General features: G+C 39.1%; 4 protein-coding genes and 1 long non-coding RNA gene across 15 annotated transcripts; 3 read left to right on the forward strand and 2 right to left on the reverse strand.

The window, feature by feature from the left end:
- The first annotated feature begins 265 nt into the window (after positions 1-265).
- On the forward strand, positions 266-67,745 carry MAP1B (microtubule associated protein 1B). Its single transcript, XM_059873928.1, has 7 exons — positions 266-503; positions 5,137-5,238; positions 45,249-45,331; positions 48,928-49,068; positions 56,595-63,141; positions 65,233-65,471; positions 67,255-67,745. Exons 1-7 carry the CDS (start codon positions 326-328, stop codon positions 67,408-67,410), a joined length of 7,446 nt encoding a protein of 2,481 aa, XP_059729911.1. The 5' UTR covers positions 266-325; the 3' UTR covers positions 67,411-67,745.
- A 13,308-nt stretch (positions 67,746-81,053) lies between these two features.
- On the reverse strand, positions 81,054-126,213 carry MRPS27 (mitochondrial ribosomal protein S27). 2 transcript variants are annotated; one of them, XM_059874095.1, is made up of 11 exons: positions 126,065-126,213; positions 124,113-124,190; positions 118,489-118,559; positions 114,165-114,223; positions 93,067-93,181; positions 92,526-92,604; positions 91,158-91,273; positions 89,573-89,675; positions 87,283-87,425; positions 85,601-85,756; positions 81,054-81,465 (listed from the first exon to the last, which is right to left on the reverse strand). In XM_059874095.1, the coding sequence occupies exons 1-11, from the start codon at positions 126,126-126,128 to the stop codon at positions 81,226-81,228; spliced, it is 1,224 nt and encodes a 407-aa protein (XP_059730078.1). In that variant the 5' UTR covers positions 126,129-126,213; the 3' UTR covers positions 81,054-81,225. The 2 variants fall into 2 exon arrangements, with proteins under 2 accessions (XP_059730078.1, XP_059730079.1); XM_059874096.1 differs by lacking the exons at positions 124,113-124,190; positions 126,065-126,213 and adding an exon at positions 122,213-122,299.
- PTCD2 (pentatricopeptide repeat domain 2) lies at positions 126,186-182,257 on the forward strand. 6 transcript variants are annotated; one of them, XM_059874099.1, is made up of 11 exons: positions 126,186-126,317; positions 128,737-128,829; positions 131,097-131,226; positions 131,994-132,111; positions 132,773-132,851; positions 134,183-134,274; positions 137,091-137,204; positions 138,657-138,731; positions 139,469-139,582; positions 151,823-152,018; positions 152,524-155,672. In XM_059874099.1, exons 1-11 carry the CDS (start codon positions 126,212-126,214, stop codon positions 152,544-152,546), a joined length of 1,140 nt encoding a protein of 379 aa, XP_059730082.1. In that variant the 5' UTR covers positions 126,186-126,211; the 3' UTR covers positions 152,547-155,672. The 6 variants fall into 6 exon arrangements, with proteins under 6 accessions (XP_059730082.1, XP_059730083.1, XP_059730085.1 ...); XM_059874100.1 differs by having other exon boundaries at positions 151,852-152,018; XM_059874102.1 differs by lacking the exons at positions 151,823-152,018; positions 152,524-155,672 and adding an exon at positions 182,019-182,257.
- On the reverse strand, positions 171,738-207,550 carry ZNF366 (zinc finger protein 366). 5 transcript variants are annotated; one of them, XM_059874089.1, is made up of 9 exons: positions 207,400-207,550; positions 206,143-206,192; positions 192,398-192,467; positions 191,594-191,667; positions 188,955-189,080; positions 186,494-187,819; positions 184,442-184,633; positions 178,561-178,735; positions 171,738-177,664 (listed from the first exon to the last, which is right to left on the reverse strand). In XM_059874089.1, the coding sequence occupies exons 5-9, from the start codon at positions 188,973-188,975 to the stop codon at positions 177,129-177,131; spliced, it is 2,250 nt and encodes a 749-aa protein (XP_059730072.1). In that variant the 5' UTR covers positions 188,976-189,080; positions 191,594-191,667; positions 192,398-192,467; positions 206,143-206,192; positions 207,400-207,550; the 3' UTR covers positions 171,738-177,128. The 5 variants fall into 5 exon arrangements, with proteins under 5 accessions (XP_059730072.1, XP_059730074.1, XP_059730073.1 ...); XM_059874091.1 differs by lacking the exon at positions 191,594-191,667; XM_059874090.1 differs by lacking the exon at positions 206,143-206,192 and having other exon boundaries at positions 207,400-207,517.
- On the forward strand, positions 197,465-204,006 carry LOC132341941 (uncharacterized). The gene is made up of 3 exons (XR_009490355.1): positions 197,465-197,554; positions 201,475-201,592; positions 203,835-204,006. It is a non-coding gene; the product is annotated as an uncharacterized LOC132341941 (long non-coding RNA).
- Positions 207,551-288,358: the final 80,808 nt, after the last annotated feature.

Genomic DNA, 288,358 nt, shown 5'->3' on the forward strand with positions numbered 1-288,358 from the left:
GGGAGCCAGGCGCGGGGCGCACCCCTTGGCGTCCCCTCGGGGCGTTGTTCGCCCCCAGCGTCCTTCCTGCTTCCGGGGGCCGCCGCGGGGAGGATTTGCCGCAGATGACATCAGCTGTGGATGCTGGAAAGGCGGCGGCGGCGCGGAGGATGCGCCGGCTCCCCCCCTTCCTCCTCCTCCTCCTCACCAGGTCCCTGCCCTGCACCGTCTCCGTATAAAAGCGCCGCCGCCTCCCCACCCGCCCTCACTCCCTCCTTGCCGCCTGCGGAGCTGCCGCCGAGCGGCCCCTCTGCGCTCAGCGCCCCGGAGCCGCGGGGCGGAGGCGATGGCCACCGTAGTGGTGGAAGTGGACTCGGAGCCCTCCTGCAGCATCCCCAACCCGACCTCCACCTCGCCCAGTCTCTCCCACCGCTTCCTAGACAGCAAGTTTTACCTGCTGGTGGTCATCGGCGAGCTGGTGACCGAGGAGCACCTGCGACGGGCCATCACCAATATCGAGCGAGGTGAGGCGGCGGGAGCCGGGGCGCGGCGAGCAGAGCCGCGACACCCCCCGCCGGCCCCTGCCCCTCCCTGGGCGCGGCCGGGAGCCGGGATAACCCCCGACACGCATCCCGCCGAGCAGCGGGCTCCGGCTCTTTATTCCCCGGGGGGTCGCGCCGCAATCGCCCACCCACCCACCTTCCCCCGCGGGGTGCGGACGCTGCGGAGCGGGGCTGCGGAAAGCCGCAGCGAGCCCCCTCCCCGCCATCGCGGGGCGGAGGGGCCGGGTCGGGAGCGCAGCGCCCGCCGCCGAGCCCGTCTGCCCGGAGACACCGGCGGGTGGGCGTGGCACGGACCGCACTGCGGTCCCGGTGGCTGCTCGGGGCGGACAAAGGGCGGCTGGGGATGGGGTGGATGGGCTGGGCTGGAGCTGCGGGGCGGCTGCCGCCCGCAGTCCCCCGTCCCCCACCGCCACGCTAAGCTGGCGGGATTCGGGGCGTTTTCCCTCTTGGCGGCAGAGGCTGCGCGGGCGGGAGCGCAGCCGCGCCTTTGTGTCTAACTTTGGGCGCTGGGACTTTTCTGTCTCCTGCACAATTTTTCAGGACCCAAGTTCTATATACGCGTATATATTCCAATAAAGAAAACCCATATGAGTAACAAGGCTGTTACCCGAGGGCTCAGCCTCGTTATTGTCCGACTGCGGGTTCCTCTGACTCGGCGTTTATTTGTCCTTTTCTTAAGACGGCGATGCAGGGTGGTATTGCAAGCTAAACGACGGTTTTATAAGTTTTCGTTGGGGTTTCTGATATAATAGATTGCAGTGTATATGCGGAGAGGAGAAGGAAAAAAAAAAAGCAAACAAAAAAACAACAAGCTGTTGCGGTATTAGTGGAATAAAGCACGAAGAAAATTATTGCCGGACCCTACAGCTACTTTAACTCAGTTGATAGCTGATTTTATAATTTGTATTTTTTGTTCTGGGCTAGTGAAAACAAAGATTTCAGAAACTGCCATTGTTTAGAGTGGAGAAGAGATCCCGGAACGGGGAATTGGTAGCAGCCTTGTCATGTAGGTGTGGTTCAGCAGTCCAGCTAGGACTTCATCTGTGTCTCTATTGTTGCTTTCTCAACCATTGTTGCTTTAGTTGGTTATTTCTCTGAATTCTTTTTCATTACTGTTCGAGGTAAAAGGCATCCTCATCTCAGCTAACCAGTTTCATCATAACCTGTTCATCTTTATTGCTACCATTGTCTCTTGGGGAGAGCTACTGAGGCAGGTGCTTTGTCATTCAGAGCTTCTTCAGCATTGCTCTTCCTTAACTCTATCTAATTTTCAGTTGTGTTAGAAGAGAACTGGCTGCATTTTAATTAAATTGTCAAAGATTATAAATCATATTGGTAAAATTTCTTCCTTAAGACAGCTAATTCCCTTCCTCTGAGGAAATGCTCTCCAGTCTCTTCTTGAATCTCCTATTGTACAGTTGCTGCTGCATAGCTCAGTTGCTGCTGTCTCCTGCCACTAAGCATAATACCCACTTACAGGTTTAGGTGTTTAGAGGGAATGTTTGGCCTTTTAATTCATCATTTTGGATTAGAAGTTACCTTGCTGCTTGTAGTATCTGATCATCTGATTGAGATTTTTGCCTGCTAAGAAAACTGCTTGGTGAAATTTTGAGGTACATTTTTCTGGATGAATACAGTGGGAGTCTGACACTTTGTCTATGTGAGGCAATTGCAGGCTCAGCTAATATTTTCCTGTTTGGAAAGTCTGCTGTAGGCTGGAAAAAACCCATGTCTTGCTGACTTTATTCTCAATAGAGATTTAATTGCATTTTGGTTCTTGATAACTCTGCCTTACTGTCTTCTCTGGTACATCTCCTGAGTACCATCACTGAAAACTGTGGATTCATGCGCCAAACTGCAGAGCAACGTGTCAAAGAAAACATCTGCTGATAACACATCAGTGGCGTGATGCTACGCAACCTGGTGGAATGCAGAGTCATTTCTTAATATATCGTGGGGAGGGAATGGTCTGCCAAGACGCATTTTCATTAATTACATTTTGGACGTGACTTTGCTAAAGGGGCAATTCTCCAACCCACCATCCACCAAAAGAGAAGAGGGGAGTGAAGAGAAAGCTTCAAGATTTTTCCACTGATTTAGCAGATGCTACTGGGTGTGCCCTCCCTGCTGTCTGATTATTCCTGTGTCTAGTGGCATTGCACTCTTAAGACTGCATAAAGAAAGAAATAGCTCCAGTTCCGCCATATTTACAGCAGTTGTGTCCACACTGCTAAGCCATCATTGGATTGACCTTGGATTTTTTATCCACATTTACCTTTGTTCTGTCCAAAACCTGATATAGTGATATTATTCATTTAATACATTTTGCTCTGCTATAATACACACGCATAATTTTTGCATCCAGATTGCTGAATCATGCAGTTGCATGTTTTGGATAGTCTACCCAAATTCCAGCTTCAGCTTGCATGGAAAGGGCATAAAGGCTTTTATGCCCTTGGCTTTTTTTTTTCCTATGAATTTTGTGTTGAGTCCTGTATTTTGGACATTGCCTGGCTCAATCAGGCAATGATTGAGCAATCTTGACTACATCTAACCAGAATCTTATCCCTACAGCAAATTAGGATCACATCTAAAGGAGCTGGAGGTGGTGGACCAGTCCTTTCATTAGCATGAATCATAGTCCATGTTGTTTAACGGACCTCCAGAAAGCATGGTAGTTTCTGTGCTCAAGCTTGGTGTCATAGGCCAGGGAGCTATTTCTCTTCAAGTTTCAAGCTTCTTGAAGATCAGCACTCATTCATTCAGTGTACTTCAGCTTTGTGACCAATGTCAGTTTAATAGTTATTGTTTTCATATGTGCTCTCTTTGTATGGTATTATATCATCTTGGTGTTCTTGCTCTCAGATATTCCAACACCTGGAAGATATTAAAGCCTGTTTAGATATATTTGCCTGCCAAAACTTGTCCCAAAAATGTCCCATATGGCCAAGTGCTTTCTGAGAAAACAAAGTAAGGAGACTTGCAGAAGAGTCTTGCTGCTTATGCCTCTGAACAATGATGCATCAGTCAGGAAGTGGAGGTGGCTGGTTATAGCTCAGTTATTTTTCTCAAGTGGTTATGGAACACACAGGCAATACTGTGTGTATTTCAAATTTTTCCTGAGATTCAATGGACAGCTACTTAATTGGTAGCATTTTGCAGTAAGCTTGCTACTACCTTTACTTGGATGCTGACAAAGAAGAGCCCTGGATGCATTCTTCTTGCAGAGGCTTCAGGCTCTTGAAATGCAGATGTTCATATTTGCATGGAGAACCTACTCAGAGTTGCAATGGGAGACTAGCACTGCAGATCTGATTTCTCTGCTTTTCCCCCTTTTCTCCTTATGCTTCATCCCTGCAACATGGCTTCTGCCTAAGTTCTGACATTTCTGCTGCCTTGAAACAGAAGATACTGTCAATGCCACTTCCCATGCTATGTGTAACATCCATAGCCTGAAACACTGAGAAAAGTGTTAATTCTAGACTCATTAGACTCTGAGGGGCTGGACACACCTCTTCAGACATCTTGTTGTCAAACCCCAAAGTGGTCAAATCCAATAATTCCATGAAAAAGCATGGTCATGTGGGGAGGGGCCACCAGACACTTCCTCACCAGCAATCCATTTTCTGTTTGCAGGTTCCTTTCAGTAGATGTAATAATGGTTTTTTAGAACAAAAAAATGAGTGCAATTTTGGTTTTCAAAATTGTAGCAGTGCCTGGACTCACTAGTATTGTTACTGCCTGCTCATTATTTCAAAAGTAGAAGATTTTCAGAACAATCTCAAAACAAAATTATATAAAAATCTGAAGTGTATTCTATTTTTTTTTTTTCACAAATTAATTGAAATCTTATGGAAGAAAACTAGAAACCTGTCTTTTGGCTGCAATGACTTTTTTCCCTGGTCGAATTTCAGTCTTTAAAATCTACTTTGGAATAATATTTTCTTTTTGGTCATATAAGTGTCATTTGTCTTACTTTTTAAGTAGCTGGGGAAGAACAGTAGGGAACAGAGATGTGCAATTTGGTTTTTAAAGAAAAAAAGATCAAGCACAGCATTTTCAAATTTCAAAACTGGAGTTCTGACACTTCATAAATAAAAGATCACTTGAATTTTAATTTAAAATATGGTATGCTTCAAAGATACTGAATGAAGAAGTCAGCAATTTAATACTTTGTGTTTAAATATTAATTAGCAACATGCTAGGTAATGCTGCCTTTTTCTTCTCAAAAGGGCAACATGAGTGAAGTGTCCTCTGGGTGATTCACTCTTCTGTTTTTGTAAATCTGTATGTTAGGATTTTAAAGTCATGTCAGGGACATTGGTAACTTACTGTGAAGTGGCTACTACTGCAGTTCTAAAGGTGGGGCCTTAAAGATTTGTCATCCTTTGGAAAGGCAGATGGTCTTTTTCAGATTCCTGTCAGAATCCTTCCGAATGCATTTTAAAAAATAGCTTTGTGCCTTGGAAGAAAGTGAGGCTGGGCTTGGAATTTAGAAATATGCAAATAGTTTGAATGCAAAGAGAAAAGTACTCAGTTAAAACTTCCAGTGCTCATGTGTCAAGCTACATGTGTTTTGCATTTTGAATTTTAGGAATCCGATCATGGGACACAAACCTGGTCGAATGCAACTTGGATCAAGAACTGAAACTTTTTGTGTCTCGCCATTCAGCTCGATTCTCTCCTGAAGTTCGAGGTGAGTTTAAGAACAGAACTGCTTAATTACACTCTGAAATTGCCTGGCCCATTAGTTTTAAGGCCTTTTTAAAGTTAAGAAAACTCACCTTTTGATTGAACAGTTTCTTCATGTGATGCCAATCTAGTAGCCCAGTGACGGAAGCTTGTTGTGGTAGGTTGTGTGCATACAAAACAATAACTGGGAAGGTTAGCACTGTACTTGGACAGAGCCAGAACCAATGTCACAGCTGTTGCACTACTGCAGCTCAAGCCCTGTGTTTCTTCCCAAAGGACTTGAACTTAGCTATCTTTCTTGGTATCAGAAGCTGTGTTATGGTGAGTCTGCCTTCACTCCCAGGAACTTTCTTTGACTTGTATGAGGAAATCAGGAATGCATAGGGCTAGTAAGACTAAATCTCTTTTGCTGCCTTTTTTCCAAGCTCGTTCTTCCTTAAGAGGATTCATTCAATAAATTGAAACTTGTTTGCCGGTTTTGTGGAGTGTAATGTTTGGGTTTGCTCTGATTTCGTGAGAATCAAGTGTTCGGTAAGTTTTCTAAGATCACATTACTCTTAATACCATTGCTGAATGAGTATGGATGAATTTAATCAGGTTTCTCATGTGAACATATATGACCTTTTCAAAGTAGTAGAGGTTTTTGTCATTGGTGAAATCATCATGGCTATATGCAGTTGAGTGCTGTCATACAGTACAACCTACCCTTGACAAATGTTAAAAATTCCAGCTTCTGGAACATCTCTCATGTGTGGTGAAAAAAGGCTATGAAATTTTGTATCATACTACTAAATCACCTTCCCAAGGTCAGTTGCTATACATTTTTTACAAAGAGACTGTGATGCCTTGCTATCATGACGGCATTGATCTGATGGTTTTAAATAAAGTACAAAAATGTCTTGTGAAACTAATTTTTTCTTCTTGCAGTATATGTTAAAGCAGTTTTTGCTGTATCTCCCCATATCTAGAGAGAGTGAAGCACTGCCAGGGTTAAGAAAAAATATATATTTCTATGATTCGTCCTCTGGTTTGAAAACCAGCATAACTAATAAAACAATACACAGCATGAAGATTTTTGAGTAAAGACATGTAGCCCCTTATTTATGTGGATGTAAACTGGGGCCAACAATACTTATCTTTCATTTCATTTTAAATGTCATGAAGCCAGTTCAACTTCTCTGTGACATTTGTTGCTTTGCTTTACAGAGAGGGAATTTAAGAAATGCAAAATGCAGTGTATCCCATTTTTGCCATATCTGTGTTTTACTTTAAAAACTTAAAGATCCTATGTTGCTCCTGTAGCAAAAATACTACAGCATGACTAGTATTTTTACTGCCTCTTTTAGATGATACATTCTAATACCATTGTGTGAATTAGAATAAAATAAATACTCTACTTTCATATAACAAATAAGATAAGATTGTGCACCTGTTTTTCAGCAGAAAGAAGATAGAATTGTTTAGGAGTTTTTCTCTGGGAATTGTATTTTTGATTGATTTTTTTTCCCCCTTGTTTGTCTAGACTTCGCTTTTTAATCTGTCATTGTGTTGAATTCTATCTTAATTGCATGTGACTGGAATTCATCAACATCTCTGACAAGCAGAAATGAATGTGTTTTTCACTACTGCTCAATCTTTAAACAATAAACTGCCAGAATCTGTGTTTTCAAAGCATCAAGGGAGCCTGAAACTTGAATAAAGGCAATATCAAGGGATAAAACTATCTGTTTTGACCAACTTCTCATCTAAAATTTTGTGGACAAGCACATTTGTACCTCCGGAATCCCACTGTACAGATCAGAGAGTTATTTTAGTTTCTGCAGTTCTCTGACGTTGAATTCTGTATGAGGCTCCTTTGTATCCTCTCTGCTGTCTGGCAGAGAGAAGGCTTTTTTGTTGCCACATTCTAATAAGATGTCAGAATGTTTACTTTGTTACAGCACCCAAATATTACACTTTGGGTGTTCAACCATTGAGACGTGGACTTTCAAAGAGATGATTGTAAGTATGTATTCCTTTATGGTCCCAAACTCAGAAATGGAATTTAGGTAACTAGGTGACCTTTTGTCCCAGAGAAGTATTCATCCAAGGTGATGGGATTGCCTGTGGAATGTAATTAAACAACCTTTTTTTTCCCAGCCCTTTGAGTCTGAAGTCTCTGTGCAGCTCACTTATAGGGAGAGTTTACTCTTGAGGAAGGCTCCTGGTTTTCTCAGGTCCGACTTTTGTGTGTTTTCACTTAAAGAATGTAAGGTCTGATGCTCCTCCCTGTGCAGTGAATAGCAATGTAGATACTGGTACTGCAGGGAGCATGATTAGATCCCAAGACTATTTTTGTGTTCTTTTCAAGGGCATGGGTTGTCACGGTAATATTTGTGCACATTGTATTCAGCTGTTGGGCAATTTATGAGTGATTTGTGATTCCTTAAGAGTAAGATTCAGAATGGAAATTCCTGCAGATCTTTTCTGCAGCCTTTTAAAGCAGCTGAGTTAGCAGACTCCTTAATAACAACAGATCTTGGGGAGGTGATGTTGCCAGGTGCTGGTGAAAAGTGAGTAACACAACTAATTAAAAGGTTGCCATGACAACAGGCAACATGACTTTAAAGGGGTATTCCAGTAGTGCCTCTGTTTTCTTTGTCATGTACTGATGACTTCCATCTCATGGTAATATGAAAAGGACAAAAAAAAATGCAAACAATGTACAAGCTGGAAAAGGAAATGTGCATCTGGTAGTGAGGCAGAACAAGTGGAGAGTCTTAGAAAGAGCTCATTTGAAATTGCAGCTGTACCTACCAATCTTTGCTTAATTAACAAGAAAGTTTCAGCTGCATAAAGCAGCTTCACAAAAGACCATGTTTTTGGGTGGGGTAGGTTGAAGCTGTTGAGGGCCCTTCTGTAAGACTTGTACATTCATATTTTATCTGTCAGTTTCCATCTGGAGACACTTAACTGTTGCATTGGTGCATATTCAAGCCTTTGTCTAGATAAAATCCATTTTATTTAAATAGCTGTTCACTCCCAACCTTCTAATAAATACTGCTCAAGCTATGTACTGTGGCTACTTTGTTCTTTGCCGTGTGGATATCAGGAATGTCTATGCATTTCCTATCTGAATAGTACCAGGAAGCCTCCTGTTGCCCATTAGCCAGTGCAGAGGCCAACTGCTGACTCAAGTGAGTCTTTCCTTTACCTGTGCCTAGGACTATTTTATTGCCAGCCTGCCTGCAGCCAAAGGGGATCTTGGCAAAGTGCAAGACATGTTTTATTTCCTCTTGGCAGCTATCTGCATCAGCAGCAGCAGTGGGCTTGCCTCCTTCAGGCTTCCTAGGAAGTCTTTGCTTCACGATACTGTCATTGTTCCATAAAGCCTTAACAACTTCCCTTCTGACAGTTACCACTTCAAAAGTTACTGTTTCGGGCTGCTCATAACCTGTGGAGAATTTTTGGATCTGGGAATTTCGGTCAGCAATGTTCACAGGTCTGTACTTTGACAAAGTGGTGTCTAGTCCCATTTCATTTGTCAAAGCAGATCTAAAACCAGTAAACAGAACACCTAGTAACTTGCCATGTGAGCTTGTGGATCACTAATAAAATCCTGAACAGCATGGGCTTTGTGCTGATTTACTTGAAAACTCTAGTTCATCAAAATTCAAGTCGGGACATAGGTTCTTGAGCTAAACCTATTATTTGAAATGAAAGAAAGGGAAAAGAGACAGGAAGTCAAGACCACATTTTTCAGGTGCTGTCAGAATGCCTTAACTGCCTAGGAATGAATTTTGCTTAAGATCTCAGGTGGCCTGGTATGCACATTTAGGGACATGATACAAATATGATTCTTCAGGTATTTAGAGGCAGTGATCATAGCTGGAGTAGCTATTGAGTGGGATCATTTTAGCTCAGTATACATTTGGGGAAGTTAATTTTAGTTGGCTGCTAGACTTGCTTTTTGTCTCAAAGTATTTGCGCATTGAAAGAAAGAAAATGGAGGCAGACTCGAAAAGGTAATTGAGCTGACTCATGCTGCAGTGGCTGCAAATGGTGTCCCTGCAGGGTGACCTGCAGCTGCCAGTGGTCCAGGGCTGAAGCAGCACAAAGCCAGCAGCCCCTGGTTCCTGTTGGAGAATGTTGATGGGAGCATATGCCCTGGACTGCTCCTGAGCTTTTTGTGGGGATTTTGGTGTTTCAGGAGAGGATTACAGTGTGATAGCCTGCGTGTTTGGATACAAGAATTGTCAAAGCCTTCTTTTTTCAGTACTATTTAAAATTCTAAAGATGGTCTAATAAGTTTCTTTATCATCTTTTTTACAGTGAGTAAGGTGTTGCACTTATGTGACAATCATTCTGGCATTGACTTCCATTTCTGCTTTTTTTAGGAAAGATCTCAAAGAAAATTAGCATGCATTTGCATTGCTGCCAAAACACTGGTACCTGCTGATGCTAAGCTGTTAGTGTGAATCAGCAAAATTAGTGAGAGGTTATTTTTAAATGCCTTGTATCAAAATTAAATACAGTAAGTTCAATTGTCATAGAACAGCCCCTGTTTTATGGGAACAGGTTTTGGCCTGTGTGAGGCAACTACCAAAGGCATGGGATTAAGTTAGTTTTGAATAATGATTTTAACCGCATTATGAAATTTGAATCCCCATTCCTCTTTATTAGAATGAAAATTATGCATACCTAATATGCTTATATATTCACAGGTATATTCACAAAGGTTACTTTGTTAAGGATTTTCTGATAGAATTATAATTCTTAATATGTTGCTTATGAGAGTCCTCAATCTTTTTCTTAACATTTTGTCTGTGTGGGATTTATGAAACTGAAAATTTCAACAGTATTTTATTTCTGACCTCTGCCCAGTATCATTTACAGATGACCTACCTCTCATCTCTTCCATCATGGATTTATGATAAATATGTAACCAGAGTATCATTGCCACTTTAAAAATCTAATTTCTTTTTGTCATGTGCAACATTTTTGTCAGTTGTCTGTGTTTCTTAATTTTGTTAAGACTTACGTGCTTTACTTTAGTGGAATTTGTTACTTTCTTATTTAATTTGTCGGTTACTTGAGAGAAATATTAAAGGTTTTAATTGGACTTTATAGTAAGAAGAGACTTGATCCAAAGGCATCTGAAATAATTGGATTGGATTTTGGATTAGAGAAATTACTATCTAGTATTTTGAAGTTAGAACAAAGACAAAAATACCCCATAATTACAAAAAAAGTGAACATTTTGTCTTCTTTCTTGGAAGATAAAAATATTACTTCATTTGAAGTGGATAGCCTACCACTGTATTCAGAAGTAGAACCCAAGTAAGAAGAGTTGAGACGCTCCCTTTCTCCAGACTGGGTGGAATGGGGAGCTCATGTTTATTCCCACTGCCATCTGTAGAATGAGAGTTGACACTGTGGCTACTGTTAGCAACCTTACTAGTGCTCCAGCCGTCATCTGCCTTCTAGAGACAGGTACAAGAGGTACCACTGGCTGCCAATCCATGTGATTCTGATGGCCGGGAGTATTCCACAGTACCTCACAGCCCCTATGAGTAGATGAGTTAAGCACTGCAGTCAGTCCCAAATAGAAAGCTGGATAGTTCTGAAGAAGGTGCATGTTTTTGCATCAATCCCCCAGATGGTCCCACCAAAAATACAAGATGGTTAGTTTGGGGTTGTAGTTGCTGGTGGTAATCTGTTCCTAGAGCTGAGAAGAAAAGCAGTGACTCTCGTGACCTGGATTTGCAGATTTTAATCTGTTTGTGATTCAAAACCAGTTGCTGATAAAAGATTGCATGTAAAAAATCGTGTTAAACTAATAACCAATTCATAAACAAACTCGTGTGAATTTCAGTATTGTTTTGGTGTTGCAATTTTAAGTATTTTAGTACTTCAACACTTGTCTGTAATGGTGAGATAAGTCACTGTCCTGTGTTCCTCTGCCCCTGTCTCATGCATTGCTATGTGTGGGACATTATGACTGTCTGCTACTCTGGAAAGCTTGGGGTGTTATTTAAAACAAGAAATCAACCTCACAAAAGAACCCTCCGAAGAAAAACAAAAAAAGAAACCTCTTGCAAAGCCATATGCTTAGACTGTATAATCTCTGAGTGATTCTAAGGAACTACACAGACTTTCACCTGGAAATCAACTCCCCACTATCAAAGGCTGCATTTGGAAGCTGATCCAGTGTTATGGCAGTTCTTTTCTTCAGTCTCTTCTGAAGACTGATCTGAGCTTTGGCTCCCATGTCCTCAGTAATGAAATAAGCTTTCCTAGGTCTTCTAAGCTCTTTATGGTGGATTGAGTATCTCCCCCACACCTGAGAGACTGGAAAGAGCAAAAGTAAAAAAACTCATTGGTCCAGATAAAGGCGAGTCAATAGGTGAAAACAAAACCAAACAACCAAAACCAAACCAATTAGGACAATGAAGAAAATTGCTCAGCACCTCATACAGGCAAAATAGTGCCCAGCCAGTCTCTAAACAGCCCCCATCTTAGTAACTAAAAACTCCACCTTCCTCTTCTACTCTAGCTTTTATTGCTGAGCATGACATTGTGTGCAGGTATTAGTGTCCCGTCAGGTTTGGTTTTTTTTTTTTTGCTGACACCATTGTCAACTTTTTGAAATAAAGGGGATGAAATTTGACAGAGTCCTAAGAGGCCAACTACAGGAGTCTTGCTTCTGATCTTAAGGCTTGGAAGTAGAACGCATCCTGTCATGGGTATTATGGCCTTCCAGCATGCTTACTTAACCTCAGACTGTGTCCTGTACTTTTCCTGGTCTTCTAGAACTTGCACAGCACTTGGAAAAACTTTTAAAAAATGATTTATTTTGTATGTGGCCAGTACTTTAAACAAATATAGAAAGTAAGCCTTCAAGAGTATCTTGGGATAGGATTTAATGCTTGTCTCAAAGTAATAATTTAATGGCATTGCTCATAATAATTTATATAGTGCTATTGATTTTTTCAAACCTAGCATTACTAGCAGCAAAGCTCAAATTCTAAAAGTTCATTAGACATGGAAGATTTAAATATTTTTCAATACTAACTAGGCTTTTGTACATTTACCATTTCCCAGCAACTTTACATATTTTAATCTTCCTGTCCACTGTTTCAGTAATTCCTTTCCTTTCATGTTTCAATCTGCTATCTTATCTATCTCTGTAAAACCTACTATGTAAAAGGTAGAGATGGATGTCTTTGATCGTAGGACCATCTCAATGGCCTAAATAGTTTGGGTGCACCAATTGTATTCTTGAAGACTCCCTAGTGAGAGTACTTGCTCGGCACCTAACAACCCTCTGTACCTATTAAAGCCTGTAATTATAACAGGAATCACATTTTGTCTCCAGCTTTGGTGGGATAGTGTCATTGTATGTCAAGCAGTGGATTATCATGTGAAAGGAGACTTTGCCAACATACTCATTTTGTGATGAATTGAAGGATCTTAAAGTATTAATCTGTTAGGAGCTGTTGAGTGGGGGAAGCTCATTTACTGGGTTGTGCTAATTGGTGTGGGTTGTGGGTTCTCCACAGCCATTTTAGACAGAAATCAGAGGAAGGAGAGCAAGAATGCAAGCCAGCAGATTTCCTTAAGCATTATAAACTTACTGTTCAGTCTCTTGAACAGTATAATGCAACCATTCATTAGACCCCTACATACCTAAAAGGTATTGTTTTAATTTCTGGACCTTTTCATGCGCCGTGTGCTCCCTTTGTAATTAAATTGCTTTAAATTGAAAGTATATTCTGGGCCAAGGAATCAGCTTCTTGCAAAGAACTGGAAAACACTTAGAGATTCACTTTATTTTGTGTATCTCTACTTTTTTGAGTTTCACACAGCATGTTACATACATGCTGAGGAGTTGATGCTCCTCTGACTTTCATTCCTAATTGGAGTATGTTTTCATGCAGTGTCAGGAGACAGCTGGTAATCTATGGAATTACATGAGTCCTCATGCATTCCTAGAGTGCTCTGAGAATCAAGTGAGTTTTTAACACAGTGCCTGCTGCTCTCCAGGGTAGCAGTTGTGTGCTGTATTCAGCGTGTTATATTCAGGGCAATATTCCAATCCTGGCAGATTTAACACTTTTTGCCTTTGTGTCTAGACTTTTAGTCAGGGGCGATGTTAAAAGAAGGGAGCACCCTAAGATCTTTCTTTCACAATTGGAAGTGAAAGAGTGGTATGCAGGGCAGTCCTGTGTAGAGCTAGCCTGACAGCCACAGATGAGCTGGTACCTCCACTCAGGAGAGTGCAGCCCCAGACTTCAGTCCCTTGAAGAAGAATGATCTCATTAGTGATGGGCCTCTCAGAAGATTCATCAGGAAAGTCTCACCACATCAGCATTTACCTTCACCACAGCTCTGAGATAACAGGGCTCTACTGCCTTGTTTCAGGGAGAGCTTTAGTATCCCTGCAAGGGCAGTTTTTGCATGGACAGAGCAGAGATCAAAGGCTTTATTCTGTGACACTAACATTTAAAAATGTTATTTTCCATAGTTTTTTTTATTTTCTTAAGCTTATTTTAAACCTTGTATCCTGTTCCTTTCTTTCCTGAAATGGGTGAAATGCTGTTTTCAAATTAGCAGAAGTTTTCAGGACTTGAGAGAAGCTTGTGTTCATCCAAGATGACACTTACCTTCTTTTATCCATGCTCTTCTTATTGGAACCTTCCTATATGTCAGAGTAAGTAACGGTAACTTAGTAGTAAAATGTGAATGGCATCTTGTCAGTTTTGGATCTTCCAGGTGCACTGCCTTTCTTGGAGCCGCACCACAGCTGACAGTAAATAAATGTGTACTTTCTAAGAGATGAGTTTAGGAAAAGCTGTGGCCAGGGATGACTGCTCACAAATTATGTTTTGTAGTTTTTTCTTTTGTTTCTGGCTTCCCTTGGCTATTAAATATGTTGGAGTTGACCTCTGTCCCTTCCAACTTTTTTGTTGGTCTTACTTTTGAGCAGATGGACATCTCTTTGTCAGTGATTGTTAACTTAGTCTAAGCAATAATCAAATCAAATTTAGACCAAAGTCTTTGCTGAACCCCACCAAATCTTCCTCCTATGTACTGTCCCGTGTCTCTGACTGGCTTGCAAAGATGGGACACTCTCAGAAAACACTAGGCAAATATTAGACCAGTTGGTTTTTATTAGATAATTTAGGTAACTTGGTTGATTGTTGGCTGTGGAACTGGACGCCATAAAACACTTCATCAGTTATCATTGAGGGGGAAAAAAAGAGAAAGAAAAGATGTTTTCAACTCAGCAGAGACCAGCAGAGGTATGGCTTCTGTGGATCTGTCTTACTGTAGTCCTATGACAACAATCATTGGATTGTAAGTTACCAGACAGGTATTGTCCACTGATCAAATCACAAAGTGGTCACAGAAAGCTTGGAATCGTTTGCTCTAGGTGATGGCACATTAACAAATAGATTCACTGCTGAGTTTGATTTTTTTTTTTTTCTCAATTTTTACTGTAGAGATTTAGACTTTCCATGTTCTCACCAAATAGTTCATAAATTCTTGAGAATTACTTTTGAGATCCTGTGAAATAGGAGAATCACAGAATCATAGAACTTGTTAAGTTGGAAGAGAGCTACAAGGATCACCAAGTCCAACTCCTGGCCCTCACAGGACACCCAAGGAACCACATACACCCTGTGCCCAAGAGCATTGTCCAAACACTTTTTGAACTTTATGAGGCTGATGCTGTGACCACTTCCCTGGGGAGCCTGTTCCAGTGCCCAGCCACCCTCTGTGTGAAAAACATTTTCCTCATATCCAACCTAAACCTCCCCGACTCAGCTTCATGCCACTTCCTTGAGTCCTGTCGCTGGTCATGAGAGTGAAAAGATCAGTGCCCATCCCTCTGCTTCCCTATCACAAGGATGTTGAAGACCACAGTGAGGTCTCCCCTCAGCCTTGCCTTCTCCAGGCTGAACAGCCAAGTGTCCTCAGCTGCTCCTCATATGACTTCCCCTCCAGAAGAACAAGAAAGTACAAGCAATCTCAGTCTTTCATCTCTATTCATATTTCCTTGTTATGTACGATGTCTTTTAAATTGTTACAATTTTCAGTCTTTTTGACTGCAAAATAAAGGTGTAGTACTCTTTTGGCTCAAAATTCATTCCCACCTAAGTTTCTATGTAATATTCATTATATCATGCAGGTAAAGCTAGTTTATTGAAAAGAAAAAAAAAAAAAACCAAAAAATCTTCCAATTAGCAGTTAAAAAAAAAAAAAAAAGAAAAAACAACCACACAAACCCAAACCAAACAACTGACCATCCACATCATGTTTCTTAACCTTTCCCATTTTTGGAAGTTGCCTTACAAGGAACTGTACTCCCTCATGCTGCTTTTACCAGCAGATGGCATTCTCAATGCCCATGCCCACTGCTGTGCAGAAAATGATCACATTCTAAAGTCAGTATGAATACTTCTGTAATGTTTTTATGTCTTTGCTCTTAATGTGAGACATATGTTTACATTTTTCTCTGAGATCTTGCTGGGAGTTTAAATTTCAGAGACTTCAGCTCTGTTGACTGTGAAAGACGAATCCCTCTATGTGAAATGAACTCAGCAAACTTCAGATCTCTTAGTGTCAATGAAGAAAAAGCTCATTCAGGTCAAGAACTTTCTCAGGTTGAAGACCACAGATAGTCATCATTTTATGAAAAGCCTTAATATTAACTCTGCAGAGCTAGTAGGGAAAAAAGCAAGATCATTACATACAGCTAGATTTGTGCACAAATTAACATGTCTCTAGATGAAAATCAGCCTGACAGATCATGTACTCTCTGCATTTTCTGGGTATCTCCAGGAGGCCTGAGTGTCTCCTGTTTGGAAGCTGCAGTATAAACCACTGTAAGACCTGGAATAGTGCCTTTCTCTCTCAGAGCGCAGCGTGGAATAAAAGACCTGAGACCTAAGCAAGTAGAGCCTGACTCACTTGTCAAGTTTAGTATATCTCAGGTTTTTTTCCCTGTCTCAGTCTGTACTATGACTTTCTGTTAGGAGTATAGGAGTACAGTAGCAAGTAGTTTGACAAAGCAAATCAGTATTGTCCATCTAAAAATACTTGTAATTGTTCATACAAGTTAAGTCCCAGTGTGGCATTTTTCCTTTCTCAGAGATGGAAAGAAAATCACAGCTTTCTAAGTGACTGTAGAGCGCATATATCTCAAATCATAAATCATAAATAGAGCTGCATCATAAGTCAAGAGACCTGAAGTTTTCTTCTTAATTTTGCCCCTGAACTATGTAAAGACTGACTGTGGCAGTCATACTCAGGTGCTGTGGATGTCCCATGGTTTGGATGATTCAATTGCAGTAATGTAATGGCTTTTAATTCTTTCCCATCAAGGCCAAGTGTACCAGTAGGGAATCTAATGTCAGTGATTTATGCAGTGTGGTCTTCATTAAAATTCAAAATGAGGACACCAACTCTCTTCAAGAAAGCTAGTAAGATACTATCCAGATGTTAAATGTAAACACTAAAGGGATGACTCAAATTGATTTGAAAATAACAGTAATAGAGATGGAAAGCTGAGATTAGCCATTTGTGAAATTGTGTAACTCTTTCAGATTTCTGAGTTGTATTAAAAAAAGAGTTAATGAGAACCTTTTTATTAAACAACACCTGGATACATTTGCATGGGCAAAATCTTTTCATATATGCAAATACTGGTGAATGGACAATCAAATACTTTTAATCTCATTAAATTGCGGTGGAGTAGCAGGGGTCTCAATGCTTACTGAAAGCAGCTCTTTGTTACCACTCATTTAAAAAAAAAAAACAAAACCACAACCCAACCAACCAAACAAACAAAGCCAACTTTAAAAAAAAAAAAACCAAAAAAAAACCCAAAAAACCCCAGAAAATGCCCAAAACCAAATATGGCAGTTTGTCTTATTGTGTTTACTAAAAAACACTTTGACAAATTCTGCTTTTGAATGAGTGTAAATTATGAGGAATTTTATTGAAAACAGACAGGTCTCTCTGGATCTACCCTGTTAGATGTTAAGGCAGTATTGGACTGCTGTTGAAGAATTGCAGTCTGTAGATCCTAGGAATGCTTGTGAAGAACTGCAGTTTGTAGATCTCATCTATAGAGAGTTTGGGGGAAATGGCTGTGGGAACTTTGTTTTGTATTAGGTTTCTACATGTAGTAACAACGCAACACTGCTGGGTTGCTGTGACACCACCCAAAATAAAGTATAGCACTTCTCTTCTATGGTATCCTTGCCAGTCTGCATGGTGCTGGAGCTGGAAATAAATTGACTTCTATTAGACTTAAACCTCTGTAGGAAGCTGAGTGTCTCTACAAAAACTGTAAGCCAAGCTGGTGAAATACTGCTTGCCATCTTTAACAAAGCTTCTTGTCAAATGGGAGTGAAATGCTTTTAAGTGCTGCCACGTGGTTGTGGAGGTGTGTGTTTTGTGATTGCTTAAACATTTTTGCCAGGTCTAAATCCAGGAATGCTTATAAAGGTAAAAGTTAAAATGTCATGGGGAAATTAAGTGAATGACATTTTGATTAACCCTCTGAGTTTGGCTTAATGATTGACACAACCTTCAAATCCCGAGGAAGGAGAAGTGGCAAGGAGTAGCCTTTTGCCTTTTGTCACCTCTGTTGAGCCAGCCCCCCCACTCTGCATGGCTGCTTATCTCATGGCTGCGGGTTAATTAGGAGAATTTAAGGCTGAGGATGTGGAATGGAATTTAAATTGCTTCTGTATGGATTATGATCTGGTGGAGTTCATTAGCATGCAGGCACAGTTCCTGTGCCTTTCTGCCTCTCTGCCCAGAGCTTGCAACTTCCAGGCATTTCCACACTCCCTCAGATCTGTTGTACCTTATGGGCCTGGCCCGCATTTTCATATTAGCACAGTTTAATTAGGCAAGAAGAGATTGCCGTGACTCCAGAATTATCTATGGTTGTGATAGATCAATATTTATTACAGAGAATTTTTTTCAAAGAAATGTCTGCTCTGTTGGACAGGTTTGCTCATTCAGAGGCCCTAGAGCCATTTAAGAAACAATTAAAGGCTCTCTGGTGGGAAGTAGAATATTAAAAAGGATTAACACTGACTGACCATGTATTCTCTCTAGTTTCATCTGCATTTCTCTGCTTTGCTATTCTTCTCTGATACATAGGTTTGATAGAGGGAGTTGGGTTTGGGGACTGCTGCCCTTTCCTTGCAGCACTGCAGAGCATAGTGAGAGGTTGTCAAATGGATCAAGGCATTGGCTAAAAATTATCAAGCCCAAATGTAAATATATGTAGCTGTAGAGTAATTTGCAAGCACTGTGGTGGGAAGAAGTTTCTACATAATTCCATTAAATAAATTCTGATTATCCAAATTTCATGTGAAAGGTGAGTGTGGCATAGTCTAGTGTTCTAAACACTTATGTGAGTGGCTGGGTTTACAGAGGCCATACAATAAACGCCAAATGAGGAGAGCTTGCATGACCAGGTAATTGTTCATTCTCTTTTCATGATTTTTCTTCTCAAATTAATTTTAGTGTTTTCTGCAAGGAAAGCAATTTCCCCTCTTGGGAACATGTTAGAACAATATGCATATTCTGCTCATTTATGAACATTCACAAAGGTCTTGAAACAGAAGCTATAAATCAGAACTTTTTAGCAGAAAATGTCAAAGTGAAAGACTTAAACTTTTGTGCATTTTCCTTATGTATGGCTTTATTAAATGTATGTTTGTAATACTGTATAGTAGAAATGTTTCTGGTTTTAAATTTGCATTTCTCTATTTAATGAGTTATGAACTACACAGTAATGTAACTTTGTGTAAGTGTAGCCACTCCGAAAAATACAGTAAAGATCATAATCAGAACGTTAAAAAGTATGCTCAAACTGGCAGATACATCAGATATGACTAGTACAGCATTGATGAATATCTCTTTTCTTTGCTGGAGCCTTCAAATATAAACTGAATTTTTAACAAGTCTCATGTGTGAAATTTTTCCTTTTGGAAATCAGTCAGAAATTTGCACTTGATCCCAATGAAGGCAGTGTCAACCCTTCCATTGTTTATTTCTCTTCTGCATAGGTAAGTGCTTTTGTCTTAAGCTAAGAAAGAATACTTATGCATCACTACAACTTAGAACTATCATCAGTCATAGGTCCATTCATTGACATCTAGTAATAGTTCTCCTTTTAGTGTAATTCCCTTTGAAATTAAAGTGTGCCAAACTTAAGATGTATCGTGGTTCATATGGAAAAGATGAAAATATTGCACCTCTGCCAATAATACACAAGAACAGAAGCTTCCAGTGGAAATCTGATGGCAACATTTACATTTCTTTAGTCAAGAGAAAAAATTAAAAATCGTGAGATTTCTATTGCCCAAGAAGGAGGAAAAAATACTGCCTGTTTTAATCTTTGGGGGGAAAAGTGCAACTAAGATGTTACCATGTTTCTTAAGCATGGGCCTGTGTTGGTTTTTTTCGAATTATTATGGTGATTCTAAAAGAGTACTTGAATTGTGTTCATTTAATACTGGGAGGGTTACATGTCTCACCAGTGCCAACACTTTGTCATTGTAATGAAGTACAGTTCACAAGTGCCCATAATTACACAGCCTGTGTGCAATCAGCAAGATTTCTAAAGAGTGTCTATCACATCTAAAAGAACACTTTCTTCATTGCACAGTCTTAATTTCACCTGACATTTTGCCAGCCAGGGCACAAACTTTCTGCAGAAAGCAGGGCAGTATCCTTGGTCTCCTGTAGACTAAAGAAGATGGAAAATTAAGTTATTATAAATCTGCTTCTAATTACGTTAACAAATTATTACATCATGTAGATGAACCTGCTGTAGATCATAGATATTTCTTTTATTGTTTTAGCAATTTGCTCTATTTGTTATGCATGAAAAATGTTTTTGATAACCCATGTTGATCATACTTGCTAATGAACCAATACCTAAAATTACTGCACTTAAGCATATATCTTCAGAACATACAATGTTAGAGGGTTGCTAATGAGCTCGACAGTAGTTAAAGACACTAAATTAATTTAATCAGGGTTATTTTGCCTGCCAAAGTATAGGAGGATGGATGCTGCCACTGGAAGATGCTGGAACATGTAACCCGTGGCTGTGTATTTAAGGAAAAAATTGGTTGTCAGTTTGCTCCAGAAACTGGTGATGCAAAATGTTTTTTCAGTTATAAAGGCAGTAGATATTTTGTACCTTACTCAGATTAATTTATTATGAAGGAGCATGACACTTATGCTGTGAATCTTTGTAATGCCCAGAGGCCTTCACATGAAAATTGTTCATTTAATTTTCACTGGATTACTTTTTTCATTTAAACAAGAATAATAATGTGAAGTTAAGTGCAGAGTTCAAATAACATACAAGGGTCCTTTCCCAATATTCTTAACCTAATTTTGAAATATTAATGTTTTTGAAATGCAGCTTCACATTTCAAAGATAATTTTATTTTTTGTGGGCCTTATGTGGAAAGCTCATTGTTATTAGTTCTCTTAGTCCAGCCAGAGCAGTGTCCTTACCACCAAAGCATATGGAACATTTTTTAAAGGAAAACTTCTGTCAATGAGAAGCTTGAAAGAAAGAGGGCAATAAACACAACTTGCACTATGTCAGTGATTTCCAATGTCAAAAAAAGGGACCCAGAATAACACTTAGATATATGTGGTTGGAAACCAGACACATAAAAGATGTACTTTGTCATTGAGATGGATATTGCTAATGGAATTGCCTGTGAGAGTGTTGTCTGCCAGACAATGAATAGGTCAGCTCTAGCACAGCCTCTCAGGCTGCAGACACCATCCTCTCAGGCAGCGAGGGAGTGATGTGACAGCAGTTCTCAGGGGAGGAGCAGGGACAGGAATATATCAAGGGGGAGATCAGTGGTAAACAGACAGACTAGATGGCTTTTACTCACCTTCTGTGCTATCTCTGGATGTTCCCCCCTGGCTAAAAAAGAATGAAATGGCTGAAATTTACTGTCATGTCATTCACTTCTGCATGGGCTGAAAGAATGTCCTTCACTTCCTTAAGGTTTAATTATGTCCAGTTTTTGTGGCTGCTGCTGGAAGAAGCCTTGAAGAGGGAGGGAGGCATTTATTCTCATTTTTTCCTTAATTTTCTGCCCGTTAGTGTGCTCTTTCCATCAAAATGCACTCAGGCACTAATCCATGGGGCTGGAGCTGTGGTCTGCTCAGACCTCTTGTGGTACTTGCTCATACCTTCTGGCAGGCTCAAGTGTTGAATGAGAACGGCCAACCCCCTAAGATGGGGATGGCCAGAGACCCTCTTGGTTTTCACAGCTACCAGCTGCTTTCTTGCTCTCTCAGTTGTAAGTACAGAGCACAGAAGCCAAAGTAGACACAGGTATTAAATTGAGAGCCAAGTTTGCTGTCTACTTTTCTGCATTTTCTGATTGAAAATCATCAAGGTAAGGCTGCAAGAAAAGAGCTCCAGAATCATCCTGGATGTTGCAAAAAAGGGTTGGATTTGTTTCTCGTACAACTTTGTTTTGTGATGGCTTTGGAAACAAGACCATCCCAAAGTGCTGGATTTGGTACATCCATCCACCCTGCAGCCAGCCCTAGAAGAGAATGGCTGTATTGCTGGCTGAAAGAAGGAGAAGCAGGTGATTTGGGTGACTAGAGGAAATATTCTTTTCCTTGGTTTTACTCAAAGGCTTGCTGAATGGGGTTTATTTATTACTAGCAAAAATGTTTTACTGATTATATCAAAGTGCAGTGTAACTAGTATTGCCTTAATTTTACTTCTTTTTTTCCTTTTTTAAATCCAGTTAAAAAATTTCATCTAGACTTTTAAAAAGGCCTTTATTTTCTTATATCAGCCCAAAGGAAATCTTGCTATCTCCAAAGTAATATATTTTTCCCCTGGAGACAATTCTTATTAATAGTCTATGCTGAAATTCAGACTTGGAAACAAATTTTGTGTTCCCAAAAACAAAACAAAAAAGTGCATTATATACTTCATGTTACATGTCATCTTCAAACATTAATTTGAGGTTAACCAGTACTGAAGGAAAATTCTTGCAAAGCTTAAACCTTTGATTTTACCAGGTGAGTGGCATTTTACTACTCAGACAACCTGTTCAGATCAGTCATCAGAAAAAAATAAATATATGAGGATAAAGAGAGATTCATCATTATTGTGTTTCTTTATAGTTGGATTTGGGTTTTTTTTGTTATCTCATTCCTTTGTTAACAGCTCCCTTCTACAGTAGGTACCTGATGAGTGGAAATAAATTGCAGCTAATCTTGACATGGTCGCATACTTCAGAACATTAAATAGTCCGTTTAATTACAAAGATATCTGCATTTGTTAACAAAGTAATAAAATGCACAAATATGGAATCAGTCCCCAAGTGGGAGACCATATGTACACAGGAATGCTTAGTCTGCATGAACAGTTAGCAGGTTATTTGTGTATGTATAATCTGCATAAATGATAGAGGGGCCAAAGTTGACACAAGACCCATGTGAAAAATTATTTTAGTATTAAATTTTCTTCCTCTTTAATGAAACATAGGAGATGGGAAGCCATGCCTTTGTGCCTTTTATTAACAGATTTCCATTCTGAGTTTCTGTAGAAAGAAAGCTGAGAAAATTCTCATTAATATCAGAGGAACTGGTATAGTCAGATTGTATGTAGATTGTATTATCAAATATGACTAGCCAGGGCTGCTGCAAGCCATTCTATCTAAACGTAATTCTGCTGCTGCCACACTGCCACGTTATGTGGCCCCTGTGGTTGTAGGGAGCACAGTGTAGTGCACACTAACAGAGATGAAGGCATAGACAAGAGCTTCTCCCACGGAGCATCCAGGTGTGCCCTTGTTCTGGAGCGTGGGTCAGGGAGTCAAAGAGCCCCTGGTTTGACCTGTTGGAAGCCCTTGTTCCCTTTGTCACACTTGCTTGGGCTTGCTCATATGTGTTTTATGTTACTCCACATCTTTTGTGGGTTTCCCATCTAGTTAGACTCCAAGCCCATCAGCACAAGAAATACATAATTGTCATGAAGACCACTGGGTTATGGTGAAGGCCAGAACTAGATGATTCACAGGAAAATTTTAAACTGAGAGAGACTTCATTTTAAATGAGACTTCATTTTTTATTGCATTTATAGAAGAAACAAAAACAATTTGAACATTAGAAGTATAGCTGAAAACCAGTGTTTTTGTGAACTTTTAATTTTGCATTTCAAAATTAGACTTTTAACCTCCCATATTGTTTTCTTAAGGGAAGCAAATTACGGTAGTCAAATGGTAAAACACTCAGAACAAGCTTACAAATAAAAACCCTGAAAATGACTTGTGTCTGAACTCTTGGGCCATTCCCATGATATGGTTATGATCTAGCTTTGACAGGTACACTACAAATGATCTTAGAATGTCTGATGGATGCTGATTAGAAATATAGCCAGATCCCAGGAGGAAATAAAAGAAAACAAATTTTTTTGTTAGGAAATTATATTAAGTTTATATCCATTCTGTTTATTTCCTTTGCTAGACCACTTCACGTGTGTTGCCATGAATCCAGGTGTTGTCTTATACTTGTTCCTGCCCCACACAGAAAGCAGAGATGGGTTGCCAGGATTTTTTTAGGGGAATCATGCAGAAATATGATACTGAGTGAACATGATATAACAATGTAAGAAACTCAGCTACTTCTCATCAGACTTGAGCTACAAACCCTTTGCCAGCTCTGTCGCCCTTCTCTGGAGCTGCTCCAGGGACTCAGTATCTTTCTTACCATGAAGGGGCCAGATATGAACATAGGATTTGAGGTGTGGCCCCACCTGTGCTCAGTACAGGGCGACAATCCCTGCCCTGCTCCTGCTGGTACAGGCCAGGATGCCATTGGCCTTCTTGGCCACCTGGGCACACCCTGGCTCATGTTCAGCTGCTGTCACCAGCACCCCCAGGTCCTTTTCCTGTCATTCTGCCCCACCCTGTAGTGCTTCCTGGAGTTGTTGTGACTGAAAGGGATTACCTGGAAATTTGTCCTGTTGAACTTCACACTGCTGGCCTCAGCACATCAATCCAGACTGTCCAAATGTCTTTGTAGAGCTTTCAGAGCCTCCAGTGGAGCAAAACTCCTATCCAACCTGGTAACATCCACCAACTGGCTGTGGGCATACTCAATTCCCTCATCCAGATCAGTTATAAAGATGCTAAACAGGACTGGTCCCAGTACTGAGCCCTGGGTACAGCCCTGGTGACCAGCCACCAGCTGGAGGTAACTCCATGCACCACCGCTCTTCGGGCCTGGCCATGCAATTGGTTCTTTACCCAGCAACCCATCCAAGCCACAAGCAGACAGTTTCTCCTGAAGAAATCTGTTGGAAATGGTGTCAGAAGATTTGCTGAAGTCCAGGTAGACAGCATCCATGGCCTTTCCCCCATCCACTAGGTGGGACGCTTTGTCACAGGGGATCGAGTTAGACAAGCACCTTTCCTTGGGGCACATTCCCTGGTTGGCTCCCTCACAATGTTCCAGGACATTATCTTCCACACCCTCCAGGAACCTCCTAGGCTGTTTCGTCTCTGTTGTGTTGCATTTCCAGTAGAAATCCATTAATTTGATGTTCCCCACAAGAACAATGCTCAGTGGTTGTCCCAGCTGCTTTTTAATCCTGGCTGGGGGTCTATAACAGACTTGCACCAGGATATCTGCTGTGTTGGCTTTCCCCCTGATTCTTACCCATAGACACTATGGAACCCTATTGTGACCATCATTAAGCTCAAGATAATCAAAACACTTCCTAACTTGCAGGGCTACCCAAAAGCCTTTCCTTCCTTGCCTATCCCTCCTGAAGTGTTTATAGCCATCCATTACAGCATTCCAGTTTCACAAGCTGATTTTAGGGTAATCTGTAGGACCTGTTGCCTTTTTTTCTCTATTGACCCTCAAGGTGTCTGAGAACTAGACTAATCACTGGTTGCCAGCAGCCTTTGAGATGGTATTGCAAAAACTTGAGAGATGTAAGAAGCAACAGTATTTACCCTTAGGGATAAGAGTAGAAGTCTGACCAGGCAGCTTCTTTATATTTAGCAAATCCCTTTGTCTGGTCTTGTAAAATATTTGTTACGCATTTATTTTTGTGTCAGTTGATAAGCTCTGTGTGGTACAAAAGGAGATCACAAAAGACAGGCATGAATAAAATCAGACATGCTAGGAGGTAAGAGAGGGAAGCCAAATAACTTTCCTTTTCATCTTTCATTTATCCTTAAGTTGTCACTGGATAAGTATCTGATATGATTGGATTTGTCTTCAACAGCAGAAGGGAGTACAAACTAAAGGTAGCATTTGTGGAAGGGTGCAAATCTGGGTTCTGTTTTGCACAAACACTTGGAGAAATAATCTATAAGAGTTTATTTAACATTATCTTAAGACACAATAAAAAGCTAGTACATGGGATGAATAGGTATGAAATCAAGAGATTTTCTTCTGAAATTTTTATAATTACTTCATTACCCAAATTGTACCTATCACTTTAGTAAAGTTCTGCTACTACATGGTTGTAGCAGAATATTTTATTTATTAATATTTATTATTATTTTATTTATTATTTTTATTATAAAAATTGTACCTATCCCTTTAGTAAAGCTCTGCTACTATATGGTTGTAGCAGAATATTTTATTTATTAGTATTTATTATTTTTATTATAAAAATTGTACCTATCACTTTAGTAAAGCTCTGCTACTACGTGTTTGGGTCTACTTCTAAACTTCTTACTCAGGTGACTCATTTCATGATCATAGAAATTTGGCTTGATCCCATCCTTCAAAGATGTAAACGTTTGCTTGTGTTTTCATGTTTGGGTCTTTTTACAGAGATGTAAAAAATAGTACTTTTAAGAGTGCTGTTTTTTAAACTTTCCCTCTGTCTTCCAGTCTGTCTTCTTAATCTGATTTTGTTGAGAAGAGTTTAAATGAGATGGTTAAAAAGGACATACACATTTACAGGTGCCTGGACCTAAATTAGTAGAATTAGACCTAGGCCTTTAATTTAACTTGGCTTTAAGCATTCTACTGAAATACTGTTTCTTCTTTCAACTGTTCCAAACAGCTCTTAATCCATCTGATAATAAAACCAGAGAGTCTATGCTGGGATCACCACTGTACGCATAGGTTGTAGAACTCAGTTCATCGGGGCTGTTTAGTTGATAAGGGTGCTCTCAAGCAGAATTTTTTTGGGCCTCTTGCTAAGTGCAGGCTAAACATAAGATGTGAACCTACTGTTGCTGTGCCAATTTGCATGAGATGGAATCTGTGCCATTGCATGGGGGCAATTTCTATGTAACTTGCAATGGGATATAGGAGTACATAAGAGAGGATAAATAATTTATATCTGAATTCACAATATTAGACCAAGAACCAAGTCAGAATTAACTTGGTTAACCAACCCAAACCATTCTATGATTCTATAATCTTATCTTCTGTAGTACTTCTGTTATTTTTTATTGCAAATCATGTACAACAGCTACAACTGGAACAAAGATCCAGTCGCATAGGAAGTTATAAAATGTAAAGATTACCTAAACACTCATTAAACGACATGGATAGGAATTAATTTGTGGCACACAAACTTTCTGCAAGATATCAAGAGACGCTCTGTAGACAGAACCTTGATTTTGTGTCTTACTGAGTCAACACACTTCCATGTGCATCTAGACATCTTTGTAAGACATCTTTGAAGAGATGAGTCCCTGCAGGATCTAGCAATCCTTTGAACTTTCACTATCAAGGACTGGAAGATAAAATAGTAACCTTGGTACTGCCACTTTCTGCAAAGATTATTTATCTAGCACTATGTCAGCTCTGAAGAGGGGGGAAAAAAGGGGAAGGAGTCAAGGGAAGGACTAATGCTGAACTATTTGTACTAAGGGAGGCCTGAAGAACCCAGAGGTCCATTAAGAAACAGAGTACTCTTGCTATTAGTGTCCCAGCCATCACCTTTAGAAGTCTGATGTCATACCCACAGGATCACTGTGGCCAATCCAAATCCCAGGGCTCCCTCACTGCCCTGCTCACCAGGGAATAGTTGTAGGTTTCCAGATTTTTGTCAGAAATGTTATTTAGTATTTGGACATGATATATATCATTTGGAGGTACAGCAGGGCATGTATAACAGTGCTGCTTGGAAGTAGGGGAGAATGAACAAGATTAATGTTAGAGACTTGAGACTGTTATGGGGTATTGTCTCTGACTTTCCTGCCTTTTCCACTTCCCTGCAGAACCTGGATTTATATCTGCCTGCAGTTTCTCCATTATATCTGACACTAGACTCCTAAGCAAGTTTTCAGATTGTGGATCGATGCAAGTGAGAAATGACTAAAGGATATGGCAGTAGGGCTGAGCTAGATATTAGTCTGGGAACGGCAAATCGAACTTCCAGGCAGGAAATGCAGACTTTTATAGCATGTGAAACATAGAGCAGTATAAGGTATTGGGGGAAGAAAATGGAAAGTGTTAGTTAGCCTCAATTTCTCTTCTATTATACTATTTTTGGAATCATAAAGTATTTAAGATAGGCTTTAATCACATAGGTGATTACCTGTTAAAAACTAGGTTACCACCAGCTGTAGGAGTTTTTAAATTACAGTTTTTGACAGATAAGTACTGTTGGTCTCACCTGATGTGGTACTCAGTATTAGGGACTGTGCAGTCTTACCAAGTTTTCAGTCTTTTAGTATTCCAGAAGCTGATTCAGAATAAAAAAGGCATTAGTTTTATCTCTAGACCTTCAGGTTGTTTTGGAGTTCATTGCTTCCATTGATTTTGTTTGAAATGCAAATAATGACAGAAACGATAGGCCAGCAGCTGCAGCTGTGAGACTCACTCCAAATGTAAATGTGGCACACACTGGGATTAGCCCCCTGTCCTTGTGGTCTGGAGGGGTTTTGTCAGGAATAAAGCAAGCAAGTGCTCCCAGGAGCTCGGAGAGTGAGCTGGAAGACACACTTGAAGGAAACCAAAAGTGTAATTTTGACCTTTGCTACTGAATATGAAGATTGCAAAGCTGCTCAAAGGTTTTAGCTAAACTAATTTTATTTGAAAATGCCCTTTCAATAGAATTCACATTTTGATAAAATGTGCAGGATTTTTCAGATACAAGCAAACATGTAAAATCTTACCTCCTTTTTGTTGCCCCCACAATTTCTAAATTGAAATGGTATAAAAAATTAATTCCATTTAAAAGCTTTTACCTAATGCATGCTGGGCTCCTGGGCAGCTCATGCTGCTTTTGTGTTACTTGTTTATATTGCATGCTTGTGTCAGTTCACTTACCTCTCGTGTGAGTTCTTGTCCATGAAAATTATGATTTGGACAGAAAGAAGGCAAGGATCAAGAAGTGAAATGAATAAGTGAAAAAATTAGGGCAGTTTTGTTATTAATCAGCACAAACATATTCAACATTTTGTGATGCTGGTGGTGCAAAGGAGATAAAATGCCATGGTGTGAAGTGGGATAGGATACCTCATCCTCATCAAAAGGTCAGAGAGCCAAACCTGCCCAGGAGATCTGGTTTCTTGCTGCTTTCCTGTTTCCTTCCAAGCCACCAGGAGCTGCATGTTTCCAGTAGTGGATTTGGCCAGATCAAGACAGATCCTTGCAAGCCATCAGACTGCACTTCAGTAGTACAATTTGTGTGACCGGTGTTCACATCTTGGGTTTATGAACGGGAAAGATTCAAACACTGGAATTAAGTTACTCAGAGCTAGAATTAAGATCTTTTGTGTTTTAGGAGGTTTTAGAATTTACTGCCACACAAACTGTGGAGATGTATGGCAATCTGTAATTTAAATTTAAATGAGCCTATTGTTTAGTATATTATCTGGTGGTGAGATAAGAAATAAATGTTTTTCTTGGAGATGAAAATAACAGAAAGAAGGGCACTTTAGAAACTGTAAGTATGCATATGGATGGAGAATGTCATATACAATAAATCTGATAATAGTGCAGTAGATAGTACCCAGATACTTGAAATGGGTAGGAAAAATGTGAGCATAATAATGTTGGTATGGATCAACATTCAGAGAAAATGAGAGTGAAGCACCATCTAATAGATATGTTAATACACAGGAATGTTAAAACACAGAAGTCAAATGAGGGAAAAGAGAACTGTATCAGTGTAATCAGAATGTAAGGTCAGACCTACTAACTGATTTTTTGCTCATGAATATATCCTTTCCATGCACTTGGTGTGCACATACAATTCATGTGACTTGAAAACTGACATAGGCTCTGAAGATATAAATGAACTCTTAATGTTTTAAGAACTCTCCTCTGACTCAGTTGAATATTACAAGATATTTGTGAGAGTTTATTGCATTAAATGAAATATGGCAATGCCAGTTGAATTCTCAGTATCCCTGAGTAAATTAAAGCAAGTAATGGAATTCAAAGGAAAGTTGCATGGGATGTTTTATAAATATTTTGAAATAAGAGCAAACATGCTGAGTCTTGATGATATAAAGTATAAGTCCCCAAGTTTCACCTCAGTGAACAACAGGGATTTGTTTGAAGTTGCAGATCAAGATCTAATACTCATAAACAGCAAGTAGATTAAATCTATAAAAAATGAGAGCTATGCCAAAGAACATGTGGTTTTGTTTCATAACAACCAGTCCAAGGACAGTCTGCAAATAAGTGTGCCAGTTTTCTGGAGATTCTTTCATACTTTTTTTTATTCTTTGGCATATAAAAGAAGAACCTTTCCCTCTGCTGTAAATATCAATACGAGGGTTTTATTGATGAACAAATCAAATATTGGTGTCATACCAGACAATATTTTTTGCTCAGAATTTGATTGGACTATATTCCATGCTTCATTGTCACTTAAATTAAAAACAACAGCACAGGCGGTCTCTCACATTATTTGGAGAAAAGAGGCCAAAGAAGATGTGTTGGAAATCCAGCAATCTTGCTGAGACCATCAAAGTGTGAATTAAGGGATGCTAGGGAAGGAATCAGAGACACTGTTTTGAAATCTAAATCTGATATATTCATACCCTGTTAGCAATTTCCTAAAGCACTGGAAAGCATGGGTCTGGCCCAGCAGGGGAAGTAAATTCACCTCAGTGAATCTGCTGATCGTCACGGAGGATGGGTCCCAAAACGGGGGTGCAACCTCCCTGTGAATTCCTGATGTAAACTATCCTGACAGTACCAAAGACCTCTCTTGTCTGGGTGGTACCTGCTGTCATCAAGGGTGATCTTACTGTGTTTCTAAAATCCCCATGACATGCAGATGCGTAAATGGGTCTTCTTCTGGTTCTGTCCTCTTAACTGGCTCTATACAAGCAGCTTTAGGATAAGCACTGAATGTTTCCAGCACTGCAGTCCTAGTGAAAGGATAAATACATATAGTTTTTCATTTTATCTTTTTTTAGCTATGTGGAAAAACTTTATAAACCTCTTTATGGACATATACCATCTCCTACTCCATGCCTACCAGCAGTCATATTCACTTTTAACTTTAGCATTTATAAAAAATGAATTAAATTTTTCCCAGTGACCTGTTAAAAACTGAGTAGCAGCATATGGGATTTAGCCACCTGGCTAGGCTTATGTGGGGAGCCACTGTAACCAATGGCTCTTTTTATAATCACTGGAGATTTACATTTTGTGGGTGTTTAAAAATCAGCTGTTTCAGTGCCAGTTCTTTTGCAAATGATGAAGGTACAGGTTATCTGGGTTGGGTGATGTTTTCATCAGCCTAGATAGGACTGCATAGAAGTGAGGGGAGTGGGATATGGAGCCTGGGAGTGGGATATCCTGTGGTAGAGTGTGAGCTAGAAACTCAGAATGGCAATAATTTTATGTATCAGCTGGGGATAAAACAAAACCTGAATAAAAGCCTGTGCAGTGACTGTACTTTGAAGAAGAGCTCTCCAGAAATGGTCATTAGGTTAAGAAAGGCAGGCAATATGGAATACTCAGATAACACAGTGCAATCTCACCCTTTGGGCAAGATGATTTTTCCTTGTGCCCTGCCACCTGTGCAGACCTAGTGCATACTCTCCACTGTAAGACAGAGCTTGAGGCACATGCATTCTGAATTTGTACGGTGCTTGACTTCCCTAATGCTACTTTTATACATGACTTCCTTTATTTATCATGTATTCATCTGTTCTTGGAAAATGCCCAATGGTATACCGTCATATCGGAGTCAGGAAGAAGTTTTTCCATTGCTTTTTCTAGAGGTCTCCTTCAAAGTATGTTGAAATGGACCTGCTTTTGTGCATGTCTATCCAAGGCCACACTGTTAAATCTTCTCAATATCCTCATAAAGTCTTGCCAAAGATGCTACAAAATTCTCACTTTTGACACTTTAGGTTCTGCAGAATTTTTGAGGTGAAAGCCTGCAGGAATTTTTGAGACTTTGATAAATCCTAATGTAGTTATTCATTATTGATAGATAATTTATACTTTAAAGTTTTCCACAAAACTGTCATTTATCTAGTGAACTTACCACTTTGTCTCATTCTCAACTATGTGAGAGTTGAGCAATTTTTCAACATTATCTGGATTTTGTCCTTTAAGAAACTCCCAAGACCTGTTCTTTTTTCTGGCTCTTGTGTTCCAAAATTTTTAAATTTTTTTTTTAATCAGGACAGATACTTCATTAGGATAATTTCAACAGGATGACTCTTGGGGCTACAGGCTTCAGGCTTCAGAACTCCAGAAGCACATTTTCAGGTGCAGTCTGTGCACAGAGGCAAAGGCAAAGCCTGAAGCTTGCTGGGGAGAGGGCCCAAAAACTGTTCTAATTCCTCTGATTTAAACAGAACCTTTGTATCTCCAGTATCCACTCTGTATTGCTCAAGCGATACCACTTAAATTCAGTGTCCTTATGAAATCCTCAGGTGGAATATGGATACAAGACATCTTTTAAAACACATGAAATGAAAGAACTGTATTTTAATTGCTGTATGCCTGTAAGATGACATCAGCTCTATTAAAAATACTCTTCAAATACATTTATAGATTTCAATTTTGACACTTAGAAATGTGTCATCTTGGCAGTCCTTTGCTGGAGGCTACTTGGTATCAATTGTCAGATGTGATTAGAGATCTGAAATTTGTTTAAAAGGTTGGTGATCACCATTCTTTGTGCTTCAACCCTAAGTTTGCTAGGTTTCAGATACAGAAACAGGAGCTGCCAGAGGTAATTTTTTTTCACAGCATGATGTGTCATCTGTATGATGGAACCAGCTTTAATTATTCAGTTGGTGCTTGCAAACAGTTGCTTAGTGACTGTGTCCTTTCTGTTCAAATCTGCAGTAAAACTCATTTGTGTGCTAGGTCACTGGCTGTTTTAAGTCAGAACGACCCTGCTGATTTAATTAGTATCCGCTAAGAAAACCTAGTTAAAAATACCTTGGTAAATTTAATACTTATCTTCTATAATACTTACAGACAAGACAATGCTGAAATAAATGTGTCATCTCGTGTGCTTTTCAGTATCCTATTTTCTCTTTTACAGATATCTTTATTTTCACTGATAGTTCTGAGAGTACTTAAAATCAGCCCTGCAGTAATTTTACTTTTGGAAAGGACTAGGTGAAGCTGATAATGCAATCATTTGGTAACTCAAGAAGACAAGCCTACATGAAGTTTGCCCTGGAAAGCATCACAATATATTAATTCATAACTAAAAATCTTTGCATTCTTTAAAAAACCCCACTTTTTTCCACAAAGCTCTGTCCTTCACTTAAAAATATTCAAACTGAAAATGAAAACACATGTTCTTCTCAGTGAGAGAGAAAGTGTAAGGAGACTAGAGCCATAGCAGCTTACAGATTAATCTCCCAAGAAGAGCCTGGTCTGTGCATGTGTTGTGGAAGCAGCTTTCTAGCTACCAGGCACCAGGTGGTCACCTATGGTTGATCTAAGAACCAAACACTGCCACAAATGCTATTAGTAGTGTGTAATGAGATTAATTCCCCATAGTATTTGCAATATCCTTGAGGGGTTTTTTTTTTCACTGAAGCAGCACAGGGCTGATAGCACCTTTTAGACAATTAAAGAGTTTAATCTTTCATTGTTGTATGCACATAGTTCTCATTGGCATTAACAGGAGTTAAGCACGCACAAAAATGGAAGAATAAAGCTTGAAAGTTTAAGCAATCATAATATGCTAGAGGTTTCCAAGAATTTCACAAAGGACCAGGCCAAAATTGTATGACTATTCCTACTGGGTGATGTTAATTATTTTCAGATATTTGTGGTTTTGAGGCATAAAAGGTGATTAGGGGTTCCAAAATAACAATGAAGATTTAGTAAAAGGTGAGAAGACTTAGCTGCAAGAGACAGAACCTAAGGCAGAGCTCATATTTAATTAAATGTTTTGCTTTCTGTGACAGAGTGAGAGTTTGCTTTTTTTCATTTCATTTTCTACTAGTTTTGATATGTGCTGAGCATTGTCATGGTCTCTCTGGAAGTTTGGTGGACCTGCATGAGGTTAGAGAGGACAAAGTTCTCCACAGTAGTTCTTGCCTATGCAGGTGTAAACAGTTTCACCAGGTGTGAGTTCTGTTTCCTCCTGTAGATGCTGTGGCTGCTTAAACAAAAAGGATCCTGCCATTAAGGTCTGCAACAGTAGTCATCTCCTCCTCAGCTCAGAGGCTGCCTGAGCTATTTCTGGGACCATCTACTTCTTCCCAAGAAAAAGATTTAACAAGTTAAACATTTGAAGATTAAAATAGGTGTATTCAGAGCTGGGTCTGTTCCTCATTCACACTTCCATAGAGAATTTGGTTTAGGGAGAGGATACAGGGCCAGTCAAGCAATAAAAACATCCAAGCTGATGCTTGACTGGCCTCTGGAGTCACTCCACTATGTTATTTACAGGGCCAGTTTTTGCTGTTACACTTGCTGGTTCATTGATTTCTGGTTTCCAAGTCCTCTGACCTCTGTTGGTGGCTATTTTTTTCTTGTATCAGTGGAAAGGGCTATCACTATTTCTTGTTTATGCACTGCTTTTTGTTGTTACAGTTTCAACCACTGGCAAGGGTAATTGGTTGGTGAAATTTTTAGAGGTTAGGTATGAAAAGACATTGCCCATTCAATGCAATGTTTGAATATGGGTTTGTATTTCCTGAAGATACATGCTGGCTTTTTGTTTTTGATAAACAAAAAGCCTCTCCCTGTTTTTTGGTAATCTAATTAGAGAATATTATTGTCTTTTTCTGCTTTGTAATGTAGTTCAATTAGTTGTACTTAAACACATCATTCAAAAAATTAAAGGCCGAAGACTGGAGGGACTACTTTATGGCTTGTTTTAATTCCAGAAATGAAACCCAGAAGAATGTTCCCTTTGTGCTGAAACAGGTGTGCCTTCTCATTTTCTTCTCTGTAAAATGTAGCAATAATTAATAGTATTTTTTGGTATTGCACACAGAGGCAATTGATTTCATGTTACATTTGCAGTTTGTATAAAACCATCACAGTGAAGAATTGCACACATCCAGTAAAGAATCAGTGGAGGAAGGGGTTTGGAGGTTTTTAAGAGGCTCTCTCTCGTCTCTGCCTTGGGGTGGAACAGTTGCTCTGTTCTTTCAGACCAGGAAAGCACATTTGCTGCTAGAAAGGGACAGTGAATTTAATCCAGAAATTGATTAGCAACACTGTTTATATGCAAAGCAGAATAAAAGCTTTAGGCAAGTTTTGCTATGAAGCTGGGAAGCCAGGTGGTTGCCAGGGGAAAAGCTTATACCTGGTTCTCATTAAAGGCTTACAAACAGAGCATCTTGTTATGTTTTATAGTGGTTGCAGAGACTCAGGAATATCCACAGCTGGTGAATTAGCTGAGAGTAATGCTACATTCAATAGAATGCCAGTTTCCTAAAATGCACAAAAATAAACCCCAGTATAAAAAAATACAATTTTCCCACTGTAATACAGCTGCGATGATGCTATGATTTGTTCATGAAATAGCAATAAAGCTGTGATGTTACTTGAGGAAGAAGAAATTAATGGCTCTTCAAAGAGCTCCACTAGGTAAATTATGTTTAAGGAGATATTTTGACAAAAAATGTAGAGGTTTTTTGGAACATAATAAACAATACAGTATAGGGATCAAGGGTGGGTTATTAACTGTGGAGCTTCTTCCCAAGAAAATATACTGATTCCCAGACCATAGGAAAATTCAAACATAAGTAATCTTAAAATTCTGCAAAGTAAAGTGCCTAATCTGCAGTGCAAGGCTCCTGGAACAGCTGCAGTGCTTGCAAACAGACTCTGTCATTCATTATTCATGGGCTGTCAAGGTGAGGAAATCCTCTCTGATTTGAACTAGGAGGAAGAATAAAAATTGTATCTAAACTGAGAAATTTTAATAAATACATGGCAAAGAAAATGTGCTCTAGGGAAGGAATGGATTCCCTATGTGTGAAGCCCTTATGGGTTGTATTGACTTGTCAGATTTTCAACAGGAATGGCAGATGAACTTAAAACTTAATTGCATGTAAGGTAATGATACCAAGACCCAGAAATATTCTCCAGAGGATTCTAATTGGGGCTCTGGGTTTGGCTTCAGCTGCTATAGTGATGAAAACCCATTAGTAAGAAGGCTGCAGCAATTTAGGAGCATTAACAGAAACCTTCTGAAGTGATCAAAATTCAGATACTTCTCCCTAAGGAGATGCAAAAGACTAAAAATGTACTCAGATAGAGATGTCTGGGAAGAGGAAAGGCAAACTTCTGAAATAATTTTTTTCTGAAATTCTTATTTCAGTATTTATCCCTTTGCAACACATTTGAAATTTACGTCATAGCTTCCCTGATGCTGCTGTGCTCCGTTTTCCTTCTGAAAGTGGGAGTTGCAGTGAAGTGCAAGGAAGCATCTGCAGAGTGCTGCAGAGGAAAGGAAAAAGCTTCCCTCCCCTGGCAGTCAGGATGTTGTGGGCAGAACAGTACAGCCAGGCACTGCAGCACAGGGAAGTAAAATGGAAGGATGTAAAAAGAGAAGGTTTTAGTAATGGCAACATTTGAAAGGAAATAAAATAAATTTAACTGAGGTTGAGTATTCTTTTGAAATATAGGAAGGGTCTTGGCTACTTGGTTAAATACCATTAAGGAGAATCATAATTGTTGGTTTCCTATCTTGATTTCAAAAGCAGATCTTTATAATCAAAGAACCTTTTCCATTCCTCAGTGGAAATATTCCTATGGAGTATACTTGGATTTGAGGTAATTGCTAAGCTAGTTAATGGAGATTGGCATAATCACATTTTGGTTAAAGAAGTAATTAAAATTAGTCCACTAGTTTTGTTGGTTTGGTTTGTTTTTTCCTGTAAAAAGCAGCCCTTGGAAAAAGTGCCAAGCATGTTTGGTGCAAAAAGCCTGCATAGCACCTTTAACAGCCCAGTAAACAGTTTTGTCTGTTATGTGAATATACCAGTCACTTGGTATAACAAAAGAACACTTAAGCTTCTAACCAGTCCTAGAATTATGAAATATTATGTGTTCAATAAACCATGAAGTATGAGATAGGGGTATTGAGAAAGAAGTAGCATTTTTCCTAAATGAGATTTTATTTGGCTATTTGACAATCGAGATGTGAAAGATACCTTTTCTGAACAGCTGACCAAAGTTAAATATCACATTGCAGTAACTATTTTAAATAAATTATACTAGGAAGTGGTTTGCTCTGCTCAGGATTATTTTAATTCCTATGTCCAAGATGTTTTCCAGAGGTTAAAGAAGAAATTTTCCTTTTTTTTAGACAGAGAGGGTTGTGGAAGAGGTCTGATGTTGCGCACCTCTCTTTCTCTCCCTGCTTAGTAACTCTCCCAAATGCAGTTTCAGTTGAGGACTTTTACTGACCTTCAGGACTCATGAGTCAGCTCTGCATTACTGCAGTCTCCCATCACGGTGTGTGTTGGCTGCCAGTTTCTATGCAGTACCAGGGCACTGTGCTGTGCTGCTGAAAAATACATCTGACCAGTTCTGCAGTGCATCCTAGAGCAATGATATTTTCTATGTAATTTAGATTTAAGGATAGGAGAGAGATTAATGAGAGACAAGGAAAAAGTCTAAAAATATACAGCTGACCATGGTATATATGCCAGTAAATTACCATCTTGCTCTTAAGAGCTTCTTAAGATTATTACTTCTGTAATCTAGAGATATGTAACTCAAGAAAAATGCTTAGAGAGAATCTCACATTTACCTACCTGCCTGCCTCAATTTTGTGACATGCAGAATCTGCAAGAGGAAAAGATGAAATTGCTTTGCTTTTGTCTAGATAGTCCCAGACAAATTTATTGCAAAGTTTCACTGGATGTTGTTTTCTGATGCAGTTTGAAGTTACGGTTTTAAGGTCTGCAGTGATAACATTGTAAGTGTTAAATAATATCAATATCTTAACTGTCAGGGAAGTAGTTTATGGAAGAATTTCAGCTCTGGGAAGTATCTAACAGGGTCCATTAAATAAAAAATCCATTATGCGTATCTTAGCTTTTTAAATATTCAGTATTCTCAAAACCACGAAATTTTGATGTAGTTGTGGAGCCAAAAGGATTATCTGGTTACAACACAATAGGTGGCTTCTAAAGCTTCATGTTTCTGCTTCCATGTGACCTTGGAAATTGTTTCCCTATATGTTTTTTATGGGATTAAAATTCTGTCACACTTATCAGATCTGTTCTAAAGATAAAATAAATTGTAGTTGTTTAGAGATCACAGTGTCTATAGAGTTATATTTACAAAACCAGGATGTGGAAATATTCTACAACACAATTAATTTCAGGAAGGCACTCTGAAACTGTGAATATTTTGGAGGAGGAGCTTGAATCTTAATTATCTGGAGCATTAATAAGTGCTGTATGTTGCCTTGAAAATAATGGAAAATGCTATATAATTCTACAGAAAGGATCAAATGGCAAACCAATTTGGCAAATTATGAATTGATCAGTCCTCTAGCATCTCTGAAACTGCGTCTTTCAAGGCTGGAGAAGTGATTCATGAGGGAGATAGTGGCTTCAGTTAAATGAATTCATGATGAAAGCCCATGTCAGACACTTGTTGGAAAGAGGTGTTGTCTGCTGAAAGCTATGCTGACTACAGCCATGATGTTGGTTAAGGCAGTTCTTGACTAGGAACATTGCACAGCCCTCTAATAAACACTATATTCCCTTTCTGCCCTGATGTTAAACTTCTCTGTTCTCTGAACACTCCTTTTTTTCCTCTTTCTGTAATCACAGAAGATAATTTCTTGGAGTAGGATCAAAAAGCTGCACGTTCCTTTTGAAAAGCATAATTCCAGGTGTTCCAGCTCATATTTATATCCTATGCTTGCTATCCTCTTGCTGAAATCACAGTGCTGCTAAATACTTGTGTACAAGGCTACTGGGATTTAAGCTTTACTTGTCATGTGAATTGTTCATTATACAGGTCAATGGAAGAAGAGGAATTACAGAGTTCAGAGACAGCAGTGCAGGGCTGTGGCATCATAGGAAAAAGCAAAGACTGTTGCCAGGGTTCTGTTGTCTCTACAACTGGTTAGGATATTGCATGGTTTCCTCAAAAAGATGAAATCTTATGTATTAGGAATAATTGGTTGTCACAGGATAGATCAGGAATGTTTGATTTCCTAATCCAAGAAGTACTCCAACAATCAAAGATGGCCACTCATTTCACTAAGAGGCTGGTCTTTTTTCCCATTGGTAGTGAATTTCAGTGCTCCACAGCAATAACGTGTCACTCAGCTAATTGAACAATTTGATACTGTTGACTGACTATTTGCTATATTTTTTTCTTAAGCAAAGTCAAGGGTGAACCCATTTATTGGGCATCGGATTCCACTACTGTTGCAAATTCAGCATATAAATAGCAAGTGAGGGTTTTTTGACTCTGATTTTATTGAGGTCTTCAGAAGAATTGGTTTTAAATTTTGCTTCTGTCCAGAGACTCAGTGAAGTCAATAATGAAATCCCTAAGCTACTTGGTTCAGTTTTCCCTCTTTTGGGAGATAAATCCGTTTTAGTAGACATTAAAATTTATAACATGTAAACTTTTCTTGTTATTTCACTCAGACTTATTTGCTTCAACTTTTCAGGGTAGTCTTTGATTTTTAATGCTTTAGAACTCCTTCATAGTGTCCTGATGTTGTCAAATACAAGAATTATGTGAGAAATACCATTTTCTAAAGGTGAGAAATGAGAGTTCAGAGTATTAATTTGCCCAACACTAACAGGTGGGAGTGAAAGGGCAGTTTGCTTCTACTTGATAAATTTTGACAGAAGATTAGGTGTCACACAAAGCTGGCAGACATGGAAGAAATCAATATTTAAATAGTGTGAAAAGATGATGCAATTAGTCTGTTGATCAACAGGGTGTGAAAAAGGTGATGTAATGCCTTGGATTAATTTCAGAATGTTTCAGGGTGAATGGTCACAGAGCAGTGAGGTCCCTGTAATCACTTGTAGTTCTTGCAACAGCTCCTAGCACAGCTCAGTTCATAAGTCTGCAAGTATTAGAGATTAAAGTTTGAGGCAGAAAATATTAATCCAGCTATGAAAATTAGTGCCAACAGGTCGACTTGCATTCTCTCACTGCTGTCTAAGAGTCCTGAGCAAGGATTGGTTAATTGGGTTTGAGTAGAGTAACTGGAGGCTGAATCTTGCAGTCACTGTTCAGACTGCATAATCATCTTCTGTCTAGCCTCCCTCTTGCAGGACTCTATTATTATCTAGAGGTCCAAGCTCAAATGAGATCTGACAGATAAGGACTTACCCAAAACCAAAAATGAAATTGTATGCAACAGGCTTTATTTCATTAAATAAATATGAGTTAAAAAATGAAAAAAATACAATACAGGAGGGTGCAGGACATTGCTTCTCCGGACTTGGAGTTAATAAATTGTTCCAAGTCAGATGTGGGTAGGAAGAATGATTAACTATCATCACCAGGCTGCAGCTGAACCAAATGAAATTCAAACATCAATTCCTTTTATGTGGGGAGAGGGAGAAAATAAACTAGAGATTTATGCTTTCTGAATAGTCACAACACAGTTCAGTATTCCAGCTGATCAGATGCAAGAACGATTAACCTAACTTTGCAGAGACAGCACATAATTCCCTATAAAAAGCATGTAACATTAGCTATGAATCTGAACCTACCATCATGTCCAGAGCAAGCAGGCTTAAATGATGGCAAGGAAAACAGTCACATATTGCAGTTAGTGTCATTCTTCCAAATCTTTGTCTCCATTAGAGGGCTCAGCAATTTTAACTCTTTAGATTTGTTCACAGCTGTCACATCAGCACGGCATCCTAGTGGGATTTTATTTTCACCTAGAAATGTGTAAAATATTCTGATATTCATACATATATAGGAGTTATAGCTGGAAAAAAAATTATTATACCTTCCTTGATGACAGCCTAAATTTAAGAAGCCATTGGGTTGAATTGAGCCCTGGAGGCAGTGAATCCATCTTCTCTGGCATAAATGAAGTTATGCCTGTGTTATGCATGCCCCATTGTGTCAGCTAGTTACAAGACTGAATGATTGCTCTTCACAGTCCCTGGCATCACCTGCAGGGCTTTCAGACCTTTCTGTAAGCAGCTTTCTGAAGTCCTGTTCATGTAGTCTAGTGCCTGGGTATTAGACAGCTATTTCTTCATCAGGTCTGCAAATCATTTTCTTCTTACTTGCAGATACAGAACTCTAGAGTTTTATAGCATCAGAATTTGCTTTGGTGACTCTGTAAAATCACTACCTTGCTCAGTGCTGGAAACTTACCTATTTCTCCAGCTTGCAGTTTAGTTCAGCAGGAAGCTCAGCATGCCTTGTATGTTTTTCTCAACAAAGAAGGTGAAGAGGATGGAGTGCTCCATATAATTTATGCAAGATTCCTTTAGATAATTGATAGTCTGCTGTAAAAGGTTATCTTCTTTCTTTCTCTGTGGTCTGTAATTATTGTTGCAAGGTAGTGCCTCTAGGCAGGCAGGATATTTGAGGCTGGTCACAATTAAAGTATTATTTGACAATTTATACCCCTTGAGCTTTGAAAACAAGGAAAAATAGATTTGTTCAGTTAGTACAAGACATAGCAACCACCAGATGTTCAGTTGTCCAGACTCTGAGTGTACTGCTGATAGTATAGAACAATCAGAAAGAGCCCAAAGCTCATATGTCTGGTTTTGGAGGACAAATTTGAAGTCCAGACCAAAAATAGTAGTTGAAATAGTGAGCACTTTGAAGTTACTTGAAATGTATTACTGCTAGGGATATGATAACCTTCCAATAACCTTCATCAGACATGGTAAATCTGAAACAGATTGCAGTTGAGATGATTCTTGAACATCAGTTATTGCTTCCCAGCACAGTGGCTGACAAGCTCCAATACTGTCTTTCAAGAGGCTAAGCTTCCCTTAGAATTTTAGGGATTGATGTTCTATGTTTCATTTTGGAGAATTTCTCCCCTCAATGTCTGGGAATTCCTCCACAAGACCAGGGGCAGCTGTGGGGGGGACCTGGGCATTGAAGCTCCTTACAAGTGCAGAGCACTGCTGGTTTCTAGCTGCAGAGAGGTCACTGCACATCCATGGTGTGTGGGAAGTTCCCCATGCCAGCCTTGCAGGCTGTGCCATCTGTTAATGCCACCCAGCACGGTGGCTGACGTAACACAGCCACAGTCATGTCTTCTGGCAGTTCTTTACAATGAAAAATGAGAGGTGTTCAAAGTTGCCAAAGAAATGTGTTTGAGTGCCAGATCGGGTTGCCATTTTCAGGAAGAAGGCATACTTCCAGGGAGAATAGTCCTTTCACCCTTTCTGCCAAGAATGACCACAGGAAGGATTTGCCTGCTTCCTCTGTGTTTACTTTGTGCAGGAATTGTATTGACAGGGAGTAAGTGAATGTTGATTTCTACCTGGAGTGACAGGAGAAGCTGGTGGAAACTCCTCTATTGAGTAGCCTGTTATAGCAGGCACATCCATGGGCTGGGTTGCCCAGGCATGCCCAGGAAAAAGTGTGTCAGTGTGATGCTTGGTTAAACAAAAGTTTAATGAGGACTTGTTTTTTTCATTTGCACTTTGTGTTTGCACAAATTTATATAGTTGCTGTTAAAAGTGTCCTTCATGTTCATGCTGCTTGATTGGCCTGAAAAAATTGACTGTGTAAATTAAGAAAACTGTTCTGTATGTGACTAACACCATCCCCATCTCAATAATCACACAATTGATATTTGGATGAGTAGAGGGGCATAAGGATCCTATGGCCATAGAAACTGGGTTGATGAGTGCAATTTTAAGCAAATTTCACATGCTGTTTACTTCTTTCTGTTCTTGTTCTGAATCAAACAGCTGCCAGACTCTTTGCTCATATCAGTTTTTAATTTGAAGCTCTAATTAATAAAGTCAAAAGATAGACAGACACTTGGATTTCTTCCAAACACAAATAATATTTATATATTAAATATTTAGAAGGGGCTTTGACTTGCTTCCTAGAAACTATAAGCAGGTAAAATCCATCTACTCAACAACTTCCATGCAATGTGGAAATTTCTTCCTTTCTTCCTCTGTCAAATCACAGAAATGATCTGTCTTGTGTAGAGAGAGGCTGCAAAAATCCAGTGAAGCAACTCCAGATGTACACAAGTCTCAGGTTCTCCCACTCCTGTCTGTAATTTAGTAAGTCACAGTCTCTTGCCAGTTTATGATGTGCTGTTGTTGCTTTCTGCTCCCACACTGTAATAGTTAATTTCTGTCTGATAAAACCATTCCCAAGGGAGACTTTCCTTCACTCCAGCTGAGCATCTCAGGATATCAATCTGGGCAGCAAGCCTGCATTACTCTTACAAAATTGCAAATAGTTTTTCAAAGTCTTTCCCATTTGTCAAGTGACATGGGACCATGTTACTGACATCAGCAAATAGCTGCAAACTTCCCAGATGTTCCTGGGATGGGAGCCCTCATAGTGGCTCACACCCTGTCAGGGCCGGGTCCCCACCCTGTGTGGTAGTCAGTAACATGTTTATCCCAAGGAGCTGAAGAGGGAGACAGTCACTCATGCATGTCTGAGCGGGCACCATGCACACAGTGCAGACAACTTGTCTGCCCCTGGAGATCAGTCTCAGGGCCCATGAACCCACACAAGCACTAGAGCAGGGTGTCAGGTGGGATGTAAGTAACCACCACTGGTGTTGGTCAGCAGGAGTTGTGACTCCTCAGGTAAAATCCTTCCTAGATACACAGACACAAGATTTGGAGCAGCTTCAGTTAAGTCCAAAGTGTGTGCTTTGAGCTGGATGAAAGCTATGCATTTTTGTCTAACTTTGCACGTGGCTAATTGCATTTCTTTTCTACCAGTGTTTTATGTGTTCATGTCTAATGATATATGAGGCTTAGTCTAGCCTAAAGCAAAGTTTGTGCTCAGTGTCACCAACTACTAAGCAAGAAACTTCAGTGTCTGCTAAAGGGTTCCTTTAATTTTCTTAACGATAAGATTCAGTAAACCGCCTAATCTCTTAATTTAAGGGAAATCTGACAAATAACTAAAATATCAGAGCACAGAGCATCTTCTGAAGGAGTCTGTGGTGACAGAACCATCTGGATGTTTCATTGACTGTAGCTTTATATGCGCATTTCCGAAGGCAAGGAAGCAAAACTTTAAAAATAAGTTGAATTGTAAAGGGTAATATCAGAACTGAGTGTTGCAGAGGGAGTGAGACCTGCCATCTACCCCTTTTGTAATATATAATTTGTATCCTTTCAAGGAAGCATAGCAGAAAGAATATATGTTAAGAAAACCAGGTTTCTTCAAACTAAGTAGATACTTATCCCTAAGTTTCTAGGCACTGTCACGCACAAGAGAATAAATTACAACCCTATCTCACATTTTACTTGAGGACACTATTTTCCTTCTCCATCACTTTATCATTTGGTTGTATGCTTGCACGCTTATAAATGTAGAGATTCCCCAGAGCAACAGTGACAGACACAGCACAGTGGGAGCTCAGGGGGCAAGGAGAGGAGGAAGGCAGGAAGGCAGGTCAGTGAGGAAGGAGGAGGGCATTGCTGGGGCAGGTAGGGCAGCACCAAGCCTGCCCCAGCCAGGGACGCTGTGGGAATGGCTGGCTGCCCTTTCTCTCACACCATGCTCTCAGGCATGTGGACCTCCTCTCAGCCTGACTGTCCTCAGACTTGTTAATTTACGTCTCTTTACAGGGGAGGTTTTCTAAGTTGGCAAATAGGTCTGTGTCCTGTACTCCCTTTTTAGCCTAATTAATTATTTTAATTGATTAGTACTGCGCCAAGCAGTTTGCTCAGAAGGGATGGCTCTTCTGGTTTTTTGGACTAATTACCAGTCTGGATTTCTGAATGATAATCCAGTGCTAATTAGTCTCACTGCAATTCTCACAGAAAGAGACCCTGATAAGGACTTGCCAATTAACATGGGGGGTTGGGGAAATTCAACAGTCCTATTTTGTTTTTCTGGCATTCACACCCAGTCAGATGAATATCACTATTAAATACAGAGACAGAGTAAGTATGAAAGCCAGTAGGCTGTGAGGCTGCTCCAAACTTGCCCAGACTTCACTAATTCAGGATCTAGATGTTATTTATATGCCCTGTCACTCTTGTTGCATGACATTGCTTGCTAGAGCTTTTGTAAGCAGGAGTGAGATAAAGTAGGGCAGCATGGCAAATGTCTAACCATCCCCATAGGGAACTTTTTGCAGTGTCCCAGTGTTAATCAATACCAGCGGAAGGCTGAAGGGAGCATTTTGGCAGCATGGGTTCTAGTTTTCACTTGATTTGTCAGGGCCAGATGCTCAGCTGGCGATGGTTACTCCCTTACCTGCACCAGCTCGGTGAGAACAAGGTGAGTTATGGGTAGTCCTTCAGACAGGTCAGCCAGAGGGCTGTCACACAATGAGATACACAGCAAACTCTTGGAAAATCCTGGTCTATACCGCAACAGTTGAATTTAATTTTTCTTTTTTCCTCTCTGCACCTGTAGGTCAGAAGATTCTTCACCACAGAAGTGATGTCTTAGAAACTGTAGTCCTCATCAATCCCTCAGATGAAGCAGTTAGCACTGAGGTAAGTAAGAAATACTTTGTTGAACATGTCATGAAAGTTCTACTAAGTGGACATGATGAGGGCACTGAGGCAGATGTAGCTGAGGTGATTATGGAGCATTGTCACTGCCTGCCAGCTTAGAGGCTGACAAACTGAAATACCATTTTTCAAAGTCTTAGCAGATGATTAGAGCAGGTCCCGACTGCGAATTAAAGGGTACATTTGGAATAAATATAATGAAAAATGTCACCCATCCTTTGATATTTTCCCTGGTTTCCCAGACTCCTAAAAATTTGTCAGAAGCATGGGACAGAAACATGCCTCTGATCCCAGTGTTCCTTTTCTCATGATGCATCAAATTCTCTTCTTGATGGAGTGGAGGCAGTGGTTAAGCTTTTCTTTTGCTTTGCCATTGTTTGGTAGCTCTAGGTGCCTATTTTACATATGAAGAAAGTGTCTAAACATGCCCACTGACAAATTTGGGTCTGAGAGAATTACCAGCTATATGGTGGTGACTCTAGGTTGATCTCTCTGTTTTCAAAAAGCATGTGACATGATTAGTGAACCCTGGAGAGCACCCATAAGAGGACTGCCAATTCCTTATGAACTCAGCAGAGTCAAAGAACTGATTGTGTAGCTCAAAGAAAAAAATTATTTATTTAGCTAGTGAGAAGGTTGAAATAATGGGGATAATTGCATTTCTGGTCTGTGCTGGGAAGCACTGCCACAGTCTAATTTCTTTCGGGAGATAAAGCAGTTCTGCTGGTGGTCACTGGTGAAAAAACTATTCTGCTGTCAATTGTTAAATGATGTTGAACGCAAACAGAAGAAAGGACACCAAAGCAAACGAAGTTTCTGAACCTGCAGAAGTTTAAAAGCCACCTTAGTCAATGGGAACTTACTAAAATACAATGCGTGAAAATCTCTTACAAACCATTAGAGGTGCTTGGTAAGGACAAAGGGGTCACCAGGATAGCAACTCTATGCATTCATTCTGAGTAAAAAGCCATCAATGTGTGGAGGGGTGTGCATGTGTGGAGGGGTGGAAGAGACGAAAAACTGCCAAAAGCTGGGAAATGCTATTTCTGTTACTGTTGCTTGTCATTCCTTTGATGGATGACTACATAGAAGAACATGATCTGACACCCATTAATGATTTCTGAACCCTGGGCTTACTCCATTGGCTCTGGAAGATGTTTGGCTATGTTACTGTAAATTTCATCTCACAAAACTGTGGGAGGTGATCTTTGCTTTCATCCTGCCAAACTGGTCCCAGTCAGGCAGATGAGATTTAACTTGGCTGGCTAAGCAAGGCTCTGAATAGACACAATTCAGAAAGACACCATCAAAAAGAGGTGGCCAAATTAAATCAGAGGTTGGAGCAGACATTCTCTGTTCACTATGGCAAACAGATCTTGATTTCATATATCAGAGATGTCCAGGGTGAGTCTTGGGGAGACAGAGATATACCATGAAGCTCTGACTTCACCAGAAGAGGAACTGGAATCTATTCACTCAGGAAAAAAACAAAACACACAAAGAAACAAAAAACAAACCAAAGTAAAACAACAACACAAGAAAGAAAACCAAGCCAAACAAGCAAACAAACAATAAAAATTAGAAAGAAATACAATATACCTGGCTGTTAATAGCCTTACCTGGTGGTAGTTCACACATGATGATGCCCAAAGCTCCTGTCATGTCCTGTCAAATGCCAAACACCTCCCATAAGAAAGAGCCCCAAAAGGAGAGAGATTCCTGAAGAAAACCTCAATGAAAACCCTGATGAAAACCCTGATTTACTTCCTTTTTAGGAAGTACTCAATTGCTTTAATGTTCCTGTGACTCTACCATATCATATGTACCATATCATGGGAAACCACTGATCTGCTGATGTGCTGGTCTCTGTTCTCACTCCATCTTAATCTCTGTTTTGACTGAGCCTGCATCTTGCTGTGCACTTCCTTCAACAAGTTTTGAACTTTAACAAGCGGTTAAACTGAATCATCACCTTGCAGTATTTCTTCTAAAATTAGGTGGTCTTGAAATCAGGAGACAAATTTCTGGTCATCCTTCAAAAAACCTTATTTGTACCCAGACACAGAATTTATGTGTCTCTTAAGGTCTTCTATGTGTACACATTATGATCTGTAATCTGCAAATATTTCTTTACTTACTTTCCTGGCATAGTTTGCTAACTCTGTAGAATGTGTTTTATTGTCAATTAATAAAATTGAAGGGGAGTTATATGGCAGTCAAATATAAGTGATTGACAAGTCAGGAAGTAGTTTTACTGTTGGAAAACCTGATGAGTTTACACAAAAGTTGTCAGACTGATAAGCGCTGCTGGCAGCAACAAAAGAAAACTAAGCCAGTTCTGATACAATTTTAATAGAGTGAAAACAGCAAAGGTTTGAGTAATGTACATCAGACAAATGTTTGCACTTATCTATATTTTTGTCTGAAATAGAAATAGATACGTTAAATCCATCCATGATATTTCTGAATATGTAATTATTTAGTGCAATTAATGTCAGGCCAGCACTAGTCCTACGTTTAATTAAAGGAACTTTCTGCTGCTCAGTACCAGGGTCATTTCTTTAATAAAATAACAGTGAAGACATGGTAGAGTTGGGATCTTCTTTGAGACACATACTCTCCACACAAATACTGTGTTTTCTTCTTGTACTGGAAACGTGAGTTGTTCAGCAGAGATTCAAGATAAGCCTCCCTGGCTCAGCCTCCCGGCATTCACAAGAGTTATTTAGAAAAATTGATTGCTTAACAATCAATATAAACCTTGGAAAGAATATCTTAGTAGGAGAGCTGAGTTGATTGTGTCATCTCCATGGAGATGGAACTTGGGTGCATTATCATGTGGAGCTGTCCCAGATGGACTCTGCTCATTTGCTCAATTAGTTTAATATGTGGATAGCCTTGTTCTGAAATCACTGTTCTGGTTTGATTTAATCCTTCCTTAATAGAGAAATTAGTGCACTTGAAATTCATAGCTTACCATAAACTGAATTGGTATTTCAGTGTTCGGTAAGACTTTTGAAGTATTGGCAAAGCATTTACTCAACAATATAGAATCTTACACAGGTTTTGTTTAGTTTTATTCCTAAATTTAGAATATATGGCTTTCTCTTAGCATGCACATAAATCTCCCCCTTGGGAGTGGTAAGCAAGAACAAATAGTAGCTGTAGTGAGGGCCAAGTAAAGGAACAAGCACGTGCTCTTAAATAGTTTACCAAGGCTGTCCTGATATAATTCCATAAATTCAAATCCGTACAATTCAAATTTATACTATGAATAAGTTTGTTGCTAAAATGATTATTTCTTCATTCAAGTTGTATCCTGTTCTTCTCCTTGCTGGCTTTTTCCTGTCATTAATTTGGTTTATTCTTCAGACCTTCTTTCTAACTGCATCTTGCCCCTCCTTTTTTTCAAGTTTTCCCCTTTGTCTTTTGTCAACAGCTGTATAACTCCATAATGTTTTGAGAGTCCTGTTCCAGAGACTGGTTGTCAATTAAGAGACATAAAGTGTGTGTTCTCAGTGGACTGTTGAAACACATGGTCACTCCCATTATTGATGTATTTCTTTTCTTCATTCTAGGTGCGCTTAATGATCACAGATGCTGCAAGGCACAAGCTCCTTGTTCTAACTGGCCAGTGCTTTGAAAACACAGGAGAGCTCATTCTTCAGTCAGGGTCCTTCTCCTTCCAGAACTTCATTGAGATCTTCACAGATCAAGAGGTATGTTTAGAAAAGTGTCTTCCATGCATTGTTACATGCTGGCAGAGATTCCTAGAAAACTAAAAGTGTCTGTCTTGTTAGAGTTACCATGGGCAGCCTGGTGCTGCTGCTCTTTACTCTTTATTATAGGCTTTCTTGCAAAGCATTTATTTAATTTACTTTAGATTTATGTAAATTGCCTAACAAAATAATTAAATATTATTTTGGGAAATTAAATTGCAACTTTCAGAAAGAAAAGCTCAAGGAACCTTTAACAATGGAAGGAGATAGTGCAGTGTTTAAAATACACAGGTTGTTAATCTAAGGTGCACATACAAAGTAGTAGAATTGAACTTGACACCAGGTTCTTGTCTGTGGCTAATTGGCAAGTGGCATTAATAAGACAGAGGGTGGTTGTTAGAATAACTGTATTTTTTGGCACCATCTACCTGCTTAACTTTTTTATAGTAGTGTCTAAAATATGGCCAGTGAATCTGTAAAACTTGTGAGTTTTACATACCAGAATGATAAGCATTAAATATACCAGTATTTACCATTTGTTTCATGACTTGTTACTTTGCTCTCTTCCTTAAAGTACTGTGTCTGAAAGCTCCCATAGGGCAGGAATCCATAGTAAACAAGCTGTCATACTTAATTTGGCTGCCATGTGAAGTATATATTTAAATAAGCTGTATGGCTGCATCCATACAAACTTAGTTTCCACTATTAATTAGAAGCATGTCAGTAGGCTGAGGTTTGAAAGTTCAGCACTGAAATAGCATAGTTTGCGTGAGCTCTCGTTTGACCTTACTGTGTCCATTTGATCTATTCTCAAAGCCTCTTTGTTCAGCAAATGGTTGAGGAAAGAGCTGGATTCCTGCTCCCTGAGACAGTCCTGGCACCTAAAATTCCCTGGCACTTCTCAGAGTTACTTTTCTATGAAATTACAAACTCAAGTTCCTTTTGTCTGCCTAATTAGTGACACATAATTACTTTATGACTACATGCAAAACTAGGGGCAAATGCTACCATTACCATTAGGAAACAAAATTATTACTTGGAAAGTGGGAGGATGGGGGTTGGTGATGGGTTGCAGATGCTGTGGGATTGCTGCAGTAGTGGGTGTTCAGGACACACTCCCATGGGCTATGAGTAAGGCTCATTTGGCTCATCTCTGTGGCTGGCAATGTGCTCTCCAGCCAGCTGGCGTGGCTCTCAGCAATTGTTGGCTTCCAGCCTATTGTTTCTGAAGCCTCGGGGTCTCAGTGTGTCTGCAAGCTTTCACAAAACCAAAGAAAGATCATGTTTGTCATACTGCAGTTCATGTGTGCAACTTTTTTTTTAAAATTGAAAAGAATAGTTAGGAAAAAAAGGTCTAGAAAAAGTGGCTACTGGTTTTCTATGTGGTGATGAGATGAAAGAATTGCTGTGCTCTTCTGATCCTTGAGGACTTGGCAGTGACAGATTTACAGGTGGACTTAATGACCTTAAGGGTCTTTGGCAACCTAAACAATTATATGATTCTATGACCATGTAAGGTGGGAGTAAGTGTTTCTGGTCTCTACCCATTTTTACTTCACTGGGCCAAACCTGAACTAAGGTCAAGGAATGTGCTTGCAAATAAGTAAATACACTTTGGGAGATACTTGTATAAAGTCTAATTCAGAAATGTCTCTAGCAGGAAGAACTCTCTAGGAAAAGCCTGAAAGCAGGATTTTCAATTTATCCTATGTGGGAAGGTGTGAAATGTCCCATTCCCTTGCTTCTGCAACAACAGCTAAAACATGAAAGTCTTTCTTTGTATCTTTGTGATTCAGGGTGGGAAGTAATAACTGTGTTTTCTTTGAGCAGCCAACTTACTGTTTGTCTTCACTGGCTATGACACCTTTAAAACTCAAGCATTCCTCAACAGATATCTCTCAATGTTTAAAGAAGGTTTATTCAGGTTTAGTGATATATTTCTATTTTTCTTTGCTCACACAGTGGTTTTGAATTTGGAGGAGGAATGGCTGCATCTTTGTGTTACTGTCTATCCCTAGTGTCACCATTTGAAATTCAAATCCATTGAATACTTTTTTCTGAGGCATGACTAAATTTGCTATTCCTAACACATACAATCTGTGCCTGGAATAAACTTCCTTTAATTTTTCGTTAGCCTGGGCTTCCAGTAGTTTAACACTGTCTGCATTATGCATGCCAACTTTAAGGACCAAAAAAGTCAGAATTTAGAATTATGAAGGAGAAATCCAAATATGGTGTAATATAAACTGGGGAGGACTCACCCCAAACCTTGACACAGTATATTCATTAGCCCAGTATGTTACCATACAATTTTTTTTTTTTATCTAGACAGAAAATCAGCCCTTTATGAGGAACAGTCTGTACTCCAGTTTTATTTCCTTATGCATGCAACAGACTTGGATTTTGTCCTGGTTTAGGGCAAATTTGAGAGAGAATCCCCAAAAAGGGCTTCTCCAGAAAACAAACCCACACGGCCCCTCCCCCAACCGGTTCGGGAAGAATTCCTCGGAGAGAAGTGGAAAGAACCTGTTTATTTAACAGGCACAGCACCCCCCAGCACACACAATGAACAATACTGGATGACACCACTCTTTCACTGCTCTGAAAAAAGATGACAAATTCAGAAAGTCTCTCCTGGGGATGGTCGCTGTTATCAGTCCCTCCGGCACTGGGGCAGCTGCTCGGTGTTTCCAAATCCCAGTCCGGAGTGGGTTCGGCAGGTCCAAACAGGGGAGGGGAAACAGTCTAGGAAGGAATTTGGACTGTTTAGCTAAATTAACTAATGAGAAGAGGGAAAAAAAGCAAGAGCAAGCAAAGCAGAAGCGAAGCAGAAGCAAGAGCAGGGGCAAAAAGCAGGGGCAAAAAGCAAAAAGCAGCAACATGCACTGGTGCTATCTGGATGTCCTGCCGAGTGGCTGATAAGAGGCCCAAAACAAAACTTTCACTCTGCCAGGCTTAAAGGCACAGAACATAATATCCAGCATAAATTACACACACACAAATGGGGATAACAGTCACCCTAGGACATTTATTCAGAGGAAATGATTTTTTCTTACATTTGGCCCCTCCTAATATTGTGTTTTCAACCCTGATCAGACACATATCATAAGCAGTACTCTTGAGAATCTAAATACATTTCAAAGCTGTCATCCGTGCTGCCCCTCTTTTCTTAATTCTGCAATAGGCAACAGTAATGGTTCCACAATTGTCCTTATCTTTTAACCTTTTCAGTCTTTTCTCCATTTATTCTTTCTGCTTTGTTTTTTCATTTGCTGTCATTCAGATAGGGCCGTATCTGACATAAGGGTGAGATTTATTTATACTCCTCTCAAATGGTTTAGGTACCCAGTAACAATGATACAGGAAGGTAGAAAATATTTATTTTGGGCTTTATTTATCTCTTGGTTGGACTGATATTTTTAAAACAGCCACTGCATCTTTGTTGAGTCCTGTGTTTGGTTAATGCTAAAAAATAAGTAACGTAACACAAAGAAAAAAGTGAGACCTACACACAGAAAGGCCCAAAGAGATCCAACACAATCGAACACCATTAATCTTTTATATATTAATTTCCTCTGTTGATACAGCTTGTGGTCCAAGAATTCCCAATTATTCAGCTGTAGTGTTATCTATATCATCTTTGTGAAAAATGCTCTTAAATCTTGAACTGACAACCAATCTTGAACTCTGCAAAGAAGGTTATGGTATTTTTCATTTGATGTGCTGGCACATTTTCCACTGACATTTTATATCTGAATTACTTCTCTATAGAAGTTTGGTAGTCTCTTTGTTAAGGGCAAATAGAACAGAAATAAGCTACATTTAAATGAATTGTCAGTTAAAAAAAGTCAAATGAAAGTATCTCAGTGGGACTGAGATAAGGTAAAATATGCCATACTTTTTCATGTTTGTCTCCTTATCTTGGACCATCAAATACTGTTTTTTAGTTTAGAACCCTGGAATAAAAAATGGCTCTTTGTACTGTGGCATGGAAATTCGTATTTTCTGTGCCTTTATTGCAGCAGTTGGTTTTGGTACTAGAATGTTAAGTAAATCTGTCAAAATTAATATAATTACTCTATATTTCAAATTTTGTGGTCCATGAATTTTAACTCAAACTAGTGGCAAGACCATTTTTAACCCTATTTTTTTTCCTTGATCTTTGACTTGATCAAAGACTCTGGACCTTGGAGTCTCAGAAGTATGAAATTTAGAATCATAGGTTCATAGAATTGTTAAGGTTGGAAGAGACAAGTTCACAGAATTGTTTGGGTTGGAAAAGATCTCAAAGATCATCAAGTCCAGCAATTACCCAACACTTCCAAATTCAACACTAAATTCTGCCCCCAAGCACCACCACATCTACAGATCTTAAATACCTGCAGGGATGGTGATTCAGCCACTTCCCTGGGCAGCCTGGTTTAGTGTTTGACAACCCATTTGGGGAAGAAATTTTCCCTCTTACCCAATCTGAACTTCCTCTGGTGCAATTTGAGACCATTTCTTGCCCTCCTGCCATTTGTAACTTGTTAGAACAGACCAAGCCCTCTCCTGGCTACACCCTCCTTTCAGGCAATTGCAGAGAGCAATAAGATCCCCCAAGCCGTCTTTTTTCCAGGCTAAACAACCTCAGCTCACTCAGCCACTCCTGGTCAGACTTGTCCTCCAGGCCCTTCACCAACTCTGTTGCCTTTCTCTGGACATGCTCAAGATCCTCAGTGACTTCCTTGGAGAGAGAGGCACAAAAACTTACAGTTATTTCCATTTCTGAAGTATTAACTCATTTCTTAATCACAGAATTACAGAATCATTAGGATTAGAAGGGACGTCTGGAGATTATCCAGTCCAAGCCCCCTGCCCGGGCAGGGTCACCCAGAGCAACTGATACAGAAACATGTCCAAGTAGATTTTGAATATCTCCAGAGAAGGAGACTTCACAGCCTCTCTGGGCAGCCTGTTCCAGTGCTCTGCCATCCTCAACCAAAGGAATTTCTTCCTCATTTTGAAGTGGAATTTGTGTTTTAGCTTATGGCCATTGCTCCTTGTCCTGTCCCTGGCCACCACTGAAAAGAACCATCCTCTTGACGCCTGCCTTTGAGATATTTAATATGTTTTGACCAGAACACTTCTCAGACTTCTCTAGACTAAACAGGCCCAGCTCCCATGTTCTCACCTCCTAAGAAAGATATTTCAGACCCTTCATCATCCCTGTGGCTTCTGCTGGACCCTCTGTAGCTCTTTGTCTTTCATGATCTGTGGAGACTAGAACTGAAAACAGCACTCCAGATGTGGTCTCACTAAGGCTGAGTGGAGATCATCTCCCTCAACCTGCTGGCTACACTCTTCCTGATGGAAGGAATGGTGCTGGCTTTTTAGGAATGGTATCTTCTAGGGATGCAATTGACCATCTTGGCCACAGGGACGCTTTGCTGGCAAATAGTCAACTTGTCATCCTCCAAGATTCTCAGGTCATTCTCTGCAGAGGCGCTACCCAGCAATTCAGCCCCCAACCTGTTACTGATACTTGGGGTTACACCTCCCCACATGCAGAACCTTGTATTTGCCTTTGTTGAACTTCATTCTCTACACCCAGTTCTCCAGCCTTTTGAGGTCATGCTGAATGTGTCAGCCAATCCCCACAGTGTCATCAGCAAACTTGCTCAGGGTGCATTCCATCCCTTCATTCAGGTTGTTGATAAACAGTTTGAATAAGACTAGATTCTCCTCAGCTGACAACTACTCTCTGAGCTCTGCCATTCTGCCAGTCCTTGATCCACCTCGTTGTCCATTCATCTAACCCACATCTCCTGAGCTTTACTTACAAGGATGTTATGGGAAATGTGTCCAAAGCCTTGCTGAAGTGGAGGCAGACAGCATCCACTGCTCACCCCTCACTGACCTGTCCTGCCCTGCCATCATAGAAGGCTGTCAGATTGGTCAGCATGATTTCCCCTTGAGGAATCCTTGCTGACTGCTCCTGATGACCTTCTTTTCTTTCATTTACTTGGTGATGACCTCCAGAATTATCTGTTCCATCACCTTTCGAGGAGTGGAAGTGAGGCTGACTGGACAGTAGTTTCCTATGTCCTTTTTCTTCCCATTTTTGAATAGAGGAGTAACACTGACTTTCCTCCAGTCATCAGTCATCATCCACCTCTCCTTTTCTCCATGATTTTTCAAAGAGTGCCTTAGCAACATCTGCCAGCTACTTCAGCACCCACTTCAGTGGGTGCATCTCACCAGAACCCATGGATTTATGGATGTTATGTCTGCCCAGCTGATCTCTAATGCAACCCCTTAGAACCAAGAAAACTTTTCCTTTTCTCCAGCCTCCCTTATCTCCAAGATTTGAGACTGAGGCTAAGAAGACATTCAGTAATTCTACCTTCTCTAAGTCTTCCATTGGACCAGGAGACCAATCTGATTTATCAGTGACCCACATTTTCCTTATTCTTCCTTTTGCTGCTGATGCACTTGTAGAAGTCCTTCTTGCTGTCCTTGATGGCCCTTACCAGACTCAGTTCTGGGTGGGCCTTGACCTTTCTTGTTACATCCCTGCATATTCTAACAATGTTCCTATAGTTCTTTCATGTGGTCCATGCCTTTTTCCACATCCCATAAATTCTTCCTTCTGTTTGAGATTTACTAGAAGCTCCCAGCTTATCCATGCACGTCTCCAGACCCCTTTGGCTGATTTATTGCTCGTGGGAATACATTGGTCTTGAGCTTAAAGGAAGGATGCTTGAATACTGACCACCTCTCTTGGACCCCCATATTTTCTAGAACCCTAAACCATAGAATTCTTCCAAGTAGTCTTTGAAGAGGTCTAAGTTCAGGATTCTAGTCCTGCTTACAGCTTTGCTTCCTCACAAGATTCTGAATTCCACCATCTCATGATCATTGTTCTGAAAAACTCTCCTGCAGCCAATCTTGATAAATCTGGAAGCTTTTCAGCCGCTAGCCCACAGAAAAACCTGCACAAACAGTGGTGTGGTAGAATATATCCCAAGAGAAGCAGAAAGGATGGCAACTACCCCTGGGAGGATGCTGGCCTCCTCTGTGTTGCAGTTGCTCTCTGCCTGTTAAGAGGTTGTACTTTGTCCTTTAGATGCTTGGCTGTCTCTTCTGGGTGGACTGGACCTGCTGGGAGACTCATGAGCCTGTATGTCATGGTAGACATACAGTGGCATCTTAGGCTGCATTATCGCCACAGTCCTCATACCCTCTCAGCATAATAGTTAGGACAATCCTTCTATAAAGTATGGGGGAGGGAAGTGGGAACCTTATATCCTGTTGTCCTTTGGGCAGCACTGACCAGAAAAACGGTCCTCCTTTGTATTCTAAAAAATAAGGCAATAAAATAGTTGTGATACCAGCTTACTTTAGCATCTAGAATGGGGACTCACCAGTGCAGAGCTAAATGAAAAAGGTTTTATCTATCTGATCAGGAAATATGTGTTGACATTAATTGTCATTAAAAAATAAATTTGTGTGCCTCTTCTTGTGTTTTTGTTTTGTAACCCTAGATTGGTGAATTGTTGAGCACCACACACCCTGCCAACAAAGCCAGCCTAACTCTCTTCTGCCCTGAGGAAGGGGACTGGAAAAATTCCAACCTTGACAGACACAACCTTCAAGACTTCATTAACATTAAACTCAACTCAGCTTCCATATTGCCTGAGATGGAAGGACTCTCTGAATTCACAGAGTATCTGTCAGAATCAGTAGAAGTGCCATCACCTTTTGATATTTTGGAACCTCCAACCTCAGGAGGCTTCTTGAAGCTCTCCAAACCCTGCTGTTACATTTTCCCAGGGGGAAGAGGGGATTCTGCATTGTTCGCAGTGAATGGATTCAATATGCTTATCAATGGAGGATCTGAAAGAAAATCTTGTTTTTGGAAACTTATCCGGCACTTGGACAGGGTAGATTCCATTCTGCTCACTCACATCGGAGATGACAATCTGCCAGGAATCAATAGCATGCTTCAGCGAAAGATAGCTGAACTAGAAGAGGAACAGTCTCAAGGGTCTACTACCAACAGTGACTGGATGAAAAATCTGATCTCACCTGATTTAGGAGTTGTGTTCCTTAATGTACCTGAGAACCTGAAGAACCTGGATCCTAACTTTAGAGTAAAAAGGAGTGTAGAAGAAGCTTGTTTTACTCTCCAGTATTTAAATAAGTTGTCTATGAAACCAGAACCTCTTTTCAGAAATACAGGAAATACCATTGACCCTATCATTTTATTTCAGAAAATGGGAGTTGGCAAACTTGAGATGTATGTGCTTAATCCTGTCAAAAATAGCAAAGAGATGCAATATTTTATGCAACAGTGGAGTGGTACTAACAAAGATAAAGCTGAATTCCTGCTACCAAATGGCCAAGAGCTAGACATTCCATTATCCTATTTCACCTCTGTCTCATCCCTGATTGTCTGGCATCCAGCTAATCCTGCAGAAAAAATAATCCGAGTTCTCTTTCCTGGAAACAGCACCCAGTATAATATTCTAGAGGGACTAGAAAAACTCAAACACTTGGACTTCCTTAAACAACCAATGGTTACACAAAAAGACCTAACTGGGAACATTGCTAGTCCAGCTGTGAAACAAGCAAAATTGAAGCAACGAACAGATAGCAAGGAGAGTCTGAAGCCTGCTGCAAAGACACCACCAAATAAGCCTGTCAGAAAGGAATCTAAAGAAGAAACACCAGAGCCTGTGAAGCCTAGTCCAGTACCAGAAAAGCCTCAGAAGCTGGAGAGCAAAGAAAAAGTTCCAGTTAAAAAAGAAAAACCAGCAAAAGTAGAGACCAAACCAGCAGTGGTGGAAAAAGACATAGCAAGTAAGGAAGAGCAACTAGTGAAATCTGAAATGCCTGAAAAACAAAGTACAGATGTAAAACCGAAAATGTCAAAGGAGAAGACAGTGAAAAAGGAAGTCAAAGCAAAACCTGAAGAAAAGAAGGAGGACAAAGAAAAACCAAAGAAAGAGGTTTCTAAAAGAGAAGAGAAAACACCTATCAAAAAAGAGGAAAAACCAAAAAAAGAGGAGATCAAGAAAGAAGTTAAGAAAGAGGTGAAAAAGGAAGACAAGAAGGAAGCTAAGAAGGAAATAAAGAAAGAAGCTTCAACAAAAGAAGTTAAAAAAGAAGCTAAAAAAGAAGAGAAGAAGGAAATCAAGAAGGAAGACAAAGAAGCCAAAAAGGACATCAAGAAGGTTCCTAAAGAAACAAAGAAGACAGCTACTCCTTCAAATGAAGCCAAAAAGCCAGCAGTGAAGCCTAAACCTCAAAAGAAGGAGGAACCTGCTAAAAAAGAAGCAACACCTGCTGGAAAGCCAAAGGAAAAAGGAAAAGTTAAAAGTGTGAAGAAGGACCTCAAAGTCAGTGGAGCACAAGCTGCCCTTGCAGCAGTTGGAGCCGCCACTGTAGCAGCTGCAGAAATTGCAGCTGGTGGAAAGGAGCTGGAAGCAGAGAGATCCCTTATGTCTTCACCAGAGGATTTAACAAAGGATTTTGAGGAATTAAAAGCTGAAGAAGTAGAAACAATAAAAGAAACAAAATCTCAAGTTGCACTTATAAAGGATGATCTGAAACTCACTGGCACAGAACAAAAAGATGCTTTTGAAATACAAAAAGAAAAATTGGATAATGAAGGACCTGCTGAGTCATCTGATGAAGGCATAACTACCACAGAGGCTGAGGGTGAGTGTGAACAGACACCTGAAGAATTGGAACCTGTGGAAAAACACAAGGTTGATGACAATGAAAAGTTTGAAGATGAGGGAACTGGCTTGGAAGAATCATCTGAAGCAGATTATGAAGAAAAGGCAGAGACAGAAGAAGCTGAAGAACGAGATGAAAATGAAGTAGAAAAAACACAACTGGATGCCACAAAACCATACGTGGAAGAATCAAGAAAAATTCCAGGTGGCTCAGAAAAAGTAATGACTCAAATAGATACTAACATTAAAGATGAAAATTATATTGAAAAGGCAGATTATGAGGCATCCGATGAACGAGCTGAAGAAGACAGGGAAGAAGCAATAGAAAAGGCAGAAACTGAAGAGACAGAAGAAGATGAGGAAGACAAAGCAGAAGATATCAGAGATGAAGAAGAAACTGAAAAAACAGAAGCTGAAGAAGATTATGTGATGGCTGTGGTAGACAAAGCTGCAGAATCTGGTGAAGCCGAGGATAAGTATGGTTTACTCATAATTACACCAACTAAGCGCTCAGAGTCTCAGTCTCCCGTGATTGAACCAGCTTCTTCTATCCATGACGAGACACTGCCTGGTGGTTCAGAAAGTGAAGCCACTGTTTCTGATGAAGAAAATAGAGAAGATCAACCTGAGGAATTCACTGCTACTTCAGGTTACACACAGTCCACCATTGAAATATCCAGTGAACCAACTCCAATGGATGAAATGTCAACACCCCGAGATGTCATGAGTGATGAAACTAACAATGAGGAAAGCGAATCACCCTCTCAGGAGTATGTGAACATCACCAAATATGATACATCACTGTACTCTCAAGAGTTCAGCAGAGCTAAACTTTCTCCACTTCCAGATGCTTTTAATGGGTTATCAGAAGGATCCAAAACAGAGGCCACAGAAGGAAAGGATTATAATGCCTCAGCTTCCACCATCTCACCACCCTCTTCATTAGAAGAAGACAAATTCTGCAAATCTGCATTCCAAGATGTATACCGGCAAAGGGAAAGTGAAATCCAAGGTACTGACAAATTAGAAATCAGAGAACCCTATCAAGAAGATGGTGGAAAACATAGTTCAGCCAAGAGTCCAGCTGACAGTTTGTCCCCTCCATCGCCTGTTGCCAAAACACCACTGAGTGAACGTAGTGTGAACTTTTCGCTCACTCCCAATGAGATCAAAGTTCCTTCTGAGTCTGTCCCCACTGCTAAATTGCCTGACGTACACCAAGAAGTTGCTGAAGAGCACTGCACAAGCCCTGAAGATAAAACATTAGAAGTAGCATCTCCATCACAGTCTGCTGCTGGTAGTGCTGGCCACACACCTTATTATCAGTCTCCCACTGATGAAAAGTCCAGTCAGCTTCCCTCTGAAACCAGTGAAAAGTCAACAGAAGCTCCTGTTAGCTTTGAGTTCAGTGAAGTCAAAGATGAGTCTGAGAAATGCAGAATCAGCCCTATGGATGAGCCCGTGCCGGATTCAGAATCTCCTATTGAGAAGGTTCTCTCGCCTCTGCGGAGTCCTCCACTGATAGGTTCAGAGACCACTTACGATACATTTTTGAGTGCTGATTTAAAGTCTCCTGCCAGAGATTATGGAAGTCCTTCTGAGGGGAAACCTGAAAAAGAAAAATCACCTGTTCAGATGAGCCCAGCTTCTGAAGCAAGCTCTGTGGGCGTCTTCCAAGAAAAACAAGATGAAAAAAGCATGGAATTTATGGTAATTAAGGAAGGCTTCAGCCTGGAAAGGAAAATGGAGGATACAGAACCCAGCAGCTCCCAGTCTTCACTGGTCTTGGATGAGCGGAAGTTAGCAGGTGACCTCTCACCAACTCAAATAGATATCAGTCAGTTCGGTTCTTTAAAAGAAGATACCAAAATGTCAATTTCAGAAGGCACTGTCTCTGACAAGTCTGCAACTCCCGTTGATGAGGTTGTTGCAGAAGACACCTATTCTCATATAGAAGGAGTAGCTTCTGTCTCTACAGCATCTGTTGCCACTAGTTCATTTCCAGAACCAACTACTGATGACGTATCTCCTTCTTTGCATGCTGAGGTTGGTTCTCCCCACTCTACTGAAGTTGATGATTCCCTTTCAGTGTCAGTTGTACAAACACCAACGACTTTTCAGGAAACAGAAATGTCTCCATCTAAAGAAGAGTGCCCAAGGCCTATGTCAATTTCTCCACCTGATTTCTCACCTAAAACTGCAAAATCAAGAACACCTGTGCTTGATCACAGATCTCCTGAGCAGTCAGCTATGTCAGTAGAGTATGGTCGGGAGTCACCTGAGCAGTCTTTAGCAATGGATTTTAGTAGGCAGTCTCCGGAATATCCTGCTGTAGGCACTAGCGTACACCATATATCTGAAAACGGACCAACAGAAGTAGATTATAGCCCTTCAGATACACAGGAGTCTCCTTTTGCACAGAAGATTTCACCTGTGGAACAGTTATCTTACTCTCAAGAGAAAGATATTTCAGAAATTATTTCAGTTTCTCAAATTGAAGCTTCATCCTCAAGTTCATCAGCTCATACACCTTCCCAGGTAGCTTCACCACTGCCAGAGGAAACTTTTTCAGCTGGTGTTCCACCCAGAGAGATGTCACTGCATTCTTCTTTTACCTCAGAAAAGGTGCAGAGCCTGGGAGAAAAGCTGTCACCAAAATCTGACCTCTCTCCACTAACTCCAAGGGAATCTTCTCCCCTGTATTCTCCTACTTTTCCAGACTCACCTCCTGCAATCACAGAAGCAGTGTCAGCTAGTCACACTCCTTTGTTGTCACAGCATGTGTCTTCTGTCAAAGCTTTTGGTTATCAGGAGCCCCTATCAAAGCACAGTCCAGAACCTTTACTCAGCCCAGATAAAGAAGATTCGGAGAAAAGCAGCAGGTCACCAGAAGAACTTAGTTATTCATATGAGGACAGAGAGAAAAGTACAAGATCACCAGAGAATATCAGCTATTCCTATGAGACTGATAGGAAATCTACTAGATCACCTCAAGCCATGGATTATTCCTATGAGACAAGCAGAAAAACTACTAGGTCTCCTGAGACCACAGATTATTCCTATGACATAACCAGGAACACTACTAGGTCACCCGAGGGTACTGACTATTCATATGAGATAATTGCAAAAAATATGAGGTCATCTGAGGTCACAGATTATTCTTATCAGATAACAGGGAAAACCACCAGGTCACCAGAGGCCACAGATTATTCTTATGAGACAGCTGGGAAAACCACCAAATCACCTGAAGCCACAGATTATTCCTATGAGTTAACTGGGAAAGCTACCAGATCACCCGATACTATGGATTATTCCTATGAGACAACAAGGAAAACCTCTAAGTCACCAGAAGCCGTTGGCTACTGCTATGAGACAACTGGGAGAACCACCAGGTCATCAGAGGCCATGACTTACTCTTATGAGACGACTGGGAAAGCCTCCAGTTCACCTGAAGCCACAGATTACTCATTTGAGACAACTGGGAGAGCCACTCCTGGGAGGTCACCCGAAGCTACCAGCTATTCCTATGAAGCAAGTGCACATTTTACTCCAAGTAAATCGTTAGCAGAATCCCGTCAAGATGTTGATTTATGCCTTGTGTCCTCTTGTGAATATAAGCATCCCAAAACTGAACTTTCACCTTCATTTATCAACCCAAATCCCCTTGAGTGGTTTGCAAGTGAAGAACAGTCTCAAGATCAAGAGAAGCCACTAACTCAGTCTGGGGGAGCTCAGCCTCCTTCTGGGGGAAAGCAGCAAGGGCGGCAGTGTGATGAAACTCCTCCCACATCTGTGAGCGAGTCTGCCCCATCTCAGACCGATTCAGATGTTCCCCCGGAGACTGAGGAATGCCCTTCCATCACTGCAGATGCTAACATTGACTCAGAAGATGAGTCGGAAACCATTCCAACGGACAAGACAATTACGTACAAACACATTGACCCACCTCCTGTCCCAATGCAGGATCGCAGCCCTTCCCCCAGGCACCCTGATGTCACCATGGTTGATCCAGAGGCACTGCCTGTTGAACAGAATTTAGGTAAACCTTTGAAGAAGGACCTCAAAGAAAAGACAAAGACAAAAAAGCAAGGTACCAAGACCAAGTCATCTTCTCCTGTTAAAAAAAGTGATGGCAAATCAAAACAAGTGGCTTCACCAAAGCCAGCTACGAAAGAATCTTTAGACAAAATTTCCAGAACAGCTTCTCCAAAAAAGAAGGAATCTGTGGAGAAGGCAACCAAAAATCTCTCTAATCCAGAGGTAAAGTCCCGAGTGGAAGAGAAAGACAAGGATACCAAGAATGCAGCAAATACAACAACATCCAAGTCAGCAAAGACTGCAACAACAGGTAAAGACAAATAGCAATGCCCTGGTGTTCTGATTTTCTTGTTGCAGTGTAGTTAGTTTGCCATTATAAACTTCCATATTAAATATGAAAGTGTGGTTTGTGGCATATCCTCAAAGAAAGTTCAGTTTTTAAGTACAAATCCAGCATGTAAATGCCACACTTAAATGCATGAAAGTAACTAGTTTTACTTCTATAATCTGAGAAAAATTGATGTCAGTTTGCTCAGAGAGTACATAAAATAGAAAAAATTTATTACAAGCTGTCTAAACAGTTAACCACCAAATAGAATTGTAAGTACCACTTTTTTAGGTGAAGTTAAATCAGTAGCAAGGTGAACCCTTTTATTCATTGTGAGAAATAAGTAGATACAATTCTCTTTAACATAAATTAATGCAGTTTAATATTGTGGGAGGCAAAGTCACTATCTCTGGATATTCTTATTACTTTGCTGGATTGACTTTAAAAGCAGCATTTAAAAAAATTTAACATTAGTGAAAGCCTTTTGAGTGAAGTAAGCATGTACATCACATAATCCGGTCTTATGCCATCGCTGATGACCAAACATACAGGAAGTTAATGTAATTTTGAATGTCTGTTATACATTCTAAGTAGCAAAAAATTGTGAATTAGATTACTGAAGGAGGAGGTATTGTGCTAATCGGTTGTTTCCAGCAGACCTTGTTAGGGACTATTTGGGGGATACTTTGATTTTTCTGCTGTGAGGACTGATGTTCTGTTGAAAGCTTCTTTACAAGGAGCAGTTCTAGGATTCAGCACAAACAAACCAGCATTCAACTGTCCGTAGCTTCCCCGTTTTTGGTAGTCCACTGTTCCTTTCTAACCCCATCATTTGCATCTCTGTTAGAAGATGCAAATATTTCAAAGCAGCAATGTAGTTATTCATTCTTTGCATTTCTGCAGCACTTCAGCTCTGTATTAAAGTCATTAGGCATACTTCTCAGGGATGTGCTGGAATAATTTGTAATGACATAAAATTTAAAAATATAGCAACAATTATCTTAATCAGTGTTGGTATGTACAATTTAAAATGACATCAGAGTATTTTGTAACAAAACCATTAGCAAAACCTCTATAAATCAGAAAATTTTATCACTTCATTTGGCATTTTGCCCTGTGGTGAGCATCAGAACATGCTAGATAACTGTAAGGGAGTATCCTGGCCTTACACTGTTTGACCCTAAATTGATCATATTGCTCAGATAATTGTTTTCCAAGTTTAAACAACATGAGAAAGCCAATAAATCATAAACATTGATCATCTGGGTAAAATTACTGACTGAAGCCCGATTTTTAGTTTACACCATGATCTTAGAGCAAAAGATGCAAATTTTTGTGTAATAGTTTTAATGTGTTTACGTGTTGCACTTCATTTTGACTGCAGCTCTTCTTAAAACAAGTACTGTATATACTGAGTACAGCAACAAAGAAACGCTTCCCTCTCCTTTTTGCGCTAAGTAGCTAATTTGTGTATGCAAATAAGGATACAGCAGGCAGACAAATACTTGACTCTGTTCCCTGAATTGCTTTGCGACTTCCTCCTTCCAAGTTCCTCTTTGTGCTCACATGTATTAGCTTCCTAAAGCATCTGTAAGGCAGCCTGAGCACACCAATTGCTATCATGTCTTGCTATGTACCTCAGATTTCAGGACAGCTTCAGATTTTCATGGCCTCCTGTGTGATACTAGATTTTATAATCAGTCATATCCTAGACTTTCAAAAAGCTGCACTTCTTTATTAGGAAAATAATAGCACCATTTACTGAATGATAATTCAGTAATCACAGCCCTGCATAGTAGTTGTTGGATAATAGTAGTATATTACTGGGAAAGGTTCAGCCAAATTTTTGTTATATGGTAGTGATTTTTTATTGTATTATATAGTTCCAGTTTTTCAGGTTTTTCCTCCCATTACAATCATAATTGGGGTCCAACAAAGCTGTAACATGTCATTATATGTAGGAGGGTAATTCCATAATTGGTCACATCTCAACTCAGTGGTTATAACAGTAATTAATAAATGCATACTTTTAACCAGCCTGTGATATATTCTTTTGTTGTTTGGTTCCCAAAGGACCTGGGAATACTAAGGTGGCAAAATCTACAGCAGTGCCTCCGGGACCTCCGGTGTATTTGGATCTGGTGTACATTCCCAACCACAGCAATAGCAAGAATGTTGATGTTGAATTTTTCAAGAGGGTGCGGTCATCCTACTATGTGGTGAGCGGGAATGATGCTGCGGCTGAGGAGCCAAGCAGGGCTGTTCTGGACTCCCTGCTGGAGGGCAAGGCGCAGTGGGAGAGTAACATGCAGGTAGGCTCTTCATTTCTATCTCAACCCGGAAATCTAACCTTTCTCAGCTATGAGAAACTAGAGCACCTCTGGCATGGATGGTGGCTGCCAGAGAATGGGGACCTGGCTTGGTTTGAAAGACAGGTGTCCGCCAAGGAAGGTAGGAACCTCCTTTGGAATGGAGACTATGATGACAGGAAAGAGGATCTGTACCCAACACCTTTTACCAGAGCAATTCACCCAGTTTCTCTGTCCTTTCTAGACAAACCCCCAGGTAAAAAGAGAGAGTAGCTAGCTGCACTCTTCCCCTGAGATGAGGCAAAATTCTTTGCCTCTCTTAAGTACCCCATTGTTATTATCTCCTACCAACACAGGTAGGAGAAAATTCCTTGAGAGAAAAAAACAAAAGGAAGAATCCTAAACCCCAGCACTCTTCCAGGCTGGGTACCAGTGAAACCATTGATGATGCGTAAAGCACAGAGCTGCACTGCTCTCCCTTCAGACTAATTCCTGGTTTTTAAAACAGTTGAGTACTGGTTTATAGAGCCAGCTTGGCCGTCTCATAATTTTACTACACCACATATATGATCTGAGTTTGGCGTTGTTGCAGTCTTAAGTAGGGAAGAAATGTTTCACGCTTTTTAGAGAAATTACATGCAGCTGGAAACTTCATGTGCCTTTCTATTATGATGAATAAGTGAAAAAAAAAATTGTCTATAATATGAAGAGTTATCAGGGCAGATTACAACCCTATACTTCTCCTGAAAGTTGTATCTCAGCACTGTGAGAAACGAGCCTCACTCTTCAACATTTTTAAAAGTTTAATAAGGCATAAAAGGGACAGTAAACAGTGATGGGTGCGTAGCTGTAGCTAGAGGCACACTGGCTAATCACAGCAAGTCTTCTTATATACTTTTTCATTGCATTAGTCAAATACATATTCATAAAGATTAAATTAATATATATTCAAATACATATTAATTAAGATTTCTTTAAACTTGTTTACATGTTCCAGGGATTCTTTAGTTTGGTTCGAACCCCTGACCCATCTTTTTAGACTACATGCAGTAATCATGGAAGTGATTTTGAGAGTCATGTCTCACTTCTGTGGTTTCAGCAGGTGATAGTGATAGTTGAAGGGTCAGTGGCAGGGGTCTTTGCATCTGTTCCTCAAATGTTATCTGACCGTGCAGACCATTTTAGCTATTTCCACAAGTATTTTAAATCAACATCAGCTATTTCACAAATTCATCTGTTATTCTCACTTCTGTCAGTTACAAAAACAAAGACATTAGTTATTATTCCACAACTACAGTTACTTCTGCAAAATTTAACACATAGCATCCACTTTAATATTTTGTGAAAGCCTAAACTATAATTTCTGTTCATCACTAAAATATACAAGGTACACAGGGACCAAGGCACTGGCCACAAAAAGCTGACAAATTATACTATATTAAATACACTTAAAACTGATTACAAATTGTACTATATCAAAATCATGGTGATTAATAATAATTTACAAAAGCCAATACATAATAGCAAAAGCCAAGAACTACATAGTTATTTATAACTGCACCTTACAAAACCACCATTTTATTTTGATAAACCTTATGTTCAGTCATTCTAACTTACCTACATGTTGATTTCTTTTTATCTATCCGTTTATTCAAGTATTTATTGCATAAAAATTCACTCTTTCCAAAAGGGAAACATACTTGTTGGCTGGGGCTTCTTGAAAGGACATTTTACATATCAACTGTTTCTGTTGTTCATTCAATAGGACTTTTATTTTACATTGCAGGTGACTTTAATCCCAACCCATGACTCAGAAGTGATGAGGGAATGGTATCAAGAGACCCATGAGAAACAGCAGGATCTCAACATCATGGTTTTGGCAAGCAGCAGCACTGTTGTTATGCAAGATGAATCTTTTCCTGCATGCAAGATTGAACTGTAAGAACAAGACCGTGCATCACAAGATTCAACTTTGTTTCCAGAAATTCTTCAGTTTGAAAACACCTTTCCTGAAAATTCAAGTCATCTATTTCAACTGCTGAACTATATACCTGCCAAATGCTATACTGTGTCACAGTGATGCAAGTCACTAATATTTTTGAGTCTTTGTTGGTTGCTAAGGGAAATAACAGTCTTCCCATAGTAGAGTACAAATTACTGCGAAAATACAGATCCAGTTGCATCTCCGCTGAACATTTTGAAACCATGCACTAGCAACCCCAATTGACTTTTGCCAGGTAGAGGCATTTGCCCTCTAAAGAAACACAAAGAGAGAAAGAGAGAGAGGGGTAGGAGGAGAAAGTAGTAAATTATTAGGTCTGCATTAGTCTCATGGCAATAGATGTATCGCTTACTACAGTCTGCTTATGTTCTCACATGAGAAGAAAGTTTTAAATTTTTATCAATTTGAGCTATCACTATGGGGATCCTTTTTTTAAAGAATTAAGTTAGCTCAAACATAAAAAAAAGAGAACATGGCTAGGAAGGGATGTATGACCTAATCACTCATCAGCAGCTTTACACTTTACTTTGAACTCTGCATACTGACACACTGTAACAATCATAGGCCAAATATGCATGTAGCCTGCACCCCGTCCAGAAGTCTAAAACCTTTCTTACAACATGCAGAATTGTTGGCCTAAGGCATGCTTCCAGCGAAAGCCCACTCACTCCAGCCAGAACTGACCAGTCCACATGCTTGAACACCCATGTCCACTGTCAATTTACTGAAGCAAAATACCAAAGCGGTCGGGAGTACATACAGTAGACAATTTGCCTTAGAAAGTGACTTGAATGTACAAAGAAACTTGATGCACTTATTTTTTAATGCTGAGACAGCAAATTTATAAAACATCTGTGTAGGATCATAGTTACACCACTAAAGAAGCGTGAGTGTGCATGTGTGGTATTAGGAACTTATCTGACTGGTCAAATGGTTTGGTGCTATGAATTACTTATATTAGTTATGTGAACACTTCACAGATGCACCTGGACAGCTCAACAAGGCAAGATGAGCTTTTTTTTGAAGGCTCCTTTCGTACTCTGGAAGCAAGATTGAAGTGGTGTCCAGTATCAGAGTTACAAAACTTAGTGAAACATTCAGAATGATGGAAAAGGTTACCTGTGAGCCTGTACAGTATTCAGCCTTCCTTTGTCCTACCTGATTTTATTTGTTTAATTTAAGAGTGAACATGGGAACAAATGTAGAGAAGCCTTTCTTTTTAGTGCTGCATGAACTTTTAATACATGACTTGTAACAAACATTTTCATTTACAGGTAAATGCAAAGACAAAATTTTCAGGTGAAGGCATTCTTTTTAGTAGTTTTGTAAGATAAATGAGTAGTGTTGTTTAAGATTCTAGTGAGAATTGATATTGAGGTAAAATTTATTGAAAACAGTCAACTGTCAATACCTTTTTCAGGAGATGGGTATGGAAGGATACACTCATAAAATTATTCTGTTGATGGTGACAGAAAATGGGATTTGAGAAGTTGATTAAAATACTTAAAAGGTTATAACCTACATTCTCAACCCTCACAAGATCTTGGAAAAGGACAGAACAAGCAATAAGCTAAAAGTCCCTTCTCTTCCCTTTTCCTTCCCTTCCTTTTCCTTCTCTTCCCCTTTGCTTTCCTCTTTCCTCTATTCTTTCCTTTCCTCCTTCTCTTTCCTTTCCTCCTCTCTCCTCCTCTCATTTCCTCTTTTTTTTACTCTTTCACTTCCTTTCCTCTTCCTCTCATTGCCTCTTCCTTTACTATTCTTTCTTTCTTCCTTTTCTTTCCTTCTTCATGTTTCCCTTTTTTTCCTGCTCTGGACTGCTTGCAGAGGAACAGCACCACTGCTCTGTGATTTAAGACAGTTTGGATTTTTTAGTCTCAGAAATTTTACCCCAATTAAAAAAATCTTGTTGCATTGCAGAAGGTCTGCAAATCTGAATTTAAGAAGGTGTAAAGGCCTACAGCACGGAGTTATGTGCTGGTTGTATGAATCACCATTATGGCTGTTAAGTTTTACAATGTAGTGAACTATGACCTCATTTTATTTTCTTTACTTATAATTTATTTCAATTTTACATTGTTAGGAAATTTTTGTTTAATAGGTGTATGTTTGCACTCCTAATTTTTTTGAGGGTTTTTTAATACTGGTTTAGGGTCTTGTAAATGTGGGCTTCTCATGCCCATTTAATGCTGTGAATTACTGTTCGTCAGTGGTTGGGGTTTTGATTTATTTTTAATGTCTTCTCTGTTTTTTAGTTTTGTCTAGCAATGCTGTTTTATTTATTGCTATACCTTTTAAGTAGTTAAGAATAACTCAGAGTGACTATGGCACAAAAGGCAGATGGAAATGTATTGTGAAAACAAGCATGTTTGCTGGGCTCATGTCATTCACTTTAAAATGTTTTTGTAATACATAGTCTACAAAGATATGGGATATGTTTGCAGACTATGTTGTATAATTTTGCAGATATGTTCTGCAAAATTTTTAGCAGAACAGTTGTACTGTTTCTACAATTCTTTCTGATTTGTCTATTTTATTATAAAGTTCAGAATTCAAACCTTCTGAGTGGGTGGGAACAGATTTTCTGATTTTCTGACAACACCTGATATGGTTTGTATCTCTGCTTTGGTAGAAAATTGTTTTAAGTACAGCAGTGGTTTTGTGACTAATCTCACTTATGCCACTTACTCCTGTGAATCAGGAGCAATTTCACTACTGTCAGGGAAGTTACAGTCATCTGATCCTACTGTAAATTAAATTGGAATCAAGCCTTAAATATGCCCAAGCAAGTTTATGATGGCTGAAACTTTCGTTTTACTTCTGAAATAATAATGATAATTAGACAGTTACATGTACATTTCCTTTTTTTGCTGCTACAAGAATATTAAAACCATGGTCTGGCTATTCTGAGGTATCATAATGCCTGTTCCATCCACTCCCTTCCAAATGGCAATGGCACCTAGATTCAACACAGCGATGAGCTCCTCCATTGGCTCCTCTTGCCCTTAATGACTTTCCTGCCTGTGGATCTAATCTACCTGTGCTAATCCTAGTACTACACAACTAGTTTAGTGTAACAGTCATCAAAATGTACTGTGTACATTAACGATGAGTGCTGTTGATCAGCATAGATTTCTAGGAGCATGGTTTGTTATTGATTACTCTAATTGTAAAGATTCAATATCTGAGTGCAAAGAACACTCCATTTCAATGATGGTATTACCCATAACAGCATTCCCAGTCATGATCTTTATGCTATTAATATAATGCTTCATAATTCAATGAAGAATTAACTTTGGGGATCCCATCCCACTCTTGAACTTGGACAGGGCCTCTCTTGCATGCCTTTTCAAAGTCCTGTGGTGGGCCTGACTCATTGACCTCTATTTTCACCCCATCTTTCATAGAAATCACTTTTGATTTTTTTTTACTTATTTTACATACTGTGGTGAATGGAGATAACTGTGTATATGAATGTTGGGGTTTTTTTAATTGTCTATGATAGCTTATGCATTTTAGGAGAGTTCTGGTACTCTTTTACTAAGATTTAATAAATTTGTTAATTGAATTTTCAATCCCTCCCAACACAAGCAAACGAGTTCCAAAGAGCACTTGCTGTGCATTTGGAATCTTTCTGTCATGCGCTTCTCTTTGTTCATCTGTCGCCAGAGGTTCTTGCTCAGTAATGATGTTTTTGAGAGAAATAGTAATTTTCTTGGTCTGGATTTACTAGAATATGAAAAAATATAATGTTTACACTTGAAAGAAAAGCTTTCATAATTTCACTTAATAATTGAACAAAACACTAAAATCAACTAGGGGTAAGCATTTCTCAGAATGCAATTATATTAATCACCTGCTTTAAAAATGTTTGCTATTTAAAATTTAAAAAAAAGAAAAAACTCTTGTTTGTTGTGACTTTACAAAAAATTCTTAAAAAAAAAGAGTAACTAAATAAAACAATGGCATAAAATACAGAAAGAAAAAAATTTAAAAAGCAACTTCTCTCTACTAGGCTAACTAAGTGCTCCAGAAGGCAGGAGCTACCTCTTCAAGACTGGGCTGTAATCTCAATGTAAAAGACAAAATCTGAAATATGCTTTCACGCATTTGCATGCAGCCATTATCTTCCAAACTATGGAAAGAAAGTCTTGTGGCTGGCTGAGAAGCACCTCACACACCTCCTCTCTCTTGTTCTGAATGGTGTTTGTGTCAGTCTGCAGCTGTGTATGGTATTATGTCTTATAATCCTGCATCACTTCTATTCTATCCAGTCATATCTAATGTAGAAAATTAGTTTCCAGTGAAAGTAATATGTAGTGCTTTTATGATATTTGTGTGCAATATCCCCTCTTCCATTGAGGATATTTGATGTAAAGGAATCAAACTCAGTTCCACAATAAAATACAAAAGTGGTAAAGTGGTGTTGATATGTTTCTTGTCTTTGTGTATGTATGTATTTTTAAGTTCTCCCTTTCTCTTAGTCATGATTACCTAGTCTATGGGGTTTATTGTTTTGTTTTTTTTTTTTTTTTTGAAGATCAGTGATTATTTGAATGCCAGACAAACCCCAATCTCTCTTTAGTAATTGGAAGATAAATATGGAAGAATACTTTTATCTTGTGGTGTGAAACATTACCATGATGTACCATGACATGACTTCTCTTTGTTGTTCTCATTCCTGTATTCCTCAGCAGAATGAGAAAACAACTCATTTTCAGTAAGTACACAGTCACAGATGATGCCAAATAAGTTACATCAAACTGAGCCCACCATGAGGTCTTTTCCAAAGTTGTAGCAGTTCAACAAGAGTGTATAGCTTGTATAGCTAGTAGTCATGGACCCTTCCTGACCATCACTGCCCACTCATCTTGGTTAGAGGGGACAGAGCATGTGGGGAAGCTGAGCCCTCAGTTCAGTTTTTTACTCTATAAATGTTAGACTTCCTCTACTGTTGTTGAGGGATGCTGTAGCATCAGGCTTTCTGCCTTTGTAGTTGCTTGGTGCTGCAATGCCTGCTGTACTGAGATTGCAGCAGTCAATGGTGATGGCATGAAAGCAAGTAAAGACTGGGGCAGAAAAATGCAAGGGGTGCTCACTCCCAGGAGAAGCAGAGGTCCTATGGGATTTCCTTCACCCTCAGACAGCAGTCTTCTTTTGCAGGCCCTTATTCATCCCCAAAGTCCAAGGGTTTCTTCCTAGCTTCTTATGACAGTAAGAAATACTGCACTTTGCTTGAATTGGGATGAGCATGGTGAAATAGGGAAAAATTATGACTAGATGAGGGAAGTCAAGTGCTGCAAATCCTATAACTCTGCATATGTGTATATCAAGGCTTTCTAAGCTTTGTGGTAGAGCAACTGATGCTACTTAAAATATATTAAAATGATTCTGCAAAGGAGACCAGGTCAAACTTCAATCCCAGTCATTTACTTGTAGCTGCATAGCAAATTTCTGGATTTGCATAGGTGTAACAGGGGCCAGGCTTGCCTCGTGTGTGGTGTTTGGCTTGCTGTTTCTAGATGCCACATGAAAGCTCCGTTCTTCAACACAGCTTAACAAAATCAATCAGCTTATGAGGTATTATTTCAGATTCCATGGGAACATGATAGTTCCTCAGATCTTTTCAGTCTATAAAAAATGGGAGATCTATCTTGTGGCATCATTCTTGATTTCTAGAGTTCTGTGGATGGGAGGAAATTTTAGCTTTTCATTGTTCCCAATGTCTTGGTTTGAAAAGACAGATGTCTTCTAAGGAAAGCAGGAGCCCGCCTTGGAATGGAAAATGTAAAAGCCCTCCCTCCAAATTATTATAACTTTGAAATTAAGGGGCTCTCAGGCAAAGGTACGGGAGTAGGAATAACAGTTCTTTATTAGGAAAAAATAAAAATAAAAATGCAGTAATACAAAACAACACTGACAGAGTCTGAATATGACCAGGGTGTTGTTAGCAGTCTGATTAGATGTTGGTTGCAGTCCTCCTGGAGTGGCAGATGTGGTTCTGTTGAAACAATGAGCCTATAGAAAGGGAGTGTGTTTCCTCTGAAGGTCCTGTGGTAGTGTAGATGGGTTTGGTCTTCCTCTAGGAATCCAGTGGGAAAAAGCTGCTCTGGTGTTCCAAGTCTCAGATTATCTCCAGGTAGGAATGCTTGACTCCTCCCCCTGGGCGGAGCATCTCCCAGTGGGGTGATGTAATTTTATCAGACATGCGGTGACACCCAAGGGCCCTGTAACAGAAGGTATCTCCCAGAGGGAGGATTGGTTGTGGAAGAGATAAAGAAAAACTGCCCCACCTGGTTTTAACAGGTGACCCAATTAACAGAAGGTAACTGTCCCACCTCTAACAGATGGTAATAGAATACACACCCCTGGCCACATCCTGCATTTGCATCCTAAGACACCTGGGATGTGGCAAAAACGAGGCGTTGGGGGGTCTCTGATTAACAGCTACAGTGACATGCCATAGATCCAGCTTGTGCCCAGCATTGCAACAGAACTCCTATGATGCCTTCTAAAGCATCTCTGAGCCCATAAGCACTGCCCATGTCCTTCATTCAGCAAGCAGCTTTTGACTGCTGTCTGCTGTTGTAGTCACTATTCATCTTCCACAGACGTGACTAGCCTGCATTAGCATGTACCATCCTCTGTTGTGCTGTGTGTGCCTTCTTTGATAGCATCACCCACAGCACACTCCTGGAAAATCTGGCAGCCTGCAGCTTGGACAGATGCATCCTTTGCAAAGAACTGGCTGGATGGCCGGGCCCAGAGAGTGGTGGTGAACGGTGCCACATCCAGTTGTGCTCTAGTGGTGTCCCACAGGGATCAGCGTTGGGGCTCAGTTCTGTTTAGTATTTTTATTGATGAACTTGATGAGGGGTTGAGTCTACCATGATCAAATTTGCAGATGATACCAAGCTGGAAGCAAGTGTCAATCAGTTGGAGGGTAGGAGGGCACTGGAGAAGGACCTGGACAGGCTGGATTGATTGGCAGAAACCAAAAATATGAGTTCTGGGTCTTGCACTCCGGCCACAACAACCTCAGGCAGAGCTCCAGGCTGGGGACAGAGTGGCTGCACAGTGGTCAGGCAGAAAGGAACCTGGGGATACTGACTGACAGCAGCTGAACATGAGCCAGCAGTGCCCAGGTGGACAAGAAGGCCAATGGCATTCTGGCCTGTACCAGCAATAGTGTGACCAGCAGGAGCAGGGCAGGGATTGTCCCCTGGGTACTCAGTATTGGTGAGGCTACACCTCAAATCCTGTGTCCAGTTCTAGGCCCCTCAGTTTAGGAAGGACATTGAGGTGCTGGAGCATGTCCAGAGAAGGGCAATGAAGCTGGTGAAGGGTCTGGAGCACAGGTCCTGTGAGGAGCAGCTGAGAGAGCTGAGGTTTAGGAGGCTCAGGGAGCACCTTGTCCCTCTCTACAACTCCCTGAAGGAGGGTGTAGCCAGGTGGGAGCTGGGCTCATTTCCCAGGCATCCAGCGACAGGGCAAGAGGACACAGTCCTAAACTGTACCAGGGGAGGTTTAGGTTGGGCATTCCTTCACAGAAAAAGTGATTGGGCATTGGAATTCCCAGGGAGGTGGTGGAGTAACTTTCCCTGGAGGTGTTCAAAAAAAGACTGGATGTGGCACATAGAGCCATTGTCTCATGGACAAGGTGGTATTAGGTCATCATTGAACTTGCTAATCTCAAAGTTATTTCTCAAATATTTTCCAGCCTAGTTAGTTCTGTGATTCTGTGACTCAGATTCAGCCCAAAACTACCAGAAGCTGCATAATGCTGACTGCCCTCATGATAGCAGGAGGTTTGCTGGTTTTTTGACTATTATGTTCAGCATCATTTCCACCAGATACAAAATCCAGAGGAAAAATACAGAACTAAATCAGCAGGCACTATACTCTGCACAAGCATTTTTCACTGGTCCTCATGGGTCATTACCACCTGCTTCTCTACACTTCAACAACTCCTGCATTACCAGCCCCAGTATGAATTGCTGGCAAGATGGAGGCGGACTGTGCATCTGATGCCAGCTTCACTGCCAAAAAAATTGCATGGCATGATTTACACATCATACTGCAGATTGGTCTATCACCTGTGCTTGTAAATCACACAGAAAAGATAACTGAAATATCTAGATATTGAAATATCTCTTATGCCCTAATACAAACAAAGCTAAACATACATAACAATGCCTATATGCACTAGAGTTGCATCCTCTGTACCTGTTAAGGTCCAGAAAATAATTTTGATTGAGCTTTTACAAACCTTGTGTTACTGTACCGCTGCTCACCTGTGTCACTTTCCTAACAGCTGAAGGTAAACTGAACCACCAAGTCAATTAAACACATAATATGAGCCCTCCTTGAGAGTGCAAGTCAGTATACCCAGACAGAGCTTACAGTTTCCAAAGACGAAATTATACCAGGAGTTACCCTGAGTAAGGATCAGAACAGGCTTGAAAATTTCACTGCCCAAATCACTTAGGGGAGGAATTGTCAAGATTTGCAATAAGCAAGATACATTTAAAGCTGAATTTTGTTGTGTGCTTGTCATTGGGGCTCTAATTCTAAGATTATTACTGTGCCTGGGGCATTTTCAACTTGGAATGGGTAGAATGGACTTGAGTTCATCAGAAAGGTTTAAGAGTAACATGACTCAGTAGTATGCAATTGTTAGCTGAGTTCAGTGACAACTTTGATTTCTGTGGGGACACTGATGAAGAGTAGGTGGCAGAGTTTTCTACCACATTTAGCATCTAAAGTTACTTTTGAATTAATGGTTTGCCACTAATTTTTGACCTATACTTAATTCTCCCTGGTTTTATTGTGAAAGAGTCACTGTCACAAGTTCAGGTTTTCAGCAGTACAGCAGTAACTTCTCTTCTACAGTTGAAAAGCCTTTTCCTCATCTCAACAGTTCCTATCATTAAATTTCTGGAAAGGTAAATTTAACTCTACACTCCACAGATGTGTTCGAATATTCAAATATACTTTGCAGGGCCAAATTGTAGCTTCTACATAAACTGACCCAGGAATCTCAGCAAAAGTGGATGCTATTTAGCAGATCACATCTTGCATCTTTTTAAATCAGTGGTGCAACTCCCATTTGTAACTGTGGACTCCAGCTTCCTGAGGAGGCAGGGGAAAAGAGGACACTTGCTAACCTGTATCCCAGGCTGTCTTCCATCTGTCTGAACAGCAGAGTGATAACTGCTCAAAAATCCCAGCCAACCTTCACCCAAAGCTGGCAAGCATCATCATCCTAGTCTGATTATTTAAGGGTGACCAGAGAACCCAGGGATGGGCAGGCAAGCAGCTGGGTCAGGCCACTTAGGGAAGGAACAGGTGCTTGACACCAGCACTGAGTGTAGAACACAACATATGACCCAGTCTGAAAGCATCTTGTAACCTTATCTTGGCAAGATCAGGTGTTACCATAAATAGGGCCCATCTGTGCAAGGCTTCTGGCAACATTTATTTGAGCTGCAAGGGTATAAATATATAATTCTCTTCTTGTGAATAATGGATAATGACCTTCAGTGCTTTGCTGGAACTGTTCTGAGAGTAACACTGGCAGTTACACATTTGCTTGCCTCAGCAGCAGCATATTTGGTGTCTGCCATAGGTTTGAATTGTGATGCTGCTTTTTTTCTTCTAAGAGCAGCCAAATTCTTACCAACCAGGAAGGTTTTACGTTTGTACAGGCCTCTGTTTCTTTTGGCTAGTATTGGTGAAGGGCCTCTCCCACATGGAAAACATGGGAGAGCTGTTCACACTGTTTGGCATGTACAAGTCTGGCAATGCTGTGGCACGCACACTACCACAGTCAGGTATTATTTGGGCTGCTTGTCACAGCTCAGTGACTATGCAAGCCAATGTACTACTACTTATAGCAACGGGAGATTTTCCCCTGCCTTTAGCAATAAAAACACCAGGAGAATGAGCAGGGAAATTATTCAAAAACTTGCAAGAAGAAAGATGCACCACCGTGATTTAGAAATATACTGGCAAAGGAAAAACTGCAATAACTTTAATCCTAATCACAGCTATAGTCAAATGAAAACAGGATGTGAAGGAACATTTCTAGGAGAGATGTTCCAAAAATATGAGCTGGTGTTACTACTAAGAACGATTTTGGTCTGTCCCCTCCAGGAAGTATTTAGACAGTCCTATTCACATATAGAGAAAGGTCTAGACAGCTGTCTGAAACAGGACAGCAAGAACCAGAAATGCTTCAAAAAGCTTGAGAGGGTCCTAGTGAGAGAGTGCTCATTGGGTTTTGAGCTTGCATCAAACATCAAATTAAGTACCAGGGAGCAGGGCTGGATGAACTCAAAGCTTTTTGTGTTTGTAGAGCACAAAGCTATTTTTTTTTACATGCATTTTAAAATTTTTTTTAGATGCACACATCCACAGTCTTCCCTTAGCATCAGAACTCACATTTAAGCAGCAGCAGACCAAAAGAAGCTGTATGACTTCCGTGCCCCTCCTCCTTTTAAAGTGGACAGCTGCATCACAGCAGGCAATGGCGAACACAGCAGAGCACACATGGCTGCAGGCATCTGGACAGAAAGGCTTTTGACTACTTGGGGCGCAGTTTCACTCTAGGTGCTGCTTCAAACTTCTTTTTTAAGAGTAATTCAGCAAGCAGGTAAAAAAACAGGTTCTGTGTGCAACATGATTTATGCAAGGGGCAAATAATCAAGTCTTAGATTTCCTGGGGTGGGAAGGAGAAAAGCAAGTAAGTTAAGCCAAGTTAGTTGACATTCTGTTGATTTTTCACGCTGTTGCATTTGGTACAGAGCTACTGTATGTGTCTCGCTGGGGAAGATGAGTATATGCCTTAACAGCACTGGTCTCTGAACTAGCCTGTCTCACAACTTGTCTTACTGTTGATCTTGCTCAAAGCCAGCAGGTAGGAGAGAGCACCAAAGAGGAGAGTACCTTCTTCCCCCTCTCAAACTTCATTTGCTAATACATGTTTTGAGCATCTTGAGATTCAGCTGTACCCACAGTCCTCAAACCTCAGGGTGCCCAAGCACGTGGTACCCCAAGCTGCTTGCACCACTGAGATGTGGCTGCAGGGCAGAGACATGGCTAGCCTCCTTGGAAAAGAAGAACAAATAAATGTGAGATGATACATAGGAGGAACTTGAAGGGGATCACAGGTGAGATCAAAAAATAAAGTAGCAATGAGGATTGCTGGAGAATTCAGGAGGGTGCAGGTACACATATTGGACATGTAAGGATTTGCTAGGTGTGAAAACACTTTGACTAGACAAAACATTAGAAACTGGCTGTTGTTGAGACCATGGTGAAAATTGTGGTGGGGAAGAATAGGTCAGTAGCTACAGGACCATGGAGAAATACTTAGCTGGTGCCTAAGGGGAAGAAGGTCCCCAGTGTGCAGTTGGTCCAGCTGGTCGAAGTGTCAAAAGTGGCATCTCACTCAGGGTGATACCAAGGGGACAGATAAATGAGAGGGCTTGGCTTTTGGTTCATGTCACAAATAATCTGGATCCTCTGCTGCAACTCTTGGGTTTTGATGTCCTTCATCTGGCCACATGAATCTGATTTGCTGCCTGCAAAGCATTTTGCAAAGAAATCCCCTTCTCTCAAGGGCAGAGGGGGATATGAGAGGAGACTGGGGAAAAGGCAGAGAAAGGTTGTATCTACTGGTTTAAGTTTATGCTTTGAACTGTGGTCAGAGGATTCCAACCCACATGCCTGGAATAAAACAAAGAGGCAATGTATAATATTCATTAGCAGGCTACTCAGAACTCACAGGAGGATTTTTTTTCTCCTATTGCTGTAATAGTTAAGTCGAAATAAATGGGAAGGGAAAGGGCAGTTGTGGGGGAAGTGAAGCCAACCCTGTGAGACAGCAGGGACACAGCAGCTGGCAGCTTGCTGGAGCTCAATTAGCATTAGCAGCCTGGTGCATCCACCAGCAGGCTGAAGGAGGGAGGGTGGAGGTGCCCACAGAAACAGGCTCCTCATGCTGCCAAGAGGCCAACAATAACCAAGGAGAAATGTGTAAAATTGTACTGTAGTGAAGATCCAAGAGCTGATGCCTGTAGAGAAGCTCATACATAAAATTGGATGCAGGAGTGATTGCAAAACCTTTGGAGCTACAGATCATGTTCTGAAACTGAAGAACTGAAATAGTGGTCAGGGAAGGGACACTACATTCTCTTGTGTCTCAATTAGAAGTGACTATGACCTTGTTAAAATGACCAGTTTTAAGGAAATTGTTCTTAAGAGTGTATTTGGCCTTCTACCCCTTCCTTATGGCTCCCTCACTTTTCCTAGTAATCAGAAAGCATTTACACCAAAAAAGAGAGAAACAAAAATCAGGAGACTTTTCTCAAAAGTTTTCCAGGAAACTCCACTGCTAGACAAGCCAAAAAATCATCCACTTCCCTGGATGGAGACAGCACTCTCTTATTGCTTTATGGGAAAAGCTATGGGAGCTGCTGACAAGATGGGGTCAAGGACCTTAGTATCAGGTTTCCTAGACATGAAAGAGCCATCAGGCTCTGAGTGTGTTTGCTGGGAATTCTAAGAAAGGTGTCTGGTGTATTTAATATCTTTCCTACACTTAAAACAAGTTCACAGGTCTGCAGCATGTTCTTACGGGATTTACAGTGGGTTTGTGGTGTGAGTTTTATCACTGTAAAACTACACAGATGCACAATAAAACTCAAAATGTTTATTTAGACCTTGTGGTAAAGCACAGTGAGACAACAGTGCTGGTGCCTTAACAAACTGTAATTACAGCAGGGCTGTTGCTCAGGTCTCCCTGTTTTAAAGGACCTTGCCCCACTGTGCACTGCAAAAAGTTGCTGGCTGCAGCTGACAAAGATTCAGTGGAAATGTATGAAGGGATGGATGCTGATGCATTACAACCACAATCAATGCACTATGATTCTTTCCTCCCTTGCCATTTCCTTGTGCTCTTGTGAATAGCTGCATTGTTTTACTTATCTGAAGAATGGGGCATGGGACTGTGAAGGGAATTAGGTCAAAAACCTCATGAAGCAGTGACCAGAATATAAAAGGAAAGTGCACTGCAGTATGAGGCTCCTTGGTGCGTGCCGAGGTGATTGCACATTTCTCTAGTGACTAGAAACAGAGCAAAGCAGCACCAGTAAATGCAGAAATTTCAAACATCCTCAGAGTAAAGACACATCTGAATGCATGTTCAACTGCTAGCTCACTAGGCTGAAACTCTTTGTAGTTTTAAAAATAGTTTTAAAAAGCCTGAAGTTAGGCTTCCTACCTTCCTACTCCATATACAGAAGCTTGGATTTTCCAAATGGGTTGGGAAAAAGAAAAAAACCCAATCAATATATGTTAATCCTCTTAGTGTCTGCAGTTCAGAGTAGCAAAGGCATTCTTTCCTGTGAGAAACCCCTACTGAAACAACTTGTGTTTGAAATTCTTCCCTTTTCTTTTGCTCTTTCCACCCTCTAGACCTTTCATCACAGGCAAGCTACTCCTTATGCCTTTGTTTCTTTTTGTTGTCTCCATCCCATCTCTTGCCTGGCTGATGGTAGATAGAAAGCACAGCATATACAGGATGAAGATTTCTAAACCACATGTGCTTTACTTCAGGAAACAGAGAAAATGAGATGTTTAATTTGCATACAGCAGTCACACCTGCAGCATGATTGAAGTGAAATATTAATAACGGTAAGACTTCAGTTCACAGACAGAGGAGTGCACACCACTGCACCATTCCTAGTTCCAGTACTAAGCAGATGCTTTAGCTAGCTTCCTAGCTTCCATTTCCTGCTTAGCCTGTTCTCTCATCTCTCTTTCTCTCTCAATGAGAAGTACTTGTAGTTCTTCCCACTTCTTGAGGTTCTGATCATATTTTGCAATGTCTTCCACTTCACATTCTGGCAGTTTCTCCTTGACAAGCTGGGTGGTCAGGGTTAACAGGTTTTCAGATTCAATCTTGCCAAGTGAATGCAGTTTGGAGTACAGCTCCTGCCAGAAAAAGAGATTTGGTAGGTGTGTCAAAGAGAAAGCCAGTCAATCACAAAACAATCAGACACAAAATACTTCTCTACAACCAACATATCACTGAATTATTATTATTAGGAGTAGGAGTAGGAGTAGTAGTATTGCTGCTGCTGAGTAGTAGTAGTAGTAGTATTGCTGCTGCTGCTATACAGGCCAGGTTACTATCACAGAGAAGTGTTTCAACCATGGTAGTTGCTACCATTTCTTGAAATGCGAACCTCTAGAGTATTTGTCTTTATAGCAACAAAACTGAGCCAATGAAATTTCATTTTCATTAATTATTCAAATTCTCTTCTTTTTCCAAGTTCAGTTATCTGGTATTAATGAAGATCAGCTGACTAGTCAAAGACTATAAATATTACTCAGACACCTTGGGTATGTGTCTTGCCTCAAAACCAACTGCATGTCTTTATCCATACTGCCTGCATCAGCATCCCTCCCAAGAGGTGTACATCACTTCAAATATTCTCCTTCTACTGCACACTAAGTAACTCCCACAATTTTTCTTCCCAACTTACTGTGTCTGAGGACTACACTTACACAGATTATACAACACTGTTAAAGCAAGTCATATTTTTTCAGGGATATTCTACACTGAAACAGAGCAAAGCCTCAGAAAGGAACTCCAGTTTTCTTTCTTAAGCTTTACTTATACAGATTTCCTGCAGCATAAAATGGTAATACACTTAAGATGATGAATCATCCAGTGATACTATTTCTGGCTTTCTGTGATCTTTAGCCTGATGGCTCCTTAACATTCTGGTTAGTTGCCTTGAAAGTGCAGATACACAACCAAGGAGAAGATAATACAGCACTGGAAAATTCTTTATGCCTTGTTCACTCATTAGGTGACAACACATTTTCCCAACCCTTCTTTCAAATAAAACATTTTACCCAGCCCAGCACTTGCAAATATGTTTAAAGTAAGTATGTGTTCTAATGAAAGGTACATCTGTATGCTCTTCATGTGAATGAAACTCATTTTGCATTGCAGTACAATGGAATGATGATGTGGGGATCATTCTCCTCCAAACAAAATGGCAGTTCTAGAGCCATGCAGATATTCATACTTCCAGTTATCACTGAAAGTTTATGCACTATGCAGCTGATCAACAGTGCTCCTCTTACCCAAGCTCACATTGGCAATAATTTCCAAATGCATATCCCTTCAGCTCCGACCTGGAGGCTCTGCCTTGTTCTTAGGCAGGAAACTATTATGTCCCCTCTGAGGCCTCTCCACTTCTCTTTCCCTCAACCAACACAACTGCAGGCTTGGTTGTGTTTCACCTCGGAGGTCTCTGCTTGGCAGACAGCAGATTAAAGACTCTTTAAAATGCTAGACAGGCAGGTCTGAGAGGCTTGCATATTTGGTTCTGTCTCTTTTTTGATTTTATAATAAAGAATTAAGACAAAGCCAATGTCTTCAAAGCTAATGGACTAAAACCAAACTCAGTAAAGTATTTAGTTGTATTAGTCTCAGTAGGTACATGAGGCATCAGTGGTAAAACTGAAGAGACTGTACGGCTTGGGTTTGGGGAAGAAACTTGACAACTACAGATTCATAGATTAGATATGTAACTAATTTAGATCATTCACACTCTTCCTATTAAACTCTACCAAGGATGTGCTGAAAAGGGGCTGAACTTAAACACAGGGAATTGAAGTACAGAAAGGCAGTAAACTGTAAACTAGCAGGTCTTGTCTCCTAAGCCATCACTGGTATCACTTGTATCCTGGAATACTTCCTGCTCTTCTCTTAGACATTAGTAATACTGATTTAGGAAAGCAGGCTATATGTCCCACAGGTACCAGAAGAGCACATTCTTCAATGGTTAAATCATGATTTTTACAAGCAGTCTCCACAGCTCTGCACACAGACAATTTAGGGAAGAAGGTGCATTGCTTTTGGAGAAGGTGTTTCCAGAATTTATGTGATAAAATGTTTGCTGCCTACTGATCATTGACACAGATGGAAATAATTGCCTGAAGAACATTATAGTGCATAGCAAGCCTCAGCATATAGGATCTGAAAACAGGTAATTACAACACAAATGGGTGTCAGAGTCTAGATTACAGCTCTAACAGCTTTTTCTGAAAAGAGCCAAATGCCCTCAGGTCTTCTTTTTTTTAGTGGAAGCAAAGACAAGTATCCATATCTGTTAGACTTCCATGCCTTTTTCAGGAACTTTACAAATGGTTGTTCTGAAGGCTGGTATGAGACACAGAGGCCATTCCATGGAATACCACAGAGGAGCATGTGTATGTCTGGAGCAAACCCATATGCTCTTGCCTGCATTCTGAGGCGTATGATTTGTGAAGAATTGGAGTGCAGGAGGCAGAAGCAACTGGATTTGAGGTCAAGGAGAGAGACTGGGATATCCCAGCTAATTAATGCAGGGCTGGACAAACTGCAACTGATTTTTTTTCAGCACCAGAAGTGCAAACCCTCTGCTGGGGTTACACAGAAGGGGCAGATGATCTGAGCTGGGACAGCAGCTGGGAATGCACACATCACCAGGCTGACTCAGAGCTGCCACCTTCCCTCACACTTGTAGGATTTATAGTGCACTGTGAACTACATCTGTAAGTGTCCCAGGGCATAAGTGGGAAGAGCTGCTATGGCTGGCCTAATGGATTTGAGAGACGAATCTAGGAACTCCTTCAGGCTTAGCTGAACTGGCATTCTAATTCATGAGCTCCTTTTCTCATTCACACAACCAGAGATTTTGTCTTATTACTGTTGGATGCCTCGATGTCACATGGCTATGTCTTCCTAATAGTCAGACTTTCCTGGTCAGATTTTAAACATTGGGGCTAGTTTTTTGGCCAAAGATCACTCACTGCCATACCAGAGAATGCCTGAATTGAAATTAATTATGGAATTTGTGGAAAGGTTGAGCTGAGAGGTAAACTAGGTTCTTGGCACCAGGCCCCAGTTTGATATCCAGACCTCATTTTGAGCACTGCATTATTTTCTTCAAGGCTAGACAATGGATAGACAATAAGAGACACATAAAAAACTTCTCACTCCCTCCTTCAAAGGACAGTTGTGTTTACCTAGTTCACTGAAATTCATCCAGGCATTAACTACCATATGCTGAATACCCACTGATTCCCAAACACTTCAATTAAAAAGTTTTAACTGCCTACAACACAAGTTTAGTATCTAAAGATAAGTGGCAAAGTTATGTAAGTAAAAATTAAAGTAAGGAAAAGTGCGTGTGTGAGTGTGAGTGTGAGTGTGAGTGTGTGTGTGTGTGTGTGTGTGTGTGTGTGTGTGTGCGTGAGAGCTGAAACCATAGGATATCAGTCTTTTAACTTTTGAAATTTCTTTACAACAGTCTGTACCCAGCACAACTGTCCAAGGCCACAGCCGTCCAGCAGAAACAACGGAAACTGTAAGCCAGGTAAGTTTCAACCTGAAGTACTTGATTTTTACCACACCACAAATCAGAGTTGATAAAGTAAAGATAGCTCATTTAGCTAATTTTGAGATGATCAAATAAAATCAGATTATCAAATTAAATGCACTTATTATATAGATGTGCCTTAATAAACAGCCTTCTGTGTTTCTTAATGTTATCATCAGCATGATGATAACAACCTAAAGATAAAAGGAAGGTGATATGAACCTGATTTAATTCTCCAGTCTAAAAGTACAAGATACAACCTTCCATCCACAAACATAATTATAATGTACACAAATGGACAATAAATTCAGGGTAGTCTCACACCCATTACAAGTTATTTTAATGAGCAAGAGCCCATACAAGGTCAGATAATGGGTATCTAAAGACATACCACTTTTGCAAACAGGACTGGAGTTATCATTTTCATGTATGAAAAGTGAAGACAAAATTTCAGCAGACAGACAAAAGACAAGTAGCCTTGAGCATTTATGTCTTTGTAGGCTGCTGCTTCCTGTTTGGAGAAGTGAAAATGTAAGGTGACATTAGTTTCAAAAATGCCAAACAGAACTCCTGATGTACTGAAAGGGTGCCAGTCTAGCAGCCATAGTAAGTCATCATCTGTATTTTCTAGAATGCATCACAGAGATCTACCACAGCTTAGAATATTTAGAGAAATTAAAATGTCTTACCTTGAATTGGCTGTAGTACTCAGGTACTTTGGACTGCTCTGTTTCTTCTGACTCTGCACACTGCGACTTCTGCTCTAATTTCTTGCCTTCTTCAGCAGATTCCGAATCAGGTTTGGCTTCAAGGACAGACTTCAAAATGGCCTCCAAGGCATCAGTCTGAACAATCACATTTGTCATGGTTAGAATCAACTGTTTGGGAATACAATCTAAGTAAAACAACTGTCATGCATTCAAACAACTTAATTAATTACCTTATATTTTGAGATGACTTCTGTAAACAGAAAACCAAATTCTAAAAGGAAATGAGACAATCTTGGAAGTATTTTGTAGTGGGCTTGGGATCTTGGACTGTGTGGCTCTCCAAGATCCCAAGCATAGTCAATGCATTGCTTTTTGGGCTCTGCTACTGGTACATACAGAGATGCAGCATTAGCAAAGAATCAGCAAGAACCCTCTTTTACAAGTTCTTAGCTATTTACTGAACAAAGTAAGAAGTACCTCTATACAGATAGCATTTCTAGGTATTAATAGCATTTACTGTTTTTAGAGTATCAGTACGGAGACGGATACAATCTTCTATGGACCTACAGTACCAGAGACATACAGCCCTGCTTCAACACCAGGATGTTCATCTACAACCCAGAGCAAGATGAGGAATTCCTGAATTTCTCAGAATTCAGGGAAAAAAATCACAAGTATATTAAGCTAAGTTCTTCAGACCTGAAGTAAGAAAGATACCTCCAAAACCACACACCTGAAGAGGTAACACAAAATCAGTGCAAGTCGCAGATGTGACCTGTCTTGGAATGTCCGGTATTATACTGAGAAGCTTCAGGAAAGAGAGCAATAGGTAGGAGTACCTGCTGAGCAGTGCCCCAGAATTCTGCTTGTCAGGGGAGACTGCAAGTTTAGTAGTGACAGGAGCAAAAGGGAGGCTCCCATCATGAGAGACACCTTCAGGAAAAAGTACCGAGAAGGAGAGACCTCAGTGATGTTTCTATGCTCCAGCCCATGGCAGTGACATACTAAGTTACTCCTAAGCTGTCTGATTCCAGGGTCAGCCTGATTCCCCACAGCACTCCTAAGCCCCAAGTCCCTCATACAGTGCCGACCTCATAAATGGACTGAATCTAGACATCCTCCCTGACTGAAGACTGGTCCAAAAAGCTGACAGAGTGATTTCTAGAAGGTACAAACCTTCTAGAAATCACTCTGTCAGCTTTTTGGACCAGTACCACTTAGGACATCATCTGAGGGCACAGAACACATACAATTAGCTGTAAGAGCAAGCAGACGTGACAGTTCATCCTCACTGCTAAGAAATATGTCTCTGAGTGGTTTCAAAAACTTGGGAAACAAGTGTCTTCCCATCCCTGCAGACACGTGTTTCCGATGACACAGACGCAGGTGTCTCCAAAAGGAGGGCAAGGATTAGAAAACTTACTTAAATGGTTTGTGGCAGTAGCACACACTCATTGCCAAGGACATGCCAGTAGACATTATCACTGGCTCATCAACTTAAGCACTGATTCTGTTCTAAACATTACTTTTCCTGTCTTGGAAAGACCTCTGAAGTTTGCAGGGCATCTTTTCATTAACAAGGCACAGAATTTACAGGTTTTACTGAAGTTTGTTTTATATGAAATTCCCCTTGTTCAGTGGGTTATAGCCTTTATACTTACAGCCTCTTTACAGATTTTGATGTCCCCTGACAATGAAGCCACATTCTCCATCACTTGCAAAGCTCTGCTCAAATATCCAGGTGTCCACATCAGTGGCATTAGATTGTACACAGCTCTTAATCCTTTTGTCAACTCCACCTTCCCTGTAATAAAAACACAGTTTATTGTTAGTGTTTCAATATCTGAATCTTAATGGAACCTGTATAGGCTGGCTCTGGTTTCTAGCAATAACAGCAACTGTCTTGGCTTCAGTGGTAAAAACAACACACTTCTACAAAGTTGCTCTGATAGAATTTCAATTGCTCTAATTTTATTAATGTGCTTTTTTTGCTCAACTTCATATAATTATGTGCATGTTTCTGGTACCTCCTCATTCCCCCTCACCCAGAAATTTTGCCCAGATGGAAATCAGAGTAAGTGGCCAGGTTTTCTGGTTGTCAGGCTTTGTAACAGCAGCTTGTAGAAGGATGCCTGAAGATCTCAGACAAATGTCTCCTCAGCTTTCAGCTGACTGTGGAGCACATGTGCACTAAATCTGATTCCCCAGATTTACCTCCGTGGCCTCTAGGGTTTACTCACCCATAATAGCACATGTTATGTCTAAGTACTCAGCTTACTACCCCTGTTTCTGCTGAGGCTTCCTAAGAGGAAATATGGGACACCTGCCATAAAGGAAATTCTGATTCTTGGTATAAGACAATCTGTGCAACAAGGTGTTCATTGATTTTAGGACCTATGATGTACTGCACCACTTGCAATGTGGCTTTTCTTCGGACAGTAATTACTTGAGATCTAGAAACTCCTGCATAATAGAGGAAACATACATCACATTGTAGTAGATGCAATTTACAATGATTGTCACTCTTGGCCTTTGATTTTGTTATTGTCAGCAAAATAGATAATACCTCTTCCAGTGTAGCTTACCGGAGTTGGTAAGCTCTCAATCCAATTTGCACTCTGGCTATAATAACACAAAACTATGAGAGACACCCTCTTTACATGGAAGAGAACAGTTTAGGAAAAGGAAAGTAATAAATGCACAGACAAAGCCTATGGACCATGGCTAAATTAAAATAGCTGAGGTGCTTGAGGCCAGTCTCTGCCCGTAGACATCTTTTACTCTCCCAGAGGTCAGTTCCATTAGTGTCGGCAAGACTTGGGAATATGCGACATAACAGTAAATAGCTTTTGATCCACTGAATGTCAATGTCATGGACCAAGCACTATTGCTCTCAGACAAGAGTGAAGCACATTTTTGAAATGCAGCCACTATTCCACCAATCTACATGACATATAAAACTCTCCAAACTGAATTCCAACTGGACAGCAAAGTCCCTGTTTCTAACACTATCTCCAGTGGATTACAAACGACAGTGCTAAGAAAAATCCTGCTTTCAAATTAGTTTTCATGTTTATCCCTCTTTTTGACTGAAAATTAGCTTTTTTACAGCCATGATAAATACAAATCAACATCCTAACTCTGCCACCACACATATTTTGAGGTGACATCTGAAGAACAAATTCATTTTTATTACCCTCAATAATACAGTAACAAAACAAAACTTTACAATTAATTGTTGACTACTTACTTTCTAGTAAAGAACCATTTTGTAGAGAAGAACAAAATCTATCTGTACCATATTCCACTAAAGAGTCAGGGGAAATTCAAGAACTGTTTGCCCATTTCCCTTCCCTTCAATTCTGAATATACTCTGATCTAACTTCTCTTTAATACTACATAGCAAGTTATTAACAGCAAAGACTTCTTAACAGATACAGGATAAAGGCTCTGCTATCTGCTGATCACAACCCCAACATTCACTTTACAGTGACTAGTAAAGTTCTAAACATAGTGTTTTCCAGAGTGTGCTCTCCCATCTCATAAGGTTTAAATATTATTCTAAGACACTTATTAACCAGAAAAAGAGCCTGTTGTCCATAACCTTATAATGTGTGTCACAGAAATCTGTATTTTAGGGTATTTTTTTTGATCAACCAACAAACCAATCCCACTGCTATTTAAGAATATCTTCTCTCTATCAGCATCTAACCCAAACATGCAGGGAGCCCTAAAACTGGTTCTGAAGCTGTCTGATTAATCAAATTCAAATCAGTTCTACCCTCCAGGCCTACAAAACAGGTTCACTCGTAACTCTGAAATTGTCCTTCCACTAGTTCTTTTTTTCCTTTGCCTTCTCCTTGATTACATTTTAATAAAACAAAGATGCCAATTTAATTCAGCCACTGAAGACAAGAGGTGAAAGCTGAGAATGTGGGAGGTAAAACTTACCAAGGAATGCATAGCCACAGAGTTGGGAACTAAAACCCACGGTGTTACTTTGCTTTAGACCTGTAAGCAATAGCGAAGCTCCAATATTTCTCTCTTCTTCCCACTGCAAATAATTTATCAACTAAGTAAGTGCTCCTTTAACAAATACAAATATAAAATGACAGCAAAGACAGCATGCATGGCTTTCATCACATCTCAGCAATAAAGTAAAGAACTATTAAATATGCTCAGTGTTCAGTTACAGTATATCTGTCCTGAGAAACAGTACCAATTGTACTGAGGAACAACTTTCCTTGCAGAAGACTAAAATGTGAGTGGTTGAAATTTTCCAAGAAAGTTCTTCTCACTATGTCTACCCCCAGGTCTTAAACCAAACACAGAAAACCGGTTCCAAGCATCATAAGGCGTAGAATGGTACTTTGAACAGTGTATATAAATAAAAGTATCATTTCATTGCTGTCTTTGGATGGGATTACTTCAAAATGCATATTAAATAAGTCACAGTTATATAAATAAGCTTGCCTTGAACATGTCTTATGTTCACACCACCTTTGCTCGCACAATCAGTTTTCAGGAAACACTACACATACCGACAAATGCTCATCTCCACAGTTTGGATACACAAACACAGACAAACACAATGGAAAAATCAGATTTTCATCCCTTTGCTTTTCACATACAAGTGACTAAGCATACTTTATTTCTAGGCAATGAAGAAAATATCAAAAACAGTACATGTGCTTTTCTCTTCTTTGGTGAAAACTCAAATTACAACCCAGTTGAGTAAAACCTGAAAGCACCTCTAAAATGCATTTTGGAAGATGCTTCATGTAACACAGATGGAGGCTTCAAGCATTTGCTATATAGATGACAACATGCTATTGAAGGCTTGAGCAAAACTTCATTAAAAATAGCTTCCTACAGAGATCATGGCAGATCTGACTGAGCCCTTTTACTAAATGAGCCCCTTTTGCAAAGGTAGAATAATGCCACTTCCAAGACCTTGAACTGTCATTCTGGCCTTAAGCAAGCAAGCTGTAAATAATAAATCCATAATCCTTGGAGACAGGAGAAATGTAACAAAATTAATTTTAAAAAACAGATATGTAATAAGAAGCAATACACCCAAAGCCAATTGGGATACCAAAAAAACTAGTATAAATGCTTTATAAGTCTGCAACATCACCATAATCAAGTTCCAATGGTGAGCAATAATCAGCTTAAATGGGTCCTATACAAGAGGTGACACTTTTTTTGGTGGTAATTGATAGAGTCGCTTTGAACTGAAGTATCAATTCACATCCTTCAAATGGGCATGCATTACAACTGAAACTCCCCACGCACCCTCCCTTCCAGAGAAAGGAGCAAAAGGGTTGACAAGTGATTTGATGGTTTTCATACTTGTTTTTTTCTTTTTTCCTTTCTTTCTTATTCTGCAATTGCAAAAAAAAACTGAGAAAATGGAGCATTTTTTTCCTCTGGTAAACTTAGGGGATATTAAGTATGTTAATGATTGAATGTCTAATGACTGCACAACCCTTGGAAGCAGAGGCTCTGTGTATCATTCTGAGTGCGGTCAGCTTACCGTATGTTCAGACTTGGTTGCCAGGTACTGGTATAAAACATAGAGAGAAAGAAGCTGTGTTGATAATTCATCAAAACTTTCTTGGAGCATGATCTCTGTTACTACTGACATAGCATCTATGGAGGAAAACGATACTTAATCAGCATAGCTTCCTTTTGCATCCACTCATGTTCACTGGCGCTTTACTGCTATGGTATACTTTGAAATAATTGAAGAGGAACTTAAACACTTTTTGCAACTAGAATACACCAATAGAATTAGTCTTACTCCTTTGGGCTGCTCAAAAACACTGCAAGAAGGAAGAATGGGTTGAATAGCATGAAACTACAGCCAAGGAGATCTTAAAATCATCTTAGCTCTACACATTTCAGTTGGCTCTTCTTTCCTTAGCTCTTCAATTATTAAAAAAAAAATTTTAAAATATTTATTTATTCTTGTGTTTTAATTACAAACAAAAGAAGACTGGCTTAACTTCATTAGCCTTAGGGTGACAGGAGAGTACAAAGGATAAGAAATGTCACATATCACCCACAGTGGTCTATTCAGCAAATAATGCTCTAGAGGAGCTCTACATGGAGCTCCAGTGACACTTCAGATCAAGAAGAACAGTTTGGAAAAAGGCCTTCAGTTTCACACAGAACAGAAATATGGATAAAATAAGGGGGAATTCAAAGATAGAGGGGGCATGTCTCAAAATAAAAAAACCACATGTATTAATTTATTGTTTAGCAAAATCATTCAGTTCCTTTCCATTATCTGTTTTATAAGAACTTTATGTAAAGGAAAGCTTACTGCAAGTTTACATACTAGAAAACCTGAAGTGAAATTAAAATCGGTCATCAAAATTAATATCTGTCATCAAACATGAGAGGACTCATCCAAACACTTAAACAGCCAATAATGAAAGGTAGCCCCAGTATGGAATTCAGCATAGCTGGCTGCCTCCAGTGACAGACAGAAAGCCTTCACAAATAATTTATGTAGGAAGCTTTTTGAAGAGCTAAATGTATGGAAGATGAATACCAACACACATTTTGATTCTGGTAACACTCTAATTAATTGTCACTAACAAGTCCTATCATATCATTACCGTCTATGTCAGACTTCTAACTGAAGAAGATGGTTTACACTTGCAATAGGATTAATAACAGTAGAAACTGTGAATCTCACAAGTTTCAAAACTATAAAATGAATAAAATCCCAAAAAAATGAGACAAAAAACATGCAGAAAATACTTCAAGGGAAGGTGAAGTTGTGTTTTATAATGAATTCAGAAAAAATATGACTACAAGTTTTTAGTTTAAAGAAAAGCTCTGTAAATATAAGATCATACAACTAAGGATGCAGAATTGGTATGTGTTTTCTTACCTTCATATTTCTTCTGCTTTATAAAGCAATCCAACAAAATATTGAATGTAAAATTATCTGGAAAAATTCCATACTGAACCTGAAGAAAAAAAGGGGAAAAAGTTGTGTGCAAATGAACTGCAGATATCAGAAAGAGCAGAAGAATGACACTCCACACTGATGCAATGTACATAAGCAACACAAGAGATTAGCATGACTCCTGTGATGTAGGCCCTCCAACTTCTGATACACTGGATTTGTTTTAGTATTTTATCTGAGCCTTTCAGACAAGGAATAGCACTGCCTATCATGTTATTATGCCTCCCCTGCAATTATCATGTTTTGGACACCAACACTATTTAAAACCAAAGAGCTTTCTGAGAAAAGAGAGGATTTAACTATTGCTAAAATTCTAGTGCAATGGGTAATTTGTTATTTGACAAAGAAACCTGAACTTAAAACACAGTCTACAAGCCCTGGCTGCAACAGGAATTCCTGTCAAGCCACACTTGAATCAAAAGCTGATCAAATATATTCGTATCTCTTCCTTGGTAAAATTTACCTTGTTTTGTATTGTGTATAAGGCTTTATCTTGGGCGCCATATTTTAAGCACTGTCTGATCCAACTGTGAATGGTCCAGTCTCTTAAGTACCAGGAATTTGGGCTATGCCGAAACCTAAAGATGACAAAAAGTTATGGTGACAATATGACTCTGCTATCACAGAAACAAATTCTGTAATCAACACAACTATGAGTTTCAAAACCTCACCATTCATGAACTCAGATATATATTTCTCCATGTTTGACTTGGCAGTCAATCACCACTCTCTAAAAAGTTCCAGATAGCACTTTCAAATAAGAGAAACAAAACTCTGACATATTAATAGTACGTACAAAGGGGAATCTGACCTTCTCACAAATGCATAATATTTAAACTTCTCACTTTCCAGAAAGCCTACTGCTTTTTTCTTTAAAAAAAAGAATACCGAAAAATAAATGTGGTATATTTATGAAGGCCAACTGAGACTGGTATAAATACTGTGGCTTTTTTGACCTTGTCCTTGTGATAGTGTAAGATTGTATTAGATAATATTTTGATGTATAATATTGCTGGGCTTGTCAAAGAGCTACAACTGATGACATCAGTAAGTATCAGAATTACATCAAAATATAACTGCATCTGAATCTTTGGAGCTTGTGTAATCTGGTGTCTCTCACCCTCTCCAAATCATGCCTCACTTCACCAGTTAAGAATTCATTAAGTTATGCCTCAGCACAGGTCATCCCAGGGCCGCTGCACGCTCCATTTGCCTTAGAAATGCTTCATCAGTGAGGCATACCTCATACATGGGGAAACTCTGCTGGAAAGCCTTTCCCTGCCCCTCTGCACCAGTTTAATCTGTTCTGAGACACCTCAGGCCATGACTTCAGAAGTCTTCCAAGGCAACCCACTCCAGTGCTCAAACAATTCGTAAAATTAAATACTTTTTAATTTAATTTCATCCTAATTCAGACACCCGCACTTTACTCCATATTTGAACAAATGTCGACAAAAAGCACATGGAACTAGCTTTGGCAAACATTCAAGCATCAGTTAAAAGTTCAGTGGTAGGAGCTGCTGCCTTGGTCCTGAGCTGAATTTCACACCCACATGTGAAGAGATGCATGCAGTCTTTCTCAATTCAAACGAAAACTGATCTCAGTCCCCAGCACAGAAGTGACTGCCACTTTCTGTAAAGAACACCAATGACTGAGCTGAGCTCATGTGCAGATGCTTGCAGCCCCAAGCCAAGATGCAGCACCATTTAGAGGCAGGGTAGACTCTTCCATCTGACTGAGCATGCTTTCCAGAACGCTTATCAGATTAATGTGGCCACCAACCCTCTTTCCCCCTCAGTAAATCTCTTGTCTATCACTGAGGGCTACACAGATGACCAAGGTTGGAGAAGTATTGCAGCCTAGAGAGCCTTCAGAACAATGACAGTCATGCCAAAAGTGGAGCTAAACAACCATAGAATATAAATGTAAGTATTTGTAGGTGACATAGAAATCTCCCTATTAAATAAAAATTTAATAGGAAAAGAAAGGCATGCTTTGAATATTAAATTACAAGCATCCATTCTGGTGCTATAATTACTTTCCATTTTCTTCTCTCTGGAGTTCAACTACTGAGAGTAGCAAGAATATATATTTGCTTCCACTAAAGTCCTGTGTCATGAACAAATGCTTTCAGGAAATATCAGTTAGAGGAATTTGGATTAAATCATATTTTGATGAAAAAATTATCTAATTGCTACAGACTCTTTTTCCAGCCATTTAAGAAGGGTCAAGCTGGAATACCAGCACCCAGCAACAAAGCTGCCAACATATTTTAAAGTTTCATTAAATGGTTAATATTGTTTCACAAGTGGAAAACAACAGACCTGTCTTTCAAAGACTCTCTCAAATACTAAGGCTTTCTATTGATAAAATGAAAAGCAAGTATTCAAAACACAACAACAAAAAACCCAACCAGCTGTTTTTAATGCATTTGAATATCCAACTTTTTTCACAGCTCTGTTTATTCTCTTGAGTACACCACGGCAAGAGAGAGCACTCCAATACTCCCTGTATCTTGGGACTGCTAAAGCTTACTGTAATGAAAGTTTCTAGGTTTCAAAGTAAAATTGGATTTGGACAGCAAAAGGCCTAACAGGGATACAATACGGCTTAGAAACAGAATGAAGCTGATCCAATCAACACTCATTGCTGGAATCAATATGCACAAAATAAAGAGGCATGTCATAAAACCTTGTAAAAATCTGCACATCAGCTTTTATAGGGCTGGGACTGATTTTTGCATGAGTATGTGTGTATGTGTATGTATGTGTGTGTGTGTGTGTGTACGACAACCACAGGATCTTTCAGATGTAATAACTGCATGTATGTTACTATTAAGATCTTTATGCTCAGATCAGGTCTTGCCTGCCCCAGGTGCTATGCAAATGAAAAGCAAAGATCTTCTCAACAAAGTAATTTTCTAGCTAACATTGACAATTAATTACAAGTCAGTTGCATGGGAATGAAGAGAGGAAACTGGTGCATGAAGGCAATGTATATGCATGTACAAGATCCCTCAACACTAGACACTTCCTTTAATCCATGATGTGGTAGGACAATTGGAAGTGAAAAGAAAACAACAGCACTGCAAACTTTAATTGTTTCTGATACATATAATGTTGAGATAAGCTGTCTCTATTGTACTAGCTGAGAAACCAACAGAGTATCTGCTTTTTACACTTAACCTAGACAAATCAACCAAATGTTGTGGCAGGCCCTTGTATTTGAAATGGAATCAGGAAAAAGAGGAGGTTGCTCATCATTTTGACAAGCATTAACATCCCCCTCCTTCTCTTTGTCCACCAAACAGGATATAATTAAGCAAGGCAATATGTTCAGGGACAGATGAAAAGACAGAAGGAAGTTAAAACTACAGAAAAAATAGCGTATTCAGAATGAATTAAATAAAGGAAGTCTCTAGCAACTGCTGTGTGTTTAATGGAGAGACCAGAAGGTTATCTTGCAGATGCCTGGTGCTGAAACTCATTTTTCTGAGAACTAATAAAAATCTGAGAAGCCCAAGATTCTTACAATGTGTTCAGAAAAGACAAGAAGGAACTCTTAGAGAACCTCTCTCTGTGTTTTAATGTTATTTAATGGCATTTTAATGTTAATGGCTAAAGAATCAATATGGTCATCCTTCCAGTCATTGAACTGAGAACATATGCCTCCATGGGGAATAAAACCAGAAATATTTGTAATACAAGGAGAGCCTAAAATATCAAGGTCATTGTGAATCTAACAGCACACCGTGCAATACTCCAGAGAATTATTTTTATTTTTAAAAGCCTTTCATATTATGCAGTCCAGAAACTTGATTTTCACCAACAGTTGCTTTGTACTTGCAAAATGATTATAATCTGGAAGAGATAGAAGGAGTTTACAGCCTCAGGAAAAGGCAACCAGAACATTTTTAGCCAAGCAAGTACATTCTCTTGCTCACAAATAGGCCAGCACATTGGGCTACATTGTCAGTTTACTAAGTTACTGCATAAAGCCCTGCTGCTCATTATTTTCAACAGTGCTGGTGCACTCATGCTGTGTGAAAGAAACTGAACAATAAAAAACTTCAACAGACGCTGAGAGTGTTTCATGGGGTGCTGTACTACTACAGCAAGCATGACTTATTTATATTGGTGCACTCACACACTGCAGAAAAGCTGAATTCCTGCCCAACTCATTTATTTCAGTCTTGCAATTTTGTTTGTGCCATGAAGTGGCGATGCACTCTAGTTGCTTTCACACACCCTGTCTTCTCAAGGGAAGTAATGCAGCAAACCTGAAAGCAAACAGAACCACCCCTTGCTGGTCTGCATTCTTTTTCCTATGTTGATAGACGACATTTCATTGCTTTGGGGACAGTCACAAATGAGGAAGATGGTGAAGGAAAATTTGCTGCATTACAGAGGAGAAAGTGCTGTAGAAGTGACATGAGAAAGAGCACTGCTCTGCTCTTCCTGGTAGTATAGAGGGAAAACCAGCTCAGCACATCAGTTCCCATTCTTTATTATCACAAGTACCATTTTGGACTCTGGGGCTTTCTCAAGGGCCAGTCCAATTCCTAGTACCCCCAGAAGCTATCCTTGTGCAAGACACTATTTTTTCTTTTCCCCATTCTCCCCCAATCTGTGAAACAGAAGGAAGATACCCTTTCTCCATCTTTACCTGACCTAATGAGAAAGCATCTTGTAATGATCCACCCATCCTACGCATCCTATCTCTCTTCTTTTAAAACTAGAGAGAAAGATGGATCTTCATGTTCATATACTTTCAACGGGAGAGTCACAGATTACTTCTCATCCACTTAAAATTCTACAAAGTCCCAACACAAAACGTAAAGAGACTTAAAATGAGTAAATATAATAGGAAATATCTCTGCAAACCAGGAAGAAGCTATCTCAATGGAATAAATCCAAAGCAACTCCACATTTTACAAAAGTCATACAGGGCTGAGAAGCACATTAACAATGCCATGTTTTTTTCTTCCCAGCACATTTTTTCAGCTACAGTGCATAATGATCAAATGGATTCCAGGCAGGCTTAGCTTGGAAACTGGAAGGCTGTCACCCAAAACTCTCCCTTTGTTTGTCATTTCAAGCCACAAGCCTTGGGGAAAATAATCTACATTTTAAATGGACCCAGAGGAATTGCTCATACATCAGCATCAAAGAAAACAATCCTGGAAAAGCAATCATTATTGAGAGAAATTTATTTTAAAAAATGAACAGAACTCTATATTTCCACCTCTTCTTTGACTGCCATTTTAGCCTTCCTCTTTTTTGTATAAATCTTGTTAACATTTCATGTGTAAACCTACCAGTCCTATAGGAAATGCCACACACATTAACTGTCTACACTCAAAAACAGAGGAAATGTTGAAATAAAATACTCAAGCAGTATGTGTACTATAAGAAATCAATTATCAAAAGCAGTAATAGGACAGGTTAAAAAATTAGACATGACAACTGTAACAGAGCATAGTCTAAGGCTGAGGCAGAATCTTACGCAAGCAGAAAACTGGTTTGCAGACTCCCTGAAAAAAACCCTACGTTCAGCCCCTATTCTATTTTAATTTTTATTGACTTTCCCCTGTCTTTTATTCTGAACTAATTTAACTTGATTGCTTTGATATTAAAATTAATTCTTCTAAATTAAGCTCTCTCCACCTCCACAGGAATTCATATTTCATGCACAACATTTTTTGTTCAAGATTTGCACAGAGCTCTTACACCATTAATGCATGTCTGATGGCCCCAAAACAGACCTAAATGATCAGATATGGAGAAACTACAGAACAGAACCACAGTCAAACATCAAGGCTGAGCAGGAGACTTTAAGGATATTTTAAGTATCATGTCTTGTTTCATGTTATACCACATTAACTTTTTACTTCTGTTCACTTCAACATTATAAGTCCACCTTCTTCTTAATCCTTAAGCTTAGTAATAAGTCTAGATTTGGAAAAGGAAGTATTTTGGCTAGATGTACCTACTACACAGTTATTTAGGAAGATTCAGGATTTCACCTGGTTAACTTTCCTCTACCAACAGCTGAAGGGAGAAAATTCAATATTCAGTAGTTTCAGGGTAGGTATTGCATTGCTCAAAAGTACATTCATGCACAGAAAGCTCAGCTTCACAAAGTCTCTTTCTAACAGTGACCATCAGCTAGGATGTAGTTTATTCTTTTTTGACCTAGCTATTTTGACAGTTTTTCTTTTTTTTTCTGCCCATTGTTGTCAGCCTCATATCACTAAATGCTATTCCTCCTTTTGATGAATTTACGGCACCTTCAAGAGTGAAGCATAAGGAACAAGACTTATTACATTAAAAGTTTAAAAAACAGTATGATCAAAGAGTTGCAAAATCCTAGATAAATTTTATAAATTTCAAAATAATGTATGAACGGACAAGCACTTTACCACAGCATGAAAGAAATGCTTTGCTAATACATAAATAGACCTAAGAGCTATCACAAAAGAAATAGCAATACAACAGATAAGGAGCCTATGGCAAGTCTGAAGCAATTTGTAAGTATTCCTGGTATTGCAATGTTTTAAACAACTACTGGTATTCCTGAAAAATATCTGAATTATTTATCAATGCTTCCATTCAGAGGTAGTCAACCTAACAGAACTGCAGTGAAGCTGCTCTTCCAACCTTCGGCCAGCAGGTTACACCAAGCAGCCCTAAACCTCCCTAGTAATATTTACAAAGCACAAAGCAGCAATCCTTCAACCTGATTAATATCCCATACGTTTACCTTAAATGCTTCAAATCTTTATTCTAATTAGTTCAGACTGAAAAAGCAAAGCCAAGGCTCAAAGAACAGACACTCAGTACACACTTTTTCCCTGGGAAAACTCTTTGAGGCTGCTAAATGTGTTTCCTAAAAAGCTCCTTTAGTCATGTAGATTCACAGTACTTCAGAATTATGCATTCCCTGACAGAACTCCATTGGAAGTTCACTACTAAGAGGAATGTGAACTAGTCTGTGTCAGTTTGGCTGAACATGCTCTGTACGCCTAACCTGAAATAGACGTTGACATTAGTCATAGGCCTTATCTAGCTAGAAGCTAAAGACCTTAACACTTAAAAATCCAGTATCAACACAATTCCTTGTTCTAGGTTACAGGGAGAGTCACCAGCTAGCTCACTAAAAATGGACATCTGGGGATCCTCACTGAGTAGGTAAAAGAACACTGCTACCAAGAAAAGGTGGTGATGCCTGATTTAGTCTCATGAAGGAACACTGTAACATCTCAATCATCACATTCAGTTTTATTTCAAATGCAAACTATGAACAAACCCCTCTTTCTGACTTAACGAAATGATGAGGTGAACTGCAATGAAGGAAACCAAATTAACAGATTTTTGAATACAGTACTTGTATTTTTCTCCTTTTCCCAGGGTAATAGTTACCCACCACCCTTCACCTCTCCCACTCCTTTTAAAAAAAGAAAAACAGGAAAAATCCATTTTTCTTCTCACACACATGAAGAATCTATACTACTTTCTCCATAAGGATGAAATTCACTCAAAGAGTGACAATTAAGAAGAAAAGGTTGTGTCATAATAATAATAATGAAAAACTCAACATCTCCCCATACTACTGACTATAAGGGACACAGCTCTCTCTGACAAACGCTTCTGTACTTAGAATTGAAAATGATTGGTTTTGAATACAAATGTCACCAATACTGTATAGAAAGTATTACAGGCTGAGAAAGCACACAGGGAATGATGAAGTGAGCTGTTGCTATAGTGATTCTGATAAGATTCTCTCAAGTGCCTTTCCTTTTCCCATGCAACTACAATCAAGTCTAATTTAAAACCAACTCTTCCATTAATTATATCTTTTTCCGGTACTCTGGAATACAAAAACAGACAAATTAAGAACCATACAAGACACTACATTTCTTGCTTCAGGGAATTTTTTTTTAATCTCAGCAGTTTCAAAGTGCATCAGGATAAAACTTGCTGTTTCAAAGCTCAACAAAGGGTCAGTTCTGCTGATTCTTTTACTTGGATCTCTGAAAACTGATTAACAAAAGGCTGTAAAAAAAGGTATATATGAGTAAAGCACTGATTTGATTGTTACCATTTTACTAACTCAGCTATGCTTGTCATTACGTCAACAAATTAAATCTGTCTGAAAGCTAGTATACAAGTTATAAACTTATTTCTCAAAATGAAAAACAAATGTTTGCAAAAAGCCTGCTTGCAATTTTTAGTTCCTGTTACCACCTTTGCATCCAGTTCACTTCACCAAGTGACTGATCACTAAAGGCTGCCAGAAAGTCAGTTTCCGGCAGAAAGGTAGCTCCCACTAGCTGCACTTCAAAACTAAGTTTAAAATCTTTTGTGTACCAAACAGTACTTGGGTCATGGACTTTCTTCTACCACAGTTAACTTTATGTCATTTGAGGACTAAATTGCTTTAAAGCTCATTAGGCTTAATTAAAAAAAAAAAAAAAAAAGATTACTACAGATGTTTTAGAAAACCATCTCTTAGCTACCAACTACTGCAGGGACGTCACAGAGAAGCTTGCCTTCTAGTAACCATTAACCAAACTGGACAGAGATATAGCAGCAAAGGCTTTCCATGCAAACAAAATAGTGACTCTAACTTCTGCAATAGCTCAGGGTCAGAGGGAAGTGCATCACACATTAGGGTGTTTCTGACTTTTAGCACTAAGCCTAAACTATGAGAAAATACCCCTTTCATGTCATATTAAACAGGCATACTTCATGTGTATGCATAAAAACTGCTGTAAAGAAAAGCAAATGATGACTTTTCGATTTTATGGGAAAAAATCTCAACCTTTAACAGACATTGCTATTATTGTATTTGCAAACAGCAACTTTTCAATAATGCCTAATGTTCATTGTAGATTTAACCTGGGGCGAAATTAATGTCATTTTGTTAGAGACCTAATCACTGAGACCTGCAGTCTACATTGTAACTATGTTGCATTTTCCATTTATTTTACTCAAATTCTTTATGGTTCACAAAATAGCTCCCAGAAATAGATCACACATTAGCTTCAAACATTCCACCGACTGACATAACCCTTGACACTTTTCAGTTTGATCACAGTCGAAGTTGCACAGACCACAAGTGATGTATTTCTGTCTTGAATATGTCAAAGGCTGCAATACAGAACTGTACAAGCCAAACTGTTTCTTCTGAAGAGTTAAGTTTCACACCGCAATCAGAGCAAAAAAGAGGTGCTGGTAAGACAGTGCTTCAGGAATACAAATACTGAATGGATCTCAGTAACCAACTTAAGCAGGGGAAGAGCCAAACCTTGCATTTGCTGCCAAACACTTCACAAACTAGATTTGCACTGTTCCACTTTTACCATTTCAGGTCTGCTGACACAGGCACACAATTCAAGTTAGCCTAATTTTGCCCTAATACATTTACATTTTTCACTGCTACAGTCTGATGTCCTTGTGTATTTGCTCTCCTTCTGCACCCCATGAGTGAAGGAGAGGCAGACAAGAAGGCTTTAATATTAAATGTAAACACCCAAAAATTGGACAAAACCCCTGATACCTGCAGTTTCAGCCACAGCCACTGTCAAGAAGGCAACCATTTCCAAAAGGTTAACCACTGGTGCATAGGCCATGGCTACCACACAGTTCATTATTCTGTTTACTTTTCACTTCATGCCTCAGCAATGAGTAACAAGAAATGCTCAAATCCTTTACACATTTTAAACTGTTCTCTAACCACAGTACCCAATCACAGTACTTCTGAGGCATCTAGTTAGCATACCTCTTAGTACATCTAACTTCTGAGACCAGTGAGACCAAAATGCCCTTTGCCTCACTGCATATGTCAATCCCAAGGAACAGCAAGTACATCAAGGATAAACATGGCAAAATGGACTCAAGCATTTTCTAAGGCAGTTTGAAATTCGTGGGCTCTTACCAGCTACATGATTGTTGTATTCTTTTCAGAAAAAGACGGTGCTATCAGATCTGTTTTTTAAAGACAGACAGCAGGTACTTTTCTTTAAGTACTGCATGTACTGTAGGACAAATACTCCCTTGTGTAGGCAGCTGCAAGCTGCACAGTAAAATGAGGTCTGCTACCCAAAACAGGCAGAGGATTTTATAATGCAAAAAGGTATTTTGTATTCTCTCCCCTTCTGAGATAGGAACACATCCAAGATTGCTGGTTATAAATATAGTGGTGACAGCACCAAGCCTGCCAAAGTCCAGTAAGCATTTGGACAATGCTCTCACGTACACGGTGTGATTCTTGGGGTGTCCTGTGCAGAACCAGGAGCTGGGGCTCAATGAGCCGGATTGGTCCCTTCCAACTCAGCATATTCTATGATAACTCACTAATGCTTTTGACTGGCCCACAATGCAAGGCCAGGATGACTTGTTACTTTGCCCTTTTACAGTGGCCTACTCAGACCTTGTATTCAGGCTCCAAACTGACATTTACAGCACCAGTCAAGGAAAACTGCAAAGAGAAGTAATCACTGCAGGACAGTAACTTCAATGAAGATAAAAACATCTTTTTGCTGGTAAAGTGGACTATAACATTCCTACTGCACATGCTCTAACAGTAGCTGCTACACTCCTTTCACCACCAGTCAGACACAGCAGCAGCCAGTCTCGTTTGTCGACTTTGGCACAGACTGTGTAGACAAGGCGGGGGGAGATGGTGTCCATTTTACACCCAGCTGTCTGCTGCCAGAGGCCGTTTACTTAGCTTGTAGTTTGATTTAGTCCAGCTTTACTCACTCCCTAGTGGAACTTTGAAGAAAGGAGTATTTTCCCCTTTTTTTAAATGAAAGCAGTAGTTACAGGAGAGGGCAGAAGAGTAGAGAGCAGAATAAATGTCAACATAAAGAGGATCATCATAAAGTTGACTTTGGAAATTAAACACAGCTTTATATCCACACCAATTCTTAAACAACAGATATTACTCATAAAGGTGAAAACTGGTTTGCAAATCCAGATGCCAAAATTTGTGTGCTTTCAGCCTGGCAAGTTCTAGAATGAAGGAGTGGGGTGGGGGGAAAATAACCAAAATCCCTGTTCACTTTTCAGCCTGAGAAAGGAATGATTACTGTGGCTACATTCACAGCTGAGCAAACAGGCATTTCTATCAGCTGCTGTCTTGTCTATCCCTTTCCAATTTTAACAATAAATCCAAGAAAGCATTCTTTGTGGCTGCTTAAATGCTCCCTAAACTGCATCCTGGATCTAAGCCTCACCCGGTCCAAAGAGAAAACACATAGTTCCTCCAAGCTACCAGGGACCTGCCCCAATCAGCTGGCACACCACACATGCACACCATCATTAATTAGATGAAAGCTGGGAGGCAAGGACAATCCCAGCACTTTTCAAGGATGTGCAGTCCAGCATCGCACAGAGATGCATCAGTGGTGAAGATAGAAACCAAGTGATGAAAGCAGCTGCAGTACTATTTCTGAAACAACCAACTCCACATTTAATTGAGTCCCTCAGGCTTTCAACTGATGTAGCAAAGTGGAGACAGAGAGGCAGCTGAAAAGCCTGGGGACATTTTCCTTCAGGGACAGGAGCACATAAGGATTCTAGGAAACAGGTAAGGGGATAACATCAGTTGACAAGAAAGGCTTGTCCGAGCCTTCTATCTAAGCTTTTTCCAAGCCCATATTGTTCTTTCATCCCACAATGCCCTCCACAAAAAAACCCAAAAGAAAGGTAAGGAAGGGACTATTCAGGGATCAGTCAACCTAGCTAGGAACCAAGGATTTATCAAGCAAATCTCAGAAAGAGGTAACCGGAACTATTGGCAGACGGAACAGCTGCAGGTAGCTCACCAGAGTGCTTGGTAGAAAGAAGCACACAAAATGCAATTGGACTCATTCCAGAAGACAACATGGATATGTTATTTGGAGCATGCAGCTTCAAAATGCTCGCTATTAAAGGAGCATTTAAACAACAAAAAAACCACGAACCAACCCAGCAAACAGCCAACCAAGCAACCAACATAGCAACCAACCAACAAAAAGTAAGTACCCTGAAGGACTGTTTGGGTTTGGTTTTTTTTCATTTTGCTACCGAGCATCTTATATTCAGAAATCTGCACCTTAACTTTTCTGTAAACAGCAATAATCATGACCTTTGCTTATCTGCTGATTCAATACTCCTCTATTCAATTACAGCAAAGTACTGTTTTGTGGATCTGTCTGCAATCAAGCTTCTGCCCTTAGGGAGAACACTTTTCACAGGCACAAATGTATATGCAGAAATAAGCAGATATATACAGGCTGAATTAATGTAACTACTTATTTTCATTTTGTTCTGCACTCTAATCTTTCTGGACATTTCTGAAGATGGAATTATTTAGAAAAAATTGAACCATTGGAATAGAGTAACATAACTGACTTTTCAAATCTCTTCAACTGGGGCCAAAAAAAATCTACAGTCTGTTGGATATAATCACGTCATTTTCTAAATGTCTTGATAACTAAATACTGATGTAACAATTTCAGTCCTACAAAAGCATAAACATCATTTTTTAAAATAAAAAGGCAGTTACCTGAAAATTAACAAGCCCAGTCATTTACAACCTAAAGAAAGATGTATGCTAATGTAAATCTACCTCCTTCCCATCATAATTTTCATTTGGTTATAAAACCATTTTTCTAAAATGGAGTATAACAGAACAAAGTCAATCAGATCTATAACTGTGGCAATTACTCGATCTCTTAACATGGTCATCTTAAATGTTCTTTCCATTTCCAAAGGTTTTCACCTTCTGGAACTTGTATCACACCTGATATCTGTTACTATATACTATGCAGCAATGTGCATCAAAAAAACAGATAGTCTGAGCACAATCGATTATACTGGATCCACTCCACTGCATCATATTACTAAGCTGAACATCTTCATTGTTACCAAGAAAGCACATAACATTTTTCTTGACTATCCAGTCCAGTTAGATGGTGTAGCCCCTTTTTAATGTGCTTGATCAGATCACAGTCATCTTAAAAACCTGTGAAATAAACCAAGATTTTATGAAATAATGATTTTGAACTGAGATCACATGGACTTTTCATTACATATAGTAAAATGAAGGGATGTCCTCACTGACATACTGCATAAGCCTTGTATTTCATACGTTGGCTGAAGTGTGACAGGAAAGAAATATCTTAATGCCTTTGTCCTTCTCTCCATCAGTCTAGCCTACAAACTAGCACATGACTTGCCATCATTCAAACATACTGGCAGTTTTCTAAACAACTGTGGCGCAGAATAGGAATTCTCAGGCAGTGGAATGTTAGAGATGCTTTGGTCCCAGGCTTGCTTCCATGCAACCTGCGAGAGCATATACTGTTACCATGGTAGAAAACCAAAAAGTCATCAAACTACTTGTATAGGTCTTACTAGCACTCACATTAGTCTCCTGTAAAAATGTTTCCTCAAACATTGTAAAGAAAAAAAATACAGACATGTATTTTTTTTTTCTTTCTTTACAGAAAGAAAACCAGACAGACATCCCTTTCCATGTTAAACTGCCACATGATACACCCTGGAGTGTTTAAAAACATTTCACACTCATAGTGGATGTCCAGTCCCACTTTCTTATAAGTCTTCCATTAATTACAAGTCAGAGAAAACAATCATAAGAAAAAACACAAAGTAAATCCTGGTAAGTGGGTAAACTTAACAGCATGTATGTTTAACCCAAGATGTATTTTCAACACAACAGCTGTGACAAGCTATGCAACTCCTATTTTCCAGACTGAGGACATTTGAAAGCCAACACTATTTACTGCATATCTTCACTCTCCAGCTCCTAACTTAATTTTTTCCATAATAAAATTAACACAATATAGGCTCTAAATACTCATCCTGTTCTTAAGAATCAATTTTCAATAAAATGATTGTTCTCATCACAAGCTCATCCACAGCTGCTTGTAGAGTCCATTTAAGCCAGGAACACCCTGATTGAACCCTTGGAAAACCACCTTCAATGGCAACTAAATAACATCCCAACTTAGCTCAAAAACTACCTTTATTCTTTCTTTTACTATTGAATACAGTAGAAGAATCTTCATCACTGACATTTCTAAGACATTTTCTGCCCGGAAGCCTTTTGACTTTGTACTTGACCCTCTGTTTATGACATGCTTAAACTGTTCAGCATTTGAATATGCTGGCTGCAGTAGCACAAAATCCTGAATTTCCCAAAGTATAGGATAAACACCCTCCCACTTTTAGCCTATTTTATTATTTCGCATGTGCTGAGTAAGAATAGATGAAGATCAAATGGCCTGATATTTTCATTTGAATGGCTACCCCACAACCCTGTACTACTCAGGACTACAACTCTGTAAATTAAAACTAACCAAAAAATCAACAGAATTCCTATTTTTAAAAAACAAACCAGTCTGCATACCTCAAAAATAAAATCTGTATTAAAGGTATTTGTTTCCCCAAGAAACACATATTGTACAGCTAGCCTCACAACAAGCGTAACATAAACTAGAGAAGGTTACTAGTTAAGCAACTGAAAACAGAATTTTTAATAACTTTTAATTTTTATAACATAATATACTCCCCACTCTTCTTTCTATGCTGTGTTTAGTTTAGTTCAAAAATGACTAATGTGACTCAATATAGCAGGAATGCATGCTTACCACATCTAAGTTGAAACAGGAATAAAAACTAGCACCTACAAATACAAAAATCCTGACATACTGAGGATCTTATTTCACCAAATAGAAACAAGATTTCCTAAATTGGTTTGTTTTAAATAGAAAACATTTTCTAAATGCTTTCAATGATGCATTTAATATAATTAATGTTTATATACTCATTAAAATGTGAACATTTGTAGAAAAGTAATACTTTCATTTAAGGTTCTTTCTGAAAGGCAGCTGTCTGCATCAGGAAAAACACCATTCTGGTAAATATTTACTTCTTTTTTAAAAAAGAAAATCAAATACATAAAACAAAGCTGTAAATAAATACCTGTTAGCCATGGATGTATCTACATAAGACTGTCTCTTTGCTCAGTAAGAAAATGCTTCTAAATTGAGTACTATCCTTCCAAAGAAATTAAACTGGTTTGAAGAACTTGTTTTCTGCTGCCACAAAACAGCGATAAGCCTTTCTTTAAAAGATAGTTTAAATTATAAACATGAAACATTATTAAAATATTTTATCTGAATTAAGGTTTCTTGGTCTTGGTTTAAATCAGCAAGCAAGTCAACAATTCAAATAATTTAATTCTAATCAACCTATCTGCAATAAGATAGCTATGGTCTACACCATGTCAAGATTATTCCAAAACAAGTTGACAGTAACAAGTAGTTAATAGAAATTTTTTCTACCATATTTATTTTGATCCAAAACCGAAATACTTACTTGCACCACACAGAAGAATGACTTAGGTTGATGGATACAATAACCACAAAGTTAACAATTCCTAAGGAAGGGACCATGACAACTCTGCTAATGGTTGTAAGCCTAATAAAAATTCATGGGTTTGTGCTGGTAGCTGCCACCCTCAAAATAACTGAAAAGAGAAAAGATTGCTGTACTTTTAAACACTATTTAGGAAAGCTGAAGGACAAGGAATTCAGTAAAACCATTAACATTTTTTACTTTTTGACATCATGCCTCATGGGATTGGAGACTGGCTTTGACTGCTGTTGCTGCTCAGGGGTTGTAGTGGAACCAGGAATTCCTTGCAGGGGAAGCCAGATAGAGTTAATTCTCTAGTATAGCTTTATAATTATTAGTCATATTAGTCATTAACTAAAGCTAGCAAAGGAACAGATCTTTGCTTGCACTTGTTTTAAATTCTGAATCTTATAAAAGGTTTTAATCTGTCCTGGCCATTTGTGTTCATATGAATGGCTCACTCTCTACATTTCTGGCCGCATTTAACCTCTGTCTGAACTTTCAGTATTTCTAAAACATAATGCAATATCTGCCTCAAGACAGACTTTTTGCTGATGCAGGGGTTTACTAAACAACTTCTGGAATGCCACTGGACATAGCAAAATTGACCTTTAAGGAGGAGCATGGGTCAAACTCTGAGACAAAATTGCCATTTTCCTTCAATATATCAGTGCAACAGTTGAGATCTGGTCACACTGTACTTTAGACTATTTCCCATAGAAGCTACTAGACAAAAAGCTTTGAGCAAGAAAGATGCCAGGTAAAAGATATGGAAATTCTGCTATATTCTTTTCTTCCAAGAATAGTAATGAAAGCCTGTCTTCCAATATTGAATGAAAAATGTATCCACATGGAGTGTGGACCAAGTAATTTCTGTTAATTTCTGAATCCGACTGGCTTCATCTATCTATTGACTCCAGAAATACTGTGGATGACGAGGAGAGATTACCCCTAACACTGATACAGCATTCTGTTTGTAGAAGAATCCTTCTTTTTCTCTTGTTTTAAATATAAAGCTTTTAAAAAGCTTATCCTTCTAGCATTGGCAACATACAACTAAAAAATTAGTGTTGATGAAAAGCTTTCCAACTTTTTGTGCTTTTATATGCAGTGCCTAGAAAATTCTTGACCAGTTTCTGCCATGTTTAAAGAAAACTATGTATACAAAAGGACAGACGAACTATGAAAAGCAGATGACTGAAAGGGCATGTATTACAGGAAAAGCATATCCCTCTGAATGCTCTTCAATGTTTTATCTTTAATAAGATAAAACATGGCTCTCCCGCACTTCATGTTACACTGAGCACACTGAAATTTGGATTTGGAAATCTCAGCAAGGATAAGGCTTGCTGAAATATGGCTCTTGGTTCTGAAACATAGTTACTAATGTAAGATTCCAACAGTTCAGACTGTGACAAACCACAGACAGATGAAGAAAACAGAGAAACTGTGAAAGATGAGAGGGAGAGTAAGAACGTGCGCCCCTCTGTGCAGAAATGAGTAAATGTTGGAGCCAGAAGCACAGTGGAGTCCCTACAGCCAGAATACCTAAATCTGACAGCACTGGCTTGGATAGTGACCAATATTTCTTCACATAAAGCAGAATCACACACTGGCAACTATAGCAGAACAGCACTAAACACTGTCATTCACATGAAAATTTCTGTCATTCACATGAAAATAATTAAATATTCTAATGAGGTACATATCTCTGGTGTTTCCCTTCCATGTGCCTCCCTACCTTGTGAAAAGCTGCCCAAATCTTTTGCAAATTAACTTATTTTAGAGCACTCAGCCTTCGAAGGTATCCAAACTGGTAAAACATACCATGCCAAGAAAACATGCCAACAAATTGTATTTTTCTCTTCAGATGCTTCTACCACTTCTCAATATCATTTCAAAATATAACTGCTGCATAACTTGAATAGCAGGCAGCTATTTCTGACTCTTTTATTTTTATAGCTTTTTTTAACCCATATACTTTTCTGGAGGCACTGAAAACCAAGATTTGATCAGTGATTTCACCTACAGCCTTAAAAGAACGAAAACATCTCAAAGGAAGAATTAAGTATGTTACAGGATTGTGTCTACATCTCCTATTTGTGCCGGAACAGGTAATGGATAGATTTCTATACAGAAACGAAGTACCATACTAGTATGAATAAATGCCACACAAACATCATTCAGAAATACATTTTTTTTTGGTACATTGTGAAAATTTGTTATAAACAATACTTAGGAGTAACATTTTCAGACACTAAGCTGCTTGACTGGTATGAAAGTAAAAGTGCAACTTCTGCACCCACAGAACAGAAATGCAAATAATAGAGAGCGCAGGTGGAACTTATTTTGCATGCAATGTTGCCCTGAGCAGTGACACACAGGTATTATTAGGAAAAAGTACAATTTCATACGGACAGAGATCAGAGCCCCAGAATGATTTAAAGGGTGAAATCAGGCCTCAAAACTGTAACTTACTACCATCAACCTAAACAATTCTATGATTCTATTAAAGATAGTACATATAAGAATGTGGGAGAATAACTTCTAATAATTTTCTATAGTCTCATTTTGTGATTATAATCAGGTATGGACCCCAAGTAATAAATCCTGAAGTCTCTAGAAAAAGTCTCTGTCTTTTCAGAAAAAATTACCAATAACAGAAAGGTAATAAAAAGTTCGAGGCAGATTGTGCAAGAATTTGTAGAGCACACGCACATACAAAAACATTCTCCAGACATTGTGTATACTTTTTTCCTACATGGTGGGTCATGGGTTTAATGCAATTAAAAATTCTCTTGAGGAGGCTCAACATAAGAAAAACTTTACCCATTCTTTTCACACACATTGAAAAATCTTTGTTGGCATAAAACCTACATACAAAATCAGCAGTTACCTCATCACAAAACCTTTCTTCATTATGCTAATGTTTCAATCATAAGAAAAACACCCTGATGTGTGAAATAGTGACATCTCAGTAAGACAGGACAAAGTACAACGAACTGCAGATCTTTGATCTGGCTGAAAGTGCTCTGCATTCTGATGAGAATTTTTGCTGGGATCCTAGGAGATGAAAGGATTTTTTTAAAGTCTGACAGTTAACAGAAGGGGGGAGGTATTCAGAAGAGAACAAAAAGAGGAGCACTGAAAGAAGATGACATCATGCCTCAAACTGGCCTTTACCATCTTACTGACATGTACCACAATAGCAGTTTCCACACAGCTATTCCTGTGAGCTCAAGATCCTCTGTGGAGACAGTATGGCTGGAGATTCTATGCTTTAAAAGGACAGAAAATTGAAACAGGTCTAAATATAACACATATATTTTATTTTGGGATCCAATATGCATTATGGTAATGGTCCAAAATACTACTTTTTGAAACTACGTTGTGCTTCACATTATAGATGGAAAGTCTCCAGTCTACAAAGCTAACAATTACAAGATCTGTCACTCCTGTCTCCAGGAAAATCCCACAATGCAAGCATGGAAGTGCCATTACTTCCCTCTGATTCTTCCCACAGGCTCTTTGCCTTTTGTACTAGGAACATCTTCCAACCTTGTGGGGGCCTTGGAACTGATTACCTTTCCCATCAGGTTCCCAGAGGCTCCAAACACTAGGGAGAGGTAGCAAATTTTTCTCTTTATACTCTACAAGCAGTTAAGAGGAAAACCACAGGACTTCGGGAGTATTCTGATTAATGATGATCAGTCAAATGCGCATGCAGTCAACTTACCATGTATTGTGCATTACTGTACGTTGTGTACAGGCCATGTACACAACACTTGTTTGCAATAGACTTCTGTACCTCAGAAGACATAAAATGTAAAAAACAGACATAAAACCAGTTTTTCTCTGATACTGCTTTTCTCCTGTTCAGAAGTCTCCTCTCATTAAATAAAAGAAAAATTGTACTTGGAATTTTCCCATTAAGGCAGAAAAAGAGAGATTTCCTGTCAAAGCTTCTCTGCTTCTTAACTTTCTCTCTCTACACTCCTCATTTATGTTTCATGGTGTGGCCATTTACATGGGACATTTTCCTGTGTCAAACATCCTTACAGCTGCAAAGACCTATCTTTTTAAAAATGTCTTTCATTCTGCCTCCAGCCTAAGTACAATTTCAAAAGACCAACTAAAGTGTCTTGCAAATACCCACATCTCCTATATCCTAAAGCTAGAATGCATATTTTCACTTGAAAGAGAAAATGCTGTTATAATTAGGATTTTTACATGCTGTTTCACTATCTGAATAAACATCCATTTTGAGAATAGTTTGGAATGAAGTCTCCTTGAAAGCTGATGCTAATAGCACCAAAAGACAGCATTTTGCAACACCAAAACAAAGCACCATCAACACAAAGAAGAAACATTTCAGCCAGAGCATGTCTGACAAGCCATGTGACACATCAATACTTTTCTATTCTTCCCATATGGACGACTAAAATCTGTATCAATGGCAAATTATTGTATTTGATATGCATACAGCTATACTTTCACCAGCCATAGTAGAAGTCTATCTTAGGAAAATTTTAAATAACCATGATTGCTTTTGAACTGTAACTCTCTCTACTAGAATCTGTTCTTAAGGATAGAAAACCTGTGTTAAAACCGGAGGTGCTAACCAAGCACATATTAAGACTAAGAAGGATATCTACATGTTAGAGATTCCCATAATATTTTCTCCCTCTTACTATGGATCATTTTTTATGTTTCTAAGTTTTTGTCACTCTTTCTGAACCTCTTCTTTCAAAAAGAATGAATCTGTAAGATACATTACAGACACCTCACAATCTGGATTTTATCTGTACCATTTTGAGACTTAGCAATTAAAACTACCTTTCCTTTGTATGTCAGGGAAGTCAAAGGTCTCTTGAAATCCCTGACCCTAGAGGGCCTGATCCATCAGAGAGGAAGTAAGGACATGCAGCATAATATAACACATTCAAGAATGCTACTAAAAGGTACTAGAGGGCTTGCATTAAACTGGCTTTACTTTCTTCTGTTTTCATCTCTGCTGTTGCAAGATGGAAAACTGATTTCTGACTACAGATTCTGATAAGACCAGTGAAATCTTGATCAAAAGGAACGAAAACACCACTAACCTGCCCTCTGTGAGTGATTCTTCCTACTTTTTATTTCTTAACTACAGGATATTGCTAGTATTAACCCATTTCTGTTGTTTCTATCTCGAAGTTCTAAGGTTCAGATACTGTCCCAGTAGCAGAACAGAATCAGTCTAATGCAGTCACTTACTTAAAACTGTGTATACACTTATGCCAGCTATCCAGAGTACACCTTAACTAAAAAACCCCAATCATTATTATTTATAAATAACAACCTGACATTATTTGTAAGGATGCTCTCTCATGTGCTTTGGCAGGACATGTTACTTTTTCCATCACAAAACTTAGTTCTCAAAATGTGTGTGCAACTGTCTTAAAATTTATTTTAGTGATCAGCAATAATTGTTACCCTCTTAAAGTCAATATTAAGAGGTATTGACTTAAAGCAAGCAAGCATTCAACCTGACACTACTAGAAAACCCATACACTTCAATCAACACAAAAAAAGTTGTCAAAAAAATGTAACAACCCATGCATAAAGTGAACTACACAGCTTATCTGGGAAACATACGAGTACTAAGGGGATGATATATTTCATTCACCTTGACTTGATCATTACCACAGGATGCCCATTTTCGTTCTAAGGAAACAAGCTTCCTTGAGTCCTACACTTAGACATCCAAATATCATGTAGCCAATTCAGATAAACAATGATTCAGAGAACAAAAAAAAAGTATTAGAAGGAAAAACTGTGAACAAACAGGACAACTTATATTTTCAGCATCTCTAACATAAACCAAAGCTGCAGGTTGCATTAGCTGTTATCTCAGTATCTCAGACTAACATGCTTGACAGGAGACAATGCCAGAGGTCCAGAGAAGGGCAGCCAAAACCATGGACAAGTTGGCAAGAAAGCCCTTGGCTGTGAGTTGTAAGACAAGAAGATGCACATACTTTGCAACAGAGAAATCAAAAGCCAAGAAGCTGGAAAGAGTCAGTCTTCAAAGGACTTCATGGTATTTACTCGTACGACTCAAAGCTCATCTGGAGGGGAAAAGATGCTTACTTGTAAAGGTAGTATTCAGCTTGATCCACCTCTTCTCGTGAAGAAATGTTGTCAACAAACTGATTAAAAATAAGAAATAAAAGCTTAAAAAAGGAGCACTCACATGAAGCATATTAGAATAACAAAAAACAAAATACATTTGTCTGGCACATTTAGCTATCTGACAGTACTGGAATTCTTCACATTTCTGCTCACTCTTAATTCTGGTTTCTTCTAGAGTGCTAAAACTCAAATCTTTTTAAACTGAGACAACTTCCTTCCTTAATTCTGAGAAACCTTATGTATCTTGAAAACCATCAGAGGATTAAACACCTATAGCTCAATATCCTGTACTTTTGCTGTTCCTTTAAATCTTTTGCTCTTTATTTTAAGCATATATTCAGTTCCTTACATTTTTTTGCCACAATTTTGAGAGAGTTCTGACAACCCTCATCACTTTTCCAAAAAAAATTATTTTCCCTATAGTTTGCCTGTTGTGCCTATACATAGTATATATTCTGAGGCACAGGGACAGCAAAATTTTGTATTTCACTATACTTATAAACAATGGTAAGAAAAAAATTACTCTCCCATGCTGTACAGCACAATTGTCTTCTCATTTACAATACTCTCTTCTTCCAGAACTCCCAGTGCTACCAATTACTTAGACAGAAGCCAAGTTTTCAACCACCATAAGTTTGTCTTATGGTAACAGTGAATCCTGTTTTCCTGTACATTTTACAAACATAAAGTTTAAAAGTGTTGGAACACTATGGCATCTTTATAATATAATACCTTTAGCTCAGAATAAACAAACTTGCTCTCAAGGCCAGTACTTCTCTTTGCCCTAAGCCTAATCTAAAAACAATAATTCAGCTGACTGAAATTTGGTCTCCCATTCCTTCATTCTCTTTACATGATGTATACATAGAGATCTCATCTTCTGAGCATGGCCATAGCATTCATGTGTGCTTTACCTGTCACAGTGCAGGAAGCTCGGGTCATCTCAATGTGAGAATCAGCAAGTTTCGTTTATTGATTAGAGCATCAGACATTTAAGCACAACATGTAATAAGCTCATGCATATTCTGTAAGCTAAGCAGTCTATTGGTTATTCTTACTTCTTCATTCTTTACAACTTACATCTCCCTTTTCTCATGCTCTGCTCTCGGCTACATCATCTTGTTATCAGACTACAGCTATACCCAAGGCCACTGCGGCCTTGCAGGTGCAGGGCCCAGATTAGCTGGGCCAGTACTTTTCCAATTCTCAGCTATCCAGAGCATGTCTACGTGACCTTTGTCATGTAACCAATTCCCAACAATTCCCCTGTTTTCTTTTTGCACAAGCAATATTTGATTAAATGCAGTAAATATTATTTTTTACATTTTTATAAGCACATGCAAAAACAAAGCAAAACTAATACTATTAACAAAGCTATAATGTTTACTATAATACTAGCTTTAACAATAAAACATAGCTATAATCTTAGGCCTAAAGTTTTGAGCTATCTATCAACACTAAAGCTTAATTTTACTTGTAAGTTTCTAGTTAACCTCTGCAACTCAGAGAGCTGGGAGTAAATAGACTGCGAATGGTTAAAAAGGTCTATAGAACACAGGCTTTTAGATTCTTTATAGTTATGCACTTCCCTTTGGTGTACTCACAGGGTTAATTTACAGCTCCTTGGTACTACTCTCACACCCCCCCCCGGGCTGGGGAACAGAGGCAAAACTTTTAGGAGTTACTTTCTTTACGCCGCTGGGGCGAGCGGGGAATTTAAGTATTTTAAACTTTAACGGCAACTTCTAAACTAGACTCGAATCGGCTTGCGAAAAACGCTGAGTTTTTACACAGGCCCTTGCTGCACCGCAGGGGCAGGATGGCGTCGTCCCCCCCCCCCCCTCCCCCTCCTCCTCCTCGTCTTCCCCCCCGTCTCAGCCGTCCCCGCAGGGGCAGTCTCGGGACAGTTCGAAAAGTTTGGGAGGGAATCTCGGCTGATCGCAGGCGCTGGCAGCTACTGCTGGGGGCAGAGGGGCGGCTCCGAAGACGGTTCCGCTTGGTGGTCGCTATTGTCGACTCCAATCTTCTTTACCGGCGCGGCGGGCGAAGGCGGGGTCGCCGCGGGAGTCAGTGGGGGCTGCAAAGCTGAAGGAAATGCATCTCTTGCCGGGTTGGGGACGGCAGCCGCGTCCTTTCCGGGTGCCGAAAGCTGCAGCGCAGGCGCAGACAGCTGCTGGTGGAGCCGACACGGGAGATGGCAGGACAGCCGCGGCCGGAGCTCTCACGGGCTCTGCTGGGGAGGCGGCCACGGGAGGGGTCTGCACGGGTAATACAGGGTCGACTCCCACCGGCATCGCTGTGGATGCAATTGCCAGCTGCGATGCAGAAGGAAAAAAAGGCACAAAGTGGCTGCAGCAGTTTCTGCTCCCAGCGGGGGAGCTAGATGTTACTTTTACCTCGCCGCTGCTTACCAAGTTGTAAAGTTAGTCTCATGTCCAATTAATAAAGATCTCACTGTTTCTTTGCTTGCTGTAACAGGCTCTTTAACTCTTGTTTGGTTACGTTGCAGCTTGCAGTCTATATGCAAGCAATCTTGGGAGTTCTTTTCCCAGGTCAATACTTTTTAGTCCCCACTTTTCTAAAAAGCATTAAAAAAAAAAAAAATCATACGCCGCTTGTCTTTTCATACCTTTCAATTTAAACGTCAGCGCTGTTGCAGCTCTTCCAAGACGTCGGCGGCGTTCATCGGCCGAGACTCTTCTCTAGGGTCGCTCGGGGCCGGAGTACTAGCTCTTTGCCTCCCGTGCTGCTTCGGGACCGACACGGATACTGCACTGGACCGTGGCCAACAGGTTCAAGCCGAGACTCCTCTGTAGGGTCGCTCGGGGCACGGAGACCACCAGCTCTTTTGCCAACCCCCCTCTCTAGGGTCCTTGTTCAAGGCGCGGAGCACCAGCCCTTTCGCCTCCCCCCTCTTTTAGGGTCTCTGTTCGAGGCGCCATTTGTCACAGTGCAGGAAGCTCGGGTCATCTCAATGTGAGAATCGGCAAGCTTCGTTTATTGATTAGAGCATCAGACATTTAAGCACAACATGTAATAAGCTCATGCATATTCTGTAAGCTAAGCAGTCTATTGGTTATTCTTACTTCTTCATTCTTTACAGCTTACATCTCCCTTTTCTCATGCTCTGCTCTCGGCTACATCATCTTGTTATCAGACTACAGCTATACCCAAGGCCACTGCGGCCTTGCAGGTGCAGGGCCCAGATTAGCTGGGCCAGTACTTTTCCAATTCTCAGCTATCCAGAGCATGTCTACGTGACCTTTGTCATGTAACCAATTCCCAACATTACCCACATTCCGGAAAATAAGAATCTGATGTCAGCTTCAGGTAATGGAAAGTGGGGCTGTTTGGGAAACAGCCACTTCTCCAGGGAGGTCAGCCCAAAGCAGGAAAAAGAATAAATCTGATTCATAAAAAGGAGAGGAACACCCATTTCCCTCATGGACACTGTCTCAGAAGCAATGGTGAAGAATGCTTAATCTGTTTAAATGCTTGCTCTTGTAACTGAACAAAGTGTTCTGTGACTCCTCAGTTAGTAGTGCAAATTATCCTAATTAGTGGTATTACTGAGATAACTCAGCTTCTCTGGATAATTTTGAAAACTGAAATTAGTTTCTTGTTTTCTTTTTAAACCAACTACTTATTTATTCTCCTTCTTCATTACAAACACTCATTTACACGGGGAATTTAAAAACACACATCTCTCTGCTTTTCCTCCCCTTTTCCAGATTAACCCATCCAGAGGATGGAATTGGTTACTGTTCCCAGTAAAAATAATGGCTTTGCTTAACCCAGCAATTTGCTCTGCCTCAGTCTGCTGCAGTGAAAGCAAGCTATAAAAGCAAAATATGTCCACCTCTGCCTCACTCTGAAAGAAGCCAGGAACTGGAAGGAGACAGACAGTGCAGTGTACTAATGCAATGCATTCCCTTAGCAGCCTGGGCTCTCATGCAGTGCCTGAAGAGGTTTTAAAGCTCTCACAAAGAAACTATAGGAAGGCAGGAAACACATATCAGGGAAATACACAACCCAGTAACAGTGAGGCCCAATTTTACTGAGGAAAATAATATGTTTTGAAGACTCTATGATCTGGATACTAACTAATGAGTACAAAGTCTCAATAAAACAGCTTTATACCGCAATTTAATAGTATAACAAGACATTTATGATCCTGGAACTCCTAACAGAGGTGGTATCATTTATCACCTCTCAGCTCACTTCACTACACAAGCATTCCACAGTACTTCTACCAGTTTATGATTGGAATTTATCTCCTTACCCGGGCTACTGTTAAAGAGCTGACAGGCAGTTTTCTTTCATAGGTTCTGTCCATTAAGTGGGCTAAGTCAGCTGGAGAAAGCAGAAAAAGCATGTGTTTAATCAACTGGCATAAGAGGAAAATCTGCAGAGCCATCATATAACTTAGAATAGAACCTGTCCATGAAATCAAATTCCAGGTTCTTAACATTTCCATTCTAAAATTGTATGAAAACAGTACTTTCAAATATTGTTGAACACTTTAACAGAAAATAATGCATGAGAAAATTCTCAACATGATGATCCTAACTTACTAGACAAAAAAGAGTGAAAAAACCTACTCTATAAAGTGCTGGATAAAATTAGTATAACTAATATAAATCATCTAAAACAAAAAATTAGCAGGTGTCCTTAAAATTCCCATTTGCTTTCAAGCCTAGCATATGCTGGACAGTGCTTTAGGCATGGATTTTTATTTTACAGTAAAACAATGAGACACAGAAACATATAGTACCATACTGATAAACCTTACAATCACACACAGCAATCCAAAGAAATCCTGTCAACCAAATGGGGCACTGCGCCTGTAACTAAGTAGCTTTATAGCATTCTGCTTCAGTGGTCATATAACAATATTAATCTGACCATGCAGGAACTTAAACTTCTGACTGTCGAGCAGGCAGCCAGCCATTGCATTTAATGAATTAATTGGAAGCTAAATTAATTTGGAGTTTTAGCTCTGTACTGTTCCTGGAAAATAAACATTATTCAGAAAGAGTAGGCTGCTCAAGATATGCTTAATGTCATTGTTTGACCATGAACTGACAATATCAAATCTATAAGCTTTAGAGACTTAAACCATACTCTTTGTTGCTATTCTCCTCCATCTTGAGGACCAGAAATCTAAAACATTCCCACTGCAACATTTCGAATTTGCTTCCTCCTTTGCAACTGTTACTCAGTGAGTCACTCCTCTGACACCCCTCAGTAAAGCCCGCTGGCCATCCTTGGCCAGCTGATGGGCTGGCTTGTTTTACAATTAATTTTCCAAAAAGGTTAACCTACCTCCACACCTGTCAGTGAAACGTGAGATAAGCAGAAATTGCAGCACTACATCAGAACGGACTAACCCTTCTACTCTTGCAAAGTTGTCAGGGGCAGGAAATAGCACTGCATCAGTAACATGCTCTGTCTCCAAGGGATGCTGTGCACAAAACAAGTGATATCCCTATTTATTACTTTTAAAACTCCTGTACCACAGTGAACACTGGAGGGTACGATTTTAACAGAACAAATGACATTCATTATAGGTAATCTGTCAAATTACAGCATATGGATGAAGTTTTCAGTAAAATGACAGAGCCCTGACTTGGAATAAAACAGTTGACTCCAAGTCTGTACAACGCTGTTGTCTGCCACATAGCAGTATTCCTTGTTTACTTAACAGCTTTCCTCTTGAGGCGTTCTTCAAAACATAAAATGAGCATTTATCTTCTGGCTGAGGAACAGCAAACTTCCCATGACCATGAAAGCAATGAGAAATTTGTGGCAAAGTTGGTAAGGCCAGTACCAGATCCTACAAAAGACTGTACAAGATGCTGAAGTGATGTGGGATATCAAGGCCATGCTATAACATAACCACTAAAAAAAAAAAGCAATTTTTTAATGGTAAAGAAATTTATATGGGAATATCCTTACAAGAAGTGTCTATAAGTGCCTTTGACACTGTATTACTCATCTCTGCAGAAGTCACAAAGTTCATGATGAAGCACATGGGTAAAGGCACAGGGAGCATTCCCAGTAGTGCTAGAATTTAGAGAGAAGGGATGCTGTGACCAGCTCAGTTTATCCAGATCAAAGCACCAGGTAGGTCCTTGCCTAAATGAAGTCAACTGTCATCCACCACTCTTAATCTTCATTTTGAGACAGATGGAAAGAAAAGTTTCCTTCAAAATCTGGTATCTTTGATGATACAGCAATGTGGACCTGAGACTCAGAGTTCATTTATCTATTCCAGAACTGTTTTTGTTATGCATACCCTCCCAAAGCTAGAAGGTGATCCCTATGACCACTCTGGGCCACACTCAATCCCTGAGCTTGGCATTTCTTCTGTCTAGGTGCTCATGAAGATGAAGAGCCTGCTCTAGAAAACACTGACTACTTTAGCAGAGTATAAACCAAATTAATACAATGCCATGAATACAAGACCACAACACTGCTGGCCATTATACAACAGCATCCTCCAAGAGATTTCGCACATAGAATTTTAATGACTGACCTTTATTGCTGCCTACAAAGCTGAAATTCTCCATCAGATTTACAATATGGAAAGCATTTACCTATGAACTCCATATAAACATTAAACACTTATCTATCATCTCCAGTGTAAGAGTCACAGCAAAATGGGCTGATTAAATCTAAAATAATAGCAGACAAATGAAGATAATGGAAAATTTAGCTTTGTTTTCAGACAAGTTGAGGTTTCTGCAGCAGTATTATTACAGGAATTAATTGCAATTAGTAATTATTTCCTAGCTTGTTTTCTGTGAAGTACACCTAAAAATTTTCACCAATTCATAATCTGAAATAATTCAGCCACCTTTTGTAAATCAAGTTTGCTCCATAAGTTGCTATTCAATAATCAAGACTGAAGTTTCTTCTTAAAGCATCCTGACAGCAGTACTAGAATGCAAGCATGTGAATGCCCAAATCTCCTAGCATTGTTGGCAGTAAAACCTGAGTGCTTCCATTGTGTATAAACCAAGCCAATATTTTAATGGCCAAATCAGAATTCTATGTCCATTTTAACAGACACATACTGCAAATGCTTTTGTCTGACTCATCAAAAAAACCACTAGTCTATACAGTCTCTCATATATGCTGCCTAAAAAATACATTTCTACAAGATTAACTCCATAAATTTAATTTCTCTAAAAATGTATTATTTTTAGAGTAATGTTCAAAAATTAGTGAAATTAAAGACACAAACCGTAAAGATTAGGTCATTTAATTTCAGGCCGTGACTTCACAGAGGTCTCTATAACACTGGTACATGAGATATCATGTCCACTTTTATTTTCATTTGTCCACAGAAACTCACTACCTTGTTGCCTGCAACAGGGTGGTTCAGGATATGACTCAGCAAATACTGACCCTCACCTTCCAAGTCAGTGGTTATGACTTCTAATACTAGCTTGGTGACCTAGGAAATCATCGTCATTTCAGTTTGATTCACAGTGTGTACCTATCCACAGAATGTAGCCACATCAACAAGCAGCACATTATCAATATGGGGCACATTTGGCCACCATGTAAGGTCACTTTTATTCTGCTTACACCCTTGTATTCTTAGAAATGGTTGATTCAAGACAGAGGTCTGACCCAGTGGTGGGAAATGACAATAAAACTGAAATGCAAAGTTTACCTGTCCTGAGAGTGATGGGCAGAGCTAATACCCTAATTCACAGGCTAACTGGTGTTATAAAGAAAACTTTGTTTTATTTTAAAGACTCAACTGAAATATAAAGGCCGAGGCAAGTATTTTGCCTAATAAATTTATTTGTTCCACATTTATCTCTATTTCCACATAACTGGAAAGAACAGCAGCTCAATGGCTTTGTACTGAACAAGGCTTTGAATGGAAATTATTCATGTCTGTAAGGGTAGCACCGCCACCTGGTGTTGCAGATGAGCCAATTTAGGTACTGTGAATCTTTCTAAGAAAAATAAAAAATTTCCTATCTCACCTGGATTCTGCAATCCCCTGGGATTCCGGTTTTCTTTGTACTTCATTTTTATTAAATGGAATCGAAATTACTTCTAGGCAGCCATCTTCCTACCAACAAGCAATTTGCAAATTCCAAATTAACACATTTTCAATTCCTATCTTCTTGAACAAAAGCATTTTGGAACACAAAATACCATCTTGCTCTTTCCCATATATTTTTGAATAGTGAAGTTTGTTAAACTCATTCATACCTGGATTCTAAACTGAGGTTGAAGTGAAGACAATAAAGCACCTCTTACATGCACACGTGTAAGTAAATGAGTTTGTATCTGGGATAACATATCACCTCAGAACAGAAATGAGGTGACTGACTTTAAATCAAAAAATACTTCTTTTGCCCTTAAACATAGCTTTGCGTGACAACAGTTCTAAAACAACGTTTGAAACACAGACGCAACAGAGCATTTCCTCAACACAAGGAACTCACTCTAGCTATAATCACCAGTTAGTACAGATAAGACTATATGTGCAACCAGACAATTGACAGCTACAGAGCAGACGTCTGCAGGGCTGTCTCCTCTCTGAAAATGCTAATACAGCTGACACTGTGCTAACTTGTTTTCTCTTTTCTGCGAACACAAAATGAAAATGCAAAGCAGTTCTTTAAAAATCAGGGAACAGACATCTGCTTTGGCTCAAGACCATCAGCAGAGGAGCAGCAAGAACTGTGCCTGCCAAACAGACACAGAAGGTCTTGCCAGGCTTGGAGAAAGCCAAACATGGACTGTATCAGCACAACATTTTTTTTCTACAGTGGATTTCTACTGGCTATGACACTTGCCAAAATAAGAACCCATTTTCACCTGGAGGTGTGACTAGGTCAAATGCATCCCATGGCACAAATCTGTGGCTCCAGCCCAAAATACATGGCACAAGCAGTCCAACTGACAGCAAAGTCTAACAAGGTATTAATAGTCTCTGCAGGATTCAAGCTACATACATAAGGACCCACTGGGTGTTTCCCATGTAGAACCTAATTCCCACCTAAATGTTCACAGGCAAATAAAAGAAACATATTAGTGCATTAAAAAAAGTCTGATTATTTTGTCTGTCCTCCTGCCTGACAAAAGCTCCCAAATTTCAGCTGATGATTCTTCTTAAAGCCTCATAATCTGTGCAGCAAATAACAACCACAGTTCTGGGGCCCAGTAATGAAAATAGACTATGAATTACAGCGTCTCCAAAACACCTGTGGTACAAAATAAAATAAAAAAAAATCCATCTTTAGCATGGAAAAATGCTCTGCAAGATGCTTTGTCTTAAAAGTAGTCATCAGAAGGATAGTGGAATGTCATTTCAAACGTAATCTAGACAAATAATTTAGCTATAAAATTTGCACAGCAGATCTCAGTACCATGCACAGATAAAGTTTAAATAACTTGTTGAAAATAAAAAGTTTAGCTTTATTCCCCCCTCTTCTTAAAAAAAAAAAAATCTATAATTCAAGAAGAAACTGCAAAACACCAAGGAAAATTTCCTCTTTAAAAAACTTCTTTAAATATGATTGTCCTGTAATACTTAAAGAATAGCTTTTTTTTCACACTGCAGTACTGTTAAAACAATGTCAATGAAGACATCAGTCAGAGACAGTCATACACTCTGGATTTTGTGAAAGAAAAAAATCAGCTTGTAGAAACTGAACATTAAGTAAACAGGCAAATTCTAACTTGTTTCTGCACCATGACTCTGAATACATATGATACATTTTTAACATGTTGAGTGCTTTTTGACATAGAAGCTCAGAAGCATATTGTTTCATACTCTTTTTTATTTTGAAGGACTTACATGTGGTAAGGTAACCAAAAATGAGCTCGAGTTGCAATTAGACAAAGTGGAGACAAGAAACAAACTTTTCTCACCCAGGCTATGCTCCTCTTTTTTTCTCTTTTCCCATTTTGAGCTATCCACATAGGCTGAAGAAAGAAGAGATCTTCGACCTAATGAAGAGAGAAAATACCATGTAAGCTAGGTTGCTTGCATAGCTCTACAGAAAAATTTTATTAGGTACCACCTTCTTGTGTTATATTTGCCAAGTGGAATGCACTGAACTGTCTTTATGTCAGTAAGTACTAATGTAACAATTCAGATTCTTTATATGTGGATCAACTATTATACTGTACTAGTTGAAAACTGAAAAGCTTCCCCCAAGAGGTTTTTTCCCCAGTGTGGAACATGTATTTCCAAACCTAAACTCCAGATTTAAGAAAATAACAAACTTGTAAAGGTAGAAAAAACCCTCAACATAAAAGCAACTTCTCTGTGCACACAGACCTTTCTCATCAAATGTTAGCAATTAGCTAAATGTAGGTCAAAAACACAAGGAAAAAAAAAAAACAACAAACCCATGCAAGCATGCTTCCCTGTTTTCACTGAATGGTTATTTCCACCTATAAAGGCATATCTCACTGAAAATACTTTCATTTTTTTAATCGCCACTCTTCCATCTCCTATGAACTGCAGACTCACTGAAATATTTTTAAGAGCTTTTTCCAAACACTCTATGTACCACAAAAACTGCTCAAGATGCTGTGCTAGCTTTTGAAACAAAACAGAAAATGCTTCAGCTGGAAGATTTTGTGAATCGGTCATAGATGATGAGGTCTTGAAAATGCATGAGGAACACCTGGATAAAACTTGTTAAAGGAAGATACAGAAATACGTGCAGAAGGTCATAGGAATTAACATTATGAAATAAGAATATTTTTAAAATAGATAGTACAACACTACACAGAAGTCTTAGCAACTACTTCAAAGCCTTTATCTAAATACCATCTGCTAGCACTAAAAGTTTCATTTTGGTTGTGAAACAATTTTTCCTTCTTATCACTCTTCTGACATGCAACTATACCCACACATCCTGCACTGAACACCCCATGAAACCATCATGAGAAAGATTCAAAACACAGAATTCCAGTCAGACTTCAAAATTATGTACAACACTTGACCAAACAGTGAGAAAATAATAATAAAAAGGTATTTCCAGTTGGTTGGTTGGTTGGTGGTGCTTCTTTTAGCAGTCTTTTTCCTTATGTTGATAAAAGAGACACACAGAAGATTCGGGGAGGTTTGTGTGGCGGGTTTTGGGTCTTTTATTGTCGGTTTTTTCCTTCAGCATAAACACAAAGTCAGTCAGTCAGTCAGTCAGTCAGTCGTTCATTCACAGCTAGGGATGCCAGTAGCAAGCACGAGGCTTTCCAGGGCCTTTCCGCAGCACAGTCCCGCGAGTGAGAGCGCTGCGCTGCGGGGCCCCGAGGCCAGGCCCAGAGCCGGGGCCCGGCCGGGCCGCGCGTCTCCAGCTCCCAGGGCGCGGCGCAGAGAAACACGTGCTCGGCGAGGGCGGAAAGCGCAGCAGGCAGCCACCGCCAGCACACTGCACCATCCCGATTGGGCTCACTTCTTCCCAAAGGTCAGGTCTTTGGCCTTTCCAAAGCACCAGCCTTGGTGGCGCCCCTGTCACCGCCGATACCAGTTTTCCTAAACACGCACTGCCGCGGGTTTGGCGGCCTCGCGTACAATTCCGCGTGGCTTGCCCTATCCTAAAAAAGACAGGTCCTACCATGTCGAGCTATGAAATCGGCTCGGGGAATTATCTATTTAAAAAAAATAAATTGCGAACAGTCTCCTGCACTACACACTAGCCATTAAACGTCTTCTGAGCAATCTCCAATTCCACACATGCACATAGAAGGAGATGAAGAGGGAAAGATGTGTGAAGTCCGTACGCAACACCCCATCCCTGCTCATGCTCCCCACCGCAGCCGGCGACAACCACGACGGCCAGCGCCGCGCCCCCCGCCCCGCCAGCACCGACCTGGGGCCGCGCCGAGGGCGCTCCCGCAGCAGAGCACAGCGCGCCGGAGCATGGGGGCGGCCATGGCGCCGAGGCCGGAGGAGGCGGGCGGCGGAGCGGGTGGAGGGGGGGGCTCCGAACGCCCCGCCCCGCAGTCTCGGCCGGGAGATGGCGGCGGTGCTGGCGGGCGGCTCCGGGCGGGCGGCGCGGGAGGCGGCGCGGCGCTCAGCGATCTGCCCGCCTGCCTCGGGCGGCTGGGGCTGCGCGCCCGCAGGTACCGCGGCTTGTGCGGCGGGGGTGGGCGCCGGGATGCCCGGCTGGGGCGCGGGGCTGCCCGCTGACTGCGGAGCTACCGAAGTACTGCAACTCCCGGCAGGCCCGCCCACCGCCGCCAGCTGTGTGCCTGACGGGAGCTGTAGTTCCTGCGCGGGTGCCCCGCTCGGCGCGGGCTGTTGTGGCGGGGAGCGCCGCGGATTGTGCTGCGGTGGACAGGCCGAGCTGGCGCGGCGGAGGTGCACGCCGGGGAGTGACGGCGTCACAGAATCGGTGCAGCAATCACATAGTGGCGTGGCTTGGAAGGGACCTTAATTGTCATCCACTGCGAACCCCGTGCCGTGGGGACACCTTCCACTAGACCACGTTGCTCAGAGCCCCATCCAGCCTGGCCCTGAGCATGTCCGGGAAGGCTAGATACACAACTTCTCTGAGCAACTTATTTCACTGTCTCACCACCCTCCCAGTAAAGAATTTCTTCTTCATGTCTTACATAAACCTGTTCTCTAATCAAAGCCTCTGACTCCAGTCGAAGGCCATTCCCACGTGTCCTAGCACTACAGGGTCCTGTGCACCTTCCACTCCAGCTCTGTTGCAGGCCCCGCTGAAAGGCTGCGATAAGGTCACCCCAGAGGTCAGTGTTAGTCAGCGTATCCCCTGCTTGCTACTGTCAGGATATGACATTAAAAACAAACAAACAAACAGATAAACATGCAGCTTCATAAATGTGTATTTATTCTGGGAGGGTGACAGCCTTATCCAGACCCTGGGATTCAGAGATAAGGAAAAAGGGGTGCATGGAAAAGAGGTGTATGGCAGCGAGCTCCCCAGCCTAGGTTGGTCTCCTGTCCTGCTGTGCCAGCAGTGCTGAAAGTCTTGCTCAGGTTACACCTCTGTTATACCCCTCAGAGACATGGAGACCTTTCTCTCTTGAGTGGAGTTCTGCCCATCCCCTTCAGGGACTGGCCATGTAGAGGGTTGCAATGTGCCTGATGCTAAGCAGTTTGGTTGGTTGAGTTCTCTGGGATAGTCTGCACCACCTGCCCATGACAGCTCTCCTATCCGTCTCCCTCTTTTTTCCTTGGTGGTCCCTTTGGTTTTGAAATGTTTCTGTAACACTGTATAGTATGTGTCTAAGGAAACAGTACAATTCAGCAAATTGAATTCAAGAAAAATAAAATTCTGCTGCCCTAATCTCTCTATTGACACTGACAACTGATTGTCCATGATATGTGGTGCACTAGTCCTACCCCAGGCACCAGCATGATTTCTGCACCAGCTTTGGAGAGGCCCATGACAAGAATGGTCTTTCAGTGCTAGACCAACAGAGGTCTGTGGGAAGGAAATGGCAGTGTAATGCAGGTCAATTTCATGCTGAATAAAATGTATTTGTTTACCCATTGGAACTGTTTAAATTAAATTTAATGGATAAATGTGCCATTTAATGGATTTTTTTCTTCAGGTTTTACGAGGCGTGTCATTATTGTGGTTCACTTGCTTAGAAAACAAGTGTTTTTATTTACATGGCCAGTTACATTTTCCTAGGGATATGCAGAATATAATAATAAACAACCTAACTCAGTTCAGTACTTCTCTTGTGATTTCATGGTTAGAATAATTCCTTACAAGCCAAAACCTTAAAATATTACATTGTAACAGTGTAACCTGTTATTGTGACTCTCTGTTACTAAGTCAGTAGTTGCAAATGAAAATCCTCTGGACACCTGTTTTTGTGACAGCAAAAACTTGTCAAATAGTTTTTGCATGATGCTTGTTTCAAAGCAGCTTGCAACACAGTACACTTAAAGTCAGCCCCCAAAGTTAATTTTGACATTCTAGACTTAGTGACTGTCTTACCTCTGACGTCTGTACAGCAGCAGAACATTACTGGGTCTCCAAATAATCCAAATAAAACACTTGTTGTTTTTATAAATAATAAATAAAAAAGCTTTTTGTGACTTCCTGCTGCATTTGGAGCTTCCAGAATGTTTCATTTTATAGTAGCAAGGCCAGCACTTGTGGGGTAAACAAGTTGTGACACTAGTGAATGTGGAAAACAAAGGAAAACAAGACAAATCCTTATAAAAATGTAAAGGAGGGAGCAGGAATTTTGTGCAGAATCTTCTTGTACCTTGTCTTAGTGGAGAGGAATGTAGCCTCTAGTTTTTCTTTTGCACATCCAATAACTAGATACTTCTTCGTCCTTGTACGTATTAGCTCTGGGAAGCTGTGACATATTATTTGGGTAGTTTTGTTGCTGATGTGAGTAACTGCGGTTTTTGCAGTCTGTTTTTTAGTGTCCCATCCCAATGGTCTGGCATCGCACAGTTGTCCGTAATTCATATGTGCTAGGTTCCATACTATTAAATCACACAGTGTAATGTAAAACTTGACCTTCCTCTTTTTTTTTCTTATGGCAGGGAAGCGGTATCTGCTAACAGAAGAAGATATAAAGTTACAAGAATTTCAGCAGATGAAAGTGGCAATTAGAAATGAGCTGCGTGGCAATAAAGGTATACCATTTGTTTCATAGTCACCACTTTAGCGTGAGTCTTAGGAAACAAACAGTCTAAGTCATAATAATATGACATCAATTGACGTCATTTAAAGAAACAAATTATATCATCCTCTTGCAAATATTTTGTACTTAACATTTTTGGAAGATCTGAGGTTTTGTAGAATGAAATGTAGTATTAATTATGTTGTGTTGAGAATACATGTTGAGAAGCTTTCATGTTTGTAAGGTGTTTCCACAAGACCTGAAATGTTTGTAATGTTTGTGCCCTCACTTTCCCAACTTTGTTAGATAATCGAATAGAAAAAACTATTTCAGTCTACAAACCTTGCTTCAAGTATATCAGCATAGAAAGTTAACACAAAGCTAAATAGTTACATTGCTATCCAGAAAAGGGCTTTCACAGTAATTTTTTTTTTTAATTTGCTCCCCAAATTTTGTTAGATTTTTTTTTTTTTTTGCCCAATGTAAGTTCTCAGTTGTACATCTGATTCCAAATGATATATGCTACTCAGAATATGAAAAACAAATTCAGGTTTTTCAAATTAAGGTAGGAGCAGGATCAGTGGATTTTTTCAGATCTTGTCAGGCTATTCAAATGTATACAAATTCCTTTCTTTTAGAAACATAGGTATAAACATGAAGCTGCCCTTATTATCTAAGAAAAGCAAGGTAAAACTCCTGGTTTATCATGCGTGGGTGTGCTGGTGATACAAATTGACAACTGTTCCAAAGGCTGTAGTTAATTTTAAGGCAAGAAGAGACAAATAATCAGATCTCATTTTATATAACTCATTCTTCTGGGACAGACAGGGAAGTAAAATCATCCTGATATTTTTTCTGTATTAAGTAGAATTTAAATTGTGCAGTTGTGCGTCATAATATTGTTATATTTTGCTGAGATAATGATATACTCATATCATCATTTATTCATCCTGTACTTGAGAAACATTGACATTTCTGCTGGGGATCAATCATTTCTGCTAAAGCAGGTTAGTAGAAGCCAAATATTTCACTTTATAGATCACAGTTGACCTTCTGGTTTTGTGCAAACTGAATCCTTTGAAAACTACTGAAAACATTGTTCCAAGCACCTATTTGTCTGTATCTGTGAGTGGTTTCTGTTTTGAGTATTTAATGTTATACTTGAAACATGAAAATAACTATGGTTAGTAGTAAACTTCATTTAGAAATTGAGGGAAAAGCAGTAATAACTTTTATACAGAATATATAATAGCTATTATTTATTGCTGTTGTGAGGCAAGTATGAACTAAAATTATTTTACAGTAGTTACAATACTTATACCATTAGCTGCAGCAGTTGTACAGTTAGCTAGAATAATGTAAATACAGTTCAGATGCCATATATTTTTGAAATTCCTGCCCATCTTTGAACACATCACAGCCATTATATGTGCATATGTCTGGCTTCACGGGCTTCAATTCTGCACCTCAGTCTTGAGTAAGGACTTGTATTTGCATGTTGGCACAGATGTGTATTAAGTAACTGTACACATTGTTGTCTGGGGTGCCTACTTTGCACCTCTTGTGCAGGTTACTAGCTTGGGAACAGCAGTGACCCAGCAACTGCTGCAGAAAAGTTTATTTCCCAGCCCAAGATTATAGCAGCACCATGACAGGAATGGAGTTGCTCGGTGGTACCTGTGATTTTAATTTTGTGTATATCTGAGTCAGAGGCTTGAAATTACCAGCTGAACGACTAGTCTTTCTGCTTGCTTTGCATAGGAAAATGTGCTGGATAGAAAACCCTCACTTTTGGAGTAGAAGGGTAGCAACTCCAAGTTTATGGCTGTTTAAAGAAATAGAGAGATTATGTGTGAAAGTCATTGTTGTTTATCAGCTGTGAAGGAATTTAAGTCTTCTGTCTGAACAGTATTGAGTAGAAGTTCTTATGGTCATTTGAATGCTCAGTGGCGATGGTTTTGTTTGCTTGCTTGCCTTTCAGAAAAAGAACATAGAATGTCACAAAACTTTGTTCCTTGTTAAAACTTTTGCATTACCTGATAGGCTCCATAACATACATAGTGAAATTAAGTTCACAGTAAGCATCTCCTTGGTTTTCTAAGTCTGACATGACTTCATGGGGACATAATGGCATGCTTGTGTGTTAGAAGTTTCATGCAGTTTTCTTGGTGAAAAAAACAAGAGTTCTGCTCCACGGAGTCTCCATGTTTCGGGTACTAAGTATGTAATGCCGGTGATAGAATTGTTTATAGACTGCTGCTGTATGTGTTTTATTTTCAGATCAATACTTTAAAAACATTAAAGAAAAACTAAAGGAAAATGGAATCATTCTCAGAAATGAATTAAAAAATTTGCTGCATTTATGTCAGAATTCATCTGATGTGGAACTAGCCAGAAAAATTATTTACAGGTATTTTTAACAATCCAGGTAACTCTCTTTTCTGTTTTTATTTTTCTGATTTTATTAGATTATCCCAGGCTATATCTGCAGTTGAGGTCTTGCCCTAATTGCAATATGCATAGTTAATCCCTTAATTTAAGGTTGTATTTTTATTTAAATACTTTGAATCTTCCAACCCTTTAGAGACTCTCAGGTCAAAAGAGAGTTAAGCTATGGGGGCGAAGTGGTGTCTTAGGGTATGGTGAACCAGAGAGAAAAATTATCCCACAGCTGCAAGGCAGAGGTGTTCTAGGACATTCCAGCCAAGACATGCCTGGTTATAAATTGGCCTGCAACCAGTAGTCAATAGCAGAAGGTTTTGTGAAGGGAAATTTTCCTAGCAAGTACAATATAGGGACTATAAGAAAACAGTGAAATCCTTTATCTTTTGAGCTATTGCTACTAAAATAAACTGCTGCAAACTTCCTTTGCTGTTGTTCCATGAATAGAAGGTAAAGTAGCTGGGAATTTTCATGGCAGAGACCCATTCTATTATTTATTCAATGAATTTTACTTTATTGGTTATAAAATAGAGTATTGATTACCAGTAAATTTATTTGTTTGATCAAAGCAATAATTTTCCTTAGAATTGATTTCCTGTTGTCTATATATCTTTGGCTGGTGCAGCTAGGAAAGTGTGCTTCAGTCATTGTGCCTACAGATCTTGCTGTCTATTTAAAGCTCTCCCTTGGCAAATTCCATGCCTTGTGTGATTAATTTTCTAATCTTTCCCATAGGTACCATGAACAGAATAGAATCACAGCCTTACATAATTTCAAATTTGGTCCACTCTTTATGAGACTGTGTTATGAGCTAGATCTTGAAAGACCTGCAGTAGAACTTATCAAAGATCAGGTAATTCCCCCTGTATATATATTATATTTGAATATTATATAAGTTAGACATTTGTAATAAAGAGTGTATGTAGTTTCTATTATGGTTTCAGTTTTTTTAATTGAGATCTGTATCATTAAGATGGGAACTGCTCTCTTATAGTACATAGTAACTGGTGGATACAGGTACAGTACCATTTTTCCAGATTCTGCTGCAGAAACTCAATACCTCTGATATATTTTATTTGTTTATTCCCAACACACAGTGTTTAGTGTCCTAAAATTTAACTCCTTTCTCTTCTGATACTGTTACCATCATCACTCATGCTCTTGTGCTGATCATTTGATATTGTGATTAGCAAAAAATTCATTCAATTTCATGGTGGTGGTACTTCATTCCAAAATATATTGTTGATCAGCTGCAAACTGTCAGTGACTTCTACTTCCATTGACTTAGAGGTCTGGGAAATTTCTGTTTAATTTTAGTAAGCTTTTGAACATTATGAGTCACTGTTAATTTAGACATTATTTGACAGAGAGACAGACAGTCAAGGAACCCAGAGAGTTAAATGCTGAACTTGTAGAGATCAGACTTATTCCAGTAGGAAAACCTGTTAAATGCTGTGCGCACTAAGACTCCTCACTGTCCTGATTTTTTTATGCTTGCTCTGTTTCCTCTCCAGAATTTGCATGGTTTTTTCTCAGACAGTACATCATTCCATATTTTGATGACTATGTTGTTTAAAAAGGGCCATTTTGAAAGTAAGTACTGTATTTGCTAAGGCAAATTAATTTTAGGGAGGATGCTTCTCACTGTAAGTGGTGCATGTGTGTGTGTATATATAGGTATTGGCTGATTGGCTGTGGTTTTAGATGGCCAAACATCGTGTAAATAACTGTAGATGTGAATGTGTTGCATTGTTGTGTGTTATAAAAATTGAATGGTCTGTTTCATATTCCCCACAGAATTCTTGCCATTCAAGTTCCACAAAACTGTTGTTATCCAAGAGAGCTTTTTCCCCCAAACTCTCTTCACTGCTACTTTTCTTTGCTTCGTTATTTCCCATAGCATTTTTTCTTCCCTATTGAAAACTTGGATTATGTGAGCTTTAGGATGTTAATTTCCTCAATGATTTTTTTCTCCATTCTGCATTTGTGTCAGAGCAAGGAAGAGTACCTTTTTACGTGTGCCCTCTCTCAGAGTGGCTACTGCAATGTAGAAGTCCAATGCTTCAAATTATTTTGGCCCTATATGAAGACAAGGAGAAATCATCTGACCTAACTTAAAAGACTTCCCATGAGAACAGCTTAAAGCTTTTCAAGCAAATCCCTTTATTTGATATTTGTTGAACACATAACAGCTGATCTCTTAATATTTGGCAAATTTGAGTCCAGCAGTTGTCCTAAAAATTGCAACTGGGCCACTGTAAAAAAAACCTAGATCAGCACCCAAATGCAGAATCAGAGGACACAGTCTCAAGCTGCGCCAAGGGAAATACAGGTTGGATATTAGGAAAAAGTTTTTTACAGAAAGGGTGATAAAGTAAATGGTTTGCCCAGGGAGGTGGTGGAGTCACCATCCCTGGATGTGTTTAAGAAAAGACTGGATGTGGCACTAGGTGCCATGGTTTAGTTGAGGTGTTAGGGCTGGGCTGGACTCAATGATCTTTAAGGTCTCTTCCAACCCAGTGATTCTGTGATTCTGTGATTCAGCTTTGTGAAATGGACCATGCGAGTTAATGAGGAGATGCGATGTAGTTTGCCTACAGTGGTGGAAGCTTTCTGGGCAGTTAGGAACAATGAGGGTGGCTTTTTCAAGTGTATAGAATTTGGTTTTAGATTTTCACATAAAAATAATGGAGGAATAAGGCCATGTGCTAGTGTAAACTGAGAACCTCCTTGCTAAGTTGAAAGAGATCCAAGTGACCATGCATTAAACTTCTTGAGTTTTTTAAATAACAGATTTCAGTTTGCATTCATGTTTTCAGATAAACTTATTGAACTCATACCTTATTGACTTGTTTCTTCTTTTCAATTATGAGAGGTACAGCCATAAATTTATGAAGTGAGTAACACTAATATATTTTTGATAGGTGCTTTGGAAGTTCTGGTTGAAATGAAAAAACAAGGTATACCTTTCAACAAAGAAACCTATCTACTTGCAGTTGCAATATGCTATAAACTGGTAAGTATTATGAATGAAGAAGTGTTTGAAATGCCTTCTCTATCTCTTCCTTTTTTTTGGATTTTAAATTTTGGATTTTTTTGGATTTCCATATTTTCCCTGTCATGATTTCATGATTTTGTATCTAGTGCAAGTATTTTAAACTTATATATATATATATATATATATATATATATATATATATATATATATATATATATGTCCTAAGTTGCTTCATTGTACATTATATGGTGCATATACATTGTTTCCCATACAAACTAATGTGACAAAGCAAATCTCTAAAAAGTTGCACGGACTTGAGCATTAAGAAACAAATTTAGTACAGCCTTTGATTACGTTAGAGTATTCTTTCTCTGTGATGTTTGTATCTCTTCAGACAATACACTGTGCTTCAGGCTCAGCATTGGTTTTATAGTCTCGTTTCCTTAAGGCATATACGTGATATGTTCTATTTGCCAGACATCCCCCATCCATTTCTCCCCTCCCCCTACAAGCAGTCTTGTAATTTCATTTCTGTAATTGTACACAAATTTGGCAAGGAATAGAGCTGTAATCTGTTCCCTACACACTTGATGAAAATGGACAGCTGAACAGAGAAAAGAAGCATAAATTAATGCCTTTAGGTAAACAGATAGCCCCTTGAGCTTACCTGTATGTTTAGCTCAAAGAAAAAGAGCACGAGCATGGTACGAAACTAGAATACATCAGTTCTATGAGTGTTTTCTTAGAACTGTTTCCCCTTTCATAGCAAAGCGAGATCCCAGAATTTTTTTATTTTGATCTTCCTCTCCAGATTTGAGTCAGTTCTGCAGTACCCTTTTCCAGACGCATTTCTGGGTCAGGAAAAGGATATTGAAATTTTAGTATGAATCTTTCCCAAACTCATTTGGAAACTCTTCTTCCATTTCTTTATCTTTTATAAAGACACTAGCTGTGGAAAAAATTACACCACTAGACTAAGCTTTCTCAGGTTTTTCAGTTAACCATACCATGAAACTGAGAGCATATGTGATAACAAGGACATAGCCTAAAATGGTACCTCAGCAGCAGTTTATGTGTTTTTTCTGAAATTCTCACTTCCAATGACTTAAGCTGCCTTAAGGTCTGCTGTAGCTTCTTTTCTAAAATGTTTGCAAGTTTTTTTAACATGTCCCGCAGTTGAAATGCTGGAATCCAAGGTATGTGCAACAGGAATAGCTTCCCAAGGCTTCTTCTTCTTCTTCTACTTCTGGCCGTACATATATTTTCAATAGAGAATCTGGCCCATTATTACTATTGATGAAAAGAGAGGGAGGGATGGTTCTACGCTGTCACCTGGTTGGCTTGAATAGTTACAATAAATTTGTGGGGCTTTTTCACTAGGATAAAATACTTTCAATGGGGGAGTAAGCTATTTATGCACTAACCCTTTATGCACTAAATAGGATTAGGTGGAGCTCTTTTAAAAGCTTAATCTATTGACTCGTCTCTTAGGAGGAGGAAGAGGAGAAAACATGAAGCTCAAACTTGCTTTTCCTCATGACACAAGATAAGACATGTCAGAAAAAATCTTGAAATTAAGTATGTTCAAGATACTTAATACATCAAATAAGAGAAATAAGGGTACTGGTATCATTAAAAGCTTTGTTGGGTATCTACCATTCTTGTTTTCTTTTGAATTACCTTGCCAGAGACCAGAAAAATGTACAAGGCTTAAACTCAGATTATTTCCAGTGGATAAACAGAGGAATTAATGTCAATTCTTTGCACAAAGGTATTTTTGAGGTCAACTCTAAAGCACTTCTGGGATGGTTTAAGTCCCTGAAGGCACTGCCATACTCTGAGGTAACAGATGGTCTTTCCTTTAGTGCAGGAAAGAGCTGTAGGCCTTTTGATGATAACAAAGTATTTATGTAGTACTAATCAATCTTCTAGTGGTCAAAATGTTTCTAAATTTTCAAAGAACATATTTTGAACGATATTTTGCATGAGTGACACTTTGAATACTAGGAACAGAAATCAGCACCAAATCTGAGGACTCTTATCCATATTGGTGGTACCAATTGTTACAAAACCTTCCTGCTGCCAGCTTTTATGTTTGACAGATACTATTTTGTTTGGGGTCCAGTCAGTTCCCCTTGTGATTTCCAGTGTGAGCAGCATTGGTTTGGAGAGTCGATAGTTTGAGAGGTAGCACACAGCTAAACTCATTGCCTTTTAGTATCACCTGTTGAAAATTCCCAACAATAGTGGAAGCCTTCTGTGTTGGACAAAGGCAGATTTTTTAAGCTGAAATATTAGAATATATACTTTAGAAGCATTTTTCAATAATTAATCCTTAAGAGAGGCTAAAAATGGCTGAATATTCAAATTCACACGTACACAGATTTCTGTAGAGGAATGGTACTCAATAGTTCAAAGCTTGGAAAATGTTGATTTTCAGTAACTATCTAATGTAGCTTTTATAATAAAGTAACAACACAAATTAATCTTCCTTCCGGATTTAGAAATTATTTGAAAGTGAAAATGTCTGTTTGTTTAGTATACTGCTGGGGCTGTTTCATCTGTTATAGAAGCCCAAGTAGTTAGGGCAACATGTAGTTGTTAAAATAATAGAAGTTATTTTTACCCTCCTGCGACCTCTGTCACTTCAAATATCATATTTTATGTTGTGTTTCTCAAAAAAGAGCTGCACAAAATCTGCTTGGTTGGGTTCAGATACATATTACCTTTGTGATGCTAACTTCTGAATACCTTCTGAATATGATTGCAGGTGCTTATAGTCCTTTCAGGTAACCAGAAAAAAAAGCACAACTTCCTGTGATATTTCTATGCAGGGCAACCCAGAGTCTTCCAAAATCTCTGCGAGACTGCTTGAAGAAGCACAGCTAAAAGGTGACATGTTACCACTGCGAGCCTACTGCTTTGCAATAGCAGCTGCTCTCAAGCAGGTACAGTCTCTTTGTTTCAGTTGTTCCTGGGTCTCTGTAGAGAGAGAGATACTCTCTAGTTTTGCTATAGATAGGTAGTGACAGGAAGCTAACATGGAGAAAGCATGACTATATAATGGCTTCATGTACCAGAACTTTTAGGAGCCTGAAATAGTAGGATTTTACAAATTGAATATGGAAGTTTCTAAAGCTAAACATATATCTTGAGTCTAATGCACACGTATTTTGTGATAATACTATCTAGAACATTAAAAAATTATAGAGTTAAGCCAACAGGTTAGGTGTCACCATGGTTAGGTGTCTAGTCCTGCAGATACTGCTACTTAGTGGTAATTTCTGTTAAATAGAATTAAAAAGATAATTTAAAGTATTTGTGCAATCATCTCTTTTAAACGTTTGTCTTGGGAGGCAGACTCCAAGGTTTCGATATGTATTTCACTACTGCCAGGGAGGTGAAATTTCTCCACAATATGTTTTTGCCCAGTGAGGTTTTGCTTTATCTCATACGCCTAAGTACTAGTATGATGAGCTCTGACACAGCACAGGGTGAAAAGTGGAGCAGGAAAATAACTATTAGAAAATTCTAAAGTTTGTAATTAAGTTTGGATTTCCTCTGCCCTTAATTTGTGTATGCAGGTTGTGAACCTTCTCTGTTTCAGGTTAAAATAGAGGTCAGAGACACTGGAAGTGCTATAAATTTGATCTTATTCACAAATTTGGATGAACAGAGTAGAATTGTTAAAAATTTCTATGCACTCTGTGGTCTTTTTCGCTCTCTCTGTGTGAATGGAGACACTGTAAAATAGCATCATTGAAATAAATGTATTCATGCGTACAATGGCATGATAAAATTCTTGTTTTGCAAATGGAATAATGCTCTGCATTACATTTAATCGTTCTTTAAACTGAATGAATTTTGACAGCATTCCTTCTGTAAGAAAGATGTTTCTTGATTCCAAGTAGCATTGCTTGGGCTAGTAAATGTCAGTGTAACATTTTATGTCTATTCAAATCAATTGATAACATAGATACAGTATTGTAAATGTGTGTGTCCAAAAGGTTAGAGGGGCTGGACAGGATAAATACACAGTAACATATGCTGCACTTCATTACTCTGACATGTGCTGAACTGAGCATGTGTGTAAACCTTCCATCTTTTAGGTGATCTCATGCTCAGTGGTGGTTACATGTGACAGACACACACAGTACTAAACAGACAGATGACATGGGAACTCCACCGTGGGGTATTCCTTTTGCAGGCTGGGTGCTGTTTGGTGTCTGTAAGTCTTGGTGGAGTTGGGTGTAATCATCTTGGTGGGTGGAGTCTTGGTCTGGTCCAGATGCTGCATTGTGATTTATTGAAGAGTTGTGAAGGACTGTTGTTTTTCTGTCAATATGCAAGTTTCTGACATATGTATGACTATTTTTATATTATTTTTGATTCCTTCCTAGAACGATGTAGCGCAAGCCAAATTTTACTGTTCCCAGATAATGAGAACAGAGAACAAACTATACAGTAATCTTAAAGTAAGTATGCTTGTCTTGCAGAGTATTCTACACTGGTCAATAAACTCCCAAGTGGAAAGTAAGGAAGACCAGCCTCTTACTAGCACAGGCATGTGTTGGTAGTTTTGCTGAGCTTGTTTTTTAGCCAACAGACAGTTTCTGTCAGTTGGATGACTTACATTCTGAACTGTTAACAACCTCCACCCGCTTTTTAAAATCATTCCCTGCCATAGGTGGGAATGTAAAGTAGACCAGTCCTACATGTGTGAGCATAGACCCAGGAACAATTTCTAGCTATGATTTTTGCTTTCTAGCTCCAAAAGATTTTAAAACCCAGCTCTGCTCACTTTAGGCCTCCTTCAGCTCTGCACACCGCATCCACATGTGTACATACAACAATTTTTTTTCTTTAGTTGTGCAGTCTACAATCTGAGAGAAAGTCTGCATGTGCATGTTTAAATGACCTCTAAGCTATGGTAAAAACCATAGCTTAGAGGAGCTAGTGCAGCTCCCTCAGAGGACCTCTGCCTCAAGCCTCACCCTTCCTTTCCAGGTCCCAGCTTTTTTTTGGTAAAAAACCCCTAACATTTGAAAAAATTGATCATTCCATCTCTTTCTTTGCAATGGATAGATTTTTCTCAATGCACTGTCTGGAAATGAATTTTGCCCAGCTTTGCTTCGTATCTTCCTTAAACACTTTAGTAATAATTTGCATCCTTATGAATGTTTGTGTGGTGTGTTTTTATTTTATTTTTAAGGTCCTTGTCCAGCTCAGATCTGGTTTGCTAAAAGAAGTAATAAATACATTAGAGGCAGCAGTGGAAGTGGATACGCCTCCCTTTGTGAAAAGAACTGAGTTTTCTGAGCAGGTGGTAAGTATACAGTGATGAGAGAAGGTTCATGGTACTGTGCTGAGCCATGACAGTGGTGGCTCACCTACAGAACTTCAGGTGTCTGAGTTTGCCCTGCTCTAGTTGTTTGGGTTCTGGTGCATTCTGAGGCTGAAACAGCTGGCTGGCTTCCTCTACTCTTGATCAAAACACTTAGATGTTCGCTTCCTTTTTTATTTTGTATCTTGCTTCTAGAAGCTCATATTTCATCTGAATGTAGGTGACACTTTCCCTAGTGGCGTTAAATGATTTAATCCCTTGCCTCCTATGCTATTTTCATTTCATGTGAAATGAGAATAAAGTTTCTGGTAACAGCGATATTGTTAGGTTGGTAATATATGAAAGAGCTATGATGCTATACAGGGAAGTGTGATATAGGAAATTGTAGCTCTTGCTATTTAACTATATTTTGCTGTGAAAACTGGTTTTTACAGCCTTGAACAATAAGGCTTCCTTCAGCACACATATGAAGCCCTTCTCAGTTTGTCAGCATTTCTGCTGCTTTTCCTGAAGCTTTTTTAGTATATTATTTTGGATATGCCTATAGAACAAGACATTTAAGACTATGTTAATAATTAAATACTTAGTCTTTCACTGCTGCCTATTAAACAAAATTAATAACTAATATGCAAAATTTAAAATTATAGGAGGAGAGCCAGCCTTTCGAAACATAGCCCATATATATTAACTGCTGTGTTGAAAATAAATTCTTTAAGCAGCATTTTGTTTTGTAAAGTCGTTGCAGTAAACGTTGCGTGTGTTAGTGTTGTACTTTGACTTTGTTTGGGAAATTTTTAGCTGCCAGAAGAAGACTAAGCATTAGACCTAGCTGCCCACTTCCACAAGCGTTTATTGATAATAATATTTTTTTAAGGGATTTACCTAACACTTGAGCTCATACTCTTGTGTATGGCAAACAGAACTTCTCAGTCTTCTGTAGTCTGAATTTTATGCATTTGTACTGTACTGTGCATTTATGAAGATACATCATAATAATAAAAATTGTGCTGATCTGGAAAGTAGATTCCAGGAAGCAATTAGGTTTCCTGGATTTAAATAGAAAATAATTGTGTTTGTCTGTACTGGGACTGCAAATAGGATTGTACAACTCTGAGGAAGTTTTAAATCTAATAAACCCTCTTAAATAGATAACCAGTGCCTTTCCACCATTTTGTGGTGATGCATAATGTACTTCTCATAAAAATCTCATCTTATGAGTCATTGCCTTAGCCACCTATCTTACACTGTGTACTTTTTTTTTTTTACAATGAGTTATTGCTTTTCTTCAGTTTGGTGGTAGAATGAGAACTCCACTTGCTGAACTGTAACAATATGTCATTTTCTCTTCCTTAGCTGGCTACAGTCAGGGAAAAGATGGAAGAGAGCCCTGACCTTTCTGTCAGACTAGGAAATATTTATACGAAACTGCAAGCTTCAGGACAGATAACCATGTGCACACTGGAAGACATGCTTTTCCAGATTCCTAGTTCAAAGAAGACCACTGCAAAGCTTTTAAATCAGAAACAATTGGGCTGTCACGGTGCTAATCCAAATCCATTTTGGTCAAATCTGTTGTTAGGATAGCTCAGTATTTGATGCCAAACTGAACTGCTGATAGCATCTCTTATAATCCAGATTCAAATTAAGTGTCTGTTCCCTTGTTACATCGTGAGAGTTTTAAGTTGTTTGTATAAAATTTCATTTTAAATACTGATCATGTAGCTTCCATGCTTCAATTTTGATCCTAAAAAGAAGCTGTGACAAGGGGTATTTGTGTGTTGTCCAGAAATGGAAGTGATAGAGAGGTTTGACTTTTTCATTAGGCTTTTGTAACAGGATTTTCCTATGCTAAATATTCTGGAAGTGAATGGATGGAAGTGAGTAAAGTGAGAAAAGTGGTATGAGTATCTGACCTGACTTCTGTGGTTCATGAGAAGAAAATTTGATCTTCATCAGATTAAATGTTCTGACTGAAAGGATAGAGGCAGGCAAGAGTCCAGATAAAAAAGCATGGAAGTGCTTGAACTGTTAATTCAAAGTCTGTAGATCTCAAGAGAATCAGAAGGAAGCATGCATCTTTTGTTCACTTTAGTATCTTTTTCTTCTAAAGAAATATATTAGTATTTTTTTCCTATCAACTGGGATCATAGAAATGCCATAGGAATTAGCATGGTAACCAAGGGGTTGCTTTCTCACTTGAAGGAGATTCCTGATCAAAAGTCACTCTCAGAGTGAGTGCCTGCACAAATTGCTTCCTTCTCATTTTCTGATATTAAGATTCCTAGGATAAGCCAATCTTGATGCAAATTTGCAACTAAGTCATAAAAAGTTTTTTAGAGCAATTATGATCACATTTTTAGCTATAATTACACTATCTGCATAGTTTACCCTGGTTTTTGACTAAAGAAAGTACAAAGAAGCTTTATTTTGTCCAGCTTTAATGACTCTAGATCAAATGTGCTGGACTCTAGCAATAAAAAGCTGTTTGTGTCTGTCAGTCCTGTGTACCCAAGAATCTGAATGAACTCACCCTCCAGAATAGAAGGAATTGGAAACAGATATGCACTGGCTAACCTTCATGTGCCTTTGGGTACCTTTGCATGTGAAATGATGAACACATTGACAAAAGAACTTGACAGTCTTGTGAACAGAGAACTAGGTGGAACTCAGCTTGATACTTGCCAAGTTGGGCTGCATTATCTCTCCTCTACCGTCTGTTTATTTATTTTGTCTCTGCCCCACTCAAGCAAAAGTCATAGCTCAGAGTATATTTTCTGTGAATGAAAATCTGCATCTGTATCACTGAAGCCAGGGAGACACTGAAGAAACAAGAACCCATCCATCCTTCAAAACAAATGTGGCTCCAGTCAGTGGGATGTTGCCTTCTGAAGCTCTAGCTCTGTAACTTATTTATTTTGTCACAGTGTGTCTTGTTAATATTTAAAATGTACAAAAACTGTTACAAAGTAGATGGAATTTCATGCAAGTGAACAGTAATATGAAGTGTGTATCACACTTCTGTGATTCCTGTGTGCCGTTTTTACGATTGGTGGTGTAAACTAAAGTACTACATACATTAATCTAAAAACACAGCTATTACTTTTTCTGTGATATTGTGTAGTATGTAATTCCACATGTAGTTTCCCTTCATTGAAAATTCTTTCAACATTACCAATACTATGTGGACCCTTGAGAAGTTCTCTTTCTCCGCAAATAAATTTGATAGGAGATTTGTAAAGGCTGTGTGGCAAGGATTAGTGGTAAAGGATTTAAAGAAATTAATTACTGTTCAGTTTACTCTGTTTGTATGGACAGGAAAACTATCTGGTGTCATCCAGTACAATGGGACAACTGTTTGGTGTTGAAAGTGTGTAAACACCACATTTTTAAAGGCCATCACAGACATTTTGACCCATTAAGCTTTGCATAGCAAATAGATGAGGTTAGTTCTGTTTAATTTCCTAACTTGGCACTTTAAAACTTGTATTAATTGCAAGAAATTGTTGTGTCCTGCGACTATGCATGTGTGCTTGTTCATTCTAATCAGAATTGTTTAGCTTACTAAGGCTGTATCCTACCCACAACTGAAGTAATCATAACTTTTATTAAAATTTTCAAAATATCTGATGTTTTCCATTCTTTTTTCTCTTGACTACTTTTTTTCTTGAGGTTATTGTTTTCTTGAGGTTTATTTGTAAGTTGATTTTTTTTTTAGAGAGAACATTTTTATCTTGAAAAAGAAAGGATGCACTTAACTAAGTGTACTTAGTAGAAAAGGAAAGCAGGGACTTAAGATTAAAGGATAAGTTCAGGGAAACACACACAAAATTCAGACAATTAAAATTAGAATATTGACTGTTGCGCTAGAAGTGTTGTAGAAGACTGCTAATATTTTCCCTTAGGAAAAAAAAAGCTGGGAGACATAAGGAAGTTCTAACATTTATGCAGCTGATTTCCAGCTAAGCCTAATTTGTGACATACATGTCCCAGAGTCTGTTATTTGGGTAATCTTGGATTTGGGTGATTATTTATGGATTCATCTTTTAGTGCATTGAGATTCACACTGACTTTTGTGTTGAAGAGTCTTCAGTCTGATGCTTAGTTGAGTGTTATTAGTTGGAGTTGAATCCTGGTATCCCAGCATCCAGGATCAGGAACCCAAGCTTATCTAAAGATAAGCAAATACTTAGGGGTTTTGCTGGATTAGAGTGGATGGAATGTCAAGGGCTGAGCTGCTAGACCACTCTCATGGAGACAGCCTCAGAAAATAGACTGAGCATTGTTACTGGAATTGATACTCAGTGTTTATCAGTGATGAACCTTGAACTCAAAGAGAAGTCAAAATTCTTAAATCAATTAACTTTATTTGTAACAATCTGAAAAAAAACCCAAGGCATTTATATTTCAAAGTGAATTGCTGCATTTTTTTTCTCTAGGTTTCTCAGCAGGAGATTCTGTAGGAAGTGCTGCTTAACGTTTTATGCGTTATAAGTAGCTATGGTGAGGATCTAAGAGCTCTTTGGGGCATTCTTGTGTGGAAAAGGATTGCTCTTTCCATACTCAGATGTTCTTCCTCCAGTAAAATGAAACATGAGTTTTGTGCATCTCCTTGCACTGCAGCAGGCTTTTGGAACAGTGATCCAGGAGACAGCAGGTGGCGTTTCTTGACCATACTCTCCAACATTATTTCCACGGATGGCCTGCAGTGTCAGTTATGTAAGGCCAGGGCAGAATGAATTGTTTGCCCTATATTTAACATGTGCCGTCTTAAAATGGAAAATCCAGACAACAGAAAGCTGCCTCAAATTTTTAGTAATGGTTGGCGATGATTGCAAGCCTAGAGATTTACAGCACTTACTTTGAAATTTACAGCACTTATTTCAATAACTCATCTTTGTCAATGATCACAGTACAGTGTGTACAGGATTCTGTGGAAATCCTAATCAATGATCTGTTAATGTTGCTTCTTGTACACCAATGACAATTATAAGTTCATACATTGGTATGCCTTTAAGAGAACGTTGGACCCCTTTTCTTAATTGAATTTTAAAAGCATTCATTTTTACGTTCAGATAGGATCTGGATTGTATGCAGTCTTCAAAGGACTGACATTTCTCGGCTGTAGATGCTTGTGCATTTCTCCATGAGTTAATACTTCATTCTTTTTCATATTTCTTTCCACAAGCATCTTGAGTCTTGGTGAGGAAGGTTCACCTTTTTTGTGCTTCTCTCAAGTTAATATTCTTCTTCAACACAGTGAAAAGGAAGGTGAAAGGGTTAGCCATTGCAGGAGAGCTCAGGAATGTTTTCAGGCCTCAAGAAGAGCATTCACATATTTAATGATCCTTCTAAACAAGTTTAAATAACATGAAGCAAATATTTACAGAAAGGAGGCAGACCTACCATGCAAAGGTCTAAAGATACACAACTTCGTTTTTCTTTTGGGCTTTTTTTCAAGGTTACTTCAGATTTGCATCCTTCTAAAAATTTTTGATTGTGAAATAAGAGACGTGTTTGTTTTTAAATGGTGTCTGTTGTGGCTCCTTGCATGCCCTTCTACTGTCACATTCTCCTTAGAATAAGTTTTTAAAAGATGTCATTCAACACCTTCATCTTCTGTTTCTTTTAACCTGCTGCTTATGAGCAGCATTTTGAATTCAGCAAATGTCTGGTTGCCTCCTTGCAGACTACTTTTTAAGTAATTTCATTTTCATCTGAATGATAAATTTAAGCAGCAAGGTGAACTAGGGAGACTTAAAACTGCTATTGGTACTACTAGTGCCATGTTTTGTAATGTGAAGGATAGTGCTCTTTCCTACCTATCTTGGCTTGTGCTGTTGAAGATAGCTGGCTGTGGACCTTCAGGGGCTTTTGTTGAGTCTTTATGCAGTTGTCTGGATCTCCTAATAATTCCAGCAGAATGTGCCGTAAAAACTGAGATAGTCTGACTTACCAACTTCCCAAGCAGAAATGCTGTTTTCTTCCAAGTACAAATGCTCCAACTGCAAACCCTTGTGTATTACAATACAGAAAGCTGCCTCAAATTTTTAGCAATGGTTGGCGATGACTGCACACCTAGAGATTTACAGCACTTATTGAAATAACTAATCTTTGTCCTTGTGTACCATCAAATAAAGTCAGCGTTGAAGTTCTTGTGCCAAGCAGCAACTCAAAATAAAAGCAGGAGCACCGATGCTAGAGGGAAAATGGGTGAGGAACCATGCATACAGACCAGGTGTATGGGATCAAAACAGCTGGGCCTGAACTTTGTGTCTGCATGAAGGGTAGGAGCCCTGTTAGTAAAAGGAGACTGACTCCTTCCTGTGGAGATGTAGGCAGTAATTCAGCAGCCAGTCTGGAATGTGAGGAGGTGCTTCGCAGGCTTGTTTATCCTTTGGATTTCCACCCTTTGCTGATCTTCCATGTGGGCACGTAATGCTGCTGAGAGCAACCTGGAGTTCATTAGAGATGGCTACACTTGAGAGGAGGGTAAAGAGCAGGTAGAACAGATGATGTCTGTCAGATCCTGACCAGGAGAGAGGGAAAGGTCTAAGTGAACTAAGCATAACAGTATGTCAAAGCTTGGCTGCATGGCTGGTTTCAGAGACAGGCCTTTGGCTTCTGTGACCACAGTCATAGAGACAGCTGGTTGGGATATGCTTAACAAAGGGGGTCTTTGCAAGCAAGCTTTCTAACCTAGTGAGGGTGGCTTTACATGAGGTATGCCAGGAAGGATTACCATAACATGGAGAGAACTGAGGGCACAAGAGAAAGTGCAGCTGAATGTGGCAAACAGCATGGCAGGGAAGGCTCTCTCACTTCCCTATAAAAGCAGTGCAACTTGGGACCCATCTTGAATGTTGTACACAAATCTGTGAGCATAAGGAATAAGCAGGAGGATTGTGTATACATGACTGTAGATCTAAGACCTTGTTAGGATTATGGTGATGTGGTAGGATAGCTCTCATGTCTATAGTGCTGCAGTGAAGGGACGCAGAAAAGACAGGTTGGGTAAGGATGGCAAAGAGGAGAGGTTGAGCTCTGTATATGAGCTCTGTGTGTAGATTTTGCCTTGGTGATGAGTGAATAGTGAGCTTTTGGGTAAGGATCAGAGGACAGACAAGCACAGGGATGCTTCAGTGGTTATCTGCTACATCCTGCCTGATAACGAAGGTGTGTGCACACATACACATGCGCACACACACAAGCACTGGTGAAGCATTCTTTAAGCAGCTGGAGAAAGTCTCAGTCACAGACCTCTCTGGTTCCTCTCTGGGCTTTAGTCACCCTGTTGGAAGGACAGCATAGCTGGACAAAATCAGTCTAGGAGATTTCTGAAATATACTGAGAGTAATATCTTGGCCCATGTGACAGAGGAACGGGTAAGGGAAGATGCTCTCTTGGACCTGTGACTCATAAATGTACAACAATTTCTGAATAATGTAAAGGGCTGCAGTAACAATGATTCTTGTGGAGTGAAGAGTGTGAAGTTTATGATCCTGAGAGTAATCTAGGTCCAAAACTTCAGAAGAGTAGGTTTTGGCATGTTCAGGGACTTAACCTCCAGGTTCCTGTAGGAAACTGTCCTGGAAGGGAAAATGTGTGGGGTGATCTGGTTGATCTTCAGAGGCACCATTCTCAGAGCACTGAAATGATCTCAAGCTGGCACAGGGCCAGAATGAATACAGAGCTTCTGACTGAGCTTAAACACAAAAAAAGATGCACACAGAAGATGGAAGCAGGATAGGTTACCGAGGAAGAATGCAAAGACATTGCCTGTCCATTCATAAATTAAGTCAGGAAAACCAAAGCTTAGTTGCACTCGAAATTAGCAAAGAATGTGAAGGATGGCAAGAAAGGTCTTTTCTGAGGATATTGGCTGCAAAAAAAGGTTTGAGGAGATTGTGGCCCTACTGGTCAGTGAGACTGGGGAACTAATGACAAATGACAGGGAGAAGACTGAGGCACTCTGCCTTTTTGCCACCACTTGGCAGGTGAAAAGAGGCTAAGAGAATTGGGTTTGCTCAGCCTTAAGAAGATAAGGCTTAGAGAAAACCTTATTTCTGTCTACTGCATCCTGATCAGATGAGACTGTGGAGCTAGACTGTTCTCAAAAATGCATGATGATAGGATTGGGCACAAGGGCCACAAGTTGAAACATGGGACATTCTGGTCAGGTACTGGGATAAAAGTTACCATGACAGAGATCAAATACTGAAATAGTTTACCTGAAGAGGATGTAAAATCTCTATTATTGGAGGTCTTCAAGACTCACCTAGAACCTGAACACACCCCTAAGAAAGAGCTGATTAGACCTGCTCTTGGCTGGGGTTTGGAGGTCCATTTCAAACTGAATTGTTCTGTTGTACACCTGGATGACCTATTGACTATCCTGTCTTGTGAGAAACAAGTGAAGATTTCATATTCCCAGGACACCATGATGTAGCTGTCTTACTACACAATTGTACAGAAGAGGTTCTCTTTTTAGTCTCTTTGATTCTGAGACTGGTGATTACCTATCCTGGCCCCAATGCTGACTTGAGATATCAGGGTTATTAGTTACAATTAAGGTTCTGGACTCAAACCTAGCCTCTCTGTTGCCCCTTTTCTACCAAAATATAGCAGTGCAAATTCCCAAATCATATGACAACCATGTGCTCTACAAATAGTCATGTTGATAGCTAGTTTGGCTAATTCCATCATATACCTTCCAGCGTACAGGGATGTATACTCACAGCAGTCAGCCCCTGTATCCACTTCAGCACCTGGCCCAGAAAAGAAATTGCCATCTTAGTTTACATGAAGGTGCTTTTTTCAAGGTTTGTATTCTAGATAGAATGTGCGTTGAACTTTTGGTGTCCACTTTCCTAAGTGGTAAGCTAGTCCTTGCTTTCAATGTCTATGCAGTTGAGGGAAGTTTGTGGAGTCTCACTCCTGCTGACCTGTGAGCTGCTTGAAGAGAGATTAGGGCCTCACCTATATCCAGCAGAAACTGCAACATCAAAATGAAATATAAAATCACAAGTCATGTGACTGCTAGGCAATTCAGGCTAGCAAATTATCACATTTACTTTAAGTACGGGACATGTCTTGCAGCAGGAGACTTGGCAGCACAAATCTTGATGGAAAAGTTTAGGAAAGAATATTGGAAAAGATAACTGAATAGTAATGCTTGACACAGCTGAGTGAGAATTCCCATGATTTAACCCTGGCCAGCAGCCAAGCCCCATAGAGCTGCTCACTCACTCGCTTACCAGAGAGACTGGGGAGATAATTGGAAGGATGAAAGCTGGAGAACTCATGGGCTGAGAAAAAGGCAGTTTAATAGGGAAAGCAAAGGCTGTGCACACAAGCAAAACAAACCAAGGAATCCACTCACTGCTTCCCATGAGCATGCAATGCCATGGCAGTTCTCTAGGAGAGCAGGGCCTTATCATGAAAAATGGTTACTGCGGAAGGCAAATGCTATCCCTCCAGTTGTGCCCCCACTCCTTCTTCTTGTCCCCACTTATAAACTGAATTTGGTGCCACGTGGTCTGGAATATCCCTTTGGTCAGTTTGGGTCACCTGTCCTGGCTCTGTCTCCTCCCAGCCTGCTAAGCACCCCCAGTCCCCTCCCCAGTGTGGCTGCACCAAAAGCAGAAAAGGCCTTGGCTCTGTGCAAGCCCTGCTCAGCCAATAACAAAAACATCTCTGTATTACCAACCCTGTGCTCAGCACAATTCCAAACACAGCCCCATGCCAGCCACTGAAATGAGAATTAACTCTACCTCAGTCCAAACCAGCACACCAAGTAACAACTCCTTTGCAATTATTCCATCCATAAGTACTTGCAAATTGTCTAACACTTCTTTCAGCTTTATGACAGTAAATGAATCTTGCTCTGGATGGCAAGATTTTAATAATATAAAATAAAGATTTTAATAATGGTGGTTTTTTTGTTGCTGACTTAATTGTTAGAAAGAGTGGTCCTGTAGTCCTTTCAGCCACCATGTGCTGCAGAACTGGAGACAGAGAGTCCAACATAACTTGTCAGAAAAGGAAAGAGAATCAGTTCAGAAATTCACTTACCATAATTTAAAAAGTCCTAAGTTTATGCCTAAACTTATGCAAAATAGTTTGGGAAACTTCTCATCCTCCTTCTCTACAATGCCATCACTTGGGGAGGGGTAAAGGGAAGGGAGGAATAAAAAGGAGAAATAAAAGGCAGAGACATTGTTGAGAACTTCTTCTTTATGTTTGAAGCTTTATCAGTTCTCATATCAGAATGACAGAAAAAGAGAACTGTGATGGAGAAAGGATGATACATCTACAGAATTGCCATAGTGGTTAGGTACTTTTAGGGGAAATTCAGACCACAAAATTTGCTCTGCTGCACTTTTACTACCCTTTGGAAGGGTTTAATATTTGTAAGCATTAGCAAATAAAAGCTTTGAAACATTTCTCACTAAAATGCTAAGAAAAGCATGTGCTTGAATTCAGGAAAGAACCTGCAGCGTCTGTTACCCTAATGCAACTCTTTATGAACAGTCACACATATGAAAACATCAGCATGTCAAATTTCAGGCCTGAGACTTTACACCACATGTACCTTTGCACGGGCTCAACGGGTTGGACTGCAAGGCATTTCTCCCTTGAATTGTCATGTATCTTTATCTTCGGTACATTTCCAGACAAAGTAGTATTCTACCATGAAGAATGTGATGCAGAAAGTGTGGTGCCATTGTAATATTTACATTACCAAAGACAGTTTTAGATTTTTCCCATTTTTACATGTGTTCGTAACTATCTAAGTGACACCTCTGTTTTGGGTTGAATTTTTTTGTTTGTTTTTATAAACTATTCACTGAACTATAGAGTAACTTACTATGGCAAAGATTTCTGGACATCCCCTTGTTCCACCCCCCATTACATATCAGCAGAGAATAGCATGAAACATCATCAGAGAAAGGAAATTAAAAGCTTTGCCTGTGCAGCTGTAGCCATGTACATGTAGCTGCCTTTTTTACCAGTGAAATCAACCTTGTTCTTTCACTTTTTATTCCCTTTAGGAAACATGTATTTTCAGTTAACTCACTTGCTTTGCACGTGATTGCAGGTAGCTCCTCTACTTGTCTGCTCCTAAAATGACTGTGAGTGCTTTAAGTATAGACTGAGAACCACTCCAAATTAGGACTTGAAATGGTAACTTGCTATTACTGTTTTCTCCCTAAGCTGGGATGCCTAAAACTATCCTGTGATCTCCAGAGAGCACCTGTCAGTGCAGTTCTTGCACTGACAGGTGATTTTAAGTAACTTACCATTCTATTCTGCCCACAGACTATTTCTTACTTATTGGGTAAATGTGATCAATCACCGTCTGCTACAGGTGAATCTCTACAAAAAAACAGTACACAATTTGAAGTCCCATATACTTCATTCATGTTCTTTTTATATTTACACTATTGTTTTAAAATATCTTTTCCTTAGGGTCAGAGTATATGTACAACTTCCTGAACCAAGTCAATACTTCCCAAGCCAGTCATCTAATGGAATACTTACATAGTTAGCCACGTTTTTTTCCTTGAAGTCCTAGGGGTTGGAGTGTGATATTTGTCTGATGAGCTTTTTCCAAATCCTGATGACGTATTTAGAACTGTCCAGATCAAGAAAAGACATTTCACACTGCCAAAAGAGCAGCAATAAGAAGCAATATCCCAGTATGGCTCTGATGGTTCCTGTATGAGAGTATGTTATAAGGCTTATAAGTAATAGTGGTCTGGCTGTGCCGTCTCTTCTCCCTCACTCAGGTTTTGATGTCCAAACAACAAGTTGCTTTCTCTCCCAATCTGAGCAGTCATATGTTTGCTCCAGTCCCAGTCAGTGTGTCTCTTTTCTCTCGTGCTCACATATAAAGCCAGGTGTGATTTTGTTCCTCCATTGGTCCTATTCCTGCCCTATAATTTAGCAAGAGGTCTAAAACTGTGTTCAATTTGCCAATTATCATGAATATTGCTGTAATTCTTTGTTCACCTACATGCTTAAAAGCTGAAAGTCTTCCTGTTAGCTACACGTGGTTTTTGTCTTTCAAATATTCAAGGTCATTTCTATAAATAGTGAGTTGGGCCATTAGTGTGTGTTTTGAGCAAGACTGCTCCTGTAACTAGTTTAGACATTTATGCAGGCAGCCTGGGAGCAGCAACTTAGAGTCATACTGTTCTGTTCTTCTGTTTAATTTCTTAGTATTTCTATTCTTACACTTGCACACTCAGAAAGAAGACCCAAGAAAAAAGGGTGTTGGGGAGAGGAAACAAGACCTGCTTCTCCATGGCAGAAGAAAAGTGCAAGACTGTGTTTACTTCATCAGAGCTGTTTTCCTATCCTGGATGCAGTGACAATTCCTCGTGTGAATCAGGGCAAATAGAAGAAATTACAAAGGGTAATAACAAATCATGTGGTCTTTATTTATGCCAAGAATGTTTCCCATTTCTGTCAACACCCATGGTACCTAATTAAATAGCCCAGTATGCTTCCTATATATATATATATATATATATATATATATATATATATATATATATATATATATTTAAAAGGAAACACATTAAAAATTGCTGTAATGCTGTACTTGAATCAGGTCTACTATGCAATACCTTAGAAAATTTCCCATGAATAGCATGAGAGACTGCCATCTCTCTCTGATTCTGTGTGCAAGTATCCGTGTATTCTCAAAATGATGTTGTGACCATAACCAAAAAATCATGCGAGAACTGAAATCTGTAACTTAGGAATACCTGAGATAATTTATTCATCCTGATTCCTTAGCTTCCAGCCAGAAACACCAAGGATCTAAGAAGTAACATTCATATGAAGGGATTATTCCATGTATTGTATGGATAAATATGTACTTAAAATCAAAATGTTGATATTTGCCTCTATTTTAGAGAGATCATCCCTGGAAATTTAGGGACAGAATTTCAGATTCTGTTTCACATGGATTTTCCATGCTGCCTGGAAAAGGTCAGAAAATTGAACAAGGTAAGAGAAATGAGGCACCTCAGACTGGATGCCTTCCTTAAAGTTGGCAGTTTTGGCTGGCAGCTATATGGTATCTTGGTGACTTCCTCCTGTGAAATTAATTAATAGCTCTTGGCAGTCAAGTCACAGTCAAATCACTCTAAGTGTACTTAACCAGGGTGGTTTGCTTCACAAGCCCTTTCTTGTGCCAGAAATATATGTGTGTAAGGATGATGGGAAGCAGTGTGATCTTGTATTTTTTCCTGCATGCCCTGTAAATCCAAAGATCCTGAAATCTTGATAATTAATCTGAAAACTTCCATAAAACATAATTGTTTTGAAGTAGAACTGATTTTTTTTACAGTATCTTGGATTACTTCATTGAGATACATGAAGCATTTGGACTTATGTAGAAACTCAAGAAAATATAAAAGTCAGGCCCACTGGTGTAAATTGCTGCGTGTCACTTTGATTCATTTCAGCTCTGATTACTTCCGTAAGAGAATTTTTCTCTGGATTCCAACACCAAGCACCCAGTCTTTAGACCCTGTAAATGTGTTTAAAAGGCCAGCTCAGCAAATGCTACTTTTTAAACAATAAGCAGAAACTTAATACATGAAAATGCTTCCTGTTTCTCTAAATGACCTTAAGGGAACAAATGAAAGTATAAAACTGAGAATATCAGACATTTCTTAAAACTGCCTTTTTGGGTAATAGAGACAAATTCTGTCCAGAAGCATAGAAAAATTCACAGCAGATTTGCAATTTATTGCACAAACCTAATTTTGGCCTGGTCAAATCTAACTTATTTTCCTTGTTGTGTTAGTCAAAAAATGCTGCATTTGTATTTTTAAGATTCATGCCTCATCATTGGCAAGGTTATTTTGGAATGCCCTGGCCTTCAAGGAAGCAGTTCTCCCTGTATTGATCTTTATCTGTGCACACAGATTTGCCTCTCTCTGTGGGGGCAGTATTATTGCTCAGCACATGCCTCCTGCTCTGCCAGGTAAGAGAAGAAGCAAAGAGTTTGCTCTAGAGGGATCTTTCTTCATGCATTTCACAACTGCAGCTGCTGCTGCTTGTAGCTGCAGCCATTCTTTATTGTTTCTTGTTCCTTTACACATACAGACTAAACTGAGACTCTGATTTCACCATTCTGACAGTGGTAAAGGTGTCTTGCTAAGTCTGGACACATTTATGTCTTTTTCTGCAAAGCTAAGGCAAGACTGTAATTAAGTTTACTGCTGGATTCACATGTTTGAAAATTAGTAAAGCCAAAGGGCTTTCTGAGGAAAAAATTGTTCTGCTTGCAAACTCCAATGAAGCCAGCTGGTGCCATGTGCCCTTCCTCTCCTTAATGATGAATGTGACACTGCTCATCTGGCATAGAACATCCTTTTGTCTGCATAAGCTTTACACTGTGGTTGTAAGCTATAAATTTCAGCAGCATGGACAAAACCTGGGCAAATCCACAGAATGGTATTTTGCTGTTTCATGGGACCAGGTAATTGCACGTGCTTTTTGAAATATGGTAAATGAACTAATGGGAGATCAGCTCACAGTGACACAAAGCATTTACATCTGGAATCAGGCCTGGCAACACAGATATCATCATCGTGCTGAACCAGCAACCACAGAAGGCAAGACAATGAAAGTAACACAAAGCAAGAACTTTTCAGGCAATGAAAAAAGCTGTATCTCAAAATCCTGTATGTCATCTACAGAATGATCAGTTAGGGCAAACTGTATCTACACAAGAGAAACTATTTTCAGCTGGGGACCCAGAGAGCAAGTGCTAGTTATACTGGATAGTCTACAGAGCAAAATCTATTTATACAGTGAAAAAAACAAAACAAAACAAAACACACACCCCCCCCCTGCCATCCCCCAAAATAAAAGCAAAAACAACCAAAAAATCCCCCAAAAAACAGATCAAACAAAAAAGAACTAACAAACAAACATACAAAAAACACAACAAAAACCCAAAAAAACAACTCTCAATCAATTAGGAAACAATGTTTCATCTGGGCAATAGTTACTTAAAATTTACTGTGTCTATTGCATGACATAAAAATGAAGCTAATTCTTAACATACTTTGTATGTAAGGAGGAATGTAGTTAATATTTCTGATGTGTTAGAAACACAACTGCAGGATTGTCATTGAGCCAGTAAGCATGGTTCACCTAAATCCAATTACTTGCCACATTTTAGGGGATGCATTGAGTTTGAATGGCCTGGTTTTTGGTAGCAGGTGGGCCACAGAGGTGGCTTCTGTGAGAAGCTGCCAGAAGCTTCCACCATGTCTGGCAGAGCTAATCCCTGGTGGCTCCAAAGATGGACATGCTGCTGGCCAAGCCTGAGCCAATGCAAGCCTGAGCCAATCAGAAATGGTGGTAACACCTCTGTGACAACAGATTTAAGAAGAAATCAAAACAAAAATTACTGTGCAGTTGTAATTGTGGCCAGAGAAGAGCAGAGTGAGACCATGTGAGAAGAACAACCCTGTGGACCCCGAGGTCAGTGAAGGAGGAGGGGCAGGAGATGTTCCAAATGCCAAGATTCCCCTGCAGCCCGTGGTGAGACAGCCCTGCTCCTGCAGCCCGTGGAGATCCATGGGGAATGCAGAGATCCACCTGCAGCCATGGAGGAGCCCGTGCTGGAGCAGGTGGATGCCTGGAGGAGGCTGTGACCCCATGGGAGACCCAAGGAGAGAGGGGCCCTGCTCCCAGGCTGGAGCAGCCTGTCCTTGGAGGACTGCACCCCTGGAAGAGAGACCCATGCTGCAGCAGTCTGGGGAGGACTGCTGCCTGTGGGATGGACTCACACTGGAGAAGTTCATGGAGATCTGTCTCCATGGGAGGGGAGCCCACAGTGCAGCAGGGGGAGGACTCTTCTCCCTGAGCAGTGGGAGAAGCCACAGGTCATGAACTGACCACAACCCCCATTCCCTGTCTCCCTGTGAGAGGTAGAGCTGGGAAGGAGGGAGGGGTGAGGGGAAGGTGTTTTTAAGGGTTTATTTTACTTCTCATTGTCCAGTTCTAGTTTTGTTTAGTAATAAATATAATTAATATATCTTAGTTGAGCCTGTTTTGCCTGTGATGGTATTTGGTGGGGGATTTTTCCCACTCCTTATCTTAACCCATGAACCCTTCATTAAATTTTCTCTCCTCTGGGCAGTTTGCAGAGGGGAGTGAGTGAATGGCTTTGGGTGCCTAGCACAAGTGCACAAGAGGTATTTCCAACATGATTCTTCTCTTCTCTCTGTTCAACACCTGTACAAAAATATGGATGTTTTGGATACTTTGCACATAAATATGACTTTTGGTTTGTATTGTATACCTGCTGAATTATGTACTGCATTTGCTGATAGAACAGGCATCTAGTAGCTACAAAACTTGTAAGTACTCAGAAGATGGTCTGCTTAAACCCCACTACTGCTTTTGCAACTTCACAGGGCTACAACCTTAGTTTCAGCTATCAGAAGACAGAACATTGGGGAAGCACATTCTTGTGTAAAAGCTTTTGTTCACAAAATCAAAATTTGTCTTACTGTGACACTGATAAAATAAAAATATGCCATCAGTTAGAGAATGAGATGTTTACTCTAAAGAACTTAATAAACTGTTATTCTAGCAAAGTGATTACATTTTTTGAATAGTTTCAAGCAGTAATGAAGATATAGAATAATGCTAGAAATTATGTTTTTAAAGATGCTCCAGAGTTTATAGTGACTTTCATCCATCCATCTCTACCCGTAAAAGAACAATTAGAAGAATTTAGTGGTTAAATATATTTACTTCTCTTGACTCACAGTATATGCATTACTAAATGCTAAATAAAAAATTTTTAAAATCCCATCATATGTAGTAAACATGATGGGGTTTTCTATTCTGAATACATGTCATACTGCTTTGTACGGCGGCCTCAAATTTGATGCCCATGGTTCTCAGCAGCCAGGAGTCAAATATTACATGAGCAATATTGTACCTTGGAAAACTCCTGAAATGTCTGAAAAATGCTCACATGCTGTACAGACATATTCCAGCGAACAAAACTGAAACTAGTCTTCACTAAATGCAAAATCAGAAAGTCAGAGTTCCCTGTTCTTGCACCTTGTCTCGGCAGCAGAACTAAAAATAGACCTTCATACATCACCTTAGCTACAAAAGTTTAATAACTGAAGGAATTGTGGTCTTAATGCTCTCTCCAAGGTCTTATATAGTAGTATGAAAATTTTACTTTTCCAACATATTTAGGATGCACAACTATGAAGGCTGGTGTCATATGGAACCTGCAGTTTGTCCACAGAGGTACTGATGTTCTCCTTCACATTTGCTACAGAGTTGACTAGAGATGCTTTAGACTCCACAATGAAAAAGCTTAACCATTCCAATACCTTTCTACTAACACTTTAAAAACAAAGTTTTTGGAACGTGTACTCTTTAAAGTATTTCTCTGTTTTATGTGATTGGAGGGAATGTGGTTTCCCTGAGAATAAGCAGCTGTTCAATATAGTCATTCCTTTCCAATTAAGAGGCAAATGGACACCAAGGCACATTGATTCCTCCATGCTATATCATTTATTATAAATGCAGTTTTGCAATATACATTAATGTAATTTCCTTTACAAGATGTCCACTGTGGATCTTTTTTTCCTATGTGGGAGAACAATAGCAGGAAGGAGAAATATGTGCACATTATTTAAACTGAGGAAGGGACAGGTGCAAAATTAAGTGATTTTTAGCTGAGTAGCACAAAATTCTTAGACAAATTCAAATGGGAAATTACTTAGGTATGTGTTAATAAGGGATTTGAAAGAACTGATGTCATGCAAGGATGACACAGGAGCTAGATAGAATACTTTTGCTGCAAAAGTTCAATGAGGCAAGTGCAACATCCTGAGAAAGAATGCAATGGAGATTTGTTAGAGCACATCAGTCATTCACAAGGTCACATGGATGGTGGACACATCACACAACAATGTTAACTTTTGTAAATCTGTGTTGATCTGCTTCATTATAGGGATTTGTAAGGAAATAAATGGACCATCCACACAGTTTGGTGTGTTCTACAACAACAACAACGACAATAACTATTATTATTATAATATATTATTTTATACTGTATAAAATATAATATTATTGAATATTAGTCTATTATTATGTAATACTAATACTAATACTAATACTAATTTCCTCCATTACTATATATAAATATATAGTAATGGAGGAAATTTATATAATGGCTATATAATAATAGAATATTTTCAAAACTATATATTATGAGGTATTATTACTATAGTTGTATTATTATAGGTGGTCATTTTTATTATTAATGTTGGGCATTCAAACATATACTTCAGATATTTATTTGAATAACAAAAGTTTCAACAGTGATTTGCAAGCAAACATTTATTAGGAGTGCCTTGGGGCATTACGAAAAGGATACATAAGGGTCATCAATTCTATCTTTACTTTTAAAGGACATGACTTAATTTTCAGTTAGGTTCTAGAAATTCACAACATTTAGCCTCAGCCAACAGACTAAAAATATTTTCTGGCTAAACTGGTCTTCAGCAGAAAACTAAATTTTTTAAATAATATTTTCCCCAAGTAGGTTCTGTCTTCCATGAAGAACAATTTGTTTTGGCCAAATAATGGAATTCCTAGAAATTAGTGAAGGTTTTCATCATGGTTAAAGTTTACTATATTTTAGCTGAAATTAAAGACCTCTTTTCTGAATAGAGTCTTCACAAACTGTTGTCTATCAGCAATGATAAAACAGCATCTTCTATCACAGGCCTTGGCTTTGCAAGTGCAAAAAAGTTTCTTTCTTTTCAGAAGAGGAAAACACATAGTGCCCTTCCCAGAGGCTTCAGGCAGCCAGGGAACCTGGCCAGTAAAGAAAAACAGCATTCTGACTGAAAAATATGTTTCATATGCATGTTGTGCCAACTAGCAGAAGCCATATGACAGTGCAGGTCTCCTTTCATGGACTTCTGTTCTTCTGTTTACCTTTTTCACATGATTTTTGAAAATTCAGACAGTGCTGTGTTAAGTGGACAACTGAAACCACAAGTTGTAACTGTATATAAGTAGCAGAGTAAAAATTAGAAAATAAATTAAAAGAAACAGGCAAAAAATCAAGAAATCAAACATCCCTGCTCTCAAACCTACATGATCTCCAGAGGTCCCTTCCAACCTCACTTATCCTGTGATTCTCCAACTCCATAAATACTCTTCTCTTCAGATGCTGAAGTTATTATTTTCCTTTGTCAGTCAGACAACTGGTTGTCTCCATGGTAACAAGGGGAATTCCTATATCTCAATTTTCCCCACTTGTTAGATTAATTACCATACTTTAGGAAGATCTTAAGTGAAGGTGAAGGAATTCCTGATTACCACAGGATTATCTTATTTTTCACCATGCTGTTGCTTTATCAGATGGGGATTTTGGAAGACAATGTACAGTAAACTGTCTGCACAAGGCTGTTGGTGCCAGTAAAACATGTGGAGAGACATTTTACCATCTGCTTATTGCACAAAAGTAGCTAGAGAAAAGGAAACTACCCTTATCTCTTTTACCGGACTATCATTAACAGCCCCTCATGTAAGAAAAACTCAACATTAAATTCTTACTCCTGATTTATACCATAAAAAAGGCAATGAAGTTATATTCCAGGATTTAAAGGTATTACTATTACAAACTATTAATTGTTTTGTATTGCTTGCTTTGGAAAGGAGCAATTAGGTTTTATATGTCCACCAAAATCCCTTATTCTGTTTCTCTGATTTTGTGTTGCTCTTTAGGTGGTTTAGAAACGTACTCCTTGTGCTGTAAAACTAAGTATTTTTGCTGTTTACCTTAATAGTTCTCAGATTGCATCCCACATAATTACAAAAAGGGAAACATCAGCTATATTTACAATGTCAAGAAAGACAACTTTTTTTTCCCTTAAGCTTTCATCTTGTTTGCTCCCTTAAAAGCACTAAAAATGAATAGAAAAGAATTTCCTGGGGAAAACCCTGAAACACTTAGATAAAATAGAAGGAAATGACAGTGAAAGAGAATGACAGGCCTGTGTGTCATGGATGGGGGTGGGAGACTCCAAATTATGAAGCAGAGGGTAAGAAGCAAAGTCTTTCTTCATAGTCAGTGGCTAAAAAGTCATGACATTATTAATCATTTGTATAGGACAAGAAATGTGCATGGCTCTGTGCTGTGAAAGATAAACAAATAGAAGGATCTGTCATGGGTTTACATTTTAAAGGAAGAGGAAAAGTCAAAGGAACACAGTGCTGTACATGTAACCATCACAGCTTTCAAGTCTTAGAGAACAGCTGAAGTTTTTATAAGGTCAGGAGTAGCTACAATTGAAAATCTCTTTCTGAGTAACTTCTATCCAAAAAAGTTGCGTCAAACCAACCTGTTTCTCTCCTGCAAAGCTGTACTGGCTTCAGTGAAAATTTCTGCAGTCAGAAAGGTTTTTAATTCAGAAAAGCTTCAGACTGCATTTTGGAATCTATTCTGAAAAAAAATAATGTAAATTGTCCTTTTAGATGTTTCTGGGCACTGAATAGAAACATCAGTATCTCTTAGTATCCATAGTGTAATGTATGACTTAGATTTGCATTATACTGAAATATTTTGTGGACAATAAGTTGGTGTATTTGCTACAAAATTTTATCCAGATAAGTTGGGTGTTCACTAGGAAGATTCTCCTTACACAGGCAGCAGAGAAAGTCATGTGTGCGTCTGCTTTCTCTGAGCATGAATCACAGGAACAGGGAGAATAGATTTGGAGTCTAAGACAATTACTGCCATCCATTTGCTGAAAGGGAATCCTAGAAAAGCTTGAGCTCAGACAGCGTTTTTCTGAGACAATGTTTACTCTTCAGTTACATTATTTCGGCTGGCTTTAGGACCAACACACCAGCTTATTCATGCTGCTTTCCCAGTGATGAATTAACTAACTCTCCTATTTGATTCCTAGACTGGGCATATTCCTAGGGATATGCCACACTTACAAGCAGCCAAGAATTTACTAAATCTGAGTGGTTTTGAATCTCAGCTAATAGCTATTGCTGCTAAGAGCAATTTTGGCAGGGGGGTCGCATTGTTATACCTTCTGGTTTGTGTATCATCAGCTGGAGTAATTTTTCAGAACAATGCTGAATGCTTATTATATACTTCATACTGCTTCAAGCATGTCAGTATATATTAATGTTATACTGAGCAGACATTTCATTTCACAGAAGGAGTCAGGAAGGTTTAGACGTAAAAGATGACACTCAAATATGTGAAACAAAATTAATTTTAAAGTACCTAAGGTAAGATGCATTTAACCTTGTTGTGTAGTGGTTTTAAGAATCAAATTTTTATCTAATTTAATTAATATTCAAAGGGAACTTAATCAAGTCCTATCCACAATACTGTAGCACTTAAGTCTGTAAGAATGCTCCTCGTTACACACATACTTGAATACAGTTCATATTCATCTTCTCAATACCCAACGAGACAGCTGAACTCCTGCATATGTAAATTTGTTTTCTTTTAACAAATACAACACTTCTATGCTAAAAGATGTTGGTAGCTATCAGGGCTCATAATTTGACATATTGGTAGTTCCCTAGCCTCAGTATAGCTGGCTAGTAGACTCTCATATAAATCTCACTAAGAAAATTTTCAGATACATTTTTTGTTTAGCAAGAGAAGAAACAGTAGAGACTGCTATCTGAGTCCCAGACCAGCAAGGTTCTAAGGAAAGCCTGATCTGTATCAGTCAAAAAGCTTTCTTTGGGACATTCTGCAAACACAGATGACTGGTTGAGACCAGATCATAAGGGTGCATATGTGTGAGTGTGACTTGAATCTTACAAAAATGCAGTCAAAAACAGCCAGAACCAGCCAAGGAAGTACCAGCAGCATGGATGGTCTTGGAAAAGATCCAGACTAAGAGAGAAAGTTCTAATTTTGGACAGAATGCTGGCTTAAAACTGATTTGATTTTCTGAACAAAGAGACTGCCTCCTGTTGCTTGTCCCTACTGTATTCAAAGAGAGAGAATTTTGTGTACTTTCTTTGTAAACAGAGAGTAACACACACCCCAAATTGCAAACTTTCCAGATTTAACATATTTTATGTGAAGACTCTTGGCTGAAAGCAGATATATACACCTCAGGATACTTGATGTTTGATCCAAAGCTACTGCTTTTTTAAAATCCACTGCCTTTTCAAACTCTCCTTCTCAGCTTTTTTGACACAGTTATGAGTATTTATCCTAGGCAGAGAAAAATAGGCAATTCAAGGATCTAAATGAAACTTGTTTTTTCCCTCCATGCATACTGTGCATTGACATAAATAGCAGAACACGTCACTGTATCTTTCTCTCCCTGCTGTACTCCCCGGTGATGTCAAGCACACCTCCAGAAAGGCGTAGAATCATAGAATCTATATTGGGAAAGACATTTAAGAGGATCAAGGCATAACACTGCCAAGCCCACCACTAAAACATGTCCCTCAGTACTATGTCTGCATATCTTTTAAAAACCTCCAGGGCAAGTGACTCAAACACTTCCTGTGCAGACTAGTCCATACTTGACAACCCTTTCTGTGAAGAAATTTTTCATAATATCCAATCTAAATCTTCCCTGGAGCAACCTGAGTACCTCCTCTCTTATTCTATTATTTGGAAGAAGAAGCTGATCCCCATCTGGCTACAATCTCCTTTCAGGTAGTTGTAGAGAGTAATAATGTCCTCCAAAGATTCCTTTTCTCCAGTCTAAGCAGCCCCAATTCCCTCAATCACTCTTTTCAGGACTAGTGCTCCAGACCCTTCAACAGCTTTGTTGCCCTTCTGTGGACACACTCCTTCTTCTCAGCACTTTCCTTCTCATGAGGGAGCCAAAACTAGACACAGTACTCAAGGTGTGGCCTCACCAGTGCTAAATCCCTGCCCTGCTCCTGCTGGCCACACTGTTGCAGGTACAGGCCAGGATGCCATTGGCCTTCTTGGCCACCTGGGCACACCCTGGCTCATGTTCAGCTGCTGTCACCAGCACCCCCAGGTCCTTTTCCTGTGGGCAGCTTTGCAGCCACTCTGCCCCAGCCTGTGGCACTGCCTGGGGTTGCTGTGACCCAAGGGCAGGACCCAGCACTGGGCCTTGTTGGACCTCACAGCACTGGCCTTGGTCCATGATCCAGCCTGTCCAGATCCCTCTGCAGAGCCTTCCTGCCCTCCAGCAGATCAGCACTCCCACCCACCCTTGTTGCAGTGTGATGTAACAGCTTGCCTCAGGTATCCCAGTCCTTCCCCAGGTGCCAATCACCGCTCCTCCCACCCTGACCCCTGCTGGGTGCTGTCTGTCAGTCCTGGCATTCCAGAAGGGCATTGAGTGATTGGCAGAGTTCAAAAGATGCTCTGCATCCCTGGGGGCCATTGGCCCACCCAGGGGTCCCTTTCACCTCAGACCTGCCTGCCCTGCACCTGGTTGGTGGGATCCCTACCCCTTCCCTCCCCCTCTCCCAGGGTTAAAAGGAACAGCAACCACATGGTTAGGGCGTTCTGTGGGAGCTGTTGCTGGATCCAGAGGCCTGTGGGCCAGGAATAAAGCTCTGGATCGAAACCCTCCAGTAGAACCCAACTCCTTTTCCTTCACCACCACCGCCTTGAAGCTTCTCCACCAGAGGTAAACCGGAGCTCTGCATGTCTGGAGGTGTCTCTAGCACCCAGCTGCAGCATCCAGCTGAGCCAGAGGTGTCTCTGAGGTGAAAACACTGCAGTTGCCGCCTTTTGGTCAAGCAGCAAGGGCCAGACAAGCCCAGGCACGTCCCATCTGGCTATATTGGTATTATTCCAATATAGTTTGGTGTATTGGAAATACAAACTGCCTGAGAGGATTGGCTAACACTGTCTTCATTTCTGAGGAGGCTCCCTAGGTGCTGGCCTGGGCTGTTTTAAGCCAGTGTGGACCCACAGCCTAGTGTACAACTTTGTGAGAATGTCCCCTGCCTTAATTCACCTCTCAGTTTTCTGGGAAACTGGTGGAAACTAGTGGAAATGATCAGCAAGAGGTAAAGTATTCTCATGGGGTCTTAACTCAAAAATGCCATGGTCACAATGATGAAGTAGCTTGGAGGGAAAGTTCTTCTGCCAAAAGCATTATATTCTTCTATGAATATTCCTACTTCATTCCTGTTGTGTATTTCTTATCTCTCTGGCTTAGGCAAATAGAGAGTACACTACACAGCCTACAGCTGGATATTACAAACTTCAAATTATTCTAATTTCCCTTAAGTCTTTCTTATAAGTGATTTCAATTTCCAGTTGCCCAATTGAATAGTAAAAAATGCAAGTGTTAGGGTATAGGCTGCAGCAGGTCTTTTTTGTTTCAGTTGGAGAAATAAAGGCTCCCCTTTTCTTTCCTGCTGCTGTTTCAAGCTTCTCCTTCCCCTTCAGATAAGGACCTAAGGAGACCCTTATTCAAACACATGGAATATATTGATGTCATGATATTCTTAGATGGAACAAATACTCCTTCTAACTTGCTGTCCTCCAGGAAGAATACTGTTTATCAGCTCAAAGTGACACAACTAGTAAAACCCATTTGTGAAACCCATTGTAGACTTTTCTTTAATAGGATTAGAAGTTTCCATGAGGACAGAAAAGAATAGGAAGAAAGTGATCTTGTATAACCAACTTAATGGACAAGTGATAAAGCCCTTACTAGTGGGTTAGTATTCCTAGCCAGCAAGATTGATGTAATCAATCTATGCAGTGGCACCTTGAATTCCTGTTTTGATTACCACCTTTCTTGGTCCAATTTTTCCCAGGGATTTGCAGTTTACATCTGAATATGAAGTGCTTCTCTAGGAGCTATAACATTGATTTTTTATTGCAAGAACTCATTTTTGTCTTTTCCGGTTTTCCATGGGTAAAAGATAGTTTTTTTCTGCTGTTTAGCACAATAAAGCTGAAGTAAAGCCTTGGGTCAGGACCCATATTTTATAGGGTCAAATTGTTCTTTATCTAGCTCAGCATCTTTGACTGCACTGCTGCTTAGGCAGAAGAAGAAGGAAGTTTGCATGTCAGGAAGATTGCTTCCTATTGCAGCATGAATAGCCCAACTGGTAGCAAGTTGGCTGTGTGCCATTAAAAATTGAACAGCCAAGTCAAACTGGGTCAGGTTTACACTTTACCAGGGTAATGCTGTCTAGTCAGACACCAGCACAGGAGCATTTTCAGCTCAGAGTCTGCTCAGCCATGGGAGAAGGAAGAGAGAGCAAAGGAAGTTTGGCTGTCAGAAATCTTATTTTATCTTCTATTGTAAATACGCAACTGGCAGCTGGTCAGGCATTCAAAGTTGAAAGGTCTACTGGCACCTGTTTTAGGTACATCCCTTCCTCGTGGGAAGTAATGGGCTGAAAATGTAAGCTGCAGACAGCAGCCTCAACTGAGAGCTAAAGTTGTTTTCCATCTGAGCTATGGGGTGGGCTATGTTGTCTTGTAAGTCCTTCCTGCATGACTTGCCTAAGAACAAACAAGTCAGGTTGGTATCATCATTGCCATTGGATGAAGTGACCACTGCTCTGGCTATCAGGCCCAGTCTGCTGCCCATTAAAGACAGGAGACAGAGCTGAGATACTGTCCAAGCGTGCTGAACTGTCTCCATGGAGTCCTCTTTACTCTTACGTGTGTTACACTTGGCTTGTAGTAAAGCTAGTCAGTTCTGAAAATCAATTCAACTTTCCCATAGAGCATGGTTTTAAAATTCACCTTTCAAAAAGCAATATTAATAAAATGGCTGCAGACAAAGTATTAAAATTTGCATTTAGACATGGAGAGTGCAATCCCATCCACTACAAATATCAAGCTACTCTTACTTTCTCACACAGTGAACCTTAGCATGCTTTGGAGCAGCATGAAGTTTTGCTCTATATTTGGTCTTACAGTCTGGCTAACATAACCGCCTACGGCTTCCCACTTGTCAAGGGGATGTGCCAGTAGCAGCTGCCTAGAGGGAAGAATAAGCAAAGGGAAGATAGAGCAGAAGGAGAAGAAAGATTGCTAGAAAAGGCAGCTGATGGCACTTGAGGCAAGTGATGCTATTCCCCCTCTCACAAAGGAGGGCTCCATAACAACTAAGCGTATACCCAAAATGGACATTGTTCAGGTTGTAAAGTCAAACACAAAAAGGCTAGCAGAAATAAAGTTGTGAGGAGATTGGGCAAGAAATTGGTTCAAATGTCTTCATCAGCATGGAAACCGAGAGAGCTCACACACTCAGTGAGGGAGATCAATCAGTCACCTTGCTGAGAGAGCAGCATGATGGACAGAAGCATTCCAGAGGGCTGAAGGGAAGTGCTGTTTCCCCTGAGCTTGGAGCTAAGGCTGAGGGTGTGGTGTGTTTGCTTTACAAATGTTGAAACACATTGCAGTAAAATGAGAAAAGGAGCACAAGGACCAGATATCCCTGTCAAATGGCTGCTGAAGGTGTTATGAGAATGGCTTGTAGCCTGCAGTTGTGAAGGACCTGGGGAAATGGAGGTAGAGCTAAGTGAAGAGAGGAGCTAGAAGAGGTGAAATACACAGTTGTGTCTCAGTTATGACTGCATTCTTCTCCCCTGACTGAGATATGGGGCTGTTTTCAGCCTAATTGACTGCTCCTGAGTGTATTCATGCTCTCCTGAAAGGCACCTTTCTGAAAATAATTCCAGCCACTGTACAGAGCGGGTCAAATCAATACCCTACCTCCTTCATCCACTCAGACTGAGCTTTATGGGAGAAATTATAAGTGCTGACTCATGATAGTCATGGTGTACAGATATAGTTCTCTCTTGTACACTTTTTCAATCCTTTTTTTCCCCTAGAGCAAGGCTGACCCCAAATTTGCTGTGTGTCACAGGGCAACCCTCACCACTTTCTCCCTGGGAGCCAGAGTGTGTGAAGCTTGTGACCCTCTGCCACAGTGGGGAAAAGCCTCACATCCCTCCCACAAACCTGACTGCAGTGGCTTATATCCCACAAGACCAAGATGAAAAGGTTTTGCTCCATAACCAGCTTGCAAAATGCAGGAGAATCCTCGGCTGGAGAGGATAAGGCGGCAGGGAGAGAGAGATGTGGTTATAATGACAGCCTTGCCTCCAGGCATCCTCCTGTGTAGCTGAATCAGAAAGTGGCAGGAGGGTCAGAACTGAGAAAGTACAATATAACAAAGATAAAATGCCAAGTAAGTCTTGAAAAGCTGCATATTTAATTAAATGGTTTTGGAGGGCTTTTAGGTTTGAACAGTGTAGGACAGCTTTCTACTTCCACTTGCTGGGTAACTAGGCCTTGTCTTCATGCTAACAACATAAAGCAGCTCTAAAATAAAAGAAATTTTAGGGATGTTTACTATAGAGTTTGGAAGGCATTTAATATTGGTAAGATTATCTATTTTATTAATCAAGTAGACCTCCAAAATGATTATGCTGTCTTTCCCTACTCCCGTAACTTTTTTGGTATGATTTATGGATATCTGGGACAAGATTTTAAGGTGGAAAGTTTAAGACACTTGAAAACAAAAAATCAAAATGGGGAAATTTTCTGATGTACCAGCAATTGCTCTTCTCCTTAAGACAACACTGTAATTGAGGTGCTTGAGCTGCTGAAAAGAGAGTCACAGAATCACTGGGTTGGAAGAGACCTTCAAGACCATTGAGTCCAACCCAGCCCAAACACCTCAACCAAACCATGGCACCGAGTGCCACATCCAGTCTTTTCTTAAACACATCCTGGGATGGTGACTCCACCACCTCCCAGGCAAACCATTCCAGTACTTTATCACTCTTTCTGTAAAAAGAGTGTTTCTGTATTTTTCCTAATATCCAACCTGTATTTCCCTTCATGCAGCTTGAGTCTGTGACGTCTGGTTCTGTCAATTGCTGTCTGGAGAAAGTGACCAACCCCACCTGACTACAAACACCTTTCAGGGAGCTGTAGAGAGTGACAAGGTCACCTCTGAGTCTCCTTTTCTCCAGGCTAAACACCCCCAGCTCCCTCAGTTGTTCCTCACAGGGTTTGAGTTCCAAGCCCCTCACCAGCCTTGTTGCCCTTCTCTGGAGGTGATCAAGTGTCTCAATGTCCTTCCCAAACTGAGGGCCCAGAACTGGGCACAGCACTCAAGGTGTGGCCTCACCAGTGCCCAGTGCAGGGGGAGAATGACCTCCCTGCTCCTGCTGGCCACACTGTTCCTGACACAGGCCAGGATCCTGTTGGCCTTCTTGGTCTCCAGGGCACACTGCTGGCTCACGTCCAGTCAGGCACTGGTACCTGACCAGTACCGCCAAGTCCCTTTCCCCTGGGCACTTCTGCAGAAGGTGGCAGATAATTTTTGGCAAACGCATATCTAACTGTTCAACAAACCACATATATGCAAAAGGAAATGTAGATTTGCTGGCTGTGCTGCTTTATAAAGCTGTTGTTTTGGGATGATAGGAACAGGATGACACCATTCTTGATAATCTGATTGCAGAATTTTATGGTTGCTGAGAATCCAAAGGGATTTTTGTTTTCATTTGTCTTTGAAAAATTCCACATATGGAAATTGATGCATTATAAGTATAATCTGACTGACTGGACTGTTAATTCATGAGATCTAAAAATAAAAGCAAGATTAAGAATTTTGGCCACTCTGCAAATCCATATGTTCTAACTATGTGCTCTTACTCACATACTCACTCTGTAATCTGAAAAGTGCAAACCCTGAAACACATTTTAAAATTAATCTAGAATTGATTAAATTTAATCTAAAATTGACTAAATTTTCATTTTGCTTAGTAGCAAGGACTGTTGTACTGTACTCACAGTCTCTTGGAAATGGCAAGGGCACCTGTGCCAGTCATGCTGTCTGCTCATCCATCACACTGGGCTGCTCCTTTTTCTTTCAAGTATTTCATAAGAAAAGGATAGAAATCGCACTGCAGCAATGTTCTCAGAGATCATCCTGACCACTTAAGTGTGCTTTGTGAAAGGTGATTGGTGGCCTAAGCACTAGGGTCCTAAGGAGTAAACGAGAACAAGTAAAATGAAAAGAGAATATTTTTTTTTTTAAATATAAAAAAAGAGCAGAAAAGTAAGAATTTTGCTATTTTGCCACTATCTCTCAAAACATGCAATTAATCTTTCACTCTCCTCTAAATGCATAATAGGATCTACACAAAAATTGTCTCTACATGAAAGCCTAAAAATGCACAAATAAAGCCCTAGACAAAATCCCCAAATAAATCTGTAAGTATCCAACAGGAATGAAGAGTGGCATGGTTTCATGCTGTACATGGATTGGATCTGCTAGTACAAGTCAGGTAGGAAGACCCTGATGTCACTGCTGAAATCAGGAATGCTAGTGCATGTCCTCATCACATGTTCATTAAGTGAAGTGTTTAAAATATTTCTGTCTTACAGCTTCTGCATGTTACCGAAGAGAGGGCTGAACAGGCAGCACGAGCATGCCTCTTCCCCTTCAGAGTGAAATTAGGCAGGTTTGCTTAACCTGGGGATAATATATTTAAAATGAAGTAGCTGCAGTGTAATGGGTGACATTTGCACAAGGCTCCCTCATGATCCGTTCTGCCAGCTGGCTGGGGGTGGTTCCTCCCACAGAGCACTGGTAACAAACACGCATGAGCCACTGTGGTCGTGAGCAGCCACAGACATTTCAGTAGGAAAAATTTCAGTGGAATGAGTTTTGCTGGTGTCTAGTCTTGACTGTTCATGTGAAGTCTGCCTCATACCATCCTTTTAGAAGGATTAGCTACTACTGCTATGCAGTAGCTTTCAGAAAAACTCTCATTAGGGAATGGCTTTTAATGCTTTCCACCAAAATAAGATCAGGCTTCCAGACCTATATAATTTTGGACCTCTCTGATCTTGGGGCTGCTCGCGCAGGCCTCTAGGATAGATTGTACTAGGCACAACACTGTTTCAATTTTAGTGTAACTTTCTTCACAGCAAGACTGCACCACAGTTCTCAGTTGTCATTATATTTATGTTGCTGGCTAGCTTTATAACCTGACTTTGAAAAATCATCTTGGCCTTTGAAACAAATGGAAAAATCATGATTTACTGTTTCTAGAAAAGTCCTATAATTTGTAGTAGAAATTCTGTAAAGAATGAAGCAACTTGCAGAATTCCCTTGCAACATATCACCCTGCATCAATATATATTCTTCTGGGTTTATATCTGCCAGTTATCTTGTATAACTGTATTTCTTTAAGAGACATTTATGTGACACCTTCTCTGATATTATTAGACAGTTCCTATCTCCATTAATTTCATAATAGTCCTCCACAAGGTAGAAATACCTTTCTAGTTTTCACACAACCAAATCATTGTCAGTTTTACTGCAACTCATTTTTTAGTTGGTTAATTAATGTCTTGAATTTTTTAGTGTCTTGAATAATAATTTAGTGTCTTTAATAATTTATTCCTCAGTGATTTTCCATTCAGAAGTGTAAGGGTATTTAAGTGCTGAAAAAGTGCAGTACAATCAGAGAATTCCAACTCCAAAAACACAAGCTAACATTCTCTACTAATGTAAATTGATAGAGGTCTTTTGAATTAAATGTTCCTACTACAAGAAATATGTCAGTACAGGAAATAATTCAGTAAAGGGAAAGTCTGGCTTCACCCAAATTAAATCATTTCTGTAATGGAATGTAAAGTATATTTTCAGAGAGGGTAATCAAAATGATAGGACACCAGAAGACTTATTCATAATGTATCTGTTCTCTTTTCAGCTGTACTTTCATTACAGGCAATTATTAGGAAAAACTATGGTATATGATTCATCACGTAGCATAAACCATCATATCACACATTATCATATATAGAAGCAGCATTAGCAGTGTGTTTCATCATTTGCAAATGCTGAAATTACTGACATCCTGCATATGTTTTTTAGATCAGATTTTCACTTTAGGGGCCAGTGGGCAAATACATTCAACTGTATCACACTACATGAGCCTAAGAGTGCATTAATGGGACAAATTTGGTAAGAGGTTGTGTAATAATTTGGCTGTCTCCATACCTTTAGTTACTCTGGGCCTTTCAATATGCCACTATTTTCTCAGAAATGCCCCCCAGAAGCATTTGAGAGGCTCTCTTTCTCTTCTCATTAATTTCTGATGGTTTGAAAATGTAATTTAAAACTTAAATGAACATGGCTTAGTTTTGAATGAAATTGAAGAGGAAGTTTGTGAAAAATATCTAACAGATATTTTTCAAATCATATTTTTCTGACTGACAAAGGAGAAACGTTGAGATTCACTTATGCTGAATCACATGGAAATGAACTAGATCACTCTCCAACACTCTCTAACAGGAGATGTTACCTACCATCAAAGCATCAGGAAAAACAAAAGAAAATGGGGGAAAAACCAAAGGCTTAGTTCTGGGTTTGTTTTTTTTAGCCTCCAGCAAGTATTTCTAGTGTTTGCATAAGCCTTCTTTCCCTTTTTAAGGCATAGAATTAGAAACAGAATATCTTTGCTATTATTTATCTTAGCAAACATTCCCATTGCTTTCTCTACGCTCAAAGAGTTTGAAATTCTCTCTATGAAGTCTGACCATGCCAATTCAATCAGGATCTCATTTGAACAAACAAATTCAAGAGATTAATTAGTATTTAAAAGTGACCCTTTCCCTTAGAAAAAGTAACATTAAGTCTCTTATTCCAATCTTCTGCTTATTCCTTAATATAATGGTATTTCTATTTTCTTGACTTCCATCTTACAATACATCTGGTAGTTTTTCCTCTTTTTACATGACGCTGTTCTTCAAAAAATCTCTTAGAAAAAGATCTTTCTCTTTTAGCTTGTCTGAAGCCAAGATGACAAATACCATAACCACTCCATAGCATTTTTTATGTCTTCTGTGTAGTCTGTAATAATAAATTTATCTCTCTGCCTTAAAGGACTGGACAGCTCTTCTGCTCTTGTCTTCTAACTAGTCCTCCATCATTGATTTAGCCCTCCCTTTACAAGAACCACTCTTCAGGGGTGCTCAGAGAAGAATGACCTTGTCAAACCAAACCCATGCATTTGCCATATGAAATACCTAGAATGCCAAGAACTCCATATCCATTTCAATACAAAGTACAGCAGCTTCTCCAGTACATATTTATTTGCTTAAATTAATACAATACATCATACATGCTTTTACTATTGAGATAGAAAGCCAGAAACTAAAGATTCACATATAGTTCATTCACTTCATGAGCTGTGGCATTAAACAGGAACTTGATGTTCTACATGAAATAAATATGCAACACATTATTTGCAAAATCTGTTAGGAGTACAAAATGTTAGCTCTGTTGCATCTTGTTCAGCTAAGCAGAGATGACATTTTCAAAACTGTTAATAATTATTAAAACTTCTAGGAATAATAAATATTGTACTTTTATTACTTCTTAACTGTACACTCAAAACAGCGGAGTCCAGCAGCACCATATGAAGACAGAAATCAAAGAATAGGTAGTAGACAAACACAGAACTGTAAAAAGGTTGGTGCAGTAGTATTACTTGGTCTTTCCAGTAACTTGTTTTATAGGAAACAGCACAGGATAAACTTTAATTATGATATTAATCACAAAGTATTTTACCCTTTGAGCTTCTGAAGACAGAGCACCTTTCTTTGCTGTCACAAACTGAAGGCTGTCTGGCAGCCAGGAAAACAATTTCACAAGGAGATAGCTGAGTCCTTGTGGCCAGACTGAAAATACTTTGCTCCAAGTCACGTACAACTCAGCTTTCCCTGTAAATTTGTTGTCTATCTTCACCTTTAAACTTTACTAGCCCAGATTTTCCTCCACCTACTCTGTGCTGCAAAGTGTCTTGCAGAACTCTCCCTGCTACTCTTAACATCAGAAAAGCCCCTAACTTAACAAACCACAAGCCTTCATTTGCCCAGACTCTTTATGGTAGGGCAAATTTATCTTTTCCTCAGCCTGACTCCTGGAAGCATCTCAGCTGTGCAAGTTTGTAGCCACTCTTATTTGCTGTAATGCTCTCCGAAAGGATGAAACAAGGCTGCATAAACAATGCAGGGAAATTGAATAGATGTGCTTTTATACTGAGGTGGTGGAGACTGGGCTTTAGTTTCATGTGTCCCCATAAACTGAAAACCCAAATAACAGTGAAGAGTAGTAAGATAAAGATTTTTTTTCCCCACGACATAGCTAGAAGACGATAGATAAACTCACATTAGGAATGAGAAAAAGAAGAAAATATATCCCCCAATGTCCAGGACACAGGCAATGTCTCTACTGGACTTCTGAGCCTCTACACAAGGCAAAATAAGGAAGCTAATCCCTTGAAAATTACAAATGGGAAATAGCTTCATTATGAGAGCAAATTTCTATAAAGCATTTTCAAAGCGATTAAAAAGCAAAGGCTGTTACTGTCTGTTCCCAAAGCAGTGCCAATGTAAATAGTGTGAAAATAACTTATGTTTGAAAAGCAAGGTGCTTCACAATGAAGGCTGTTATTTCACTTTTAATTTGTCCCTTGAGGCCTCTTTGTAACAAGTGTCTCAGACTCATCGACATTATGTTCTACAGTAGGGAGGACTGTCATATCCTAACCACTTTGCTTGGGTCACCTGGAACTGTCTTCTTACCTCAGTAATAATTTTGTTTGTAATTTCTCTTACTGATAATTTACAGTTTTAAATAATGTTTTTCCTATTCTGACACAAATCAGACTTGCATATTTGAGAATTGGTTTACCATAACATTGTGTCTGGGCAGAATCTCAAAGTCTCATTGTGAAGAAATATTCTGCTTTCAAGTAAAATGCTATGAAAAAGGGTTCACATTATGAATTACTTGCAAATAGTATTGCCATTCTGGGACTTTTTTCCAGCTGTCTGTGTGTGGTTGTCCAGTACTTCTGCTCCTGTAAGAACTGCACCTGCACAAGTGGGTAAATTGACTGCAGTGAGTGTGGTTGAAGGAGTTTGGATTAACTATTTAGACAACCTAGAACTGTCTGCAGTGATTTCCTTTCCTAAGGACACATCTGGCACATTCTCTTACAAGGTCAGCAAGGAAACTCTGGACTGCATACTTCCAGTAGACATAATTTTTTCAGTTGCAGAATCACATAATCACAGAAGAATTTAGGTAAGAAAAGACCTCTTAATATCATGAAGTTCAAACTTTGAGCAATCACTACCTGGTCAACTAGATGAAGTGATACATCCAATCATTTCTTCAACACCTCCAGGGATGTCTGACTTGTTGCCCTTCTCTGGACATGCTCCAGCACCCCAATGTCTTTCTTGGAGTGAAAGGCCCAAAACTGAACACAGGATTTGAAGTGTGGCCAGTGCCAAGTACAGGGGGGACAATCTCTGCCTTGCTCCTGCTGGCCACACTGTTGCTGGTACAGGCCAGGATGCCAGTACCTTCTTGGCCACCTGGGCACACCCTGGCTCATGTTCAGCTGCTGTCACCAGCACCCCCAGGTCCTTTTCCTGTGGGCAGCTTTGCAGCCACTCTGCCTCAGCCTGTGGCACTGCCTGGGGCTGTTGTGACCCAAGGGCAGGACCTGGTACTGGGCTTTGTTGAACCTCACAGCACTGGCCTTGGCCCATGATCCAGCCTGTCCAGATCCCTCTGCAGAGCCTTCCTGCCCTCCAGCAGATCTGCACTCCCACCCAGCTTGGTGTCATCTGCAAAGTGACTGAAGGGGCTCTCCATCCCTACAACCAGATGGCTAATAAAGATACTAAACAGGGCTGGGCCCAGTTCTGACCCCTGGACAACACAACTGGTGACTGCCAACTGCAGTTAACTCCATTAATCACCACTCTCTGGGCCTGGCCATATAGCCATGTTTTAACCCAAGCAAAGAGTTCATCCACCCAAGCCACGATCTGTCAGTTTTTCCAGGAGAATGCAATGGGAGATAATATCAAAGGCTTTGTTGAAGCCCAGATAGAATACATCCTATGATATTAGTGGGTGGGAGCTGAACTCTGCTGAAAATATCTCCTTTGCTCCATTTGTCTGGACTGCAATTGGTATGTAATACTTTGTTTCTTTCTTGATAACAATTGTCTAGCTGTCCCATAGCACTCTCCAATTAATAGACAAGACTGCAGTGGAAGGGCTGTGCACTTTCTTGCTTTACACACCACAGGACCGAAGGACTTGCTAAATTCCACCCACCTGCATTATCACCTCTCTAGAAATTGTGAAGAGATTCCTGATTCCTTGCTTGTTCTTCTTATCATGTGAACTAATATATCTGGAAATGTGAAGTGGACTGATACTGAACTATGCACAGCTGGACACTGTGTAGAACACTACACGACCTAGAGGGAGACAATTCTAAGAGTTAGTGACTCCCAGCTCTTGGCTGTATACATGCTCAAATGGGAGCTTTTGTCTGGTAGATACAAGCTAGTGCCAAGAAGTTAACTGAAGGAGTTGCTCCCATTTCTGAGAGACCATCTACTGGACCATGCTGAATTTCTACCCAATCATTTCCCCTATAATCTGAGAAATAATACAGTTACACTCATTCCTCAAAAAAATTTTCTAGCTTTTTAGCTTGACCACAATGTCTTCCTTGAAAGAAAGATGGCTCATTTTTCAATAGGCATCATCTTACAGCTAAAGCAAGGAAGAGGGATGTTTATGATAGAAGAGTTAATCCCTGAAGAAACATGACCATGTACCTCCAAAATACACCTCAAAGACTTTTTAAATTCTAAAGTGACCTACCTTCCAGTTCAATTTGGCATAACATTTTTATTTTACAAATATGCACAATCTGACATAGAATTAATTAAGAAGAGTCACCTGGATGTTACTCTTTCTTTTATCAATAGCATTTTCTTCATGAATTTCTGCTTATGTTATGCCATGCTTGAGCCTTGAAAAAGGAAAACACTGCCTGTAGCCTTGGACTACACAAACTCAGTTGCTGCTAAACTGGTAGGCATGAGGATCATTAATTTGAGAGGTGTGTGTTTTCTTATAGGGGCAGAGAGCTGCAGCTACATGACTTGTCTTAGCAAGCCACAAAAGTAGACCACTATATTTAATTATAACTTGCTGTATAGAGAGCATGATTGCAATGCATTTCAAATCAAGAACTTGGCAGGTAAGTGAAGAAGGTAATAATATTTGAAAGAGATGTACCATATATATGGATTTTAATCTTTTGAGCTGGGATGTCCAAAGGACATAGGACAAATTTTATGAATAATTCAATTTTTATTTCCATGTGAGCAATAGGATGATGCAGGGCTGCTTTTCATCTTTCTTGAAGATGCAGGAACTAATATGCTGTTCAAAGTATTCATGTAATTAATGAAAAGTTTAATGGAATATGCTTCTCCCATGTTGGTTATAAACTTATAACTATATGGGAATTAGACTCAGAAAAGCTGAGTCTGACTCCATAAAAACAGCATGAGTGAAATTTGTCTGAAAAACCTGCAGCTTACTGCTCAAGTGTTTAATACAAGAAGTTTTCTGACTTTATTAGGAGGAAGGTTTTCCTCTGTGAGGTCCTGCTTGGTCTATAAGGGTGGCTTTTACCTTCTGAAACAAAAATTGACCAGACCCGTGTATTTCAAAATTATCCTTACTAGCAATGATAAACTGAAGAGATAAATGTTAAAGCTGCATAACTTTTTCAATTGAATGACTCACACTGTATTATGTGTAAATGTGGCAAGATTGGGAATGCTGCATGCTGATGCAGTACTGCATGCCCAGTACATGTATTGGTCCAAGCAGGCAGTAGAACACAATGTCAACACAATCTATGCTATTTCACTTCAAGAATTTCTGAATACTCCCATACTGGCTGAAACGCAGCAAAGCATGAACATTCCTTGTGCCAGAGAACTAGCTTTTGTAATAAATTCCGGTCCTTCTAAAGCCTTACAGAACTGTCCTTTACTGCCTCCCAAGGCATTAGTTTTTCTTATTATTTTGTTTCACATTTCTCATTGTAAGTAGTTGCACAAAGAGTCACTTCAGTAAATCAAAGTACTTGGACTGTGTTAGTTCTGAATGTTGACAGCATTTTCATGCATGCCATGTTTAATAGTACTCTGGCTTATAATGTGAAATACTTTGTATTTTCAGATATTTTTGAGGCATATGGTTAGAAGTTTTCATATATATTTAGTCAGATAATAAATCAGGTGCTAAAGTATGTTGCCTTCTGCTAAGTAGAAAATTGCATGTAAGTATCTATCCCCATATAATAGGAAGTAAACTTCTGTACCCAACCCACTGTCTGTTATACATTAAACGGATAAATATTAAAGTGTTATTTTTCAATATCTATAGTATTTCTTGGTGACCTCAAGCTGCTTTATTCTTTTAATGTATGTGTTTTACCCTAAATTATTTTTAATAATTTGGCTTATTTATTTCTAAATACTACTACAGACTTCCAGGCTTTAGTAGCTTACAATTCATGGTAAAATCTACCTGGTTACCATTTTTCCAGCTGTTTTAAAATGTCCATTTTAAATGCCTATAAGCATTGTTTGTTTTTCCATTTTTCTTTCCAGCAATTCTTTCAAACTCTTGTTCCTGTGCTTGAAATACAAGTAATCAGAGAGAGAGTGACCAAGTCTGGCCTTTTCAAAGGATCTAAAGCTGAGATGTTCTTCGTTGTTTGCAAGCTCTCCCTCTCCATGTCTCTCCTCTTTGTCTGAATTTCCTATTCTCTTCCCCAGTCCTCCCTCACTTAACACCTCTTCCTTCTCATTGCAGTAGGACTCTCTGAAGTCCTTCATCATGCGCTCAGGTTTGCCAGAGAGATCTTGAGCCATGTACAGCTTGTTGTCATCATGATGGTACATGGCAGGGCTGTATTGCTCTGCCTCATAGCAGTTGTCTTCCTCTTCTTCCTGGCATGAGCTTCCCTTGGCACTCTCACCATCAGAATGAAATGAGATTCCCTTCCCTTGGCTTTTCTGGGAAAGATCAAATGGCTCTTCCTGTTCCAAGCTTCTCAAGACATTTGTCTGGGACAGAGCAATCCTTCCTCTTCCAATACCTTGCAGTGGTTTGAGAGGATGAGAAAAGGAAAAAATTATATATAAGAAATTTTACTACTTGATACATGGCTAAAAAACAAAATCTGAAGTGTCTTTGTGTTTCATTTTTTATCTTTTTCTTCCATCTAGCTGTCTCCAAGTATTTCACTATTTACATCTCATGGCATCTCCTTCAAGATGCTACAAAAACGAGTGCTATTGAATACACTTCACAGCCAGGTTAGGACACACAAAACATTGTTTTATACAGCCAGACTCTGGATGATGCAGCTGGGAAGAAAAGCGAAATGGTCTGACCTCTTGTAAACTGAATTTTGCCTCAACCGACTTACTTCCTCCTTCCTATTATTTTTCTAAAATAAATCTTGGATCTAAAACATCACAGTCTGTAATACAAAATCCAAGTTTTTGTATTTTCTGTTTCAGAGGAGTGGAAGAGACTAAAAACATGGTAATGTATTTGTTCCATGGACACTGTGGTTCAAAGTTAATACTTTTCAAATGAAAAGACAACAGTTTCAGCAGTCTATGACTGTCCTTAATTTTTCCCCTTTCATCAACTGAGAAACAATCAACTGAAAAGGTCTATGCACTAGACAGTGCTTCAGCTTGAGGAAATCATTATAAACAAATATAATGATTTTGAGCAGTGTATATGAATATGCATCTAATCCTGGATCTGGTTTGTCTTAGTATTTGTAATGTCTTCCTTCTTGCTGGAAATACAGATTATCCAAGAGGCATCTGTGGACTCAAAAATGCTCTGAACATCATCAGGATATATTTAAAAAAATCAGATACTGGAGGCATAGGCCAGCTTCATTAAAGACTAGTGACAATACAAGGTGAGGATTTCACCCAATAGCAAATACCTATGAAAAGTGAAAACTATTACCTTGTGAGTGAAATCCTCTTTCCATGACCCCATGTTTGACTTTCATGTGCCTGGTTAGGTTCCCCTTCAAGGTGAATTTGCTGGGACAGTAGAGGCACTTAAACGGCTTACTATCTGAGTGCAAGTGCATGTGTCCCATTAAATTGTGCATTCTGTTAAACTCCTTTCCACACAGCTGTAAAAATGGTAAAAATGAAAATTATTAGTTTGAAGCAGTATTTTCAAGGACAACATTTTTAAAGGAAAGATGACCTACACTTCTCAACTTAAACTCTGGCAGTTTTCGGCTGCAAAATGTTTTTCAAAGTTCCATCAAAAATCCTACAGGCAAACACATATGGTTGAGTATCTACGGCACTCAGAACTGCTGATATTTTTTAATATTGTTGCCCAGCACACATAGTCCAGGATTCCCCAAAAGCAGTCAATGTTCTTGTAAGGAGGGGAAAGACTTAAGGGAGTAATTTGGAAGGCTCTTAACTTGAATGAGATTCAAAATAAAAGTTTCTGCCCTGATGAACCATTCCATTCGTAGTTTATACATCTAGTCTTTAATCAACTACAATTTCAGGCAAACATGGAATTATAAAAATTAAACCAATTAAGGGTTTTTGTGAAACAGAGTAACAGAATATTACTTATTTTTATATGGAAATTAAATGGCTGCACATTTTTCTAAAGCTAGAAAAAGCAATTCCTTGTTTTTCTGTGTTTCTTGCTCACCCCTTTTTTCCCTGATTCTTTCAACATTTGTTTGTCGACTCCTCTGTTTCGGTGTCTCTGGTGAGTAAGCTGCAATTTAAACAGTCATGAGGCTGCAAGAATGACTCAGCTTTCCCTGAAGCATGTTCCTGCCAGCTCGAGCCATTGAGCGTGCAATTTTTCCTTTGATGGAACAATACCGGTGGGTTTTATTCATTGTTGTTTACTTAGATGGGTCCTTTTGTAGTCTGGACTCTTATGTATTCTTAAGACATGAGAGTTTGGCTTGACTATTACAGGCATCCAGTCTTACTTGTCTTCTGGTCTTTCCTTATCAGGATTTATAATTTTATTCACATTCAAGTGGCTATTTCCATCCTCGGCAAACTTCTGTACTTGCTTCCTACTTTTTTTTTTTCTGACCTGTTTTATCATTTTTTTCCTCACTTATCATTTTAATTTTTTAAAATTATTCTTATTACTATATGAACCAGAGTCACCATTACTGAGTAACCGAAACCTTCATCTAGCAGGGTAACCATCTGGCAGGTTAACCATCTGGCAGAAAATTAATAAGTAGAAATTACTAAGACTCCACCAGATTTTTTTGAATAATCTGAATTTGAATTTTACTTATTTGGTATTACAGAAGAACTGATGATGATGACTTAACTCTACAGAACTTGTAGATGTAAATTCAGAAAGCCATCATCTGGAATATCTGGATGAAATGTAAATAGCGAAAGGATCCTTGGAAAAACAGTACTGTATGCTTTATGTTTTAAGACCTCTCTTGAGGGAAAATTGAATCAGTTCATTAATACAAAAATCAGCAGGTCTACTGCTTTAAAATAAAAACTAGAGCTGAGTCAGAACTGCAATAAGACAGAGTCTGAAAACATTCACTTTCTTTTAAAAAAATTATTTGCTTCAGCTGCATATGCACCATTTGTGTTTTTCTGTCTGTGATTTTAATAAAATGAAAAATCTAGCAAATAAATTTATCTGCAAAGTGTTACAGAAGACAGTTAGTGGAAAAAAATAATAGCCACTGAATGTGAGTAACTAATTTTTAAAAGTAAGATAGCTGTTTCCAAGGGTCATCCATCCATTGAGGAAAGAATATTCTCTTCTTCATGTTCAAATAAAGTTAATATGCAGGATTATTTACACTCAGAGAAATTATGGAACGACAAAATACCTCAGAAAATGCTGGAAGGAATCAGACTCTCATCTACTGAGACTACTAATGAGCACAGAAAATTTGCAAGGAGTAACAGCAGCTGACTGTATCTTGACAGCTGCTGGAACAACCTATAACATATCAATATTACTCTTGCTACAAGAATGTCAACAATAATATCTCTCTAACACCTCTTCACTGAAGGCTTCTGGTGATCTGCTTGTACTATGACTGACATATGTTAGAACCAGAACTTGCTTTCCTATATCTAGATCTTCTCTGTCTTAACTGGTAACCAAGGAAAATCATGTTGAGTAGATGAGTGGCTTCAGTACTGCATGCAAACACTTATCTTTATAAGGTCTTGAGTATTAAAATTTATTTAGAAGGAGCATTTAGTTGCTTTCTGTCAAAGCAATATTTGTTTCTCTTTCTTCTTACTGAAAAGACAGGGACTTGGTAAAGGTTATTTCTTTATGGCATAAAATTTCTGCGTCTGAATAAAGTTGATGGGTTTTTCATTTCCAGAGTCAGGCATATCTCTGAGATATGTAATGTGTTCTTGTCCTGAAATCTCCTCTGGGGACATGAGGAAATGGTACTAGAGTGCAGAGGTGTGGCAGGAAAATTAAAGAAATGCAGATAGGAAAACTGTTTTTGGAATGATGGGTCTCTGCGGCATAATCTCTGTTTTACTGATCATTTCAAAAAGGCACAAGACATCTTTCAGATGAATATCTATGATTCAGGTGTAAAAGGAAGTAGGTTTCTCACTTGTATGCTGGAAGACTGCAATTCAAATCTAGCTGGACTACATAGCTACTGCTCAATGAAGAGCTTGAGTCTGCAGACCAAATTAGAAGACTGTACAAGATTTTCATTCTCTCTGACATGACAGGCTTGTGAGCAGAGTGTGAAAGATGATGCTGAGACAGTTGCACGGGAGGAGCTCCAGCAGAACTCAGGGCACTATAGCACTCAGGGAGATGAAAAGTTTATGCAAGAGAACTTGGGGTATCAGGAACAACATGGTTTACTTGTGGACTTTCTGTTAGGCTGTCTAACAATATAATGTTTGACAAAATGTTTAGACAAAATATAATTAAAATCTTGAAGAGAACAACTCAGCTGCAAGTCTGCTGAACAGACTTAGTTGCACCGGCTGGTGAAATGGACTTCAGTATAGTTTGCTAGAATAGTCTACATTAGTTCCACCCTAGATTTTTTTCTCCTAAGCCTGCACATGAAGTATCATCCTTCTAGATTTGTCACCAGTTTTCTTTCTTCTCAAAGTACTTCTCTGTCACATTTTCTTTGATTTTGACTCCTGTTTAAAACCCACATTTTTAGATAGGGAAAAAAGTGGTGTTCAAAACATCTGTTACAGATATTTATCTGGGCTGCAGAAAAATCTATTGCATCCTTTATTGGAGGTCGTAAACATTGATTACTTCAGTATTAAAAAGCAACAGTAAATTTAATGGAACCTTTCTCTACAAATCCAAATCAGTACTGTTGCACCAGTTGCTGGAATACCTTCATAACTCTTCATGTTTTTTTTTCTCTTAAACAGAAATAACAAGGCAACATGGGCTCAGGCCTTTAAATGCTACAGACAAGTTCACTCTTCAGAAGAAAATCAAACAGAGATCCCGGCTGCAGCTGGATGAGGAAACAGAAGGGACAACTATTTGCTACTCCCTCACTTCTGATAGTATGTGCTTAGCTGTGATTAGACACATAGGAAAGCTCATGTTTTCTTTTGCTGTGAGAAAAAAGTAAAGAAAACCATTGCATGCAGTGAAGTATAAAGGCTACTGCTGTGCTCTCTTTCCCTTGCATTCTTCTTCTTCTTCTTTTTTTTTCTTCATAAGAAGGGTGTTCCTTTCCTCAAAGAAAGAAGGAGAGGGAGAATGACTGTAAACTGTCCAAAAGGACCGTGAGAAAACAGGAAGCTTTGAAAAGTACAAGAGAAAGCAAGATGAAATCTATTTGCAGGCGGTTCCCCGGGGACATGTGAGCCATTGTTAAGCAGGCTGTTCATACAGCTATATCCTTCCTTCTGCTGAGGAGGAGCTTGGTGCCAAAAGGCTGCTATCTGGTCATTGCCTTAACCCTCCAAGTACCAGCCAGAAATATTTTCTTTCAAGAGTCTTCGGGGGCTCTGTCAGAGAGGTAATGTTAGGATGTTCCTAATGCAAAAAAGCAATTCCTGATTCTGTGTCTGCTTATTGTTGCAATCTTCACTGCCAGGGCACTGATGCTGATTCATACCCCTTTAGACATATGAGAAACAGATTCACTATGCTTACTTGTTTCTTTCCTCATTGGAACACTGGGTGGGGACAGAAAAGTAAAAAAATAAGAAAAACAGGTGTTCCTGTAGAGCTTTTGTTACTGTCTGGAAAACATACTGGTGATACTCCATTTCCCAGTTCCAACTATTGCCCTCTCCAAGTTTCAATAGTTTGTCATCATCAAACACTGAGCTGAACACAACCTTCCAGCTAATCCGCACGTACCCAAAAAGTCATGTGGATCCACATTCTGCACCCACAAAATCTGACCCAAAATTTGAAAGTCTTTTCTGAAGTTTGGGGAGTTAGAGAAGGACTTCAACCAAAGGGGAACCACAAGGCTAGTTTGCAGATGTTCTCAAAGAATGAAAACCTCCAGAAGACCTGACTTGTTACACCCTAAGAATTTCAGTAAAAGAAATTCTTTTATCAACATGAGTAATGTAAGTACTACTACACAACATACTACTTTCATAAGACATAAATTAAAATAAAACAAAATACTGAAGCTGGAAGACTTTGTTGCTAATTTTTCAAAGTAAAATGTTTTGAAGTTAAGAAGGAAAAATTATGAAGTCAGAAATTCATTTTGACATTTTCTTACTAAAACTAGCACTGAATATCATGTATTGCTATGACATTTTGAAATTCTACATTTTTTTTCAAGACAAAATAATTCCATTTAAAATTTTTCATCCTTCTCTGCTTCCTCATGAGAAGTTCCTTTTAAGAAAATATTCAATACCATAAAGATGAAGGGTGAAAAAGTTCTAGAAATTGCTTCCAAATCAGTCTTCAGTTACTTATGCATAAGCTGGGTAATATGCTCCCCTCTGTATTTACAGCCATTTTAGAACAAATTAAAGTGGGGAAAAAAATCTATAGCCTTTGACTTCACAAAGTACGACTATAGTAATGAACCAGATAGGCAGCAAAAGAACTTGTGTAGCATCCACTACTAAATAAGAATATAGATATGAATAATTCATAAGAAACATATTAGAAGTAAACAGGGTCAATAAAGTCCTAAAGGTTTGGGGGAAGGAGGAGAAGAGAGGATGGAAAGGGAATGTCAGCCTCCAGCGCGGGGCAGAAGCGGCAAACTGGAATTTGCACAGGATTGTAGAAAGGCCAGGTGGTCTCAGAGGCTGTTTTGTTAGCATACTGATATCCTGCCTTGAATTCCAGTCTGGTAATTACACTCTACCCATTCAAATCCCTTCTGTAGTTTTATTTTGCTGTGGCTTTTTCTGACCCCTTTCTTGAACTGTTGCATAGCATCACTGTGTGAAATTGTGGCTGCTGATTTTTCATGAAACTCTGCAGGGTGCATGACTTGATTTCTGCTTTTTGTCAGTGTTTCAAGCTATTAAGCACTTAAACTTCTGTTTGGATGGCTGTACTAAGCAAATGTCAGATATGTTTATTGTTCTCAAATGTCTGTGGCACTTAAACAATCACAGGGAAAAAAAACCCCAAAACTTATGTGAGGATAAATGATCCTGAAGTGAAAGGGAGTAAACCACAGGTATTTATCTCCATTATTTTGTGCTACATAAGCTGGTTTATGATAATTTTTGAATAAAAGTGCAGTATGTGTTAGCAACTTTTGTTTTTATAATTTTACCGTATTATCATATGGTGATAATATCAGAGAAATGTACTTTAGGTTAATACCTCTGCCACCAAATGTACTTACTTTGCATTTAAAGGGTTTGACATCAGAGTGAACAATCATGTGGGCCTTGAGAGTCTGCTTTTGCACAAAGCTCTTGAAGCACAAATGGCATTGATAGGCTCTGATATTGGTGTGGATCAGGACATGTCGCTTCATGTTGGCCAGCAGAGTAAATTCCCGGCCACAAATTCCACATTTGTGCTCTTTCACACCCTGAAAGAAAAGAAAAATTCTGTAGATGCAAAATTTTCTAGGTAATTTAATCATCAGTACAGCAACTTATGAATTATTCATTCTGCATTAGCAAAGTTGATAATAAATTATTTCACTTTTAACATTTTTCAAGGTATTTTCTCCTGACAAATTCTTACAAGCTTCTGAGAAGTAGAGAAGTAAAACAAAATATAAGCTTAATGAAATAATCAAGTCTGTTTTCAAATAAATCAGACATAGTCAGTGTTAAAGCTTCCCTCTCCTGCTCTCCTGCTTAAGTAAAGTATTGATTCTACATCTCACATTTATTGCAGACAAAAAAACCTGCTTCTTCTTGGTGGAATTTTCAGTAACCACTATGGAATTATTTTATTTTATATGAGCTTTATGGAACATTTCTACCACTTTTTATGCTATCCACTCAATTTACTACTGCATAATTCAGTATTCTTACTCACACCCATGTGGTCTGTCAGCTTCTCAGTGATTTAGATACTATGAAAATCAAATAACTTGCTACTAAACAGCTTAAGAGTTCAACTTGCTGAAGGTAATAAGGATTTACTAGTGAGGTGCTGAGAGCAATTACTCCTTCCACAGCCCTTCTTTAAAAAGATGTGAAACGACTGTCAGCAGTTTTCACAGTTAATTACAAAGCTAAAACTGAACATCACCAGCAGTTTCAAGTGTCTGTTCATCTGATATGAGGCTGCGTTTAGTCAGCTAAGTACTATAAATTATTTTCATGGAGAATCCACCTGCGGCTGTGAACAAAGAAGCAGAAGCTCTCTAAGGGCTCTGAGGCATTTCATTTCCTGTGACCAAAAAAACCTACCAAGTCTTCAATTAGTGGAATCTTGCATGGTAAATCTGAAGAGCAGGGAATGTCCAGAAAGAACAGAAATTATAAGCATGAAGCAGAAAATAAAAAGCAAATGTGGAAGCAGAAGTTGTGCAGTTTTCAAAGAATATGTGACTATAAGTCTCAGGAGTTGTAGCTTTCTGTATTTCTAATGTTTTTCATGTAAAAGCCAAAATTCAAATGTTAAAGGAAAAATATGCAAATCTGGAAGCAAACTTTTTTTAAAGTGAAAGGATTTGACTTCTCTTATTATTTTTGTAGAAGTGGATAGTCAATTTCAGAGCTTCTTGAATGGAACAATTGCATTTTTCCTATTTTTGAAAGCAATCTTTTCGGAAAAGTTCCAAAGTACCCTAAGCTGACCCTGCTGTCACCACTGTCGGCAGATGCAAGACTGCTATGTGATATGAACTGGCTGATATTGTGATCCTGCTTGTCCATTTCTATTAACTGGTGTTCTGGATAACATATGCACAAAGGGGAATTTTTCTTAGGGTTATTTTGTTTTTTAAATGTCTCATTATAATGATTTTTCAAAATCTGATGAGTAATAACATACTTTTTTTTTTTTTTTTTGCTACAGTCCACTACAAACTCACGTACTTCCTAATTAAGGGGACAAAGTATCAGAACTGGCTTTCCTTAAAAAAAATCTTTTAAAATTTTGGGATTGAGGGTTGGTTACACAGCTCTGCAATATTATACAGAAGATCATTCCAAAAAAAGCCCCAAGAAACAGAGAGATGTGAATCCAGTTTGGGGAAGTGATACAGGGGGTTTAATTGAATTCCTGCTTAAAACAAAGTTAGGTTTGCATGTACTTTCTTAAGGCTGACAAAGACATCTGGCTGACATGACTGCCAGCAATGCTGAAGTTTCTGTGTAAGCCTCTGCAGCTGGCAAGAGACCACATTTCTGAGGAGGTACCTGCCTTTATGTAGCTTTCGTTGCCTGTAATCCTTGTACTACCTTCAGATGCAAGATGAGAGCTGGCTTACCTTGTGAGTCAGGGAGTGCTGCTTCAGGTGGTGCGGCTGCACAAACTCCATGCCGCATTCAGTGCAGATGTATGGGCGGATGTCTTTGTGCTTCATCATGTGGTTTTGCAGTTGACTTGGGTACTGGAAGGTCTTATCACACTCGGTGCAATTGTACTGTATAGGGCCACGGTGGGTGGTTAGGTGTCTCTTCAGCTGGGCCAGAGTTGGAAAGTCCAGACCACACTCCACACAAATGTTCTCTCGTCCACTCTCATGCTTAGACTCATGTGCTTTCAGCTCACTGGGGTAGGCAAAACCCCTGCCACAGATCCTGCAGTTGTAAGGTTTGATATCACTGTGTTGCATCATGTGTCTCTTAAGGTGACTGGTTTGTGTGAAAGCCTTGTGGCACACCTGGCACTTATGCGGCCGAGTGCCCTGGTGTGTCAACATATGTGTGTGCAAGTGGCTCAGCTGCTTGAAAAGCTTGCCACATCGGGTGCAAGCATGTGGTTTAATGCCACTGTGACCCAAGATATGGGTGACCAAATTGTACTTGGATGTATAGGACTTCTCACACATGGGACATTGCCAGCGTTTCTGTTCACCCCCCACATCAACATAGTAGCTGTCATCTATCTGAAGGTTGACATCTACTCTTTCCACTTTCTGTTTGTTTTCACCACTTTCTCTTACTTCAGCCTTCCTGAAGGGTGGTTCTGGAGGTCTTTTCACTTGAAAAGGGTTCCTGAAATGAAAGTTTGGTGGTACAATGAAAGGAAACATTAAGCCAGGGTGGACTTTAGGATAATAAGGGTAAGGAGCCTGCATGAATGCTGGGCTACCAGACCATGCCATGTTAGGCTTCACTGGTTCTTGTTTAATGGGCTTGGCTCCAAAATGCTCCAGAGTTCTGTAGAATTGAAAACCAAAATTGCAGAGGTCAATCATCTGGGAACTGTACTTGGGCTGAGCTGGCTGTTGGAACACCAAGGGAAGACTGGAAGAGCCCATGTCATGATCCTCAGGTCGATCTGGTGATGATGAAGACTCCTCAAGGGTGATGGGAGGAGGCATTTTTGTTGGCATGCTCTTGCGTTTGCGAGACCCTCCTTCCAAGGACCCCTGGAATGTTTCCATGTTTTCAAGAGGAGGAGGACCATAGCGGAAATGTGAGAGGTGTGTTCTGAATTCTTCATCAAATTGCGTTGTTCTGTGTGGCTTTGTAACGGGGCTGAGTGGCTGTAGGCAGAGGGAGAAGGGAGAGGCTCGGGTACTGTCCACATTAAAACTTGTTTCTTTGTTCTTCATCATATTCAATTTTCTTCTCTGTGGCCCAAATTCCTTAAAATAAGCAAAAGAAACCCCAAATCTGTTTATTTCTTAATGTTTTTCTGGATTTAACAATCTATTGACCATTTAATTGTTTTGAAGATTGTTGGGTTTTTTAAATAAATGCAACTAAGGATTTCCTAGGTCCATATAGGACAAAGGCCTTTAAAAGCAGAATTAAATTGGTAAGTGAAAAGCAAAAAAGCTTTGGTCTTCCTGCAGCAGATTTGACCTACACAACATTTTTACAACATAAACATCCTGTACTGTGGCACATTACTTCACAGATGAACCAGTATGGCAATGTTTTTGCCTAATTTTATTCAGTCAGTCTGTTTGTGGGCAAATTCTGTCCCTGGCTGTGCATGAACAGCTCTAGAAATTGGCGGTGCATATAAAGGATATGGCAATACAAACAATAATATGCACATTTATTATGGTGGTGACATGAAAAGCCAAAGCCAAAAAATATTAAACTTCTTTGTATCATTAACATGTGCTGCTGTGAGAGAAAACAATGGCCAAGTGATCTAAGGACACTGTGTACCATCAGGTTTTGCGCCATGTTTCCTGGCTGCTTGCACTTTGTATTGTAATAAGAAGGCGGAGATTAATTTATTTTCTTTGTTTTAATCACAGAGATATTTGCCTAGCAGATCTGGGGGAGGAAAGACATTTGACAACTCTCCAAATTACACTCAGTTTAATAGGTTTTATCTAAGATTTTTTGTTTGTTTGTTTATTTGTTTCTAAACAGGTGGGAAAAATCACCACTATAAAAGTAAATATAGAACTGATGTCAACAAAACCCCTGGGACTCCAGAGTAACTGACACCTAAAATTGCTCTGAGTGTGTCTGATGATAGAAAGTGATGAAGCAGATTAATAATTTTCTCCTGGCAAAATTTTATGTTCCACTGATCATACGGGGAACTTTGCCTGAATTTGTGGTTCATCTAAAACATTGGTTATAAATTTTGGTTAATCTTAAATAAGGCTGCTACATTTTTCCTTGTCCTTCTAGAGTCATAGAATCAGAAAACTTTCATTAGAAAAGACCTTTAAGACCATCAAGTCCAGACATTATTTGCCAAATCCACCACAAAAACATGTCCCTAAGCACCAAATCTACAAGTCTTTTAAATACCTCCAAGGATGGTGACTCCATCACTTCTGTGGGTAGTCTTCCTCAGTTCTTGACCACCTTTTCTGTGAAGAGGTTTTTTCCCTGGAACAACTTGAGGCCATTTCTTCCTGTACTGTCACTTGTTACCTGGGAAAAGAGACAAATACCCACCTGGTTACAACCTCCTTTCAGGCAGTTATAGAGAGTGATAATGTTACCCTGAAGCTCCTTTTCTCCAGGCTAAACAACCCCAGCTCCCTCAGACACTCATTACAGGACTTGTGAACCAGACTCTTCACTAGCTTCATTGGCCTTCTCTGGACATGCTCCAGCACCCCAATGTCTTTCTTTCTTTGGGCCTTTCATTTTTTGGAAAGGCCCAAAACTGAACACAGGATTTGAAGTGTGGCCTCACCAGTGCCAAGTACAGGAGGGACAATCCCTGCCCTGCTCCTGCTGGCCACGCTGTTGCTGGTACAGGCCAGGATGCCATTGGCCTTCTTGGCCACCTGGGCACACCCTGGCTCACGTTCAGCTGCTGTCACCAGCACCCCCAAGTCCTTTTCCTGTGGGCAGCTTTGCAGCCACTCTGCCCCAGCCTGTGGCACTGCCTGGGGCTGCTGTGACCCAAGGGCAGGACCTGGTACTGGGCTTTGTTGAACCTCACAGCACTGGCCTTGGTCCATGATCCAGCCTGTCCAGATCCCTCTGCAGAGCCTTCCTGCCCTCCAGCAGATCAGCACTCCCACCCAGCTTGGATTAACCCACAAACTTAGTGAGGGTACATTTGATCCCCACATTCATCAATAAAGATATTAAACAGGGCTGGGCCCAGTTCTTACCCCTGGGCAAAACCACTGGTGGTCATCTACCAGCTGGATGTAACTCTATTCACTACCACACTTTAGACCAGGGCATGGCATCCTGGTATTTTTTTATATTGGAAACAGTGAAACCATGAGCTGTCTGTTTCTCCAGGAGAATGCTGTGGGAAATTGTGTGAGAAGCTTTTCTAAAGTCCAGGAAGACAGAATACATAGCTTTTCACTCTTCCATTAAGTGAGTCATAAAACGAGTTCCTGTTGGGGAAGCAGAACTTGCCTTTCACAAACCCATGCTGCCTGAGCCTGATCCCCCGCTGATCAGCATGTAATCTATACATACTGTGTGATGGCACTGAGGATGAGCTGATCCACAACCCTCTTTCCAACCCTTCTTGTAGGGGGGGCCATATTTGCCAACCTCCAGTTAACTGGGCCTCCTCAGACATCCAGGAGTGCTGGTAAATTATGGAAAGTAGCTCGGTGAACACTTTCACCAGCTCCCTTGGTATCCTTGGGTGTATCCCATCAGTCCCACAGACTTGTGCAAGTCTAAGTGTTGCAGCAGGTTGCTGTCTATTTCCCCTTGGAGTATGGGGGATTCATCTGGTTCCCTGTCTCCGTTTTCCAGCTCAAATGCCTGAGCACCCCGAGAACAACTGGTCTGCCTATGTAAGACTGAAGCAAAGAAGGCACAAAGTACCTCAGCCTGTTTGTCACCATCTGACACTAAGTTTCACCCCACCTCCAGCAAAGAATGAAGATTCTCATTGGTCCTCTTTTTTATGCAAATGTATATGTGGAAACATTTTGTGTTATTTTTTGTGGGAGTAGCTGGATTAGGTTCGAGTTGGTCTTTGGCCTCTCCAGTTTTCTCTCTGCAAAAGTTCACAACATCCCTGTAGCCCTCCTGAGGGACACACTTATATGAATGTGTGTGTTTGTGTGCATGTATCTAGCCAACCAGGAAAAGGTTAGGTTGGAAAACTAGACACATTTTCCCTCTACCATCTCTGACATGCTGATTCTATTTACAACATCATTCTTGGAAATGCTGGGTGGAGAGCATGAAGGTGAGTGGAGCACTAAATACATCCTATTTCTATTTCAGGAAGCTCTATGCTGGATAAGCCTTCTTCCAAAGATAGATGAAAGCACATCTAGTGACCTAATTAAGCCATGGGCAAGAGAAGGTATCTTGAAAACCTTTCTGCAAACAGACTATTTCCTTTTAAGACTGTAGACTCAGTAATTATGTTGAGATAAAAGTGTGAAACTAAAGGCTCAGTGACAAAATTCTAACACGGAAAGTTTAGATAAAAGGATCAAACAACGCACAAAGAAGGAGGACTAACTGAAGGAAAAATTGAAGGAAATCTAAACTTATTACTGAAAACCCACAGTGGATAGGGGGAAAAGATAAAATAATTGCTTACAACTTGGACAAGTAATCATAATTATACCACAATATTACTTTCAGTCACTAGCGCACTTACTGGGAATAGTGCACATATAGATACACAATATCAATTCAAGTAATCATGGAATATCCTGATTTGCAAGGGACCCACAAAGATCATCAAAGTCCAACTCCCGGCCCTTCACAGGATACCCTCAAGCATTATTTCATATACCTGAGACAACCTGAGTTGTCCAAATGCTGCTTGAACCCTGTCAGGTTTGGTACTGTGACCATTTCCCTTGGGAGCCTCTTCCAGGGCTGAGCCACCAGCTGTATGAAGCATCTACTCTTGATATTCAAACCAAATGTTCACTGACTCTGTATCAGGCTGTTTCCTCAATTCCTGTCACTGGTCAACAGAGTGAAGAGATTGTTACCTGCCCAGCCTCTTCCACTCATCTGGAAGTTGTAGACTGCAATGAGGTCTTCCCTCAGTCTCTTCTTCTCCAGGCTGAAAAGGATAAATGACCTCTTCATATGGCATCCCCTCAAGGCCCTTCACCATCGTCATTTAAATCCTTCATATAACGTGGTACCCAAAACTGCACACTATGATGTCTGTGTGCATGCATATATATATATACGTAATATATCTATGTATGTTTCATCAATTTCTGCTGGGTATTTATCCTAATGTTTCCTTGTCACCCTAACTCCCTAGTCAAAATAAGGAACAGTTAGATCTTGAAAACTCTTTGGGTACAAAGGTTTGGCTTATTAAAAAGAGAGAAGGGGTAAGAAATCCCCCAAATACTGAAAAATCCTCAACTTCATTCCAAAAGAAAAAAAAAAGCTTTTAAAAACCCTTTTTAGTAGAGTAAACGCACACAATTTGAGCACAACGCTTATAGATCAAAATCCCCTTATAAAGTATGTGCCTCAAACGTCTTCCAACTTTGTCTCACTTTTCCCCAGCAATAAGGGTACAAAATTCTTTAGAAAGTGCATGGCAATTGAGGACCCAGCTATGCTATTTACTGGGTTTTTTTTGATTATTGAAATGCTGCCAAAAGTACACAGAAATGACAGTGAATTGTTTCTAATTGCTTTCTTGTTTCTTGGCTGCCAGTTACTCCCCTCTTCCACACACAGTTTTGTGCAAAGTTTCACTCTTTCTGGAACACAGGGCTGTAGAACCCCTTGAAATTACTAGAAAGAAACATTTTCCTTGCACTACTAACCTTTGACTGCTTTCACTGAGCATTCAGGCTCATTCCACTGGCCACAGCTACAGGCATCACAGGACCAATCCTACAAGGGAAAGTGTTTATAGTCAGCAACCAGCACAATCAGAGATATGCTGTATAATCCAACACAAGAGGACTTTAAAGGAAAGGAGAAGTCTAGATATGGATCACCTTGCTGGTTTTTCTACCCCTGAAAACACCATGAAAATGTATACATTAATTATTTCTTCTTTCATTCTGGTGACAAAGCCTTGCTAAATTGAAAACAGGCATGATCTTAACTATGTCCAGAACTTGATTCCACAAAAACATGAGTTCTGAGGAAACCATAGAAGAGACAACAGGTTTGACATCAATGCAAAATATACTCAGGAAACAGTCCCCTGTTCTTTAAATAACTTCAGCAGAGAACGTCAAAGTTTTAGTACAGGTTCACAGTTCTCTTTTTCTACCTGGCCCTGGAGTAGCAGATGTTATTTTAATACTCAACACCAAGGAGTTTCAATTTCATTTTTTGCATCATTTTAATATTTATTTTTATTTACATATTTTTATATTCAAATATCACCTAGTGATCTTTTGCATTTCCTATATAAGAACTTTAAACTTCTTTCTTTCTGCAGAACTTATTATTTAAAATGTAGTGCTATGTAGTGTGATTCTAAACACTGGATGGTCATAGAAAATTTTAGGTTTTATCAGTAAGAGATAAGCTACTAGGTTTGAAAAGCTGGTTTGGAAACTCACTGAGACAGAGATTTCCATGCTGTATTGGTCCTTACACATAAGACCGCCCACTAAACTGAGCTCTCCAAAACTAAAGTCAATTTCTGTAGAAGAGACAAGCATCCTCAAATTTTATTTATTTTTGTAAATGGAAATACAGTATTTTGAAGAAAAAACTACAAATTTACTTTTCCTGCCCTTTCAAAACAAGAAAAGAAAAGTTAGAGTGAGCTGAGATAGTTGTTAAGGAATTTCTGAAATAAAATATCCATGCAGCAGCTAATATTCTTGTTAACTTCCATGAAAGAGGAAGAGTGTTTAATGCAGAATATAAATCACCATTTACTTTCTCATGTCCATTCATTTCCAAGACAAAGGATTAGAGAAAGTATATAAATTATGCTATTCACTCTACAAGCAAATACATTGTTACAGTCTCCAGTTAATATCCAGTACTGGAGTCAACAGCAAATTTTCTTATGAACTCAATAGAATCAAGATTCTACTTCCTGGACAAAAGTACTTTCTATCTATAGATTAATAACATGTCCAGCCATGAAAATGTGAGGTTATGAAGTTTCTCCAATTTAAACACTAACTACAACTGTTCTGATTTTTCTTCTGGGCAACAAAATCATAAAGGCAGAAATAAGGCTAAGATAAGTGAAAGAAATATGATAAAGGTTAATGGGATACTTTATTAGGATGTTTGCACTTATGTTTGCTCTTTCAGATGAAGATAAGACACATAAAGTGGAGTAAGTCAAAAGGGGGCCAATTGGCCAAACAGCTTCTCTTCTCTGGAAGAGAAATTCTATGGTTAATTGAACATGTAGGACTGTAGAAACCATGCCCTGAAAGAGTACAATTCTGCTCTCCTTTTGAGGCCTGGAATATGGGCATCTAAACAATTAAAACTATCAGCTCTTTCTGTTAGATGTGGTAAGGATTCCTGACGAATTTAACACTATTACATTTCTTGAGCTGAAGCTTAGCAGTTGGTGAGCTTCAGCTTTATTGAACAACCAGCTGGGTTTTTTTTTCAATCACTGATTCTTGTCAACTGTTATTATGGCGATAATTATCATTATCTTAATAGGTTTAATGAGCTCTCAGTCTGCTCTTCCAAAGATGTTTTGGTTTTAAATGTATTCAGTTATACAGCTGTTAAACTAAGCAGCAAATTATTTACACAGTTTTCTCTCATCTGCTATTTATGCAAAACTTGCATCTGTCTCAGGATCAGACTGAGGAATTTTATTATACTGAACTAATTTCATTTCAGCAGTAAAGTGCTCCCTACTGAATCTAGACAACTTTAACTTATTTGTCAGACTTTGAAAATGCCAAGAACACCTGTACTAAGTTGAAAATGTCCATTACTGATAACCAAGTATTTTTGGGTAGTACACATCTGATCCCACCTTACAATTTTCCTTGCTATTTTCCTTCAATGAAAGCAATAAATCCTCCTAGGCAGAAGGTAATAAACATGTCCATGCCCATAGCAGAATTTCTTTAAAAGCAGTGTCAAACCTACCATCCTATTCTTTAGGGAAGCCAGTGCAAGGTGTACTCTCCATCCATGTTCTCCAGGCATAAATATCCACATTTCAAGCTGAACATTTTGCAAAATGGACCCCATTAACACATACGGAGTGTATGCTAATAAATTCAATCTGAGTATATAAACTCTGTGGATATTATGTGCATGCATAACTAAGTATGTATTAAGACACTAAAATCAGCCTTCAAATTTCTAGGCTACAATATTTGAATTTAACCTAAAAGATTATTTATGTTTTAAATGAAAAGAGCACTTCTTACAACTTCTTACATCATAGTTTGGAGCTGGGAGAAGACAAAAATTTGGACTACCTTGTGAAATATGGACTACCTTATAAAAATAAATATGGATTTGCAGAAAGTGTGAGTGAGCAATGAGTGCATATGTTGATGAGGAGACACAAATATAGTGGAAGTTTTTAGAAAAACAAACCTGAGTTGGGAATAACAGTCATTGAGTTTAGTCAAAATATTTTTAATACCACTTCTACAAACATTTGTTTTCCCAGTCTCACATGCATTGAAGTGAGATATCAAATGAAGTCCATGATTTAACCATTAAGTTAATTGTCTGTGGGGATAAGCTTTCTTGCCCCATGACTTTTACAAGGGATATGTCTGCTTAAATGGAGAGTGCTATCAAGATAAAGATACTGCCATAAATATTCCTCTTCCCTTTTTGGATTATCATTACTAATAAAACTGGAATTGGAAATAAAAAAGCATTTGTTCATGAACATGATCTGGAATGACTGAAAATGAGAAGTGGACCAGATCAGGTATTTTCTTCCTACATTAGTATGATAGTACTAAGAAGATCACTGTCTTTTCACTTCTCCATGGGAAATTACCTTCATCTGATGATAGTAGGCTTCAGGATAAAACTTCTTCTTTCCATCAACAAATGTGAGGTTTTTTTCTCAGTGAATGCTTTGTAAAGTAAAAGGGATAACCTTTGTAATTCTTCATAGGACACAATCAGACCTCATTAAGGCCTGTGGGAAGACTTCCAATGGCATCTGAAGGTACTTCTCACAGTTTGCCTTATTATTTGTTATGGGTTCTGCTCTCATTATGGGCCCAATGAGATAGGAACCCATCTAGTCCTCAAACAAAAAAAAAAATACTTATATCTTCAGAACATATGTCACCAGGTGGCAACCTTTGCAGACAAGTTTAATGAAAACCAAAGGAAGTTAGCTGATTAAAAATCTGACAGCTTGACATGAAACATTAAACAGATACAACAAGTAATGAACTTTCAAGGACATCTTATTTATTAATATTTTTTTCCCTTCATTTGCTATTTTGGTATCATCCTAGCTTCACGTTTGAAGTTCAGTCATTTTAGATATTCCTTCTGGTCTAAGGGCTTCCTATCCAGCATAGCTGCATTAATATTGTCTGGGATGTGTCACCAATACAAAGAAATGGGTCTTCTCACAGGAAACTGTGCAGTAGAAATAGTGTCCCTTCATTGTCTTTGCTTCTCACAAATTTTAATATTTTAACTTGCATAGTTTTTTTTGTATATTAGCTGAGAAATGCAGAAGTTGAACATACCCATTTGCCTTCACTGTTTTTGAAGTCATCTTGGATTTGTGTGTAACTTGTATTCATTTGTTTCCTTGTTTGTATTCATTTTTAGTGAGTAAGACACTATGTGCACTTTCACAGGAGTATAGTTACTTTGGTATTCATTATAACAGAGGAAATGCCTTAAAATAGTATCAAAATGATACACATTCACTTTTCCATAACTTACAGATTATTTTTATTTTGATAATTTCTGAAAGTATTAAACAAGATTTTCAGATTTCCTCTGCTGAAAGTCTGGAGCAGTCCCACCATGCAGCCTGCCAAAGCCGGGGTACTGTTTGTGGCACCAAACGCATTTATAGGGTTTATGGAATAAATTATGTTCCATGATTGCATTGATTCAATTTAAACGAAAAATAAGTTGACAGATGCTGTAGTGAGGTAACTGCAGACTTATTTCTTCTCTCCAGTGTGAACTCAGTTGCAAGTTTAGGAAAATGGTTTGCGATCCCTCTTGTTGCTTTTATGTGTGCTCTGTCCTTATTCTAGGGACACCTTTGTTACCATTCTCTCGGCCCTTCTGCCACCTAGCAAGGGAGTGGGTGAGGGTGACAGAGCAGTACGTCTGGGTTACCCACAGACCGTCCACCCCAGCGGCTTACTGGCCATGCCTCTAGCAGTACTTAGCCCTGTGGACCTCTCTAGTCATTTCAGGTCATGAACAAAGTAGTTTTTGAGTACAGTTTAGAGTGCTGGTTTGGATTATTTTTCTTTTCCTTAACCTTCTTTCTCCTTTTTTCTTTTTTTTTAAATTTTCTCTTCCTCTTCATGAGTTTTCTCAGTCCTTCTCTTCCCTCTTCATTTCTGTATTCCATCTGTTGTTCACTCCCTCTGTATTTCTCTATTCTGTTTGCTAAAATGATCAGCAATACAGAGACAACCTGCATCATGAAATGAATCTTAAGTCAACAGACTCTGAAGTGTTACCTGTTTACACAAAGTCACCCCAAACCACAGCTACACATGACGGGAGCCTACAAGGCACACCAAATTACATGGTCTTAAAATGTGTAAACAGACCAAGATTTTACGTCCTCAGCTGAGCACCGGCATCTGCCTGATACGGTGGTACTGACACGGAACGCAAAGCAGCTCCGGAGCGCAAGGCAGCGGGGCAGCCGCAGGCCGGCAGGCCGGGGCCCTCAGCGCAGCCCCGCCCCTTCCCTGCCCACCGCGCGGCGGGCGCGGCCCGGCCGCCCGCCTTGCGCTGCTGCTCCGCAAAAGCCCGCGAAGCCTAGCTCCGGGGAAGCAGAGGTTCTGGTGAGGCACAGGGGGATGTAAAACCAGGCGTGTCAGCTCCGGCTAGCCGTGTAGTTAACCCAAGAAACTGGTCCTGGGAAGAATACAAGAAACAGGAAGGCATATTATGTCAACTTGCCAGCCTGATCTTCAGGCATCTTAAAAAACTTCCTGCAAACAGATTGTAACCTGAAGTTACACCTGGGAGGAGTCCAGGCTCCAGAGGGTTGGAGTCTGCAGCCCCTAACAGTCACATCTGACTTCCCTCTGCTCCCTGCCCCTTGGCACTTGCACTTTTATTAGTCTAAAAGCCCAGCTCCAGCCGAAGGAGACCAGAGAGACCAGCACAGGCTTTAGGCAGGGCACTCCCCTAAGAGGTCAGAGATGTGGGTCCAAACTCCTTGGGAGGGAAATTAATCAGTCTCCTGTCTTGTGGCTGTCGTATTTTTCCCTAAATTTGATGTTGTCAGTGTATATTCAGTTACATGTAAGTATTCTTACAGGACTTGGTTCCTGAGAGTATTTGGGCCTAGCTATCCTGAGTTTTCAGACCCTGCTCAAAGCTCAGGGCTGAGAAGATCAGGTTTGACATAATGGTGATATTTGCAGCACATGTAGTAAAAGAGTTTCAAACTTACAAAATATTTTGCAGCACATGTAGTAAGAGAGTTTCAAACGTACAAATTGCATTTACACCGTGCCAGGAGACAATTTGATCTTGCTCTCTCTCTAGTCATTGGAATTAATGATGGATTGGCCAGCTCAATTAAATACTCAATTAAACAACTGTCTTCCTAAGCAGTCTACTTAATTCTCTCTCTGATATCATCTGTGTTGCACTGGAATAATTACGGAATATCTGGGGTGTAGCTGAGAACAAGATTTGGGATTAGACTGCTGTGAGGTGATGACACTTCAACAAATTTCTTCCTTTTCTTAAGTGGATAAGGCGATCTCATGTTGTATGCTGGAACCATGGATGTGTCCCTGCCTTTATAAAGTATGTGGAGTCACTTTAATCACTGTTTATAGAAGTCCTATCACTCCATCCCTGTTTCCTCTCTATCCCATATCTGCCAATGCAAATTAAAATAATGCATTTTTGGCACTGTGGAAATCCTATGTGTTAAATAGTTTTTCCTCTGGAAAATTATCAAATCATGTCCATGAAGCTTTAGAGTTTTTTTTCTCTCCATACAGATATAAAAAGAGACAGTGAACAAAAAGTACAAATGAATAATACAAATATTAGGAAGGATTTTGTTACAAAATAGGAATGTTTGGTAGAGTGTGGAGTCCTTAATGAACACTTTGGCTATAATCTTTCCACCTACAATGCACAATCATTAAACACCGTAAACAGAACAGAGAGGGTTTGAGCTGTTATTTTAAGAAAACATCATCTATGAAGAACATCCAAAATTAGAATGATCAAAAAAGCATGCCCTTCCATAACCCTCATGCTGTCCTATTTGAGCTTTTATTTTGAAAGCAAGCCTTTCACTGGCACTCATGACCTTTAAAAAGGAAATACACTGAGCTTTCCTTCCTACTGTAATCCCAGTGTCCTTATCACCTATATGGAGGCCAGAGAGATGGTCTGTTCTCTTCCCATCTTTTTGCTGTGTTAAGGAGTAGCTAAGGGCCACCTTCAGCTCGGTTCTTCAATCTAGCCAGCTGCTCCCCCAATCAGCAGTTAATGGCACCTTATGGGTGTCACATGCACCTCAAAAGAGAAAGGACCAGATAAAATGTGTACACTTGATTGGAAAAGGGCAAAGGGATTAGAGGATTGTATGGAAGAGATTTTGTAAAAAGTTTCTGAAAAAGATTAAGTTTTAATGAAAGGTTAGGTTTTTTTAAACATGGAAGAGTATAATTAGTTCTCAGCAGAACCATTGCTTTTTTGTATTTATTTTGTGCTCAATTCCTTGTTTCACACATTTCAAAACTCATAGTGAAACTGAAGGTTGCTAAAGTGGTAGGTACCATGTGTTTCAGTAAGACATGTTATATCCTACAAGAACTGAAAGAAGAGGATTTCACCCACAAAGTGACAGAAGTGGGTATATATTTATGTGTGTGTTTGTGTGTGTGTGATTTATAAAAATATATCTGCTACCAAACACTTATCTTAGTGTCCAGTTACTAAAACTAATCACCAGATAATGCTTTCTTATTCATTTAGGAAAGATGAATAAATTTTATTTCAGCTGAAGACTGAGCAGATTTCTTGCTGGAAAAGCTGCTTGGCAGTAAAGAGCGATTAATCCTTATTAGCCTGTATTACTCATTTGTAATTAAGCTGTCTTAGTAAAGACTTAGATATTTCCCTCTGAACCTAAGTACAACAAAAAACACAGTAAAGGAATTAGACATATCAGTGCTGTTCTTAGGACACCACTATGTTTATTTCATTGAGACCCAACAAGGAAAAAACAGGAATCATATCAATAAAAGGCTCTAAAGGCAAATTGTTGCGCCATTGGAAGGAACTTTTTTTGACATATCTGCATTTGTGATTAGGGAGTTCTGCTTTCCTAACTGCCAAGCATAAAACTTCTGATAAAACTTTGAAACTGTGCTGAATATGTATTTATTGTCCAGAAAAAATATCACTTGCACATACATCTCAAAATTTCATTCAATGAGGGTTCATTAAAAAAAAAAAATCTTTGAAGAGAAATGTATTTACTTCTTCAGTTCCAGCACAGAATGGCATTTTTGTCTGATCGTATGAAGTACCTGCAAGAAGTAGTTTAAGATACCTTCCTCTCTGCCTTTGCCCTTGTGTTGCCAAACTTGAATCTTGTCCTTGACTGATTCAACAAACAAAAATACTTTCCCTCGCTGATCCCCAAAGCACATACTGCATCTTGCTCTTAATGATTTTGTTAACTTGTAGAAAGTTTTAAAAATAGGCACTATCTGCCAAAACTACAGGAAATCTGAAATTCAAAACAAATTCTATTTTGCTTCTACAATTTTCATCAATTTGAAAACAAACTCCTTTGGTCAATATGGGGAAAAATTCTTGAGGTTAATTATTTTAAACTGAAACAGATTTAAAGGGCTAGTTTTACGGAATTCAATAAACTAGCATATTGAATGGGAAAGATAGCTTAGACTGAGCCAAGTATCAGAAGTAGATACTGTAACAGAGACTATAATCACAAATAAATACTCAATTCTTTTTTGCCAAAAAAAGGAAAAAAAAAAAAAAGCAAAAAAAAAGTAAAAAGAAAATCAACAGAATTTGAAACCTGAAATTCTGAACATCTCCCAAACCACTCTAGTACTAATCCTTCCTTCACCATGAGTAATGCTCTGGATACTAGCTCAGTTCAGATTTTCATCACGAGAAAAAGGAAACCAAAAACCCCATCAAACCACTGTGACTCTACAGCATGACTAAGAATGGCCAGCTATCATCATAAAATGAAGTTTTGCGAGAAATCACCTTATGTATTAATCAAACTGTCTGTATCAATCCCTGCCCATACCTCCACAACCCCATCCCAAATCATTCTATCCAGGACCTTTTCCCTGGAAAAAACAAGTATCACATACGAAAACATGGAAAAATTAATAGGAATTATTGTAGTCTTTTAGGAGAAATAGCAGGTAAGGCTCTGGTCTGGGCATGGGAACATTACCCATTGAATTCTGTCACGACTCACTGTCCTAACCAGATTTATTGCCTTGCAGTGGAAGCCTGTTCATTGCTTTTTAGAAGGAAACAAACTAGTCAAAATTCTTGCAGCAAGTCATTAGGCTGAACTCTTGAGGCCTGATCACTATCCTGCAGAATTCAGTGGCAGCCATTAATCTGTATTCTTTACCCGTGGCTGAAGTTTAAGTGAGGTTCACTTTCTGTGGGATGTTAAAAAATCAATTAATGTGTTTGAAATTAAAGATTGATATTTCCATTTTTCTGGCAGAGGAAAGAGGAGTTGATGAGCACCATTCCTCTGATATATGTGACTCTTTCTGTGACATCCTGACAAAATGGTGCCTACAGACACAAAATTCTTCCAGAAATCTTGGTGACTTCATATGGTGAGTGCAGCATTATGCAGGAAAACTGTTTGATATAGCATTCATACTGCTATTATTCCTTGCTGTGTGGTTCTATGGATGTGCTTAATTTCTGGGGAACCTATGAACAAATTGTTTCACGTGGCTCTTCCAGGAGGTCCTCTACAGTTTTCTGGAATTCCTATCACAGGACAATGGTTTTGGGCAAATACAGGATGGTCTTTACAGCTTCAGAAATCTGCAGTAAGGAACTGACCCAGGGTGGGCTTGTGCCTACCAGATGCCTCAAACAACTTTTGCTGGTTCTTAGAAGCTGACAGATGATCTAAAAACAGGTCATTCCTTCCCTTTTCACCTCCTGGTATTGTTTTCATTACACATGTACTCTAAATACTTTTAAGAAAAAGCAGACTAGTAGAAAAATATTAGGCTAACTGGAAGTATTGTATGACCGATGCTGCCTTTTCAAATAATGCTCTCTCAATTTTTATCTGGAGCTGAAACACCAAAGCTGAAACACTATGTACTCTAGAAAGCAGCTCAGAGAAACAACTAAACCTGAAATACTTGCTACATTCCAACACATCCATCCTGGATACCTTTTGGTTTGGTCAAGATCCCCTGTATTACATGTTGTTAAGAGCAACTCTTTCTCTTACTCTTTCCAGTTTAAAAAGTTTTAAGTGGCAGATCCAGCATAGAGCCCACCATGAAACAGGAAGTCTTTCATCACTGCAAAAAGGGTCTAACAGTTACATTGCAACCCTAAAAGGAGAAGACTGAAGTGTAAGTGGCTCTTTCAGACCAAATTTAAAGGAAGACTAGAAATCATCTTGTCCTTCCCAGCCAGCACACTTGTGCCTTATCAGAGGGGCTGGTGTCAGAACAGGAAGGGGCAAAGCCACATGGTTCCCTCCCAGAACCACCACATCTGGTCTTCCATTGTGGGAAGACCAAAATTCTTCCATGCAGGGAAATTAGGTGATGTCTATTCTTCATCAGGAGTGCAGACAGAAGACTGTGTAGGTCTTGCTGTGCATTAACATGCCCTCTACTACAGCATCATCCAAGGAGAACAGCTAAAAATGTGTGCCCCTTCTCACACTCTTGCTTTCAATTTTAAATCAGTTTTACCTGTTTCAGGCTCTTAGCAAAATGTGATGTTATCAGTGTAGGAGACTCATTTTAACTGGTCACTTCTAGTAATTAAACCCATTGTCAACTCTGTTTTTTTCAGTGTTCTCTGAATTCTAGTGCTTCTAATGAGCCTATGCAGATGAAAAGTTGGGTGTTTCCAGGTTTACTTTTTTGAAGATTGACAAGGGAAAAATAGGTTTTTAGGAAACACACTTCTTATCTAAGATTTTTCTTTTATATCAAATTAATTCCTGCATATCCATGGAGTAGAAGGAAAATCTGTTAGGGTTTTAGCTTCCATAGCAGAAGAGGGAGGAAGGGAAGAGAAATTAAAAATAGAATGGTATTTTCATCCTACATTTAAATAATTAATAACACTTTTTTTCTAACATCAAAAGCAGGAAATTAGAAATGAAAGTGAAAAGAAAAAACAATTATTCACATAATTTCTTCCCATAACCTCCAGAGCACAAAAATATTTTCTTTTACTACATGATTACTTAGCTTAATTACTAGCAGTGACATTACAGTTTTTACAGTACATTAAGAATTGTTGGTTGAGAAAGAAAGTACTGTATTTCACTTATCAAGAGCACAGTAATATGTACAAAAAGTTTTACAGAAACAAGTAAAAGTGTTTTTACATTTGGAAGGATCTAAACCAAACATTAAGTAATATTTTTCACTGGACCATTAGTATTTTAGAAGTCAAGCAAGAAGGACCAGTTCCTGTCAGATAGATATAAACAAAAAAAACCGCATCCAGCATGCAACTCAATGCATGTTTTAAATAATTGCTGAGGATTAACTTAGGCCTCTTCACTGGATAAAAATCTGAATGTCATTTATAAAATACCACTGCATTTTTACAGCAATGGAAAGTCTCAATTTCAGAATAGCAAATTTTCAGCAAAAATAAGCCCATCTTTTTTTCTCCCAGGATTTGTTTCTTTCTATCAAAAGCTTTGCATAATTTGTGTCTCTGTACTTCTTTCTTCTCCAAGATGACATTCCTTTCTTTTTAGTGATCTTCTGAGATCATAAGTTTTATCATGGAAAGTTACTACACATTAAAAGAAAGTAACTATTTCATTTTAATAGGTGGTTTATATTTAAAAATTTGCAGGGTTATAAAATTAGTCCATCAAACAAATGAAGAATTTGACAACAATCTGTAGAAGTCTCACAACACTTACAAGGTCTGTTTGAAGGAGCAGTTTGATTGGATCACTTGGTACTGAAGAACATGCATCGGTGCTCCAAAACTATTCATCATTTTTTTATCAACTAATAAATAAGATGTTGCCTTACACACCATTGATTTGTGTTCTTTCAGCACAGCTACATAAAATCCCCATTACCTTATGCAGCCTTTACTGCTTTTGTTTCTTATGAGGAGATTCTGCTGACATGTCCAGAAGAGTGGAGCAGTCCACTCAGAAGCCTTTCTGCACCACTGAGTCTTTGCAATTTCAAAGATTGAAAATAATGTAAATTCTGTCTGAAATCCATACTCTTCTGTCTCAGTGTATGGAGCTTGAATTGGGTTGTTGCCATGATTCATCCCCTCTTGCTTATCCTGTTCTAAATCCTGGTATCTCTCTGGCAATACTAGGAACAGCACCTTAAAGACATGACACTACATTACTCTGTGAGATGTACATCATGTCTTTCAAACCACCACTTTCTGCTTGGCACCCAGATAGTCCTAAAACAAGGCTCTTGTGGGTGCACTTGTTTCTAAGAATTAAAAACAATTTAAAAACCAAACAAAAAGCCCCCCAAACAAACAAACGAACAAACTAAACCTCCTTGAGATTCAAAGCTTCAAATTATCTCCTGGTCAAAAATGTACATTAGACATGTCAAAATGTTACTAGGAATGTAACTCAGTACTACTATTCTGCATCCAAGAAGTCTCAATAGTTTACACTATTAGAGAAGCTGGTATTAAATACAAAAAGGCAATGACATTTACAGAAAGACGTCTCTTAGCTTCTATGCTTTTTGAACTAGACCTGTTAACTTGGGATTTCCACAGACTACAAATTGTTTCTGTAACCTCTCTGCCATTACTGGTATAGCTTTATTTTTCTATTTCCAAACAAAAGCAATAATCTTCTATATTTTATTTCATTAAAACTGAGAACACATCAAATGGAAATAATAGATTGAAATAATTCTCCGAGGAAATATATACACTGACTTATCATTTACTTATTTAGTTATATGCATAAATATGGCTATTACCAGTAGAAGCAGTAAGACTTTAAGCAAGGTAAACACAATTTGTTTCTTTTTATTATTGGCTTATAATTTTAAGAGTTGATTCATTAACTGTTAACAGTCCCATCTCTCACAAACATTGGGGTGAATAACTGAAAATTCATTGCATAAATATTTAATTTGTGCCATAAACTAGTAGCAAATCTGTACCCAATACAGACTCAGACTCTACCTTTCTCTGCTGTAAATATCTTGGTGACATAGGAATAACATGTCAGCCAAAAAATGATCTTGCTGACACCTTAAGAAAGATATTAGACTGTTGTACTAAATCATGTTACAGTGGTTCTGGCAACAAATTAGACAAAGTAAAAATAAATAAATTTCAAAGGATTGCAAAAATGTATTTTTAAAAGGAAAATAAACCTAATAGGTAAAATATAAGAATGAAATTCAAAATTCAAGTCTGTTTTTTACTGTCAAATTCCTAAGCATTCATGTTAAAAAGTTTTCTCTGTGTTTATTATTGGGGACTGGGTATGTACTGCTTTTGTTCACCTGCTATGATTTGAACAAATTTGCTCATATTTATGTATTTCAGACGATGTCTCAGAGAAAGGATTTATTGAATATATGATCTAAATCAAGAAAACACAAATGGTTATCATCTTCAGCAATAAAACCTGGACCTAAAGGCTGCAGCTTACTTTTACCTACATGGCAAACAACTTTTGAACCAACCAACCAAACCAAAAACTTAAAAGTGATTGCAATCCAGACTAATACTCTGCAGTTCGAACAAAATACCACCGCAAACACAGAGCTTATGTAATTTTCTATGTGTGTTTGGAAGACTCCATACGTCTCACTTGATGTAAAAACTGAGATTCCAGGTGTTTGACATGTCAAAATAGCTGTCCAAATCATGTCTTTAAGTTGAATCAGTATATAGTCACATAAAAATAAACCCAGATATCTCAAGGGGAAGATGTGGCAGATGGTTTTCACATCAAAACCTGGCACACATTTGTTATTAGCAGATAACAAAATTTTTTGTGAGTTAAGCATAACGAAATAAACAATTAACTCATACTGAACTAGACTGAATGGCAACATTAAGCTAAGGAGTTCAAGAAAGAAGTTATTTCCATATCCTTTGGCAAAGCCCCCTTTGGCTGCTCCCAAAGCAAAAGCAATCTACAACTTACCCAGAAACTTGGCTGAATTTGTGGTAGATCATTCCTCTTTATGGAAAAACCTGGAGAAAGACAACAGATAGAGGGAGGCAGAAAGTCTTTTGCACTAGTTGTTTCAGGGAGGTCTGGGAGCAGGAGGCTGTCCCAGAGCAGAAGTGCAGCCCAGGTACCCTGGCAGGAGAAGGATTTGGAGCAGGGCAGCTGGAGCTGCCTGACAGCCCTCTGCAATATTTTCCCACCATTTGTAGCCTCTCTGTCAGGGCTCTGGGCATCCTGCACTTCAGTGGACCCTGCACTTCAGAGAGCAGCAGCTTGAAGAAACACTTAATCAGATGAACAAATTCTCCTTTTGCGAAGAAATGGACACCTGTCCTATTTCTTGCCCCACCTCTGCATTCTGCTTCAATAAAAGCAGATTTTTTAATAAAAGCAGGGGGGGATTTTTCTCATGCAATATTTGAAACACGCTCTTGCATTCTGTCACTCATTTCACATGGCAATTCTGATCATTCTGATGCATTTATGATCAATATGAAAAACATAATTGCTGTCTATAAAATTGCAAACACATATACAGTTTAGTCCGTCCTATTACTGATGTGGGTGATCAGCTTCACTGCTGTTATGTACTGCACAACATGAACTTTTTCTTTTGTTTTGTTTTTTTCCAAGTGAGATCCAGGAACCATCTTACCACTCCTAAATGTCATTGTTCCTAGACTAATCATATACACAGATGAGTAGAGATAAACATGTGTAATCCTAAACACACTGAGGTTTGAAGGGAACAAAAACAGCCTCAGTAATTCTTCTCTCAATATAGCACAGGTTGGTGTGTTGGAGCAAACTTCAGTACTGGCAGATGATAAATGAAATACATTGATTCCCGTATGACACAGCTCCTCTCTATATTTTAGCAATGGCCCAGTGAATCTTGCTGAAACTGTTGGGATAAAGTTAATGAAGCCTGTAACAAGATTCTCGTAGCAGGACTTATATAGGCAAAATTCACAGGAGAAATATTGTCAGTCTCATTGGAAAATACTTTCCTATCTGCATAGGTTAAACCATATGGTAATAGCACCAGTATCTAAAAACCATACTATAGGTATCTCTAGCACAAATAGACTGCTTATTAATGCATATGGTTATTATTATTTTATCAGTTAAATGTGTCTCTAATTAACGCCTTTTCTTAATACTAACGCAGATAGATATATATATTGCACTTTTAAAGAGTTAACCATAAAAGCATTTTACTTAACTTACCAGTTGTTGAAGCTGGAAGGAGTCTTGCCCTAAACACTACCTGCTCTGATGTTTGTAATATCTGTCTCTCTCTCCCGCTGTCTCCCTCCCCCCCGTGCAGAGATTGCAGTAAACTTAAAAAACTACCAGGGACAATGTTTCAAATGACTTAAGAAGGAGAACAGGAACAATCATTTCGTTCTCTTTTTTTTTCAGATGAGTACAGTACCTTCAGAAAGAAGGAAGGAAGGGAGGGGAGAGGAAGTCAACAACCCTTTGCTTTCCTGCAAAAAAATAAGGAAACAGCAGATAGCAATCTCGTTTTCTCTCAAACAAAATGTTTGGAAAAATAAATATATCCAATCCAAAAGGAATTCCTCAAGTATTATATCTGCCTTATTGGCTTCATAAAGCCTTCTTTACAGCTTGTTATGTGCAACTACATGAAATGAATTTCCGAAGTAGTAGGTAGGAATAAGACACCCATATTTTATGAAGAACAATTAGCTGTAAGCTTGCATAGGTAATGAAGGCTTTTACTCTAGAGAAAGACTAATCATAGATGTATACACAGATCTTGTTTCCATGGTGATATAGGTAAAAAAATGCCTAAAACCCCTGTTTATAATGATCACAAGAAAATAGCACATTGGCTATTTATAGAACACTATGGGGGAAAAAGAAGGGTGATGAAAGGGGTCAGAAAAAAGGCAGGATCATAGCTTGATACTGACACTGCAATAATGAGTAATTGGTCTCAAAAAATGGCATTATAGAAGGCATACTGATTTACCCAAACAGAACCAATGTACTATGTTCCAGAACAGATTTTATACTTCAGTTATTTCTTTTCATTCTTTCCCCATTAAACATATTTTGACAACCAGATTCTGGCCAGCTGGCCGGAGTTATACTTGGGATAAGTTTAGCCCATTGTGCTCCACTGTGTTTTTGTTTGCTTGTATCTTTCCCCCTAACTTTATCTATCATCTGAAGGTCACTTAGAGTGATTAGATGCTCCCTTTTCTTTCCCATTATTTTTTTTCATTCTAACATACTTGCCAGTAAACACCTTCACACTGTCATGGAGCTGTGTCTTTAGTTTGTCTGGTAGTGATTATGGAGCTGCAATTCAGCTTGATTTTTGTGAAAGACTTTTTAAAAAAAGCCCTTTCAAAAGGCCCGCTCCTGCATATTCTGCATCCAGACTTTGCTCTGGAAGCAATATCTAGATCAATGCTGCTGAAATAATTTAGATTACTGCTGTAAATCCACTTTTAATGAAAGAACAAGTTAGTATATTATCCCATAGAGATTTACCATTTTTATCTCATTCAATGAGAATTTATAAGCTTTAAACCAACATAGGAAGTAGTTCTTTAGCACCTGTGTTCTTTCATGTGATTCCTGATGCTATTTCCTGAAGCTATCTAGCCGTTATTTGGTTGGAGATGCTTTTATCTTAATATTCAGAAAATGAAATCTTTGACAATGGACATCAGCATTTGACAAAGCATTACAGGTGATATGAGCAATCTCTGGCCTTCCAACACCCCCATGGTTTCTGAAATGGGCAAAACCATATAAAAGCAAAAGTATGCAATGCACTTGGATTATATATTGCAAGTGAAGTCCTTTATTCTTCCTTGGGAATGGAGGTCCTAATCAAAGTGATCTCCTCTGCATACTGAGCACAAGGAAAGTAAAGAGGCATGGAAAGCCACCAAAGTAATGTATTGTCCTTCAGGGTCAGCCTAATAGCACAAAACCTGTGCTATTGTACCTGTATTCAAAATTGCTTTTAATCATCTTGAACATAGTAGCAGCTTCCAGTCCATTCCAGATAGTTTAATTTATTAATTTTCCAAGCACAACAGGCTAATGAGACCCTCTACGCTGCCATTATATGGCATTTTTGTTTCTCTTTGTTGGGAACCCAATGCAGAAGCATATTTGAAAACCTATACTGATGAAATTAGGATCATTCTTAAGTAAGTCTCTGAGCATATGTGATAGTCTGTGTAGTCCCCTGAGAAGTAATTAATTGTCACAGCTATCCTATACTTCTTCAAAGAGTCCTTCCTTGAGGACTGCAAAGCTAAGGAGCTGGACTCAAATATCTATGAAGTACCTTCAACAGGTACTTTGCAGTTCTGATTAAAGGGGACTGTGAGAGACCCCTACTTCAGCAAAGACGGCAGGAGATGTAAGGTCTTTGTTCACTTAATTCTATCTCATGTTCCATTGTCAGCAGCCCTTCCACCATTCAAAGAGATCACAACTTAGTTGTCCCAGCTAAGTCCCAGCATGTAGCCACTGAAGTACTTGGCCTGTTCTTACTTTTGCCAGTTTCTCCCAACTGCTGACAGAAAATCACAACTCAATTAGGAAAAGGCACTAAACCTGTGATTTTCATGCCATAAAAATACCTTGTAAGGTCGTGTCTTTTGCAATGCATGTCTTTTGCATGTCAGGTCAATGCACAATTACTGATGGTGGAGGAAAAAAAAGCATGTACAAAATCATTAGTATCAAGAGTCATGAAAATCCAAGGCATGATATTTACCCAAGTTTTAAGGGACAAGTTGGTGCAATTTTCGGAACATTTCTGGAAGAAATATTTACCTGTTTTTTTGTTGGTTTTATTATAACCTTTTCTCAGTCTACTGTTATTTAAATGAAGGCACTGATACAAATTCAGAGAGATACGGTGTCAGCCTCAATGCAGTTAGATGAGCACTGTTGAGAGTAAATACTTCCTGGGTTCAGTACATAATGTCCTGGAAGGAGTGGTCACGAAAAAAAGCCAGTATTGTGTTCATGGTCAAAGTAAATTCTAAGGATCAAGAAGATTCCCCTAGTACCAGTCTGTATGATTAGACTAGACCTTTAATTTGATTAGCATATATGAAGTTAAGGCCCTTTTTTTTTTCTTTTTCGCTTCATCGAGGAATAACTTCTGTTTCACAGTCTCTTTCCAATGAGGAATGCAGCAGGGATACTTTACTGTATGTCCAAAATAAGAATAGAATAAACAAATTCAGCCTCTATCCCATATAATAGGAGAGAACATAGAGGTAACTGCACCAGTAATAATATCTCACTTCATCCTGAGAAAATCAAACCAGAGGCAAAGCCTAGCCAAATTTACTGGTTTTCTTCATTGCTTTAGGACAATAATCATATATATCTGAACCACCTGTGAAAAAATAAGATTAATGTCTTCTTCTGGTCTACAACATACCTGTGGCATTTTAGCTGAGTAAAAATAATACAGTTCTCATTCGGAGACAAAAGTACTGAAGGACACATAATTGTTTTGCATTAATCCCTCTCTTATGTGCTTTCCTGGTCTATCTTTTGCATTGCATGTTCAACATAGATTGTTCAGGAACAATCTGGCAGAAGGCTAATGGGACCAGGTACCAGGCTGAGTCTAAAGAACTCCTGTGTTCCACCATGTGGAGCACATAATTCTAGTTACCACTATTATGCAATTTATTGTATTGTGACAAAATAAACCTGCATACACTGGTATGTATTTCATTTAGTTTCTCAGTTTATAGTATATTAGAATGCTAGGAGATATTCCAAAGGTTTTATGCTACTGCCTATCTTTCATTAATATAGTATGACCAGAGTATTCTCATGTGTATGTGTTTGCATAGCCAAATTTACTAATGTTTTATCAATGTATTCCTTACTTTTGAGAGACAGGTAACACCCAATTACCACTTTAAAGAACAATTGACATTTGCAGACTATACCCTCTGGATCAACCAGTTATATATCAATTGTTATGGGAAAATTTGTATCAAAGAGAGTTGTGTTCCTGGCAATAAATATCTTACTATAATTTAAAGTAGCCTTTAAAACTTATCCTGGGCCAAGATAATTTCTGGTAAATTACATTGGCTGCAGTCTTTTAAAGACATGCTTTTCCTGTACCCTGTATGCAATCATCTCAACTACCTTTACGAAAACAATGCGATCAAAAGCTATTTTAAAATTTGATGGTCTGATTAGGAGGATGTGTTTTCATCTTTTAACATGCATGAGGTTAGGAGAGCGGGACTATGAGCGTTATTCAGGTCAGAGGTGGACAAGAACATGGATTTGGACACTATGTTTGAATTTGGTGTCACAATGAAGATCCGTAACATGGAAATTGACAAAGCATCCACCAAGTTTTTTGGTTGTTTCTCAAAAATGACCATTTGACAGCAGTTTAACCTGCAGTTTTACCTCTACTTAGAGATGGGAAAATAAATCCAGCATTTGTTCTGATCTTTCTTGGTTTTCTTGCTCAGATAGGTATGCTCATGAACTCTGATGTCTGATTAATGTACTGCAGTACTGACATTACTTAATATGTATACAGGTGAAGGGGAAGGAAGGAAGGAAGGAAGGAAGGAAGGAAGGAAGGAAGGAAGGAAGGAAGGAAGGAAGGAAGGAAGGAAGGAAGGAAGGAAGGAAGGAAGGAAAGGAAGGGAGGGAGGAAGGAAGGAAGGGAGGAAGGGAGGAAGGAAGGAAGGAAGGAAGGAAGGAAGGAAGGAAGGAAGGAAGGAAGGAAGGAAGGAAGGAAGGAAGGAAGGAAGGAAGGAAGGAAGGAAGGAAGGAAGGAAGGAAGGAAGGAAGGAAGGAAGGAAGGAAGGAAGGAAGGAAGTTCTAGTTGGAGTTTGGGGTTGTTTGTTTCATTATTTTGGGTTTGGATTTTCTTGTATTTTGAGGTTTATTTCCTTTGAAGTACTCGACAGAGCAAACACTCCTGAAGTCCTCATTCATTTAATGCTCTTATTGACTTCTAAGACTTCTCCATAACTGAGATGATTGTGTTAGGCCCCATACATGCATTAAATACTACAGTCAGTAGTCACAATGTAAACTAATTGACTGTGATAGAGCATGTGAATTGACACATGAGCTTAGGTCAAAACTTAGGCTTAGTGGGTCAAAACTGTTATCAGTAAATAAAAAGTGAGTGTTATGATATGTAGTCAAGAATAATTTGGGGGAAAGAAAAGCAGACCTCTTAGGTTTGTTAGATTTCCTCTCTTCTTCCAAAAGCTGGAATGGGTTTTGTTTTCAGACTGTACTCTTTTTATTTTAACAAAACACTTTTGCAGAAACTGCTATTGTTTTGCAAAAAAGCATTTGGTTAAGATTTAAAGGACAGGAAAAAACCCACTTAAGGGAAAAACCGCAGACTACACTAGAAGTCATGTTACTAGGATTTCTTTAGCTTTGCATTCACCTTTGGTCCATCAGGGCTACTTGCTTTCATTCATACACCATAAGCATACCCTGATACAACTCTGCTGGTGATCATTCTGTATGAGCATACCACCAGAATATCCCTTCTGAGACATTACCACTCACCCAACAGTGTTGCAGGGTTCCTAAGTATTTCTGAAGAATCTGTCTGTGTCCTAAAACTTCTTTAATGCAATAATTTTTAAAAAAACAGCTCACAGATTATGAAGATCTTTTCCTTTTCTTTTCTTTTACTTCTCCCATGTCTGCTTGAAACACTGATTTCCTTTTTCCTTCCTTGCCAAAGCTGTCACTGAACCAGATACATGGAGAGATAGTCACATGAAGATCACCTGTGTGTTAACAATAACAATTTGCTTCTATAACCTACAAGGTGAAAAGTCTCCAGTCTCTAGTGCATCTCATTTTCACATCAACACAATGTCACTTAAGGATATGATTTGAAGCACTTTGCAATTGCAAGACTGATCACAACCTATTCAAGAATAAAGTGGGAGTTAAATACTTCATAAATGTATCACCCATTCTTGGAAAGAAAAAAAAATGTTCATTTTGTAGGCTTTATATTGCATCCTGTATCTTTGTTATAACAATCGTAGCCGCATTAGTCCCTTTGCTCTTCCCTTGGAAAACAGAAGAAATTCAGGTGTGGCCATTTAGGTCAAAGGGGTCTCTTCAGATGAGTACCATAAAGAACACATGTGTGCAAACACACAGCAGTGCTTGCTGATGGGGAGACCTCTCTGTGCCCCAGTCATAGCCCCCTGCAGGAGTTGGTCAATTAGGAGAAGAAATGCTGGGGATTTTTGCTCCCTGCACCAGCTGGCAGACCCTGCTGCTGGAGTTCAAGAGAGGGAAGCTTCTGCAAATGTATAGTCTCAATATTTTGGACCACTTTGGACTTGTAACTGCAGGAGACAATGCAGAAGAGCCGGGGGAGAGCATGGATGCCTGAGCTCACACAGAGTTAATGGAGAAAGAGACAGGACTGTTCAGAAGGCTAGTCAGAGCACATACATTAGGTATCTAAAATTAGACAGTGTGAACACATCTCTAGGTAGCTTATGTTGCCTTAGATAAGCTCTAATTGTCTTATGAAGCATCCTAGGAGGTGATCACCGCTCAAAGGAGAAATTGAATCTACAACAACCCTCACTTTTTTCATGGCTGTCTCACTTCCCTCTCCATCTAGCCCTAAAATGTCTCTGTGCCCTGGGACCTGTTGGAATATGAGAAACAGCAGGTTCTCTCATGCTCTATGTCTGTGACCTCCCTAGCAGGCTCCCCAGTGCTAGCAGTCATTCTTCCAGCTGGGCTGCAATGGGGCAAGAATGAGCTACTGGTGACAGAGGAAATGAAAATTTAGGACAGACCTGCAGTGCATTGGGCAGGAAGTGCTTTGGGCAGGAGGTGCAGAGACTGTGTGCTTAAATGTCACGCCTGGAGCAATGATTCATCCATCCCAAACTAAAGGAATAGTCTCTGTTTGCCAGGTCTCTTAGAAACGGCAGCAATGCCGCACAGAATGCATGTAGGGTGGGGAAATCAGAACTGCAACATCTTGAGAAGTTTCTGCTGTAAAAATGTCATGTCATGAAGCCACAGGTGCATGAATCAACCACCTTCTGAAAATTGCATGAGGAAGTAAAGGGAGAGGTGACGTTTCAGCCTCTCATCCTAAGGCCACCTGGCAGTCCTGCAGAGTTCTTGGATCAACAGCTCCACATCTGCAGCAAAGAGCGTTCCTGGGATCTCTCAGGGACTCTCACTCTCTCATTCCCATAGGTAAAGCTAGAGTCAAGTGGTCATTAGTTCTTCCTTTCTTGAGTTGTCTTGCTGGTTTGCTGCTATGTGTTTTGGGACAGCCCATAGAAATAGACTTCCTACTTTTATATCCTTTTTTGCTACAGCAGAACAATAATATTTGGTCTAGATGTACTTGTGGGGTATTCCCCAAAGAATCACATTTTATTTATGTGTTTTGGATAAAACCCTAGATAAGTAAATTGCAGCATATAGGCCTAGTACTTACAGTATCAAAATTTTACTTTCAGTGTGCAAATAATTCTCCAACCACAATTTACCAAGGGAAGATTTTCTCAGCTTTACAGAAAATTACAGCAAAACACAGCACTGTAGTTCCTCAAACATAACCCAGTTCTTGCAAGGTGCTGAATTCACCGATCCTCATTAAAAAGAAGAAGTGAGGATTTTCAGCCCCATGCTTTTTAAGGGCCTCTTCTATTCCCAGCCAGGGAAACTGTGATTTGTGGAGTCGAATAGTGAAGCTAGTACTCCAAAGATGAGTCATTCCCTTCATTGTCACAGCAAATGTCCATGCATCAGTGTTTTGCATAATCTGTTCCCAAGCTAAATCTTCTCACCAGATTTTAAAAGGTGTCCAACTTGTGATTTGAAATTCTAAATTCAATATTGAAGCGCACAGGTTTTGTTTATGTGATTTATTATTGGCATTCAAAAACATATCAGGTAGATGTGAGTCTAAGAGTCTAGCATAAAAGTCCTGTGCTAATTCTTCCAGCCTCTGACCTGCCTTCGATGAGTTGCCCCATCTGCCTTACTTTAGTAGGTCAGGTGTTTATTTTGTCCCAAATTCACTCGTTTGATGAAAACAGTGATCTATTGCTGTTGGATAGAAACTCTGTAGTTTAATATTTATCCTCCTCTTATAGTTTTTATCTGATTATAGGAATGGATTATGCTAAAATAAATATAAATGCTCAATAAAATAACTTTCAATGTAGTATAGGGTTATTACTGTTAAAATTTTTGAGGCTGAGACGTAGCCAAACACAGATCTTCCAACAGTCTGTAAAACTTTCCCGTTATTGAGAAGACATTTTCCAGAATTAATAGGGTACTCTTTGGGATTTCAAATGGGCCACAATGATATACTGCAACAAATTATTTAAAACCTACCAGCATGAAAATACTACTAGTTAAGCTTTGTGAAAACTCACAAGAAGACTCTTTCAGCTACCAGCCTCAGCCTTACATGCTTACCTTGTCACATCGCACCCAAGGAAAAAAAATTACGTTCATATATAATTATGCTATTACTACACCTGGTTTACATATAAATTGTCTGTAGGCCTCTAAGAAAACAGATTTATTTTTTTTTAAACTTCACTGCCTGGTTGGCTTTACTCCAGACAAGGCCCTTTCCAATCGGCAGAGTAGAGAGCAGTCTTTCCACCTGAAATCCACAGAAGTGTCCGTCCCTAGTGGCCATGATCCAGACATGTGCTCTCCCCATTCACCCTGAAATCAGGGTCAGCATCATGTTACTGACTGTCCCCAGATAAAATCCACCCTGTTGAGATGAGCTGGGAGAGGGATACTTACCCAAGACTCTTTGGCAAGACTTAGGGTTGGAAATAAATCCACAATTCCAGCCATGCATGATGTAGGAAAAAGCATGTTTGAGCAATTAGCTGTGTGGAGCTTCTCTGTCCCAAGCAGCAAAAAAGAATAAAAATTAACATAATTTTTTGGTATTCCAGTTAATAGAGCTAAGACTCAATAGTTGGTGTTTAATGTGCTTTTTAAAATCAATTTTTTAAGACTGATCTCACCCCAAAGAACTTACAGAAAACAAGGCTATTTTAAATATTTGTCATTTAATTTGAATTGGAGCATTTTTTTAAAGGTTCTTTTTATTTCTTCAGGGTTTTGACTGTTGTTAGTTTAGTCTTTTTGAGTCTCACTCAGTTCTCTATTCTGGCTTTTCTGCAATTGAATATGACATAAACATGATATATGAAATAACATGGATGACTGAAGAGCAAATTTCGTGAACTACATATTTTAACAGAGAGTGTCTATACTGCTAGATTTCTATATTAATAGAACTTTTTGATTTCCTGAAGGGTATTTAGATGTTGAAGTATCTCATCCATGGTTCCATTCAGTGTTGAGGCTCAGTGTCTGAGATATGTGTTACCAAACCAGCTGCTGTGTACTAGAAACACAGTGCAGTCATTTTTGAGAAGGGTTATTAAAATACAGCCCTTCAATTTGAAACTGCAGGAAAATGAAAAGTTAATACAATAGATGTAAATCAGAATTTTACCAGGACAACATGGAGTAATCTCTTATTATTGCGCAAAGTGCTGAGGACTTTTAGTCAAAGCTCTGAATGCTGGATTTTTTACTACCTTGCCTGAGCGCAAATCCTTGCTTCAATTAACAATCTGTTACTACTGCATTATCAGCAATAAGTTTTTGGAATAACTTGTTAATCACTTCTGTGTTGTTAAAAGCTGTTGTGCTGGTCAGGTAGTTTCACAAGAAGCTCCACAAAACAGTGGGGATATCTAAGTGTGGCAATACATTTTTAAAGAGAAATTGAAAGACATGTTTATTACATGATGTATTTAGTATGAAAGAGCAGTAAAGGCTTTAAAAAAACCTTAGAACTTCTATTTGTCTTGCACAATTTATTTATTTTCAGCTCTTTCATGTTTTCTACAGCATCTGAGTTCAAACTAACTATATATTAACACAATCATCACTTCAAATTTGAAAGAATATTGTTAGAGACTTTCTTGGTGATAATTTTTCATTTGTCTTACAGGCAAGGGGAAATTCAGGTTCTCTGTTTCTTATTCAGCTTGCATATGCATGAAAGATCAGGAAGGAATTTTTCACATAGGTGTTTAATTAGGAATAGTGAGATGAAATTAAGAAGAGGAAATTTTAGGATGGATGTCAATAATACCTCTGTGACAGCAAGACATTTTGCATTGTGAAACAGTCTTCAAAAGCAAAAGCTGGAAACTACAGTACTTAGGACTTTAAAGGTGACTGGACAGCTATGTAGTGGAAATTATAACACAGGAAACAAGCAAGCCATGTGGGCAGAAAGGTGTTACGCCCGAGATAACTCCTGTATTCTATATCTGCATTTCATTGTGTGGAACTGCAGCAGCTCAGTGCTGCAAGTTGAGGTCTACCCAGAATTATGACAAACTGTAGAAGGATGAGCACATGAGCCTTCTGCAGCCATTGGGGAACCATGACACAGCTGGGGACAGTGGGAATGCAAAGACATGCACCAGGCCACCTCTCGTCTTTCTTGCTTGATGTACAGGAGCACATCTGTGTCTCAACACTGGTATAGCTTCACTTTCATAAATGCATGTATCTCCTTGCTGTGTCTTCCCACTACTGAGGGAATGGTGGAAAATTAACATCAAGGTACTTTGCTTGGAGCCTGTTCTCTGGTGGTGAAAGTTAACTATAGGAAATGTGTAAGTATACAAAATCTTAGTAAAACTGATGAAAATACCCATGCTGCTGCCTCTGATTCCGACTCCTAAATGAACTTTGCAGAGTTCAGAGCACTTTGTCTCAGCAACAAAAATTTTTTGCCCCCCCTCTTCCTGAACTTGAATATTGTGGAACCAAAAATACAAAAGGAAAAGACCGAAATACCTGCACAGTGGCAGTCCCTGTTAGGGAGAAAGATAGGGTTCATCTGATGCTGTGAGCATATTGTAAGACTTCCCACTTTGTTTCCCAGCTCCTGTCAAAAATACAGAAATACTGGAGTCAATCTAGCACTTCACAGCAAACCAGATGTTGCACTGTATACTATGAAAATCACTGCTGTTCCTCTGGAAATTGTTTAAAATTCATGGGTCATTGATGAGTGAGTGGTTGTTTTTCTCCTGGATGTGCTCTGCAGCATGTCAGTGGTTATCTAAATATGACCCCTAGTGTTCAACATGCATGACAATAATTTCAGAAAATTATTGTCCTTGCTAGACTTCCTTTAAGAAGAGAGTCATCTTTTCTGATTATCCCAATATCTTACCTGAAAAAAAAATTAGTAAATGATTCCTGATCATAAAGTTAAATTTGTTGAAGATATTGCTTTCAAAGCACAAAATACTGGAGACTCACTTGAGAATTTTAGAAACAATTGTTGCAGACTGGAAATAATCTACACTTAAAATTTATATTCCTGTTTGCATGGAAAAATAGTAGAGCATCAGTGGAAATAGTTGTATACTTCTATGCATTGCATTTAAGGACAGTGATGAAGACTTTATAGTACAAGATGACTACTGAGAAAGGGCTTCTTTATTTTTTGTTTTGCTCTTGGTCATGCCACTAATTTTCTGGTATGTTTTTCATTTGGTCATTTAACCTCTGTGTCCTTGTGTTTTCATCCTGACAAAATGCACAGGCACATTTTCTTGTATGAGGTTTGTGAGGTTTAACAATTGTCTGTAAAGTCACATGACATTTGAATAAAAAGCAAAATAAAACTGAATTATTACCTGATATTTTTTAATTATAGGAAAAGGCTGAGAGAAACTCTACATATATTCCATTTGCTTTAAACAATCTGAGACACAGCATGGGACCATAGGCTGCAGAAGAGTGCAAGGCCGCTAGATAATACTGTGAGTTGCACAGGGAGGAAGGGGAAAGGTGCAGTGCTTCAGTGTCCAGGCTGCAGATGTTTAACACCTGCTCTGCTTTGAGCAAGGATTGAGGCAGTTTAACTTCTGCTTTAGTGATATTTCTTTCTTCCTGATACTTGTGATATTGCCACCTTTTTTAGAAGGACAAACAGCAACAATATGGTCAAAACAGAGGTCACGGAAAGCTTACAGAATCAGCAGTGACAACCTGCTTTGCAATGCAGTCCCTTTGCTGATTGTTTTACAGTATGCGAGTCTGTGGATACAAACAAACAGTTTATCACATCGTGACAGAGAGGAATATGCATGGCATGTATTGTGAAAATATGTAATAGAGCCTCCTCTTCCTGATTGTCTTTGTTAGCTCTGAACACACAAGCATCTTGTAAACTCTACTACTTTGCATCTTGTTCAGATATGGAATAGCTCCAGCAGGATCATTTCCCATCTCATCTAAGTGCCTTAAGCAGTAATGCATATCTTGAATGTGCTCTCAAAGCCCTGTGGTTTATTTGCTTGAGTATTGTTATCACCAGAAAAATCAATGTCACTTCAACTCTGGCCTACAGATCCCTTTTACAGTATGCTATTTCTTACTGTCTCGTAAGAGGCAGCACACTTTGTTGTTATGTAAATGTTTATTTGTGCCTATTAAATTTGATCTCCCTGGTAGGAAAGCATGCATCTCCTGGGGGCAGAAATCATATCTTATTTTTAATTTCATTGCCATACTCCTCTTAGTGATTTTGAGCTTAAAAATGGAGTGCTGCCATTTCCCAGTGCTCCCATCTTACTTGCCTATGTCAGTGAGCGAGGAAACGGGTCCAAACTGTTGCTTTGAAAAGCTGGTGGTGGATGTTGTACAGGCTTTCTTCTTTGCAGCTTTTTCCTTGATCCCTCCTGACACAAATGGGGATGAACCACAGGGGCATGCACATACCTTGCTTTTATATGTGAACCAGTCTGTGCTTGCAGACGGGGTAAGCATGGTGTTCAAGGCTGGAATTTATTTTTCCAGTTAACATAACCTGTGTCCTTTCTGTCTGAGGATAAAGCTCGTTTTGGGTGCACACAATGTGAGAATCTTTTGCTTCCTTACAGCATTAAGCTCAAGTGTCCCATCCCTCAGACAGCCTGTGGCACCAGAGTCAGAGCAGGGAATTGTCACCAAGGACATAATTTATGACTTTCCCTGCAAGGAAACATTTTGGGGCAGGTCCAGAACCAAAGGGTCAGCAAGGAAGATAACCAACCCACCCTGATGATCTCTCCTGCCCTGCCCTGACACAGTTCTGGTACAGGTGGTCGTGGTGCCCCAGTGTGAGTGCAAGTGTAAAAATGAAGACCAAGAAGGGCCAAGATACAACTTTAGGAGAGGGCACAAAGTCACAGACAATGGGGGGGGCATTTCCATCAGTAGGACATCCAGGGCTCACTGTGGTGGATCACATAAAGTGAAGGAACGTCAGCTGCACGGGATGGCAGCTCCAAGGCCAACTCTTATGTAACCATGGGATTACAGCTGGCACCTATGGTTCAGATAAGATCTTTTAGGGGCATGCAGGCTGCTGCAAAAATGCAAAATTGTTTGGTCAAGCACAGGCTCTGACTTTGCCATTGAATGAAAACCTGCTATGGGCTTCAAAGGGAGCAGTAAAAGGTCCCTCCTGTCTTTCTCTTGCTTTGACCAAGGATCATAAAAAACACTCAAAGCAGCAGCAAAATTAACACATTCAGATGCTATCAGCAGAATCTGCAGCTCTGTGTTCCGTCTCCCAGGCAGAGCACAGCAGGAAGCCAACAGTGGTTTTCTGCATGCCAAGCATTCCCAAACATTGTGGAAAAATTTTCCCATCCTTTTTTTCCCAAAGCTGCCTGTTTTCCAAGCAGTGATTGAGTGCTGGCAGTGTGTTTTTGAGTGCTTGGATGTGAGCAGACCTGTTTGTGCTGATGCACTGCAAGGTGAAAGCTATTTTTTGTTTTCAGGGGATAAAAATGGCAGTTTCAGTTCACCTTCTCAGTCCAGAACTTCTATTGCTAATGAGTGTTAAACAAACTGCGGGTAGAACTGTAACTATTGCCATTATTGCTGGTCTTTCCAAAAGTCCTACATTCGCTTCCCCTCAAACCCCCATAGAATTACTGGGGGTTTTAAATCTTTTTCAGTTTGCAATAAAGTGTAGAATTTGGGAAAGTTTGAAAACACCTGTGCTGCTCTCTGATTTGTCTGTGCCATTGCCCTTGTGCTGAGTGGCTGTGAGGTTCTTGCCTTGCCAAGTCACAGGCAGTTCAGTCACAGCATTTACATTATGCTTACCCTGGTCAGTGCCTGATAATGGCAATAGTTGTGGCTCCACATGATTTCAAGGCTGGGTGGAAAATGTTATAGCAGAGACACGCCATATAACATCCCATGCTGGTACTGTAAAGCCATGTTCTCTCATGTCCAATGACTGGAAGTGCCTCTAACATTTACCAAAATTTTGTTTCTGTCATCACATGTCTGGTGAGAATCTGGCCATGCTATATCTCCATCATTGGAGGGGTTGTGAGGTCTGTTGTCTCAACAATCTTCTGTCCTCAGCAATCTCCCTGCCTGTCCCCAAGAATCTTTAGCACACTGAAAAATCAAAAGACTCAGTTTATACATTAAATTTGGAGGACTGAAGATAAAAATTATGCTACATACTGAATGGTTTAATGTTTAGAGGCAGACAAAACACAAAAAATATAGCAGCAAAAAATATCTAAGGTAAATGTCAACTTCTTTTAAAAAGTTTGGTTTGATTTGTTTGCTTGCTTGATTTCCTGCTGTAGTGCTTTCACAATCCCTGAGGTTTTAATAGAACTTATGAAGTCTGCACTTTGGCCCTGCAATTAGAAGAAGGAAAAGATAATTTGAGTGGATGGATTTTTTATTTTAAGTTTGATTGAAAGGCTCTGCTCATATAAATTAAGCTGTGCTGGCTTATACTAGAATATTTGGCCCAACAACTTAGTATAACATCACAGATGGCATATTATCTGTGATCTGACAGTCATTTGCTATTCCATTATGGTGCGAACCACAGTTCGTTAAATAAGACATAAAAACTACAGTTTTCTCAAGTTCCAGAAAAATGAACAGATGAATTCTGAAAATAATGAACTACAAAGATAGAGTGGTTATGTTCAGCATTAATAATAATGAAAAAAGGATTTGCATCCTAAGTAGAGCTTCTGTATGTCTTTCTGCTAGAGATTGATGGTACAGATAAAACCTAATGTCACAGAGAACAGGATTTCCTTGAGCAATACAAATGAGAAAGACATGCTATTAGAGCAGCATTGCATTCAGTCAGAAGGTCAGGTTCAGTGTAATGTTTTCCATTGAGCAAGATCTGAAGTTATATAGTTCTGAGCCTGTACATTTCACAAACAGTGTAGAACTTCATTGGCATGCATTACCTATGCCTGTGTATAGTGTACAGCCTGGAAACAGGACAAATGCAGATCTTAGGAGTCTGAGGGCTTTGTGGTAAAGCTTCTGAGATAGTGTCAAACCTGGCTCTGAGCCCAGCAGGTACCTGTGTATAAAAGTGATGGAGTTGTAACTGCATGGAGAGACTCAAAAAATGAAAAGAGAGGGAAAGGAGCTCAAGCACTCCAAGGCAGCCACATTTCCCATCAGGTCACAACATAAGATAAGCAGTGGTAGAAGAAAAACAGCCTCTGAGGAATCAGAGGCTACTGCTGTTCCTGTCCCAGGTCCCAGCAATGATCCTAGGAACCATTATTGTTTTCAGGCAGGCAACCATAAAGTTCCCCTTTCTCACCTGGATGTTACAGAACATCTTGGTAAAAGAATCTCTGCACAGAATTACAAAAACAAGTTAAGATGACTGTAGAGGAGAATGAATGCTTTCCCTCTCAAAAGAAAATATCAGTCAGCAAAAGGACAAAAAAAAGTTATTTTGCTGAGAGCACCTCAGATCACACATCCTTCTATTTACTGAAGCATATTTAGCATAAGTCCATGTGGGTAGTAAAAAAAAAGTTTAAAAGGTAAAAAAAAAGTTATGTAGTCCATCACTTTTGCTGGATGAGAAAATAAGGGAAATTTTCCATATTTATTTTACTTCTGTATTTTTCTCTTCATTTCTTTATACTTTCTGCTGTTCCCTTCAGTTTTGCTTGACCTTGCTTGGATCCTTTGAGCCTCTTCAGGAACAAAATCTGAGATTTCACTCCCAGTGTGACAGAATGAGTGCTTGCTGAGGGAAGCATCTTCATCTTTCAGATCAGGTCTCCTGTAATCACAAAATATAACAGGTCTGAAACCATCCATCCACAAACCTAAGTGTGAATTGTTATAAAATTAGCTACACAAGGAAATATGTACCTGTACCTGGGTGTGCATGTGTACATTTTAGACCAATGGAGAATTACCAGATTTGAAGTTGATAATTTTATTGATTATTGAACCTGTTTCATTACACTTCTTATTGCTCTGAGAAAAGCACTGTATCTCAAGCTCAAGTCATAGAGGTAAACAATTGAATGTCAATGTCATTTTTCTATGCTAGAGGTACATTGTCATTTTGTTATTTCATTATCACTTTTTCTCCTTTTCATTATTCTCTTTTTTATAAGAATGTTAGGAAATATCTAAAGGAAACATTTCATTTTTTTCTCGATTAACAAAATTACCATAATCTTAGTTTTGCAGCTAAGAGAAAGGACGGTATTGATGGCAATATGTGCTGCACTGTGCCAAGTCTGAAAGTTAATCCTTTAGCAGTCAGTGTTTAAAGTTCAATTTTAAGGTAAATCTGAGGGTTTTTTTTTTTTTTAAAGACCTGGTGGATTATTTTTCATTCATCTTGAGTGAGATGTAGAGCTGGGGGCATCTTCAAGGAGCATGGGGGGGTGTGGGTGAATACATAGCTTCCTGTCCACCCCTTCCCTTACAGACACTCACCTCTGACTATTACATGAAATTTGCTTTAGAAATATCTTTGGAACAACAAGGTACAAAACCACAGGGGAAGTCTTGTAATATTTTCTTCAGAACAGCTGCATATGGTTTTCTCTGTCATTGCCTGGAAAGGTGTCCTAGGGTGACATTATGATGCTTGTATCCCCAGTTGTCTGTTCTGTTTATGCTGGCTATTATATTTTGTGCCTTCAAGACTGGCTCTGAGAGCAATGGTGGGGAGAAGAAGAAGCATGGAGTTTGTTATCAGGGATTGCACTAACTCCTCCCCATTCAGCTGGAATCCAGAACTCCACTGTGGTGTCTGGGCACAGATGGGGCAGAACACAGCACTGGGTTGTTTTTTAGTTAGTTTAGCTAGCTGAGGTAGAGAAGTTTCCTAGACTGGTTTTCTTTCCCTTTTCTTGGAACTGTTCGAACCTGCTCCAGACTCGGACTCAGGGAAACACCGAGAGCTCACACTTTGTGACCTGCTGGGGCCTCCTCTGGGCAGCAGCCTTTCCCAGCGCCGGAGGGACTGATAACAGAGCAGCCACCCACAGGAGAGACTTTCTGAATTTGTCATCTGGTACTGTTCATTTTGTGTGCTGGGGAGTGCTTTGCTTGTTAAATAAACAGGTTTTTTCCACTTCTCTCAGAGGAAATTCTTCTCGAACTGGTTGCGGGGAAAGGCTGTGTGGGTTTGCTTTCTGGGGGGGGGCCCCTTTTGGAGGTTTTCTCCCAAATTTGTCCTAAACCAGGACATCTAGAAAGTCCTTCAGAAGGCAGTCCCCTCAGGCTTTCACAATCTGAAAGTTCTCAGATTCATTATTCATTATTTTCTTTCTGTAGCTTCTTGTTGTTGTTGGTTGGTTGGGGCTTTTTGATTTGATTTTTGTCCTGCAAAGCACTCCAAGTGACTAAGTTCAGAAAATGTGCTTAGCCATTAGAAGAAAAGCAAGAGTCCAAGTGTCCAGATTCTGTGTCCCAGTCAGGCACTGACTCAACTTGGGTGATTGATGTCATTCCTCATGTTTCATTTTCTTCCTTATACAACAAAACTACTTAGTTCTAGACTGTTGTCTCAATGCTTAATTTATTCATGACCATGAAGACCTTAAAATCATCAAACGAAGGGCATCAAGTAAATGCAACATGTTACTAATGTTCTCCTTACTTATTATTCATCATAACTGAGAATGGAATGAAATCCAAAAGTTATCATTAAATAGTGTTGCTAAAAATAGCTAAGAAGTGTATTTCTAAACTTATAACTTCAAGGTTGTCTATTTTCCTTGAATACAAAGAACAGATTTGACCTGCAAAAATTAGGGCCTGACTCAGCCAACCCTCCTGCATGTAGGTAAATGCACTGTGATGGAGCAGTTAACTAGATGACAAAGCCAAATTAGATCCTTAATATTTTCTCCTTCCTGCACTGAGGTTTGTATTTCATTACATTAATTGAAATATTCTGGTGTGTATTATCTCTTTGAACCATATATACAATTGATGTTAATGAGACTTCAGATGTCACACCACACCACAAAGCTACTACAGGCTATTAGCTTTGAGTCTATCAGTATGATTTCCACCTGAAAAGTAGTACACAATATTTTTAGTCTAAGTAGGCTCTTTGTATAAGAACTTCTTGAGTGATCTTCATGTATTTCACTGATTGCCAACCATTCTTGTTTTGTGTGTTTGATGAAGAATTGCTGATAAACTCCTGTATGCTTGACATTAAATTATATCATAGATATATTGAGAAAGGAAATTATCCCATTTAGATTAAATAACATTACTGCTTTAAAAAGTTATCCAAATTTGACAGAATAACAATTTCACTAAAGCTGTTATACTTTAGAAGATGAGATGACAAGAATTCTGAAGCTTACTGTATGTGTACTCAGGCTGACCTGATGCCTCTTAATCTGTCAGTTTAGTGATATCAATTATGGAAAAAAGTAACAGGATTGATTGATTGATTGATTGATATGAGTTGGACATGACCTCGAGCTGACTGGAATAAGTGAGTAGACTTGGACTGGGTTCTGAGCAGAGACTTTGCACTGAGATGGCATTTGGAATCTGATACTTCATACTCTTTGTCCCTGACAACACTGGAAAAGGGTTTGCCATGCTCTTGGAAATAGTCTGGGAGAAAAGCGGCCCAGAAACAGATATATTATCTTGTGAGGACCTTTTCTAAAGGAGTTGCCTATAACTGTTTTCCATCTTTCAGTTGAAGGTTTACATGTCTTCTTTGTCCTCTTTGTACTTAGGGAACATTTGTATCCCACTTCAAGTCTACACTGAAACTTTTGCAATTACATTTTCATTTTGAAGTGTTGGTGACTGAAGGAAAGACCAGAGAATGAGACTGAACTGCACAGAGGGGTTCCCAAGTTCAAGAACCCATCCAGCAGCCTCCAGGCCACATCACAACCCTGAAGCCATTGGACAACAAACAGGGGCATGGCAGGGCAGTGAGGACATGGCACAGCAGTGAGGGCAGGGCAGTGAGGGCACAGCAGCTTCTGCAGGCAGGGCAGGCAGGAAGGGCTGCCCTCTGACCATCTGAGAGTAGCTAGTTGAGCTGGGAAACAGACCCAGTAGCTGGTAAGGAAGAACAAAGAGGTCCTTTCAGTCTTTTTAGCATACTAGATTAAGCTTCCTCAGATATGGTATTGGCATGCCCTGAAGCTCAGTCCCATGTAGCTGCTAGGGCCACTGAACCAGCCATGTCAGAGGCCTGCAGGCAGACAGACCCGCTGATGGTAGATGCAGCTCTCCAGATCACTGGCTCCTGGGAATGCATGATGCCTCTCCGTGAGGCTGGGGCAGAAAGTCCGCCGTGGTTGAAGAATTGTGTCACCAGGTTAAGGAGCTACAGGAAGAAGTGAACAGGCTGCATAGTAATCAAGTGAACCAGTTATTTTCAGAGATATTATTACCTTAAGACTCTCAGGAGTCTTAAACCTTCATTTTAGTGGAGAAGCAGGTGGACTCCGAACCCTGCAGGGGAATTAGTCAAAGGGCTGTTAGCAAAGGGTCTGTTAAAGATGAAAGCTGGAAGCAGGTCGTGGCACATACCAGGAGGAAGGTTCCTCCTCCTTCCCAGGATTTGACAAAGAGGACTTATACATTCCACAACAGGTATGAGGCTCTGCAACAAGAAGACAGCTGATGAGGTGGGTGAAGGTCCGTCTGGAATTCTGGAGCCTCCTAAAATAATGCCAACTGTACCCCACGTCATGATCTCCTCTGTTAAGAGGAAAAGAAAGGTAGTTTTAATATGAGACTTCCTTCTAAGGGGAACAGAGAGCCCAACATGCAACCCTAAACTCACAGGGAAATCTGCTGTCTCCCAGGGGCTTCACATGAGGGACATCAGTGGAGAACTCTCCCATCTAATAGGGCCCTCTGATTACTATCTGCTATTAATTGTTCAAATTGGAAGTGACAAAATTACAAATAGAAGTCTGAGGGCAAAAAAAGAGACTTCAGGGCCCTGGAATGATTGGTAGAGGGATCAGGAGCACAAGCAGTGATTCCCTCAATTTTTCCAGTAACAATGAATAATATTGCTAGGACTAGGCAGATGTGTGAAGTCAATGCACGGCTCTAAGGTTGGTGTCAGAGGAAAAAGTTTGTGTTTGTTGACCATGGGATGATCTATTCAACACCTGGTCCCAGATGGGACACACCTATCTCAGATGGGGAAAATAGTTGTAGCACAGGCTCTAGCGGGGCTTGTTGACAAGGCTTTAAGCTAGGTTATAAGAGGGGAAGTGTCAAAACCAGTGATGAACAATGGGATGGTATGCCAAAACGTGAGGAAATGAACGCTAATGAGATGACTTAATATACTTCACCAGGCATTGGCTACAATGTACCACACTTAAAATGTTTCTACTCTCATACACAGAGAATCAGGAAAAAACAGAGGAGGAGCTCAAAGCTCAAAGCTTTGGCCCAGTCCCAGAGATTTGACATCACTAGCATAAATGAAATCTGGTGGGATGACTCCTGTGACTGGGGGGCTCTGATGGATGGTTACAGGCTCTTCAGGAGAGGTGGGCAGGCAGGAGAGGTGGGGGGACAAAAGGGTGAGCTCCATACATTCTAACCCTTCTGAAGTGTATAGAAGGGTAGGATTGGATGGAGTTCACAGTTGGCAATGGCACAGTTGAGAGCCTCTGGATAAGGATCAAGAGGAAAACAAATAATGCATCATGGGAGTCTGCTATAGACCACCCAGCCTGAACGATTGTGCTGATGATTTATTCTTTGATTTATTCCAAGTCAACTGCCCTTGTCCTTATGGGGGACTTCACCTTTTCAGAAATTAACTGGGAGCATCATGCAGCTGGTGCAAGAAGGGTGCACAGCTGGGCCAGAAGGTTCCTAAAAAACCTGCATGACAACTCTATGGAATAGGTCATTAGAGAACAGGCTCAGAAAGATATCCTTCTTGATCTTTTGCTTGCCAAGAGAAAGGGTCTTGTTAGTGGAGTGGTGGTTGTCTTCGCCACAGCAACCATAAAGGAATCGAGTGTAAAATCTCGGTCAACAGAAGGAACACCAGCAAAACCTCAGCTCTGGATGTGAGGAGAGCAGACTTCAGGCTGCTCAGGGAATCAGTGAGTAAGGTACCCCGGGAAAATGCTTCTGCAGATGCTGGGTCACATCAGTGCTGGTCACCTTTTAAACATCACCTCCTAAGGGCAAAGGAACAGGCAATTCCTAAATGCTTGAAGTTAAGCAGGCAAGGCAGGCCAACTTGGCTGCTGATCTTCCCTTGGAAATACAGCAAAAATGGAAGGTGTATGCTCAGTGGAAACAAGGTCAGGTGCTGTGGGAGGAATACAGAAATGCTGCTCATCAATGTGGGGAGAAAATTTGTGCAGACAAAGCTCAAGTGGAGTTGAAGCTGGTCACAATTGAGGGGGACGGTAAAAAGAGTTTAAAAAAATATGTTAATGACAATAGGCAGTGTAAAAATAGAAGTTTATTACGGGATGAAGATGGTCACATCACAGAGACAGTGATACAGCAAATGCTTATGCATTTTTTGCCTCTTCAACACAGAGGGTGCATTAAGGGGGCCTAAGTGCCTTGAGCTGGAGAACCAAGAATGGAGGACCAAGATCTGGATGACTCCAAGAATGATCAATTCCTGTGGATTTGATGCTCTAGCTGGATTCCTACAAATCTATGGGGCATAATGGGATTAATCCAAGAAACTCAAAGAGCTGCTGATATCATCATAAAACCTCTCTCAATGATTTTTAACCAGTCTTCAGAATACAGAGAAGTTCCAGCTGACTGGAACCTGGAGAGCATTGTCCCAGTTTTCAAGAACGGAAAAAAAGGAGGACCCTGGAAACTACAGGGCTGTTACAGCCTCACTTCAGTTCCTGGTAAAGCTATGGACAAGATTATTCTGGGAGGTATTGAAAACCACCTAAAGGATAATGCAGTCATTGGTCACTGCCAAAACAGGTTCATGGGACAAAAGTTCTGCTTAGCAAACCTGATTTCCTTTTACAACAACGTAACGCACCTAGTTGAGTAAGGGAAGCCAGGTGATGTAATCTTTTTTTATTTCAGATACTGTCTGTCACAAAATATTTCTGGACAAAATGTCCAGCACACAGCTGGGTAAGCACATCAAGTACTGGGTGAGCAAGTGGCTTGTGGGTCAGCACAAGGGGTTACAGTGAATGGGGTGGCATCAGACTGGGGACCTGTCACTAGTGAGGTTCCACAGGGCTCCTCCTTAGACTTTGTGTCCTTCAATATCTTCATTAATGATTTGGATGCAGGACTGGAAGGGATACTAGGCAAGTTTGCAGACAATGAAAAACTAGGAGGAACAGTTGACTGTCTCAGAGGCAGAGAGCTCCTACAGAAAAACTAGACAAAGTGAAGGGCTGGACAGTCACCAGCTCTATGAAGGTGAACAAGATTCTGCACCTGGGATGGGGCAGCCTTGGATGTGCAGACAGACTGGGGAATGAGATACTGGAAAGCAGTGCCACAGAGGGGGACCAGTGGGTCCTGGTCAATGGCAAGTTGAACATGATCAGCAGTGCCCTGGCAGCCAGGAGGGCCACCTGTGTCCTGGAGACATCAGGCACAGCATGGCCAGCTAGGCACAATTGCCAGATTGTCCTGCTCTGCTCTGAGCTGGGGCAGCCTCACCTCGAGTGCTGGGGGCAGTTCTGGGTGCCACAATATAACAGAGATACAAAACTATTGGAGTGCCAGGAGGGGAACCCTTACAAGGAGCAGCTGAGGTCACTTGTTCTGTCCAGCCTGGAGGAGACTCAGGGCCTCAGAGCAGTCTACATCTTCATCATGAGGGGAAGAGGAAGGCCGGGCACTGGTCTCTTCTCTGTAACAGGACCCAAAGGAGTGGACTGAAGTTGTGTCAGGGGAAGTGTAAGTTGAATATTAGAAAAAAGGTTCTTCACCTAGAGGGTGTTTGGTCGCTGGAACAGACTCCCCATGGAAGTGGTCACAGCACTAGCCTGACTGAGTTCAAGAAGCATCTGGACAGCATTCTCAGGCATGTTATGTGGCTACTGGGGATGTTGCTATGCAGGGACAAGAGTTGAACTCAATGATTCCTCTTGTTCCATTCCAACTCAGGATATTCTGTGATTTTGTGATTCTGTGATTCTATTATGAGTTGCACAAGACTCAGTGCTAACTTTATCCATCACTTTTGAAATAATGTTGTGATGTAAATTCAAGTGTTCTTTTGTTTTCTTTTTTTTTTAAGTTGTTTAAACTAGAAGAAGAAGGAAAAAAAAAGCTTGAAAAGGGTTACTCATCTAGCTAAATCTTTTCAGCCATATCACTCTGCTGGATCCTCCCTTCTAACACATAGGAGAGAAGTTACCTATCTTCCTTTTCACAGGCCTTCTATAGCTTCTCTGTCTCCCATTCAGTATAACAAGATCAGCTCCCAGAACGGGTCACTCACAATGATCCTACACAGCTCCATGATGGATCTTCAACACAAGCTCTTTTCTGCTTGTTCTAGTTATCATTTAAACCCAGCTGGCAATTAAGACCAACTCATCTGCCCACTCACTCTCTCACTAGCAGGACTAGGGAGAGAATCAGAAGAATAAAACTGAGAAAACTCGTGGGTAGAAGCAAAGACACTTTAATGGGTAACCAAAAGCCACACACAAAAGCAAAGCAAAACTAGGAATTCAGTCACCACTTTCAATGGGCAAGCAGTAGTTCACCCATTGCCAGGAAAGCAGGTCTCAAGCGCACACAATGGTGATTTGGGAAATGGCATCACTCCAAATGTGCCATCCTTCCTTCCTCTTCTCCCAGCTTTATTTGCTGAATATGATGTCATATAACATAGGAAATCCCTGTGGTGAGTTGGGCTCAGCTGTCCTGGCTGTGTTCCCTCTCAACTCTTTGTGCACCCCCAGCCTTCTTGCTGCCAGGGTGGTATGAGGAGCAGAACAAGCCGTGATGATGTGCAATGGCTGCTCAGCAATAACCAGCATATCTCTGTGTTATGAACACTGTTTCAGCACAAGTCACATGTCCAAAACACGGCTCCATACTAGCCACCATGATGAAAATTAACTCTATGCCCAGAACTTGGACACTGCTTTTTGTTTTGTTGCTCTTTACATCTCCTGCTCTGCCTCAGATCAGTCTCATCACCTGTCCTCTTGACACCTACAAAAGGCTTTCTCTTTCTTAGAGCTAAGTTAATAAGTCTTTGGCTCATCAGGCAGGATCTTCTGCCTTATAATTGAATGTCCGACAATATTAATTTGTTTATTTTGTCTTAAATTAATTGTCAATTTTTTATTAATGAAGTGTCTGTTTGTTTGTAGCTGCAAGTTTTGGGACATCAGTTTGGTTTCAGTTCTCTAAACCAGAACATTACCTGTAGGCAAGAGAACTGGAGAAGAGCACCAAAGCTGAACAGATATCACTGCTATTATTTACAGAAGAAACAACACACAGCAAGGCTCTGGGAAAATCACTGTGGAATGCAAAAAGAAATAAACAAGTTAATGGAAAAAAAAAGAGAGAAATAGGAATAGGACAGAAGAAGACTAAGACAGTACAGGAAAAATGAAGAAACATGAGGCAAAAAAGGAAAGAGCAAAGCTGAAACTGAAGTAAGAACAACAGAGAACCTGGGGAAAAGACAATATGAAAAAATCAAATCTCTGGAAGCTCATTTCAGTGATCCACCACTATATTATCAAGTTGAGCTGATGGATATTAGACATTTTGCCACAGTTTTTCTGTTCCCTGTAGAGACTCATAAAACTATTTCCATCTGCCTATGAGCACAGCTGCCAGCCTGGACCCTCTCTCACAGCAGCCCTGTCCTAGGAGACTGGTGGAGCTCGACACCAGATCCTCCTATGTACCCCTGTGCTTCCATTCACACACTCCATCTAATTCTTGGTGCAGCACAGCTAATTTTTATGACACTCTTTAGTTCGGATGTTCCCAGTCTTTCTTCCCCCAATTTTTCCTGTACAAACAACAGATTGCATTGCATCTGACATGTCGGTTTGATCTACAAAGGGAAAATAATCCAGCTTTTCTCTTCCTTCTGTCAGGCCTCCCTTGCCTCCTTTGCCAGATGTTTTTTCTTGGACTTCTTCCTAAAGATTTCTATTTCATTTTCAGTACAGCTATTTAACTTGGCTTTCTATTGGCTGTCTGTGTTTCTTCTACATTTCTTTACAAACCCCCTGCTAGCTCTTCCATTCTGCTTAAAACGGTGAGACATTGCTCCCATTTCAAATACAGGGAAAATGAAGGAGGGAAGTTGTGAAGTTTACAGAAAACACTGCCTGCACCAGACCACAAAACCACGGTATGATCTCTTATTATTACTGCAACAAATGTTCTGTGTCAGCTTCTCATTCCCAGATTTCTCCTTCTGAGTATCATGCGCACAACGAATTCAGTGCCTGTATATTTTGGTCATAAACAACTTTCTTTGAGCCTGGAGTGAAGTGACATTAATAAGTTAGGAGACACTCAGTGAACTCTGTATTGCCTGGAAATAGGAGTACAAAATCAACTACAAGTACTGTACCCTGGGAAATTGAATAAACTGTGTTATTTCTTATTGTTATTTCTGTGTTAATTCTTATTCCACTTACAGTAATGTACATTCTATTCTTTTCTGAAATGATCTATACAAAGAAAAAAATGTTTGCTCTATTGAACCATCTTTTTTAACTGAAGGGTGTTTTTTTAAATCTCATCTGTCTTGCAGGGTGCTGGAGAATGCTACTTTTTCTCAACAATATTACAAGCACTTGGAAGGCAGATGATTTGATCAGATGATGAGTAATGAAGTACATATTATGAGCAAGTTGGGGGATATTTGTCAGGAGTTGTTTTTTCACTTGGATCTACAGTAACTATTTTTGTATTATTGGGAAAAAAAAAGCAGTTAAAGTTATCACCTGCCTGACAATATACAATTGAGTCAATTCTGTAGTAAAATCATCAACACCATCATTACTAGTGATTCATTGACAATTTCTTTCCAATAGTAATGAAGAATATATTTCATTCATTGTTGTGCATCTAATTTTACACTTATTTTTCTGATTTATCCAGTCTTTCATGACATTCATATCCCTAAAACACAGAACTCTTTTTTTTCCCCAGGCCTTCAAAGGAGAATCTATAAAACACTCCTGCAGAAAAGCAGTATCAGATCAGATAACCTGAAAGGAGGTCCTGTGTCTCTCTTTACACAGCTCTACAATACATTAATGTACAGAGTCCAAAATACCACTTCTGGCAGTAGAAGTGTATTGACACAAAATCTTGGAGGCTTTCAGAGCTTTCTTGAGATTAGGTAAATCGAAATAAGATAATTAACGTATTTTTGAAATGCAATGTAATTTCAGAGATTAAAAAACTCATGGAAAGACATTAAATCCCCTAGTAGTCCTTGTCTTAGTTGCAAATGCATCTACTTTTCTCTCTGTCTCAAAGCAATTAACTTTATACATAACTCCAGCAGTCCTAGGAAACACATTTCTTCATAATATTTTCTCTGGGAATAAATAAGAATTACATCTGGCCCTGAGGGACTTCCCCTATATATAATTTCCAGTATTGTGTTGGTCTGTGTTGAAAAAAAGATACTGTGATTATTGTCATCTGATAACTTCTGCAGCAGGAGGGCTCTTGCAAACTCCCACCAATAATTTGACTGCATAATGACATTTATATATTTATTTAATGAGTATTCGGATGAGTTCAGTCCTATAAAGTCATTGCTTTGTGATTTGCTTGTATTCATTCTACTGGAACTCATGTTCAGCCATATTCTCAGGTCACTCTAAGGGAGAGTGATGCTTGTCTAGACTGCTAATATCTTGAAATTTGTACTATAAATGGCACAGACAAAGACTTTTTGGCTAGGTTATTCACCAAATGCCTGTGTTCTGGCTCAAGAATACAAACTTTCATTTCCCGATAAAGACTATTGTTTTCCTCATTTTATTTTACTTAAATTTAGAGTAAAAAATCCCACCAATTACTTGGAAATGTGACTGATATTACTTAATTCTTCAGAGCTTCACTGCTTAGCTGTTTGGTATTGATGAGCCAAAGCAAATTTTTGGCTGTTTTGATTTGTCTTTGTAAGGTGGTCTTGCATGTGGGTCAGCTGCCAGGTGAGAAGGTACTAGGATGGTCAAGGAACTCCAAGAGGTGATGGTTTCATTGGCATCGCATCATGGTGAGACACATTACCAGAACGTAGCAGTGAGACTCCTATCTACCCAGACCCTTCACAGTAAATCCTCTCCCAAGCTCCTCTGAAAAAGGGACCATAAAGGTTCTCCCCATAATTTATTTCCTTTGTTATATTTACCCAAAACATGATAAATACATTCAGTATTTACATTCATCTATCGGTGAGTTGTATGGGGCACCCATGCTGAAGTTTGTCTAGAGACCTAAATACACATTGTTCAGAGCTTTATTTCAAGACCAATATACATAATAAATACCTCAACTATTTTTTTAATTTCTATGTCCCTGTAAGGCAGCTGAAGTGAGGGTTTCCTGTATTTGTACAAAGCCTCTCCCTCTCACAGTCAGTATTCCTCTTCCCTGAGGCTTCAAGTTGTAGTTTTATTATTTATAAAGATGCTCAAGGATCTCTCAAACAAACAGATAGATAGTTCCTCATATCAGGAGTTCACAATCTAAATAATGAAGCCTTGGGGTCAAATCTACTGCTGACACAGACTGCACAGCTCCACTTCATTTAGCTGAGTTGCACTTGCACATTGTAGCAGCAAAAGCTTAATCTTTTTGTTTGTAAAACCAGGCAGTGTTGTTTTGATGTAGTGAATTTGATTAAATGATTTTACAGCAAGAGGAAAAGACTGCTTATCTGTTGAAGTGTCCTCGTTTATTTCACTGAAGTTCCATAACTAAGATCTAAAATAATTTTAAGAGCTAAACAATTATATGCCTGCTTCATCAGGGGCATATAAGTTAAAAACAAAAGTGTTTACATTGTTCTTCTTTAAGTGGAAAAGCAAGGGCTACAGATTTAAAAGATATAAGAAAATTAAGCTAAAGCAGCACTCTATGGTTCCAAGTGCATATGTGAGCCAGATTACTCTTTGTGATGAGCTGAATCTTCAATTTCTCTTGAATAACTTCAACCATCCTGATCTTTCCGCTATCCTTCTGCCATTAACCTCAAAGAAGCAAAAAGGCTTCACATTCCTTATATTCTGTGAATTATCATTACATCCTTAGTACTGCAAGTATAAACACTAAACTTTGAAATGTGTTTACAGTCGTGGGAATTAAAGTTTTCTCAGTAAGCATACCACAGGCAAGTAACAGATTTTATGCATTTCATACTTGCAGTGAAAATACAAAACTATAACTCTCAGGACTGCTGTCTCCATAGCAGAAATAATAGAATGTGCACTATATATTTTCCAGATCAAATTTTCACTGTTTGACCAATTTGGACAGTCCTTGGTTTGCTTATTGATTACTGTCTTTTCTCTGCTGTAATTTTTTTCTTTTCTTCTCTTTACCAGACCTTGATGGGACATCACTGCTCAAAAGGACACCTGAGCCAGCTCTGAAACTATGACGTTTTAAAGAAGATCTGTCAACATCTGCCTCATTTTGGTGGAGTGACTTTGGGCCCCTGCTGTGAAGACACAGTCAGGGCCCAGACGTAAGGAACAGTGCTCATCTCTGTTCAGCCCTACCTCAACATGATGCACTTGAGGAGTTGCTACAGATGATATTTCACAGAACAATTTCCCCACGTTTTGCTTTTATTTCTTTGCAGAGAGTAGGAAGGCTCTAACACACAGCCCACCCTGCAGGAGACCCCACTGAGGATATGGCAGGATACAGTGTCAGAGGGACTCACTTCCATGGGGAGCCGCTAGCTCTTTCTCTGGGCAAAGGAAGCAAGAATTATATAAATCTCCCTTTTTCACTCTTAGTGCACTTAGAACTCTCAGAGAATAACAGTAGAATCAAAGCCACATAGCTGCTACCCTGGTAATCTGTGTCCAGGCTGATGGAGGCTTTTGCCTCTGAGTTCTGAGCTAGAATGACAAATGTAATGCTTACATATGCTGCATATATTCTCAGCCATTTCCCAGATTTTCAATAATCTCAGAATACTGATATCATGTCTTTTCCTCAACAGTCATACACTAAGTCAAGAATGACAGGCACAATCACCAAACTATTTCAGATTCTTCTATCGTTTTCACATCAAATATTCTTATTAATTTCCTTATTGATCACTGAAGTAGGATGTTTACTACTTAACATTGCAAAATACACTAAATGAAATTAAAATCACCATTAACAAGGCTTTTGTGAATTTATGTAAATTACAAAGAACATACGTTTATTGCCTTGAGATCTACCTGCATATTTATATTCTGTCAGATGTTCTTATCAGAGGCTTAGACTGCATAATTGCTGTGCCTCTCTCCCAGGCTGTGCTCCGTGTGCTTTCTCCCAGACCCAACCACTTCCTACTCAGTTCATAGGACTGATCTCAGTGTGACAATACTACTTTATCCATCAAATCTAGTGAGATGCCAGGGTTCTAACAAGAGTGAGATCAGCAAAACTTGTCTCTGAGTGAACACAGCATTGCTAGCTGGAATATAATCAGCAAGGACTTTCCTGCATCCTTGGTCCTCCTCCGTTTGGTGAAATTAGTTCTGCACTCCCTCATGCCAAGTCTGAACTTGTGTGTGGTCAGAGTGCTTTGTCATACAGCTATGAACAGATTTCTACATCTGTAACTATTTGTAGGCTCTGACCCACAGCTTGATGGAATCACCACATTCTTGATGGAATCACCACATTCAAGACAAGTTTTTAGATTGTTTCTTTTCAAGGTTTAACAAATTTGGCATCTCAGCTATAGATTTTGACTACATTAACTTAGATATCAGTCACTGCCACCACTTGGTCATCATGATGTCATCTAAACTAGAATCTGATCTACTGCATCACAAAGTCTCCAGAGTAATTCTAAACTAGCTCAAAGTGAGTTGGAATTGAGCAAAATCATGTTTATTCTCATCAACAGGTTTTGAAATAATTTTCAAATGCAAGCCTCTTGCTCGTATGCCTAATGTGACCTGTAGGCACATTATGTTATTAGAATGTCATTGCAGATTTTGCTTTGATCTATACATTTCTTTTCCTGCAAGTTAGATCAAAGTCTACAGGATCAGAAACAAATCTGAAGGGAAAGAAAAATAAAGAGTGGACCATTTTTGTTAAGATATTTTTCATTATTATTGCTACATTTAGTTTATTTGAAGAGGGAAGGAGAGGTGGAACTCATGTGCAAACAGTGTATAGGTCCAACCCACCCACAGCTAATTGTCATGAAACTCAAGAAAACAGCAACAAAAAAAGGCCTCAACTTATTTTGTGGGTAACATGCTGTACTTTCTGTCAACTTCCAAAAGAAAACAAATACTGTTTTTCCCTAGAAATCTAGATGGACTGGAAAAACAATGGAGGGATGACCAGAAAAGCAAACAAATTCTACCAAGTGGATGTTGATTTTACCTCTCTCTGAACAGTGTCCAGGAATTAAATAACTGAACCATGAGGTTATAGCAAGTAGCTGAAACTTCTTAGATCTACATATAATCAAGTTTGTTTTCAACTTTTTTCTAACATATAGATGCAAATTAAAATGCATGAGAAGCTGTAATAATTTGCAGAAATATATTTGCTATGGTGTTCGAGCAACACTTATAATCCATGCTTCTGGACCCCAGGGACATGTGGACTGTTTCTACAGTTCCCAAAAAACAAGAGTAAAGGATGTAATCTCTGCAGCCAATAGGTTTATCTGATCCCAACATTCTCTGGAAAATTTTGAGGTATCCTGAAACTGTGCCCAGCAAAACCATAAGTCTCTATTTTATGCTACTTCAAAATTAGGGTACCTTAGATGAGGCATCAGGAATAAATACAGAGATAATTCAAAGTTTGAATTGCTGGAGTCCCCTTTCTTTAAGGGGCATCCCTGATCAGGTTTATACAGCGGTAAAACATCCCCAAGACTCTGTGTGAGCAGCATCCCTGCTGGCAGGCAGTGAGGTAAGTTCTTCCCCTGCGGATCCTGCGGGGACCCCTGCCCGCCCCCAGGGATGCAGCAGAGGGCGTCTCCTGGTTCCCCGGCTCCTTTCTCAGGGTCCCAAGCCTCTTCTGCAGGCAGATCTGCTTCGGCTTCCTCCGCCTTCCCGAGCGCGTCCCGCGGCGGCGGCAGCCGGGAGCGCAGCGGGCTCGGGCTGCGCGCTGCCTTGGCGGGGTCTCAGCGCTCCGCTCACACGGGAGGCGCTCGGGCGCCAGCCCGGGGCGTCTCAGTCTCTCGTGCTGGGCGTGCCGGCAGCATATGGTTTTTGAATTTCAGCTCAGCTGGGAGTTGCGTGGCCTGGCCAAATGTCAGAAACTGTGTCAACAAATGTACAGTTTTTTTTTGTTTTTTTTTTCTCTCTCTCTTACACAGCAGAGCTGTAACAGCTGTGTTCATGTTTACTCAGCATGAGCATGACTGTGTTCCAGTGACTAGAAAGGTGGGGGGGTTGGTTCAATTTTTGTTTTCCTTTCCTTTTTTTTTTTTTTTTTTTTTTTTAATAGAGAGGAAAGAATGTATTTAACCTCCCTAGGAAGAAAAAAGCTCTTCTACATTCCTGTTGACAATGCATCACTGCTAGATTTTTTTTTAAGCTTCTTGAAGCACATAATCAGATTTCTAAGAATAGAGCATTATTACATCTTATGCACTTATCCAAAACACAGGAGGTTTTCCGAGTGTGAAGGGATTGCATCAGTTGCTAGAAAATGTGATGCTTTCAGAGACATTATTTTTTATATGGAAATAGAGCATTCTGTCATGCACAGAAGGATTGGTGCAAAACTTATGCACTGCTGCTACAGCTTCATTGATATTATTTTTCAAATGTTTTCTTCGTGTACTCTATTTTTTTTTGATCTTGAAAGAGAAAAAGAAATCCACACAACTTAATATTGAGAAATATTAAGTTATATGCTCTTTCCCAAAAGCCTCATTTTTATGAGCATATAAAAATTATTGTGTATTTTATAATATAGAAGTGTATATATAAATAATACTAAAATAAATAATAACTGTTTTCCTAAAGTATTTATTTGAAATAGAATTTCTGCTATTCTCATAATTCTAGCAAATTTTTTTATTACAGTCACTGTGAATCTCTAATTGTTTTTGTAGAACTTGCCCAAGATGGTTTTATTCTTTTTTAAAGTAATTATTATTTATTATATGAAAGAAAGTTTTGTCAGTATTTAAAGTAATATCACATTATGCAAATTAATGGCTACATGATAAGTGAATGACACAGGAGCAGTAGCATCAGTTTCTGTATTCATTCCAGTGCCTGGAGACACTGATTGGTTTTGTCCTCTGCATTTTACAAAACATGAGTTCCTCCAAGGAATGAATCCTCAAAATCTAATCTGATCTCATGGAAAGGTGTTCAATCATATAGATCTTTTAAGAAACACTGAATTAATAAAAAAATGTGTCAGATCAACAACTATTTCATCTGAATATCACACACAGAGGAATATTTCTGCCATTACATTACATCCATTAGATCCCATTAGAGGGATACTTTATTAAACCCAAGTATTTAAAAAGTGATAAATTTATTGTTCTGTTGTCCTAGAAAGTATTTTTTAAATTTTTTTTTTCAGAGTTTCAGCTTATATATAACTCATTTGTGTTGTCATAAGGATGCTGTTAAGTACCTCCAACCCTAAATTTCCAAGAGATAATTTTAGTTGTGATTTTGATTTTAGACTATGAACTGCCCTAGCAAAATGTGCCAGGTCTGGATAATTCACTAAATACTAATCTGCAGAGAAAATACTTTCTCTTGTTACTCACACTACCGTTTGTATCTGCTGAGTTATATCTCCACACCTTCCACCTTGTGTGCTTCATACAGAGAGCTTGACCAGATAACTTGCTAGTCATGAGAAGACACTGTGATTTACAGTCCCCTTTGGCAGAATGAGTTAACCCACATAAAGGTGGAACTTCTTGGTGAAATATAAATGTGGCCACAAGAGCAGCCAGAGCATAGAAGCTGCTCAACTACAATCAGGCTGTTTTCCTTAGCAAGGCACCAGACAGAGCCTTACAGTTGTGCAAGCTAACACAGAAAAGGTGTGGCCTGCACAACTTTTCCATGGTGAGGATGTCCAAGAGGAGATGAGCAGGGCTCTGCATAATGGTGTTCTGTTGATCTGAAAGCTTTGCCAGTGGGTGATCCACAAAGAGGGTGGGGAACTTAGAATCAAATCACCAGTGGGCAGCTTTGAAAGAGCTCTAGCTTTGAAGCAGGTGGCATAGTTATGTTCCCATTCTGCCTACTTTTGTTGTGCACAGGGCCATGGCATTGTGCCATTCATAGCAGGATCTGCTGTGTTACCTGTCATCCTGGTAAGGCTCTGAGACATGAGTGGTTGGGCACTAGGCCATACTTCTTCTTCTGTGCCAGATTCATCCCAAGCTGAATTAAATGTCATCACCTTTGGGGTCCTGGTGGATAGCAATGACAAAACTCCTACTGGCCTTGGCATTTCAACCACTTACATTGTCTAAATACTGGAAACATGGGATTCTTTATGAGCATTAGCAAGACAAGAGAATGGAGTGACTGGAGGGCATGGGGTTAACGGGAATGTGAAGATGACTCAGTAGCAGCTTTGTCAGGGCTGCTACAGCTGTTCATATCATTGCTTCTTCTCTTTAGCTGGAGAAGAGCTTTCATGATTAAAGCTCTTCATTCTTCCCTGCTGGTGTAGTCAGCCTAGAAGATATTCTTTCATAACACTCCAAGACGTAGAGCAGCAGCAGCCTTGCCTATAACTGGACTAAATCCAGAAACCGCTCTTAAACCGCTCCGTGTAATAGCAGCCAAATTCCACATACCAGTTAGAAAATTCACACAATGTAGAGATCATCCAAGCGCTTGAGTGTTCTGATCCTGACAAATATATTCAGCTATTCCATTTTAATTTGGTGCAAAATCTTGGCAGAGCTTGAAATATATTCACTTTCAGACTTGGAGTCACTACAGCCTGGGGTGGGCAGCAGATAAGGCTCCTTTCACAGGATACCTTTCAACACCATCTGTGCTTTTCTTTGAGCTGTTGAGATCTGACAACTATATTTTGAGGACAGCCTATTGTTTTTAAGTATTTATTGGGTTGTTTATTATGTTAGGAGTAAGACATATTTTTTCTGCTCTTATTTAACTGCTTTCATAAATTAAAAAATAATCACTTCTGATACAAAATCAACCTCAATCAGAATTTAATTTTATACCAAAACTATACTTTTAATTCACTGATTTCCTTACAATTTGCTTAAACTAGAAGCACAATATGTGTCTTGTGAAATGCCTATGTCTTGCAATTACAGAGAATTCTGAGGCTATGACATGCAATAATTGTTCTGCAGGACTCACGGTAGCTGTTAAAGACTTAAGACTAAAGATTTCGTTACTAAGAAAGATATTTTTTATTATTTTTGTGTTTTCTTGACCATGCAATGCAGTCTCTGATTCAATGTGCAAAGTGCTATTCATTTAAAATCAGATTTGTGCATTAGCTGTTTTAAAAAAGAAAATGGTTAGTCAGGCCCTTGTCATGTAACAGTTGATGGAAAGACTTTATTACATCCTTGTATTTGTTGGGACCAGAGGAGAAAACTGTGCTATGGAGCTGTGTACTTGGGAACTAGGATGTTTAAATGATAAATCAGATGAAACCATTTAACTAAGCTGCCACCACAAGTACAACCTAAGGATCTTGTGTTCTTTGTTTTACAATACACAATATTAATACTACCGCCACCTAAAATCCTCATTAAAAAGAACTGTGTGTTGTAGCATCATAGGGGTCACCTATTAAGGCCCATTACATTACAGCAAATATGGGCGATGTGATACAGAGTTACAGATAAATAGATAGATGGATGGATAGATAGATGGATGGATAGATAGATAGATAGATAGATAGATAGATAGATAGATAGATAGATAGATATGATATGCAATCATCATCACAAAAGAAAAATGCCACCTTCTTAAATTCCTGATAAGAAATCTAGGACCCTGAAAGTTAAGACAAGGCATTAACATGGAAGGGACATGACAAAATATCAGACAGCTTCCTGATCTGTTGTCTGCAATCATACATTTGGCTATTTTGAAAACTATGTCCCATTACATATGACCTGCACTTTCAGCCTGTTGATGCCTTTCTGATTTATTCAGCTCAGTGAGAGACAACCAAGATGCTGGCATTTATTTCCGAAGTCACTCAATTCCCTCCAGAGCTCTGAAAGCCAAGAGATCTCTGTGGAATAACAAAAGGGCTCAAAGCAGGGTCACCAAGAGGAGCCTGCTGAGGGCATGCAAAGTTTGGGTTGTGTTTATCCAGAAAGGGAGAATCCACAATCTTCCTGGGCAATCTGTTCACTGCCTTATGTATCCCTGCAACCTTTATTCAGAGTGGAAGTTTCACAGAATTCACCAGAATCTTCACTTCTAGTCCCAGAGATCTGAGATGGGAAAATATGATGACAGCAAGTCATTTTGAGGTAGTGAGCAGTCAGCTAGGCAGACAACATAGTCTCAGGCAGATAGATTACTGACAAAAACATGGGAACCAACTGGCAATATTAAGTATTTAATATTAGAAAGTTTTTTTAAGAGGTTGTGTGGGAAGAAGCTATAATATATGAAGGAAAAGTATATTATTACTATAATCTCATTGACTGATAGTTGCATTACAGTTGACCTATAGCACTGGCTTTTACCCTTTAATCACTCTATTTAACTGCTATATACTTTCAGAGCTGTTTCATCCTCAGTCCAGCTGGTTAGAGATCTGCAAGGCAAAAATTTGAACTTTTTCCTACTAAAAAGTAAATAATATGATGTCTGAATACTCATTCTCTTTCTAAATGTTCAGCTTCTATAACTGTAAAAGGGATCTTCTGGACCATTCAAGTGGTTGCATTCTTAAACTCTCTGTCTGTAAAAGCTTTTCAAACCCAATTTTTTCTATTATTATCATCCTGGAATTTGATAGTGCTTTGCAACAATTGCAACAGAACTTGACATGTATTTCTCAGACTTAGACAGGAAAGCTCTGTAAGCCATCACCGTAACTCCTGATAACAACAGCTTAGTAAGAAATATTATTTTTGCTCTATATCTGTAGTGCTTTTTTTTTTTAAAGCACTAGTAGTTTTTAAGTGTCATTATAATTGTCTTTCTGGGTTTTTTTCTGAGGTCTTAATGTCTGTTTCTAGTGTCATTCCCAGTTATGGACCAGTTACTTTTGATATAGCTGTTTTAAAATACAATTTAAACAAAATAAAACATCACCTGCTATGGATGACCAGAAAATAATCCCTTTATAGTATAATGGAATTTCAATGTGACTCAAAAAAAAAAGTATTTTTTCATGAAAAAAATGTGCGAAAGATTGCTGACATGCTCTGAAAAACATAACTTTGACGTAAAATTATCAGATGGCTAAGCTAATTAACATTTCCTGCTAACGTTTTCTAAATCTGAAAAGAGAATGACAACACAAGAAACAGCAACTTTCCTTTTAAGCACAAGATGTAATAATGGTATCTAAATCCACTTTAGCTGGAGATATACCTGAATTCATATACACCTGTATCTGTATCACTGCTCAGAGTATAAATGTTTCTCTACCATAAGATACTTCCACATGCAACATTTTCATCTGTATTAGAAATAGGATCAACACTGTGTCTATCTTCTGCTGCAGATTGTGATAGCCCCTAGTAGAAGGTTTACTTGTCTCTGCAGAACAGACCTCTCAGACACAGAAAGCAACAGTACCTCAAAGGCAGGAGGCCATAAGTCTTATAAGTCATAAACCATGTGGCCTCAAGTCACACTCACTAAATCTAAATAGCAGGAGTTTCAGTACAGTGCTATTTCAGTTCACATTTCCACTCCTTGGGGGGCTGGAGTGTGGCCTTTGGAGCATGTGTTTATGTGGGTGTGATATTCAAACTCAGCTTTTACACCTGGAGTTTCAGTGCTCGTGTCCATCTTAATCATTTATGGTCATTTGCTATTGCTTCAAAAAGCCTCACAGGTCTTTCATTTTTTGTCAGCTTCAGAATATGGTGAGGTGTCAAACCAAATTCTTCTCACAGCTCCTGCATGGCAGTAGTTTGCCATCAGAAGAGATACTGAACTTAGTCACTATGCAATTTCCATCACCAAAAAAAAAAAAAAAATTGCTGTAGGGGTTCTTGTCTTCAAATAGACGGCAAAGAAATGCAAAACAGTGTCATTCAGCAGCACAGGGTACTGCAGAGTTTCATGGTCATTGCTATGTTTTGTGCTGGGAAGCTGTACTTTATGCTAATTGATTACATACAAATTTCTCAAAATTTAAAGTCAGCTTAAAACAGAAACGTGCTTTGTACATGGCTTCAATTTGCCAATTACATGTAAAATTCTACAAGCAATTGTGGTAGGTGTTGGCTACTTTACTGCCAGCACTTCCATCTGAATACTGGTACTTCAGAGATGGTGAGCTTCATTTGGTGGAGACCCACAGCAACAGGAATAATTGATGAGAAAAATGCTTTGAATGCACACCTGAATATGTGCACCTGCACATAAAAGCAATCAGGATCTCTGAGCATGAGCCTGCTGAGAGGTGGCTTGACATCTCTTCCCATGGGTTTTGATAGACCTGGGATAGCTCTCTCACAGCCCACTGGATTCTTGGATGCCATCAGCAGTAGGGAGCCTCGCCTGCTGATGGTACTGCAGGTGGCAAGTCTCTGGTGCAGGGACAGGGTTACATGGCTCAGGGCATAAAAATCTGACATTTTTCTGGAGATTGTTGTGGTGGACCACATCTGCAGGATCCCTGTTTCTAAACATCTCTCTGGATAAGGAAAGAAGTTGTCAAAGTTATTTGGAGAAGAGTAAGACCTCAAAAAATGCAGGCCCTTGGTTTCACCTTGGGGATGTGCTAATAGAAAAAACAATCTTAAACAATCTTGATGATACAGCAATTGGAAATTAGGTAAATGCACACTTAATAGAGCATCATATTGAATGGTTGAACAAACATGCTCTGTTGCTGAGGGAGTCTATGCATTTTCAGCTCATCAGTATCTATATGGGCCCCAGAAGCAGCATGTACAAATCCACCTTTGCTCAAGCTCAGGTGAAGAATGAGGGGCAGAATGAGAAGCTGAGATGAGAGAGAAAAGATGGAAGGGGACCAAGAATGTCATTATCCTTACAAAACAATGAAAATAGTTTTCCTGTCATCACACACCAGATCTCCAGTGATGGCTTGAACACCCAGAACTGAGAATTACATAAATAATTGCATCAGGACAGATGTGAAGTTTCTATACTGACTTTCCCAGTTTTTAGAACACTAGGCATTTTTCCTTTAATGTAAATAACTGCATATATGAATGTTAAATTATATATTGTAATTTATGTATTACAGAAATTATGTATTGATACCTCATAATTGGAGCTTTAAGGTATTGTCCAAACATGCAAATAGATACCTGATTTTCTCATCATTTTCAAAAGTACTAATATACTAGTTTAGGTATTCACATGCCTGTGTATCTTGGCAAGGGCAGTGATGTAACCTCTATTTGTGTAAATAATTGTAGTATAGTGGTTTGAGCCTGTGTAACACAGTTGAAAAAAACAGGGATCACAGTAAGACAAAAATCATGCAGCTATGTGATGGCATCTAGCGTGCCCTTGAAATTCTGCTGTTTAGATTGCTTTTTTCATTACTGTTTTACAGACAACAAAAAGACCCATGAAGTTACTCCAGCAGTAAATAAACAAGAAATAGAAAGGATTAAAAAAAATCTCATCATTTCTACTGAAAGAAGATAGTCAATATATTTGTGTTTCTCATTAAGTCAAAGCTTATGCACAAAACAACAAATTTAAAAAAAAAATTAAAAAGTTTGTATGGGCATATGTAGGTATGTGCCTGGATACCTCCACATGCACACATGGACACACACATATAAAGTACATATGGAAGTTTCATGTGACAAGATGTTAGCTTCACCTGCTTGTATTGATGAGGTCATGTGGGAGACGAAGTCATAGAAAACAAATTGGAGTAACAGCTTTCTCATTCACAGACCTGCTACAAGGGGTTTTGAAAGTCATTGTGTTTTCCTCTTTCTTTTCTATTTAGATACTAACATAAGCTTCAAGCTCTTGACAGAACTTGCTGCATAGCTGCAGAATGCTTTATTCTGTGGAATCCCAAACTAGTTGGAATCTCTTGGTGTTATTACATCTCTTTGATGTAAAAACAATAACAGATAAACCCATTTTACTCTTTTCAAAAATACAAGTTCATTTTCAATAACTGAATGTCACACTCTCCCAGATATTTTGTAGATGAGTTGCACTATGCCACCTGAATTTAACATTATGTCAAATTCTGGATCCTTGCAAGACTGCTCAGGAATTGTGAAAGCTTCAACCAAATGAACATCTAAGGTCCCTTCCAAAACGGGCTGATTTATAATGCCATGATTTAGCAGGTGAAATTTGGATCTCTATATGGCAAGTGACAGCAAAGATTGAAGCAGTTGGCCAAGCTCATTCCTCAAGCAATGGATTGCAGAGGGGTTGTAGAACAAGTTATTTCATCCAATGTCTGTGGATATAACTTTACCTATTTTGTTTTACAGAATGTTCAGTAGGAGCAACTAGAGGATTTCACAGAGTAATGTGAAATGATGAGCAATGATGGGAAACAGAATGAAGGTCATCATACTGGGTTAAATTTTTAATGAAATGCAGCTTCTATATAAATGTTTTTTCTCCTATTGGTCTTTGTAGATGTAGTGTAAAAAATAAAATTGAAAACCTGAACAGATTACTGGGCCTTGTGAACTTAATTTTCTGAATTAATAATGAAGAGGAGATGTGTTTGAAAGTGCTTGTTGCCCCTTAACAGGACATTTGGAAGGCTAAACAAGGCAATGGGATGAAGTAGCAGACTGAATAAAAAGGAACCAAATAAATTTAACTGATGGAATGAAGAAAAAATAACACAGTAGGAATTCTTCTGTGCCTAGATCTTCCTGATCTTCCTGGATCTCTGAGTCTAACTTGAGATATTGTAGTAAACTCTCAATCATCCTCAGGTAACATCTTCAAGTTGGTGAAAAGTACTGTAAAAGAGATGTTCAACGGTTTGTATAGCAGACTGTTTAAAAACAAAATATGTGTAATTTGGTGACTCGACAAACTATTTGTCTTGTTTTTCAGATGCATTGAAAAAGTACCATAACTTTTCACAAGAGTTAGCAGCCCTGGTAGTTTGAAAAATTAGCTTAAGTGAAGGTATCTACATCTGTGCAGTTGTTTCATTAATCAAGTATCTGCAAATCAGGATTCAAACAGCTTGTGTTTACATTATCTCTTTGAATGGGTTTTCTCTCTGAAAAAAACTTGTTTAACAAAATGTTGAAGACAGCTTCCGTTTATGGTTTTGTGATTTGGGTGAGTGCTTGGAAAGTTAAGAATGCCAGACTTCCTCAAAAAGAAATGCATTTTCACAGACAAAGCCAATGACTAGGTTTTTAGGAAGAAGCAGAAGGAATAATGGAAGAAATTTTTTCGCATGTTGTCTCTAACATGAGACCTTTCTCACATCTCTCTCTACTACTACTAGGCAAAACCTAAAGTTATCATCACTGCACCCAACTGCTTGACAAATATTCCTTCTTCTTTGCACATAATACCTTACTTGGCTGCAGACACACAATCCATTGCTCATACTGTCTCTTTACTACCTAAAAAGGCACATTTGTTTCATTCACAATTTCAAGTAATGCAGAGCACAAGTCTGTCTACTTGTTAAGACCACGGCAAGGTTGAGAGCTGCTTCTGTCAGTAGAGCCCCCGGGAAGTTATGTAAACTGGTATCTAGTCAGGATTCTGGTCTCCAGCCAGAACACTGGTCATGTTCCACTGCCCACTACCTTTCTACATTTCTGTACGATGCTACTGAGCATTGCTTGCCACCAAAATACTGCTCCAGTTTGTTTCATTCTGCAGAGGCTACCCTGCATGAAAATTGGACTGCAAGGTGTGCCCTACATGGATGGCTTTGAGCACACCCATGTGTGTGTGTTCAAAGGGTGTGCTCATGGGTTCAAGCCTTAAAAAAGTTTCTATTCCTAAACTTCTGGTCTACAACACCACAAGCTTTCTTTGAGAAGCTCACCTAGATGATACATTGAACTCCAAGAGTTGCAAGTGCCCTGAGCAGATATCACCCCTTGCCCCATAAACTCCGGCCAAAAGTTAACATAATTGATAGATAAATTTCCAGGTCTGAGCCATACAGTGAAGATGCTATTGGCCTTAGAAATTCAGAGACCATAAATGTACAGATAGGCATTAGGAAACACCTGGAACAGGGAATTAAATGTTGGCTGGGTGAGCAAGATATTCAGGAAAATTCAGACAGGGCAAAATTCCCTGTACTTAATATAAGTGAACATGGCTGTTGTCTATGATACTGATAGAATTAACTGAGACAATTTGCTGTTTTAAGTAATTTACTGCTAGTTGTAATGATTCTTCACTGCCATTGCATTACAAGATAAATGACTCATCACTTATGGTAGGAGCAACTGGCTTTTCAAGCCACTCTTTCAAGCAGGCAGAAAGCCAGCCAGCTGCTTTGACAGGCATGCTGTAGTCTCTGACTCCTGGATCAGCATACCAACCTAGGAGCCTCTAGCTGAAATATGATGAGCACAATCTGCTTCAAGTTAGTCCCAATTACAAATAACCTTGCATTACATTTTTATTATACAACTAAGAGAAGGCTGCTCCTCTACAGCACTTTGTCTGACACACGACTCTTTCGGAGCACAAACTGCCTACTGAGGCAAAGACTGAAATAAAGAATAGGTCACAGCTGTACCTTTCACCTCTGAATGAAATGTGGAACATTTCCAACCTCAAAGCTCTACTAGGTTGCATGTTGTCGTGATTTGCTGCTGTTGGCAAGGCTTGTTGATTAGTGCAGCATAGGCCCCTGTAAATGCCAAGGCTGCAGGCTGATTACAGTGCTGGAGCTGTTGAACTGTTGCCAAAAAGCCATGTGTCTACAACTATTGCACTGCTGTGCACTTGTTAAAAGGTTTGGGGTCAACTAGACAAACTGTTCATTCCTTTTACTCACATATTACTCAGCTAAGTAGCAGTTTGTTCTAAAATGCTTCTAATGTTTTCAAGGGTTTACTCAAGGAGTAACTACTATAGAGGATGACTAATAGCAGTACAGTTTGGGGCTTTGCTCTTAGTGGTATTTTGCAGCTTTAGGGATTTCTCGTATTAAAATCGTATGGACATTTTGTAGTCAGTTTCAACATGACTGTGTGAGTATTAAATAATTCAAAATTAATGCAGCGATATAGGAAATTACTCATTAATACCCTATCTAAGAACTCTGTTCATCACAAGACAAGAATTTTGTACAAGAATATTGCTCAAGGGTGTTAAAAATTTTCATCTTTAGAGAGCGTTACCACGTATGTTTTATGAGCTACTTTAGTCAGCTGCTTCTTGTACCAGTTTTGACAGACATACGGCAAAATTTGTCCTTCTGCCCAGAATGCAAAATAAGTCCTAGTTCTCAGACTGGCTTTCTCTCAATCTTTATAGATTTTTCTCTTAATGGCTGCTGTTGTAGTACTATACATAACTTTCATGTGTATCTACAATCTATCATATGGAAGGCTTAAAATCAAGTTTTTACTTTGTAATTATATTTTTGGTCTGCTTCAACAGAAATTAAACAGGTAGTCTACCATTAGAAGGTGTTTCATATATTTCTCTGCTCTCAAAAATTGTCTCCTAAACAGTTCCCTGTACCTCCACATAAAGTACTACCACTGCAAATTTCATGGTTTGTGAGAGCAATCACAAAAGGAAAATATATGAGCTGTGACAGGGAGGGCAGTTATTTTGTTGCTTAACTTAAAGTAAAGTGACAGAACTTTCTCAGCCCTTCCAAAAAGCCCTTTAGCAGAGGATATATTTCACAATATTTTATTTCTTTGGGTAAAATAAACCTGTGTTATGTATTTTTAGATTAAATGCTATAAACTGACCTGATGTTGACTCAACGGCAGGAAATCAGATTTTTAAAGTGACATTTACAAAACAGTTTATAAGCAAAATAGCAGTTAGAACTTCAGCACTTACACTGACAGACTCAAATACCTCAAGCCTCCCTGCTCAAACTAGTTTCTAGTTTGAGCAGGGAGGCTTGAGGTATAAAAATACAAAATTTCTGGTGAGAATTGGTATGAAAGTACACTCTTACATTCATGTATGATTCTTCTTTTTGCTGAAGACATGTACAATACAAAAAATTCTAATCCATTCAAAGTACTGTGACCCTACAGTGGTTCTTCTTGTGTACATGAATAGCTTATATATTAAGAATTTTACATTTCTGTTTTGATCCTCATGGGTACTGCCATGAAATAAATCATAATAAAGTGAAATCAGCTGGAGAAATTCTGTAAAACTACGGGACTGGGGCACAAAGATGAGTGAACAGAGGTTTTCATGTCCAGTTTGTAGCTGTCTAGCTGTGCATAGGCAGAATCTCTTTGACTGAGACTCTAAGCATTGCAGCAATACAAATCAACAAGACTAGCAGCTGCACTATCTTTTCTGTCTGTGTTTCTGGAATAAGCATGATATTCAGGAAGCTTTTAGGTCAGATGCTTTACTGCATCCAGAGTCAGGGTGAAAATCAAGTTAATCAGCGACACAGAGAAAATAATCAAATTGTGGCAACAGAGGGTCAGTTTTACTTTCCTGCTGGATGAAGTGAGAAACACGAAGGAAGAATTATCCTTGGTATGTTCTCAATCTCTTCCTTATTCTGACTCTTGAGCCATAAATCATAGTCAGAGCTTCTGAGGTATTTTTCTTTTAAAGAGTCTCCTTTAAATACTCATAAAATATTTAATAAATCTTCAGTCTGGGCAGTGAGCCAGGAAAACATCACTAGGCAATGCTGCAGTCCAGTTCAAGCTCCAGTAGATCACTAGACTATGGTGATACAGAAACTGAGCAAATGGTTGCAGATAGGAGTCTCTGTCCCAGAGGAGAAAGGGACACTGTACCTTTGCAAGAGTGTAAGCAAAATTCACAGGACATGACTGAACCAAAACCCATGATGCAGATTTCTAGTAGGCACTAATAACACGTGGTGTTTTCCGCATAGGTATACCTTTCACTATATTCCTGTGGGAAAATTGTTCTAAATGACCAAATTATTTCTGATTTGTATATGCCACATACATAACATACCATTCCACCGATAAAACATAGCTTTGGATTAACTTCCTAATGCATTGAAGTATTTCCAAAACTACTTTTGAACATTTAATCTTCTATTCAGCTCCATCTTGTGTTGCATCCAATCTTCCCCACACTCAATACAGAGCTGTCAAATATGGCAGTGTAGCATCAGCTTACTTCCTCTCCAGTTTTCTGATTTTGTCTCTGTTCATACTGCCTTCTTGCCTTCTTTCTATTTAGATCTTTTTCAGAGACCCTGTTTATTTATGATCTCACAGACACAGTAATCAGCTGTCTTCACCGCCCACATATTTAAGATGAAGAAAGTGAAAAGAAAAATGGTGACATTTTCTAAAGGCATGTCAGAACTTTCTAACTTGTCTGCATTTATTTCCTAAATAGCTCAGACAGAGACACTTGGGTTTGGTTTGGTTTGTTTTTTGTTTTTGTGTTGTTTGTAGGGGTTTTTTAACACAAAATAATTATTATTATTATTATTATTATTATTATTATTATTATTATTATTATTATTATTAATAATAATAATAATAATAATAATAATAATAATAATAATAGAATTACTACGTATTTCAGAACAACACAGTCTAAAAATTTGTGCATTCTCTGCAGCAGCCATGTTGCATTTATGTATGTTGCATAAAATATATATGTTTATATCCTGTGAATATATAAAGGAATTCTTGTAATGAAAGTCCCTGCCTTAGAGAGTTTATAGTGTGAGGATTTATGGATGCATATTTTTCTTATTTCTTTATCAACACACATAAAATCCATTGTTTTGATGCCAGTCCAAGAAAGTTCTTCTGGGAAATAGGATATGCTGAGCTGGTTGAGGCAGTGAGGATTCCCTCATCTAAGGACCTCTATATTCAAAGCCTGCAAATCATAGAAAATCTCTTCAGTGAATGGTGCAAAACTTGTCTTTTTCAAGAGAATGTTACCACAGTTTCTAAGGACCTGCTGGGAAGATTACTACCAGTAAAATAAACCAAATGCTGTCATGAGAATATATTTGTGACACATTCTGCACCTCCTGCAACTTTATTTCATTGTTTTGTCACCCTGCTTTCTCACCTGCTGGGGATGGCGTGAGCCCTTTGGAGCCAGCTGCTTCTTCTGACAGCAAGGAGGACCATTAATATGTAACTTCTGCTGCACAACTCCAGTTTGGACTGCAAAGACAAGTCATCCAGAGTTTTAAACCATGGAGCTGCTAACACTGTATCTTACTTTCTGCTATAGCAAGAGCACAATGTTCTATTCTGGGAGATGGCTGTTTCCCCAAAGTGTTCTCATTTGCCTAATGCATTTGCTGAAAGATAGGACATTATCAGCCTACACAGAAAATGCAGGAGTGGTGTTATTTCTCCAATATGCATTATTCATTCAGAAGGAGAAAGCTTTTCTTGTTAAAAGGAAGTTTGTTGGGCTGAGTTGATGTGCTTATTACAAATAAATAACTGAAACATTGTTTTAGTCATCTAAATACAGAACAACGCATTTTTTTTTTGTTTAAAAGCCAGAGCCAAAATAATAACCGAAAGTTAATTTTGGTAAAAAAGAATACAGTAAATTCTACAGAAAGACAAGTTTGTCACAATAACACATTTTTACCTGTAGAAAGTGGGGGGGGGGGGGGGGTAAGGAAAGAAAAAGCATTCTGACAGTTCTGACAGTTTAGAGTACTGAAATTCTACTTTTGATACTACTCTTTGTGAAAACAACAGGGCATAAAAGCCAGGCAGGACAAGGCCAGGATTGACCAGAATAGGATCATAGAATGGTTTGAGTTGGAAGGGGCATTAAAGGTTGTCTAGTTACAAGCCCCTGCCATGGGCAGGGATGCCATTCCCTAGATCAGATTGCCCAAATGCCCATCTAATCTGGCCTTGAACAATTCTGGAAAGGGGCATCCATGGCTTCTGTGGGCAATCTCTTCCAGTCTTTCATCACCCTCTGAGTAAAGAATTTCTTTCTAACATCTTATCTAAACATGCCATATTTGAGCTTCATTCAAAGCATTACCGCTTGTCCTGTCACTATCTGCTCATATAAAAAGTCTCTCTCCTTGTTTTTATAAGCCCCCTTAAGGCACTGAAAGGCTACACTAAGGCCTCCCCAGAGCCTTCTCCAGGTAGAACAATCTAGAGATTCTCAGCCTGCCTTCATAGGAGATATGTTCCATCCTTTGGATCGGATCATCTTTCTTGCCATCTTCTGGACCTACTCCAATAGGTCAGTGTCTTTCTTCTGCTGAGGACCCCACACCTGGATGCAGCATTCCAGGTATGGTGTCATGAGAGGAGAGTAAAGGGGGAAAATCCCCTCCCTTTCCCTGCTGGCCGCTCCCTTACAGTGCAGCCCAGGACAGGATTGGCTTTTGGGATGTGAGCACACACTGCTGGGTCACTCCAGCTTTTCATCCAGGAGAGCCCCCAGGCCCTTCTCCACAGGGCTTCTCTCAATGAGGTCTCCCACTCTGTACTCATATCGGGGCTGCCCTGGCCCAGGGGCAGCACTTCACCCTTGGACTTGTTAAACCTCAAGAGATTCCCACGGGCCTACTTCTCAAGCTTGTCCAGGTCTCTCTGGATAGGATCCTGCCTCCTCAGCATCTCAGCTTCATGTCATCCATGAGCCTGCTGAGGGTGCACTCAATGTCACTGTTGATGTCATTGAGGAAGATATTGAAGTGCACCAGTCCCCAGACCTCTGTCTGCCCTGAGAAACACCACTCCTCACCAGCCTCTACCTGGAGGGTTCACAAGAGCCATTGACCACAGGTCTCTGGCTGCGTCTGTCCAGCCAATTCCTTATTCACTGAATAGTACATCCATCAAATCCATTTCTCTCCAATTTGGAGGTAAGCATGTCCAGTGGGACTGCATCAAAGGCCTTCAGAGCCATAGGTTGATGACATTGATCAGTCTTCCCTTGTCAAAAGTTTCAGCCATTCTCTCACAGAAGACCACCAGACTGGACAAGTGAAATCATGCTGGCTGCCTCTGATCATACCCTTCTTTTATGTGCCTTAATATATATTCTAGGAGGATCTACTCCACGATCTTCCCAGGCACAGAGGAGAGGCTGTAGTTCCCTGGATCTTCTTTTCCTCTCTTTCTAAATATGGGAAAGCTTTTTCCCTTTTTCCAGCCACCAGGGACTTTGTCTGACCACCATGACTTTCCAAGTACAAGGAAGAGTGACTTGGCAAAAATATCAGCCAGTTTCCCCAGGCCTCTGACATATCCCATTGAGTCTCATTGACTTGGGGCTATGAGAGATGATCAGAGCCAGGCAATGGGCTGCAGAACTGGCTCTCAAGTGTTCATTGTTACAACCCTTCATGTTCAATGGCAGCAGCAGCCAGAAGTTCCATACATCTATTATGGTTTAGAAACAGCAATATAGCTGCCCTTCCTCCCCCACCTCATCAGACAGACAAAAGGCAGAGATTAAGGGTTGAGATAAGAAAAATTCACTGAAATCAACAATGAAATAAGAAAATGAGCTGGAACAGCATAATATTAACAAAAAAAGTGTACAAAGAGAGGGTGATATATATGCAAACTATGCTCACCCTGACCCACTGTAGCACACAGTGCTTGAGAATGCTCAGAGTGGTGAACCAATCCTCTCCACCCACACTTTTCTTTCCATCTGCAACACACCTCTCCTTGGAAGTGAGAGTCCCTCAGTTCCACCCCCAGCCGTGTGTTCATGGTATAGAATAACAACCTAGACATGCCCACATAGCTGCAGGCTACACCGTTACACAGCCAACATGGAAAAATTAACTCTGGCCTGGCAAAAACCAGGACAACTGCACAGAAATTAAATGCTTTTCTTTTTGTCATGCCATCTTAACAGCTTTTTACTATTCTGTTTTTCTTAATCAATTCATAGTTAGAGCTTGAAAGTGTGGGAAGAAGTATTTGAAAATACAAAGTGAATCTCTTCTCCAACATTATTTGGCTGAGGCTTTGATGGGAATTCAGAGAGACTGGAAAGGCTTTTGTCCCCTCACTTTTACACATTCAGGTAGTACGAACCTCCTCTCTGTGGTGACACTGATTTGTGCTGCTTTGAAGAGCGCAACCTAAATCTATCTCTCTGTCAGTTTCCCTTCAGTAGTATTACAAGAAATATTTCTGATAATGTTTGATATCTGGAGACATAAGAGAGCTAGATGAAGTGAATAAAATTGATACTTTTATTTGATACAGTGTTATTTGATACTTTATAAATATTATTTGATATTTAAACATGCAAGTTTAAGATAAACTGTGTTGGCCAAGAATTTTGTTCCTAACACATCTACCTGCTGTATTTCCTACAATCTGGTGTACATATGTGCTTCTGTAGTTATGGTAGTAGTGACACGTTGCAGTGATATTATGCCTGTTAACAAGTTGTTGTGTCAGTTTTGCAGGACACACATGACAGTAAAGGAATAGATAGATGTACAGTGTGCCTAAGCCTGCTTGCACCAGCTTTCCAGTGGGAAGTCCCTTCTGTTTGGTACTAATGCCGCAGTGATGCACCATGGGTTTGATTGTAGCTGTGAATATTCATGTGATATTGTGTATTTGTACTTCAGAAAGTGCTGAACTCATGGACTGTGAGGATTACAGATAACTACACTTTATTTCTTTGGGAAATCTGGGAAATCTATTAAGAGACAGAACAAAATACGTGATACATTCAAAGAAATTCTGCAGAGAACGGCCAAGAGTATGGTTAAGCAATGGCTTAAACAAACAAAACTGAAGTGCATTCAGGGCTTACAGGCTCACCCTAAAAATTAAGTGCTAGACAAGTCCTTCAGGCTGGTATTTGATATTTATTACATTTTTATGAGATGCTTAAATTAGTGGGTTTTTTAATTATTCCCAGAGCACAGATATTTTCAATGCATCAAGTGGAAATAAGTTAATAAAAAGTAACATATTTTAAGAAAACAACAAGAGTACAGTACAAATATCTTACAGTCTATACATTCCAAAACACATAGTCAATGGCAACTGTAGTGACAGGTCTAACTCTAGCCACAGGTCTAACGCATAGCCCATTCCTTCTAAGAAAAAACCAGCTAAAACAAACATAGATATGTGAGAACTCATTCTCACAGTAAAGTACAGGTAAGCTTTTCCTTCTCAGCAAACACTGTGTAGAGTTAGTTTCTGTGGCATCATGGAGTTTCCCACTTCACAGCTGGTAATTTCAGACAAGAGAGCATGTTTACTTGAGAGAAGCCCCTCTGCACACCACTATAAAATAAACTTTTTAACTTTTTTTTTTCCCCTGTGGTTTAGGGTTTGGTAGTTTTTTGTTTATTTCTGTGTGTTTCTGGTTCAGTTTGTTTTGGGGTTTTGTGGGAGGGAAGATTTCTTCAGAGTCTCAATTCCAAAAATTCACACGTGCTTTTCATGTTTTAGACAGATAAGAGATGATCAGAGTACCAGTATCACCTCAGTTGTCTGTAACAATCTTGAGTACCAGGTCTGCATATTAGGTTGCTTTTTTTTTTTAATTTAAGCGCACAAATTCTTGGAAAGGGGCAAATTTCTCCCATTTCTTTACCTACTGGCTTCTGGAGATCCTTTGTCCTACTGTGCAAGTCACTTGTCACTAGCCATGTCTGCCCATGTCAAAATAAATATTTCCCTGCAAAAGCAAACAGGTAATAGTGTTATGTTTTCCATGTTGAAAATAAAATTCTGAAAACATTGACTGTAGCGAGTGCTTTCACTCATTCCTTTTTCTTACATAAACTCAGTGTAGCCAAAGGAGTCAAGCTGGGGCATCAGACAAAATGTGAAACTCAATATGATTTATGACAGGTCATGGAATTTTCTGAACAAACATGTTTTATAATACACCTCCATAGCTGTCAAGACAGAGTGGAAGTTGAGATGCCTTTCATCGCCATCAAAGATCAAAATCCTAAAATGGTGGTAGAAACAGATCCCTAGTTGCTGCAGCAGCTACTACCCTTCACCGTCTTTTCAATCTTTTCACACATTTTTGGTGGGAAAGAGACTAACAGAGTGAGAAAAGAAGGTCGATAAGGGTGGTAATTCTGGCACCAAGCAAGCAAGCAGGCTTTCACTTGGCTGTGAGCACAGTTTTTGCAAGGTCTCTAAAACAAAATTAGCTTCCAAGAAGTTTTTGATGGCAACCTTGCATGTCAAATGATATATCCTTTCATTTTACCTGCCCTCTGTTCTCCCTCAGTTAATTGTACAGATCCTTGTCCATTAGGCCGTGAATTCTTAAAGCAGTGAATACAATGAAATACAGTGAATAAACGTGAAGAATTTTGTTGCAGTGGGTGTAAGAGACCACAGCCTTATGAATTTTTTTTCACTGAGTACACTAACCTCTCTTCCAAGGAGCAGAGCAAGTCTATGTCAGAACAATTTCTGGGATCAGAATGGCATTTACCCAGCATGAGACAAACTTGCCTGACTAATGACTTAAACAGCTATAGCCAGGGTTAGGCTAATTCTTTCTTCCTTAATTTGAATAGATAAAAGTCATATGTCTTGTAAATGTTCAAGTTGCTCCATCAAACAGAAGACTAATAAACCCAAAGAAGTCCTATGATTAATAATAGAGTCTAACAAAGCCAATTTAGTGCTGAGAATAGAGGAAAGGCTGAAAAGTAAAAGTCTTCCTCTTCTAGCCATCTTATGTAATGCAACCCTGTACAGGAAGCGGAAGTAAAAATTCACACTACTGGCAGTCTCATACACCATTGATGTGTCATTGTTGACATTCCCAGAGAATTCATTTTCCCAGCTTGGGTGTGTTAGCTGTAAAAAAAAAAAAAAAAAAAAAAAAAAAAAAAAAAAAAATTTGGATTTGCTGTTCTGGGTATTGCGAATAGAGATCTTTAGTACTGGAAGCCAGCCTCCTAAATACCCACCATTTGAAACAGTACCTCCTTTCCTTTGACAAACCAGACTTTTTGTGTTCTTCAGCACTCTTATTTGTGATTTTTTTGGGGATATTTTGAGAACCCTTTTGTAGGATGTTTTCCCCAGCATTATGCTGCATATAGGATGCCTCAGAATTGACCTCTTGAAGTTCCAAAGGACAGAGATAAAACAGGAGATACATGAAGGAGGTAGAATGGGGATAGGTATGTATGAGGAAAAGGAAAAGAAGCAGAAATAATTTTATAGGAAACCAACTATACCTGTAGACTTAGTCAGCCCCTGGTGTCTCATTCTTCCAGTAATGCAAATACATATCTTTTTGCTCTATTGAGTCAATGTAATTATGTACCCCTGAGTCACAGTCTGTCTAATGTTATTCCCAACCATTTATTTTCAGATGAAACTTCCCACAGTTGAATGGTCCATAACTTAAAAAATTTCATTCTGGTTTCATTCAAAACCTCATCAGCTCCTTCTTGATTGCTCCAAAGCCTCAAATAATCCTTTAGCACAGAGCCAATGTAAACTTTTTAAGCAAAGTTACTGGGAAAAAAAAAAATCAATTTACCAATTTGTCTACAACTGCTTTTTCCTTTTTATACTCCCAATAAACTCCTGCAGAAGATTCTAAATTATAATTTTAATAATTACTGGGTCATTTTAGTATACAAGCTTCCTTTGGTTGCCTCATTAATTATCAGATAGCTACAATTAGGGAAAAAATTGCTCTTAAAAGCTTTTACCATTTCAGCAAACAATTAATGATGTTATCAACACTGTAATTTTATACCCTGAAATAAATAACTGGAATATACACTATTTTATGTCATAAAATTATGACAGTATTCAGGTAAACAGCATCCTAAATTTTTATGGTATTTTTATTATATTGATTTACAAAGTGTATTTAGGAATTTGCAAATCTAAGCACCATTTTTATTGTCTAAGATTTGTTGAAAAAACAGTTGAACTATTGTCCTAAGAAACAAACCCCAGAACAAATTTGTTAGATTTGATGAGATAACTCAGACATTTATTTGCAGCGAAACAGCAGAGTACTTAGAAGGATAAATTAGTTATTTAATTGCAATTTCTTTATGCATAAAATAATGCAAATTTCTGATATTAAACAAATGGTGGTTCTTCTCTTTCTTTACATTTTTATGTCCATTACAATGTTCCTAAATACAGTTATAAAAGTTACTTTTAGAATGTAAATCTCATTCATTTTATTAGGGGCTAAAGTCTATCCAAACAATTAGGTCAATGTGTTCATATGTGCTAAAACAAGTTAATCTTTAGAAAGTGAAGCTATTTCTTATCCCATGGCCAAACATTCTCTTTACTGACTCAAAAATTAGAAGAATCATTAAGTAAAAAAAAGATACTTCAATAGGCATTTTTAAAATGATAAAATGGGACTAGGTGCTCTGTCTTAAATAAAAGGCATCATATGTTGCTGTCATCTGGCTATCCTGATATGCTACTTTCAGCCTTTATTTCATTAATTTATTACCAGTATAATTTTTCTTTCAAATTCTGATGTGGAGCTGTGCCTTTTTTTTTATAGTAAAATCTGTTCTCTTAATTACACTGTTAAAAATAGCTTCATGAATGGACAGGAGGACAAAGTATAACACAGTGCAGTCTGGGTTAGGGTCATCAACAGATTATCTCCAGATCATCAGGATTACGTGATTACCCCAGTGAAATGTAGTTGTGTTACAAATTAAAAATTAATCAGATTTTTACAAAAACTATTATTAAGTCAAGATAACAAATGTTGGCCTACATATATTTAAGTAGTGATGTATTTTAGTGTGGATTTGATCAATAATACAGTGAAGCATAAAAAGAAAACTCACATTTTTAAAAGGTCTTGTACTGACTATACTGAGTAGTGTTGGTATAGGGGTTTTGCTGTTATTACCCTTTCCATTCCCAAGTGAATTTCAAATACGTCTTTATGGCGACCATTTTTCCCTCCTACAACATTCTTTCAACACTTTTAACAAAGCCAACTTCATTTTTTTCTTGGCAAGTTGGAGATTTGATTCTCCTTGGAATAAAGAACAGAAAAAGGCTCCAGCATTCACCCAGCTATGTGAAATTCAGTGTAATGGATCAAAAATATTGTTAAGGCAAAGAACTCCTTTGGAGTTCTTGTGAACCAAAATGCCCCTTCCATAAAATCTCATGCTCTGACCAGATGAAGCAAGTTCATTTCAAGGGATTCTCCAAGAAATCTGGCTCATAAAAAAATTCTATTCTGCAACAGCTGAGTGCAAAATTCACTGATTCCTCTTCTTGGGAGGAAATTACTTGATGAAATTGTGGTGAAGACAGAGTTCTTCACTGTGCACATAACATTTACACACAAAGACACTCAAACTCTTTTTGCACATATCATGTAAAAGGAATTACCTTTTTAATAAGGGATTGGAAAATAAATAGAAACACACCTTCAAAATTAACTATACAATTTCCTTGCACTCTTCACTAGGAAAACAATCCACATTACAATGGTATTGCTAACATCACTTCTTTAAATAGGATATGTACTGGAAAATTGAAGCACAGAGATGTTTAATGCTGCTCTGACTGTGCAGTATGGGACCTCAGCCAGCAAAAGGAACTACATGAAAATACTGACTTAGATATGAAGGTCAGATTTAATTCAGTCAGATTCACAATGAAACAATTGTGAAATCAATGGAAGCACTCAGAAGAGACAGTCGAATGACATGAAAATATATGAAAATAATATCTTTCTGTTCTTAATCATTAAATACTCCATGTGAAGGGAATTGTATTTCTCTTGCCCAAATAATTGGGCCCAAAGTCTGTGGCTTAGCAAGGTTAATAGAGAAACACATAAATGGACCATGATGGAGTCAACTTGAAAGCTCTTCTGGACCTGCTTAAAAACTGCTTGCTATTTTTAACTTATCTCTATTTGTAACCTATCTATGTGTGATTTATTCATTATTTCACTATTTCTAATGCAATCTAATTACTATTCACATATCTTCCACTGAATATTTTTTCTACTGTTTTGTTTTAATTGGCATGTTACCTGTGTTTTTGGCAAAATAATTTTGACATACTCATCTTTAGGAAGTACTCTGTCAAAGACAACAGCTGTCAGAGAACCTCAGATGTCCTCGGAGAGACTGAGGGGGTCAGAGGTGATTCAGGATTTGCTCCTGTAATAGCCTGATAACAGTGGTCATGAAATTCTGAATTAATTGTCTCTTATGACCAACCTGAAAACTTAAGTTTTTTGGCTCATAGCCTTGCAAAAATCAGCCTGCAATTTTCTAGCTGTTTAAGCTTTAATAAGTTAAGAGCCTTCAATCTGCAGTGTATACTGCCAGCTGTTAGATATTTCTATGGAATTTGAGAATGCCAGCACATCAATGGATATATGCAGAATCTTCCATGCTTGCTTCCATGCATAAAAGGTTTAATGGCCTGGACTTCACTGCCATATATTTATATTTCAGCTTTTACAGGGAGAAAGGCAGTCATATATTTCACCATTGTAATATTATTAACTGGAAAGAGAACATCATTGTTATATAAAAATTTCTATCGTCTCTTACTTTCTTGTTTTCATGATTAGAATTTTTATTAAAAGTATTGGCAGACTAATACTGTGATATTTTAATTTCTACTCTGGATAGTATTACTGATATCATTTCATGGCACCAGCATTCATGTCTACAGGATTTATTACTCAGCTCATGTCCGCTCTTTTATGGATTTCATCCAAGAGGTGTTTGAATACCAAGCTCTTGAAATGTCTCCCTTGTGGTGATTCAACTGCACTGAGCTGCATCAGCAAATAGCATTGACACGAAGGCAGCAACTGTTACATTCCACCATAGTTTGATTTAGAGCAGAAGTTTTTTAGATGTGTTCCACTGTAACCCTTTTCTACCCATTACTTAATGCAAGTCAAGTCAAAATATCAGTTTAATGTCTTTAAAAATATTCTGGTATTCCTCTGAAATTTTGTCTTGCAAATATGAAAAAAATAGCATAGGTATGATTCATCATGTGAAGAATAATCCAAATGCACTATATTTTTTTCAAGTAATGCTTAAGTACTTAAAGAAAAAATGGTTTAAGAAATCTTAATTATCAGAATATTTTTAAAAGTACTTCAAAGCATGTAAAATCTAGAATGTGAGGCACAGAATCTCTATGCAACTAGCATTTTTGTTTACATATTCTGTTTCAATGATGAACTGAGGATATCAAATAACAGTCAGTAAGCCTGCTGCCTGCATAAAAGTACTGTGAGTGAAATTTTGGGCATGGAATAATTGACACATCATTAAATATTTGGCTCTAAGCTTTACACTGGTAGGTCAACATGCAGTGAATATAAAGCAGGTTAAAGGGAGAGGTCAGTATACTGCTAGTTCCCTAATCAGCCGCTGGCCTCTTACCAGAAACAGCACGTAAATCTCATTAAACTGTTCTTTATCTAAGTGGGGGAAGAATGTACATCAGCTGCCTTCGTTGAAGGACAAATGGCATACAAGCGCTAAGAGTCTTACTGCTCTCAGTGGTAGAGGCAAAGAACAAAAATATAAACCCAAATAGCATCTGCCAGGTGTCATATTGTAATTCTTAAATAATGGAAAACACTGGAACACAAAAAGACAGTGGCTAAAACCTGGTGGCAGATATGAATGAAGCATTCGCAGTTTTGTAATTATAAAGTGCAAGTCTCAGATCTGATTGATTAAAGTCAGTTTTACCATGGCACCAGTTTCCACAGCACTGTATAAACTTCAACACTAAATTGTGCATGTCAATAGTAATTCATTTATAGATCTTGTTCTGGGAAATTATTAGCTGCGCAGAACTACAAAACTGATACACTAAAGTTGGGGTATTACTTGGAAACTATCTCTAATTATATACTACAGGTTAAAGAGTGAAGTAAATCCTGTTTATGGCTGTTTTCAGAAAAATTACTATGGCTACATTGTCCCTGAGAAAAACACAGGCATAACATAATATTTTAAATACTGGGGGGAAAAAAAGAAGCTAATTTTCTACAAGCAAGTCTCTTATAAAAAAACCAAAACAGTACAAGAACGTGATTTCTTAGGTAAAGACATTGCTGCAAGGAAGGCTAATGATACCCTGGGCTGTATGAGAAGTATTGCCAGAGAAGGGATGTGAACATGATGAGGGGAGAAGAGAATGCCTGAGGGTAATGTCATCAATATATATAAATACATGAAGGAAGGGAAGAGGTGTCCAGGCTCTTTCCAGTGGTGCCCCGTGACAGGACCAGAGGCAGAGCCAGAGAAGATTCCTCGTGAACGTAAGGAACAACTCTCTTTACATGGGAATGACTGAGCAGTGGCCCAGGTTGCCCAGAGAAGTAGCGGAATCTCCATCCTTGGAGACTGTCAAAAGCCATCTGGACATGGTCCCAGGGAATCAGCTCTATATGACCTTGCTTGAGAACAGAGGTTGTACCAGATGACTTCCAGAACTGCCTTCTAACATCAACTATGCTATCTACGAAATACATTGGGGTTTGAAAAATATCTCCAGAATAAAGCCATTTCTGTAGTTTATATGGAATCATATGCTGTTATGTATTTGGAAATGAAATTTTTCTCACCTAGAACTCCATAGCCATATGCTTCTTCTCTTGACAGGAAATTATTTACTTCATCAGTTCTAAAATTAAGCATACCAAAGGAATGAATGAAACATATTAAATTGACTTATTGTACCTAAATACATTTTCTGGTTTGTAACATTTTTTTTTTCCTAACTGTTACGTTGAGAGAGTTTTTCATTATTTTTCAGAAAGGATGTAGTACAAAGTTACAAACATGGGAAATCAATCTTGAAAAATTATATCTATGAAGAAAATTCTAAGGCATAGGTTTTAAAGAAAGAAAAAGAAGCCCTTCTCATAAAGAAAGAAAAAAAAGCCCTACTGGGCAGTAGTGCAAATCTTTTAAGAAGAAACTTCAGCAACTATTTCATTTTTAATTGCAAGGGAAGTGAATATATTTATATTTGATGACTATAAATTCAAATTAAAGATGACAGGCAGAAAGGATGCTCACCTCTCTGTGCAGAGAAACAAATAGGTTCACTAGAATGTACTATTTCTTATGGAGTAAGCACACTGCCTGTTGAGCTCTGCAGCAAGCTGATGCCTAGGGAAATTATTTCCAACATGAAACCACTGATGATCCATGTGGTCATGATAACTGATCAGAGGCATATAGGGAAGGAACAATGCAAGCCAGTAAAAACAAAGATGTGGCGTTAAAAAATCTAATGTTAAATTGTGCAAAAAAAGGGGAAAAAGACCATATGAAAATTGGAGAGGTGACAGAAGTCAGTCAAACTCTACAGGAAAGAGTTTGTAATAATGCCAGGAAATCAATAGAGTCTTAGGTCTGCACAATTATTACAAGCTCTCCTTATGACAAGAGGAACTACATATAAACTAAATTCACAATCTGAATATGACAAGGGATGAGACATGAAAGAATATCTCAAGACACCTAAAGAATCTTCTTAAAGAACAGAGAACTGCTTGGGACTTAAAGCTTATATGTTAGTAACTTGGAGAAGAAAAATATGTTTTTACAGCATTGAAAGATTTCAAACTGGAAATGTTAGTGGCTAAATTTTTTATGCTTATATTGATTTTTAACAGAAAGAAAAATTCCAGTATTCTAAAATTTTGCCCACTGTGGCTGCTCTTCCTTTCAACAACCAAAATTAGAAAATAGTACCGGTTGAAGGTCATGGGAGCCTTTTACTGTTGGCCAGTGAAAGAGAGCCAGAGATATTGCATAAGAATAGAGTAAGCATATAGATTTTCTCTTTTGTAAATAAAAACATTATCTAATAACAGTGCTATGAAGATTGAAAGATACAGACAGCTGACTTTCATCCCTGATGGGGCACATTCCTTTCCTCAGCTCCCACATCTCCAAGGGAAGTGTGCCTGGTGCAGAATGAAATACCACCCTGAGGGCATTTGTGTGTCTTCCTGGAAGTATCCTTTCCAAAGTCCAGGTTCTCAGAGGCATTGAAAAGGCATGTGGGATAGGACCACAGCTGCCATGTCCTCCTTACTCCTTTACCTTTGGGATGGAAGTGAAAACCAGCCATATTAAATATCCGAATATATGCAAAGGGAATGAAAGGCTTTCATGTAACCTCCAACCTTCCTCTTATATTTACAATACGATCAGGCACAATTTGCTCACAAACAGTGAAATTATCATTGCTTTCCAACTTCCACAGTGTGTTCAAGGGAGATTGTGCAATAAATGTCCTCAGTAATCTCTGGAATGGTTCTGGACAGCAGTCAGAATGCCTCTGGAGATCAAGATGAAATACATTTCAAATCAAGAGCCCTGCTGCCATTCAACCAAACTTAATGTCTCATATATTGCAAATTGACTTAGCTTGGTTAACATCTGTTACGAACTGCGATATTTTATAAAAGGATATTTTGCAAGGGAAAGGTCAGTAAATCTATTTCCAAACATGTTTCCTTAGCAAGAATGTTCATAGCTTTTACTGGAATGCTTTCCAGCAATGCTTGTCCTTTGACAAACTTCCAATATTCAAGTAAACTTAAGTCAAATTACTCATTCTTTCTTTTGGGGGCTTAGGGAGAGGGAAAGATTTTTTCTCTCATGCCTAATATGTTCATAATTCTGTCTTCTTTTTTTTAAAGCAGATTTTAATTCTGTGTTTCAACAGTCATTTTTACTGGGAAGAAAAGAGAGGGATGGTTTTCAATGACGGTGATTCTGTCTTGCTAAAGAGATGCTATTAGACTTATCAAAGGTAGTTGCCACAGCAGTACTGTGATAACACAGAGTTCCTTTGGAATTATTTTTCTGACTTAAACATAAGAATTTTATTAAATACTTGACATCATGATTGTACCTAGGTGGATATTCCCATATTTAAAAACTTGATGCCCTTGAAAAATTCAATTCTTTGGCCTTTTGAGCTACACTGGGCACTGAGTGAAATCCTAGTACCACATAAAATATGGGAATGGTGCCAATGCCTTTGATGAAGTCAGAATTATTTTGGGACAATGTCATAATTTTATATTTACTATACAACTTTCCTGACTATCTAGACCCAACTGTGACTTGAATGCTGTAATATATTTTAAATTGCAATTGTGAAACACATATAATATCTTCTTTATATTTGTAAGCATAACAAAAAAACCCCAACAATTTAAACAGAAGAAAAAAGCAACCTAAGTTTATTTATAATACTGAGACATTTGATAATATGGTTCTTATACTTCTTGAAAGTTACATTCGCCATATCATCATTTTAGCTTTTAGTACAAAGTTATTTGCAAACATGACATGCTGGAATGCAAACAATTGATTTCTCTATTTTTATGTCATCATGGCTAAGAACTTGTGATCATGTATCCTAATGGTTCAGTAATTGTATTTATTCTTAATGCAGCATAATGTGTAAGAGGACAGACAAATGACAGCTTTGTGAAACATGGCACAAACCTAGCTGACTCGTCTACAGATAGAATTTTATGGTTTGGATTTTTTTCATTCATTAAATGAAGATTCATTAAGCAGAGTTCTGAGAAAGAAATAAAATTATTATATTACTTGAGAAAAATACTGAAAGTATGTATTTTTATCAGAACACTTAGGAGCACATACAGTTGTGTCCTTGGGTATCTCTTGTATCCAGAACCTTGAAAATACCTCTGATAATTTTTTTAAGTGTTTGGTATTCACTCTAGATGCCAAAGACAGTGCACTGTGTGTGGGACTTCCAGTTATCACACAAACCAATATCCTCTCCAATTTCTAGGACACTCTTTACCCAAATCTTTTTAGTCAATACTCTCTTCAAAAAATTAGTGGCATTCTAGAGCGCTCATTCAGCATCCCATTCCTGTCACCACCTGTGCTTTCCCCTTTCAGCTGTACTGCTGGTGCTAAGAGAAATCTCTCTCAGCCAGGCTAACCAGGCAGGCAGACAGAATCAGCACTGCATCAGCACTGCAGACAGGTCTGCCCGGGCTCCCCAGCACACCTGTTCGAGGAGCACAAAGCAACAACACCAAGGACAAAATGGCTTCACCAGGTATACTCCATACTTCATCATTTGGAAAATGGTGCTTTCATAGAATCACAGAATCATTGAATAGTTTGGATTGGAAGGGACCTTTAAAAGTCCTGTCTAACCCTCCTGCAATGAGCAGGGGCATCTTCAACTAAACTTGGGTGAGGCATAATAATATTTGGTTTCCATTGTTACCACAGCCATTATCTTGAATAATTTTAGGAATGGGCATTAAAATAAGCAACCTCTCAAAATCTCATGGAAGATCTCCATTTCCTAGACAGTTTTCCATTAAGTTGACAAGCAACTGCAAAAATTGGTAATTTAAATATTTCTGAATTTGTAGTTGTCATGCATCATAATTCTGAATGTAACACCTAAATCACCACAGGCAAGCAACTGAAAACATGAGAAAATCCTACCCTAAAACTTGACCCAAACAAACAAATAAAACTACTGAAGATTAATAGTCTTGTTGAATTCTGTTGAAATTAAGCTCCTTCTAGGCTTAGGTTCTAACAATTCATAAAAACAGTAATCAAGGAGTAAGAAGTTATAGAACTCTTTATCACAAGAAAGAACTAGCTGAAGTAAAAAGAAAATTAGAGACCTGGCAATACTTCTCTTCCCTTTCTCTGAGTCCTTTTTATTCCCAGCTTCACTGCTCACAAATCTTAGACACCTACCTGACATCTTCACTAATTAATTCTAGTTATTTTCTATATTTTTTTTCATCTTTCTCAAATTAGCCAATCTCTAACTTCTCATAATATTTTCTTTCAATCTCCAGCACAACTATCTTGGAGATAACACACATCCCAACCTTCACCATTGGTTAATGTAGTCACCAGTGCTGCTCCTGAAAAGAGGAAAAGGCGCTTTCACAGCACTCTTACTGCTGTTGCCTCCACTCCCTATAAAGACAAAAGCAAGAGGACTATGCCTGTATCTGTACACCACTCTGTAAATTTTGTCATCCCACAAAACAAATCTTTGACCAGTAAGCACTTACATCTTTTCTGCAGGTTCTACTACTCTATGCTTAAGGCAAACTAGTTGGAAAATAATGCAGTCATAATGACAACAGATTACATTCTTCATGCAGCTCATTCAGTTACTTCAAATATCTCCAAAGACTTCTTCTCAGAATTCCTGCTGTCTCCAGATGGACAAACTAACTTATGAAACATGAATCAAAGGTTTCAGTGTTCCACTGAAAAATCTTCAGTAGCCAACCAAGAACAACATGAAGATTTCAGAAAATGTTCACAAAGAAATTTCTGTTAAAAAAGGTACCTAGACAGATGAAAACAGTTCTTTTATGTCTGCAACTGCTAATGACCTTGATTTATGTGTTGGTGGCCTGCTTCACAATTTTTTCCCATTCATTTATTTAACATTCATTTATTCAACCCTTCTGACCTTCTCCCAGCCCAATGAAACGATATGCTTAAAGCATATATTTAATTTGTTTAAAAGTTTAAACACGTTATAATCAATACAATTTGACATTTATTCCAGAACATTTATATTTTAAATTCCACTTAACATGTACTTGGCATGCTATGACTAATCTCAGAGAAATGGCTGGTGTAGATTGCTTCAGGCAATAACATCTTTAGTTGCTACTGCTAAATTTATCTTCAATTGTGCAGCTAAACCTTTAGGAAAGCAGCTTATTCCTTTGTAGAGATACAAAATATAAACTAAGTTGAAAAATATCTCAACATTAAACTAAGCTAACATTAAACACTATCTTGCCAGTATGTAGTTGAAAAAATATTTTTAGCTAAAAAAAGGGATCAAATTCCTACAAGCAATGACAAAACCACAAAAAATTGATAGGTAAATTCTCTTAACGGTGAGTCCCCATATGAATAAAGATAGTTCATGAAATTCACTTTAAAGAAATATTCTTTGAATAGGCAATATAGCAGTGATATTTTCAGATTCTGGAAATACCAGGAAAAAATTAGTTTGTAACTGCACATACTGAAAATCTAATCAAAATTTTGTCTATGATATTAATTAATCATGCCTATGAAATCAATCAAGTAATTTGCGTTATTTCTGTCTGACCAGCAAAGCTGGTTAATTCAGTATTTCTCACATTTAGTGACAAGGTCTTAGTCAAGATTACCTTCTTACTTTGTCTTCATATATAATGCTTCCAAAATATGTAAACTGCATATTGTTGAACAAATCCTGCTTTACTTTATGATAGGAGCTGCACATGAATATGTATATTTTAATTTACTACTTAAATATTCCTCCCTTCCTTCCTTCCTTCCTTCCTGCCTTCCTGCCTTCCTGCCTTCCTTCCTGCCTGCCTTCTTCCTGCCTGCCTTCCTTCTTGCCTGCCTTCCTTCCTGCCTTCCTGCCTTCCTTCCTGCCTTCCTTCCTTCCTTCCTTCCTTCCTTCCTTCCTTCCTTCCTTCCTTCCTTCCTTCCTTCCTTCCTTCCTTCCTTCCTTCCTTCCTTCCTGCCTTCCAGCCTGCCTTCCTTCCCGCCTTCCTTCCTGACTTCCTGCCTGCCTCCCTCCCTCCTTTCCTCTCACCCTCCCACACTCAGGCTATAAAAAAAGCCTTGGAGACACAATTTAGCACCATTCACACTGGTATGGAGTGCACTTTTCCCTACAGTTTTTTGTCCCTTCTGTCTACCAGTCATAAAACAGAGGTGCAACACTAGGTAACACTTCTTCATTTTGCTCTCAGAAAGGGCCTTTGTAAAGTGCCCACAGAACTTCAGAGGTAGCGCAGTCACTGGATACTTTGGAAAAAGTGCCAGAAACTAAAGCACAAAAAGTGTACAGCAGCTGGAGACTGATTTAAAAATAAAAAGATAAATTCATACTCTTTTCAAATTAATCTTGAGATAGAATATCAGACTTCCATAAGAAGTACTTTTATTATCAGACCTAACAAGGTAAGAAACATCACAATACATGGAAGAACAAGCATAAACGCCTTTTCTTTATATTTTGTGGAGAGTCACACATTTTACCAAATTAGATGCCCAGCCTTCATTCACCTGTAAACATATTAAGTAATTTCAGTACTGCAGTACATTAATCAGACATCAGAGTTCATGAGCATACCTATCTGAGCAAGAAAACCAAGAAAGATCAGAACAAATGCTGGATTTATTTTCCCATCTCTAAGTAGAGGTAAAACTGCAGGTTAAACTGCTGTCAAATGGTCATTTTTGAGAAACCACCCAAAAACTTGGTGGATGCTTTGTCAATTTCCATGTTATGGATCTTCATTGTGACACCAAATTCAAACATAGTGCCCAAATCCAGGTTCTTGTCCACCTCTGACCTGAATAATGCTCATAGTCCTGCTCTCCTAACCTCATGCATGTTAAAAGACAAAAACACATCCTCTTGGCTTTGATGATCAACAAAACAGTGATATTAGCATTGAAACATGGTCCATGACTATGTAAATTGTTATCTCACTGATATGTATTTGGCAGTAACACCTCTTCCACCTGCTGCTTTCAAAATTGCAAACTCATGCAAATACCAAAACACCTTTACATTAATTCCTAGGTTTTATTCAATCCTAACTTTATGCTTACTTATAAATGGAAGACAAAATTGGAAAAATTGCAGGACACATTATCAGCATCTGTAGAGCACCTCAGGTTGTTTCCGATGCCTCTGTACAACCACTCAAAAATTCGATTAAGTCATTCTTTGTAAGCTGGAGTGCAAATTTTCATGGGAACTGTACAGCTTCCTTTATTACTAAGAAATTATGTATCTCCATGCTTTTAGATGATGAATCTCCATGCTTATTCTGTCAAGAAAAATCAGGTACTTAAAAACCAACAAATGGTAACAAATGATAGTGAAAATAACAAAGTATGCTCCTAAAAAACAATTTGCAGTCACACAGACAGACTTGCAGTCTAAAAGTTTAAAAAAATTAAATGTATGTCTGAATAATGCATTATCAGCACAATGTAGAATTAAGCTGGTTTTAAATAAATTTAGGAATTGTTTAGCACAGACCTTTGGCTTTCTCAGTCAAAATTATTATACTCAGAAAAGAGACAAATTAGCTCTGGCTTGCTATGTGCTATCATGGCTAGGCTGCATCTAATAGCCACATACCTCACCATCCCAAAAGACTTCAGTGCCATGGAGACAATGCTAATTTGCAATAACCTGTTTCCTCCATGTTTTGTTGATAGAACATAATCAGCAACTGAAGCAGACCACCAGGGAAGGACCTTCTTTTGTTTGGAAGATGCTTTTCACAGATGATTTCTTCCAAGTGTACATAGAAAGCAAAAACATACTCTGCTGTAATCTATCAGTAGAATAAAATGGATACATAGATTATAGTTTTATTTGCCTTGCTTAAATAGAGCAGACCAGAGTAACAGGTCTGAAAATGCATTTCAATGAAGTATAGCTAACTGAAAATGCATTGCTTGTTTCTAATATTTCATTTTATTTTAAAAAAGAATTCTTCAGAAAGTTGTCGGGAAGTTAGTAATCTGAATTTATCTTAAATCTGGATAATGTCAGGAAAAGGTAGATCTCATCTTTCATTTTTCCATTTCTTGATCTCTAGCCAGTGGAAGGACACACTGGGCCTGGATAATTTTAATTGTGCCACCAAAAAAGCAGTTTGGCAGTTGGAGATTGTGATGTACCACGGCAGTGTGGTACAGACAGCGACTTCTCTGTTCCCTTTAGAGGAATACTTGAGTAGTTGACTACGCTGCTTTTGTAGCTTTCTTGTACCATGAACTGGTTTAAAATAGCTGTTTCAGGTACAAGAACAAGCACCACAATTTCAGTATTTGTAGCTCTCCTCTCCATACCAAATAAACCCTGTTACCACGAACTCACTCCCACATCTCTGGGCAGACAGCTGGGCCAGAAACAGCATTGCAACTCTCATTTTAAATTATGTGTGTGGGCTGGACTAACCAGTATGTTGGTACTGATGAACTGGCAGGATATCAAACAGGCAGAAACTATCCCTTCCTTTGATCAGTTCCAACATTTCCTCATAAGCACAGCCCCTCTTCTATACCTGGCTCCCTCCTATTTATCTCAAGACTTGGACTTTTTTATCTTTTGGAGACCCTCATGTGTGAGTTAGATTTGACTGCAGCTGACTAACAGGTTGAAAACTATCAGGAAGAGAATAGCAGAGGATTGGGCATTCAGGCAGACCATGATCACATAGAATCATTTCAGAAGGAAAACAGGCCAGGACTTTGCCAGCAGATTGCTGACAAAGGTGTCAGTAAGCTACATGTTCTGTACTCAGGAAGGCTGAACTTCAGATGATACAGCCTCACATACCTACTTTCCTGTTAGCTCAGAGATTTTATAATGAGATAATGAATTTTCAGTGATTGTTGCAGGTGTAAGTATTAAGGTATAAACCACAATTCAGTATGTAACTCTATTACAATGTGTTCGGAACTATACACAGTAAAATATTATTCAAGGAAAATAACTAGTAGTTATTTTGATTGTGGGCAGGAGTTTCAATAGAGGGAAGAAGCCTTTTGAATGTGCACATAACAGACCTTCCTGCATGAGATCTTCTTCTGTACATAGCACTGAAGTGTTAGTATTTGCAAGATTACCAGACAGATCCATGAAAACAAACAAACTGAGGTAACTGTTGGCTTAATAGACACTGAATGTATTATAAGTACAAAATTCTGGTGTTCAGACCAGTTTTGTTTTCAAGTTTTCCTCTGCAATAATTAGGAAATGTAGTGTGGTGCAATACTAGAGCTGAACTTGCGCAGCAACATTTGAGTGCTGACTTAGACAAGTGGCTGGGAAGTCCTGTTCATGGAAGACACTGTCAAAAGCTTTTGTTGTGGTGAAATCATAGTAGTATGTGGGGTTGTGGAATGGTTATGTGTGGAAAGGTTATGACAAAGAGGCAGACTGAGTATTGTTTTAATAAGGACTGAGAGAAGACCATGAGTTTCAAGAGCAGAAGACACATAACGGGACCATAAGCAAAGTTATCAAGTGAGTTTGTCTCAAGAACGTGCTTTTCTAAATGGTCTATAGGCTTTAGAAATTGGGTGAAAATTATCAGCTTTCACTTTTAATAAAAAAGTAGCTAGTGCTCACAGTCAAGGAGATAGGACTGCAGCACAATTAGAGTTTACTACTGTAACTTGTTGGGGTGCCCATATGAGCCATGAACAAATGTGCAGTGATCTTCTTGCCACGACAGCTGGCCATTCATCAAAGAATTACAGAATACAGTGGTTTGGGTTGGGAGTACTCTGTTCCAACAAGTCCATGCCTTTCTGGCGTGAGGGCTCCAGAGCTGGATATAGAAGCCAGAGGAGAAGGATCACCTTCCTCAAGCTGCTGGCCTCACGATTTTTGATGCAGCCCAGTGTGCAATTGTCTTTCTGGGCTGCAAATTCACCTTGCCAGATCATGTCCTGCTTTTCACACACCAGTATTGCCAAGCCCGTTTTCACAGGGCTGCTCTCAATCCGTTCACTCAATCCATCGGGAAGACCCTGCGTGTGCACTTGCATTACCTGCCTAAGATGAAAGCCAGGATGCTGTACCTTTACCCTCAGCCTCATTTTTGATTTTCTGTTATTTTTGGCACATGTGTCAGACGCCTCCTGTAGAGCAGCTGCGGCCGGAGAGCTGCGGGCGTGAGGGGGTGCGGGGAGAGCAGGCCGGCCTGGGGAGCCGGCGAGGCCCAGACGAAAGGATTCCTGTGAGGAGCCCGTTAATGCTGGGGGGCCTAGACCGTGATAGGCCGAGCGCGGCCTGCCGGCCATTTCACCGCCTCCCTCCCGCCCGCCGTTGCCAGGGTGACCGGGACAGCGGCACCCCCGCCCCTGGCCCCGCCCCGCGGCCAATCGAGGGGCGGCGGCGGCCGAGCGAAGTTCCCTTTGTTCAGCCATTTCGGGGGCCGGAGCGGCGCCGCGCGGAGCTGTGGAGGGAGAGGTCGGGCCGCTCCCTCGCCGCTCCCTCGCCACTCCCCTGCCGCCGGGCTCTGGGATGGTGTGGGTACGTGTCCGGGTTGCAAGGGGCGGGGAGGGACGTCCCATCCCCGGTAGTCGCCAGCACCGCCGCGTGCCCCGGGCCGATATCAGGGGCCTCCGCGCTGCTGTTGGGCGGGGACCCGTGGGGCCTCGGCCGTGGGCTGCCTCTTCCGCCCTTACTGGGAATGGACATTGGATGGATGGATGGATGGATGGATGGATGGATGGATGGATGGATGGATGGATGGATGGATGGATGGATGGATGGATGGATGGATGGATGGATGGATGGATGGAGATGGTGACAGGCAGCGGCTGGAACGTAAGGATCCGGGCAGACCCCCGAGATACCCCCTTCAGCCCCCCCTTTCCGCCGGCTTCTCTCGGTGTCACGGCTGGCGCTGTCTCCGCAACGTTGTGCCGGAAAGTGAAAGTCGCTTCAGGATAGAGGAACGTGGTCCTGTTTCCTACCGTGGTTTCTGGTGTGTTTAGGGTCCCTGCTGTACAGATTTGCCTAGGTGGGGTTTTAAATTTTTGTTCCGAAATATTAGAGAGGCGAGAAATCTTGTGATTGTCTGGTACTTTCCTTTGCATAGGAAGGTCGTTAATTTAGGTACGCAGTGGAAATTGACAGTGGAACTTGTGACCCTTCTGTGGGGTGAATGTCCAAAGGACAGGAACGCTTTCTGGGCTGATTAGTCTGCAAGATATTTGTCTCCTTGCTGTGAAGGTAACAATTCCTTTCACATGACTTTCTGCTCAAGACCTGAGAAATCCTCCTACTACTGTGAGGATTGTTCTGCGATGAATTCAGGCCACCACAGCTTCTTAACCTGTTTGCTTGTCCTCTTGCACAGTTAAGTAGTCCTTAATGTGGCATTCGAATACATCAAAGGTGTGATTAAATCCTTACAACACACATTGAATAAAAATTGACTTTTGTTCCTTCTGTAAATGAGTAATTGAACAGAACAGAATAGACATATACCCAAACTCTTAAAAGGAGCCTTTGATAGAATTGGAAACTGAGCCCATAAGTCTTCATTCTACATCTGCTGTGTGAACTGTAGTTATTTTTGAGTGGTATGTGGGAGGATGGAGGAAAGGTGCCTACAGTTGGGAAGAATAATTTCTGTATGATCAAAATTACTTAAGAATGCATTTTTCAAGATTTAGCTAGCTTATACTTAAAGCAGGATAAGACAAAAAAATATTATGATGGTGCAGAGACAGATAACAAAAGCAGTTTATTGACTGTGTTAAAGGAGGAAAGCTTAGGTTAGAATGAATATTGATTAAGGACCATGATTACTGTTGTATACAGGTGATGACACATTTCATTGACTAATACAGGTGCGAGCACAGCTGCTAAATTGAGCTATGCCTTGTGACAGGGAGGTTAAAACATCATAATAACGGCTTTATGAATGTAGGCTTTTACTAGATTATCTGACACACTTTTCTATTATATTTATTTATAATCCAGTTTAGGAGTCCTTATATGTGGATATTCAATAAAGCAAATATGTGTAATTAGTTTTTAGCATCAGGGATGGTCTGAAACCTTTTATTATCAAGTGAAAGGTATGCACAGAACTGTTCAGCAGACTGGCAGAGCTGTGGTAGAGTATATCCTCTTCCTACTTCAGGCACACCAAGGTGCTATGGCTACAAAGGAGAGTGGAGGGAAGGCCAAGTACAGTCCTTCTCCATCAAAGCTGATGTTCAGAATCTTTCCAGTTAAAGGTTGGGGCTGAAATAGAGACTGGTATTTCATCTTTTAAATGTCTTAATAATAAAGATCTTCTGTCATGGATCCAATGTTGTCAGTGTCATAAAAAAGGTTTTTGTCATAAGAAATTTTATAATGGTTTTGTGAACTTGATATGCACTAATCAGTGCATTATTATCAAGTTGTGCTGGTAACATGTAGCAGGGAGGATTTTTTCTTTGTTTTGTGTTTGAAAGGCCTGGACTGCTTTTCCATTACTTTCATGCCTTAATATGTTGTGATCAGTTACTTTCATGCCTTAATAAGTTGTGATCGGTTTTGATCACAGAAATAAATTTTACCCATTAATTTCATTCCAAATTCTACAAGTATTTAAGTATGTGTAACAGTAGTATGTTTCAATCACTGAAGCCACTGCTTTCCACTCCCTGTTATACAATATTGATTTCGGTAATTGAGGTAGCTTTTCTACATACATTGATAGATTTCAGATATATACTATACAATGTTTTTATTGCTTGTATTGTACATATATAAATAGTAATATACTCATATACAGAAACATACTAATATTATACAAGTCATACTGAAAGTATTTTAAATGTCTCATTGAAAGAGATATAGTTGTGTAGATCCACTGTTTGGTTTATGTATGTGACCTGTCATGTACACGATAAAACACTGTACATATTTATGCATGTATACATGGATGCCTTGGAATATGGCTTTTTCTAATAACAATATGAAATATACCTCCAAATGTCACTAGCCTTTAGGGGGTTTTCTTTTCCAAACCAGGCTCCAGAGTGAAATTTAAACAATTTAAAAACAATTGTTTGTTAGTTTCCCGTGTACTGAATGCATTTGAAATTTTGAGTGAGTTTATGTATATGTCTGCATCTAGTATGTGTGTCTTTGTCTATGTAAGTCAAATCTCAAGGCATAAAATCAAATAAAAATTGTGTTTAAAGAAAATTTTTGCTTTTTAAACCTGCACTATAGAACAGAATCATACTCTTAAATTATTCTCCTAATAAGTAATTTACTTCTGTAGAGCATTTTCTTCTAGTCATTTTGAGATACCCTTAGCACTGAAAACATGCTGCTTTTTGTGAGCCTTCCACTAAGTGCATTAGTTTAAATATTAGGTCAGTGCTATATATGAAATAAGAAAAGACAAGACAAAATGTTTTCGGCAGATAGAAAATAGATAGTAGGTGGTACAAAGATGCAAGAAAGCTTACTGTCTTAGAATTCAAAAATTGCAGAAATGATGGTGTGATAGTATAGACCAGAAGTTCCCAAACTTAGTGGGTGTATGATCATCATCAGTCATTTCTGGCATCCAGGGTCTTGCTTTTCCAACTATGCCAAACCAGAGCCTCATCTATGGCTCTTCTCCCACCTTCTCTACTGCATGTTCCTATCATTCAAGCTAGGATTGCAGTCCAATGCTCACATTTAAGCTTTTCTATCTGTTCTTGCACCCATAAAAGTTTGTTCTTTATTTCAGACTTCTGTCACATAATTTCTCCTCCACATACCCATATCATCAGCCTTCACTTCCAGAAGGAAAAAGTGGCACCTTGGTTTCCCCTGCATTCATGTATCTCCTTAATCCTGTTCTTCCTAACTTACTGTATCTTGGTCCTGTTCTTCTGTCCTGAACCAGAAGTGCAGTCTGTGTGGGGACAGCAGGGCTATTCATTGTGTTGAATGTGGATGGTGGCTGCAGTAGTTCCTAACTGTTCCCACAGGTTTTATGGAGGCCAGGGGGTCATCGCTGTGCTGGCTGTAGAGGAGCAGTGAGACCCAGAATCTGTGGCTCAGTTAAGTTTTGAATGTAGCATGGAAACAGGCATAAGTGGCATTTGGGCTACACTTTGGCCACCTTTTTTATAGACTAGGAAGAAAAATCGGTAGCAGACAAGCATGGGAAGGCAAGAGTAATTTTCATCAGAGACTAAAAGGCACACATTGCTTCTTCTACTGGATAAGCTTAATCAGTGCAAAAATCCAAACAGATACTTCAGTCTGTTTTACATCAGCTTTTCTTGATTCAATTCATCAGGAAAAAAAAAGACAACCTTAAATTAAAATAAAAATCATTCTGTCTTGTGCAGACAGACCCCAAGCCATGTCTTTGGAAATCAGGAGTGACTTGCATTAAATGTAATGCAAATAGATTAATTTTGCATAGGAGGCAGAAGCTTCAGTTGTTGAATCTGGCCCATGAAAAGTAGTTAAAACCAAGCAAGATGAGCTTTGAATGGGAGCTTTTGAACAAATGGGAACCACATTAACAAGAACACAGGACTCATATAATTGCATTCTTTGCTTGTATATGAGAAAACAAGATTCCACATTTGGTGTCTGGAGCAGATATACTTTTGGAGCCCCTTGAAAAAGGAATGGAAGTAGGTCAATTGATAAGGGGAAATGGTTGGTTTAAAAAAAAAATGGTTGGTTTAAAAAAACTTAATGTTGTTTCATTATTCTCTGTAACACAGAGAACACATATGCCCTAAGTGCAAATGTATTTCAGATACCTTCCTGTCTTAACGTTTTTTAACCTTCTATACGTAAAAATTTATTTGGTCATTTGATAACATTGACAAATTACTTTAGACACCATCCTTCCAAAATCTTCCATGTATCTGTAGAAGACTTTGTATAGTCTACTTCTGTTTCTCCACTAAAAAGTGGGTAACACACTGTAACTTCACAATTCTTTGCTTCTGGAGAATCCTTGTTCCCCCAGGGGATAATTCTGTTCATTTTCTGAGCCAATGTGTACTTGCAATCTATTTTACAATCTATGATTATAGTATGTTTATCAGTTTAGCAAGGAATCCCATCTTAAGCATTGTCCATTCCAGTGGTTCTCTTAGTTTCTTGGTGATTACACAGAATCAAAATTACAAACAAAAATCAAATACAGCACAATTGGCAGTATTCAAAGCATTCCTCATTTGCATTGTACATTTCATGGTATGCTGTGTTTTGGTTGCTACTTCCAGTTGCAGTCTTTTCAGATGTGTGGTGGAAAAGATGATGCTGATAAGGGAATTCTAGGTTAGTCTTGCATATAAATACCACTGAGTTCAGCTGTTGAGTGGATTGTTTTGCTTGTTGGTTCTATTTTTATTTTCAGTTATTGTTGTAAAAACGTTTTAAAAAATAAATATTTATTTTAGATATGAGAAAATTAATAGACTATATGAAGATGCATTTTTTTATATTTGAAATATTTTTAATAGTTAATAATATGAATTTTTGTATCAGCACTTGAGAATTACCAGACATTGTGAAAATTGTCCTTACCTTGTATCTTTTCTTCTACATAACATGGCTGATGGATCATAGTGTGGCTTAAGTAATTTTAGCTCCATTGGGGTGCACTTCTCTCTCTCACTTTTTTTTTTTTTTTTTTTTTAAGGTTAAATGAGATAGCATAGGCTGCCTTTTGATGTTCTCTTTGTAGGTCTTTCTTTGGGTAATAGTGCCAATTTAATTTAACATAAGGACAATTTCTTAACTGCAATTATTTCTTGGAGCTTAGGAGAAAGAGTATACTCCCGGAAACAAATAACTATCCTGAATTGTATGAGGACATACAAGTTAGACCTAAACTGTGGTGGAAATTTTAAATGTTGGCCAGTGAATTATTAGTAATCTGACTTGGTATTTTTGCAAATAAAAGGTGATATTTCTAGATATTTGGTTCTAAAATTTTACAGGTAGAAAGAACAATAATAGAAAATAATATTTTAATTATTCTTCACATTTTCTTCTTGCTCTTGTTTAATCAGAGATAATAGCAAAAATCCTAAGTCTTAGAATTAAGTATGATAAAGTGATAAAAAAGAAAATGAGACATTAAAAATTAATTAGAGAATTTGGTACTGCTGATAAAATATTACATGTCAGAAGGAATTCTAGAAAAGGTGCTGTAGTACATGGTTCTGAGCTCTGCAACATCCCTTCTAGTGTCTTCTGTGGAGCTTACAAAGAGGTACCTCAAGTTCAGAGTGGTTAGATATAGTGTAATATTTTCATTGCAATTTAATCCTTGGGTCCTCCAGAAGACGATATCAATGTAAGATAATAAAATTCATTACTCCATTGCAACAGTAGATTAATTACTTCAGCCCTGTTATAGGTAGGCGTAAAAGAAGAAGGCAAACAAATTTTTTCCTTAGTGAAGTTTAGCTGTCCACATTTTCAGTAAGTGTTAAATAGAGAAAACTATTTATTATACAAACATCCTTTAAGATTATGCTAATTTACTTGAAAACATGTTTGAAACTAACCTCTGAATTCCTCAGTTAGACTTTTATGTTTGATTTTGAAATTTCGAAAAAATATTGAAGTCAATTTTGGTCTTATCTATGCTGAACAGCTTTAACACTCTCGGTGTTAAATCATCAGGCTGACCATTTTTTATAGAAGTGTTTTCATTTGTATGTGAGACACCATGTATATAAGATATTCAGTACATTGTCAAAGAGTCAGTTTTGTTATTAAAGATAATTTGAAAGAAGTTAAGAAAACTTGGCTGCCATACTATGCAGAAAATAGCCTTTTTGTTTTTTAATTTGATACAGAATTTTATATTTAATCTTTATTTATGGTAGTGCCCAGAAGCCCAACCTATGAGGCTCTAACATGTCAGGTGTGTAACAAAACAGCCTTTTCTGCATTTAGTTTACAACTGAATTGCAAAACAGAATATAAATGTTTTCCAGTAGGCAAATACAGGGAGAATAAGAAGTATGAGAGAGACTTAAGACCTCTGTGAATATTTCACCTAAGGAGAATTTCCACATAAAATGTGAGAAAGGGTAGAAGGTATCTTGGAATCCCTTTTGCATTACACATTTTAGAGGTATCATATGAGAAAGCATGGTGCAGGTCAATAAATTGATCCTCAAGGTGAAGATTATAAAATCATTAGCAGGAAAAAAGACCATATTCTGCATCATGATAATGTATAAGAACTGTTTTATAGGTGAGAGATATTAATTTATTCTCTTGGCTATAGCCATTTAGCCTGTGACTGTAGTTTAAACTCTTCATGCGTTTATATTTCATGGACTGATTGCATTACTTTTTTAAGACAAAAATGATATGTAGAATGCCAGCAAGTTTATTTAGTGGAGTTGGTGAAGTGATTTGCAACTGTTTTTTATTAAAAATTTATTTAAATAGTCTTCAATTTATTATATGACCTGTGCATTTAAGACAGATTGAATTATTTTAAATTACAGTTTCTCCACTAAATAAATTTCTTTTATCTTTGTGCAAGGGAAAAAGAAAACCAAACCTTTAAAAACCTTTAATTATTTGTTTTGTATTGGTTGTTTTGTTTGTAGCATTTTAAGGGAATTAATTTACATATGTATCATTTAGACTAAGGAACTGATCACAGCAAGTAGTCTCTGATTCAAATACATTTTAACATCTTCCAAAAACCAACATAAAAGTATTTAAATTACTAAAATATAAAAAACTTACAACTTAAATAAGAATTACAATTAAATTCCTCATCTAATTACATTTTTAAATGTTCAAATTCTTTAAGACTGTGTTGCTTTTCTAACCTGAATGTATAATGTAATTTAATTTTTGGTTTCTAATGTTTCTTATTTCATGAAATGCTGCATTTTAACCAGAAAGGTAAAAGAATTGCTAAGGAGACTGGTAGCAAGTTGATTAAGGTTGCACTAAACTGCCCAAGGAATTTTATGGCATCATTCATCTGTACAGTAACAATCTCCAGCACAGGAGCTTTAGGTAAGGTGAATTGCTTGCCTTCAACCTTGCTTGCAATTTCCTTTACACTGTTTTGACATTGCTTCAAAACTGATCTCACAGCTGAAGTTGTGAGGATACTTTAAAAAAAAAAAAACAGGCTAGAAATGAGAGAATACAGTAAGAATTTAAACTGTTATATTTTTGGTTTTTAATTGCTTCCTCTATTTGTGCCTTTTTTTTAACTAGACAGTATAAGGCCACAGTCTACCTGTAATTAGTCACTGATCTCTTAACACTCATTGCTGGAAAGGGCTATGAAGATGTGTGTAGAGGAACTCCTGCAGTTTTCTTCTGTGACGTGTGTTGGCTTCAAACTATAGCAACTTGAATATCTTGTATAATTGGAAGTCTTAGACCTCTAAAACCTCATCTTCAGATGTCATATCCAAGAGCATTTAGAATATGACTGAATATGCTTAAACTGAAAAAGTTGAAGCATTTTTTCAGTGGCCATTTCTATTAGATATTCACTGTGCATCTATTAATTGAAACAGTCTTCACTCTTAAGATCTTTCCTTGCCACAATATCCAGTCAGTTTTATTTCTTTGGTCAGATAAAAACTGGAAATTTTCTTTAGGAATTTTTAATACTGCTTTAATTTGTATTTATAATCTGTATTTAATATGACAGACATTTCTCTGTTCTTTTGTAGTCGTCTACAAAATTTCTGCCAAGTTAATCTTAAAGCACTTGGATTGTAACTGTTGTATTAAACAATCATACATTCAACTCATATAATTTCTTACCATCTGAAAATACTGATATTCAGAGAAGGCAAAATGTCTGCAAATTCCACTGTGTATATAGATGCAGGAACAGTTTAGGGGTGGCAGTACTTCTGCCTTTATCCATCATTGTTTTTTACTCCCTTGTTCATCAGAGGCTTGAGAAGGAGTGTGCAGTCATTCTTTAGCATTCTCATTAAGATCAATAAGTCCTATTTCCTTATTTACCTTAAATGTTTTACTTCTTTGATTAAGGTGGGTAGTGTGTAATTCTTTTGTTTTTGTGTATGATTGGAGCAGTTGACTGGTCTCACTGATGAACACATTCTCTTTTGGAAGGAGCGCCATTTCAGAAGAGTAATTATTTCCTCAAGGATGTAATTTTAGAATATTTATCTGACATTAGAGATTAGAGAGCACCCTGTACTCAGACTTACTGGATAAGGTTAATTCCAGTTTCTTTCTAAAGGTTTATAGAACTTCCATTTGTGTACCGCCCAGCTCAGATATGGCTCCACCCATTTTTTCCATATGCAGGAGAGATAACTGCTCACTGGAGACATACAGGGACTAAATACTGCCATTTTTTTGAGGCAACAGCATCTTAAGAACCTTAAATAAGCCACTCACTGCAATAAGGAAATTCATCAGGTGTGCAGGGAAAAATGCACTAGCATTCTATTACAATGACCAGTGATGAGTTTTAGCCAGCACTTATGCTGTCAGTATTGCAAGTATCACCAAAGCACCAGTGTTGTTACCAATGACAGATCAGACAGTGGGAGTGTCACTGACAGGTGCATGTCTTAGTGCATATTCTGTGTTTAAAGGTTTTAAAACACATAGAGTGTTCATAAAAAGACTGGGAGGAAAGTAGATGAGCATGTGGTTCTGAATTCTGTGTACCCTGGGTTACAGAAAAGTAAAAATAATGCCTAATCCTGATTAATCAGGTCTTAAGGCTCCCAATATAATTTTTGTCTTGAACCCTGTACTGAATTCCAAATTATTCCTAATGGGCTTTCCAGAGGAGACTTCTCAGTATTTTGAATTTTCTTTACAGTTGGTTTCTTTACAGTGGGGGCATACTATGAAAAGACAGTGGTATGATTTAAACAGTGTAAAATTACTAATTTTAGTAATGTAAATTGGAAGGCCAAAGATTTAATTTTTTGTATTTGCTCTTAATTTAGCTTTTCTTTTCCACAACAGATCATTTTTACCTCATTTATGCATCAAAACATACTTACAAATACATATGCCATTTCAATTGTATTTGTTACTTCTTTCTACTAGCAAAAGTTCTTCAGCACCTTTACAAGTTCTCTTTCTTATTTAGTGAGATTCTTAATTTTTACCCTCTAATGTATTATTATTTTTTATGATTGTTAAGATAGTGTTGTACAAAAAGGAATTTAAATTAATGAACTGTTTTATGGGGTATATATCAGTATTCTACATATATTTTGCACAAAACTTGGTTGGTTTATAAGCACCACATATTGACAACTGGAGAACTATGATGTATTTTGGTTCATCATTGTGCAGATTTTTTTTTTAACATTAGCTTAAAAACAGATCACCACTTACTTAGATTAAGGTGTTTTTTTTTTTTTTTTAATAATGTGAATAACCTTATTTTAAACAAACAATGCATTCTTTTCAGGGCCAATAACTTCCCCAAATTTGATATTGTCCCATGATGAGGTGTAATCTCCTTTACATTTGCTGCATTTAGTAGCAGGGATGATTTTGTGCAAACATTATTGTAAAAGAAGAGCAACAGATGTTTATCATGTGCCTATGCCACCAGGGCTCATGCAGAGGCCTTGGCTGAGCCACTGTGAGAGGAACAGACACCATGGAGTCTCTCACTGTATGACTTTCTTCCAAGATTTGCAGGGACCACCTTCTCAACCATGCAGTAAGTCAAGACAGGAATCATGCATCTGTTAGTGTCTTTATTAATCTCTGTTTGTTGATAAGAATGAATGTATACCTGAAAGAAAGTGAATGCTAAAATTTCAGGAACTGCATCTCTTTTTTTCACAATACCCATCCATGTATTTGGTTATTTTCAGCTGTAGCTTAGTTTGTAAGTTAAGTCTGCTAGTTTCCTCAGATGTTTTCAAAAGTCTGCATTCTGATCCATCACAAGGAACAGGTTCAAAAGCTGTGTATCATTCTGATTTTTGTCTGCATCTTGGGGAAGCCTGAATTACCAATTAGAAAAACTGAAGTTCAGTAAAAATCCTCCAGCAGATACCAGTAGCTTTGCCTCCTACAGCTCAGAGAAAGAAATCTTACTGTATACTTTAAGTAGGGAGTATAATAGGGTTCATATGCACTTGACACTTAAAATGTTTAAAAGAATTTTAAGCAGGCAAAAAGTGCATGCTGGATTTCATAAAATTTGACAGTAGAGGTTTAAATAAGACTGGACTTGCAAGAATGACGCCTTTCATCCTTTGTACACCCACTTACTCCCTCTACCATTAAAGATTTCAGCTGATTGATCTGCTATTTTTTGTTAGAAATTCGTGAGGTGATGTTTTTCTCAAACAGCTCTCCATTGAGTTTTAGATTGTTTTCTAACTGCCAGCATTAAAAGCATTAATTGTCATTTTAGTATCCAATGTGTGTGATTACAGTGGATCAAATCATTAGCTACACACTATTTTTCCACTTGGTATCTCTAGCTGTGGAAATGAAATGATCATAGAATCATCAAGATTGGAAGGGACCTAAAAGCTCATCCAGTCCAACCACCCATCCAGCACAACCACTGTCACCACTAAACTACATCATCTGGTTGTGCCAGGTCCAGATGCCTGTTGAACACCTCCAGGGATGGTGACTCCACCACCTCTTTGGGCAACCTGTTACAATGCTTGACCACCCTAACAGTGATCATTTTTTTCTAATATCACAATCTCGCCTGTCTCAGCTTAAGGTCATTTCCTCTTGTCCTCTCATACTGATACATTTGAAGAGATGGTGCATCCTTGTCTAGATTTGTTGATCAAAGGCATTTTAAGTCTAGATCTTTGCAGTTTTGCAGCTGTCTACAGCTTCATTCACTGGACATTTCATTAATGATAAGAATGGTGTTTCATCCTGTCAAAGCAGTATTTGAAATCAAAATTCTTGTGATGATTTTCTAGTTGGTGAAATCTTGGCTGTTTTTTTTCCCTGTAGCTGAAAATGTTGTGTGTCTAATTGAACCCATGAACAGAAAGAGATTTGGGTTTCAGTTCTGACCTGTAATAAGCCTGTGCTATATATTGGTGTTTGCTATCCTAATTTGAATTAAGCCTTAATTGTGCTACAAAGCAAGAAATATAAGTGCATGCTGAGGCTGGTCATCCATTTTATCTGCATTGGTGTGATGGTTTTGTACCTTCATATATATGGAAACTGTATTGCTGTGCTCTTTTCTCTATGCTCATTTGATGCATGAGAAGCAGAGGTATTCATGAAATAAAGAGGGAATGTACTTCTGTCAGTAGAGTGGAATTATAGGCTGTCGGTTTTCCTGAGTACTATTTCATCTGTTCAATGGGATTGCACAGTGCAGACTTTTACAGACATTATCAGCAAAAAGAAATACTGCTCCTCAATTTTGAGAAAAAAAGTCCTGAAATCATGGACGGTGACTGCAACAATAATGAGCCATAACAGCTCTCCCTTTCATACTGGCAACAGTGTAACAGATTTCATGAGCAGATACCTTGTTGTAACTGTAGATACCCTCAGAAAAAGTCTGTCATCAAATAGATGGTTTTCTACAGACAGCAAATCACATTACAGATTTATTTGCCTCGAATACTGAAATTCCAGTGCTCCAGGAAATTTGAGTTCAGCTTCATTATGAGGTGTTGTGCTATGGGAGCATTTGTACACATACACAATTTCTAGTTTCATACACAACATAAGACAAAATGAACTCTAGCTAGAATTATCTCAGGAGGGTAGAAAGCTAACATTTCTCTCAGTTTCTTCAGCTTATTCGGCTCCTAGATCTACTGACCAGAGAGAATGAATAACAGTAGGAAACAAAGGTCAGTTAACGGCGCACAAATCTGAAGTTATATTACCTCAAAGCCCAGACATTTGCTGCCTTCAATGTTGTTGTCAAATTGCTCCTCAGAGGTAGAAGAAATTCTGTCTATAGATAAGAAAAAAGGTATTTTTTTAAGATAGTCTTAACCCTACCAAGGAAGCACATTCTTAGTTTGGTACATTTCACAAAACTTTTTTCTTTAGAGCAAGGCTTATGATTCTATGATGCATCATGTTGAATTTGGCTAATCTTCTCCTAGGTGATTTTCCTCTTGGTCTTTTGTCATCCAATGTGACATTGAAGAGCTCTTAAAAAATGAGGGTTTTTTTGCAACCTTAGTTACCAGGAAGAGATTCCACTCCATTTGGCTAGTTAATACCCTTTGTGCCAGTCTTAACCACAAAGTTCTACCTTCAACAGAATTAACACTTGCAATAGTGAAATTGGTTAGTGTTACATTAGAAAACAGTAAGCCTACAGCCTCTTCTGTCTCCGATTTTTATACAACAGAAATTAATGTTGACACTCCATCTTAAAAAATTTTCCTAAAGTTTGCTTTGTTTCTGTTTAAAACAATCCTTATATCATAACCAATCAGCCCTGGAAAAGTAGAAAATTGATTTCATACACATTTCAGTCAGGAGCACAAAATCCTTTCAAACTGTCTTCATATCATCTCCTTAGTAACCTCTCTGGTGCTTCACAGGGTCAAACTGTCTTCTTCCTAATACTATTCAAATTAATTGTGTAATAAATGTTAATCTACAATTCATATGGCTGAATTCAGACTGCATCAAATGTTTTGGAATAGA

This window comes from Haemorhous mexicanus, chromosome Z (assembly GCF_027477595.1).
Source record: "Haemorhous mexicanus isolate bHaeMex1 chromosome Z, bHaeMex1.pri, whole genome shotgun sequence".
Taxonomy (NCBI): domain Eukaryota; kingdom Metazoa; phylum Chordata; class Aves; order Passeriformes; family Fringillidae; genus Haemorhous; species Haemorhous mexicanus.

Excerpts from the sequence above, each read along its gene's own strand:
- MRPS27 (XM_059874095.1), bottom strand. The coding sequence starts at position 126,128 with ATGGCCGCCCCCATGCTCCGGCGCGCTGTGCTCTGCTGCGGGAGCGCC. Across the intron at positions 91,274-92,525 it reads AAAGCAGAAGAAATATGAAG|ATGCTATGTCAGTAGTAACA; the intron begins GTAAGAAAACAC and ends TTTCCTCCATAG. Across the intron at positions 85,757-87,282 it reads TCAAAATCTGTAAAGAGGCT|ACTGATGCCTTGGAGGCCAT; the intron begins GTAAGTATAAAG and ends GTGATTGTTCAG.
- PTCD2 (XM_059874097.1), top strand. The coding sequence starts at position 126,212 with ATGGCGGCGGTGCTGGCGGGCGGCTCCGGGCGGGCGGCGCGGGAGGCG. Across the intron at positions 128,830-131,096 it reads TGAGCTGCGTGGCAATAAAG|ATCAATACTTTAAAAACATT; the intron begins GTATACCATTTG and ends TTTTATTTTCAG. Across the intron at positions 132,112-132,772 it reads TAGAACTTATCAAAGATCAG|AATTTGCATGGTTTTTTCTC; the intron begins GTAATTCCCCCT and ends TTTCCTCTCCAG.
- ZNF366 (XM_059874091.1), bottom strand. The coding sequence starts at position 188,975 with ATGGAGTCACCATCCTTGGAG. Across the intron at positions 184,634-186,493 it reads AGCACTCCCTGACTCACAAG|GGTGTGAAAGAGCACAAATG; the intron begins GTAAGCCAGCTC and ends CTTTTCTTTCAG. Across the intron at positions 178,736-184,441 it reads TCAAACCCTTTAAATGCAAA|CTGTGTGGAAAGGAGTTTAA; the intron begins GTAAGTACATTT and ends CCATTTTTACAG.
- MAP1B (XM_059873928.1), top strand. The coding sequence starts at position 326 with ATGGCCACCGTAGTGGTGGAAGTGGACTCGGAGCCCTCCTGCAGCATC. Across the intron at positions 49,069-56,594 it reads AGATCTTCACAGATCAAGAG|ATTGGTGAATTGTTGAGCAC; the intron begins GTATGTTTAGAA and ends TTGTAACCCTAG. Across the intron at positions 65,472-67,254 it reads AGTGGGAGAGTAACATGCAG|GTGACTTTAATCCCAACCCA; the intron begins GTAGGCTCTTCA and ends TTTACATTGCAG.